Genomic DNA, 257797 nt, shown 5'->3' with positions numbered 1-257797 from the left:
CAAATAGATAAATAAAATCTTTTTTTAAAAGTTCAAAAAATAAAATGAAATAAAATATTTTGGAAAAAAATAAAATATTTTGGAAAATGGAAGAGAAGGAAATGAATAAATGAAACACAATGGCAAAATGTTGATTGTGATTAAGGATGAGTATATGGGAGTTTATTGTGTGAGTATCTTGCCTTTTGTGTGTTTGGAAATCTTCAAAATAATTTTTTTTAATCTGGTAAAGATTTTTTCATTACATTATTTCCACCTAAAAATACAGATTTCAAAACCTAACAATAACCACAGAACAAATGATCCACAAACATTTTTCCTTCCAATTTTTATACTATATTGTCATCATTCATGTTTTATACCATTAACTTGGTCATTTAAGATACACATTTCTGAGGCCACTCTTCTGATTTAGCTTACTGGCTGGAGATCTGCAAGATTGTCTCTTACCATCTCCTGCAGCCTTTCTGGCAATGCCTTGAAGATACACACAACACACACATGAGTTTACATGAAAATGTCTCAATATCAGAGCCATTATCTGCTTTCAAGAATTTGAGTCCTCCTTCAGCTTCTTAACAAGATGGGCATCTTCCCCCTAAGCCAAATAAACCTGTAAGCAACATGAGAAAATAAAACCAAACTCAAACACAGAGCCAGCTCTGCTTTAACCTAGATGGTTCAGGATGATAAATTATGCAGTGAAGCAAGTCATTGCCACTGGTGGGCATTCTTGCTGCCACTACCACTTTGTAGATACAACCTCAGTAGTGAAGCCCATATTGTCTCCTGGTGAACTAACTATGCTTAAGCTATTGTGTTATTTAGCAGACTTCACTCTAGTTGACCATTTGATTAAACCAGAGGTAAGCACTTTGCTGGATCCTAGAACATTAGTCTCCATGAAGCCAATAATAATGGCTTATTTCAAATTTAGATATTCTGGAAGAATGGATAGTAGACTTTGTAAGTTACCTAAGTTGGGGGCATGATATAAACCAAAATTATCCCATGCGCAAAAGAATAACAGAATTTGGCTCCAGAATTTTGTCACAATTTGAAAAGAAAATTGGCATAAAACATTTTAGTCAGCTTTCTGAAAGCAATTGTTGATTCTCTTGCCAATTTCCTCATATCTTGTCAGGCTTTAGAATGGCTTAGTGGAACATGTTTGCCAGCACCAACAATCACTGTTGTAAAAAAGCATGTAAATTAGAACAATATTCCTTAAAGTACCAGCTATAAATGCAACAAAAATGAGGTATCTACAATCAGATTTATTAATATTAATTCTCTATGTCCCAAGGTATCAGTGTGACTCACACTGTTTGTATGTCTTCAATTTTCCACAAGGAGATGTAAATAGTGATACCACATTCACAGACATTTTCCTAAGACTCAAGTAGGTATACAAGGGAAAACTTTCCCATCTCAGCCGCTTCCTTCTCAAACTTCTCAACAATTTATTTCCTGATGCCACTAATTTTCTCCTTTTCCAGTCCCAAATCCCTTACATATATTTTTAATGCCCAGAACTTTTCATGTTTACATGAAATTACCACATTCATCTTTGTATATATTATATATATATTATATATATTTATTATTCACATAAAACATGGTATATGGATCAAAGATGACAGCCCTATTTCATTCTGCAATTTGCTAACAGTTCTTTGAGCATTGTCTTTGGTTTGGAGCCACACATTTAAAAATGAACACATTCTTGGGGCGCCTGGGTGGCTCAGTGGGTTAAAAATGAACACATTCTTTAAAATGAAGGATATACTGTGAAAATCCATTATAATGACAAAAGTACCCAGAATCTTGTTACATAAGTAACAACTAGGAAGAAAAGAGGGGAGAGGGAGATAGGGACCAGAAAATGAGAAGATTTGGGCTGTAATTTAGTAAAGGATAGAAAAGGGAGCAATGGAGTAGAAATTACAGATAGAGATTTGGACTCAATTGAAAGAAAGAAATAACAAGAGCTGTTAAAATGAAATGTGATGCCCCAGGAGGCAGAACATATTCCATCACTGAAGGTGTTCAAGAAAAATTGAGATAAGCATCTCTCCGGGAAACTCCAAGCTATTTGTCTGAATGACTTCTAAAGTCTCTTCCAGTTGTAAAAGTCTCTGAGTTCTTCAACCACTACGAAATTAGTAAACAGAACTCTCTACCGCAAACAGTACTGGCCATGGGCTTCTTTTACAACAGCAGTGAGGAAACGTCAGTCCATCCATACCTTAATGTTTTCCAAACATTAAAAATGTTGGTATAACTCCCTAAGTGTAGGTTTTACTTATTTTTCTTTGCTAAAATCTCAAAAAAAAATTTTTTTTTAACTCCAAGTAGTTGAATACTTACTATTTTCCCATATTAATGAGCTCTTCAATAAAATGTATTTCTAACATACTAAAATATTTCCATCCTTTGGTATATAGTCATAACAAATTTCAAAGGAATGAACTACCAACTGTATATTTGATTCCAAGGAAGGAAGATGGTTAGTTTTAGGATGTGCCAGTATTCTTAGATTACTATTACAGTCTTAATGAAGAGCACAATGGTTAAGAACACCAACTTTAGCACTGAACAGACCTGGGTCCTTATTCAGGACCCAATGACAGGACTCTGTCCCAATGACTTAGCCATGAAAACTTCTGCTAACCAACCTTCCTGCCTGAGTGTCTGTTTCTGCAAATGTGAATATAGATACCATCATTGGTAGAGTGATGAATTAAATAATATATACAAAGTATCTATCATAGTATGTGACATATAGTGATCATTCAACAAATACTAGCTGCTGTTATTGCTTCTGCTGTCAAGAAAATTCTGCTATTTACAGGAACATGGTTGGATCTTAAGAGCATTATGTTACATGAAATAAGTCAGACAGAGAAAGACAAAAACTGTATGATCTCACTTATAGATAGACTTTAAAAAAAAAAAAAACCCAACTCATGGAAACAATAGATTGGTGGTTGTCCAAGGGGGTGGGGGCAGGGAGCACATGGGTGAAGATTGTCAAAAGGTACAAATTTATAGTTATAAGATAAATAAGTCCTGGGGATGTAACTATAGTTAATACTACTGTACAGTAAAAAAAAAAAAAAAAAAAAACCTACTATATAGTATATTTGCAAATTGCTAATGAAGCTGGCATCTATCTTGTCAATACAGATGAAAAAATGAACACTAAGGTCATATTGCCCCCCAGGTATGGCTGGACCAGCCAAGGAATCTGTAGGAATGCAACCCTACTGGCTTACAAGTAGTTAATCAGCACTGCCTTATAGATACGATCACCAGAGGTACCTAATGAAATCTTTAACATGAAGAATAATGATATTTTTCAGATTCCAAGTTTCTTGAGATGGAAAGGACCTCTGGGGAACCAGATAATGTGTAGCACCAGAGCGCCTACTAGCATGAATCATGGGTCTCCAGTCAATGGTGTCCACCCTCTCAGGAGACCACTGCCTTAAATATTTGCCCTTTAGAACCCTCACTTGCAAACCATTGGGGAGTTCAGGATTTTAGAGCATTAGCTCCTCATTCTCCTGGTGGTGCCACATCCAACAAATAGCCTTCCTTTATTCACTGCAAAACCTCAGTATCAGTTTTTATACTGTCCATCGGGTGGACAAACTCTCATTTGGTTAGGTTACACTAATCATATCTTACAAGTTCTCATCACAAACATAAAAAATTGTAGGTGTATGAGGTGATAAATTTTAATTAAACATGTTATGGTAATCATTCTGCTATATATATATATATACATATATATATATATATATATATATATATATAAAATCATGTTCCACAGCTTTAACTAATACAATGTTATATGTCATTTAAATCTCAATAAAACAAAAAATATGTCATGGCTAATTTTCAGACATTGAAATAACTAGAAGGAGTTAAGAGGAAGAAGGGGAGAATTAAAGGAGTATGGGGGCAGAAGAAAATTTATTCTATCCCACGTAATAAATCAAAAGGAAAATTTAGATGATAAGCCAATGCTAATGACTTCTGACTATATATTTTATTTAATAGCTCCTCACCCTCCTTGTGATATGAATATTTTTTACAGAAATAGCTAAAATTTTGTAAGCTCTTGATTGGAAAAAGAAAGACCTAAACTGACTCATTATGTTTTATGCTGTATTATTTTTCAATTCAGTAACTATATTTTCCTATTTATTGAGTCACATACCAACATATAAGAAATATTCATGGAAGACAAAATACTCAGGCCAAAAACATAGTGTATAAAGCTCAAGCAAAACATTTATAAAACCCTAAAATCAATTCTGAATACTAAAAACTCTTTCAGTTTGTCCACAGAGTGAGATAGAGAAACTAAGAAGATAGCATCATTACTTTCAAGCGAAAATGTAGTTAAGTATTTAACAAGTTAAAAATTATTTTTGCGGGGCACCTGGGTGGCTCAGTGGGTTAAAGCCTCTGCCTTCAGCTCAGGTCATGATCCCAGGGTCCTGGGATCGAGCCCCACATCGGGCTCTCTGCTCAGCAGGGAGCCTGCTTCCTCCTCTCTGCCTGCCTCTCTGCCTCCTTGTGATCTCTGTCTGTCAAATAAATAAATAAAGCTTTAAAAAAAAAAAAGCAATTGCACCACGAATAGCTTTAAAAAAAAATAAAAATTATTTTTGCAAGTCTCAGGAAGACTGTTCAACAGATCTGTGAAGAAATACAGGGGACTCCAGGACCATGGGTGACAGCACAGCACAGAAGTCAAGCACCTGGACCTTGGACTGGAAAGGCCTGGGTCAAATCCCAGCTCTACTACTCTCTAAGCTACAGAAAATCCAGCAAGTCCTCAACATCTCTGATTCTTAGATTCCTTTTCTTAAAATGAGGATAACAATAACACCTGCCTGATAGGATTGTGATAATTAATGATAAGTGCCTAGCAAATACCTGCCCGTGGCAATTATAAGCTAACAAGATTATCAAAATTAAGGTCCCTTAAGCAAGAGAGATGACCACTTTACTGGCTTATGTAAGGATAAGCAAGAAATAATTCCTATTTCAAACGAGCTTTATGAGGATTCCAAGGAAGACTCCATGATCTGACAGTCCATAAAGCAAAAGCAGAGGGAAAAGAAACCGCTAGAGAAAAATTGCCTCTAGCACAAAAATGCCTAGTTCCAGCTCTGCATTTTATTAACACATTGGGAGAAATTTAAAGTAATCTGGTAACAGAGTTCTTAAAATGGGATTTTTCTCACATCATTTCAATAGTACCTTTCAAAACTCAAGTAAACATATCCATTTGGAACCTAGTCTACCACAAAGAGCAAATCAGGAGGGAAAATAGATTTTCCGTGTTGTCAATCCAAGTCATCACATGAGAATATGTCGGTAATTCTCAAAAGGTACCATGAATATAAAAATTATCATTTTAGAGACAGTTATTTGAACAGTTTCATGCTGTTTGTCAGAATCAGAAATTAAGTGATTCTTCCAGAAAACTAGAGATTAAAATAAATGAGCTCCCTTCACAGTTGATGATATGGAATGGGGGAAGAGAGGTGCAGTTTGTTCATTAAACACATTGAAACTTAAAAACTTCGGAGAATATCTTATAAATAAATGTCTCAGAGGCATGAAGTGATTTTTTATTTAACAACAACAAAAAAAAAGGTCATTCTTTTAGCCAAGTACTTGATCTTTTAGTTCTATCTTTTTTATTCTATCAAATCTTTAGCCTTACAAATTCTAGCCCATAGTAAATACCTTTCACTAAAGAAATGATAACCTTAGAGACCAAGTAGTACAAATTTTAATTTAGTTACTGTAAAATGACACAGAAAGCTAAATGGCACATTCAGCATCATACAGGCTTAGCAAAGCAGGGGAAAGAGATAGCCATGCTAGGTTTGAATACTGACACGTTTCATTATCTTTAACTCTGATATCCTAAACTCTCTGAACTTTAGTTTCTTTTTGTCAACTGGGTATAGCAATAAATACTTGCAAAGTTGTTGTGAGAATACACCAATACATAAAAAGAGCCCAGCACTTCATAGGCTCTGTTCATCATGACATCTAAAAAGAAATCTCATATTCTCAGTGAGAATTTGCTGGTTAGAGCATGCTTTGCAATTTTTTATTGTGGATTGCTGTAAGTGTCTTCCCAGCTACCCGGCTAAGGGAATTTTCTGCTTCCAACAGACACAGCTGGATATAACTGGATTTTAACTAGTATGGACTGTCCCTATCAGGAAACTGGACTGCCCCATGCAGGACTCCAGATCAGTTAGAATCATGCAGACGTCCATTGGGCAGGCAATACAGCCAATGAGAGATGAAACCAAAAGGTAAGTCTTAAGTAGGCAATGGGCCAGATACTCTGAAAGGGCTCAGGTGCACTTGTTCAGAAATGACACTAGAAAAAAAATTGGCAAGGCCTTATCATAATGGGGATACAAAGTAAAAAGTTTTTCCATCTTTATCTGAAGCACTTCTGAAACCCTTTATTCTAAAAATCCTAGGCAGATTTACCTGGATCTGCACTGTTTCTAGAACTGTCTTCCTTTAGTTGATAAACCTAATCTTTTAGCCACCAAATCCTTTTAGCCTTTTTCATCAGAACAGGAGAATTTCTTGCAGTATTATTGAGATTCCAACTGATTATTTAGTTGCCTAAAAGTCCTAAAAGAGATCTTTCATCTTCTTTGCTAACAAGAGTTTATGTTTTTGTTACAGTCTCTCTTCTAGCTCAGGATCAACTGCACAGTCACCCCTCAGCCTAGAGGATATATATTATCATTTTTTACTGTCTAAAAATTCTTTCTTTCATCCCACCCCACCAGCTAATAGCTGCTTTCCCTTCCCTGCAGCTGGTTGTAATTAATAAATTATAAATTAGACACATCTCAGCTGTTTCCCTTTAGCAACACCTTAGCAATAGCTCTCTGAAGAAGCTTGGCAAAAGGATTTCTTCAGAAACAGTTCCAAGTAAAATTTAGTAGTTACCAAGTAATGGAATCCAAATCTTCAAACTTGTCATTTTGGATAAAAACTGAGGCTGTGAGGATGTGTGTCTAGGGACACCTCTCAATTTTAAACAGCCAAAACCTGGCATCAGAATCTAAGTCTTTTGATTCTTAGTTAATTTTTGCATTATACCACATGCTTCTCCTCTTAAAAGTTCAGTATAATTTAACAAAATGAAGAAATTTTTAACAGGGTTACATATAAATTTGGAAAAAAAGATTATGTTCATTCCATCAGCAAGACTCAGATGAGAGAAATAGAGACAGCTAGGCACAGAATTCATAAAGGTCACTAAGAAATAGGAAAAAGATAGATAATTTGAGTCAATTCATTAAATCATGAAGCTGCATCTTTGATATACTCCCCCAAGAGAACACTTGTAAATGAGTCACCTAACATCTCCAATCATCAGATCACAAATCTCTATGTCAATAGGGGAAACTATTATCCCACACCTACTTGCAAATACTAATTGCCCAATAATGACATTTACATAATGAGTCAATGAGACAGTGAAACAAAAAATGTCAGTTAAGAATGTGCTTAAGGAGGCACACAGTCCTCACAATGTTGGTTTTATTCTCCTCACGAAAAACTTGTTCACAGACTGTTAAAGAATAATCCCCAGAGGTTTACTGAGCTGAACTCTATACAACAGGAATTTAGGAGATATAAGATTAGCATTATGAGACACAAGGCTAAAATTCTTATCAGGGCTGCAAAGTTTAACATATGTAGAATAATTAAAGAACCGTGTGAGTACTCTCTAAATTCTAAAATGTGAGTTCAGATATCAAGTACCTAAATCATCTAATGATGGAAATGAAATTATCCTATATTAAAAAGATGTCTGTCTTAGGCGCCTGGGTGGTTCAGTCGGTTAAGCGTCTGCCTTCGGCTCAGGTCATGATCTCAGAGTCCTGGGATTGAGTCCTGCTTCTCCCTCTCCCGTTGCCCGTCACTCCCACTGCTGCGCTCATTCTGTGTGTGAGTGTGTGTGTGTGTGTGTGTGTGTGTGTGTGTGTGTGTGTGAAATAAATAAAATCTTAAAAAAAAAAAAGTCTGTCTCGATATTCCTATATTTAGTTATCGTATTAGTCAAGGTTCTCCAAAAAAAAAGAGTGATAGATATAATGATATATATGGAGAGGGTGTGGAAGAAAGATTTATTTTAAGGAATTAGGTCATACATTTGTGGGGGCTAACAATCCTGAAACCCATAAACCAGACCTGCGGGAAACTCAGATAAGAGCCGAGATCCTGAGTTCAAATTCAACTCAGTCTTTCGCCTTTCTGAAAACTACTTTCACAGAAACATCTAGACTGCTGTTTAACTAAACAACTGGGCACCACAGCCTAGCCAAATTGACACATAAATTTAACCATTACAGTTATAAACAACTTTATAATAATCAAGGAAATAAGTATTTGTAGGAAAATCACACTCATCATACTGCATACCACAACATATGGCATTTTAAAATTCCTTGGCATTGCTCCCACTGAGAGGTCACAGGGAAATCTGTCTCTCTGTGTGGCTTGAACTTCTCACAACATGATGGCTTTATTCAAAGAGGGAATGTCTAAAGCAGGAACTTCTGAGAAGCATTTCAAGCTGTATTCCAGGAGGAAGCTATGTGACATTTTATGGCCAGGGCTCAGAGGTCATATGGTGTCACTTTTCCATATTTTACTGGTTGATGAAGTCACAAGTATTCCCCAACTCGAGAGAGGGGAACATAGACACTATCCCTCTCTAAGAAGAGTTTAAAGAATTTGGGGCTCATATTTAAAAACTGCCACAACTAATTGATATTAATTGAACTGCTACTATATCCCAGGCTCTATGATGGGCTTTTATGCTTCACTTAATCCTCCAACCTTCCTGAAATATGATTATTATATATAAGTAAACTGAAGCTGAGAAATATTAAAACTCTTCCCAAATTCACACAGCAATATGCAGCAGAACCAAGATTCCAACTTGGTATTCTGGCTCTAAATCATCACACGTTTTGTATAATACAATATTGCCTTCCATTTAGAAACAGAGAGAAGTAGAGGTGCCTGGGTGACTCAGTCGGTTAAGCATCTGACTCTTGGTTTGGGCTTGGCTTGTGGTCTCCCAGGGTCTCTGGGTAGTGGGATCAGACCTTGTGTCAGTCTCTGCACTTGGCGGGGAGTCTGCTTGGGATTCTCTTTCTCCATCTCCTTCTGCTGCTACCCTCCATCCTCTCTCTCTCAAATAATTAAATAAATCTGGAAGGAAGGAAGGAAGAGAAGGAAGGAAGGAAGGAAAATCAAATTTAACCATAATTTTTTAAAAGATTTTATTTATTTAAGAGAGTGTGTGAGATGGAGGGACAGGAGAGAGAATCTGAAGCAGCCTCTGCACTAAGCACAGAGTTCAACATGGGTCTTGATCCCACAACCACAAGACACAACCTGAGCTGAAACCAAAAGTTGAATGTTCAACCGAGTCACCCAACACCCCGTTAATTTTTTTAAGACTTTATTTATTTGACAGACAGAGATCACAAGTAGGCAGAGAGGCAGGCAGAGAGAGAGAGGAGGAGCAAGCAGGCTCCCCACTGAGCAGAGAGCCCGATGCGGGGCTCAATCCCAGGACCCTGAGATCATGACCTGAGCTGAAGGCAGAGGCTTAACCCACTGAGCCACCCAGGCGCCCCCACCCCCTTAATTTTTTTAAACTGTCACCAGAGTGTATATTTTTGTTTGGATCTACTCAGTTTTCATTCATTCTTCTGAATACAGTGTTCTGGGCAAATTAGAAAAAGTGTCCCATCTAAGCAGATGCAGCCCCAATGTATCATACTTTGGCAAGTGGAACCCAGGCTAGATTTCAGTCCCTAGTCACTGCCTTAGCTGGGCACTGTCCTGGACTGAAAAATTATTCACCAAAAAAAATATGTCAACCTTTCCTCAAACCAACCTCATTCCTCAGAGAGATGAAGGAGGACAACTCCTCCTTTTGCTCCAGCTGGAACATGACCCAGGTCTGCCTATTGAGACTCAATTCAAGGGTTCTTATTGAAACTGTCAGAAAAGAAAATTATGTTCTTTGCAGATACACCTACCAAAAAATAGCATAAGACAAGAGTGGCTGGGAAATGCAAAACCTGAAATAAAGCTACACAGCAGAAAGCAAAATAAAAAGCTAGAGAATGTAACCCTGGATCCAGCCTTGCCTGAAGCTAGGCTTATTATCCCTGGACTCTTTGGATACCTGGGCTAAAAAATCACCCTCCTCTCTTTTTAATTTTAAAAACCAATTTCTGTTGAATTTATGAGACAGTCAAAAGTGTTCCAACTAATACATCTCCTTGGACATGATTTCATTTTCTTTATCTGTTAAAAAAAAACTAAATAACCTTCAAAATCCTTTCTATCTCTCTCTCTCTCTCTCTCTATATATATATATATATATCTGCATCTCAGTTTCCTCATCTTTACAACTAGACTGTAGGACAGAAGGGTCTTCATGACCCTTCCAAAGCTAATAGCTATGATTTTCTGTGATTTTGTGTAGATTGGGGCAGAAAATGTCCTAGTAAATCATTTCTATCCAGATTACATCAGAGAATGCAGCAGGTTCAGAACAGCTCTGTAGCACTGCCACCTGGTGACTATGCTTCAGCTATGCTTTCGCCTTTCTAATCAACAAGTAGAAACAAGTGCAATTTCAGGATCTTCTGAAATCATGCTTTAGGTCTGAAACATATAAAGTTAAAATAAATCATTACATTTCACGCAGCATTGATTGAGCATCAAATGGGCACAGGTCATGAAAATGTCTGACAGCCTCTGCCATCTCAGAATTTTAATTTCATGAGGACATTATAAATGGTTCATACTAAAAGAAGATAACAAAAGAAAGTAATAGAGGTAAATGATCAAAAGACCAAAAATTTGAAGGATTTGGAAGAGGAAGCACAAACATGAATTTTAAAAGCCTACAATGGGTAGTGTCACTGTAGGTAAAAACAAGCAAGGACACAAGGCAATACAGTGATTGATCATAGAAGATATTTAAGTAATAACTAGAAGTTCACTTGGAATGGAGCACAGTCGTGTTCAGGGAATGACTCAGAGTAAGGGTTTAAAAAAGCAGCTGTCAGTCATATTTTAGAGAAGCCCTAAAGTCAGTCTAAGGAAGCAGAGCGCAGAACAAATTGGGGGTGAAACATGAGAAATGGGAATACAGGCAAGGGGATGAGAAAAAATATGATGTCATGAGGACCTAACCTAGGGTGATGGTGGCAGGAGGACTGGATTTTTTTTAAAAAAGCAAGAAACAGAATCTGAGTCAGACTGCACATGGATTGACAACTGATTAAATTTGTACTAGGAGAAAGGAGCTCTTTAGGATGGAGAAACACAATCTCAAGGTTTTGAGCACAAATGACCATAAAAACAAAGATACTAGGGTGCCTGGGTGGCTCAATCGGTTAAGCATCCGGCTCTTAATTTCAGCTCAGGTCATGCTCTCAGGGTTGTAAGATGCACCGCATACAGCTCCCTGCTGGGCATAAAACCTCCTTAGGATTCTCTCTCTGCCTCTCCCTCTGAATCCTCCCCTCATCCCTCTCTTAAAAAACAAACAAACAAAAAAAACCTCAAAAAAAAAAAAAGACATATTATTAAGAGAAACAGAGGACTTAGAAAGAAGGGCTTTTTTATGTGGAGTAAAAAAAAAAAATCCTAATCTTCTATTCAGACTTGCCAAGGTTAGAGCTCAGAAGGATTTCTGGTAGAAGATATACAAGGCAGAGCTAGGAATAAACATTGCAGTCTCAAGGAGGGTCTGGACATAAAGAGGCAGGGTTTGGAACCATCTTCAAAATAATCATTAAAGGTACGAAAATAGGTAAAATGCCAATGAGTAGAATGTATACATAGATGATTAAACAGAACACACTGATAAACACCAACTTTTAGGGGATGGAAAGAAAAAAAATCATTAGAGGCAACAAAAGGAAACAATCAGAGCTAAAGGGAGTTTTAGGGTGGGGCAATGTGAAGAAGCCAAGACAGAAAAGTATTTCAAGGAAATCAACAAGGGAAAATGCATCAGAGATTCCAAAGGAGTGAAAAGATGAAAAAATCACTTTGTTGACTCTTTGTTGAACCACTTGACAGTTAAGAGGATTGTTAAGAGAATCCTAAGAGAACTGTTTTATGAAATGCTGAGGACAAAAGCAAGAGAAGTAACGAAGGATTCAGACAGAGATCCTAGCCTACTCTCAAGAAATCTGTTGTAAGAAGGAAGGAGAGAGATAGAATGATGGTGTAAGAAAAAAAAAAAGGCCAAAGGAAGTCATTATAGATGGAGGGCGGAGACTTGGTGAAAGGGAGACATTTAAAATGACAAAAAGGAGATGTCAACTGAAAAAAGCAAGATTCCAAAGAGAAGGGCCAATAAATCAGGACATGGCTTTAGAGATCATATCTATAAAGAAGCAAAATTAATCTTTTTCACGTGGGAATAAATTATCGGCAGATGGGAAAAACAAAGAATAATTTTATGGCAGAAAGAAGATAAAGTCCCATAAGCTGTCATTGGGTTGTTATTCTTGATAAATAGGAAACATAAGGAAACAAAACAGGAAAACATAAGCAACCCCCTCATCTCAGCTTAGCCAGGACTTTTCCCATTTTAGCCCTGAATTTTCCATTTCTCAGGAAAACCTTTGGTCCCGGGCAAACAGGAATGGTTGGTAACTATATTCATGGATCAATTGCTGATTTTATGTGGGTATGGGTTAATATCTCAATGAGATTAAGGAAGAAATTTCAAAATAATTTTATGAGGAAACTTCATAAGTTCATCAAAGATGGATGAATAGACGGCTGAGTAAGAGTGATGGGCTATTTTATATCTTCTTAGATGGCAGGAATTTGCAAGGTCACTCACCACGGTGTCATTTGCACAGGTTCATGCTCAGCAGGGAGATCGGGAAACTGAAGGATTCCATAAAACCTGCCTTTTGTTCCTTTTTCTGCTTCTATTCTTGCTAGGACCTGCACCCCCACTTAACACATGCCTCAAAATGCAAATAGTGTATTCTTCCTTGTAAGGGACAAGGAGTTAGTGATTTCTTTAGGATAGATAATATCTAAGGAAGGACCAGGTGAGAACGACTGGATCATATTGATCATATTCCAGACCACTCGAGCTAGACATCTCTATGCCCAGACCTCCTGGCTCTAAGGAATAACGCCCAGGCCCTTGTTTTTGTTCTAGTAGGTTCCTGGATGACTAAGAATACACATGCACCAGACCATAATTCTCAGTCAGAAAACCCCAAACCCCAAACAAGAATAAGACTCCCTCCTTTCCTTCCTGAGTCTCCCAAACACTCTGTCTGGACCTGAACTCTCTCTATACCTTCAGTAAACTCTGCTTTCACCTTTTGCTGTCTTGTGTGTGATTTCTATCCCACATGAAGCCAGAGAACCCTGTTGGCTGGTCCTATGGGACCCACTCTGGGTCCTGGGACCCGGCCTGCCAGCATCAGCAGCACAGGACCATGAATTGAGAAAGCAAAAAAAGGAAAATGCAGTTTAGGGAGATTGTTTCAGCTAGTAGGAAATGCACATAGATTGGTAAGATTGTTTTCAAATTTGGAAAAATGACAGTTTGTTTTGTATATAAGCTGAAAGATTAATTTCTGGTTCTGATAATTTCTCATGTGATCCTCTTCACTACCTTCTTGTTAGTGTCGGGCAACAAAGGACACATTCACATCACAGCATGAGCCTCAATTTTCATGTCTTGATGCTCAGTGAATTGGTGCAATGGATTGTAGCATTCCCGGACATCATTCAAAAAGAGCTAGCAAAAACTCAACTGTACAGAGAAGTGACTGTGAATCACATAATATTACTAAAGTCAAATAGAAGAATCTCCCAGTTCATCTTCCCTGACATCATTGCCTGCAACCACTCCCACACGACTCAATGGAGAAGTGTGATAAATCTGAGTCAGAATGAAAATAAACCACTGTTCTAACCAACTGTATTCAAATATCTTACTTTTACCAATTTTAGAAAACCATATAGCCTTCTAAATACATTGATAAGGACTTCTCCAGGTCCTCAGAAAATGAGTTCATGCAACTGAGGGATGCTGAAACTTCATTAGCTTACCCACAAATCTGCACCAATACACCAGTGTTGTAGCCCATACTTGGAACAATGTTGCCCTGCATACAAATACAGAATTTAAAGTCTGGGCATACTAAAAGTTTTATGGTTCCTTTGTTTTTTTGTTTGTTTTTATTTAAATTCAATTAGCCAACTTATAGTCCATCATTAGTTTCAGATAGACTGTTGAATAATTTATCAGTTTCGTAAACATCCAGTGCTCATCACATCACATGCCCTCCTCCATGCCTAACACTTAATTACCCCATCTCCCCACCCACCTCCCCTCCAGCAACCCTCAGTTTGTTTCCCATAGTTAAGAGTCTCCCATGGGTTTTCTCCCTCTCCAAGGACTTCTCCTTCTGTTTTCCCTCTGTTCCCGTAGAGTCATCTGCTCTGTTTCTTATATTCCACATATGAGTGAAACCATATAATTGTCTTTCTCTGATTGACTTGTTACACTTAGCATAATGCCCTCTAGTTCTGTCCACATCAATGTAAATTGTAGGTATTCATCCTTTCTAATGGCTGAGTAATATTCTGTTGTATTTATATACCACACCTTCCCTGTCCATTCATCTGTCAATGGATATCTCGGCTCTTTCCAAGTTTGGCTATCATGGACATTGCTGCTATGAACATTGGGGTGCAGGTGCCCCTTTGGATCACTACATTTGTATCTTTGGGGTAAATACCTATTGGTGCAATTGCTGGGTTGTAAGGTAGCTCTATTTTTAACTTCTTGAGGAAAACTCCATACCATTTTCTGGAGTGGCTGCACCAGCTTACATTCCTGTCAACAGTGTAAAAGGGTTCCCCTTTCTCTGCATCCTGGCCAACATTTGTTGTTTCCTGTCTTGTTAATTTTAGCCATTCTGACTGGTATCTTATTGTGGTTTTGATTTGTATTTCCCTGAAGCCAAATGATGTGGAGCATTTTTTCATGTGTCTGTTGGCTATTCGTATGTCTTCTTTGGAGAAATATCTGTTCATGTCTTCTACACATTTCTTGACTGGATTATTTGTTTTTTGGGTGCTGAGTTTCATAAGTTCTTTATAGATTTCGAATACTAGCCTTTTCTGATGTTATTTGCAAATACCTTCTCCCATTCTGTAGGTTGCCTTTTAGTTTTGTTGACTGTTTCCTTTGCTGTGCAGAAGCTGTGCAGAAGAGGTCCCATTAGTTCATTTTTGCTTTTGTTTCCCTTGCCTTTGGAGACATGGTTAGCAAGAAGTTGCTGTGGCAAAGGTCAAAGAGGTTCCTGAAAAGGTTTATGGTTCCTAAAATCACCATATTCTTTTATGTCTTTATACATATTGTTGTCTCTCTCAGGAGAGTTTCCCACTGCGCACAACTTTCCAGGTAGAAGGAACAGCAAGTACAAAGGCCCTGAGGTAGAAATATGCTTGATGAATTGTGTCTGGTAGATTTGGGGGTCAAAGAATAGCTAAGAAGCCAATACTGTTGGAGAGAAATGACAGAGGAGCAGAGTAAAACAACGTCAAGCCAGAGAGATGACCAGGCAGGTTTTATGGCCGAGTAACAGTGCAAAGACCTTGACTTACTCTGAATGAGTTTGGAAGCCAGGCAGAATTTTCCCAAGGGCTGAAGGGAACTGACTCAGAATTTTAAAGTACCACTCTATTAAGAATAAACTGTGGAGAATTACCAAAAGTTGTAGCTTATTTATCTTTTGAGTTAAGGGTGGTGAGGGAATATTATTTTAAAGCTATCAGCAGACTTCCTCTTAAGGAGAAAAGGCTTATTTAGAAAAATAAAGCCCTCAGGACAATGACCAAAATGGACTAAGACAGACATAGAACTGAACTGTTCTACCTAATAGACTTGGAGAAACTTTGAGTTCTGGGGTGTGTGTGAGAAGGAGATTAATGGATAGTGAGCCTTTTGGAGAGCCTGGAGTAGCCCAAGGCAAAAGGATGGGAGATTTAGGAACAATGTTAGTTTCCTGGAGTGAGGGAAGAAAAATATAAAATATTCAGTTTTAGTTCATCCAGCACCCTATTCCAAGATATAGGAAATCCTTCAGAAAACAAAAGTTCTAACACATGTAAGTGCCTCTGTAAGTAGTGTTTTGAGGAAAAGGATGGTAGTCCTTTGAGGTTGACTTAAGAGAAAAGATCAGGAATAGAGGACAAGATATGAGTAGCCAACAACTCAAGAAATAGAATTAGAAGCAAGAGAGGCCATAGAAAAATTTTAATGGGAAAGATGTTGGATATCTCATTATAGTTGGAAGGATTCAAGACATTACTATTTTTTAAAAGATATTATTTATTTATTTGAGAGAAAGAGAGCATGAGTGGAGGTGGGTGCAGAGGCAAGACTCCCTGGTGAGCAAGGAGCCTGACAGAATGACATGGGGTTCAATCCCAGGACCCCGGGATCACTACCCCAGCTGAAGGCAGACACAACCAACTAGGCCACTCAGGTGCCCCAAGACATTACTATTTAAATAGTAGAAGAAGAGTAGCTCCAAAACTGAACTGGATAGAGGCAGGCAATAATCAAATGTAACTACTAAAGTTACATTTGTATTCAAGTATTCACAGTACATGATGCATAACAATAAACTATGGGAATGAATCAATCAATCAATGTCAAAGAATGAAATTCATTTAAGAAATGAATTTTGAAATAGCTAGCCATGATTTCTCACTGGGTAGTACTATTTATATATTATTTGTATATATAGGGGCTTTGGAGTTCCATTATATTTTTGCTTTCCAAGCTAACATTTATTTTTAGCTTACTGCGCTCTAAATCCTTAGTGTTTTATAAGAACTCCATAACCTAGGTATCATTACCACCTCACTTTAAATATCAGAATACCAAGTCTCAGATAAAGGAATTTGATCAAGGATGTACAATCTTTTGGGAAAAAGAGGGCAAAACCAGGATTTAAATTCAGACTGAGGATTTAGAGCCCATACTCTTACTTATGTCCCTGTATTCTTCTGTTTCACATGTCACACATCCATCATCCTGTTTCAGCTCACAAACATGCTATTAATTCAAAACATGGAAGAACTGAATCTATTTGGAGAAAAATCTATAAGCAATACTAAAATGTACAACTGGAGGATTTCAAATCCCATTAAAAACTAACCAGTGTTTACAGTAGAGGCAATCTAAATATTGTAATACAGAAGAGAAATGGACAAAGTAATCTCATTCCACAGGATTTAAAACCAGAAGAAAGAAATCACCTGGAGTCATAACAGCTTTGAAGAAACACATTTTTTTAATTTTTTTATTTTCAGCATAACAGTATTCATTGTTTTTACACCACACCCAGTGCTCCATGCAATCTGTGCCCTCTCTAATACCCACCACCTGGTTCCCCCAACCTCCCACCCCCCCACCCCTTCAAACCCCTCAGATTGTTTTTCAGAGTCCATAGTCTCTCATGGTTCACCTCCCCTTCCAATTTCCCGGAACTCCCTTCTCCTCTCTAACTCCCCTTGTCCTCCATGCTATTTGTTATGCTCCACAAATAAGTGAAACCATATGATAATTGACTCTCTCTGCTTGACTTATTTCACTCAGCATAATCTCTTCCAGTCCCGTCCCATTGCTACAAAAGTTGGGTATTCATCCTTTCTGATGGAGGCATAATACTCCATAGTGTATATGGACCACATCTTCTTTATCCATTTTTTAAACATTTGTTTGGAGCTCCATGTCTTCAATACAGCTATTCTACAAGTCTGATCCAGGCACCAATGCTATAGTTAGGATATTCTAACGACAAAGAGAACTGGAGATTGTACAATTCATGATACAAATAAGAGGAGTTTTAACCAACATGTCTTGACCAAGGTTGTTGGTGTGTGTGTGTGTGTGTATGTGCGTGTGTGCGTGCGTATGCGTGCATGAACACACTTAATTCTTACAGCTGCTTGCAAGATAAATCCAAAATGATGAGTCAGCCATCCCGGGCTTGTGGAAGACACAATCTAAGTATAACATGATTAGATAATAAGGGAAAGGACAGAAATCTCTTTCTGTCAGGAAGAGATTAAGAAAGAAGAGCCCTGAGATGCTGATAAGACTTGAACTTACATTGACAACTTTTTTTTTACTGTAACTAGAAAATGCCAGAGCTGATAAAGTGAGTGTGAAGAAGTAATGAGGTTTTTGCCCTTGAAATACTTTTTTTGAGAAAAGTAAAATTAGTTCCAGTTTTAGGACATAATTGACTCTAGAAAGAAGGTATAAACGATCATTGGAAATTAATGAGTGTCTGGTATCTCAGGTACTTCTGCAACTGCTTGCCCTCAGGGTTGTCAGCTTTCTTCTAAAAGCAAAGCTGTTCAAGCATCCTTTCCCTCTCATTACGAGCTCATGCAACACAGCTACACACATTCAATATGTGAGTCTGTCAAACAACGAGGAGACACTGGAAATTGTTCATCTAACAAATATTGATTAGCCATCTACTATGAAGCCAACACTGCCTTATGATGGAGGATCCAAAAATTAGAAAGACACAGTTCCTGCCTTGACTTACTCTTGGTCCAGAGGAGAGTAAGACATACAAGCAATTGGAACTGATAGCTGGCTAGTTGTGCACCAAATGATACTTCTACCTGTTTATAACCGGGTTCCTCCTATTATATAAGTACCTATGCCAAAGTAGCCATTAAATATTTTTAATAGCACCCCTGTAAGCAATTACAATATAATGTGGAATGTTTTATATTGAAAGCACATATATAATGCCAAAGAAACAGACAGAAAAACATTCATCACATCTTAAATTGAAATGGAAATGATAGTTAATAACCTCACATCCTCTGTGACACTCTCTTCAAACACACCAGCCCACAGTGATATTTATAAAGAACCACAGACTCTTAAGTCTGGAAGAGACCCTAGAAATTAGCTTGACCAACCTCCTCACTCTAAAGAGAGAGAGTTAGAATCCCCAAATGCTTCCCTAACTTCCCACAATCACCCACCTAGTTAAGATCACAGATAGAACAAGAATGCAGATCTTCTCATATCCGGGCCCAAAACTCTCTGAACACCAACCCATGACTAGTCAGTAACACACACTTTTGTACTTAACTGAGTGCTGGTTTATGCTCATTGTCCTGCCTTCCATTCCTTCCATCCACATTTCTTTTTTTTTTTTTTTTCAAGATTATGATATGGTTTTATTTTATTTTTTTAATTTCTTTTCAGTGTAACAGTATTCATTGTTTTTGCACCACACCCAGTGCTCTATGCAATACGTGTCCTCCCTAATACCCACCACCTTGTTCCCCCAACCTCCCACCCCCCACCCCTTCAAGACCCTCAGGTTGTTTTTCAGAGTCCATAGTCTCTCATGGTTCACCTCCCCCTTCCAATTTCCCTCAACTCCCTTCTCCTCTCCATCTCCTCATGTCCTCCATGTTATTTGTTATGCTCCACAAATAAGTGAAACCATATGATAATTGACTCTCTCTGCTTGACTTATTTCACTCAGCATAATCTCTTCCAATCCCATCCATGTTGCTACAAAAGTTGGGTATTCATCCTTTCTGATGGAGGCATAATACTCCATAGTGTATATGGACCACATCTTCCTTATCCATTCGTCCATTGAAGGGCATCTTGGTTCTTTCCACAGTTTAGCGACCGTGGCCATTGCTGCTATAAACATTGGGGTACAGAAGGCCCTTCTTTTCCACATTTCTTACCTAAGGACAAATAACTTCTCCAGAGGAATAGCAGCAGAGATGAGATCAAAGCAGCTGGGCTAAGAGGCATGAGGCCAAATCCCTGTTCTACCACTTTCTTACTCATACCCTTGGAGAGAAAATGACCTGATTCCTTTAGATCTCAATTTTTTTATTCATTTAACAGAAATAACAATATCTACATTTTCATGAGATTTACAATATACTCTGCATATAAACCTCCCTGAGACTCCTTGCCTTCACATCCTCCCTACTTCAGTCTATTTCCAAAGTGAAACTTCCTAATACAGATCCAATCAAGTTATTCCTCTGCCTAAAAGGGGAAGGCTTAATAATCTAAACATAATATACAAAATTCTTTACAATCTTGACTCAACCTTCTTTGTAATCTCATCTCCAGACACTCCCCACAATATTCTGTCCCACTGACATTGAATTACTTACTCATATTTCCTAAATATGCCATTGTCTCCTACACTTCCACTTTGCTCATTTCTACTCCCTGGTGTGTCCTCTTCCCTCTAGAATTGCCTCCTACTCGCAGATTCATTTCCTCCCTAATTCATGCTTAAAGACCTTGCTTCACCGTTTGGCATTTTAAAATCTAGAATGCATTCGTGTACTACTTTTTTTAATTAAAAGACTAAATATTATTCTACTCCAGAGAAAAATGTATGACAATATTTAAATGTTATATTTTCTGTTATAATTTCCTAACTCCCCTTGCCCATGTAATGGCATTTCTATGGTAACTGTTTAGCTGTACACTCCTCTGTTATTAATATCATAATAAGTTTATGTATCTGCCTCTACTCTGAGTCACTGACACAGGAAAAATATCCTGTATCTCCCTCATAAGCAAGCTGAAGCAAACTAAACTCATAAAGAATGCACAAAATGTATCTATGGGAGAGGCTACACAACATGGAATCAAGGTTGCATCTGCTATTCTCGGACAACCCAGACTAGGGCACATGTTAGAGCTTTTCTTTTCCAGGTCAAAAAACTGAGACAAATGTCAGGAAACCCAGTTTAGATTTCCATGCAGTACCTTAAGAGTGATCCTCCTTCTCCTCTGAAAACTGCTACATGTCATGTTGTCTGATAATATTGGAGAAAATCACTAGATTAGACTTGCCCTTAGAAACTGCTTTTTCCTTAAAACTCTTAATGCTAGACGTGCTTTTTCTTCTTTTTTTATTTAAATTCAGTTAACTAACATATAGTACATCATTAGTTTCAGATGTAGTTTCTGTTTTTCATCGGTTGCATATAACACACAGTGCTCATCACATCACGTGCCCTCCTTGATGTCCATCACCCAATTACCCCATTGCCCCACCCACCTCCCCTCCCGCAAGCTTCAGTTTTTCCTTATAGTTAAGAGTCTCTCATGGTTTGTCTCCCTCTCTGATTTCTTCCCAGTTTTCCCTCCCTTCTCCTACGATCCTCTGCACGGTTTCTTATATTCCACATATGAATGAAACCATATGATAACTGTCTTTCTCTGACTGACTTACTGTGCTCAGCATAATACCCTCCATTTTCATCCATGTCGATGTAAATGGTAAAATTTCATCCTTTTGACAGTTGAGTAATATGCCATTGTATATAATTTCAACCAGGCACTATGCACTCTTGAATACGTGACCCCTGTGGAAAAGTAGTATTAGAGAAACTAAAGCATGTTTCTTGTCCTTTTCAGGGTGGATAAATAAGTAGATAGCATACCATCCACTGAAAATTTTTAGAGTATAATTATGAATGTCTTACAAATATTAAATGAAGATGCCTCAAAGATATTGTTAGACTCATTAATTCTTGAGGAAAAACAGCAAGATGTTACAACCCTTTTAAAGTATATTCCAAAGAGCAGGGGGAGGAGATGGTAGATACATAGATGATTGACAGATAAATAGATAGATATGCACAGAAATGTTGAAATAATAGATTTGTTGGGGTGCCTGGGTGGTTCAGTGGGTTAAAGCCTCTGCCTTTGGCTCAGGTCATGATCCCAGGGTCCTGGGATTGAGCCCCGCATCAGGCTCTCTGCTCAGCAGGGAGCCTGCTTCCTCCTCTCTCTGTCTGCCTGCCTCTCCGCCTACTTGTGATCTCTGTCTGTCAAATAAATAAATAAAATCTTTAAAAAAATAATAGATTTGTTTAAAACACAAAAAATTGGCCAATACCAATAGGACAATAACTAACTACATCTGCATGGGACACAGATTGTCTTTCTAGAAAAGAATCATTCTAGAAAAGAATCATTTAATCATTAGCAATATTCTACTACTTACAAAGTTGTGAAATAGCTTTTGATCTATAATATATAATCTGGAAGTGTATGTTAGATAATGCTAGTTTTCCACTGAAGACATCCAATAATCTTTTTGTCCATTTCTAAGTTTTTTTGCAATTTTTCCTATACCATTATAATATATTAGCATATTATAGCACTAATGCATTTCCTTTTTTAAATTTTTATTTATTTTCTTATTAACATATAATGTATTATTTGCCACAGGGGTACAGGTCTGTGAATCAGCAGTCTTACACAATTCACAGCAACTAATGCATTTTCTATAAAAATGTTACTTCTATAAGTTTAGCAGCAGGTATTTTTTCTGCTTATCCTACTCAATATTCTGATTGTTCTTCAACATTGACTTAAAACAATATGATCTACAAAGTAGAATGGTGTCTCCCAAATTATTTATTCATAAGATTTAATTGGGGGTACTTTGTAACATTCACATTTCCAGAACCTCATATCTCCAGGTCCTCCCCTGGAAAATCTCATTGAGTAGGTATGGAAAGGGACCTGAAAATGAGTATTTTTTAATAAGCACCATACATGATTTTTATAATCAGGTAAGTCAGGAAGTGTTTCATTAAAGCAAGGCTGAAAGTAATCCCGTAACTAAATATAGTTTTGAGTACCCTTAAATTAATTAAACAATCATTAATTAAAGTTTTACTTAACTCAGGAGGTTTACTGAATCTTTTTTTTTTAGAAATGTCTAAATTTATGACTACTTACTATCTCCCAAATCACTTAAGTATTTTACCAAAGCATAAATATTAATTGCATCTGAATTAAGTGCACTAATTGCATCTTTTAACTTTCAAAGATCCCTATGCTCTCTCTATATTTTCCTCATCTTATATTGAATAATGTAACAGCATCCTTTGAACTGTCAAAATTATAGCAAAATAACCATTAGTCAGGGCACCTGAGTGGTTCAGTTGTTTGGGTGACTGTCTTCGGCTCAGGTCATGATCCTGGAGTCCCAGGATCAAGTCCTGCATCGGGCTCTCTGCTCAGTCAGCAGGGACTCTGCTTCTCCTTCTGACCCCCCCACCTTGTGCTCTCTCTCTCTCTCCCATTCTTTCTCTCAAATAAATAAATAAAATCTAAAAAAAAAAAAATCAACATAAAAAAACTGAGGTTAGTCACCAGGAACAGCAGAGACAGTTGATCCACCAAATCCTAAAATATTAGTAGATGTGAGGAGAGGCAAAGATGAGATCATGAGTCTTGGTGAAATCCGAATCTGAAGGACAAATCTATGAATTCACAAATGGCTAAGTGGAGGAGTTTAAGAAACAAATAAGGTAAATCCAGATAAATTTCCAGCACAGCAGTTTTCAAAGAAACTATTCCCATAATGAGGGCTAAATCTCAGCCAGAACATACCAGTCCATTGAAATAGCTTTTTTTTTAAGATTTTATTTATTTATTTGAGAGAGAGAGAGAGAAGAGCACCAGAGGGGAGAAGGTCAGAGGGAGAAGCAGACTCCCCATGGAGCTGGAAGCCTGATGCAGGACTCGATCCCGGGACTCTGGGATTATGACCTGAGCTGAAGGCAGTCGTCTAACCAGCTGAGCCACCCAGGCACCCAGTTCATTGAAATATCTTTATTCTACTAGTAAATGGTTACTAAGTTCCTCATCCCTTCCTCCTAGTCAATCCTGTATCCTATAACTGAAGGATAATATCTGACATGGGAGGGGATCCCCCAATCCTTGCTTCTATAAATATTAAATGAAGCTTGATTGCCAGCAATCTTTCTGATTGTTTTAAGCCCACATCTCATCGTGGTTAAATACTGTGATTATCACTCCTACTCACAAGATGTCTCCACTGATATTTCATGATGCTCTTAAACAGACTCTTAAAACTAGCAAAAAGAAATCCATTTTCTCCTAGGGGGAAAAAAAAAGAAAAATGAGTATTTGTTCTGTTATTCCAGCATTTGAATCTTTATGTCTTACTGACCTGAAAATGGCAGTGATGTCCTTATATTCACATTGTGACTTTAAAATGATATAGCACACTAATTGGGGAGTTATACTTAATTCTTTTGCCAATTCTTAACTGAGAAATATTTTGCCACTTCTTCTCTACTAATTCTTGTGCAGCTTCCTACTAAATACTCCTAAAAAGAACCAGAAAAAAAATTATTGGACATCTATTTACCTGTAAGGGACTATGGTAAATACTGTTATACCTAATCATAGATCTAAACGAAGCAGTACAATTTAAAAAAGAATACTACTTTAGCTCACACTGGTACAATGTTTTTTTTTCTTTCATAAGCCCACTGTATAACTCTTAATTCCAGTCTTCTCTGGGAACTCTATTATTAAAATAGCTGGGCCTTCTCTTTAAAACAACTTACATGAATTTATTTACATATCAGCATATTTGTGTAGGGAATAAAATTAGTGAGTTTCTTGCACTGGACATCTAAGTGCAAGTCTTATTTCTTTCATTAGGACCTGGAAAAATCTATTTATAACACTTGTCCTCAGTGTCCACCCATGAAAATGAGTATTTGGACAAGATCAGAGCTTTCCCAACTTTGCAATAGTATAAAGCTCTCTTCAAAGAAAATATTGCACGAAAGTTATACAGATAAGCAGGGCTTCTCCAGTTAAAGGGAAAAGGTGGGTGAGCTTTGCCACCTTGAACCTTTATCTACTTCCCAGGCAATCCTAAGACACCCTAAAGGAACTACTTCAAATTCCACAAAATGGTGTGAAATTCACAAAAATATGATCACTACTATCCTTTCCAACTGTAAAAATTCTATGAAAATTCTATAATATGCTCCTAATGCTTGGTTGTTCAATTAGATCACATGAAGGCTCAAAGGATAAAAGCTAAACTAGTATAAACACACAGCAGAGGACAATATTAAGTTACACATAATATAAAAGAAATGACCAAAATTAGGCAAAGTTATGCCATTGTAACTCAGTATGTGTCCCTTCACATTTCATAATATAATCCAAACCAAGTGTCAATTAAAGATAAAGTAATAGCAGAAAAAATAAAATTATTATAACGTAGGTCATGTTGACCGTGACCATGTATCTGAGGCTTGCTTTCTCTCTCTCTCTCTCTCTCTATATATATATATATATTCATTATATATTCATACATTATACATACTCATGCAGACAATATGTATTCATACATTCATACATATCTCTCTTCTAAAGTTTCCTTGGATCGTTTTATTTTAGGGACTTCTATGTCTTCTAGGTTATATCCTCAAAGCCCCTGCTCCTATACTCAGATTTCAGTCATTCCTGGTGACCATTACCAAGCCAGTGATTTGAATGACTTGAGAAAAGCTGAAAACTTCACAACATTGAATTCGTGTTATGTTGCACAGGGTAACAAGAGTTATGTGTTAAAAATGTAAATATGTAAAAATGTAAATATGTAAATCTGATCAGTGTGCTTAAAACACTGTATGGCTTGTCACTTCTCCTAGACTCAATATGAAATCCAGGACCTTGAATAATTTTCCTCTGTGGGTCTCCCCAGTTTCATCTTGTCCCACTCTCCCCCTGCTCACTTCTGCTCCTGAAGTGGCAGGTTGGCCATGTTCTGGGGTCTCTGCTCTGTCGTTGGGGTCTGAATTATGCCATTCCTCTGCCTAGGAAACACATCTTTCCAGCCAACTGCTTGAGCAGTCAGTTCATCCTTCGGACTTCAGCTTGAGCCTCCTGTTCTCAGCAAAGCCTTCCTGACCCAGTCGAAGTTAGGCAACGTGACATGTATTTCAAATAGTGTCTTATACCTGATTTTCGCAAAACTTTACATATCTGAAATTGCTTAATTTATATGTGTAATTATTTATTTCATGTCTGAATTTTCGTTGCCAGGAAATTCCCTACAGACAAGGTCGTGTCTATCTTACTTATCCTTAGAGCTCCATTACTTCTCGTAAGTGAATTTGGCAGATATTTGACAAGTATTTACGTCACAAACGGCACTTAGGAAATTTACACGTTTCTGAATTCACTCCTCAATAGCTAGTAGTGGTTTTAAACTCATTTTCTTATAACTAAAAAAAAAAAAATTAATTTTTCATTTGTTATCAAACACTTTGTGATGTCTTTAAATTCTTGAACCAAAAGTAATGTTCTGAATATATATGCTTTTATGGAGCCATCTAGTATCCATTTTGTTTAGTGAAGCTTAAAATGAAATCCGGCAAAAAAAAAAAAAAAAAGAGCCCATAATTCACTTAACAGTGAGAAATGTACAATCTCCATCTGGCAGTAGCAATTTAATGCATCAAATGGCCACTTGAATAACTTTTTTTTTTCCTGAGCTTCCTCTGCCCTTCACCTTATAGACTTTGTATTAGCCATTCCAGAATTTTAGTTACTAAAACTTTGACAAGAGATCTCTGTTTCATGTGGTATAGTGAACATATATGCGGCTACTTACTCCCTCCTAAAATGCCACTAAAATGACCAGTGATGAATAAAATATGCATAGACATAGAAGGATAAATAAAACAGGATAGGAAACTACAGCAGATAAGAGATGTAACCAAATTTTGGAAGTTAGAGAGTAGAAGAATGGATAGTAACTGACATCGCCATCGGAGAAAGCTAACTAAAAGTTAAAGAAGGGGAACCAGTAAGAAGATGAAGCTCAGAACATCTCAAAAATTGAAAGCACTAGTAAAGTTACAACCCTTCTCAAGAAGCTCCTGTAAGATATATGCTCCAGCAGAGGATAAACCAAGAAAACAAAAAATAACAACATATCTAGGACACAGGATATCCAATAAAGGAGAATGTAAAGGGGATGCTCAGAATGGTTAAGAAAGGAAATCTCAGGACTCTAATTGAGAAGTAGGATAGAAAACAACCAGTGTAAACTGGAGCAGGATGGCGTCTCTAAGAAATACCAAAAAGAAAAAGAAAAAGAAAAAAAGAAACAAAATAATGCTGTTTAAATATGGGGAGAAGGTATTGAAGCACTGCCAGAATATTTGGGAATGAATGTCATGGGTACATGAAAAATTTAGAAAAATTTTAAAAAGACAAGGAAAAATATGAGCACAATAAACTGCCCAACTGAGAATCATATTTAAAAGGTAGTAACAGGGGCATCTGGGCAGCTCAGTGGGTTAAGCCTCTGCCTTCGGCTCAGGTCACGATCCCAGGGTCCTGGGATCAAGCCCCGTGTCGGGCTCTCTGCTCAGCAGGGAGCCTGCTTCTCCGCATCTCCCTGCCTGCCTCCCTGCCTACTTGTGATCTCTGTCAAATAAATAAATAAAATCTTTAAAAAATAAAAAAATAAAAAAATAAAAAATAAAAGGTAGTAATAACGTAGAAAATAAATATTGATTTAATCAACTGTGGCAGAACTATACTCAGAAGATGGGAAGAGAGAAAAATGGGGGGAGTGAGTGCATATAAAAGAGCTAATTTCTTTAGCTAAATATTTTGATATCCAAACTAAAAATGTTTTAAAAGTACAATAAAATTATATCATTTAAAATATGGGGACAAAGTCTGAAAAGAGCAGAAAGTCATTTCCTCTGGGAGAAGGAATCAGGAATAGATGGAAGAGTGACTGAGGACAGATTTCTTTTTTAATTATAACTTAACTTTGAAATTATGAGTGTATACATAAAAATTTTAATTGGTTTAATAAAAATATACATCTTATATATTTTTTCTTTTCTTTTTTCCATTGTGCATTCTCACACTGAGCTGTATGAGACAATTCATCTTCAAGTTCTATCTAAAATGTACGACTATTGAAACCTCATTTGGTTTCATCTGTAACTTGGAGCACACAATATTGACAACAAGAACACTTAATTTAAAACATGCACAAAAGACCCCTCACCACTTTTGTAGTCATTTCCATCAATGGTTGTTTGAGTTTATACTGTCCACTGTGTTCTCTCTGTGGGAATATTTTTGTGATGTCTGGCATCACAAAGCACTTGTTCTGAAAGATCTACAGAGCTACAGTACCTCATTCTTGTACAATTTCCTACCAGATTTTTTCTGAATAACTCCTTTAAAATTGGGAGCCAATTGCTGGCATTTTATAGTAGCCTCTTGAATCTGTCTAAATAATCAGTTTATTGATGTACTATATGGGCCACTATTTTACTGAGGGCTGCCTGTTTAGTAGAATCTGTCATCAGCAAGGACATTTCTTTAACCCTAAATGTTCTGCCTTTTTGTAGGGATCTATGTTTATAGTCACACTTGTAGAAAGCATTAAAATACTTAAAAGTTAAGTGATTGATCATTTTAAATTGAGGTTCCTACAGAGGAAAGTCTCTCATTTTTACAGCTTTCCCAAACTATAGACTGCTCCAAAGGCATACTTGTTATCTGTGTATATATTAACTATGATTATCACTTGCAAACTCTCAAGCTTTAGGGAGTATGATAAGTTCTGCCATCAGATTTTACCTTTGAAAATAGGTCATATTCTAGGCAACAAACAGTGAACACATTGCTTACACATCTCATATCTTGTGTCTCTTAAACCAAAATGTTGGACTGCCTACCATTATAATCTGAGAAATATGCATTTCCCAGCAGACAACTGGTATGGAGAGATCTTTTCTAGAACTAGACTCTCATGGACAAAATAAGACCAACATAGGAATGGTTTTCATCAGGTTTTTGATAAGTGACAAAGATAAAATGTATCCAAAGGATGCCATTCTTTTTTTTTTTTTTTTTTTAGATTTTATTTATTTATTTATTTGACAGACAGAGATCACAAGTAGGCAGAGAGGCAGGCAGAGAGAGAAGGGAAGGCAGGCTCCCCGCAGAGCAAGGAGCCCAATAAGGGGCTCAATGCGGGGCTCGATTCCAGGACCCTGAGATCATGACCTGAGCCCAAGGCAGAGGCTTTAACCCACTGAGCCACCCAGACACCCCAATCACATGATTCCTAAAAGACATCTAATTTCCTAGGTGACAAAATTAATTTAGCATTTATAAGCACAACGTAGAGCACATTATAGGTCAGACCCAAGGTGAACTTCATCCCAGTACTGCGATCAGAGAGACCCACAAGCAAGAGACTCAGAAGCTCCCTGGAGCTTACTCTTTTTGAGTTGAAGGCAGTGAGGGTTTCTGACATGGACCTTCGTAGAAATTCCACATCATTGAGTTCCTAAAAATATTACCAAATCTTAATCAAGCAAAGTTAACTTATTACAATTTACTGCAGTAAGATAGAACTTCACTTCATTTTTTTTATGTATCAAATACACAGAAAAAAAAAAGTGTTATGCTTTGAAGATCTCTAATTTGCTAATTTCTGATGCTGGCATCTCTCTCTCTCTTTTAAAAAAAAAAAAAATTCCCTAGGGGAAAATCCTCTGGCCATTTATTTGAATCTTTCTTAAATATATCATTGATAAAGAAAAAGGGTTCTCTTTGTACAGACCAAATATACATAACTGATCACATAAAATTGGGCCAGACTGGGCAGCTCCATCACAAACTTCCAGTGCTATATGAAATGCCAGGTAAGGATCAGGAACCCACACTAGACACATATTCTTGTCATCTTCTGCAAGTCAGTAAATGGTGAAATAACAAATAAGTGCATAACATGCTACCAAAGATAATATCTTATAGTTTTTACTTTCTTCTTTCTTAAATACTTTTGCTTCCCTGGCTTTACATGTATTTTAAGGAAAATATGCAGAGAAGAGATATCATTTATAAGTTAATTTTGTAATTAACTTATAATTTGGTAATTTTATTATTTATCATTTATAAGTTAATTATTCTCATATCAAGCTCTTACCACAACTTAGAAAGGTATCTTGATATTAATAGCACGTTGTTAAATGTGTTTTCAGTTCATCAAATATAGTCAGTAAATTGTGGAAACAAGAAAAAAAATTGATGAAAGAGAAAGAATGTGGGGTTTTCAACCTTTGATCATTTCCTTTCATACAGAATTCACTGAAACAATAAATAAACTCACAAATAAAACTCACAAATAAAAGTGAGTTTCATTTCAAACAAAAAATTATTACATACTTTTATCCTTTTTAATGTGAAAACTGATCCAAATATTTTCTCTCTAATCTTTCCAAAACAAGTTATCAAATTAATTTCTTCTAATATTTATCAAAAGATAGAGATTTTAGATTGTGTCCATTGCAAAATTTCAGTTAAATAGGGCATGGATAAAATTGGATATTTGGACCACTATCATTTGATGGTTAACTAAATATCAAGTCCTACAATGTAAATGTAGATGTCAAAGGTAGAATAAATACCTTTAATAAACAATGAATAAAATACCTATTTGGAAGGTGTGGATGTGTGCATTATTTTTATTTTTAAAAAGTTCACACTTACAAAAAAGTTGCAAACATAGTAAAAAATAATTCCCATATAGCCTTCAACCAGATTCACCAGTTGTTAACACTATCACATATGTTTCATCACTCCCCACAAATATATAATCATTTAAGAGTTTACCATAAATAACTTGTCTCTTTACCTCTAAAGTCTTTATTTTTTTAAAAAAGATTTTATTTATTTTTCTGATACAGAGAGAGAGAGAAAGAGCACAAGCAAGGAGAGGAGTGGGAGGCAGAGGGAGAGGGGGAAGCAAGTTCCCGCTGAGTAGGGAGCCCAACATGGGGCTCGATCCCAAGATCCCAGGATCATGACCTGAGCTGAGGCAGGCACTTAACTGACTGAGCCACCCAGGGACCCCACCTATAAAGTCTTTAAATATGATTCCAAAGAAAAATGACATTCTATAAACAGGTACAACTCACTTAACAAAATTAGGGCATTTAACACTGATACAATGACAAATTATACCAATTGTCCCAATAATGTTCTTGTGCCGTTTTTTCCCAGTTCAGAATCCAATCCAAGATCACACATTGCATTTATTTGTCATGTCTTTAGTGTCCTTAAATCTAAAAATTACCTCAATTTTTTTCATGACATTTACATTTTTTAAAAGTATGGTCACTTTATAAAATTTGGGTTTCTTAAAAGCTTCTTTGTGGTTAGATTCAGGTCATGCCTTTTGGGCAGGAATAACTAATAGCTATCACTTGTTCTAGTACTAGTTAGGTTAGCTTTGAAAACTTGGCTAAATGGGATCCTTCTCCAACGTGGTCACTATTTTTCCTTTGAAATTACTAAATAATTTCTAGGGAGAAATGTGGGAACTGTTATAAAACTTTCATCCAAGTTTTAGCAGTCATTGATCATTCTTGTCTGAATCAATTACCATATGGTGGCAAAATGATTTTTTAACTTCATTATTTCTTTTGATTTTATTGATTGGCATTTTATTGTATACACTTTTTAAATCTCTGGTGTAGGCCGAGATCTTTGTAATCAATATCTCCCTGAAATGTGAAATAAAACAAAGAAAATCTGACTTTATAGTATTTTTTAAAATATTTTAAAAGTTCTTCCTGGGGCCTTTGGGTGGCTCAGTCAGTTAAATGACTGTCTTTGGCTCAGGTCATTATCCAGTGTCCTGGGATTGAGCCCTATATTGGGCTCCCTGCTCAGCGGGGAGTCTGCTTCTCCCTCACCCTCTGCCCCTCCCCCCAGCTCATGCTCACTCTCTCAAGTTAATAAATAAAATCTTAAAAAAAAGTTCTTCCTAGATAAAGGCGAAGTCCACTAACCATAATATTAGTAATGTATAAATCCAATATTTATTTAATGTTAAACATTAAATACCAGCACTGTCCCTTTCTAACTTTAGTTGCATTTCTTGTGTTTACCAATTAACATGACTTGCTTTTTAAATATATATTAACCACAGTGTTTCTGAAAAACCAAAAAAACTGAGTAAAATTACATGTTTCTTAAAATCAGCAATTATTAAAACTCAGAGGGGCTTAGAACTACCTAATTCCATATATTGCAGACTAAGAAACAAAATTTGGGGGGTGCCTGGGTGGCTCAGTTGGTTAAGAATCTGCCTTTTGCTCAGGGTCCTGGGACTGAGCCCCCAGTCAAGCTCCCTGCTCAGCATGTAGTCTGCTTCTCCCTCTCCCTCTGCTCCTCCCTTTGCTCCTGCTCTCTCTTGCTCACTCTCTCTCTCACAAATAAATAAAATCTTTTAAAAAATTTTGTAAAGATTTATATCATACAAAATATTTTCTTCAACCATGATGGAATCAAAATAGAAATCAACAAACATGTAATTTGGGAAATCCCACATATTAGAAATTAAACAACTGGGGCGCCTGGATGACTCAGTTGGTTGAGTAAACAACTCTTGATTTAGGCTCAGGTCATGATGTCAGGGTTGTGATGATCACGCCCCACATCCACCTCTGTGCTGGGCATGGAGCCTGCTTAAGATTCTCTCTTTAGGGCACCTGGGTGGCTCCATTGGTTGAGCATCCAACTCTTGGTTTCAGCTCAGGGAGTGATCTCAGGGTTGTGAGATCGAGCCCCAAGCAGGGCTCCACGCTCAGCTGGAGCCTGCTTGAGATTTTCTCTCTCCTTCTCCCTCTCCCCTTCTCCACTCTAAACAAAACAAAACAAAACAAAGAAATTAAACAACTCACTTCTAAATAACTCATAGTTCATGAGTCAAAGAAGAAATCACAAGACTCTCAAGAACTGTGACGAGTCTACAATTTAACTGGAATTGCAAGGTCACATGTTAGCCTAGCACGGTTTCATGAATGCCAGCACTGGAGACAAAAACAATTTATTATTCATAGCAATAGCAATGGCAAAAATACTATTTTTACACTGCTTGCCCAAACCTCAATTCCCACAAGACAAAGTAAAGAAGGCCAGGTAACACTTGCACATGACAGTAGAGGAATCCCAAGCTTAGGGAATCCAATTCTTTCATAATGGGTAATAAGTCTCCTTTATTTTTACCTTAAGGTAAGTCACTGTCTTTACTATATAGTAAACAAACCTGCCTTTTTTTCTAAATAGAAATGCTATCTATCTCTATGTCCATGGCAGTTCACTACACAGCCTTGAAACTACAGTCGAGGACAAAGGCAGTCATTGTCTCTGCCCACTAGATGTACATAAATGTAAGAAACCCATGGACAATTGTCTCCCAATGATACCCACCCTTCATTCCTACACTTGGCTGCTAGCGAACTGCCCCATGACCATACCAATCCATCAACTATTCTGATAAATCTAACAGAGGCTGGGACCAAATACATTCAATTTGTCTCACAGAGCATTTAATGAAGGCTGCTATTTATAAGATCCCAAACAATAAGATGAGGGAGTATTGACCTCAACCTTACTCCCCTTCCTGCCACAGGGTCCTGAACCTAACCAGGTGAAAGAATCCCAACCGAATCACTGAGTAACTGTTATGGAAATGGATGTAGAGAAGACTATTTGGAGATGTTATAAGCTGTTTTGTATAGGAGATGCTAAAGTTGAGGCCATCACCTCCTGTTTCAGATATACTTCTTGGTAACATAAAGGGACATAGCAATCAAATCATTGTCAGCCATTTGGCTTGGAACAGTTTTGAAAGAGAAGCACCAGGTTATTTTCCTTCAAGAGGAAGGTCCCACGAATGGCTCTGAAAGACAAAAGATCATTATTGTCCATCCATCCATATTTTCCAGAATCTAGAATATTCTATCCTGGAAACTTACAATGGCCATAGGAAGACTCAGCAAACAGTGTACTCAGCCAAGTGGTCATTATTTTTATAAACTAGTACCATGTCAATCTAACAAGGGAATCCTGGTCAATGAACCAAAACTAATTTTGAATTCCCGAGGCTTTCTTGTGGCAGGCTGCTACACAGAGGTTATACCAACCAGGTGAGCTTTAGTTTGCTTTGTAAGGAAAGGAAGAAGCATAATAACCAGCAATGATCCGAAAAGCCTCCCAAATTTACAAAATTGGTCTAGATAATTCCCTATCGCATTCTTCCTGATTATTACCCAGGAAACAGCCAAGAATGGGTTATCACTTTCTAACAATGATTATATTCAGTGTTTAAGCTACCTGACTAAGGCATGTGGACCAGAAGAATGTGCAGGAGGTAAAATCAGAAAGATTTTTGTGTTGATTTTTGAGACTGTATCCAAACATTTAACTTTTCTGTTAAGAAACTGCTGACAGTCTTATGAGGTTTCCCTTATATATAGCATTTCTCTTTTCTTTTTTTGCTATTAAAATTCTTTGCCTTTGACTTTTGACAATTTAATTATAATGTGTCTTGATGTATCCCTATTCAGGTTCAACCTATTTGGGATCCTTGGAGCCTCATGGACTGGATGTCCATTTCTCTCCTCAGGTTCATGAAGTTTCTAGCTATTATTGTTTTAAATATACTTTCTGTCTCTTTCTCTTCTCCTTCTAGATTCCCATATTCTCAACTAGGATTTCTGTTTTGTTTTATCATTTCTATTTCCTTGTCAAACTCTTTGTTCATGCATTGTTTTCCAAATTTTGCTTACTTGTCCACATTTTCTTATAGTTCACTAAACTTCCTTAAGAAAGGATTATTCTGAACTCTTGTCAGTTCATTGGTCTCTATTTTAGGGTCAATTACTGCAGTTTTATTATATTCCTTTGGTGGTGTCATATTTACCTGATTTTTTTGTGATCTGTGACTCCTCATGTTGGTATCTGTGCATTTGATTAAGCAGGCTCCTCTTCCAAACTTTACAGGTTTACTTAGACAGAGATAATTTTTCACCAGTCAGTTCAGTTTGGGTTTCTGGGTGTGTCTGCTGGTAATGACCTTGGGGAGGTAGGGCCTGGTCTTAAGGTCCATTTTGGGGGTGAGCCAACTGTTTGGGCTCTGAAAACAGGGATAGGGGTTGTGCCTCTGATTGAGAACAGTTGGATAGAACAACTTTCTTGGTTTCCTATCCAACTAAGGCTGAAAAATGGGCTCTGTGGTGCCTGGATTCTCTGCTCAGGCTTAATAGATGGTCAGAACTGGGTCCCATCTATATTCAGTAATAGATGGGATTATGAATTAACTTCTCTGCCCTGGTAGGCAGCAGGATGGACCCATACAACTCATGGTTTAGGGGTCTGAATCAGTTGTGCACAATGAATTCCCTGGTCAGGTGGAACCACTGGTTTTGCTTGCAGATGAAGGAAGCCACAGGCTGTGCTCCCTGTTTGAGAGCTACTGTACATAGGGCTGTTGAATAGGCTTTGTAGCTGCCCATGCATTCTGGTTAGCTTTCCTGGTCAGACAGGCTAAAGACTGTATTCAGCAATGAGCAGGGCTACAAATTAGAGTCCTTGGCCAAGCTCAGCAGAGAAGTGATTCTAGGAGCATCTGGGTGGCTCAGTTGGTTAAGTATCTTCCTGTGGCTCAGGTCATGATCTCAGCTTCCTGAGATCAAGCCCCACATCGGGAAGTCTGCTTCTCCCTGTCCCTCTGCGCCTTCCACCACCCCACTTGTACACTTTCTCTCTCATTCTTTCTCTCTCTCAAATAGATAAAATCTTTAAATAAAATTTTTTAATTAAAAAAAAGAAGTAACTCTAAAGCTGTTAAAGCTTTTATTGTCTTAAGCCGACCCACACCTCAAGTTTCCTGACCCAACAGGGCCACTGGTTTTACTCTGCAAACGATCAGATCCACCTTCATCTTACCTGAAGTACTCCCTGGGCTGCACAGCTTCCAGGAGCTGTTGTTTGCCCTTTGGGCTAGATGAAGCTTGAAGGAACTCTCCATAGTGGGTCTGTCTCAGCCCCTTGTTTGGGTGGGAAGAAAGGGGGACATTCCAGGCTACTTGAAACTTCTCAAACAGGGTCTCTTCACCCTCAGCCTGGCTATGAATTAATTCCCCTGCCGGTGTATATCATGGGAAGACTCCATACCCAGTACCAGCCTTTTTCTGAGGGTGATCAGCTCTACCCACCTGCGTCTTAGCTTGAGCACCACCAGGTCACTGGCCTAACTGGTCAGATGGTGCTGGAAGACAGTCTCCACAGCAGGTGGGGCTGGGATTCACAGCTTGTCTTGGCATGGGCAAACCAGGATCCAGGGCTGGCAAAACTCCTCATATGAGGATCTGAATCAGGCAAGTCTGCACCCCAAAGTGTTCCCTGATGAGAATATGCTACAGACTTGGTTTTGCAGAGGAGCAAAATCACTGTTTGGGACTAGTACTTGGGCACTGCAGTTACGAACTTAGTCTGCCAAAATCCATGTGCTGGATGTCGCAAGCCCCTCCTCCACTTCTTCATCACAGTCTGACTGCCAGTTGCTGAACCCCACAGATTACCCTGAAATCTCTGTAGTGCAACATCAGAGTAAAAGCTCACACAAAGTGACCCGCAACACTGGAGGGTTCCTGATTGTCCCCCCGAGTTCTCTTGTCCCACTAGAAGAACTAGAGGTTCAGAGAGACCTCTCCTCATGGTGTTTCACTGGCCTAGGGGAGGGGCAATGCAGTCAACATGTAGCCGTATCACTTATGCTTCTGATGCAGCCTGTCTTCTCTCCTTGTGGAGGAGGACACTTCAGCCTTACCCCCATGTTCTAGGATTCTCTCAGTGGTATCAAATAGATGCTAGCTGTTTTTATTATGAGGGGAAGCAAAGTCAGAAACAACCTATGTTACCATCTTGGTGGCATCACCACTCCCTTGCTGTATTTCTAATGACTGAGGCTATTGCAAATAGCCTGAAATAGCAAATAGTGGTCCATCACTTAGAAAACTACAGACTGGCAAGTAAAGATACCCCTTTTAGGGACTATAAAGTATGGAAACAAATCATGGCTGCTGACAGCCATTTGCTGACTGCCTGTTCATGTCCACCAAGTTTTCAGTTCCATAGCTGGTGCTGAGGTTAAACAGCTATAGCAAACTAATGAAGGGTTGCTGCTGAGCCAAACCATCCATAGACCATGCCCAGACATTTATGGGAACCCTTGAAAATAGAGAGCACTATTGAACCAGCAGCTCTCCTTCAGTCAGCAAATTGGGGTGTAGCTAATGCTTTTTCATGAAAAGCCAAAATACCACTGGGCTAAGCTAGTTACATTCTTGAATATGCCACTTCTCTTTGATACAAGAGACTTTTTGGGCTCTTCACACATTCTTAATAGCTGAGTCTGAGCTGATTCATCCCAAAATGAGAATAGCAGGCTAGAGAGTCACAATGCCTCCATGGGTCAGTTGTTCAGTTTGACAGCATCCTAGTAACAAGCTAATAATTGTTTTTCAATAGGGGTATACCTGGTAGTTGCGTTAAAGGGGAAACAAGTCAAAACCTCAAGGCCAACCTCCAGCTATAAGCTGCCTCTCTTTGCCAGAGGACGGATGCAATAGGAAACAAACAAACAAACAAAAACGAATCATAGCGACTTCTAGGTCAGTGGAGTGTTTATGATTGTGTATTCCCAAAGGTGTATGCCACAGCTTGCTAGCAGGGGCTTAGAGACTTTTTTCTTAATTACCAGAGGGATTGAGTGTTATCAATCTGCCTTCATATTCCCAAGAAACCTCACTCTGAATTTTGTTGGGCTTCATCATGCTGTGATATGTTGGTGAAGGCATAATAACACCACCTCTGGTCTGTTAAGACTGAGGCTTCTGATTTACCAACCAATAGGACATGAACTATACAATATGAATTTTGGATATCAGAGGGCAGAGGCACTCATGCAAAATCCTGACCACCAAACAGTGGCAAACAGCAAGAGAGTTTAAGGTTCCCTAGAGGAATACTATGAAAGTATATTGAAGGCCTTGCCAATGAATGTGAATTAGTCTTGGTCTTCAGGTGCTAGTGGGATAGGAAAAAAGTGCTGGCAATGTCTAAGATAGTGTACCAACTAGCATCAATCTGTACAATGGTTTCCATTACAGTCTCCAGGTCTGGAACAACCAGGGCTATAAGAACAACGGAATGCATTTGGCAATACATCTACCATAACTCTGCATCTCCCACTAGATTTCGTCACTGGCCATAGAGTAACAGTTGTATTGAGATGTGCACCTTAGCCCACACAATGAGGGAAAAGGAGGTGGATCTGGGAGAAACTTATATGTCCCACAAGTACTCTCTATGTGCATTTCTACCTGAACAGGAGAATCACCTCTGGACTTTTTGATCATTCATATCACAGCACGCAAAACATCCATAACAATAATACATTCAACAGAGGAAGTCACAAAAATAGAGTACATTGAATTGACCAAAGAGTTTTATTGACAAAGGAACTTGTATGGATAGAAGGCTTCCCTTCCACACTGAATTCTACCCAGATCACCTTAGTTGCGTGTTGCCTGTAGGATTGAGTTTGTTGATGAATCAGGAACCTGTATCTAAAAGCCTCCACAAAGTTTCCCAACATATTTGGCTGGGTATAGACAGAGAGACCTCAGTCACATCCCTAATTGTCTTTCTACTCAAGATACCTACAGTTGAGGAAAAGGGGGAGAAAGACCATGGAGAAAGAAAGAATGGCTTTGTGCCATTAAGATACATCTTTTAAATCTCATATTAACAAAACTGCCTCCAAAAGAAATACAATATCTAAATATATCCATAGTAAGGAAACAAATTAAATTAGTAATTTAAAATCTTCCTATGAATTAAATTCCAGGACCCCTGTGCTTCACTGATGAATTGTATCAAGCATTTAAGGAAGAAATAATACCATTCCTACACAAACTATTTCAGAAAACAGAAGAGGAGGGAATGCTTCCCAAATTATTTTATGGAATCAGCATTATTCTGATACAAAAATCAAATAATTCTTTCCACAATGAAAGAAAATTACATACAAATATTACATATAATATATGTTGTTGTATGAGCTACAATGAAACAATTCTTTAAAACATTAATAAATTGAATCCAAGAACATATTTAAAAAATCATGTACAATGACTAAGTGAGGTTTATCAGCAAGGTTGGTTTATCATCCAAAAATCAACTAAGGTTTTACCACACTAAACCACAAAAATAACATTATAATGTTAGGAGATTCATAAAAAGCATTTGACAAAATCTAACACTCATTCATTGTTTTTTTAAAAACATTCTTAAAAAATGCAGGCATAGAAGGAAACTTCCTTATTGAAATGAAGGGCAGGGGCGCCTGGGTGGCTCAGTGGGTTAAAGCCTCTGCCTTCGGCTCAGGTCATGATCCCAGGGTCCTGGGATTGAGCCCCACATCGGGCTCTCTGCTCAGCAGGGAGCCTGCTTCCCTTCCTCTCTCTCTGCCTGCCTCTTCTACTTGTGATCTCTGTCAAATAAATAAAATCTTTAAAAAAAAAAAAAAACCTATTTAAAAAAAAAAGAAATGAAGGGCAGCTACAACCTATTGCTATCAGCCCTTTGTCTTTGCTACAACTATGACTTTAAATTTATTAATTAAAAATTCTATACAGTATAAATTTCACATCTCTTATATAATTAGTGGCTTCTCTCTTTTTTTTTTTTTTTTTTTACAGATGCTGTTGCTGTCATCTGGATGGATAGAGTAATCCCTTCCGTGCAATGGGCCATTTCAATTGATGTTCCTTCCTCAATATTTAGTTCCCTTAATTATAGTATATTTATTTATGTTGCAAGCCAGGAGGGTCAGTCACCTTCGATCCTCTCAACTTTCAATATCCACTCCTGTCCAGTTGAAGCTGTGATTTAGATGCTTATCTTTGCCTGAATTATAACCATTCCTTCAGACTTAATCCTTTTATCCTCTTAATAAACTATGTGGGATTAATAAACTGGATTCAGCACAGGCTAATGATGATAGGTCTGCTTAAACTAAGATTCCAGGAGCCCAACTTATCCAGACCTTATAAGGTAAATCAAACCCCCAAAAGAAAATATCTCCTTTATCTTTGTAAGGAACATTTTCTACTTTTAGCATTTTTTTCCCCTCATATCTGTATGTAAAAATCTTTCTAGCCTTGTGAGCCCATTTTAAGAATATTTGATCGAGTATGGATTTTCTGTTTATTATTCTGTAAGTTTCTTAGACTACTTTCAATGCAAAATCTTAGGAGAAAAATTACAAGACTGATTCTTGTTAGAAAAAGCTAAGGATCCTGAGGATTTTTTTATATTATGACAAATACAACCAGTGAAATTTGAGTCAAAAAAGACCATATGTGAGATGTATAATGTTTGTACTAGATCAGTAGAAAAGATTGACCAATGCTCAGGACCAATGTTGCATACCAATGATTAGTTGAGTGCTCTCTTAATACTACCTTAGCTTATCTCATAGCATACACACTTGAGCTTGCTTACTATGGCAATAATACATGGAGAGTCTTGTTATTACCTGGTGAACAAGTAACAAATTAGAGCCCATCTCTTCCTTTCAAAGGTTGTCTCAATGAGGTTTTTGGCAACATATGTCTGACAAAGAACCTCATAAATAACAGGTATCTGAAGGGCAGGTAGCATATGTTCCATGTGAAAGTTCATTCAAATACTCTAGAATCCAAGCCTTTCAGCTAAAATTTTGATGTTTGTAGTGATAAGTAACAAGCCTGTTTTTTAAAACACGGGTCAAAATAAAACACCAATTCTGACACTTGTGGCAGACTCAAACTAACCTATAGGTACAAAACTGGCAGTTACATGTAGTTTTATAGATTCTGTACAGCCCAGAAAGGTATGTTTGGCTGTATATGGGGCAGATGGGGCTGTATGAACCAAGTGTGCCACTCTAGGAGACTGATGACCTGCCACTTCACATTTTTTATGGAGGGGTTGGGAAACGGTAGGGATTACCCAGCTGTGTAGAAAGACTCAGAACTTGGCAGTTAAAGTGTTGATCCAGCAGGCATGAGCAAATGCTAACTAGTTTACTTCTCCATGGTTTACCCATGGCCCCAGATCTCATAGCTTACTAAAAAGAAAACCAGATTTTTAGAGCTAATATGGAATAAAAAGCTCAAAAGAGGCATTTACCCTTTAAATTTCACCTTAAAGTACCTTTAAAGAGGTGCTTTCCAGGTTTGTGACATTTCCTTCCTTTAACAAAGTCCATCACCCCACCCACAAGGAGCCAGCTATCCTTTCCATGGAATAGTATCTATACAATCATCCTCAGTCAGAGCAAGTGAAAGCCCTCAAGCAAAGGACAGTCATCAAAACAATGCCAAATTAGTAATCATGACCTGAATCTCTCATTCATAGGTAACATCTATAGTACAAAAACACAAAAAAGGAATTAATTTACTCTGGTCTTTCTAGAATTCAGGGATAATAGTCACTAAGCATCCCTTGTTGGTAAGATTAATAATATATGGGGTTCTCCACTTGTTCAATACACATGTCCTAGGACATATGTTATGATCTCCCTGGGGAATTAGTGGATAAGACTTGAAAGCACCTCCAGGTTGAAAGCACTCAAAGTAAGGTGTGGGGTGTTCTGACATCTGGACTAGGATCCATATTGAAAAACAGTGGCAAGGGCTTTAGGAAGCAAGAACTCAAGTGAACAGAAAGGCAAGAACAAATGACTCTATTCCTTGAAGATGAATCCTCCCCCAAGGACCTTGTCCCAGCCTTCCATTTGTTCTCTTTCTCCAAATTATTACCCTAGCTAGCAGATGCCTTTGGTATGATCTACTTTCATTGGTCAGTCCTTTCCTTGCAACTTCCTTGGGTCCCATTTTCAAAGAGCCAGAGTAAAATTGCTTTGTGTGAAGGAATCATTGGGGAATCCAGTTGTCTGGTCATCCCTCTTCTTTTTTTAAAAAAAGATTGGTTGACTGATTGATTGATGAGAGAAAGAGAACACAAGCAGGAGAGGCAGAAAGAGAGGGAGAGAGAATCTCAAGCAGATTCTGCACTAAGCGTGAAGTCTGACACTTCCCCACCTGAGATCATGACCTAAGCCAAAACCAAGAGTCAGACACTCAGCCAATTTTACCACTCAGGCACCCTGGCCATCCCTCTTCTTTGTACCCCACCTCTTTATTTCCACCTCAGGTATAAACCTGAACATTTTTGCATCTTCTTTTTTTTCCCTCCACCCTTGGAGCAGAATATATACGGTCTTAGAAAGCAAATCATTTTCTAGGGCAGGTACTTAGCAGGAATGGACTGCTCTGGATATGCCACATACTACCAGCAGACTCAGAATTCCAGGTTTCCCTTGCATGAAACACTCCAAATTTCACTGCTCCAGAGCTTCAGTGATCCACAGACAACAATTCTAAACCACCATGTCACTGGCCAACCCTACTTGGGGTTGTATCCTGCCCCTGCCCCTATAAGGAATGTTCCCCAGACCCTGGATATCTCAGCTGACCGTGGTGCCGCTTCCAATGGACCACTTCACCAGGAAAATGGACCCATATTTACACACTTTGAGGTTCACAGGTCAAAGCCAATAATAACACAAGATACAGTGTAGGGTCAAAGGAGCTTATGGATATGGTGCTATGGGGTACATGAGGCTCCCCAGACTCCTCATATTCTATGAATAGATGTGCTTAAGCCTGGATGATGCAAAGGTTCTACTCCAGAAAAGAAGGCCCTAATATTCTGAAGATTTACACATTTATAGAGGGAAAAATTGGAACAGATACTGTCTAAACAAGTCCAAAGCCTCTGAGTTTGATAATGAGGATTCCAGTATTCCCTTTAAATTCATCCTCATCGAAGCAAATATAATAAATACATAAATATTAAATTTGCTGAGCAGAAATGTAAACTCAGTCCATTTATCTCTACCACCAACCAATAATCAAGGCACAACTAACCAAAAAGAATAGGAACCATTACTGCTTTTAGCATCCGTTCACCTAAAATTATGCTGTGTAATTAGCATGCTACACATATGCTATAGACCAGAGACTATCAAGATGAAGCCAGGCATCTATAAATTCTATAGAAAACTTAGTGGAAGCATTATAAACATAAACAGTTAGCAAGTTAATTGTTCTGAGGTACTGAATAAAGATCAAGAGAAGATTTTTTTCATTATACATTAGAGATCACTAAAAAAATTACTCATCGGGCTCAGCTGAGTTTTCTATGATAATTTGACCCATATTTCTAACACATAAGGAGAAAAGAAACTGTTCTAATGTTTTGACCAGAATGGAAATCATTTTGCAAAAAGTTCATGTGTAGACAAATAATTTAAAATCTGAAAGAAAAGCAGGACAAATGACGTATATTAACTTTCCATCTTGCCACTTACTGGGAAAGTGTTTTTGACCACTCTCGGGATGCAGTATAGAGCAATGGTTTAGAGTATGAAATTTAGAATCAAAAGACCTAGGTTTAAATCTTGGCTTTGACATGGTATGTGGATATCTGACAAATTACAGAAGTTCTCTGAGCCAATTTATTATCTCTAAAATAAGAATAATAACAAGGTCAATTGGAGTAAACATTAAATGAAATAATTCCTGGAAACTATTAGCATAGACAATGTGAAATATCAATATATGCCCTTATCTCTTTTCGGAGAGTCCACGGAATAAAAAAAACGTAAACATTTGACTTCCGGAGATTAATACTATGTTGATTCCAAAACCTCAAGTGGACACAAATACCAGAACTGGATGAAACTAATTCACCTAAACATGGCCGATCACTCCCATGGGCAGGTTTCAAGCTTAGTCATCTTAAGTGGGAAGAAGCTTGACAAGGAGTCAGTAATTAATGAGCATAACAGTTCTGGCCTGCCCAGTTTCTGAAGCAGTAGAAACAAGAATGGGAATGTATTCACGATCTTCAATTCACAAGCAAAAAAGATCTAAAATAAATCCTGCTATTAACTGAGTGCAGAGATACTTCCTGGGTACCTCACAAGGTTCCTCTAATTTATGGCTTCCGATCCCCACTATTACATCCCACTCACCAGATCCCATCCCCTTTGCACTGGCTTTATTGAGCTTCCTATTGTATCAATTTGAAACAACAAATATTTATTATCTCATATTTTCTGTCAGGAATTTGAGAGAGCATTAGCTGAGTGGGCCTGAATTAGAGTACATCAAGATTTCAATCAAATCATTTGAAGACTTGACTGAAGCCAGAAGATCCTCTTCCAAGATGGCTAACTCACACACTTCTGACAGGAGGCTTCAGTTCCTCACCGGGTGGGTCTCCCCATAAAATGTCCTTATGAAATGGCCAATGCCCCCCACAAAGAAAGAGAAAAAGAGAGAAAAAAAGGGAGAGGAAGGGACAGGAGGGGAGGGGGAACAGAAGTTTCACTGCATTTTAAAACATAATCTTAAAATTGATATACCATCTCTTTTTCTGTATTCTTTTGTCACACAGAACAACACCAGTACCAGCACAATATGAAAGGAAACTACACAAGAAGAGTGAATACCAGGAGGCAAGGATCATTATGGACCACTCCTGAGCCTACAGTACAAATACAACACCCATTATTATACCATTTTGTAAGCTATCAACTTGATCATTCCTCTGTCACTTGCCACTTCACTCACTACCATCCAGCTGCAACACCTATCTTTCAGTACATGTGTACAAGTTGTTTTTCCTCTAAGAGGGTTTGCATATGCTCTTCCTTCTACCTAGAATTCTCCTCCCTCTCAGTCTCTGCCACTTAGATTCTCAGTTTAAACATCACTTCCTCTGAAAGGTCCGTCATGATCAAATTATGTTATCAGTGATGTTTAAAATAACAGCGTCAACTGTTAATATTTACTAAGTATATCCTATATGCCAGGTACTGTTCCAAGAACTTTTTATATTCTAATATATTTAATCCTCACATAACTCAATGAGATAGGTACTTTTATTACCCACATTTTGCAAACGAGCAAATAGACATAAAGTAACCTGCTTAAGGCAAGAAAGCTAGGAACTGGTGGAGGATGTGAAGAAGAGGAGAGGGGAATGAGAGGAGACTTGAGAAATAGCCAGGAAACTAACCTTGTAGATACAGAGACCGTGTTATGTTGATATTATTCTAAGGGCAATAGGAAGCCATTGGAGAGTTGTGAGCAGGGGATATAACGGATGATTAAAGTAATAGTTAAACATTTTTAAAATTTAAAGAATAATATAATGAATATCTTAGACACTCAAGAAATTAAACACTACAAATATTGTTGAAGAATCCTATGCATCTCTCCTTTCCCATTTCCCCACATAGCCCTGGAGGTAAGCCTTATGTTGAATATCATTATATTTTTATTACATATGTACATATCTAATGCATAATATGTGACATTCATTTGTCTTTTTTTGTTCAATTTTGTGTTTTTAAATATACACATGTTAACACTTCTCTAGTTCATTCATATTGACCACGTTGATATACTTCCATTCTCCTATTGATGGGCATGGTTTTAAAATTTTTACAGTGACAAACAACACTGCTATAACCATTATTTTACACTGATCTTTATAAGGTAGGTCCTAGGTATAAAAGGATTTAAAAACAATAGAAAGGAAAAGAAAAAAAGACACCAAAACTGTTATTATCTATGAAGTAAATCATTATCAGTATTTTAGAATCATTAAATAAATAATTATTAAGCAATAAAGCAGAGTTTAAGATTACTTTATTAATTATGTACCAACATCAAATAGTAAGAAAATGCTTAAATTACAAGTGAATTTTTAGAATTTACAAATGAATGTTTAGAATTTAAAAACAAAATTAAACATGATGTACCTAAGCCTAAATTTAACAACAAAAAGACATTAAAAGCCTTACTCTTAGAATATTCTATCTTTTCCTGGAGAGTAGATCAGGAAAAGACAGGGGCCGAAAGCAGGAAGATAAGAGCTTTTGCCATTACCTAAAAGAAAAATGATAGTGGCTCAGACCAAGATACCTGTAGCAGAATCAGACATATGATCAGAAATAGACACAATTTGGAAATAGAATCAAGAAGACTTGGTGAGGGATTGGATGTAGAAAGTAAAGTATCGAAGATATTTGGACAGTTTAATCAATTGGGCATGAGAATGAAATTTACTGAGGCTTGAGATGGAGAGAGTTACACTTCCAACTTGTATCAAAATAATCCTCCACCAAAAACAGTAAAAAGCTGTATTCAATATAAAAATGTCTATTTGCAAGAACTAGAAATAAATCAAGCAGCAAGGGCTTAGGGAGTCAGAGTCCTAGAGAAAAAGGAAACCTAGAGAGGTTAACTTCACATTTAGCATCACCTTTCCCCTAGAAGCATTTGACAACATGTAATTGCTGAACTAGACGTATATCAAAATAAAACACCTAGACAGAAACATGGAAAGAGAAATAAGAGATGGAAAATACAGAAAATAGAATAAACATGTATAATATGGGCAAAGACCAATATACTTTTGAAATATAATTTCACATCCATCAGCAAAAACTTTCTAAGTCTGATAATACTGTCTTGGCAAAGAAGTGAAATTTGAAACCATCTAATAAAACAGCAGTACCATGTCATCTAACAATTCCACTCCCTATGCATATCCTAGAGAAACTCAAACATGTATCTAAGAATAAACTGTAAAGGATGTTCACTGCTGCGTTGAATTTAATGGTGAAAAAATGTTCTCCAAAGGCAAAGAGATCTATTTGTGCAATAGAAAACTATAAAGGCAACTCCAGTCTTCCAGTGCCAGGCCCACACACCTTGGCCAGTCTTATTGCTGTCCACCTCTCACAACCCCACATCCAATCCAGCAGCAGTTGTGTGGTGTCTACTTTCAAAATATACGAATATTCAATCACTTCAAACCTCCATTGCCAATATTCTTGTCCCTAAGCTTAAATACTTGTGAGTCCTATATACTTGGACTGGCCCATGTCTGGCTCTCTTTCATAAGTGAAGCTCTAATTCAAAAATCGCAAGTTATACAAGAAATTATCCAGACAGCCAGCTATAGCATGCTTAAGAACATCCTTTGGGGGTGCCTGGGTGGCTCAGTCATTGAGAGTCTGCCTTCAGCTGGGGTCATGATCCCAGGGTCTTGGGATCAAGCCCCATATCTGGCTCTCTGCTTAGCAGGGAACCTACTTCTCCCTCTCCAGCTCCCCCATGCTTGTGTTCCCTCTCTCACTCTCTCTTTCTGTCAAAAAAAAAAAAAAAAAAAAAGAAAAAAAAAAAAAAAAGAAAATCCTTCAATCGGGAATTAGTAAATAAAGCATCTGCAAGATACTCATTTATCTCCAATTGCAATAAGTTTAATTAAGGATAAAACTTATCTCAAGTGTCCCTGTGCTTAGGAAAATATTATCCGTTAACTGTTAACCTTTTCATTCCACACAAACACTACCATTACCACTACCACTATCAACATTCATCAGTCATCGCCATCTGACATATTACATATATGTGTTTTTGTGTTTACTTTTCTTTCTCTTAACGAAGATAAAGAAGTATTTCTGGGGGCGACTGGGTGGCTCAGTGGGTTAAGCCTCTTCCTTTGGCTCAGGTCATGATCCCAGCGTTGTGGGATCGAGCCCCGCATCGGGCTCTCTGCTCAGCATGGGGCCTGTTTCCTCCTCTCTCTCTGCCTGCCTCTCCGTCTACGTGTGATTTCTGTCTGTCAAATAAATAAAAATTTTTTTAAAAAGTATCTAAAAAAAAAAAAAGAAGTATTTCTGTCTGCCTGACTAGAATACAAAAAGTCTTTGCCTGCTATGAGCTTTACACAGTTAAGTGCTCAATAAATTTTTGTTAACTAAAGTAAACAATAGACCAAAACAAAATAAATCACAAATTAATTTTTCTGTATTTTATCCTGCTGCAAACAAATAATGAGTGAATGAATGTATGAGTTAATAAAAAAAAATATTGAGGGGTGCCTGGGTGGCTCAGTGGATTAAAGCCTCTGCCTTTGGCTCAGGTCATGATCTCCGGGTCCTTAGATCAAGCCCTGGTCGGGCTCTCTGCTCAGCAGGGAGCCTGTTTCCCTTCCTCTGTCTCTGCCTGCCTCTCTGCCTACTTGTCATCTCTGTCTGTCAAATAAATAAATAAAATCTTTTAAAAAAATTGAATGTATTAAAAAATATTGGATGTATTAACACTTACATATGACACAAGCTACACATGTGATTTGGAGACTGTAATGGCCTAAATAAATATATTTATTCAAATTGTATTTCCTTTAAAAGTGAGAAGTCATTTGTCTTGTAGCTTTAAAATTTTTCTTTATCTTTGGTGTTTAGAAGTTTACAATTTTCTTGGGGTGGATTTCTTTGGATTTATCATGTTTAGGACTCATTCACAGTCTTACACATGCAGCTTTATATCTTTTGACAAAGTTGGGAAATTTTCAGCTGTTATTTCTTTAAATATTTTTCAGGCTTACCCCCTTTCTCCTCTTTTCTGGAACACCAAAGACACAAATGTTAGATCTTGTGTTATATTCCCACAAAAATCATTCAGATACTGTTTTTTTTTTAAGTTCATTTTCTTTCTATTGTCAAAGTGAGTATTTTTACTCCTCTATTTTCAAGTTCACTGATTCTTTCCTTGTGTTCTCCGTTCTGCTGTTGAGCCCATTCACCAAGTTTTTAATTTATTATACTTTTCAGTTCTAAAATTTCCATTTGGTTTCTCTTTATATACTCTATTTTTTTCCTGGCTCCTTCTATTTTTTTTATTTCTTTCAAGCATGTTTGTACAAGCTTATTGAATAATTTTTATGATGACTACTTTAAAATCCTTGCCAGATAATTCCAAAATCTATGTCATCTCAATATTGGTGTCTGTTGTCTTTCTTCATTCAAGTTGAGAGTTCCTGGGTATAATGAATGATTTTCTATGGTATCTTGGACATTTTGAATATTACATTATTAAATATGAGATATTACCCTGGACCTGGAAGCTCCTAAATATATTTATTAATAGATTGGTTTATATCTACAGGGACAATATTGACATCAAATTGTAAAAAAAGAATGAGTGCTTCCACAAAATAATTTCATTATATACAACCTAAACTATTACTGCTAAGATGGCCAAAATGACCTCTGCCTCCTGGTATTAATGTGCTAAATTAATCCTCTTCCCTCGAGTGTGGGCAGAACTAGGGAATTCTTATTTCCAATGAATAGAATACAGCAAAAGTGAAGGGATGTCACTTCCAAGACTTCTTTCTTATCATTCTCTTCTCTGATGGAACAAGCAAGATGCCACACTGTGATCTGCCCTATAAGGAAGCCCACAGAGGAAGAACAAAGAAAGGTCTCCAGCCAATAGTTTTGAGAGACTGAGGCCCTTGGTCCCAAAGTCTTCAATAAACTGAATCACAACCATATGAGTGAACGTGGTAGTGGATCCTTCCCCAGAGGAGCCTTGAGATGATTGCAGTTCCAGCCAGCAGATGACTGAAGCCTCATGAGAGACTTAAAGCCAAAGGTCCCAGCTACCAGCATCCAAATTTCTGACCCACAGAAGCTGTGGAGAATGTTTTTCAAGTCACTAACTTCTTGGGCAATGCCTTGGGCAACAGTACGCACAAGTGCAATTATTAAACCATGAAGGTCACTACTCCAACAGGTGCTAGCATAGTTCCATGGAAATGACTCTATGATAAAATGAAATTATCACCCTCATTTTACAGATGAGGAAATATGTATTCAAAGAAATAAAACAACTTACTAAAAAATCATGCAGCTGCTCAGTGTCAGATGTGGGATTCAAAATTTGGCCTACTTAAAGTTTACATTTTTTACATTAAACTACAGTTCCTCCCTTTGGAAAAGGAAAAATCTATGCCCAAAACTTAAATCTTTCTTTCTTAATTAGCTTTCACCAACTTGTTTAGTAGCAAATGTGATTTTTTAAGACAGATTTACTGAGATAAAATTCAGGTACCAAACAATTTATCCCTTTAAATTGTACAGTTATATGGAGTTTTTTGGTATATTACATTAATAACTTTTTAAACTTGTGGTAAAATTTCATTATATTCATTTTGACCATTTTGAGCATTTTTAAGTGTACAATTCAGTGGCGTTAATTATATTCACAATGTTGTGCAACCATCACCAGGCATATTTGAATTTTTAAATAATTAACATGTGAAACATTTTAACTCTGGAACGCTCTAAAAAAGTTCACAAAATCTTAGAACAATTCACCAGTTAATCATTTCTAAAACAGAGTTAAGTTCAATAAAATGCTTGTGTAAGGATGATGGCTAAATCAACAAAGCATGCTACAGAAGAATCATGGGGAAAGTGTATAAAAGTAAGCAATCCACATGAAATTTTTAGATTAGTTTTCAGGATTAAAAAAAGAAAAAGGAAAAAGCATGCAACTACTGAGGGCAATAGGATTTTTCCATGGAAATATTTTATTATTTTGTGTCACAACAGGTGCAGGAATCTTTGTGTCTCCCAAAGGGGTATTAAAATATTCCTCACTGAACATAGCTGTCTCCCTGAGTATTTGGGCTGCTTGTGCTGTTCTGACTATGATCACCGCTCTCAGTCTCGCAGAGATGGGGACCACCTTCCCTAGAAGTGGAGCACCTTACTATTTCCTCAAAAGATCTCTTGGATCCTCTGTTGCTTTCCTCAGTCTTTGGATCAAACTTTTTACTTATCCCTTAGGAATAGCTACTCAAAGCTTGATAATATCTACCTATCTAATTCAGCCTTTCTATACCAGGTGCCCAGCCCCAGAGCTACTTAAGAAATGTCTAGCTTTGGCTACTTTGTGGTCATTGGGACTTCTTAATGCTCGAGGGGTGCTAACAGTGGCTTGGTTTCAATCTATCAGTATTTTGGTGAAAATGGCTGTCCTCTGCTTCATTTCCCTTACTGGGATTGTTCTGATAGGGACTGGGAAAAAGGAAAATGTGGCCAGGTTTGAGAAAGCTTTCGATGCTGAACTTCCTGGTGTCTCACAGATTGCAGAAGCCTTTCTTCAAGGATTATTTGCATATTCTGGTACATCAGTCCTGATCAACATAGCAGGTAAATTAATCTCTGAACTACTTTTGCAGCAGGCATAAAGTTTTGTCTACAACTCTGTAGAGAAAGATAGAGCTGATTCATTTGTTTTTATGGAATCAAATTTAATCTTTCTGCACTAGTTGGATGTATCACAGTCATCATTAAGGCTCAGTGTATAATCATTTATATAGAAAATGTGAAATTTAGTATTCTCCAGGTCATGTCCCTTATTTAAAACTTGGAAATTTTATAAAGTTTTCAAAAGAAAATTAAGACCAGTTTCAGAATTTACTGCATTTTATTCTAGTATTTTTCAAAACATTTTAAGTATCAATTATGTAAGAATATATTAATACAGTCTATTTGTAAAAAATAAAACTATCACAGATTTCATATATATATATACATATATATATACACACACACATATACATAGAGAGATTTTACTCATAGTATAAGTTCAGAATCATAATTTTTAACAAAACGGTGCAAAATAGCAAGAAATCTAAGCTTTCAGGCCAAATATGTGCAGGACCAATGCAGAATCAGACCAAGCAGATGAGGAAGCAGCAAATACATGAATAATGCTTTCTCCTCCTCTTCATTACAAAGAACTTTTCACAAGTCCCACAGTATTTCCTTTTCTGATGAGTTTATTTGTGTTTTTCAGGAGAGATAAAGAATCCTGGTGAGAATATTCCCAAATCTCTGATTACTGTCCTTCCCACGGTGGCTGTAATTTACGTATTGGTGAATATATCCTACCTGACAGTTTTGACCCCTCAGGAAATCATCTCTACAGGTATGAATGTGTCCAGACAAAGAGGAACTAGTCGCTACTACTACCTACTCTCAATAAACATGGTCTCCTGTGAACTGTAGATATGTTCGATACACCCATAAGAATACAAACATGATGTGTTCATGCTTTGGTTTTTATAAGGAGAGGAAAAATAGTCATCTAAACAATCTATAAAGAAGGGGCTACATGCTAAGGACAGAGGTCTAAGAGTTGTAGAATGTGAGACAACAAGAATTAAAAAGAGAAAGAAGAGGAGGAGAGCGCCATGGAAGAGAAAGGGGAAAGAGATGAGGAGAAATAGGAGGAAGCATATCAAGAAAGCAAAGAAGAGATACTTTGTCAGAAGAATTTCCACCCTTGGGGTACATCCCAATACCTATCCTCAAAATAACTGTTTGGAATAGGCAGTACATTCTTCATTTTGTAGATAGGGAAACTGGAGCTCAGGGAACTTAAGTGATGGACAGAGTTAAGATTCAAAACTGTGTCTCCAACCCCATGCACTTCTCATGATAAGAGACTGCACCTTGTCCAGGTTACTGAAGGTAATGTGTTGTAAATGTGGACAGCAAGTTGCAAGACCTGATCTTCAAACAAAACACTCTTCTCCATTCCACTAAGTATGGTGCTCAAAGGTACACACCTAGTAACTGACAGACTCAAACCCAGGTGGTCCAAATCCAAACCCATGTTTTCAACCACCATTCTAAAATGCCTCAATACAAACAAACCAAATCAAAGCAATACCACCACTAGCAGGGCCTATTAGCAATGCAAATAATAGTATGAATACATATTAATATATATGGGATAATAAGTTACATTAAAAAATAATCATATAAGAGACACATAGATGTGACTAAACAGAGATACAACAAAAGGTTAATAGTAAGTGGTGTCAAAGTTTTACTTCCTTTTTTATATAGTTCATATTTTCCATGATTAGCATGTTGTACTTAGGATCAGAAAAAATATCATTTTTCCAATGCCAAATAATATTTCCACAAAATCAAGTAATAAATTTTTATGAAAATGCCAAGTCTTTAAGAAAATGCTAAATTGGGACACCTGGGTGGCTCAGTCAGTTAAGCATCTGCCTTGGCCTCAGGTCATGGTCCCAGGGTTCTGGGATCGAGTCCTGAATAGGGATCCTTGCTCATTGGGGAGTCTGCTTCTTCCTCTCCTCCCCACTCTTTCTCATTCTCTCTCTCTCTCAAATAAATAAAATCTTTTTTAAAAAGAAGGAAGGAAAATGCTAATTATATTCTATTCACTTTAAAAAGACAAAGTAGTATTTGAAATACATCCAAAAAATTCCACCAAATCTTTTAAAATAGTTACTCCTGAAAGAAGTTATCTAGAAAGCTCATTTACTGAGAACAAGTCAGTCTTTATTCTAGAGGAAGTCAAGTAATACAGCAGCAAAAATACATAAGCTACAAAAATGTTGTATAGACAGGCACAGAAGTATACGACCATGTACAAACACGCTGTGTGGTTTGGGAGGAGCTGTGACTACAACCAAGACAGTGGGGCACTTCAGTAACTAGAATTCACCTGCAGTGGAGAGGTTTTTAAGGCAAAGGTCACAAAGAGGATCAGTCTGATGCGCAAAGCCTTTACAAAAATAAGAAGCTTTGAAATTTATTTTGAAAAAACTATACAAATTTCAAAAAGTCAAAAGGTGGCCTTATGCATCTTTTCTGACACTAGTACAAAAATGTTATGTTGCTTCTAAAAGGAAAATACAAATTTTTTAAAGATTTTATTTATTTATTTGACAGAGATCACAAGTAGGCAGAGAGGCAGACAGAGAGAGATGGGGGAAGCAGGCCCCACCCAGCAGAGAGCCCAATGCCGGGCTCGATCCCAGGAGCGTGGGATCATGACCCGAGCCGAAAGCAGAGGTCACTGAGCCACGCAGGCACCCCGGAAAATACATATTTTAATAAGTAAACATTAACAGGTTACCATTACACTTTACCACAATTTGGTCTCACAGGAATATAGAAACACACTAAAGGAGATTTTTTTTCTTAACTATTAAAATGAGAGACAGAACTGTAATTTGCCTTACACCCACTTCCAAACCAGTCAGCAAGTCCTATGAAAATCTACCCCATTAACAGCTCATCAGTATTCCCCTCTCTGCATGCTCACCCTCTGTGCCTAGACACTCATTTTTCTCTTCTGAGTTACGGCAACAACCTCCTAATTTATAGAGTCACCTCTATTCTCCCTCCAATCCAGTCACCACTCAGTTTCTAGAGATAATGTCATAAAACCCAAATCTAATCCTGTCACTCCTCTGCTTGAATACTCTGTTTTGTGTTCTTGCAACTCTTCCCAACCTCACTCTCACAACTGCTGCAACCACCCCATCACCAACTCCCTTCACCAAATAGCAACTTCTAAGCTGACCATCACAGGTTCTCCAAGATCTGAGTTGAGCCTAACTTTCTAGCCTCACCCCTTGCTCTCTCATGAGCATGCACAGCCTCACCACACATCACCCCTCCTGAACAACTTACCATTTCCAGAATAGACACTATTCTCTCTGCCTCCCCAACAATGTCATCTCACCAGCCTGACTTAGATACCTGCCTTGGGATTGATATCACACTAGTAATATTGAGTCTAAGTTCAATATCCTTTGAGCCCTGACAAGTGCCTCCTAAACCCCATGCAAAAGCTAGTCTTAGAAATTTTGAAATACAGTTTAAAATTATGGAGTATAGTGAATAAATTTAGAATATAATTGCAATCATCTCTCTCTGAATTTTAGGATTGTTAACGTTATTAATAACAAGTTCTCTAAATTTTAGAACAGAAATTATCTATAGAAACAGAGCTTAACGCTTCTAATTTTGCAAATAAATAGAGGCAATCTGTAGTTGTGTAAGCACTTGAAAATGAAAAAAGAAGAAAAAGAACTGAACTATTAATTCAACAAATTATCACTGAAGAAGACCAGCACATCATAGGTAGTAAGATAATGCAATCATATCATACAATTCTGAACTCCACTTTAATTATAACCCAAAGTCAGTAACTTTACAGAAATTTTGCGGGACATTTGATACCCTTATACCATAATTTCTTCTTATGTTTTTAGTATCAGTTATTTGTCTTAATTAAGCATATAATATTTACCCCATTGAAAATCTTTTCCTTTTTTACTTTTAATCATAGTACTTATGGCTGTATCATTTATCTATTGTTGCAAAATAAGCCTGCCCAAAATGTACCGCCTCACAACCATCACTTACTTGGTTCACAGTTCTACAAGCTGGCAACTTGTGCTGGGCTCAGCAAGGCAGTTCTGGTTGCCTGCTGGAGTCATACATGTGTCTGCAGCTCCCTGCAGTTTAGATAAACAGCTGTATCTAGGTTGGCCATGCTTTCCTATTGGGGGGGGGGGGCTAAGATGGTAGGAGAGTTTGAGTCATTTGAGAAGCAAATGCCAGGGGCACCTAGCTGGCTCAGTCAGTAGAGCATGTAATTCTTGATATTGGGCTTGTGAGTTCAAGCCCCACATTGCATGTACAGATTATTCAAAAATTAATCTTAGGGGTGCCTAGGTGGCTTAGTTTGTTAAGCATCTGCCTTCTGATTAGGTCATGTTCCCAGGGTCCTGGGATCAGGCTGCACTCTCAGTGGGCAGTCTGCTTCTCCCTCTCCCTCTGCCCCTACCCCTGCTCATGTGCATGCATGCACACGCTCTCTCAAATCAATAAATAAAATCTTTTTTAAAACAAATAAGATCTTAAGAAAGAAAAGTCAACACAGTTAAAAGACAGAGAGAGAAGAAAATGCCCATAAATAATTAAATGTGCAAGGACTTTATTTTAAAAAATGTTTGCATTAGAGAAACCAAGAAGGAAGCCAGGTAAGGCTTGAGAGCAATGGGACCACAATGCAAGCTGGACTCAAAGTGAAGGAAAAAAATAAAAGGGAAAGATAAGTAAAAACACCATAGATTGATAGGTAGTAAAGGGAAGGTTTGGCACATCTGCCAAGGGGCCCTTTAGCCAAAGTTGGCCATCAGAAACATGAGTACTTCTTGGTGTCTCTACCTCACTGTCATTAGCTGGGAACAACCTGTAAGAGCATGCCCTTGGCAGAAATGCCACAATGGATTTCATTGTGCCAGTGTTGTGCTGGGGCCTGAGATCAGTGATGCTCCCTGTATTTAGAAGTCTGTAAGGTGTACTTTCATGGCTCCAGAGTTACTATGGCTTGTCTCTGACAGAATACAATGAGTTTGTTATATGGTACTAAGCAGTGTCCCAAGAGAATAAACAGAAGTCTGTGATACCTCTCAAGGTGTAGGCTCAGAGCTGGCAAACCACTATTTTTAATGCATTTTATTGGCCAAAATAGACCACTGGGCCAGTTCATATTCAGGAATTGATAAGGAAATGCACTCCCTCTTAGAAAGAGGGGCAAAGTCTTATTACAAAGAGTACAGATGTAAGAAGTAAAGAATTACTGCCATATTTGAAATGAAGCAAAAGTGACTGACTTTTCTGAAAAAATTTTTTAGATGCTGTTGCTGTCACCTGGATGGACAAAGTAATCCCTTCCATGCAATGGGTCATTTCTTTTGGGATTTCAACTTCAATAGTTAGCAACATGTGTTGTACAATACTTTCAGCCTCAAGACTGTTCTACACAGCAAGCCAAGAAGGACAACTGCCTTTGATCTTCTCTATGCTCAATAACTACTTCAGTCCAACTGTTGCTATCACCCAGATAATCATTTTAACTTCTTTTCTTATTATATCCTCAGATTTAATCAATTTAATAAAATATTCAGGATTAGCAACCTGGGTTTTAAGAGGGCTGTATATGATAGGTTTACTTAAACTAAGGTACCAGGAACCCAATCTACCTAGACCTTATAAGGTAAATGAAGATAAAAATGCTAATATTAAATCTCTACTCTCTATCTAGAATATAATTTTTCCCCCAACATCAGCTTAATATTTAAACGGCAATAACACAGATATATCATAAATATTTTATTAAAAACCCCTCAACACATTTCTCTTGTAGCACCCACCAGCCCACCATGTAGCTTCCTTCAGTTGAGACAAGGTGCAGGGTCCCAAGGGTCTCACTGTGCAGTGAGCATCTGACTTTTCAGCTCAGGTCAAGGTCCTGGGATCAGGCTCCACTCTCAGCGGGGAGTCTGTTTTGCCCTCTCCTCCTTCTGACCCTTTCCATATTCATAGTCTCTCTCTCTCTCTCTCAAATAAATAAATAACATATTAAAAAAAAAAAAAGTAAAGCTTGCATTTCCATCCAGACTTTTCTGATTTCAACCTTTCTGTTGTTTTTATTAGTTAATAGTCCTTCTCCAGGAAAAAATGGCACATGCCCGATTAAAGAAACTTTATAACCAAATATTACAGTTATGCCATGCATGGCTGGTTTCCAAATTCCCAAACAAAGCAAGCTTCAATGACTAATACCAGTATGACAGAGTCAATTTTTTATTTTTTGACAAAGATTTCTTATATCTTTTTTCCTATACCAAAAAATAAAGTACTGATTTTAGCAAATAATTGACAATACTTGATCAATAGAGTAGGTAATCATAAGAACTATGGAATAAATATAAATAAATAACAGTTCCACCTTTTTACAATTATTTAGTCTGCCACTGATTTACTTTCTATAATACAATACTGAGACTGTCTCCTTAAATACATGTGAAAATATATTTGCACTTTTCTCCCTGGTATTTAGAAACATTTGTTCCAAATAGAAAGGGAATGTTCTTATATTGTTTATAGAAACTTTTGAGGAAAAAGTCATCGCTAATTTTCTTTTCTTTTTTTTTAACTTTCAGGTACCTTTGCCATTTGTATTGGGATCCATAGCTATATCTTTGTTTCTAATTTTGACACCAATGATTCAGTCTCCAACAGTAGAGTATATATATGGGTTTATCTTTATTTTTAGTGGACTTCTATGTTACTGGCTTCATGTTCACATTAATCAACATTATGTTTGTTTTGACAAAGTCACTTGTTATTTACAATTACTATTTAATGTTTCACCACCTGAAGACCAGGATGATGGTATTTCAACAGGAGAAAAACATCTCGAAGAAATTGTTTTGTAAATAAGAAACCCTAAATGGTTAATGAATGGGTACATTTTTAAAGACAATCTTTGCTTTCAAGTGTATACACTCAAATATACACAAAACCTCCCTCCTCCTGCCCAATCCCCAACTATATCGAATCCAACCCCAGCTACATATTCAAATTCTTTACAATTCAAATTCTTTTACTTGTAATTGAAGCCCAAGTTCCTAGTACACTACATGTTTTTTACCACTTTCTTTCAGGTCAAAAATTTTAAATGAAAACACACACATATACCCAACAGATTAAAAGGTATAATAGGCCTACTTCTGTGTATAGAAGGAAATTAATATACACCTGAAATTAATATAATGCTATGTGTCACCTGAAATTAATATAATGTTATATGTTAATTACATCTCAAATAAACAAACAAAATCACAGAGTCATTGTCAGGAAGACAAGATCATGGGTGAACAGTGCCTAGCAGATATTAAGATGCACTTGCAAAAAAAAAAAAAGGCAATATTCTAAGTCTGAAATTTATATTAATAAAACTACATATTGCTTCCTACTCACTGGTCTAAACTCTTCACAGTGATACCAATTAAAAGAATGTGTTTCACTTCCAAATCCTTGTGTTCATCTTTGAAAAGTGTAACAGACTAAATCATGACCTTCAAAAATTAGAAATAGAACTGCCATATGACCTAGCAATCCCACTTCTGAGCATTTTTCAGAAAGAATCAAAATCAGGATCAGGAAGAGATATTAGCACTCTTATGTTCATTGGAACACTGGAAAATGTGGAAACAACATAAATGCCCACTGATATATGAATGGATAAAAAAAAGTGGTATGTGCAGAGAACGGAATATTATTCAGTCCTTAAAAAAAAGAAGGGAGTCCTGCACCATTTTATATTCCCACCAACAGGACACAATGGTTCCAATTTCTCCACATCTTCATCATTTGTTGTCTGTTCTTTTTTTATGTATACCTATCGTAGCAGGTGTGATGTGATCTCCCCTGTGGCTTTGATATGCATCTCGCTGACAACTGGTGACATTGAGCATCTTTTCATATACCTAATTGTCACTTGCATGTCTTCTTTGAAAAAATGCCCCTTTTAGGTCTTTTGCCCTTTTTTTTTTAACAGGCTGTTATTTCACTATTAAGATGATTTCCTTAATATAGTTTAGATATTAATCTCTTATCAGATAGATGGTTTGCAAATATTTCCCCCATAACAAAGGTTGTCTTTTCACCCTATTTTTTACTTCCTTTGCTGTGCAGAAACTTTTAGTTTGATGTAGGCCCACTTACTTTTGCTTTTGTTTCTGTGCTTTTGGTTCACATTCATGAAATTGTTGCCAAAACCAGTATCATGAGGATTTTCCCCTATGTTTTTTCTAGGAATTTTGTATTTACAGGTCTTACGTATAAGTCTTTAATCTACTTTGATTTTTTTATATGATGGGAGACAAGGGTCCACTTGTATTATTTTACACATATATATCTATCTTTCCCACCAGCATTTGTTGAAGAGACCACCCTTTCCCCAGTGTGTATTCTTGGCATTATTATCATAGATCAGTTTACCATATATGTATGGATTTGTTTCTACAGTCTCTATCCTATTCCATTGGTCTATGCATCTGTCCTTTTTTTTTTTTTCCCCCAAAGATTTTATTTATTTGACAGAGAGAGAGCACAAGCAAGGGATGGAGCTGAGGAAGGGGAGAAGCAGACTCCCTGCTGAGCAAGGAGCCCAACGTGGGGCTCAATACCAGGACCCTGGAATCATGACCTGAGCTGAAGGCAGATGCTTAACCAACTGAGCCACCCAGGCACGCCTATGTGTCCCTCTTTATATGAATATCATAGTTTTAATTATGACAACTTTGTGTAATACACTCTGGAATCAGGGAGTATGATGCCTCCAGTTTTGATCTTTTTCAAGATTATTTTCACTACCTGAGGTATTTTCTGGTTCCATATGGATTCTAGAATTGTTCTTTTTGGTTCCATAAAAAATGCTATAGGGATTTTGATAGGGGTCACATTAAATCTAGAGCTAGCTTTGGACTGTATGGATATTTAATGGTATTAAGTCTTTTAATTCATGACCATAAAATAATCTCTACATTTATTCGTGTTTTCTTTATTCTTCTAATCAGTGTTTTATAATCTTCAGTGTGCAAGTCCTTCACATCCTTGGCTAAATTTTTTCCTAAGCATTTTATTATGTAAGATGCTATTGAAATTGAGATAGTTTTCTCATTTCCTTTGCAATTAGTTGGTTATTAGTGTACTGAAACACAACCGATTTTGTATCCTGCAACTTTTCTGAATTCAATTATCAGTTCTAAGAGTTTTTGGTGGAGCCTTTAGGGTTTTCAACATTTAAGATCATGTCAGGTGCAAAGAGAAACTATTGTACTTCTTCCTTTCCAATCTGGATGCTTTTTTTTTTTTTTTTTTTCTTGGCTAACTGCTCTGGCTAGGACTTCCAATAATGTGTTGAATAGAAGTGGTAATATTGGAAATCCCTTGTCCTTTTCCTGATCTTAGTGGAAAAGCTTTGGTTTTTAATCATTGAGTATAATATTAACTGTGAACTTGTCAGATATAGCCTTCATGTTAAGGTAATCTCTCTTGATTCCTACTCTTTAGCATAGTGTTGAATTTTATACATTTTTTTTTTTGCATCTATTGAGATGATCATGCAACATTTAGCTTTCTTTCCATTTATCTGGTGTATTATATTGATTTGTGTATGTTGAACCATCTTTGCATTCCAGGGATAAATCCTACTTGGTTGAAGTTGGATGATCCTCTTAAGATGCTGTTGAATTAAGCTTACTAGTATTTTGTTAAGAATATTTGCATCTGGGGTGGCTGGGTGGCTCAGTGGGTTAAGCATCTGCCTTCAGCTTAGGTCTTGATCTCAGGGCCCTGGGGTCGAGCCCCGCATTGGGCTCTCTGCTCAGTGGGGAGCCTGCTTCCCCGCCCCCCTGCCTGCCTCTCTGCCTATTTGTGATCTCTGTCTGTCAAATAAATAAATAAAATCTTTAAAAAAAAAAAGAATATTTGTATCTATGTTCATCAGGGATATTGGCCTATAGTTTTCTTTTGTTGTGGTTTCTTGTCTGGTTTTGGTATCAGGTTAATGGTCTCACAAAATAAGTCTGCAAATGTTCCCTCCTCTTTGACTTTTCTGAACAGATTTAGAATTGGCATTAATTCTTTAAATGTTTGGTAGAATGCTTTGGTGAAGTCATCTAATCCTGGGTCTTTCTTTGTTGGGAGGTTTTAATTACTGATTCAATCTCCATACTAGTTATAGGTCCTTTCAGATTTTCTATTTATTCATGATTCAGTCTTGGCAAGTTGTATATTTCTAGGAACTTATCCATTTCTTCTAGGTTATCCAGTTTCATGGTGTATAATTGTTATACTAGTCTCACAGTTCTTTGTATTTCTTTAGTAACAGTTATAATGTCTCCTTTTTCACTTCTGATTTTACTTCTCTCTTGCTTAATCAAAAGGAAGGGTTTTTAATTTGGTTTGTTTTCAAAAATCCAACTCTTAGTTTCATTGATTTCTTCTAGTTTTTCTAGTTTTTTATTTCCCTCCTGGACTACAAGGTTTCTGCTGAAAAATCTGCTCAATAACCTGATGGTGATTGCCTTGTATGATTTTTTTTTCTCTTATTGGTTTTAAAAGTATCTCTTGGTCTTTAATATTAGACAGTTTTATTATAATGTATCTTGGAGAAGATTATTTTGGATTGAAATTGAGGGGTATATATTTAGATGGACATTGGATGTGGACTTGAATGCTGAAGTATTTTCCCAGATTTAAGAAGTTCTCAGCCATTACTTCTTTATATAAGCTTTTCTGCCCCCTTCGTCTTTTGCCCTAGACTTTAATAATTCATAGATTACTTCTCTAATGATATCCTCCTGCTCTTTTTCATCCTTTTCTCTTCATTCTCCTCTAAGTGGGTAATTTCAAAAGACCTACCATTTTATACTCTCTCTTCTGATTGACCTATTCTGTTGCTGATATTTTCTATTGCATTTTTTTTCCCCATTTCACTCATTGTATTCTTTGGCTCCAGAATTTGTTTGGTGCTTTCAGTGATTTCTATCTTTACGTTAAACCTTTCATTTTATTGATTTATTGTTTTCCTTATTTCATTGGACTGGCTTTTTTAATATAGCTCATTAAACTTTCTTAAAACTGCTATTTTGGGGGCACCTGAGTGGCTCAGTCAGCTAAGTGTCTACCTTTGCCTCAGGTCATGATCCCAGAATCCTAGGATAGAGCCCTGAATCAGGCTCCCTGCACAGCAGGGGGTCTGCTTCTACCTCGCCTGCTCTCCTTGATCATTCTTTCACTCTCTCTCTCAAATAAATAAATAAAATCTTTTTTTAAAAACTGCTATTTTGAATTCTATATCAGGCAAATCACAGATCTCTAATCTTTGGATTACTGGAACATTATGTACTCCTCTGATGGTATCACATTTCCTTCATTTTTCATGTTCTTTGAAGTTTGAATTATTGCTTTTGGATTTAAAGGAGTCACCTCCTTCAGTCTTTATTGACTGGTTTGGGAGAGAAATACCTTGTCAGCCGTCCTACAGATTCTCTGAGATTTTCTCAGCCCTTCTCTATGGGTACACCTGCTCCACACTTCTTACTCCCTCTTGTGACAGAATTCTTAAGCTTGTATGCATTTTCTTGATCCTGAAAAGCCAGGCTGTGTGCTAACAGTCTCCCCTTTGCTCTCCCTAGCATGATGCTGAGTGCTCAAGTTTGTGGTTTCTCCCAGCCCCACATATTTGAACCAGCTTTCTGCACATGCTCACCAGCTGTCTGAAAAAGCTCTCTCTTCACCCACAGGAACATGGCCAGGGAGCCAGCCAAGGAGTGGGATTGTATATAGATCAGGTGCACAGAGCACTAAGAGCACTCTCTTAGTGAGTTGGGGGATTCCCAGCATCTCATGGAAGGCCTGAAGGAGACTGTGATGTGGTTAGCAGAATCCACATTCCTTTGATTTGTTCCATTCTGGACCCTGGCTGCTGTTCTCCCAGCCACTCACCTCTCCCCATCATTCTGCCCACAACTCAGTACCTGGATGTGGCAAGAGATAAGTGGGCCTCTTTAGCAGTATCTTGAAGCTAAACATTCACTCATACTTTGACTTCCTCCTGTGGGAGAAATCACAGATCAAGAAGGCCTGAGCTGTGCTGTACTGGGGAAGGGATGATGTGGGTAAAGTCAAGCTATCCATCTTACCTTCTTAAATGTGTCCAATCTCGAAATTTTTGTTCCTACACTGTGCTAGAACTTCATTACTGGACTCCTGGACTTCCACAAAGTTCTGTCATCTGCGAATGACTGCAACATGAGTGTTCTTTGAGGGAAAGATGGTAGAAAACTGTTCCACCATTTTCACAACACTCTCCTTTTGATTCGTTACAATGTTCTAACATGTTAGCCACAGATCAGAGTTTAGCTCCAGCTCTAGCTCTTCTCAGATGGCCCAGCATTCAGTATTCCTAAACTATTGTATTCTCATCAAAGAGGCTGATATTAGGATCAGAGATACTGCACTGAGACACCAAAACAAAATATAATTTCAATGCTTCTTGAATAATTAATTCTCCCCAGACATGATAAGCATTAAAAAAAAAAGTTCAAATAAGCTCATGATGTTCACAAGGTCACTTTCTTTTTTATGATATGTTATAGTGAAGCTATTTTCAAAGGTTATATATGAAGCTATTTTTTAATAAATGGCCTTTATTTTTTCACAAGAGAGCTAAAATAGTGAAAATCCCCAAATGTAAGATTCCTGCACTTACCCTTGTGGCTAATTTACTTTACTGGTTTACTTACTGGTTAACATTTCCTACCTAGTAGTCCTGACTCCAAAGGAAATCATGTCCTCAGGTATGGCTACATAGAACCAGAGGGAAGACACTGTCCCTTCTCCTGAAGAAAATGGGTCTCTAATACACAGTATATCTCTTTGCATTCTTTAAGAAAAATATGCTGCATTGGTTCATATCTGGGTTATCTGTTTATTTAAAAATAAACATTTAAAAGTTCTAATCAATCTTTAATTTTGAGGATCTCCTAAAGGGTAAAGTCTAGCAGCAGAAATATGGAAAGCATCAAGAACAGGAATAGAAAAAAGGCAGAATACAATAAATTAAATTGAATAGAATAGAAAATATAAATCAAGAGGAGAGTTACATAAAACATAATAACACAAGCAATACTAAGAAATATTTAATTTTTAAATCTAGTACCTCCAGATACTTTATGTATATATATATTGTCTTTAGTTGTCAAAACAACTTTGAAAGATAGGCATTACTAACCACCATTTTAAAAGTAAAGAAACAGGATCCGAGAAAGTTCAATCAGTTGAATGAGCTTACAGAGGCAGTAAGTGATAAAGCCTAAATTAAAAACAAGTTTTTCTGGGGACACCTGGGTGGCTCAGTTGGTTAAGCAGCTGCCTTCGGCTCAGGTCATGATCCCAGCATCCTGGGATCGAGTCCCACATCGGGCTCCTTGCTCATCAGGGAGCCTGCTTCTCCCTCTGCCTCTGCCTGCCATTCTGTCTGCCTGTGCTTGCTCTCTCTCCCTCTCTCTCTCTGACAAATAATTAAATAAAATCTTAAAAAAAAAAAAAACAAGTTTTTCTGAATTGAAACCCTACAACTTTTCTACATAGAATATGTGTAAAAATAGATTTCCAGATTATTTTTATTGGTAAACCAGAACACATGGCATTAGGACAATTGGCTATTGACATGGATGAAATAAAAATGGATTCCCAACTCACATCATGTATCACTAAAAAAAAAAAGCAAGGTGCTAGGCCTAAATGCAAAAAGTATACATTTTAAATTTAGAAATACTTAAGAGAGTAGTTTAATGCATCAAAACAGGGATCAGCTAATTAAATATAAAAAGCACAAGTCATAAAAAAGGATCTGGATTATACAATATTTAAATTATAAAATTTTCAAAAAAATAAATTTTAAAATTTTCAAGAAGAACACATACTATAAACATAGTAAAAATGCAAGCCACAGGCTAGCAAATTTGTGATTAAAACCAAAACAGATTATGTGATGGCAGCAAAATGGCAGAATAGGCAGCTCCAAGCTCTCATTCTCTTACAGAAATACCAAAAACAAGCAGAAGCTATCAGACCCAATAAGATACTCATTTATTTGTGCCCAAAGGATAAAATTCTGAAGTTGATATTGGAAAAGATCAACTGAAGGTGAAATTCTCTTCTTGTGGCCCTGTGGTTGGGAAATATTTATCTGCCAATTACTAACCCTTTCCTTCTGCAGAAACATCACTATCACCTCTACTACTCTACCACAAGCAACACCATCATTCATCACCACCTAACATATTATCCGTGTATTTATTTGTTTACTTATCTCTCCTCTAAGATACAAAATACTGTGTCCTGTTAGAATACAAAAGGTTTTTGTCTGTTTCGTTCCTTCATAATAGGTGCTAGATAAATATTTGTTGCATTTTAGGGGGTTCCAGAGACTTTGAGGCTGATCAAGGAAAAAGATAGGATCAGGAGATGGTGGCAGGAGACACAAGCTTTATTTGGACAACACTTTAGCTGGTTTGGATGTAGAGAAAAACACTCACAGCATGAGATTTCTTTGAGGCCTTGGCAAGCCATCAACCAAAAGGGGAGGGCAACAAGGGAATTCCTGGGGAAAGGAGACTCCAGATGGAAGGTTTGCATATCTAAGTGTTATCACTCAGCAGCAAGTAGGCAGACTCTGAGTCAGAGAGCCCCCAAGGGCAGCAGTGGCTTGGGATCTTAATTGCCCTGGGTTTACCTAATCTATTAAGCAAAGTTTACATGTTAAGCACAGTTTTGTGGGATATGCAAAGCAAGCAAGCTCTAAATGGCTAAAAATGTGTTTATTTGGACTATGGTTAAAACAATTAGATATGTAAACACACACACACACACACACACACACACACACAATTGGATGTGTAAAAGTTTGAGCTAATGGGTCTCAGTCTGCTGTGAAGAAGTGAACAACCCTGGGTCCAACCTAGCGTCTAATATACATCTTTGCCTCATTACATGTTATGCATGAAATGAACAAAACATCAAAACAAATAAAACACAAGTTAATTTCTTCATACCTGATTCTGCCACAAAATTAACGAATGAATAAATGTTTGAATTAATGAGTACATATTAGGTGGACTAAAGCCTACAGATTAAGATAAAATAGGGGAAAAATAGTAGCCTACATACATTTAATACTAGATGGGTTTTTATATATGCCCATGGCAAGTACAGATATATAAATTAATCCTAACATGTGAAACAATCCAATAGATATTTCACATATATGGTCTCATTCAATACTATGTTGCTGATCCTGCAATATGAAATTATTATCCTCATTTTATAAATGAAGAAATGTGGATTCCAAAAAAATAACACAACTTGCTAAAAACCATGCCACCAGTAAGTGACAGAGTGGTATTCAAATCTTTGCTCACTTGAATGCAAAGTTTACATTTTTTCCATTAAACTACAATTTCTTCTCTTGGTACTCATTTACAAAGTATTCTTTCAGAGTTAAATAATACCAGTGTTATACCTGCAGAGGAGATTTCTCTTCCCAGAACTTTTGAAATCTTCCTTTCTTAATTAGCTGTGACTAACTTGTTCACTGGCATATGTGATCTTTCAAAAAATAATTAACATGAGACACACTTTAACTCCAGCCTTAAAAGAATTCACAAAATCATAGAACAATTCACAAGTTAATCATTACAGAACCAAATTAGATTCAATAATAAAATGCTTGTGGAAGGATGAGATGACTAAATTAAGGAAACATCAATGTTTAAAGAACCTTCCAGAAACATGGAAGGAAAGTGTAAAAAAAAAAAAATGGAAATCCATGTTAAATTTCAAAATTACTTTTCATAATTTAGAAAATGGAAAAAGATGAAAACATGCAACTCCCAAGAGCAACAGAACTCCTCTGTGGAAATATTTTAATATTTAGTGCCACATTAAGGACAGGAATCTTTGTGTCTCTTATCCGCGGTGTTAAAATATACTTCACTGAACATAGCTGTCTCCCTGAGTATTTGGACTATTTGTGCCACACTGATGATCATTGCCATTCTTAAACATACAGGGCTGGGGCCAACATTCCTTAAAAGAGCACCAAATTATTTTTTCAAAGGATCTCTTGGATACTCTGTTTCTTTCCTCAGTCTTTGGATCAAACTTTTTGTTTATCTTTTAAGAATAGCTGCTCAAACCTTATTACTATCTGGCTGTAGGTATGTATCATAGCTTTTTCTATGCAAGGTTCTAGATGTTCTGGAGCACAGCTGGGGCAGTAGAGAGGTTAGAATATTAGCTGGCAGAGATACAAAACGGAGGACTATGAAAAAATAATTTTGTACATTTATTGTTTACTTGTGTAAGCAAGGTTTCCTTTTGACAGTAACCATCAAGAACTTGAAGACATCACCATTAAAATCATTAAATTAAAATGCACTGTCATTTCAAATATGAAGTCTCTTTTCACCTTCAAAATTAATTTTTGAAATCATATATATTTTAGGATGATTTTGTTGAGTTCCATAAAAGATTAAGTTGGGATTCTTATTGTGATGGAATTTTATTTGGAAATATATTTCGAAAGAACTGACATCTTTACAATAATGATTATAGCTTTCTCTAGATTAAACTTTTTTGGGGGGGAAGGGGTCCTTCTATAAACTTAGTTTTCTCCATAAAATTCTGCACATTTCCTGTTATATATACTCCATAATCATCCAAGTTTCTTTGGTTACCTTGGAAGAACTTCGATTTTTTTTTTTCTTAAATTTTATTTAATTGACAGAGAGAGATCACAAGTAGGCAGAGAGGCAGACAGAGAGAAAGAGAGAGAAGCAGGGTCCCTGCTGAGCAGAGAGCCCAATGCGGGCTTCGATCCCAGGACCCTGATATCATGTCCCGAGCCGAAGACAGAGGCTTAACTAACCCACTGAGCCACCAAGGCGCCCCCCTTTTTTTTTTTAATTTAAATTCAAGTTAGTTAACAGATGGTGTATTATTAATTTCAGGGTAAATTTTAGTGATTCATCAGTTGCATATAACAGCCAGTGCTCATTACATCAAGTGCCCTGCTTCATGCCATCACCCATTTCCCCATCCCCCTACCCACCTACCAAGCAGCAACCTTCAGTTTTTTCTCTATAGTAAAACTCTCTTTTAGGTTTGTCTTCTCTGTTTTTATCCTATTTTATTTTTCCTTCTCTTCCCCTATGTTCATCACTTTTGTTTTTTAAATTTCACATGCGTGAAATCATATGGTATTTGTCTTTCTCTAACTGACTTATCTCTCTCAGCATTATAAAACCTAGATCCATCCACGTTGGTGCAAATGGCAAAATTTCATTATTTTTGATGGATGAATAATATATACATAAACATATATATATAATGTATACACACACACACACATGCACTCACATATACATACCACATCTTTATCCATTCACAGTCTTGGCATTGGTTAAAAAAAAAGAAAAAGACAGATTGACCTTGAATTCTTTCTGGGTCCATATTTCTAGTTTTGCAAAGATTTGTAATATAAGGACAGTAGTTCTCAATTTCTCAGAATATCAGGTTGTAACTTAAATGATAAATTGATATATCTATCCAACTTTATTATCTTCAATTGCTCCTTTCCTTCTGGTACATAATTTTCTTTTAGCTTAGGGAAAAAAGTCTAAAAAAATTCTTATCAGCGCTGAATATCAGCTTCCAATCTGGGCAACTTTTGACTATGGAGCTATTTTTTTTTTAAATTCTTTTAAATATTTTGTCAGTTTTCAGCCAGGACAAATAGCAAATTTTTCTGGGAGCACTGAATAATCCTTCCTTGAGTTTAAGAGGAGTCCCTAAAGAGGATGCAAAGGATACTACCTTCCCAAGATCCAGTCACTCCCAAAAATAACCAAAAGAATCAACAATCCGCATGCCTCAGGTAGGCAGACAAAATGAGACAAGCAAAAACGTAATAGTTATCCCTGGGAGAGAAAGGATCAATAGCCAATGGGTTTGATTTAGAAAGGAAGGGTCACTGTGAAATTTTATTTTCTTTTTCTATCAGCCCCTGAAAATCAGTCTTCAGCTGATCATAGGAGGGCATATGAGAAATTCTGGTTATCTCTTTCCACTATGAGAAAGAATGACCAATGATCTTTCTAATTCCCATCTAAATTTGGTAGAATCTTCTGAAAAGATATGCTGCTCTCCAGGGGACATGAATTCTTTTAGTGGGGGTCTAAGATTTATTCACAGAGGGCATTACATAGGAAGGCCAGAAGCTGCAAAGCCTGATTACAGAGTAAAGGACAATGAGCCCTACTGTCTGTCCCAGGTGCTTCTGCTAAATTCACTTCCTGACTTTCAGCATTTGCTTGAGTAATCCATCCACTCAAAGCCTAAAGATTGGGCTACAGGGCTCTCTGTAAATCTTGCAACCAAAAAAGTGAGCTAAAACAGGAAAATGGGGCCAGATTTTGAGAAGGAAAATTTACATTTAATTTTTATTCTGAGTCTAATTTCTGTTCTTATTCTTACATCTTATGGGAGTCCCTAAGTGTAGTCATTGCATTTCTTTGTGTACTCCTTTTAATTTGGTCTCCCACAGATGCCAATGAATCAATTATTTAGGATGACAGCTCCCTAAAAATTTTTTCTTTCAAATACAGCCAAATCAAAGGATCCATCATCTGACCATTGAAGAGGAGGAGTTCTCAATAGTGACTTAAACCAGTAGGCCTTTTCATGGAAAGACCTGGAAGTAGCTTTCCTAGCTTAGAGTAAATTTTTACCACAGATTCAAGAGACATTCCTGGAGTAGGTATAGACGATGTAGCCCCCTTGATTCAAAAAGTTCACTCTCAAAATTAGTCTAAGACACCAAAGGCCTTCAGTGCAGATGATAAGGTGTCTCTAGTCTCCCGAGAAAACATGAGAAGCCTCCAGTCATAGACTTGCTCATCTGTGACAGTGGGCAGGCACTACTGGAATGGGATTTTTTCCAACATAAGCACAGAAACGAAGGTTGAGATGATGAAAGCCACTTTGGACTAGGGTCTCTTAGGACAGATTCCCCCGAGAGCTGATATAGTTGGACGAAGACTGTTGGATCCATAGCCTATAGGGCTGTCCACCGGATTCACAGCAGTACATGCATTCTCCAGTTGTCAGAGATCAAAGAGAGTATTCTCACTGGCTGAAAGCCAAGCTCTCAGGATACAGAATGACACAGCAGACAGACCATCTCTGAAAGGAAAAGGATTAATAAAAACCAAAAGTACTCATATCAAATAACCAGTCACTGAAACCAAAGAGCTAGTTCCACAAATATTTTCTCCTGCTAATGTAGATTTAGAAAAGGAAAAAAAGGACTCTCACCACTCTGCTTCCACTGGACTCTGCAGGAGTCTGATGTGGTAAGAATTCTTACCTTTTACAGCTCTATGAGAAGTCCCAGGATCTTTCTACTGCAACAGCTTCAGAATGAGCCATGCCTAGCCAGTGAGGTCTCCTGGGCTCACCAAAAGTGCTGGTGAAGAAAAATTTTCCTCTATCCTTCAAAGGTTTTTCCAGCTGGTCTAAGAATTAAAGTGACATGAGACAGATTAACAGAAGAAAATCAAATTTAATTTTGTACATTTGGGAATCCCACAAACATGAGAGGTTCAAAGCCTGAAAGGTAAAATGAGGCATATATGGGGTGCCTGGCTGGTTCAGGTGGTTAAGCCTCTGCCTTCGGCTCAAGTCATGGTCTCCAGATCCTAGGATGGAGCCCCATGTCGGGCTTCCAGCTCAGCGAGGAGTCTGCTTCTTTCCCTCTGCCTCTAACCCTGCTTGTGCTCTTTCTCAATTTCAAACGAATTGAAAAAAAAAAAAAAAGGCATGTATGCTATCTTGAACTAAGGAATGGAAGAGGAACGGGTTAATGCACAGGGCAATAAGAAAAGATGATGGTTAATTAAATGTTTGCCCTGAGATACAGATGGGTCATTCAGATAAAATTTCTCTCTATTCAACTCTTACTCAGAGAAAGACTCCTCCAATTTAGATTCTTCTAGGTAGTTAAGGAAGGGGCAAAAAATTATCTTGAGCCCTTAGGGTCTTGAATGCCTTCAGCTCAAAATAGTCTGCATGCCAAAGTGGCACATTTTGAAGAGATTTGCTCTGAACCCCTTTGGCCCCATATATTTTAGGAATTTGTTGCAATTTATTTGTAATCCAGTGAATGTTTAATTTTACTACAATGAATTGTATTACTTCTCATGTTCACATTTACGTACATGCATAGACATGACTAAATAGAGATATAACAAAAGATTAATAGTAGTGTCTCTAAGATAACAAGTGGTTTTTACTAATTTTCATACTTCACAACATTTTCTATAGTTAGCCGATATTATTTTCATAAGAAAAATAATTTTCTAATACCAAAATTAATGTTTTATATAATACAGTAAATTTTTATGACAATAAGATTTTAAGAATATATTAAATTATACTTGATATAATTTAAGAATGTAGGATAGCATACAGAGTGTATTAGAAAATATTCCACCAAATTTAAAATTTTAAGGATTAGTTCCATGTGAAAGAAGTCCAGATATCCAGAAAGTTCAATTTTGTGAAAAGAAATAACTCTCCAAATATTCCAGAAAAGTAATACACCAACAAAACACAAATTACAAAAATATTGTATGTAATGGTTGGCATAGAGAAATGTACAAGCACAGCATGTGTTTGGAAGGGGTGGTATATACAACTAAATGACTGGAATCCATGAGTAATGCAATTTTTTCAAGGCCAGAGGTCACAAACCTGATTGATTTTACAGGCCCACACTACTCACCAGAAGTTCTACACTGAGATCTGAATGTATAAAGTCACTGTAAAATTTTAAAAGCTTTGGTTTTTATTTTTTTTAAAGCTTAACTATATTTTAGATGGTTAAAAAGCTAAATGATAGCCTGCTGTACCTTGTCGGAGAAATTAATATAAAAGTGCTATGTAGATTCTAATAGAAAAAAACAAATACAAATTATAGAATGTAAGGGCACCTACATGGCGCAGTCAGTTAAGCATCCGACTCTCGGTTTTGGCTCAGGTTGTGAACTTGGGGTCATGAGATAGAGCCCGCATGGGGCTGAGTGCAGAGTTGGCTTAGGATTCTCTCTCCCTCTCTTCCTCTCCAAACCCCCCCAACCTGCTCTCTTGCTCTATCTAAAATAAATAAATAAAATAAATCTTTAAAAAAAAGAAATTACAAAATATAATACCACCATTACATTTTGATCCTTCAAGAATTCAGTAAAACACTAAAGGATATTCCAAATCAAGATGAAGAAAAGGAAGGAGAAACATGGTTACCTTAGACGCTATATCCAAATCAAGAAACAAAGCTTATAAAATCTAACTTACTAACTTCTCCTCAGGTATTCTCCTCTCATCATTCAGACCCCTAGGGACTTTGTCCAGTCCTCCATTTTCCTCACGTGGTTTAATGCAACAACCTCATTAATTTATATAGTCACCTCTAATCTCCCTCCAATTCAGCTTCTATTCAATCTCTAGAGATAATGTCATAAAACACAAATCTAATCCTGTCACTTCCTCACTTAAATACCCTGATTGGGTTCTTGCATCCCCTCCCAACCTCACTCACAACTGTTTATAACTACCACACTCTCACCCCATCCCAACCTTCCTTCAACAAATACCAACTTCTAAACTGGCCATTGCAGGTTCTCAAGATCTGAGCCAAGCGTAACTTTCTAGCTTCATCTCTTGCTTTCCCATGTGCACACACACCCTCACCACACATCAGTCTATCTAAGCAACTTACCATTTCCAGAATAGACAGTATTCTCTCTGCCTCCCCCACAATGCTACCTTGCTGACCCTTCTGACTGCCTATCTCATCCCCGATCTCACACTGGTAAGGCTGATTTCAAATATATTACCCATTTTGCACCCATAAATACTTTACAGATCGCATGAAAAGCAAGTCCAAGACAAACTGAAGTTTTGTTTAAAAATATAAAACTACTTGGGGTGCCTGGGTGGCTTAGTGGGTTAAAGCCTCTGCCATCGGCTCAGGTCATGATCCCAGGGTCCTGGATCGAGCCCCACATTGGGCTGTCTGCTCAGCGGGGAGGCTGCTTCCTCCTCTCCCTCTGCCTGCTTCTCTGCCCACTTGTGAACTCTGTCAGATAAATAAATAAAATCTTTTAAAAAAATAAAATAAAAATATAAAACTACAGAGTATAGTAACTGAAAAGTGTTGTTGACATATTATTTAGAATATTAATGATAGGCTCTTTGAATTTGAGAACTAAAGTGTCCTATAGAAACTTATTTAACAAATTTTGTTTTGCAAAAAAGGAGTTTTGAAGCAAAACCACAGTTTCTAAACATTTGTGATAAAAAACAAAACAAAACAAACCAGACAAACAATAGTAATATTAGTTTATCTATCATTTTAAAAATTCAATTCTTGGGGCACCTGGGTGGCTCAGTTGGTTAAACATCTACCATTGCCTCAGGTCATGGCCAGGGTCCTAGGATCAAGGCCCTCCTGAGCAGGGAGTCAGCTTCTTCCTCTCCCACTCCCCCTGCTTGCGCTAGCTCTCTCTCAAATAGATAAATAAAATCTTTAAAAAAAAATAAAAAGTCAATTCTTAAGTGCTAAGGCAATTCAGATACAATCTACAATTTTTAAACTCCACTAACAATAATATTTTAATTAATTAATTATAATGCCCATGACTTTGGAGGAAAGATCCAATACACTTAATAACATTGCAGCATACTTTGTTTCTTATATCAGTTATTTGTTTTAGGTTACAGTATAATACTTATCCTCATTGAAAATTTAGTTTAATGGATATTCAGTCATAGATTATTAGTCATACTATTATCAATCATTTTATCCTACATAACACATTTTCTCCAGAATTTACTGGCTTAACACAAAACACTTTATTTAGCTCACATTTCTGTTATTTTGCACTTTGGGGTGGGTTCAGCTAAGCACTTCTGAGCTCGTGTATGTATCTGTGCATCCTTTGCTGGAGTGACTTGTTTTTGCTCTATGTAGTAGCTCTCCTCCAGCTGGCTAGCCTGGGCTTGTTCAGATGGCAGGTCAGCCAGTTTTCCAAGAGGGGGAGCAGAAGCATGCAAGGTGTCTTGAGGCCCACCACTAGAATTAAATGAATTCTATTGGCCAAAAAAAAGTTACAAGCAAGCCAGGAATCAAGAAGCCACTGAGAAGATTCTACTTCCACTTCTTATTGGAAGGAGCTGCAGACATATGGCAAAGCACATGGTTATAGGAAACAGGGAATTGTGGCTACAAATTTTATGTGAAAGGTATAGCTAAATAATAGGAGACTAATGGCATTTAAAGTCTGGAAACATCTTCAATATTAGAGTAGAAAGTTAGGCTTTTATTTGACTGCTAACAGATGCCACCAAAGATTTGAGTTCCAGATAGTGACAGGTTCAGAGTTGATGCAGCTTTTTTTTTCCATTTTTAAATTTTTTTTTAAAGTAGGCTCTTTGCCCAAGGTGGGGCTTGAACGCACAACCCTAAGATCAAGAGTCAGATGCTGTACCCACTGAGCCAATCAGGTGCCCCTGATATTTTTTATAAAATATTCCCATGAGTTAGAGAGCAATCTAACCAGGTTTTTTTTTTTCCACCTTCTACCATTATTGTTTTCCTACCTGGAATGCCATTCACTTCCAGAATTCCCCTTGACCTAGCAAGGATCTGCTCAGTCACCAAAAACTTTTTAGAAAACTGTCCCGCTACGCACATCACTATACAGTTGGTTTAAATGCTCCTGTGCTATTTGTAGCACTCACCCCGTTGCACTGCAATTCTTTTTTTTCCTCCATTGAACTGTGAATGCTTCCAGAGAACGAGAATGGGCTTCAACTTACTCCTCCTGTCACAGGGAAGTGCCTGGCATCTGTAAGGCATTCCATAAATGCTTACTAAATCAACAGTAGGTGCAATGGCCGGTGGGGGAATAACTTATGGGTATGTATGGCTACAGTTCTGTAAAGACAAAATGCTGCTAACTCGCCTTCAGAAGTCAGTCGCCTACAACGCAAAAATCATACAGGAGAGCGTCTCAGGAAAAACCCACTCTTTATCCACCAACCACACACATGGATGATGTTTCCCTTTACGGAAAGTCCCAAGAATCGCGCCGTGGATACCGTAAAAGGGAGGGAAGCCCTTCGGGAAGAAAACCGGGCTTCCCGCTTTACGGCACTTGTCAAGGCGGCAAAGTGCCCGGCTGTCAGTTGGAGGGGGGGCAGGGGGCCGTCGCCCCCGCCCCCTCGGACTGGACTTCCGCTCACCCAGAAGGCGTGTTCCGGGCTCTCCCACCCAGCTCTGGGCGCCGGTTAAGACCACGGTCCCCGTCGCCGGTGCCATGGAGGCGTCGGTGGAGGCGGAAGTCGAAAATGAAGACGGCGACAGCATCTGCGGGGATTTGTGCTTCATGGACAAAGGCCTGCGGAGGTAAAGGGTGCTCCGCAGCCGGGAGCGGCCCGCGCGTTCTGCAGGCGGCCGCCGTAGATGGCAAGCCGCCCCGGAGCGGAGGCGCCACGGCTTTACCCAGACAGATCACAGACGCTGTCTGGCTCCCCGCTGCCTTACTGCGCCGTAACTGCTCTTCTGAAGTGCCAGGTCCAATGAGTCCTCATTCCTTTCCTCCTTGGCCTTCTGAGTAGCCTGGACACTGCCCTACGATCTCATTCTCTACCAGTCTTTGGCCGGCCTTCCTCTTTACTGGTTCTCCTTTCTTGACGGATTTTTCTTCCTTTGCTTGCGCTGTAATGGTTGGTCGTCTCGGGTTCCGTCTTGTATCTGCTACTCTTTCTCTTACCTTGACAAAAAGTGGCGCTGTGGTAAATTCGGCAACCGTGGAGGGAAGGTTTACTGCTCTTAATTAGGTTTTCCTCAATTCCCTTTGCCTCCCTTCTAATTTCTCCTTTGCAAAGCATTATGATCCATATATACATAAACTTCTTGAGAGAACTAAACATATTTAGCTAATCATTTCCTTCTTACATGCAGCCCAAATTTATGCACGACTTACTAGGGTCTTGATTCTTTACTGACTGGTCCCTGTCTACCTTTTCGGCATTAACCTCTTAACATTTCTCCATTTTTCTGATTAGCCATACTGATCTACAGGCAGTTCCTTGCTGTGGCATGTCCTGCTCTATGCGGAACCTTGCTGCTGAAAATTAAACCATCCTTTTCTGGATGGTGATCTCAAATTTGCCAGAAGACCCCAGGGAGATGGTTTTTTAAAGGAATATTTATATTTGTGTTTAATAGGTGCCATTTACTGAACGCCATCTATGTGTACATATTATATATGTTATCGCTACCCCTCACAATAATTCTGCAAGGTAGTAATTTTGCAAGTGACAGATCTGAGACTCAGAGGATCTAAATAGTGTTCCCAACTTCTTCCGGTTGGTAAGCAACTAAGTTCAAATTCAAATTGCTATTTCTATCTAATTTCACTTTCTGCTTTTTCTACTGTAGTGGATTATCTGCACAGTACTAATTTCCAGAATCTGAAATGTGTGAGAAAATAAATGACTGTCATTAAGAACACGTGTTAATAGCAAGCACAAGGATAGCTCAGTAAATGACTGAGCTAGGGAATTGGAAAATATTTCAGCAGTCACATTTGGAGATTGGTAGTTTCAAATTTACAAATGCTTTATCTTTTTCTGCCACATGTTATTATGTGCTTCATTCTGAAGTTTAAGGGAGGAGCTGAATGACTTTATGGCATATTTAAAGTGGTTTTGATTTTGAATTTGAGATTCTTGATGCTAATTTGAAAGCACACCAGAATTCCTTATTTTCCTTTTACTCCCTGACTACTAAACTTCTCACTTCTCTGCTGCCAGAGTTGTTTCCTCCACAGTAGCTGCTACAGAACATTGAACAGATGCCCATGACATATGTGGCCCAATTCAACTCACGGTCCCTCCGTCCAGCACTTCTTCTTTTTTTTTTTTTTTTTCTCAAAGATTTTATTTAGTTATTTGACAGACAGAGATCACAAGTAGGCAGAGAGGCAGGCAGAGAGAGAGAGGAAGGGAAGCAGACTCCCTGCTGAGCAGAGAGCCCGATGCGGGGCTCCATGCCAGGACCCTGAGACCATGACCTGAGCCGAAGGCAGAGGCCTAACCCACTGAGCCACCCAGGCGCCCCCCATCCAGTCCAGCATTTCTGAAATATATGCACTGTAGTTTTTATTCCTGGAGCTACCATCTTTAGGAGAGGTTCTGGTTATAAATGGCTGTACTTGAGAGAATGAAGAGATGAGTTCTATTTAGGGGAGGTGCATTCCAAATGTATAGAAGGAAGGATGGATTTTTTTTTCACTAAAAAGAGTAATAACTAGTGGTTTCTTTTGAAATCCGACTACATTCTGAGTTAAATAGCTGTTGCAAACAGTCAAGAAAGTAAGATTACAAAGTACAGTGCCAGATCTGGACTTACACTGCCTCAGGTAATAACTATAAGAACTTGGACAAGTTATTTAATTTCTGCAAACTTCAGTATCCTTATGATACCTATTGCTTAGAATTGTGAAAATTAAATTAAATTAAATGAGGGAACAGAGGCTTAGAGAGGTTAACTCATTTGTTCAAGTAATTTAGCAAAAAAAAAAGTAGTAGAATGAAGATTTGAACTGGAGTATTATGATTCCAGCATCATTACAATTATAGCTTTTGTTATATGCTCATGACTTGGTTGCTGATAGAAGGTAGAAATGCCCAGGATCACTTGCCTCTCTTGAGTGGGTTTCTTCTTTCTCTGTATGGTCCAGAATACCGATTAGTGGTAAGAAACACTGTACCTTACAAGATGTTAAAAGGCTACCGCAAGTAGGAAGGATTTTATTATAAAATGAGTAGAACACATGCGTATCATCTACATGCTATTTGGTTGATTTTAATTATATTTGGTCATAATTTTCAAATCTGTTTTTTACTTGCTTTTGATAATATATATTTTCTCTTGTAGCATATCAGAATTATCTTTAGATTCATCCCTTCATGCCATCAATCTTCATTGTAATAACATCTCAAAAATCGAAGCCATTGATCATGTTTGGAATTTACAACACTTAGATCTGTCATCTAATCAAATAGATCGAATTGAAGGGCTAAACACACTGACAAAACTGTGCACTTTAAATTTGTCCTGCAATTTGATCACAAGAATAGAAGGTTTGTAAGTGATTTTCATGTGAAATTTTGCATAAGGAAGATGATTTAAGTCCACTTTCCTTCTTCCCAAAAGAATGGAATAAATACTATCATAAACTTTTGAAAACTGACCTTAAAATTTACTACATAAAAGTTTTCTTCCAGGAAAGTAAACAGTTTTTTAAGTATTTTGCAAAATACCAGTAAAATTTATTTCACTGTTACCAGACTATAGATTTGCTTCAAAACTGTCTGAAATAGTATTGTAATACTATATAGCATTATTTTATCTTATTTTATTTTAGGACTTGAAGCATTAACTAATCTGACTAGACTGAATTTATCTTATAACCAAATAAATGATCTTAGTGGTAAGTAGATAATCTTGTGTTTTCTATAATGCTGAATGTTTGCCACATGTGAGGAGTTAGGCTAAGCTCAGCATGCCGAAAACTGAATAATCCTGTTTTTGACCAAAAATGCCATCTAGAAAGTGTGCTTCAGTCTTAAGTCTTTTTTTGTTGGTCCCAAAGCTATGGCTAAATAAAAAATAGGAATACAAACTAGGTGAAACTAGGTGATCAGTAACAGAAAAAAACTTGGATAAGAGGGCCTTACTTCAGGAGAATAATGTTTTAATCTTAAATCAATATGCTATTATATTAAAAATTACATAAATTATTATATATATAATAATTATATAAATTATTATATATTATATATATATTATTATATAAAGAATAGTTCCAGTAGAACTTTTTACAGTGATGAAAATATTAAATATCCTTTCCGACATGGTGACGAATAGCCACATGTGTCCTTGAGTGCTTGAAATGTGGCTTGTGCAGTGCGGAACTGAATTTGTAATTTTAGTTTAAATTTACAAAGCCACATGTGACTAGTGCTACCATATGAGATCTTATAGCCTATTGGACCATACTACATTCCAAAGGCTATATTGTAAATTGAAGATCAAATAATTTTCTTTTTGACTTTTAGCAGGTCTAAGAAGATTAAACAATTTTACCTATTTTTTAATTGATTAAAGTGATACACTGATAAAATGAACAAAGTTTCATGATTATTCTAAGAATTATCTCTTAGAACTGGCAGAATTCTTCTAATTATCATAATTCTTCTAATTATCATAATCCTGGCAATATTTGAAACAGTCTTATTCATGTGTTTATTTTTCTCCCATACTAGAAAAATACTAGCCTATTCCAGGTATTTCATATACAAAAAATTAAAGCAGTCTACTCCCTGCTATTAAGCCGGAATAGCAAAAGTCTATTAATTTTTTAAAACTTTTGCCCCCAAAGATGTGAAATTAGTGGAGTTGAGTATTAACCCTAGCTCTGTCACTGCTGTGTGATGTTGAGCAAAGAATATTACTGTTTGGATGCAGTTGCCTTATCTGAAAAATGTGAGTCTTGGATAAGATTGTTCATTCATTTACTCAATAAATATTTATTGAAGATAACTGTATCAAATACTATTCTGTAGTGATAAAAAAACAACAAATAGATAAGGTTCTTGTCATAGGGCTTACCCTGTAGTGGGGAAGAAAAGCAAAAAATAACATAATGTCAGCCCTTCAAAAATAAGCAAAAGATTTGAGCTAAGCATTTCCCAGGAGGAAATCTAAATGGCAAATTAACAAGCACGTGAAAAAAAAAAATGTGTACCATCTTTAGTGATTAAGGCAACACAAATTACTACTTCATACCTACTAGAATAGATAGTTTTGAAATTTATAATTTATAATACAAAATACTGGTGAGATCATAGAGCAACTATAATTTGTACACATTGTGAGGAGAACTGAAAATGGAACAACTACTCTGGAAAAGAGTTTGAAGGTTTCTTGCAATGTTAAACATACACTTACCATATAATCATGCAGTCCCTCTCCTAGGTATTTAAGAGAAATGAAAACATGTCTGTTCAAAAACCTGTACATGAAAGTTTATATCATTATATAGCTTTTTATATAATCATGTTTATATGACTCTTTATAATTTTCTGAAACTGTAAACCATCCATATGTCTGTCACCTAGTAAACAAATTATGATTCATCCACCTGATAGACTACTGCTTGGCAATACAAAGGAATGAACAGTCGATATATGCAGCAACGTGAATAGATCTAAAAAGAATTAGGCTAAGGGCAGGGTGTGAGACACAGAAGGATGCACTGTATGGTTTCATTTATATGACATTCTGACCAAGACAGCTTATAGGAACAGAAATCAGATCACTAATTTCCAGGGGTTGAAGATGGGACACATTGACTAGAGTGATGGAATGTTCTGTATCTCAGTTATAGTAGTAGTTACACAACTGTATATGCTTGCTTATGTACATTGAGCTGTATACCTGAAAGGGTTCATTTGGTGACTTCATATCAGATTATAATAAATATGAAGAAAATACAATAGGCAACCATGTAAGTCTTAATAGATAATTCTTAGAATGATAATAATTCAATAAATAAAGGCAGTGTATATGATAAGTGCATGCAAAGACACTAAGGCATCTTTAACCTTGTCATGATAAAGGAAGAGAAAGACGGGTAATATGGCTAGAGCATAGCAAATGAAGGATTAATGTGCTAATAAAAGAGATGAGAAGGTAGGCAAAGGCCAGATCACAGCTTCATACTCTGGGTAAAAATGTTTGCATACTATTCTAGGTGCAATAGGGAGCCATAAGAGGGCTTTAAACAAGTGACATACTGTTTTTAAAGGATCACTTTGGTTGCTGAGTGAGTGAAGAATGGATTTTAGGAGAATCGGAGTGGAAGTCAGGTGACCAGTTAGGAAGCTATTTCAGTGGTCTAGGTGAGAGATAATGGAGACTTGGACTAGGGTGAGAATAATGTAGAGGAGCACATGTACTTCTCATAGAAGTACATGCGTTGACCTTGGGAGGTCCATACATTCTGTTTGAAGAGAACCAGGGACCAGGAACCTCTGGGCTAGGGTCTCAAGATGCTAAACCTGTTTCTTCAAAATATCAAATGTCTTTACTCATACTGTTTATTAGGATAGCTATTTGCAGAGACTTCTTATTAATGCTTCTTTGCCTCAAAATCTAATCTGTATAGAATTATTTTTAATTAGCTGTTGGAAAAATGACTTTGGTGGCATCAAAAGAGTTTTTTTTCCCTTACTGCAGGTTTGATTCCCCTTCATGGAATTAAACATAAACTTAGATACATTGACCTACATAGTAATTGTATAGATAGTATCCATCACTTACTTCAGTGTGTGGTAGGATTGAACTTCTTGACTAATCTTATTTTGGAAAAAAATGGAGACGATAACCCTGTCTGTCATGTACCAGGTATGAGCAATTAATACTTTTTGTAACAATAGTACTTTTTGTAACAGTTAATATTCAGAGCTCCTTTGTTTCCTGTAATTGGTATTTGTGACCCTTTTATTTGTCTTAAGCTTTGCAACTTTTTATAATATATTTGGAAAAACATAATTACAAATAAGTAATTTTATCAAGACAAATTCAGTTAAGAGAATGTTTATCTGATAAATCTCTTTAGACAGTTTTATATTTGATAAGTGAATGCCTCAAAATTAGATTGTTATGATCTATTCTTAAACAGTATAATACTATGCAGCCATAGTATTATACTAAAAAAAAGAATGTGGAATCTTTAGCTATTGATAGGCAGTTATCTCCAAGATACACTGTTGATAGAAAAAAGCAAGCTCATTTGAAAGCATTCCATGTAATTGTTTATCATTTGTATGCAAAGGGTAACATATGTGTGTATATTTGCTGATTATATATATAAAATATCTAGAAGGCTATACCAAAAATTGTTAACAATGGCTAACTCCAGTATTAAGTAGGTAGGAATCAGGAAATGCAGAAAGGGTGGAAAAGGTAGCTGGGAATCAGGAAATATTAAGAAAATTTTTTCCTGTGTACCTTTTTGATTTTGTTTGTGAATGTGTTAACTTAATAATATGATATATAGAAGATTCTGCCAAAAAGCAATTTGATCTAATTCAAAATCACTGAAGTTGGTAAATACAAAGCAGACCAGACTACTATTTCTTATTATCACCTATTTCAAGTGGCTTAAGCAAGCAATAAGATACAAATGTAAAATACGAATATATACTCTAAAGATCAGCTGAGTAGAAGTTGGCGACAGAGTTGGCTCCAATCTGTCATTAATATGCAACTGTATGAAGGCTTTTCCCAGAATAGAAGCCCGTTTTGATAATTTTATTTCACAGAAGAACATAATAGATGTGGGATGAACTATTTTCCTAAGGCCATATAATAGAGAGTCTACCTAAGTATCAAGACAGACCTCAGTTTTCTGGGGAAACCCTGTTTTTTGGGGTGGGGGAGGAGACTTATTTCTAAAACAACTTTATTTTTGTTTTCTATACTCACCCAAGTTGGATTTTTTCCCCTAACAATTTGTCTTAAGAATCTTTGGTTCCTACAGTTTGAACCTTTATTTTTCACTTTATTTGACGAGGTATTTCAATACGGTTGCCCTCCCCCTAGAATTGAAAGGATACTTACTACTACTAAAATAGCTTTTTTCCCCTCAAAATTTCTAATATGGATTTTTCAGATTCTTTCTTTCTTTTGGAGTTCTTCCAACCACTTCATTGGCCTTTTTAGAAATACTTGGTTTTAACATTATATTTCAGCAAAGTTAAAGTGTTTCTTTTAGCCTAAACACCAAATGTAAATTTGTCAGATTTCTCATATTTCATTGTACGTAGAAAATATTCTTGAATAGTTTATAGATTGTCTATCTTAATCTTAATTATATCTAATTTAAGGGAGAAAGATGGAGACATTTAATTGTAAAATAAAATAAAATAATACTCATAATACTAAAATGAAATAATATTTAAGGCCTCATTAGCAAAATTCTGAATTTCTGGTGGTTACCCACATTATCCTGATTTATATTTATACTAATCATATTACAAATAAAAGACATGTTTGGCTTTCTGTTCAGAATAAATTTACCAGTATCATGCATTTATAACTTTAAAGCAATTTTACAAAATATAAATCCAGCAATAATGATTTTTAACTTTCTGATTATCACCAGGAGGATTATGTGGGAGGGGTGGTGGAGAGTGTTTTGTTTGTTTTATAGTTAAAACGATTACATACTAGAGAAGGACTAAGTAGCTTTTCTTACAAGTATATTAGCTGTATTCCAAGACTAATTTTATCATTCAGGTGATATAGCTGGTAGGTGATAAATTTAGTGTATTTGAGAAATAATTAACTTTTTAATGCCTAACTTTTCATTTTGAATGATTTGTTTCCAAGGGTACAGAGCAATTATGCTCCAGACGTTGCCACAGCTTAGAATCCTAGACTGCAAGAACATATTTGGTGAGCCAGTAAATTCATCAGAAATAAATTCATCACGCCTACAGTTCTTAGAAGGTCTTTTGGATAACTTAGTTTCTTCTGATTCTCCTCTAAATATAAGTGAAGATGAGGTATGGTATTGTTTTTTTCTAATAGAAAAGATACCTTCCAATTTTAATTCATGTAAATTTAAAAGATTTTGGTTTGTTTCTGTATCATAGATAATTGGTAGTATGCCAGTGGTAACACCACCCATTGATGAGATAGTTCCCTTGGATCAGTTTGCATCACCAACAGATACTGGTTTGACATCACTTATATCTATATGTCCATCTTCTGAGCCGGAGAAAGTTAACCATGAAAACAATTTTCATAACGACATGAAACTTCAGAAATTAGATGATCAAATTTTACAGCTTCTCACCGAAGTAACTATTTTTCCTATTTTCTAAGCAGTGTTTGTTGGGGAAAAAAAAAAGTAGTTAAGAAAAATTTAAAATAAAAATAACATATAAGCTAACCAACCCAAAACAATTTATAGTTAACATTCTGTTGTGTATGTATGTTTTTTTTTCCTTTACAGAAATAAGATTCTGTTTTGTAATAGTAGTAGAAAAAGATGACATACTTTTTTCACTCTTTTTCCTTATTGTCCTTCAAGTGTTTATTATTAATTCCTTTATTCTGCTATACCTCACATTTTTTTCTGTCCAACCAACCTTTTGACCTTGAGCAAACTCAGAACTCTTCTGACTCAATGTTTATAAACATAGAGGATACATGAGTTACCTTGGGCCTCTACTATCTACAGTTGTTTAAAGGTCAAAACCACTTCTAGAATTTAGAGCTGAATGACAGGTTAACTTACATAGTTCCTGCTTCAGTTTCTGTTTACAGCAGACCCTCACCAAATTAATTTCTACTTTCCTGAGATATTCTTTACCCCTGCTACTGGTACACTGGCTTTTAGAATCTTTGAATTGTGAGAATGGACAATGCCTAGATTTTATTGCTGTTTGGGTCTCCAGTCTGTGCTGTAGCATTCTTGAATGTGATCTACAATAACAGTTGTTTTCTTAAGCACCACACTTCTCAGAATGCAGTGGGTTATTATTTAGCCCCTATCTGGATAAAGGATAGAGAAGTTGTGGTACAGGCCAAAGAAGCTATTAGTCAAATGTCAGTTTAACCTAGTTATTTGTAATTAAATTTTAATTTCAAAATATTTTTCTCCAAATGAGGGGGGGTGTGGAGTAGAAAATGCTAATGGTAGAATTATGGTTCAAAAGGTTTTTAATAATTCTGAACTATTATCATAGTTATAACACTAACATAACAATGCTAGATAAACAAAAAGTCTACCTTAGGGCAGTAAATGAATAGGGCTATAAGGATTTTGTGTGTGCCAGAAAACCCTAGACACCACTTGAGCCACAGAAGTAGGTAGGAATAGACCTGGGATAAGAATGCCAGCTTTTATATTCTTTGACATCCTTGATAACGTGTCACTGAGCTCTTAGCTCTTAGACTTACTGTTTTCTCAGATTTCATCGTTCCTCTTTTCTAAAGGCTGACTCTTCTGCCAGTGTCAGAACTTAGATTTAATTTTAGTAACCTGAATTTGAAGTGAGCTTTTGCAACTTCTTTAATGCCATCCTCATTTCATTCTTACAACAACCCAATCAAGTAGCTAGGGATCAATATATCATTCTTATTTTATAGAAAAGAAACTCAGGAGTTTATGTAAGTGTCCTTTAGTAGTAAGAGTTGAAGCTTCAGACCCAAATCTCTGATATCCAGCCCGGTATTCTTTCCACCAGTATGCTTCTTACTCGGTTATAGTGATAATTCTTCCTACTTTGTAACCAAAAATAGGAGTCTAGCTATCTGGGGGAAAAAACATGATTCATTGCTCTGCATATTAAAAAAATTAGGTGAATGCTAACTTGTGTGAAAGGTAAACAAACAATTTTAATTTCCATTGATGTATATACTCAGTGTAATTTCAAAAGTAGTAATTTATAAGTCAGGTCATAAAATTACTGAAAATGTGCTATATTACCGTGATGTTTTTTCTTAACTATGAGACTTAAAATTATTTCACTGATTTTGAGGTTCTCTGTGAAGACTTCTGTCTTAGTTTTTCCTTATCATTTTACTACAGAATTTTCAAACTTAGAACAAATTTGTAAGAATTTCATAGTGAATACCAGTATACCCAGAAACTAGATTCCACTGTCAGCATTTTACTTTGCTTATATCATCATATATCTATCCATTTATTCGTTGTTAAATCTATCTTATGACACATTTCAAAGCAAATTACGTGCATTGGTATATTTCCCCCAAAATACTTAAGCATGTATATTATTAACTGTAGAGTTCAGTATTTTTTTAACCGTATCTTTTGATGTAAAATACAGGTACGTGGGAGGCTGGTGGCTCTGTCATTAATCATCTGCCTTCCACTCAGGTCCTGATCCCAGGGTCCTGGGATCAAGCCCAGCATCGGGCTCCCTGCTTGGGGAGCCTGCTTCTCCCTCTCCCTCTGCCTGCTGTTCCCCCTGCTTTGTTCTCCCTCCCCCTTTCTCTGTCTCTCTCTGTCAAATAAATAAATAAAATCTTAAATAAAAAAAAATACAGATACATGTTTTCCCTGAATTGACAATATACAAGTATATACCTGTTACCAACTTCTATGGAGATAAACATAACCATCATCAACATTACCCATTCCCAGTCAGTCTTCCCCCCGCAAGGCAATCACTTTCCTCCCTTTTACACCATAGATTATTGAATGCTTCTTCCAGAACCTAATATAAAAGCAGTTGTACAATACTCCTTTGTGTAAGGCCTCTTTAATTCAGTATAACTTTGAAATCATTCCATGTTGTATATCTGTTCTTTAGATCTTTTTTATCACTCTCAGTAGTAGTTTCAGTATATGTTTTACATATCTTTTATTAAATTTATTCATAGTTATTTTCTTTTATAACATTGTAAATTGAACCATTTCTGTGGTTTCATGTTCCATGATTGCTGCTTGTTTGTGAAATACTGTTTATTTATTTATTGATATATATCTGTATCTATATCTTGGATCCTGTGACCTTGCTAAATTTATTTAATAGTGTTAGTACTTGTTTTATATTTTCCTGGTGATTTCCTACATAAACAGTCATATGGAAACAGTTTTCCTTCTTCTCTGACCTTTATGCTGGCCCTTTATGCTTTGTTGCGATAGCTAGGGTTTGCAGCGCAATACTGAAGATGAATGGTGAGAGTGGGCACGAGGATCTTATTCCTGATCCTCAGAGAGCCTTCTATATGTCCCAATTAAGTATGATGTGAGTCTTATGTTTTTCATAGATATCCTTTATCAAGTTGAGTTTACTTCTCTTCCCAGTTAGCTGAGTTTTCTGATGTTGTTGAATTTTTTTTACTAAATGCTTTTTTCTGCATCTGTTGAGATGATCATATATTTTTTTAATTTTTGACTCACATGATAGTATGAATTACATTGATTAATTTCCAGATGTTAAACAAACATTACATTTTGGGGATAAACCTCATTTAATCATGATAAATTATCTCATATATTCTTGGATTCAGTTTGCTAATATTTTATAAAGGTTTACAATTTCCTCATGAGAGATATTTGTTTTTACTTTTATAGTGGCATCTTTGGTATCAATATTAGATTAATGTTGCCTACCTTAATGAGTTGAAAACTGCCCCTCTCCTCTAAAATTTTCTAAAAAATTCTTATAATATTGGAATTATTCTTTCTTAAATGTTTGATAAAGTTCACCAGTAAAATTATCTGGGCCTGGAAGGTTTGTGATAATGAATTCACTCTCTTTAATAATTATAAGGCAACTCATTTTCTATCTCATCATGTGTTGCTTTAGATAAGTTGTGTTTTACAATTTGTCCATTTCATCTAATTTGTCAGCATAAAATTATTACTAATATTCTCTTACTGTCTTTTTAACATCTATAGGATATGTAATGATAGCCTTTCCTTTATTACAGATAATGATTTGTGTCTTCTCTTTCTTTTATTTTACAATTTTTTAATTAATTAATTAATTAATTTGTCTTGGTCAGTTTAGCCAAGGCTGGGGTACCTGGGTGGCTCAGTTGGTTAAGCGTCTACCTTTGGCTCAGGTCATGCTCCCAGGGTCCTGGGATCGAGTCCTGTGTCACCTGCTTCTCCCTCTCCCTCTGCCCTTCCCCTTTTACCCCCACCTCCTGCTTGTGTTTCCTTGCTCCCTCTCTTGCTCTGTCTCTCAAAGAAATAAAATCTTTTTAAAAATTTAGCCAAGATTTTGTTTCTCTTACAAAAATAGTTTTGTAAATTTTATTTGCTTTCTGTGTTCTGTATTATTGATTTCTACATTTTATTTCTTCTACTTCGAATTTACCCTTCATTTTTAAGCTTAATGTAAGTGCTTAGATGATTAATTTCAGAACTGTCTTCTAATTTAAATTAATTAACCATCTAAAACAGTGAATATTTTTAAGCACTGCTTTAGCTACATTTCACAAATTTTTATACATTTGTTTTCATCATTGTTTACCTAGAAATATTTTCTAATTTCTCTTGTGATTTATTTCTTCATCCAAGGATTATTTAGAACTGTCTCATTTAATTCGCAAGTATTGTGGTTTCTAGATATGTTCTGTTAGTAACTTCCAATTTATTTTCATTTTGTCAGAGAACATTTTGAAATTTACTGAGACTTATTTTATAGCCCAGCATGTAGTCTGTCTTGGTGATTGTTCTTTGTGCACTTGGACAGAATGTTAATTGTACACTTGTTAAGTCAGGATGGCTGGTAGTTTTTTCAGATAGCTCGCGTCATTACTGATATTTTTATCTAGTTCTATCAGTTAACTGTTACTGATTTTTAAAAAATTTACTTGTCTGATTCTATCATTTGTATGGAAGATGTTAAAATCTCCATCTAAGAGTGTTTCTCCCTTTAATTTTCTTAACATTCCCTTATTATATTTTGAACCTCTGTTATTAAGCACATACATGTTTAAGGCTGTGCTGTCTTCCTAATGAAGTATTCCTCTTTGTCTTGGGAGTATTCTTTGTCTTGAAGTCTGTTTTATCTGATATTATATAACCATTTCAGCCTTCTTATGCTTATAATTTATGTGATAAATCTTTTTCCATCAGTCAGGTTTGTGTTTTCTTTTTAAATAATAGTGTTATTGAGTTATAATTCGCTTACCATGAAATTCAGTGGTTTGTACCCATTACCAGTCCCTACCATTTTCTTCCAACCCTAGGCAGCTACTAGTGGATTTTATTTTTATATGGATTTGCCTGTTCTGGAAATTGCATGTAAATGGAATCAGCAATATGTGGCCCTTTGTGATTATATTCTTTCATTTAGCATGATGTTTTCAGGTTTTGTCCACTTGATAGCATATATCAGTACTTCATTTTTTAAAAACTTAAGTTAATTTATTGTATGGATATACCAAATTTTATCCATTCTTCATTTGATATGTTAATTTGGGTAATTTCCACTTTTTGACTATTATGAATAACACTACTGTGAATATTCAGGTATATGCTTTTGTGTGAACATAGGTTTTCATTTCTCTTTGCTATATATAGTAGTGGAATTGCTAGGTTAGATAGTAACTGTGTTTAACCTTTTGAGGAATGACGAGACTATTTCCAAAGCAACTGCACCATTTTAGATTTCTTCTATCATTGTATGAGGGTTCCACTTTCTCTACATCCTCACCAACTTGTTACTATCTGTGGTTTTGATTGTAGCCATCCTACTGGGTATGAAGTGGTATCCCATTGTGGCATCCATTTTCTTTTTAATTGCTTTATCTATATATTGAAGTAAGTTTTATATATTGGTGTGTCCTGTTTTTAATTCAGCCTGGCCGTCACTCCTTTTGAAGAGTCCATAGTCCATTGACATTTACTATAATTGTTGATGAAGTTGGACTTAGGTATACCATTTCATTGTTTGCTTTCTGTTCACTTTTTTATTCATTTTTCTACTTTTTCTATCTTGTATATTTGTTATAATCCAGTCTTAATTTGTATTTGGTTCTTTAGTCATACTTTTTATTTCTGTGTGTGATAGCTCTAAAAATAGACTTTTCAATACTATATTCATATAAAATGTAGAATTCTTATATCTATTACACTTTGTTATAGTTGCCAAATGTATCTCATTTGGCATTATAAACTCCAGAGACAGTGTTTTAATTTTTGCTTTAAAGGAATTAAGAGTAAAAAATATTTAAAAATTATTTGTATTTACATGTATATAAATCATATATGAAGGGCTCCTGGGTGACTCAGTCAGTTAAGCATCTGCCTTTGGCTCAGGTTACAATCACAGGGTCCTGGGATTGAGTCCCGCATCCAGCTCCCTGCAAAGTAGGGAGCCTGCTTTTCCCTCTCCCTCTGCCTGCTGCTCCCCCTGCTTGTGCTCTCTCTCTCTCTGTCAAATAAATAAGTAAAATCTTTAAATAAATAAATAAATAAATAAATCATATACGATACTTTCTTTCTGGAGATTTAATATCCTTGTGTTATTATTTTCCTTCAGCCAGGACTTTCAGCCTGTACTTATTGTAGCAAATCCTATAGTGGCCATCTGAGAACAACAAATTCTCTTCATTTTGCTTTTTTTGAAGGATACTTTTTGCTGAATATAGGATTCTTTATTGACAGCTTTTTTTTTCTCTCTTAACTGTCTCCTGGCCTCCATAGTTTTGAACGCAAAGTCAGCATTAATTAGAATCCTTGATTTCCTATATATAATGTCTCATTTTTCTTTGGCTGCTTTCAAGAATTTACCTTTACTTTTGATTTTCAGCAATTTGGCAACATTGTGCTTAAGGATACTTTTTCTTCATATTTATCCTACTTAAGGTTTCTCTGAGTGTTTTAAGTCTGAGTGTTTTAAGTCTGTAAATTGGTCTTTACCTAATTTAGGAAATTTTTGACATCATTTCAAATATTTTTCTGTCCCATATTCCCTTTTCTCAGATTCTGCTTAGACCTTTTGATACTCTTCTATGGTTCCCTGAGACTCTGTACATCTTACCAACTTTTTTCCCACTGTGTTCATTTTAAATAATTTTAATAATTATATAACTTCAATAAACTGATCTTCAAGTACACTTACTCTTTCATCACCCATTCTCTTCTTAAGACCAGCCAATTTTTACTTCGGGTGTTGTATTTTTCAGTTGTACAATTTCAATTTTTTATAATTTCTTTTTCTCTACTGAATTTTTCTTTTCATTAAAGACAAGCATATTTTATATCATTGAATATGGTTATAATCATTATTTTAAAGTTCTTATGATTTTTTAATTGAAGTTTAGTTGATAAACAGTGTTACATAGTTTCAGGTATATAACATAGTGATTTGACAAACTGTATATTATGTTCACCACAATTGTAGCTACCATCTGTCACCATAAAATGCTATTACAATACCATTGACTGTATTCCCTATTCTCACTTATTCACTCCAGAACTGGAAACCTCTACCTTCCAATCTCTCCGACTCATTTCGCCCACCCCTTCATCCCTTCCCCTCTGGCAACAACCAGTTTGTTCTCTGTATTCATGGGTCTGTTTTTGGATTTTTTTTGTATGTTTGTTCATTTGTTTTGCTTTTAGATTCCACTTACACATGAAATCATACAGTGTTTGTTTTTCTCTGACTTATTTCACTTAACAGAATACCCTAGGTCCATCCATGTTGTCACAGATGGCAATATAATTCTTTATTATAGCTAAGTAATATACCATTGTTCTTTTCTGCTTATTTGAACATTTGAGTCCTCTCAGGTTAGATCTCCATTGATTGTGTTTCCTTTGAGAATAGGAGAATATCCTGGACATTGTGAATGTTATGCTGCGGAGACTTTGGACGCTATTATAGCTAGCTCTCTCAACAATGTTGATACTTTTGTCATAGCAAACATTTAACTTGCTTTCACTTAAACTATAAATTTGTCTCTTGGGCAGCAATTCTTTTTTTTTTTTTTTTTTATCCTGTACTGGGCTTCTTACGGTCTGTACTATCCAGTGATTGTTCAGGCCCAAAAGTCTGGTTTTTCAACCCGAGTTTTAAGACTCCTTGTGTACTGCTGATTGTGGTAAGCTCTCAAAGTAAAAAAGTGTAAAAACAGAAACATCCTGTTCTGATCTTTTTTTCCAAGTGTCAGCTCCTCAAGAATAAGCCTGCTTTTGTTTGCTGTCCAGGGACTCCAAATAGTTTTTGTTTCTAGTTTTGTTTATATTTTTCCTAGAGTTTATCATTGCTATCTTGAGAGTCAACCTCATAGGAGCTTCCTTGTGCATACCAGAAGCTAAAGTCCCTGTCTTTAATTCTGAACGTACCTAGTTTACAAAACTTTAATCTTATAAAAAGTCATAATGTCCTGGAAATTTCACATTTAAATCTTTTATACTCTGCTGAACTTTTAACAAACTTTGTTGGTTTTTTTATTCTAGACTTCTGATTCTTTAGTAGATAATGTTCCTGAGAAAGATCTCAGACCAAAAAGAGATACAGATATGACTTCTGAAAGTGACTATGGCAACAGAAAAGAATGTAATAGAAGAATTCCTCGAAGATCAAAAATCCCGTATCATTCCAAAACTATTCAGACTATTAAGCACCACAGTAAAAACAACAACCCTTTTATGAGGTAACTGTTTTAGTCTTAGAAATTCAAATGAGGCACACAGACAGAAGTTAATACTGTTGGCTTATTCCTTTAAGCTTTTTCAGAGTGATATTACTTTTCTAATGTCAGAGATTTGATTGGTTCGGTATATTTATATAAATTTATACAAAAGGATCTCTTACACTGATAGACTGTCATTACCTAAGTTGTGCAAACTATTATAAATACTGTACATTTCTTTGGGTTATTACCTATGTTTTATTCTTTGCAGCTGTAATCGTAAAATGAAACCACCTTTCTTTAAAGATTTATATATAAGATCATCTTTAGCAAATTGTAATATGTTAGAAGAAGCAGAAGAACGGAAGACTGAAATCATTAAAGTAGACAACAGTAGCTCAGAAGATACCACTTACCGGGTATGATATGAGAGATTGAGTGGGCATCTGGGTAGCTCAGTTAAGTGTCTGACTCTTGATCTCAGCTCAGGTCTTGATTTCTCTACTTAAAAAAAGAGAGAGATTAAGAAAAAATGAATGTGAATAGTCTTAGTTTTAAATATGAAATTAGTCCCAGTAAAATAATACATGTTTTTATGAGCAAAAAATATTGAATATAATTTTACTGGGGAGATGGATTGGGTCATTTTTCCTTTCCTGACTTCTAGATTTTGTGTATTTTTGTAATTTGTAAAGGAATGGAAATTAGACATTTATCTAAGGTCAGATCTTAGTGAAGTCATTTGTGATAGGTTTGTGGAGGCAAAAAACAGATCAAAATTTTCAAGTTCTTATTTCTTAAAACAGTGGTTCCAAACTTTGGGGTCTCAGACCCTCAGATCCATAGCTAAGAAGATTTACGGGTCTTCTCAGAGAAACTTTATGCACATTCAAAAAATGTGTTTAATTTGAAGGTTTTCATGACTCTGCTGAAGTCTGGTTTTGAAAGCATGGATCCCAGATTAAGAGGCCTTAAAGAAGGGTACCTGGCTGGCTCAGTTGGAAGAGCATGAGGCCCTTGATCTCAGGATTGTGAGTTCAGGCCCCCACGTTTGGCGGAGAGCTTACTTTAAAAAGAGAAACAAAACCAAGAAAAAAAATCAGGCCTTCAGGAATTTAAATATTCCTCAGTATTTGCCTTAATAATTCTCATGTTGTTACGAATTTTTAGTACACAGATTTTTATTTTTCTAATATTAACTTGCTTTTGTTTTACTTATGAAGTGCTAGTTACACTTTCGATTATAATATGCACTGTTCTTCCAGTAGTATAATTGCTTTTTTAACAATTTCAAACCTTCCATGCCATTGCTTTCCTCCCCCTGTTCTCAAGTAAAGTGCCTTTAATGCTTGAAAATAATAATTATCATTAGGACAAAAGTAATAGCAGCTAGCATTTATTGAATGACTATTATGTACCACACACTGTTCTGCACAGTTCTGTATACTTTACTTCCACTAATTTAATTCTAACCACAGCCCTTTGAATTAGATAACTATTATTCTTATATTATAAATAAGAAAACTGAAGCAGTGAGAGGTTAGGTAACTTTTGCAGGTTCATATAACACTATTGTTTTCTTTCAGACACTTATTGAACAACTAGAGCAAGAGAGAGAGAAGAGATGGAAAGCTGAACAAGCTGAAAAGAAACTTATGGATTATATTGCTGAACTACACAAACATGCAAATGAAAAAAAAGATATTCATAGCCTGGCTGTACTCACCACAGATAGGTAAGGGGAAAATCTGTAAACTGAAAGACCTCTCCTACTGCAAAGAATACTAAACCTGGAACTGGAATACTTTAGTTTACAGTAGGTGTAGTAAGATCAAAAACAATGTATGTGGTTTTAGTTTGTTTTGAACTAATTTTAAAGATTTAATGCTTTTTTGTTATGTAAATGGAGGATTCAGGGTACACTTACTTACGCCTTCAAGCTGGGAAGTGTTAGATTGATAAATAAGTATAATAAATGAAGAAGAGCAAAAAACTAAAATAGGGATTGGCATTTTTTTTTCTGTAAAGTGTTGGTTTCTATAAAGAAATAGGGATTAGGAAACTTTCAGCTTCGTGAGTCATATTTGGTCTCTCTTGCATATTTTTTTCTACAGTGGGCTCTGATACCAGATAACCCTGGTGTCTCTGCTTTTCTATCTTCTCCATTCCATTGCCCATTTTATCTGTTTTTTTTCTGTATATATTCTCTAATACAGTTTTGTCTTATTCCATTCTCTGGAAATACCAGTTTTCTGAAATTACACTAACTTTTATCTTCTATTTCCTGCAGATAATTATTTCTAAGGTTATACTTTTCCTCAAAGGGTTATAAGACTTCTCCATAGAGTTCTTGTTGATTTTTATATCTTATTCTTCTTGAATGAGCACTGTGTTTCTAGATTTAGTATTTACCAACAAGTACAGTTTGGGAAGTTGCTTTCTGTTCCATTTCCTGTCTGTCTATACAGTGGATAAATTCCTTTCTGCAATCTTAATAGATTAGTAAGTTCATGTACATAGCCTCTAACCCAGTTCTCAGGTTCTTTTAGGCATTTAACTAGTAAAATTTTATGATACTCATGTGGTATTTTCTATCCCCAGCAGCTATTTTTCTTGTACTTTGTACCTTTGGATTATAAGGAAAATTATAATACCCATCATGAGTTCTATGAGAACCTCTCAATTATGCAAGCTTGTGATGCATTATACTATTACTGGCCCTTCTATACCACCCACCAACTTTCTGCCTTATTTGTTTTAGGAATTGCTATCTTTGATACAAGAAGATACTAGACAGGGGTAATGGAACAAGATGGATAAATTGACAATCTCTGACTACCTCAGAAAAACAGCACTCTCGTTGCCATTAGGTACCTAAGTAGCTAATAGAGTGGGATGGTAGATTTATAGAGCTTCTGTGACCTTGAATCATAAAAGAGAGAGAATTTATCTTCCTTCCCCCCCACAGAAAGATATGGTTTTATGAGGCTAAGCCCAAGTGTTCTAGTTGTTTTTCTTTTAATTTAGTTTTGATTGCCTTATAATTGAAATTTTTTCCAGACTTTGACATGTTTTTTCTTGTTTTTAATTTTATGTATATGAATTTTTGCTTTATTCTGTATTGTAGGTATCTTTTAGTGGTATATTTGAGGAAGCAGTGTCTGGGGCTGCTAGCCAGATTCCATTTAAATCGAAATTTGGGCACACTTCATCTTTATCCTTCCTTAACCTTTCCATTGTTGTCCATGTTTACCATGTTACATATAGATTATTTTCTTGAAAATCCAGCATCAATCTTTTCTGATTCTGCTTTTATTTATACCTCAGATGCTTGTTTGGCATTAGATCCTCACACATTTTTGTATTTTCTTACATAACTTGGTAGGAATTCTGCATTCCTTATCCGTAATACAGAGCCTATCATTTAGGTGCCATGCTGTGAGTATACATTGTTTCAAAAACCGAATCTTCTTATTGTGCTTTTTAATACCTAATCTATAAGCTCCCAAATCTTTATCATCCAAACCTCCTTGATGAACAAATCTTTTTTTTTTTTTTTTAAGATTTTATTTATTTGCTTCTCAGAAAGAGAGACCACAAACAGGGGAAGCAGTAGGCAGAGGGAGAAGGAGGCTCCATGCTGAGCAAGGAGCCCAATATGTGACTTGATCCAAGGACCCTGGGATCATGACCCAAGCTGAAGGCAGATGCTTAACCAACTGAGCCACCCAGGCATCCCCTTGATGAGCAAATCTTACCAGCTAATAACCTACTAGAAATGCCTTGTGTACATTGCTCATAAGTGTCTTAAATCAATATGTCCATACTGTACTTATCTTGCTCCTTATTTATATTCTCTGTCCTAATAAATATTGTCCCATCCAGTCAGCCACCAAAGCTAGCAATTCAGGAATCTTTTTTTTTTCCTTTCTTGTTCTATCCCACAACCAGTTGGTATTGCTGTCTTTTTTATTCTGTTTGTTAAAAGAGGTTGAACTATCTTTTACTGTCACTTTAGTTTAGTCCTGTATCTCTTGCTTAGAGGATTGCTTTAATTCTAGTGATCTGTAGTCACTCTGTTCCCACCCACCATCTAGTCCACAGAATAAAGTCCAATACTCTTCATATAGTATACTAAACTGGAGTTGAGAGAGTGAACAAAGGAAGACCAGTTTGGAGACTACTCTCAAAGGCAAGAGGAGAGATAATTAGAATAAGAATTAGAGAAATGGCTAGTATAGAAGCTGATGGATATATCGACTTTTTAAAATTACGGCTTTGGAATTACAGCAGATACATATAGGAATGGCTACCTAGCTTAGTATTTTTTCATGAGGCTGTCTTTGCTATTTGTTGTCCCATTTCCAAATGCTAGACTTGAATTCTATTATCATTCGCCTCCCTGCCTATAATATTGGTCTAGAGATGAACACCTAGGGGTACCTGGGTTGCTCATTCATTAAGCAACTGCGTTTGGCTCTTTAAGCATCTGCCTTCAGCCCAGGTTCCTGGGATCAAGCCCCGCATCAGGCTCCCTGGTCAGCAGGAAGCCTGCTTCTCCCTCTCCCATTCCCCCTGCTTGTGTTCCCTCTCTTGCTGTGTGTGTCTCCCTCTCTTCTGTCAAATAAATAAATAAAATCTTAAAAAAAAAAAAAAATGAACATCTGACCCAGGCTGGGTAAACATAATGCCTTAGTCCTCAGAGGTTTTAAAATGTGAGCCCAGGGGCGCCTGGGTGGCTCAGTGGGTTAAAGCCTCTGCCTTCGGCTCAGGTCATGATCCCAGGGTCCTGGGATCGAGCCCTGCATCAGGCTCTCTGCTCAGCGGGGAGCCTGCTTCCTCCTCTTTCTCTGCCTGCCTCTCTGCCTCCTTGTGATTTCTGTCTGTCAAATAAATAAATAAATCTTAAAAAAAAAAAAAAAAGAATGTGAGCCCAGGGATATTTGTAGCTTTTTCCTTCTCTCCTTCATACTTTACAAGGAGCCCTACTATAGGAGAAATGGAAACCAGCTTGTAGAGAATCACAAGATGAGAATCCTTATGCTCTTCATGGCTTCAGTGGTCCCTCATGGTTTCAGTGGTCCCTCAGAATCATCCCCCCCGTCCTCTGAATTGGTTATGTAGGTCAATAAATTCTCACTTTTAATTTCAGTAGTTAAGAGTTTTCGGTTGTAATCAAAGGGCTTAACTGATAGAAAGCTAAAATCCATATTTTGTGTCTGGGGAAGATATAGGGAAGTCAAAGTTGACTTTCAGTCATCTATATATCATTTCTCTCTTACAGCTTTATAACTCTATCCATGTCTGTTCCCTCTCCTAGGTGTTGGACTCCTTGAAGGCACAGGCTTTATCTTAATCCATCTTCTTTGCTCTTAAGCCCTTTAATATTAACTACATTTTTATCCTTTTGTATGTATAATACATACTTAAAGTCACATTTGATTTCTCCTTTAGGCTAAGGGAAATTATTTTTAAAGAGAGAAATTCCAAAATACAGCTCGAAGTTATGGTTCACAAACTTCAAAATGAAATTAAAAAACTAACTATTGAGTTAATTAAAGCAAGAGATCAACAAGAGGATCACATTAGACACTTAAGAACTCTGGAAAAAGCATTAGAAAAAATGGAGAGACAAAAAGGGCAACAGCAAGTGGCACAGGTACTTCTCCCTTTTAATCTATTAGTCATATGAGTTAACACAAATTCATAGTTGTATCTTGAAACAAGTTATATTGTTACAGAGTAAACTTAAAAGATTAGTATATATGCAAAAATTAATGTAAACATAACAATTCCTGTGGATTTTTTTTTCTTTTTGAAGATTTTATTTTTGAGTGGTCTGTACATCCAACATGGGGCTCAAATTTACAACCCTAGAATCAAGAGTCGCGTGCTGTATGTACCAACTGAGCCAGCCAGGACCGACAGACGCACACACACCATGCCGCCTCCTACCCACCCCTCCACCTCCCCGCTTGGAATTATTTCTGACTAGCCCTCACAAAGCAATTATAAGAATAGTTGGTGGAAATAGTGTGGGTTGTTAGGCTTATATTCTGAGAGCCAGGTTTTAAAAGTCTTTGGGGAGCCTGAAGATTGCATTTTCATACTTTCCGAATGAAAATTATTGAGATCTATGATGTAATTAAGCTATAGATAATGCTAGTGTATTTGATGCTTCTAAGGCTATACTTTATGTGACCGTAACATCATTAATTTAATGAATTTTCAAAATCAGCTTAGTCACCAGTTCCTATTATTGAAAAGGCACTTTTCTTTGGAGAACTGGCATTAAAATAGAAGAAGCAGAGAGAGTATTATCTAAATACTGTAATGGTGTATATTTACTTAGATGCGACTAATCCAAGAGGTGGAGCTCAAAGCTGCCGCAGCTGATACCGAAATAAACTTACTTAGAACTTCTCTTCATCAAGAAAAGGAACAAGTACAGCAACTTCATGAACTTCTTGCATTGAAAGAACAAGAACATAGGTAAATGAAAAATATATCAGGAAAATGATGACTTTTTTTTTTAAGATCTTATTTTTATTTATTAGAGAGAGAGAGAGTGTGTGTGTGTATCTGCATGCAAAAGCACCTAAGTAGGGGGAGGGGCAGAGAGAGAAGCAGACTCCCCACTAAGCAGGGAGCCAGAGGTGGGACTCAGTCCCAGGACCCTGGGATCATGACTTGAGCCGAAGGCAGATGCTTAACTGACTGAGCCATCCAGGCACCCCAAGTAATGACATTTAAAAATAGAAAAAGAAAAGTTTCTTGGTCCCTCCCTACCCTACTCCCTTACCTAAAACTAGACTGATTGATCAGTGGTGAAATCTAACAACTGGTTTGTGAAAAATAACATGTTTATGTATGCATTAAAATCAGTATTACATTAAGAACTAGTAGCTTAAAAACAAGTATGTGGCTTTATGGAGGTAAGAGCTTATAACAATGAAGCTTATTTTGTATTTTTCCAAACACAACCAAAAGTTGGTCATTGTAATACAGAGAAAACTGTTCTAATTGACCTTCAAGTAACTGCCTATTAAATTAATTAGTAGTCTTTTTTCCTCTAAAGTGCAGGAGTCAACGAACTTTTTCTGTGAAGGGCCAGATTAAAAAGTCTGAAAAATATTTCAGACTTTTCAGGCCATACCAAACTATATTTGTGTAGTAAAACAAGTAGCCATCGGGAATATGTAAATGAATGGGCATGGCTGTGTTCCAATAAAAGTTTATTTCCCAAAAAAGAGTCTCAGGTCAGATTTGGTCCATTAGTTGTAGTGTGCCGGCCCTGTTCTGTGGAATCCACAATAATTTGAATACTTGCAGCTGGTTATCTACGCTTACTGCCCTACCAGTGAACTGTGTATTTGCCATGGGTTAATTCTGTTTGTTCCCAAACCTGTTTTGTTTTTGACCTTACATAAATGAGATTTTTAATGTATAAATTAAATTTTGATGTGCTGGGGAAAATTGTCATCATATGCAGGGGCAGAACGACTATAAAAGATTGGGGGAGATAATTGTAAAAATCTAAAATTTTGCACTTAGTTTCCTTTAGAAATATCTTTTAACTTTTTGTCCTAGTTTAAAAAAATATAAACTAGAAATAATGGATTTTGTATTATGGGTTTGACTTACTCAGGAAAAATAGTGGAGAACTCTAAAGAATGAACTCACATTTAAATTTAAAAAAAACAAAAGCAAAAACCTTACCCTGTGTATCAGAAGATTGGTAAATAATTTCACACTTCAACTGATTTTTTTTTTTCTGTTAACCAACCACCAGTAATGGTCAGACTGTATTAGTTGTATGTCAAAGATTCAGCCAAAGTAGAGGATATAGTGCAGGAGAACTTCACCTCTCCAAATGCACCTAAAGAATTTTAGAAGTCATATAATGACTCTGGACTATCTCAGTGTAGAAATGGCACACTCCTTTTATCCCCATCACCGCTGAATATACAATCAAATAATACTCATATCTCCTTCCTCTACTATCCTGTGCCAGTTTCTCTGCTCCAAAGTGAGGAACTGATTTTAAATTAACAATAGAAAAAAATAGTAATAAATAAATTAACAATAGAGAATATAGACTATATTCACAACTATTTAAAAACCTTGAAAGTTTTTCTTTGTTTTCAGGTGAATAAGTATCCTGTGATTTTTATTTGTTTTGCATTCCAGGAAAGAACTTGAAACAAGGGAGTTTTTCAGTGATGCTGAGTTCCAGGAAGCCTTAGCTAAAGAAGTAGCTAAAGAAGAAAGAAAGCATGAGCAGGATATAAAAGAATACCAAGAAAAAATTGATACATTAAACCAACAATATATGGATTTAGAAAATGAATTCCGTATTGCTCTAACTGTTGAAGCCAGAAGATTTCAAGATGTAAGAACTGGAATCTAGCTTTTTATTGAAAACAGAAACAGCAAGATATGGTTGGATGAGATATTTTAGAATTCTAGCTCTATTTACACATTAGTTTATGATTTTAAGCAAATTACTTAAAATTATTAGCACCTTAGTTTCTTCACATAAATAATAGCTACTCTTCAGTGCTGTTGCAAAAACTAAGTGAGATTATAAATGGTTAAGTAAAGAGAGCACTAGAATAGGAATTGGGCAGCCTGAATTCTTCTATAACTATAGAGCAGGGATTGGCAAACTAAAGCCCAGGACCTATTTTTGTAAATAAAGTTTTATTAGAACACAGCCATAGAAACAGATAGTTTCTATTTATTTGGAGAACTGCTATTTATAATGCAATTTTGAAATATAGGTTAAAGATGGTTTTGAAAATGTTGCAACTGAGTTAGCAAAGAGCAAGCATGCTCTTGTTTGGGCCCAACGAAAAGAAAATGAATCTTCCTCTTTAATTAAAGATCTGACCTGTATGGTGAAGGAGCAAAAAACAAAACTTGCAGAAGTTTCGAAATTAAAACAGGAAACAGCAGCAAATTTACAGGTAAAACACTGTAACATTTTATTTCCTTTTTAATTTTTTATTTCATAGTCTCAATTTAATTTTTATTTATAATAATTTTAGAAAGTAATACGATTATAAGCTTTTAAATAATGCTAATTATATTTATTTGAGGTGTATGAGAAAAGTAATAGAAGTAGATTAAACCATGATTTCACAGATGGTATTGCTTACACTAAAATAATATTTAAGTAAAATAAGTGAATTTAAGAAATGTCCTAGGTAAATAGGTGCCAGTATAGTGATACAGCAAAAATTATGATGGTGATACTCAGATGGTATCCTGAGTTTGGAAACACCATGCGAATTGCTGATAATTTTGTGGTGATAGTAGTGGTTTTTAGATATACCTAGCTGTAATAATTTTTATGTTTTAGTGCTGTTTTCTCAATTTCAAACATTAGTGGTATTTTGCCCAAGAGAACTTAATTCCTAAAAGTGTCCTTTAGATTATTGATATAAATGCTGGTGAAAATTTTTGAGTATTCCATGCATGGTTACTCTTTTAACTGATACTAAAATAAAATTCAGGGTTTTTAAAGGGATAAGCTCTTAAATTTTAACTTTATTTCATGACCTATAATTGTTTTTAGTAAAATTAAAACTTTTTCTGATGCAAAATGTAGGAGCATTTACTATATATCTGCTTAAATAACATCTTTTCTCATAAAATGCAAAAAGTAAAAAATAAGCACTTAAATGTAATAATTACTTTGCTTTTTTTCCCCCCCTCAATGTTTCTGGGGATGTACAGAATCAAATCAACACCCTTGAAATCTTGATTGAAGATGACAAGCAGAAGAGTATTCAAATAGAACTTCTCAAGCATGAAAAAGTCCAGCTTATTTCTGAGCTAGCCGCCAAGGAATCACTAATTTATGGTTTAAGGACAGAAAGAAAAGTATGGGGACATGAGTTGGCACAACAGGGTAAAATTTTCAGATTTTCAAAGTGAAAATAGCCCATTCTTCTAAACCAGCAGATCTGAGTATTGAGAAAAGGAAGGGCTTATTAACTCTGCCTAAGACACACCAAAAAAGAAAGTGACACTTTATATGGAAGGATAAGTAGACATTTGCCAGCCAAACCACCAAATGGAATGTCTCCTAAGATGCCAGTTTATTACACTAGTTAGGAAGTTACAGCTCTCATTTTGTTGTTGTTGTTGTTGTTGGTTTACTTCCCAATATAATTTGGTTACTTTTCTGGACAGGTATACCTTTACAGTGCTACAGCTAACTAAGTCACTGAAATAATTCTTTCTTAGTGCTTTTAAATTATTTGTATAGTGTGCAGTATTCAGTTTTTTTCTAAAAATGTTGGTAACACTTACTGTGTTATGAATGGAAAAATGTGAGATAGTGTATGAATGAAAACCACCTTAGGTTTAGGTAAGTTTACTCTTAGTCTCCTTTCTTTTCCTGTCACTATAAAGCAAGAGCTAGACACTATTATTCGGCATTTGTAGATGGACAACTTTACAAATTACAAATAGGTAGATGTTGGTTTTGATGGAGAATTGCTCATTTGTCCATTCCATATAAGAATCTTGAATATGATTTTTTTGTTTGAATGCCAAAACTTGACCAATTAAATATTACATGGCTGAGTTACTTGTTCTTGATTTGTAGTTTTAGGTTTTCCAAATAGCCACAGGTGTTTAAAAGACCTTTTGGTTGTCTTCCCCTTTCCTTTCTATTATACTTTATATATTTTGGGGTTTTTTTACAGTTTTTATTTACCGTATTACACATTGTTAGATTAGATGCTCATAAAATACAAGTCTTCCAAGGTCTCTTAAAGTTTGTTACTGATGATGTTTATTTCTCAGGATCAACTCTAGCCTTAGATCGTGGGAAATTAGAGGCTCAGATTGAAAGCTTATATAGAGAGAATGAGTCTCTGAGAAAGGCAAATGAATGTGATAATGACGCATTAAGAATTAAGTGCAAAATCATAGAAGACCAAACCGAAACCATTACGAAATTAAAAACCGTAAGTTTGATACTTTATTTTGGGAAAAGAACATGTGGCAGATTTATAAATTAGTGAGTCAAATTATCAAATAAATATCTCAATGAATCCAAACCGTTGTTTAATTTGGACAGATTGTCATGTGTTTCCTTGTATGATATATGTCCTTTGCCTTTAAAAAGGACTGTATGGCTTTTATTTATTAATTTTAAATTACTTTTACCTCAAAATTTTATGGGATGATGTTATTATGGCCTGTGAAATAACTAGAATTAGTGTCAATAAAGGGTTGGGAATCTTAAGAAAATTCATGTTTTATATCTTCAAAATATCCTTTAAGAGCATTGTTTAGGATGTTCCAGTATTGCTAAATCACATCTCAGAATTATGACAAAACGAACTATTCTATATTTAAAAATATAAATTGTTTGTAAAAGATGTTTCCCAGGGGAGACCATGTTTTTACCCTCTTCTTCAATATTACCTTTCTTAAGAGAGATACTAACAGGATTTCTTATCTTGAGCACTGAATCAAATTTTGATCTCCAAAATTTTCTTCAAGAGATTGTCTCTTAAAGTATAAAAATGGAGAAAAGAGTTAAGAATCTTCTAAATGAGATTATCACCCATTAAAGAACTCATTCTTCAGAGTGGCTATAACTGCCTAAGATTTCTTTTTCTTTTTCTTGGTCATTTTTTAAAAAATTCCTTGGGAACTTTATCAAGTACAGAAAATCAAGATTTATCACCATGTTGCTATATCCATAGTTAGATTTAGGCTATGAATGCCTGAACTATACCACCCTAAACAATTACATCGGTATTCCCTCCATGGAAATTTATTTACAGTGTATCCAAAAATTCAAATATATATGTCATATATGCCAAGCAGTAGGGAAAAATCACTGAAATTTTTTAGCAGTAAACCTTTTTTCTTGTTTTAAAAATCTAGCCAAGCATATTTTCCTTTGAGTTAAGCTAAATACGAAACACAGAGACTCGTGATTTGCTTTTAAATTTCACAAGGTAAAACAGATGATGCTCTGGGTATAATACATTGTTACTGACAAAGCTACTTCCATGGAAGACTGCTGCCTTATTGTCAATCTCTGAGCAGGAAGGAAATGACTAGTCATGAATGATAACAATTGATCTGAAACACAGAAGAGTTTTGATTTTAGGTTTTTGGTTTTTTTTTTTTAAAAAGTTCAGCCCGTCATTTTTTTCCCCACAATTTACTACATTTATTCTAAACAACATTGCATCAGCCTCAAAGATAAGAGTATTAATGGTGCCTTCCCACTAATCATACAGCATAGAGCGACAGTTTGGCCTAATTTCTTTCAGCAGCAAATTCATCATCGCTAATACCTAAAATGGATAATGACCTTAATTCATTGTTAAATTAGAATTGTTCATAAAATAGAAATTCTCTGGGTCTTTTAAAGTTTGTTATTGATAATATTGTTTCTCAGACTTGTTTCTAGCCCCAAATCATAGGAAACCAAGGATTCAGATTGAAAGTTTATGTAGAAAGACAAGTCTGCAAAACAAAGTCTGACAAAACAGACAAAACAAGTCTGCAAGAAGCAAATGAACATGATAAAGATGTTTGATGTTTTCAGTTTGGGGTTTGATAATTTAAATAGATTCTGTAGTTAGCTTCTGATTATGGAAATCAGAAGCAGAAATTTTTTTAAATTCTTTTTCCTCCTCATATATTATTTTGGTATTTTTCAATATATATGGCTTACAGTACTCTCTAATGATGCAATGTTTATTCTTTTTTATTAATAGGATTATTTCATAAGACTCTTCTGCTCATTAGGTGTTTCAGAGAGTCACAGGGAGAAAATAAACAATTCATGACTTTTATGAAGATGTTGGTCAAGACTACAAGACTACCCGACATCTTCACTTAGAGTTTTTAGATATGTAACACACTGAGGAATTAAACCACCTCCTTCTAATACGTATGAATACATACTTAAGTTACCCTTTTCCAGTATTTGTTTGTTTGCCTCCATCTTCCCAGAAGGAAAAAGGGCAAGGTGGGCCAGAGGAAACGGGGTTAAAAACTACCCTGTTTCAGAACTACCAATTTCATCTTTTTCTCACTCACAGAGACTAGTATCAGTAGACGGTATATAACAGAGCTATCCCAGACATCCAGGCATGCCCACATAAAGCAAATAAATGTTCACTGGAGTAAATAACTTATATGAGGCCTAGTACCTGCACACTTCTAGCAGTACCTATGGTGGTTTTGATCTTTCATTATCGTCTGATTTTTAGTATGTAAATACAGGATAAAGTCTGGCTCATGGCATAGAAGATAGAATAAAAAATGTTTTGAGAGGTATAAAACCTGTTTTTTTTTTGTTTGTTTTTTAGATTTTATTTATTTGGCACATAGAAAGAGAAATCACAAGTAGGCAGAGAGGGGGAGAAGCAGGCTCTCTGCTGAGCAGAGAGCCCAATGCAGGACTCGATCCAAGGACCCTGGGATCTTGACCTGAGCCAAAGGCAGAGGCTTATTAAACCACTGAGCCACCCAAGCGCCCATAAAACCTGTTTTTAATGTGGCATTTTAATAGTGATAAAACTGTACTTTATTTTGAAGTAAAGTATTTGCTCATCCTGATGCAGAAAACACTTCTGTTTAGCACAGTAGAAATAGCAGTTTAATTTGTGCCATGACATATACTGTGAATATCAGTCTTTGCTGTATCAGTCATCCACTCAAGAGTTTTTTTCTGTTTCTGTCATGAAATCTTTTCAAATGTGAAATTGTGGTAATTGAAATTTTTATTGTGCTGCTTTCTTTTCCTTCTCTCTCTCTTTGATTGATAATTGCCTAATTTACTGAAATAAAAAATGTGAAAGGAATAAAAATTTTTATTTTTCTTAATAACACTTAAAGTAGTAATGATGTTTCTTACTGATAATGATTTAAAAACGTCCTGAGGGGCACCTGGGTGGCTCAGTGGGTTAAGCATCTGCCTTAAGCGTATGTCCTATAAATCTCTTCAAAAACACTCAATAAACATTCAATTTATTTATTTTTTTTTAAGATTTTATTTACTTAGTAGAGAAAGAAAGAGCACAGGCAGGGGGAAGGGGCAGAGGCAGAAGGAGAAGCAGGCTCCCCGCTGAGCAGGGAATCCCAACACAGGGCTTGATCCCAGAATCCCAGGACCCCTGGTATTGTGACCTGAGCTGAAGGGGGATGCATTCATTGAGCCACCCAGGTGTCTCTTAATTTATTTTTTTAATTTGTAGTTTTGAGAAGAATTTTAAACCATATCTAATTAATTACAAAGTGAGACATTTAGGGTTAATAAAAGTAAAGTGCTGATTTTTTTTTCTTCAAGTGTGTACAAGAAAGAGAAGAACAAATCAAAATATTACAAGAAAAGATCACTGAAATACAAAGATGTACTCAAGAACAACTTGATGAGAAATCTTCACAACTGGATGACATAATTGAAAAACTGGAAAGACACAATGAAAGAAAAGAAAAACTAAAACAACAGTTGAAAGTAAAGGAATTAGAACTTGAAGAAATTAGAAAAGCTTACAGGTATCTGGTATTTCCTGTTGAGAAATAAAATGTAGCTAAATAATTTCATATAACCAGTTTTATTTTTTAAATTGTTTCTTTTTGTATTAGTACACTTAATCAGAAATGGCATGATAAAGGAGAGCTTCTAAGTCATCTTGAAATGCAAGTAAAAGAAGTGAAAGAAAAATTTGAAAACAAGGAAAGGAAACTTAAAGCAGAAAGAGACAAAAGTGTTGAACTACAAAAGTAAGCACTGAGTCCTAGAGTATGTGGGAGATCTTTAAACATAAACACTGAATTGGAATGGGTGAGATAATGTAAAAAGAAGGACAGAGGAAAGGGTTAAACATGTGTTGGACTTAGTTATTTGCCAAGTACTTTACTTCCATTCTATCTATAAAATGTAGATAATAGTTCCTACCTCAAATGTTTGATGTGAGGTTTAAATTTTGTGTATATGTATATTTATGTGTATATATATATATGGCTTATATGAGTTAATTAGTACTTAGTGCCTGACACACAGTAATTGCTGTGGAAAAATATTATATTCTATAGAAAGTTTTAATTGATAATACAGTTACGTGTACCTATTCCTCTTTGCTTTCAACTGTGCTAATTCAAGGACCTTGGCTTGAAACCTATTGTAATTTTCTCTCTTGCCTGTCACAATTTGGAGTATTTTCAATCCTAAAAGAAATAGCATTTCCTATAAATAGCAGTTTCTAAACTTTAATATAAATCATAAAGCCTGATAGTTTTCAGAATCTCTTACATTACATTATTATGTTATTCACAAAACAATAAAGACCTGATTTTATACATTAATGCTTTCATGACTAGGATTGGTGTATATGTATATATGATTTTTGACATAATAGAATTTTAACAAAAACATTTTATTTATATAGCCTTTTAAAACATATAAATTGAATTTTTCTCTTATATCTTAATTTGAACCCAGCAACAGTTCTGTGAGGTTGGAAGAAGAGTAGAATTATCCTGTTTTACAGTTACTTGAAAAACTTAAATGCAGAGCTTGTGACTTGCTTTTAAGTCATATGGCTAATAAGTGTTGCAACTGGGAATAAAAAAGACTTGATTCATGGACCTAATTTCAATCCATTATTACTATGGACTATACCAAAAGCAGAAAATGTGTTCATTATGGACTTAACTTTCTTATATTCATATTTAATATAAAGGAATTTGGGTTTTGCCTCTAAGAAACTCTTAGCACTAAAATTTTGTGAATGCTATTTAATGTGTTTATTAATATAGAGTATTATCTATTAAGCATTAGCATAAAGAAGTCAGACATATAATACATATGCATAGACTCAAATCTTCCCATAGTATATACCTCTCAAGTTATACTACAAACACATGGGGAAAAAAAAGATTGATAATAGTCATCCGCGAATGTGCTTAAAATTCAGATCCTTAGACTCAAAATAAATGAGAACCAGAGTACTCTAACTTTTAGAGGGTAAAAGTGTAACAAGTTTTCCTTGATGTTACCCTACCCTGTTGTGTTACTAACAGATGCCGCTGGATGATGAACCACTTATATCTTTAGTTACCCAAGATAGCCCTTTGCTACTTAATGGAGTTATACTTCCATTAAAATATGAATTTTGCCATCCAAGAAGAGAAAAAAATGCTAATTTTTACACACAAAGATAATATGGTTTTTGTTTTATTTTTAAGGGATGCGGTGGAAAAGCTTCATAGTATGGATGATGCCTTTAAAAAACAAGTTGATGCAATTGTTGAAGCTCATCATGCTGAAATAATACAACTGGCAAGTGAAAAGCAGAAATACATTGATTCTGCAAATTTAAAGGTACTATATAAATAAAAAGTATAATCCATCACTATTTTGGAAAAAGTTTCCAAAGAGCATTTTATTAATTAAGGTTTAAGACTGTCACTGATTGTCTTGAATGAGATCATTTAATATCAAGATATCATTTAATATCATTGACAGAGGTACTTAGGGTGATGATAAATCAGAGTTGGATATCAGAATCACTTGTAGAGCTTTTTAATAATACACATGCGTGAGCTTCCCCCTCAGAGACTTTCATTTCCTGTCTCTGGTTAGATCCAGGTATTTTAAAAATGCAACAGGTACCCCCTGTTTAGTTTGATATAATCCCTCTGTTGACATCCACTAGGTGAGTGAAGAGTTGTAAATTTCCATTTTCCCTTGATTTTGAAGCGGCAGTAAGAAACAGATATCTGTGAGACAGAGATTGAAAATCAGCTAACTGGGAAAGAGTTCATAAACAGAAAGAGTAACTCCATAAAATTTTAATGACAGTTGTGTGATTAGGTGACATTACCCTCAGGAGTCTATGTGGAAAAAAAAAAAAGCAACAAGGTCTTTGGAAATAATAAATAAGGACAATAAATAAGGAAGTATAACTTGTTCAAAATGTAGTTCTTTATTTTATTTCAGGTCAACAGATGTTTCAGAAGTTTTCTTTAAAATCTACCAAGTGTTAACAAGGGTGCATCAGGTAATACCAAATAAAGCATAAGATTAGGCCCTTAGCTGAAAGGAAAATACTGAGTTTGATTTTGGACCTCTGGTGCCAATATGGTGTAATATCAAAGGGATGTTAGAGAGTTACAGAAATGGCACCAGGGCTTAAATGTGATAACTGTGAAAAAAATTACAAATTATTACATAAAGATGATAATTTAAATTAGGAGAAATATTCGTTTTCTAAGGGAAAAAGATTAGGAAATCTGTATTAGAGATTCAGAAGAGGGAAGTAAATAAAAAGGAATGGTCATATTGATAGCACTATCAGGAATGTTGTGTCATAGGAGAGAGAGTTTCAAGCAGAAATTAATAGTATACAATACAGAGAATCCTAGGAGAATGTAGGTTGGGAAGAGATGATAACCAACAGCAATTTTAGAAATACAGTAGACCAGGGGTGCCTGGGTGGCTCAGTGAGTTAAAGCCTCTGCCTTCAGCTCAGGTCATGATCCCGGGTCCTGGGATCTAGCCCCACATCGGGCTCTCTGCTCAGCAGGAAGCCTGTTTCCCCCTCTCTCTCTGCCTGCCTCTCTGCCTACTTGTGATCTCGGTCTATCAAATAAATAAATACAACCTTAAAAAAAAAAAAAAAAAAAGAAAAGAAAAATACAGTAGACCAGATTAAATGGGAAGGGAGGTTATTTCAGTTTTAAAAGTCTGTGAGGAACTGTTTTAATTGAACTCATGACTCCTCATTCATACATAACATAAGTCAGAAGACTGAGTTTCTGTTCATATGTGCTACTGAGAAACTGCACAGCCTTGAACAAATTTTCTAAGCTCTAAAATACAGTTAAGATAAATTACTGTGTACTCATCACAAGAACCTGTGAGATCTAGACAATATAAATGTAAGTACTTTGTATATAGTATTAGTATTTGAACAAGTTACATTATATATACCTCTTTGCTTTAAATGAATACCACAAGTTACAAAATTAATGAGAGTAAAGTTTGACTTTTTCTTTCAGAATGCATTTTTAGAATATATTTTCTTTAAAAAATTTAAATGCAAAATTTACATGTTGATTTAGGTTCATCAGGTTGAAGAGGAAATGCGTGAACTTCTTCAAGAAACATGCAAGAACAAAAAAGCAATGGAAGAAAAAATTAGGCAACTTGCTTTTGCTCTAACTGAAATTCAGCAAGAAATGTGATGGTTCCAAGAAATGAATTTAATTGAAATGGAACAGCAGACCTATTGTAAAAATGATTAAATATTGTAATAGTAGTAACTGCTATGACTTTGAAATGTCTCTTTCTACACATTTCATTCTGATTATATTTTAAAAGACTTTTGATCAAGTATTTTTTAATTGTATATGTAGGTTTTTATAATAAATTGTTGATAATTATGTGTAGAAAAACCTATCAAAATAACTAGACTTACAACACTTTCTTGTTTCTGTGCTATACATTGTTTGGTAATTACACATTTGCCTTCAAATATGTAAATGGAAATTAATGTTAGTATTTGGACTATATGAGGTCAAGTATTTTCATCGTTGTTGTTACCCTATTGTGTTGATGAAGAACTAATTATATTTATTGGTCATCCTGTAGTTGACATAGCTCCATTTTTTTTAAATGCTCATAAGTGTAGCTGAAAAGTATTTGAAGTCTGTATGATAAAAGATATGGCATTCTTAACAAAGCATATGTAGCCATCTCCAGATCACTCATAATGACCCCTTTTTTATAATACATATGACTTCATTAAAGATTACATGTAAGGTTTTATAAACATTGTTCCTCAAGAGGAACACTCCTGTTCCACCTTCATTTTCCATTCTAATCACTGTATTTGAAAGAATTCTTATTTTCATTTTTGTCCTCTCTTATGTTAGTATGTATGCAGAACAAAAACCCTAAGTACTATTACTATTTCTAAAAGAAAGAATATAATACCACATTTTTAACTAATAACCACTGAATTAAATTGTTTGGGGTTTTCTTTGTTTGTTTGCTTTTTCTCATGGGGTTTGAACTCATGACCCTGAGATCAAGACCTGAGCTGAAATCAACAGTCGGACACTTAACCCACTGAGCCACCCAGGCACCCCTGAACTAAGTTTTAAAAATTAAATACAATCAGAAAAAAGGTGAATGCTTCTAAAAGAGAGGGCACCATTTCGTGAGAGGCAAGCTTCTTATTGAAATCTATGGGACAACATCAAGCATACCAACATGCACAGTGGGGGTGGGAGAGCAGGGCATAAATTGGAAAAATAATAGCCAAAAATTTCCTAAATGTAATGAAAAGATTAACCCATAGATCCAAGAACTTCAGTAAAGCCCAGGATAAATACAAAGAGAACCACACCTAGATACTTAATAGTCAAACTCGTGGGAAATTCGTGAAAGCAAGAAAATATGATTCATGTAAATGAACAATGTAGTTAACTGTTGACTTCTCATCAGAAATTATAAAGGCCAAAAAAAAAAAAAAAGAGGCCAGAAGGCAGTGAGTAACATACTTGAGGTATGGAGGAAAAATGAATTATCAACCAAGAATTCTACATCAAAAAAAATATATATATATATATACATCCAGCAAAACATGTATGTCCAGGCAATGGACAAAATTTATTGCCAGCCAACCTACCTTAAAAGAAATGTTGACATTCTTAAGGCTGAAAGAAAATGATTCCAGATAGTAACTCAAATTCACTGGAGGAAATGAATATTGGGAACAGTAAATATGTAGGTAAGCTCTCCTGAGACAGTATAAATATTTTTTCTGTTAATTAGAATGCATCATATACAGCAATAATTGTAACAGTATATTGAGTTGACAGCATATGTAGGTGGGATATGTGTGACAAAAATAGCATTAAGTTGGGGGGAGGAATGGCTATATTGTTTATTTTGCTAGATTAATACTAATCTAAAGATGACTGATAAAATCCATATTGTAATTCCTACAACAGCCACTAAGAAAATAACACAATTATACTTGAAAAATCAACAGAGTGAGTTCCACTTCTAGAATGGTAACTCAAGGAGCTCTGTGGACATGTTTTCTAGCAAAACAACCACAACTGGTAAAAAGTATTTTATTTTCTACTTATCTATTAAGATTTTATTTGCAAGAGCAGAGGGAAGGACAGAGGGAGAAATGGACTCCCTGCTGAGGGGGGAACCCAACTTGGAGCTCTGTCCCAAGACCCCAGGATCATGATCTGAGCTGAAGGCAGACACTTAACCAATTCAGCCACCCAGGTGCCCTGTAAAAAATATTTTAAAACACCCATTTAAAGTCTGAAAATTATCCTAAGAGCATATAGCAAATGAAGAAACATTTCTTCAAGAAAATTTATTCTCTATAAGAACAGCAAAAGCCTACAATAGATACCTTAAAATGCCCGGTTTTCACCTAGAAAGAGACCTGTAAAGAAATAGAAAAGGGGAACCCATAGAGAGAGCAAAAGCAGGCAAGGAAAAATACTTGGAAGAGGGCCCAGATGTTAGATAAAAGACTTCAAGGCAACCACCATATGTTCAAAAGACTGAAAGCATGCTTTAAAAGTAAAAGAAGCTGGGTTAGTAGTGCTTACCAAATAGAGAATAAAGAGAAATGTTTTCTAATAAAATTTTACTTTAGGGTCTCTACAGTGCATTTGAACCAGTAGAAGGAACCTGAACTTGGAGATTACACAATCTGAAGAGAGAAAAAATATTGAAGGAAAATTAACAGCCTCAGAAATGTGGATCACATTAACTGCACCAACATACATTGAAGTACAAAAGGAGAGTAAAGGAGTGATATATATGAATTCTAAATAAAGTATATATAACTATATAACCTATATATTAGATAGTAGCTCTAAGCTTGCCAAACTTGATGAAAATCATGAATTTACACTCCCAAGAAGCTAACTTCAAGTAGCAAAAATTAGAGAGCCACATAGTAAAAAAATACTGAAATTGACATAGTAAAAAATGCTGAAATTGAAAGAAATGTGAAAAGTTCCCAAATACTTACAAATTAAACTGCAACTTCTAAATAACCTATGAGTCAAATAAGAAATGTCAGAGAAAAGATGGAATAAGAGGAATGGGCTCTATATTGACCCAGGTTGTGTCTGGGGGTAGGAGGAAGTTAAGAGAAAGAGTCAGACTCCAGAGGTTTAAAAAATTATTTGGTTTTCTGAGTTGTGGGACCCAAGAAAGGCTGCCTACACTGTAACCTATATCTGGACCCAAAAATATTTTTTCCCCAGTTGTATGAAGATATAATTGACATGTAGCATTGTATAAGTTTAAGGTATATGACATAATAATATGATGCATGTATATATTGTGAAATGATTACCACGGTAAGTTTAATATCACTACACAGTACATTTTTTTTCTTATGATGAGAACTTTTAATATCTGTTCTGAGCAACTTTTAAATATACAATACACAACTGTTTACTATAATCATCATGTATATTACATCCCCAGAACTTAAATATAACTGTAGTTTATACCTTTTGACCACCTTCATTCAGTTCACCCAACCCCTGGATCCAAAATCCTGATTTAAAAGTACCTAGATTTAAAATTCTCTAGTCTTCTAGTTTCTGTTAGTACATACCAGCCACCAAATTTCTAAAGCCAAGATACACTGTCTTCAATACTAAGCTCCTGCAAGGTTGGGGTGTTAGGTATAGAAGTTCTAGTTTAGAATTCTGGGGGATAATTGGAAAAAATATTCAACTTGCTCTCCACTGAAATCCCAGAATGTTCACTCACATCACCAAACCCTGAGTGTAGTTTATCCTCTCTTCTTTTGAGTTACTCGAAAATAAACAGCTGATACCCCTCTTCATTAAACCCTACTAATGTGCAGTGGATGAAGTAGTAATGTCCTTAGGTTGATATAGCAACTTCCAGTAAATGAATCCAACAATTAGTCCATATTTTATGGAGTAGGAGAGTAACCCTGCCAAAGATGTGACTAGTTAATTCATTTGGAAGATTTTCATTGAGAAGTCTTGATACCCCATCTGATTTGTGATTTATGGGCTAGTGATAGCACCACTAATGGTGGGGCTCAGTTGTCTCTACTTCCTTTGGCAATATGAGACTGCCACTCATGACTAATGTATGCCTTAAATCACAATGACCAAGGAAGACACAAGCAGCTGAACATATTGGTATAATTGACTCATTTATACATTAAGTGGTTATAACCACCGTTTTTGTCTAAGTGCCTGCTCTAGAAAACATAGCTTAGTTATTTCAGAGTGCCTGGAGTCTGTATTCTTTCATTATGACTCTGTCATGCTGGTGTTTCCAACATTTATTGCCTCATCCTGGGGTATAAGCCACAGTCTGACCTAATTGCTTCCCATCAGATAGCTCATGCCTTGTCCTACCTAGAACCCCCTGTCCAATTTCTCCACTGTCATTCCCTGAAAGATGTGTTGAATCAACCACACAGCCATCTACAAAGCAAAACAAACACCTATTTACTAGAACTTAGGAAACAAAACGTAGAATCCAAACAAATCTCCCTGATCCTTATCCTTACCTCAGGGTCTTGTTGAAAGATATGCTCAGGCTTTCCAGAAATAGTAAGAATCACATATATGTGTGTGTGTGTGTATTCTGTTTATAGTGGGTGTGCTTTCTTTGGTTTTACTGGACGTGAATTTTAGGAGGATCCTTCCATGAGATCTTCTCTGACACTTATCAAATCAAAGGTTCTTTACTGAACATTCTTTTCCAGGAAGCTGCTGTGCAGTTTTCCAGCATGATTCCTACCAGGCTTTGGAAAGGCTATATTTAGAAGTAGTTACATCTGTTAGTTGTTAGTTATAAATCTATAAATAGACTGAATCCTTATCTTTCTTCAAGTAGTGTACAAATTCTAGTCTGCTCACACCCACATAGATCTAATTAAGCAGTGCTTTATAGATGAAGTTGGATTTTGTTGTTGTTGTTTTTCTATCAAACTCTTGGTATATACTTTTATTTAAACCCAAAGAGATGATCATCTTTACAACCTTGAGAATTTAGAGTCTCAATACTCTAAGAATCTTTGAAATCTTTCCAGAATTTTGATTACTGTCAGGCAGTATTTTCCATAGTAGATAACTCTTTGACACTTCATGGGTGTATGAATCGCCCTTGCCTTAGGCTGCCTTGTAGTTGCCACAGCTTTAAATGGATTATTTTTGTTTGCCATTTTTTCACTTTTATCTCCATACTGCTGTAGTTGTTGGTAATGTAACTGTCTTGCTTTTATTTTTTATTTTATTTTATTTTATTTTTATTTTTTTATATTTTTCACATCCAGTGGGACTCAATCTCACCACCCTGAGATCAAGACGTGAGCTGAGATCAAGAGTCAGATGCCAGGGTCACCTGGGTGGCTCAGTGGGTTAAACATATACCTTTGGCTCAGGTCATAGTCCCAGGGCCCTGGGATCCAGCCCTGTGTCAAGCTCCCTGCTCAAGAAGAAGTCTGCTTCTCTCCCCCGCCCCCCGACCTGCTCCCCTGTTCATACTCTGTCTCTCTCAATTTCTCTTTCAAGTAAATAAGATCTTAAAAAAAACAAAAAAAAAAGACACCTAACCGACTGATTGTCTTGCTGTTAGATTCTGTTTTAGACTGAGGATCTGTCTATGCCACTTCTTTCCACTATTTTTAAACCTTTGAGGTGGAAGGGCTTCCTGTTTGGCAGATAGTTTCTTCTGAACAGTAGTGAAAACAATATTGGTTTGCACTTTTACAAGCCTGGAATGCCCTTTCTGCTCTCAGTGTTTACAATGCTGGCATACCTCACCTACTATTTTGTGAACACTGTTGAACTTAGGAAATCTATGTACTTGCTCTCTTTACTGATATAACCCACATAAAGATTCTGAACTTTGAGAGCATATTCTTTGTGATGCATAATGGGCTGAAGAGTAGAAGAGTGCCAGGACGCCTGGGTGGCTCAGTTGGTTAAGCAGCTGCCTTCGGCTCGGGTCATGATCCCAGTGGGATCGAGTCCCACATTGGGCTCCTTGCTCAGCAGGGAGCCTGCTTCTCCCTCTGCCTCTGCCTGCCATTCTGTCTGCCTGTGCTTGCTCTCTCTCCCTCTCTCCCTCTCTCTCTCTCTGAAAAATAAATAAATAAAATCTTTAAAAAAAAAAAAAAGAAAGAGTAGAAGAGTGCCCAAGGTGCTATGGCTCCTTGGTAGTGTATGCAGCCTATTGATTGTATGGGTTCCCCTAAGGGACCTTGGAGACAGCCCTTTCCAGTGGGCGTTGATGTCTGACCTCGTGCTATCTCTAAGCTAGGATGCAGACAGGTCTGAGGAGTGCTTTGGAAAGCACAGTGGCCAGGGGCCATGTTGGACACGTCATCCTGTCCATCTGTACCAAGCTGCAGAACAAGGAGCATGTAATTGAGGCCCTACGTAGGACCAAGTGCAAGCTCCCTGCTGCCAGAAGATTCACATTTCTAAGAAGTGAGGTTTGACTTAAGTTTAATGTGGATGAAATTGAAGATATGGTTGCTGAAGAAAAAGCTCATCAGATGGCCATGGAATCAAATGTATCCCTAATCGTGGCCCCTTGGATGAATGGTGGGCTCTGTAGTCATGAGAACCTGGGCACTGCCTATCAGTGAATCCTATTTCCTGTCAAAAAAAAAAGACTAGAAGAATAAAATATTTTTCTTCCTGTCAGCTAAAAGATAAGTGTTTACTAAACTTTAACTGGTTATGATTACTAAAGAAATTGATACACTTAAAAACTGGTATAACATCATGAGTTTCATCTCATGATTTCTGGCACATTTTCACACTACCCAAATTATTAGTTTCTTATTAGTTCTCCTAAAACTAACTTTTAAAAATTAAATACATATTTTAGCCATAATTTAAATAACATAAGTTAAGACAGACAAACTGTTGGATAATCTACTGACTGATGAAAGATCCCAAAGGTAGTACTTTGGCTTTTCCATTTTTCCCATTTTACAAAGCACTTTTTCTCAGAGATTCTAAAAGCACATATTATTTGATTTAGTAATGTTTATGGCTAACATGACATAGTTGGAAGACATCCACGAATGAGTCTGAATTTAATTTTTGTTAAATAAAGTATTTTTAATAAAAGCATACATATAATTATATAAATGTGTTTTATAAATAAAACAGTTTAATTACAGTAGAGCAAGACAAAATAGTACATATTTTAAGGTTGGATAATTATTGGATACCTTTTGTCATTACCTTGAAGGATTTACTTATTTGTTTGCTTAGATGGTTTTTTTTTTTTTTAAGATTTTATTTATTTGACAGACAGAGATCACAAGGAGGCAGAGAGGCAGGCGGAGAGAGAGGGGGAAGCAGGCTCTCCACTGAGCAGAGAGCCCGATGTGGGGCTCGATCCCAGGACCCTGAGCCGAAGGCAGAGGCTTAACCCACTGAGCCACCCAGGCGCCCCTGTTTGCTTAGATGGTTTTATTTTTCATTCTAGGGAATAGGTTTCCTGGTACTGCACAAGGAACTGAATGATGTGGGGGTTATTAGTGGTGAAAAATTATCTTTTGACAACACTTGACTTGGAATCACCCCCTCTTGATGATAAATCCAAAAAATTTCAACACTCATTTGACACAGGGTTTTAGTTGCCAAAGGGTTTGTACCAGAGGGTACTATGCAGAAGTTTGGGTCTTAATTGGGGCAATGTATTATGAACGGGAACCCTTCATGTGATGGCTCATTATTTAGACAAGCTTTGGTAGTTTAGTGATAAGTATTTTTATCTTACTAAAATTTCAAAGAAATGTGTTATCAATCATGTTTCCAATGAAGAGAGTTGCTAAGCAACTTGATTTTTCATGAAGGTCTAAATGACATTCAGTTTCAGTAAATGTTTCACCCGATTCGCCTCCCCTTTTTTTATCTGTAAGAGCAGAGGACTGTTCATGCATAAGGAAATAGAAGATTGCAATGTATCCTAGTTGAATTATATTTTGCTGTAACAAATTTGGATCTCTTGTTCTTATATTTGAATATGTATTGTTGAAATTCAGACCCCACATATCAGATCATAAGCATTAACCTAATGACGATGAGAATTAGCGTTTTTTTTCTAAGATTTATTTATTCATTTGAGAGAAGTGAGAGATGGGGGTGGGGTGGTAAAGGAGCAGAGAGAGAGAGAATCCCAAGCAGACTCCAGCCTCCACAAGGAGCCCAACATGGCCCCGATCTCACAACTCTGAGATCACAACCTGAACTGAAACCAAGAGTCAGATGCTCAACTGACTGAGCCACCCAGGAGGCCCAGGCATTAGAATTCTTTTCTTTCTATTTTTTTTTTTTAAAGATTTTATTTATTTATTTGACAGAGAGAGAGAGAGATCACAAGTAGGCAGAGAGGCAGGCAGAGAGAGGGAGAAGCAGGCTCCCCGCTGAACAGGGACCCTGACGTGGGGCTCGATCCCAGGGCCCTGAAATCATGACCTGAGCCGAAGGCAGACACTAAATTGACTGAGCCATTCAGGCGCCCCAAGATTCAATAATATTAAGAAGACTTTTGTTTTATCAGCCCCTGATCTTTAGTTGTTTTTAGGGGAAAAGATAATTTCCTTATTTTTCATGTTGTTATTCAGTATTTCTCAAAGAATGACCATGGGTATGAGAATTACCTGAAACTGAAAACTGCAGATCTCCAAGTCAAATTCTCATATCAAATGCTGATTTCATCTCCGAGGTTTGGGTCCAAGAGTTTGCATTTTTAACAAATACCAAAGATGATTTTTCTCAGTAAAATTTGGGAACCAGTGGTATAAGTGGTTTTTAGCTTCTCCAACAGACATAAGATTTTGAGGACTAAATGAAATGATGGATAATTTGTGAATATTTTCTAGTTGAACCCCAGCTACTTTAAACAAGTGAAAAATCTATTGTGAAAAATACAAAAACACTGCAAAATAAATTTCAAGTGACCTATTAGCGTCATTAACAGTATAATTGCGTTTAAGAAAACCTTTAAAAACTGAAATAAAAAAAATCTATTTTCAAAATTACCAAAATAGCTTTTATAAAGTAATACTACATGCTATGGGATGAATTGTGTCGCCCCCAAATTCATGTTAAAGTGTGATGGTATTTGAGGAGGGAGCCTTTGAAAGGTGTTAGGTTTAGAAGAAGTCTTGAGAGTAGGGCCCTTCTGATGGTATTAGTGTCCTTATAATAGACACTGGGAGCTTACTAGCTCTTTTTGTCTCTGTCTTGTGAGGACAGGAAAAGAAAGTCTGTACGCCAAGAATAGAGCTCTCACTAGGACTTGACCATGCTGGCGCCCTGAACTTGGACTTCGGGCCTCTCTAGAACTGTGAGAAAGACTATGGTATTTTTGTTAGGACAGCCTTACCCAACTAAGCACAACATAAATGTAAGGGTTTTTTAATAATAATAATTTTATCAATTCCTGTCCGAGCATGTATAGAATGTTCTGTCTTCAAATTAAAAATCGTTTTTATTAATTTTATTCATCAATAAAATTTTATTAATAAAATTAATTTGCAAAACTTGTCACTGATTTTACTAATGACGAATCACACAGGAAAAACCACTTTCAGATCAATTGTTTGACTTTTTTTAGCTGAATTTTTCATGTTTTATTTCAGATTTTTAATTTCAAGTTTTGCTTATAGAGTTCTTTCATTAAAATGAAGACTATTTGGTTATTAGAAAGTTCTATGAATAGGAAACAAATTTATTATAACGGTTTAGTTTTGCTTGTGAATGCTGCTGTCTGAACATTTCATTTTAGTCACATGTTTTTGCTAGTTTGTTGTTACTTTAAGTAAAATCTTGCATGAAGCTTTCTTAATTTTGTCATATAGAATTCCCACTCACCTAATATTTATTGAGCATCTACTATATTCCAAGTGTCGTGAAAACAATTCATTTAAAATTTAAACCTATTCTCAGAAGTTTGTAATCAAGACAAAAGACTTTTTTTTTTAAACTCAGATCTGTGTGCCATCTCATTTATCAAAAATGGCTTGGGGTATCACTGAAGTACAAAAACCTACGAGTGCCTAATAGTCTAAATAACACAGAATAATCTGTTTTCAATAAGGCATTAAGGACACCTCTAAATGCAGGCGATCTGGGGTCTAGCTGAGTCTAGCAGTTCACAACCTCTCCCGTTAGACTTCAGTTCCTCTACCTACAAAGTTAAGGCCTTGAGAATAATTGCTGATTAGGACAAAACCACCCCAAACCTGAAAAGATGATCTATGGAATAAAACCCTGCACTTAGTCCCAGACACTGAAATGTTTGCAAAAGATTCTAAAGCTCGAAAAGAGCGCTCAGCAGATAATACCCGATGACGGTGAGCCACCCAAATCTGATCTCCTGCGGCTCTACAAACGGAGCTCAGAAACTTATGGCCACTGGGCATAGTGTTTTTCTGCCCCAGAGATGTCCTTGCTTTCTCCCGCTGCAGCTGCAGGAGGTCGTCATTCCTCGAGGCAGCTCACGAACAGCAGGGAGGCGAGTGTGAAACACACTCACCGACGCTTCCCCTCCTCCCTTCTCGCTCCTCCTTCCCAAGGAAAAATGCGTTTCCAGGCAACGGCGGGCCGCGGCGTCACTTCCTGCCATTTAAACTCGGGTCCCCACCCCTCGCTGCCCCTTCTCTCAGCTTCCACACCCCCTCCCCTCGGCCGTGGGCTTCATTCACGCTTCCCAGGGCTTGGGGAGGGGGCGGAGGCCGGCGCGCCTAGCCGCCCCGACACCAGTGGGCGCCGCGCGCGCACCTGTTGTTGCAGGAGCCTGCGCCCCTCGGCTCTGCTCTCGGCCGGCGGCGGCTGGAGCGGCCGCAGGAGAGCCGGCCCGGCAGGTGGCCGCGGGCGGGGGCAGACGAGTCGCTGGGCGCGGGGGCCGCACCACCGCGGCGTGGGGACGCGATGGCGGCAGCGGAGCCCGCGAGCTCGGGCCAGCAGGCGCCGCAGGGGCAGAGCCAGGGCCAGCGGCCGCCGTCGCAGCCTTCCCAGGCTCAGCCTCCGCAGCAGCCACCGCTGCCTCAGCTCGGGGGCGGCGGAGGCGGCAGCAGCAGGCACGAGAAGAGCCTGGGGCTGCTCACCACCAAGTTCGTGTCGCTGCTGCAGGAGGCCAAGGACGGCGTCCTGGATCTCAAAGCGGTGAGCGCGGGAGGCGGGGATGGGGGCGGACTTCGTTGCCCGAGGCCCCCGAAAAAGCCCACCCCCTTGAAGCGTGGGTCGGGCGGCGTGGTGTGGAGGCGCCTCGCGGGGACCGGGCGACCTCAGAGCTTGGGCCATGTGGCCGGTGCTCAGGCCCAGGACTTCGGGATGGGGGAGGGACGAGGGACCAGGATGGCCCCGATCGGCCGCACAACCAATAGGGCCCGGCGCCGCGCTGGGCTCTCGACAAAGAGCCTAGGACTTGGAGCGCGCCCGCGTGGCTTCTGGTGCAGGAGCCCGAGGGCGACCAAGGGTCCTTGCTGCTTCGCGTCCACCTGTGGCAGTGGCGCAGGAGGTCCCCGTGCACCTTGCCTGGAGACACCTGGGGATCCATTTTTCTGTTAGGAATGATGGTTTTAATAGGCTCTTCTAGTTGAGAGCGTGTTCCCCTTGTTCGAAACAAAACAAAAAAACCCGATGTTGCCACCGCTTCCGGATGAAAGGGAAAAAAAAGTGAACTTTCCACACTCATTCCCCGGTGAAATAATAATAGTAATAAAACCCCGCTCCCCTGCACAATTCTTTTCATCATCATGACGGGTGGGAGGGTGATATTTGATTTTTTATTTAATACACTGTCTGATAGAGATTTATAAAAGGGAGATTTGCCATCACACAGAAAGAGGGTGTTTCAGAACTTTGACTCAAAGAACTTTGACTCAAGAAGAGCTTAGTAAACTGTTTTATGAGAACGTGTGCTTCGTCTTTTACTACAGTTTTGCAAACAACAACATGCATCAAAACTGTTCAGTTAAACAAAATGACTTATCCCTTCCAGGCAGGATTTGGAAGGATTCCACAATGCTGAGGAACAGGAGAATGTGATTACTTGAATTAAAATTCAACCAGTGCACCAAGTTTAAGTAAGAACCAAAGCTTTAAAAACAAAAAATTTTTTTAAAGATTTTATCTACTTATTTGACAGAGAGAGACAGCAAGAGAGGGAACACAAGCAGGGGGAGTGACAGAGGGAGAAGCAGGCTTTCCGCCCAGCAGGAAGCCCATTGAGGGGCTTGATCTTGGGACCCTGAGATCACAACCTGAGTGGAAGGCAAATGCTTAACTGACTGAGCCACCCAGGCACCCCCAAATAAAAATAACTGAGGAGTCGTTAATTGCTGCAGACCCCTCTGAGGCATTTCCCGGAAATCAGATTTTACACTGTTGATTGGTCCCAGCACCCACCGGAGTGCCAGTGGGACCACCTTACTCGGCTTTGAGAGTGTGACCAAGATCTTTAAGGTTGTGCCTAGAGCAAGGGAAACAGCATCTGAGTTGGAGAGCATTCTGTAGTACTCCCTGAAGGTAGAGAGGAAGCCCCCTCCCCACTTGAAGGTTTCTACTATAGGCCCTCCTCTGAGTGTAGCCCAGGGACTGCTGTTTGTGACTTTCAGTGCCCTTACCCTAAGCACAGTAGGTGTTCATTAAGTGATTACTGAGTTGAATTATCTGAATTCAAATGAGGCATGATGTGTGCATTTTGCATGTTGGCAAGTAGTTTCCACTGTCTTCTTTTTTATTTCTGGAATTTCCCCCCAACTCTAGAAATTCCTTTTTCTTTCTACAGCCTTTTCCTCCCTTGCTTCCTTCCTTTCTTCCTTCCGAAAGTGCTTTATAGAATATATAAAGTATTTAGATTGTCAGGAACTAAAATGGATTCAGTTTAAAGAATTTCATAGGAAGTCGTGAAGTCATCAACGAAAACCAGAGAGGTTACAAAACATGGCTTGCAAACTGCTGTTCAAAATCTAGATATTGAGTTGTATCCTGAACTTACCATGTAAATGTACTGTGGTTTCAGTAAAGGGAATCAAGGAAGTTTTGGGTTTTCCAAATACCGCTGAACTCTGGGTTTAACTTTAAGGGCTTTTTCTCAGCTCACCAGGGAACATGATGGAACTTCGCCTTACTTGCCTTTAAATTCTTTGTCTTCCTCCTGTTTCATCTACAGCCATATAAGTGTTCTCCAGAAGTCACAGAGAAAGTGAGTAGGAAGTGGAGTTTAATTTATCATAACAGCACTGTTTCATTCATCCTGGAACTTTCCTAAAAGTTTCAGAGATTTCTGCAATAACATTATGTCTCTTTATATTAATAATTTTTTACTCCTAAAGAGCACTGTGTCATTCTGTTTCACATATATATGAAAAAAATACATATTTATTTACATATACTTTTCATTTATTTACATAGATGTATAAAATCTTATTTATATAAAAATCTTACAGTGAAATCTTTCTATGGTGTTTATTACTGTGAACCATGACATCTACTACTGAAAAATAAGAACATAACACTGTACCTTAGTGATGCATTTTTTCTTCATAATATACCGGAGAAAATCGCTTAATAAATCAAATAAATTCTAATAAAGCTGTTCGAGTATACTTTAACAATTAGGAGGGAGTAAAAACACCTTGAAAGTGGTTTTTGAAACTTATATAATCTCTCCCTCCAATTCCCACACTATAGGGTTTTATTTACAAAAATGGGGTGCAGTAGTTACATCTTTTTATTCCAGTGAGATGACACATTATCCCTCACTCCTCTCAATTTATGCTGCTAATAACTAGCATCTATTGAGAGTTTGTTCCAGACTTTTCACATATGTTAACTAATTTTATCATCTTAACAACTTGGAAATTTGGCCCTAACATCCCTATTTCACAGATGAGAAAATTGATACATTCAGTAACTTGCCCAGTGTCACACAGTAGAGTGATTTGAAAGTAGACCATTTTTATTGTGTATGCTTTACTGCCTTTTAGTATTCCTTAGAAAAACCAAAACTTCTCATTTAAGTTTTTCATCTGTATAAGAACGTGGAATGTTTCTTCTAAAGAAAAACACATGATTATTTTTATTCCTCTACCCATGGCAGAAGAGAGAGGTATTGAGCTCTTTATTTTTTTTTTAAGATTTTATTTATTTATTTATTTATTTGAGAGAGAGAGAGAAAAAGAGAGAGCACACGCATGCACACAGCAGAGGGAGAGGGAGAGAGAGAGAATCCCAAGCAGACTCCATGCTAAGCATAGAACCCAATTTAGGGCTCAGTCTCACGACCCTGTGATCATGACCTGAGCTGAAATCAAGAGTCAGAAGTCCAACCTAGTGAGCCACCCAGGTGCTCTGAATTCCTCCTTTAAAAATGAGGGTATTGGGGCGCCTGGGTGGCTCAGTGGGTTAAAGCCTCTGCCTTCAGCTCAGGTCGTGATCCCAGGGTCCTGGGATCGAGCCCCGCATCGGGCTCTCTGCTCAGCAGGAAGCCTGCTTCCTCCTCTCTCTGACTGCCTCTCTGCCTACTTGTAGTCTCTGTCTGTCAAATAAATAAATAAAATCTTTAAAAAAAAAAATGAGGGTATTGATGGCAAAATTCCACATTATTTCATAAATTAAACTAGGGTTCTACTTTTCCAGAAGTAAGAATTTAGGGAACTGTTAAGATAGTCATGACTATCTATATATTGTTTTGGAAATTCCTATTAAATATAATTTCTAACTGAGTTTCTATATTTTATTTGTCATTTTGATGCCACTCTGAATTTTAAAGCATGATTAAGATTGTATTATATTTGTTTATGTTACAAATTGCCTAGGTTAAATGATTAGGTTAAAATGATAAAGGTTTTATGATGTTCCTTATCTCACAGGTCCCTGACTTGTACTGATTTATGATTAGCTAGTTAATACATGCCTTGGAAGAAATAATTAATCTAAGGCCTTTGTGACATAAAGCAAAGATTTGGTGTCACAGGATAAAGATTGGATTAGCCTAAGAAAAAAATATGTGAGTAGGACAGGCGGAACTTTAGGGCATAAAAATTCTCAGGACAATTTAGGGCTTAAAAATTCTCAGGACAATTTCACTTTTGAATGTGTACCCCGAAGATTTAGAAACAAGGTCTTAAACAGATAATTGTATACCCCATATTCATAGCATTATTCACAAGAGCCAAAAGATAGAAGCAATACAAGTGTCTATCAACAGATGAATAAGAAAATGTGATCTGTACCTACAATGGAAGATTATGCAGCCTTAAAAAGGAAGGAAATTCTCACATATGCTACAACATAGATGAATCTTGAAGACATGCTAGTTACAAAAAGATAAATACTATATGATTCCACTTACATGAAGTAACTAGAGTAGTCACATTCATAGAGACAAGATAGAAGAGTGATTGCCTGGGACTAGGGGGAAGGGGAGAATGGGAAGTTGTTTCATAGTTCAACATGTTAGGGCTGCGCTGTGTCCTCTCAAAATCCATATGTTGAAGCCTTAAACCTCCGTACTTCAGAACATGACTGTATTTGGAGATAGGGCCTTTAAAGAGATGCTGTAGTTAGAATGAAGTCATTGGGATAGGCACTAATCCAATCAGACTGGTGTCCCTAGAAGAAGGGAAATTTAGACACACAGATGCGAGGATACATTCCCCCCAGAGAAAAACCCATGTGAGGACACAACGAAAGGGCGACCATCTGCCAGCCAAGGGGAGAGGCCTCTCAAGAAACCACACTTGCCAACACCTTGATCTTGGACTTCTAGCCTTCAAAACTGTAAGAAAATAAATTTCTGTTGTTTAAGCCACCCAGTCTGTGGTCTTTTGTTACGGCAGTCCCAGAAAACTAACAGAATGGGTATAGAATTTGCCACATGACGAGGGTTGCACGTCAGTGTGAATGTACTGAGTTGTACACTTAAAAATTGTTCAGATGATTAAATTTATGTCATGCGTATTTTACTAAAATTAAAGAAACATATAAAACAGCAACACGAGATACTATGACATACCTGCTAGAATGGCAAAGTAACACAGAACACTAGCGATACTGAATGCTGGCGAGAATGTGGAACAACAGGAACTCTCGTTCATTCCCAGTGGGAATGTACAATGGTATAGTCACATTGGAAGACTGGCAGTTTTTAGAAAACTGAACATATTCTTACTGTATGATTCAGCAATCACACTGCTTGGTATTTACCCAAATGAGCTGGGAACTTAGGTCTACCCTCACATGAATGTGTGTAGCCGCTTTATTTGTAATTGCCAAAACCTGGAACACCCAAGACGTCCTTTGGTAGGTAAATGGATAAATAAACTGGCCCATTCAGAGAATGGAGTACTACTCAGTGCTTTAAAAACAAACAAACAAACAAACAAAAAACAACAAGCCCTGAAAAGACATGGAAGAACTTTAAATGTATATTACTGAGTGCAAGAAACTGATATGAAAAGGCTACCTACTGTATCACTCTGAGTATATGGCATCCTGGAAAAGGCAAGACTGTGCAGACACTAAAAGCCCAGTGGTTGCCAGAAGTGGCTTCCCAGAGCACAGAGAATTCTTAGTGAATGTATTGTGTATGGCACTGTAATAGTGGACACATGTCATTACACATTTGTCAACACCCATAGAACATACAACACCAAGAAGGCGCCCTCATATAAACTGTGGACCAACAGTGATAATGGCATGTCAGTGTAGGCTCATCAGTTTAAACCAGTGTCCCACTCCGGTGAGGGATGCTGATGGAGGGGGCAGCTCTGCATGTGTGGGAGCAGGGGTGTAGGGGAACTCTGGACTTTCTGCTCAGTTTTGCTATGAACCTAAAACTGCTCTAGAAAAATAAAATCATTCATATGCACATAGAAAGCTGATCTGGACACATCTATTCCGGCATCTCATAATTCAACATGAATACAAGATGCTTGGCTAAGTGGAAAAAAATTCTCAGGAGACTAAAGCTCTACAACACTAATAAAACTTATTGTTAGCTAGTACCAAATGACTGACACTATGCCTGATGTTTACTTGTATGAACTCATTTAATCCTTAGAACAAACGTATAAAAAAGAGATTATATCATTTTGCTAATAGAAAAGTGAGGTGAAAGGAGGTGTCGTGACAGTCAATATCCCAGTCCGATGTTGGACATAAAGCTTCCTTTAAAAAAAAAAATTTTTGGGGTCATCTGGTTCACTCTGTCAGTGGAGCACGTGACTCTTGATCTCAGGGTTATGAGTTCCAGACCCACATCTGGTGTAGAGCTTATTTTTAAAAAATATCCACAGTGAGTGACATACAAGTCCAGGTAGCTTGATACCAGCAGTGATGCCTTGAACCACCATGCCAAGCATATAACTATGTTACTTAAAGTTTAAAGGTAACTATTAGCAGGCCAGAAACACTTTGAACTGCTATCTCATTTTAAGGGGGGGGAAATAGCACAGCTTAAGTCAATGAAAAAGAACAAAAGGTAACATCATGAAAGCATGACACACAAAATACATCAAACGAGTGATAATTGGAAACTGGGTGTTTTCTGTATTACATAGAGAGTGTATGTAATACATGTGAATGTATTCAATTCCTTTTTCTTTTTAATAAAGTTTATTTTTATTTTTACCGTTTTTTTGTTTGTTTGTTTGTTTTGAGAGAACGTGACAGTGAGTGGAGGGGAAGGGCAGAGGGAGAGAGGGAATCCCAAGCAGGCTCCATGGGGCCCAATACGGGGCTTGATCTTAAGACCCTGAGACCGTGACCTGAGCAGAAATCAGGGTCAGATACTTAACTCACTGGAGCCACCCAGGTGCCCCTTTAATAAAGTTGTTTAGATGAAAAAGAATTCAGGCATTTGTTGCTAACAAGAAACTTGCCAAAAAAGGTCTCAAAAGGTTTATGGTCTACCAGGCAAAAAGAAAGAGAAAAGAAATTTGGAATGAAAGTAATAGTTTTCAGATAAAGTCTACTTTAATATCATGAGTAGTAAATGGTAGGGGCACCTGGGTGGCTCAGTGGGTTAAAGCCTCTGCCTTCAGCTTGGGTCATGATCCTGGGGTCCTGGGATCCTGCATCGGGCTCTCTGCTCTGCAGGGAGCTTGCTTCCTCCTCTCTCTCTGCCTGCCTCTCTGCCTACTTGTGATCTGTCTGTCAAATAAATAAATAAAATCTTTAAAATAAAAAGTAGTAAATGGTATAAATTGGTGTTTTGGAGAATAATATCACAATCCAAGGATGTATTATAAAAGTCAAGCTGACTGAAGGAATGAAATATTTGAATAGGATTGTCTGTTGATGTGGATCAGGCATGTATTTGGGTGTGTGAATTGTATTATGCTGTTTATTTAATATAGTAAATATATTTTCTAAAGAATTTATTTTTTTTGTCAGAGAGAGAGGCATAAGTAGGGAGAGCAGCAGGCAGAACAGACATCGGGAGAAGCAGGCTTCCCACTGAGGGAGCCCGATGCGGGCTGAAGGCAGACGCTTAAATGACTGAGCCATCCGGGTGTCCCTAAGACAGTAAATATTTTTTTTTCCTTTTTAAAATTTTATTTATTTATTTGACAGAGAGCGACACAGGGAGAGAAGGAACACAAGCATGGGGAGCGGGAGAGGGAGAGGGAGAAGCAGGCTTCTCACTGAGCGGGGAGCCAGATATGGGGCTCAGTTCTAGGACCCTGGGATCATGACCTGAGCCAAAGGCACTCGCTTAATGACTGAGCCGCCCAAGTGCCCCAATAGTAACTATTTTTTATAAATACATTGTTTTTTAAGATTTTGCCAGTTAAAACTGGATTTTTCCCAATTATTCTTTCTTTATACATTAAACTTAATATGTTTGTGGAAGGGAGGATTTTTTTCTGATTCACTTTTTTAAACTTAAAGTATAATTATTGAGGTAACATACAAATAGTAGAAAGCTCGGAAATAGATTAATATATTCTAGAATAAAAACTACCCAGTATGCCATCTCCCAAAAAGAACCGCTCTCTTCCATTTTCAATATGTCTTGAATTTGTTCCACCTTTTTATAGCTGAAATCAGACTTTTATCTTTCCCAATTGTAAACATAATTTGTGATGGCCTTACAAGTTACATCCATCCCATTCGTCAGAATTAACCTTTCTCATAGACAGGTATGTAAGTCGCTTCTAGGTTTTTTCCCATCTCGTTCAACAAATGTGAGTTAACCATTGTGTGCCTCAGCCCCTTGATTTAGTAGACTGTAGCTTATGGCTGTAGAGGAAAGTCAGGGACATGGGCAGTTGTACACTTCTTACGCTATAAGTTGGGTTCGGGACCACCTACTGATCTGTGGGGATTGGTGATGGGAGAGCCACTGAAGCAGGGAGTAGGTGGCAGCTGAACGGGGCACTAATGGACTCAGCAAGCAGATGACATTGATATATGGAAGAATTGTAGAATTTAAGGTCGTGTTGCTCCTCTACTTAGAACAACATCCAAAAACCTACAAGACTTTACCTCCTCGGGCCCTCCTTCCTCTGATGAGGTCCAGGCCCACTCTCCTGGCATGCTCACGTGCCCTCTCTTCTCTGTCTTCAGGCTGTCAAACACACAGGCTTTTCCCTCTGCTGGAGCACATTTCTACACAAATACACAGTCATTTGGCCACTTCTCTAAACCGTCTGGTCTCAGTTTAACTATTTTCTCATCTGAGATGCTGTAATAGTGGAATAACCACCCCTGTCGCACCAATTAATGTCTCGAATTGCAGAAGATTCCAGACTTTGGTATCCGTTGGATTTAGCAACAGGTCCAGAAAACATTTTTGGCATTTAGACATTTTGAATTATTTCTGCTTAGGATAATCTGCACTAAAGAATTGCTAGATCAAGGGATAATAAACATTTTTAAGGCCTTTGATGAACATTGCCAAATTGCTTTACAAAAAGATAGTAATTTATACTCCCACTAGCAGCATGCAGTCATGACCAACCGCCTTACCACATCAAAAGCAGCATAGTGTAGTGGTTAAAAACATGCAGCCTGGGGTTATGTCCTGACTTTACCATGTTCAGTGGACTTGAGCAACTTACCAAGGCTCAGTTTCCTTTTGCAAAAGTGTAAACAACAATACCTACCTTATATAATTATTATAGGAGTTGCTAAAGTGAGTTTAAAGCATTTAAACAGGGGTGCCTGAGTTGCTCAGTCAATTGAGCGGTTGCCTTTGGCTCAGGTCATGATCCTAGGGTCCTGGGATCAAGCCCTGCATGGGGTTCTCTGCTCAGTGGGGGGTCTGCTTCTCCTCTTCCCTCCACTTTTAACTCCTGCTTGTGCGCTCTCTCTCTCCCTCTCTCAAGTAAATGAATAAAATCTTAAAATAAAATAACGCGCTTAAACAGTGCTTGGTACATAGTAAGTGCTATACTGGTGTTTGTTAGACAAATGATAGATAGGTGCTTATTAGATAAATAATAGATTAGATAGATAAGAATAGTGCATATTTAGATGTTTTTATATTTTGTGAATTTGAATGGTAATGAGTAACTATTTTTTTTACCATATATATATGTATATATACATGTATATATACACACTAAAATGCTCACATTCTAAGGGCACAGTTCAATGGTTTTGACAAATGCTTCTACCTGTAACCACCACAGCCAGATGAAAATCTTCGCCCCAGTTTTAATTCTCTGTGCCTCCTCCCAGGCAGTCCCTAGCTTCACCCCAGCCCCACTAACCATTAGTCTGCTCTCTTGAATTAAAATGGTCTTTATAGGTCTTTTCATGTCAGGGAACTCACAGTATGTGCTCTGTTTAGTTTCTCTCACTCAGCATGATGTTTTGAGATTCACCTGTGTTGTTGTGTATAACAGTAGTTCATTCCTTTCTCTCCCCACATGGTATCTTGTTTTATGATATACTGCACTTTGCTTATCCATTCCACCTGCCACTTCCAATTTTGGGCTGTCATGACTAGGTACAAGTCTTTGTGTGGATATATTTTTTCATTGTTTTTGTTTGCATTCATTTGATTATTCCTTCCATACTCATTAAAAGTTTGAAATTTTTTTCAAGAATGTTAACAATTTTTTGGTGTAATTTCATTTTTTGTCCATATTTTAATTTGTGTTCTTCATGCTTATATCAGTTTTAATTATTGGGATAGTCAACTAATTTTTCATTTATTCTATTGAGTCAACATTTAGAAGTACCCTGTGAAGGAAGTTTATGACATTTTGTTGTATAAACATGTGCATGAGTGTGTGTGTGTGTGTGTGTGTGTGTGTGTGTGTGTGTTTGAGAAAGAGATGCCTTGGTAAGTTTGAAGGATTTTAATCAGTTTTCCTAATAGGCTGTTGGTCACAGTTATGAAGGAAGCTTACATGAAAGTTGTATGTAACTCAGTCAGATTTGATATTCACTATAATCCCTTGAGATTTTTTTTAGATTTATTTAGAAGTCCACATCTGACTCGAATATTCTTGAATATGACAAATTCTAGTGTCCTGAAAACCATTGTTGATTCCTTATGTAATGAGATTTTGTCCATAGCTGAGTTTTCTGATTAACTGAGAATTTATATCAATTAATAGCATTCTTTTAAAAAAATTTGTTGTTACAAGTCATTACATTTTTTTAAAGATTTAAATTTTTTTTTTTAGATTTATGTATTTATTTGAGAGAGAGAGAGAGAGCGCATAAGCACACAGAGGGAGAGGCAGAAGTAGATTCCCTGCTGAGCCAGGAGCCCAGTGCAGGGCTTGATCCCAGAATGGTGGGATCATGACCTGAGCTGAAGGCAGATGCTTAACTGACTGAGCCACCCAGATGCCCCTAAGGTTTTAAATTTTTAAGTAATCTCTACACCCAGCGTGGGGCTTAAACTCAGCCCGGGATCAGGAGTTGCATGCTCCACTGACTGAGCCAGGCAGGCACCCCAATAACATTGTTTCTTATTAAAAAAAGATTTCATGACTTTTGTTTGAAAAATTTTCAGAATGCATTGCACAAGTCTATGTCTTCTTATACTGAAAACACTGTGAGGACTTTACTTTTTTGGCACTGAAGATAGTCATGATGAATAGTATTTTTTTGTATTTTTTGGAGATGATAACCTCAAGCTATCTTTTAAAAAAGATTTTATTTATTTATTTGAGAGCGTGCATATGCACGAGCAAGAGTGGGTGTGGGTGGGAGCAGAGGGAGAGGGAGAAACAGGCTCCTTGCTGAGCGGGGAGCCCAACATGGGGCTCCTTCCCAGGACCCAGGGATCAAGACCCTAGTCAAGGGCAGATCCTTAACTGACTGAACCACGCAGGCGCCCTGTCTCAAGGCTTTTCTCTATTGGACTGCTGTCTTGTCCAGTGGCCTCAGCTTTGTCTGCTTGTGAGTTTTTGTCCTTTATGTAGTTTCTTGTCCCTTGATTGCTCCGAGGTGCCTCCCTACTGTACCAGATGGCACTTCAGTTCTCCTGTAGACATTGAAATTAAATAGCCCACCTGTTTGGAATCCTATAAAAGAAGTAAGTAGGATCCAAATGGAGTGACTGTTTTGAGTAGTTAAATACACCTTTTTAAAAAAATCTATTTTTGCTCTTCAGAAGCCTTTTTCCTACTTCATTGAGCTTGACTGTCTTCCAAAGGGTTAAAGTTAATGACTTAGTGAGATAGGTAGGGAAGTTCTATTTTGTTCCAAGATACACCTTCCAAGAACAAAATTTTCTTATTACTTTAGGGGAGAAATTGGATCAATAATGGTGATAATAGCTACCATAACTGTGATGTCTACCATGTGCCAGGCACTCTTCTAAGTGTTTCAGATCTACTCTTTTAATCCTCACGATAACAACATCTTAACAGTCATACAGATCAGGAAATTGAGGCACAGAGAGGCTAAATAACTTGCCCCGGGTCACAAAGTTAGTAAGTCAGGCCCATCCCAGGGACCGTGCCTCTCACTTCTGTGCCGGTCACCCGCCAGATGGCATAAAATATGCAGAGGCAAACCCAAGTGGTGGAAGAGCAGATAGATGCACATGATTTTGCTCTTGTTTTAAAAAGTTAGTACTTAAACGAGAATTTTCAAAGCAATTGAAGACTTGAACAAGCAATCTGGAGTTTGTAATTTATAGCTTTCAGTGTTTCAGTGGGTTTTTCCTACTTAAACAGATACTTCATCAAACATCTTTTTTCTTTTGAATAATCTTTGGAGACGTGAGAAAAACAATAAAACAAGTTTCTTTATAAAAGTTTATGGGGGGCGGGAGGGGCCCTGGGGAGGGGGCCCCTGGGTGGCTCAGTCGTTAAGTGTCTGACTTTGGCTCAGGTCATGGTCCCAGGGTCCTGGGATTGAGTCCTGCATCGGGCTCCCTGCGTGGTGGGAAGCCTGCTTCTCCCTCCCCTTCTGCCCCTCCCACCTGCTCATGCTCTCTCTTTTACTCTCAAATAAATCACTAAAATCTTTTAAAAAATAAATAAAAAATAAAACCTTATTCAGGATTTAAAAGGCTCAAGCCTCTAGTTATAAAATAAGACGTGGGAATACAGAGTGTAACTGGGGAATATAGTTAATATGTAACAACTTTGTGTGGTGACAGTAGCTAGACTTAACATGGTAATCACAACATATATAAATGTTGAATCGCTAAGTGGTACACCAGAAACTATTAAGTTATTGTATGTCAACTATCCTGCAATAAAAACAAATTAAAAATTAGTACACATTTAAAACTTACGCATTTCAAAAATGTTGGTACGTATATATCAATATATTTACAAATGGCAGTTTGAGGTAGCAAAAGCACTGGAGATTTTTTAAGAGGAATTTTTTGGGGGCTGTATACTGACTAGGAATTAAAACACTGTGTGCTTAGTGCTGCTTCTTGAGGGAGGCCTTTGTATCCATAAGGTTACTTCTTTATTTTTGGTATTTAATTTCCTTATTGATTTAATGTCCCCTGCAGCCCCATTGAAAGCACATAGCCCTTCTTGCACGAACTTTCTTTTTTGTCTCCACCTTAAGTAATCTCTCTTTTTTTCAACCTCTTATAACAATTTATCTCTACAGTATGGGACTGTTCCCATTTTTATACCGCACTCTCGAACACAAGGTGTTACCCACGGCGTTAGACATGTATACAATTCTTCTGTTATAAGTTCTAGTGGTGCTTAAATTGCTTATTAAGTGCAATTTTGTTAGCTTGGGAATTTTGACGGCACACCACACTTATTTAAAATCTTGAAATTATAGAGCCCATTTGAAAATGTTTTGCCACAAACTTATTTCATGAATATATCATTACTGTCAAATTCCATTTGATTATCCATTAGCTTTATGAGTCTGTGTTCTATAAAATGAGGAGAATTGTACCTACTTAACAAAATGGTGTGAGCATTAAATTAGATGATACTCTTTGGAAGATCCTATTACATAGCTATCCTATTACTGGCTTATAAATGATTCTTCTTAGCTGTGATTTGAAATCAGACTTTCTGGAAGTTAATTACCTTTAACTGTATTTGAAATTAGCTAATAATCAGTCCAAACCTTATCATAAGGGAGATCAACAGAAAACACCACATGGCACAGTTGAAAATGAATTCACTCGGTTTTAAAAAGTTTTTAAGATATTTTATGGGCACCCTGGGGGCGTCAGTTGGGTTTTCACCTTATTGTCAGCATCCTGTCATCTGCATGTGTGTGCATGTGTGTATATAACTAACCGACTTGATATAGTGTTTCCCTGGCACCTTTTCTACTTTTGGATTCTGGCCCCACAGACTGTAGTGTTGGTTTCTGAAGCACAGTAGCTGAAACACTGAGTACACGTGTGTTAACAGTCAGGGTCCTGGAAGAGAGTCAAGTACCTGGTTTGCAGATAGAGAACCTGAAAGACGGGATGTTTCCCATAGTCATTGTCGGTCTGTGAGCGCATTTGAATGCAACATCGTGCTCCATCAGAAGAACATTGTTGAACAAATGGGCTGCAGCTAATCTTAACTCAAATAAACCTGCCGCATAATCTCTCCCTCCCCCAGAGTTGACACTGGGTCTTATAGGACTCAATTGTTAAAGTGAAGGGGTGGATCCACGAAATTCTTAGAGCCTTTATTAGCACTTTTATGCAATCTCTCTCAGTTCTCCCGAGTTATCTTGCCCACCTCTAAAAAAGCATCCCACGCTTTACTTTTGTTTGCAATTGGTGATGTATTTTTAGAAAAGGGATTACTGTTTGGAGGGGAGATGCATTTCTTACAGATGGTTGTTTATTTTCTCCCCAGTTGAGTTGGTTTCGTACATATAGATGTTTCCTTTGTGTTTTATAGGTCAAATCTATAATAGCAAATGGAACCTTTTAAAGTAAATTTGATAATGCACAGGTGTGTTTATTCAGTAGCCATGTGGCAGCATGGGGTGACGATGTACCCATTTTACTCTCTGGCCTGCCCCTCATCAGTACCCAGGCTGTTCTCCAGGGCTGGAGAAAAGTGCACACTGATGCTCATGGGTCTCAGTTTAAATTCACTCAGTTTAAATAAACTAACTGCGAGAGAACTAATATTGGGTCAGCATTCCTTCTACAGTACTTACTCTTACTCTCCTAGATGTATATTTCATCTTTCTTCTTTCTTCTAAACCATTAACCATACCCTCCCCTCTTCACTACCCACCGCCACCAACCTCCACTTTTGAGAACATAGAAAGCAACCAGAAGGAAATGTCTGAGCTCTCCCCCTCCTTTGTCTATTATCATACCTACATCCACCCAGCACTCAGCTGGAATGCAGTTATTAATGCCTTGTTTTTCTTATCTAAGGCTAATCATCAGCTCATCTGATTCACATTCTCTCTTGCCTATCTACCGTGGTCCCTTCTCTTTCCCACATGGTTAATTATCCCTCTTCTGTTACTGGATGGGTTTTTACCAGCATAATTTACGGTGTTGAATTAGCTCCCATCTTTAAAAGAAAAGAGAAAGGAAGAGGAATAAAAACTTCCTGGAGGGATCGCATAACCCCCTACAGCCACTACCACATTCTCTGTTCCTCTTTGCAATAGAACTCTTCAAAAGAGTTGTCTGCCGGAGCTTTCCTTCTACTCTTTGTTGGAATCTCTCCATTAAGGCTTTGACTCCATTACTCTGCCAAGACAGCTCTGACCAAGATCACCTGACTTGCCAAAGTCAAATCCATGATCAGGTCTCACTGCTCGTCTGACTCACCCCGATAGCAGTACCTGACCTGGTCACTCTTTCTTACACTCTTCCCTTGGTTTCCAAGACTCTGCTCTTTCTAGTTCTCTTACTTCAGTAGCAGGTTGCCCCTTACTTCCCAGATCTTTAATACTGGTGTACCCTGGGGTCTGCCCTTAGACATCTTCTCTTTCTATTCTTACCTCCTTAGGTGAATCCAGTGGGTTCCATCCTGTGACCTAAAATGTCTATTTACTGGTGACTACTGAAATTGTATCTCTAGCTTGGACTTCTCTGCTAACCCACACACTCTCATGTCCAGTGGTCTTCTGAACTTCTCCCCTTGGAGGTCAAATTATCCAAAGCCACGTTCCTGATTTCTCGTGCCTCAAACCTGTTCTTCCACGGTCTTCCTCACCTACAGTTGCTCATGTCAACAACTGTGGAGTTGACTCTCCCAGATCTACTCCTTGCTATACCTTTGGAATATAACCTGAATCACACCATTTCTCAAACCTCCAAAGACACCTCTTCATTCCAAGGCACTACCATCTCTTGATGGATTATTGCCATTGCTTTCTCCCTAGCCTCTTTTTTTCTACCCAGAATAGCCAGAGAGAACATTGTAAAGCAGGGCATCAAATCAGCATGTGCTTAAAGCCCTCTGGTGGCTTTCCATTTCACAGGGAGTAAGAGCTGAAGTCTTTACAATGGCCTGCAACATCCCAGTGACCTGGCCCCTTGCTATCCAGTGTTACCATCTTTAGCTGTCTGTCTCTCACTCCCCCTTCTTCCCTCCTGTCTTGTCTCCCTCCTTCCCACCCCCCACCTCCCTCTTTTTCTCACTGTTCTCCCTCCCACTCACTGTTCTGGCCATCCTGGTAAGCATATTCCCACTTCAGAGCCTTTGCACTCCTTCCTCCTCTTTGAGGGCAGGGACTTTGTTCTGTTACTACTCTATCCATAAGACACAGACAAGCCTGGCACATCATAGATGCTAAACAAATGAAGGATGATGGTGGTGAGGCAGTGTATGATTCTGTTGAGTATGAGGTCTTGAATTACTTATGAAACTTTAAGAATTCACACAACTTTTTGAAACACTACATAAAATGTGATAGGTCTGTACATACACAAACTCTAAATCTCATCCACGATCTGGGATTTCAACCTGTGTTTGATGATGAGGCTGTTACTTTCCAGCATTGATGTGTTCATTATGTAGCAGACAGTTGTGCTAAGATTATCTAGTTTAATCCCCACAATTCAGATATGTTACCATTGCATTTTACAAAAAAGGAAATGAGGCTTCATGAGTCTGAGACCAGCTGAAGATAGGAAGTGGCGGTGCTGGGATTGGATCCCTGTGTGGAGAACTCCAGAACCTAACATCCAAAAAATGACGGAGCTGCTGAAATAAAACACCTGGGGAGGCTTTTTAAGTGAAAATGTTATGCACATGCTGGTCATTTATGTGTTTATATACTTAAATAGAAAAGTATTTAAGAAATAACATTTAGTTTTGGAAATATAGGACTAAAATTTGTAATGTTAAACAGTAATGAATTATAAACGAGATGATAAACCTTAAAAAATTTTTGATCTAAAAGTGAGCCTTGATGGCTCTTTGGCTGAAGACCTTGGAGAGTTCTTGCAGTCTGGTTCACACAAAAAATCCTAATACCCTAACTGGCGAGCTGTTGCTATGGTTTTGAAGGCTTCTGTGTGTGAGTACATAGATACGGATAACGTAGAGCCGGCTTGAAGTGCTCTGGGTCACTTCTCAAGAAGGCCTCTTCGGAGAGAAGTGAGAGATGAATGCTCAGCTTCAGATTTTTACAGTTAACTTGGCAGGAGATTATTGCTCTTTAGAAAAACAGCCTCAAACTCAAGCAAGTTTATGAAGGTCAGTAAAACAGGAAGGAAATTGCTAAGGACAAGGGAAGAGGAGATCAATGAAACCATGCCTAGTCCTACTTTTAATGTTCTGGTTCAGTAGAAAAGATGGAACTGAACTAGTCAGAAAAGCCTCGGTTTCTGGTTCTTCATTCTTTCTGCCACATCTTACTTATTTTCCTGGTCCACTGATTGAGGCATGAATCCCCTTCCTGAAGGCCTGAATGATTAATCGGACAGTGGTAACTTTGTATTTTGGTAGGACAATAAATGAATTGATAGAATCAACATAAACAAACAAAAAAATAAAAGGCCAAGTGACTGACAAGTTTTGAGAGTCTACCCTGCTAGGCACTACAAGTACAACATCATGTACAATAACTATCATTTGTTCACCCCTTCTAACATGACTTTAGCCCTCAGATGTCCCACTTTTTTATGCTGGAAGAAATGCTAAGAAAGAATCAGTCCTCATGCCAAACAGTATCTTTTTAAGCTATAATGATTCTTGGTTATTTAAAGCAGAGTTTGCCTTCCTCCTTTTTTTTCTGATTTATTGGAAACTAATCATTTAGGCTGTGAATTGTATCAGACAGAACCTATATGCATGAATAACTTATTTCAGCAGTATCAAAATCAATAGTCATTGGATTTGCTACAAAGCAGAACCTCTGTATTCCAATTTACAATGTATTTTGCCGCACCTCAAATAAATTCTGTATAAAAAAAGAATCAACATTAAATGCCTGTGAAGTTGGTTACACTTGCTCCTGTAGAAAGAAGGTCCTGATTGTAAACAATATGCTGTCCCAGATTGTGTGTGTGTGTGTGTGTGTGTGTGGCCTGTGTTTTTAAAGAATCAAGAAAGTAGTGATGGCTAGGGAAAGCTGGTAACCAATTACATGAAACTAAATTCTGTTCATAATGTGCTGAATTTTGTTAAGGACATAAATGTGTTTTATCTTTACTACCATGACTCTTACCACATGACTCCATGTTCAAGATAGGTAATTGTCTAATTCACCCTGAAAAAGAACTGGATAACCTCTTTTTTTTTTTTTTTTTAAGATTTTTTATTTTATTTATTTGTCAGAGAGAAAGAGGGAGAGAGAGCAAGCACAGGCAGACAGAATGGCAGGCAGAGGCAGAGGGAGAAGCAGGCTCCCTGATGAGCAAGGAGCCCGATGTGGGACTCGATCCCAGGACACTGGGATCATGACCTGAGCCGAAGGCAGCTGCTTAACCAACTGAGCCACCCAGGCGTTCCGGATAACCTCTTTTTTAAGGTTCTATCTATGTCATTGGAGAAAAGCTCATAAATATGAGTGGTAACCAATTAGAGAAACAGTATAGCATTCTTGCACTTATTCATAACATGGTAGCATGAAATATTTTTATTGACCTTACTTTTGAGTCAGACTACAAAGCTTTTGTATTATATTTGCTGGCACCACAACTTTGTGCTATAGATTTTTGATTTATTGTTGATTTTATATTTTGTGTTGGTATGGCATGAGTCACTCTTCCATTTTCATTGTGAGATTAAAAAATGTAGATAGTATATTTTGGTACTACAAGGGTATGTATAATTTAGAATCCCTCCCCCCACCCTGCCAAGTCTCTAGACTTAATTAACAGGTTGCTGAGATATAATTTTTCAAAGTTTCAAAAAACAATTAAGGCTGTTTTTAGACAAGACTGTCTATGAACAGAGAAATGAAATAGGAAGTGACATGGGTAGACAATTAGTACTCGCCCTCAGGACTAGTCCATACGTGACATGAAGTATTCTTAATTGTGTTCTTTTATTTCTGTGGGCTTTATGTCATGACCCTTCATATATTTTTTTCCTCCACTCTAACATCTGCTAGCTTTTAAATGGGATAAATTCTTTGGTATTTGCAATGTTTGAGAGATGCTTTGAACATACCCACCTATTGTTCCCAAGCAAGTGACCAGGTCAAATTTGGGATTGGGCTCTCATGCTGTGAACTTATTAATCAACCCTTTTTGGCTTTAAAATATGAATTGTCCCTTATCTCATTGTCCTTTGTCTCCCCCTCTTCCCCCACTCTCCTTTTTAAAAACAGGCTGCAGATACTTTGGCTGTGAGACAAAAAAGAAGAATTTACGATATCACCAATGTCTTGGAGGGAATTGATCTGATTGAGAAAAAGTCAAAAAATAGCATACAATGGAAGTAAGTTTGTACTGGGTACAAACCAGTACCCTACTCTAAAACCTTTGTTTTCCTTCCTAACACTCCGGAATATCTGCACTTTCTACTGTTTAGCTCTCCTAAATCTTCTCTCGTGGCCCTCTAGTCTCACCAGGCCCCTTGTCTTTCCCCAGACCCAGCTCTGGGCCTCTGCAAATCGCACTCCTCTATTGGCACACTCCCTTACTCTGTCCACTGTTTGATTTATACTCTGAACATTGAAATCTTACTTTCTTCCTCAGGCTACTCATTTGGAATACAGTGCATACTGCATTGTATTATATTAATCCCTCTCTGCCCAAGTGTTCAGGGGCTTAACTAAGATCAACTCCTTAAGAACAGGAACTATGTCCTGTGTATAGACTATGTACCTTATATATGGTAGTTGTTTGAAATGTGTATTGTCATTTGTTAGCTGTTGTATGGTTTTATGTTCGAATGTCAAAAATATTTTCTGTTCTGCAGATTTGTCCTCTTTGGCCTTAGTTTTTGGTTTTGTTTGTTTTAAAGCCAGAATCTCACCAAAATATTAAAAGGTCGTAATTTATTTTACCGGCATCTTAGTCTGTCGTGACACTTCCAGGTGGGACTGTTTAGCTTTGACATCCTTTTGACGCCAGTCGCCAGCCTGGCCTTTCAGATGACAAACACCATTCTAGAACATACCGAGAACTTTTTTTGGACTTCATAAAAATCTTCATTTTTCTGTGTGGCAAAAGCATTGAGAAGTTTTATAATTTGATTGTTCTTGCCAGTAAATTTTCTAAGCAAATATATTCAGAGGTATGATGTTTAGATTGTCTAAGGATTTTAATGCTTGCTTTTTTAGGAGATTATAAAGCTTTTTTGTCTTAAAAAATTACTAATTAAGTCAGTGTTTATTACTATAAAAATTAAGTGATGTTAACCTGGGCCTGATACTGGCATTATTAATTCTTGTATGTTTTTAAGAGGTGTAGGTGCTGGCTGTAATACTAAAGAAGTCATAGACAGATTAAGATATCTTAAAGCTGAAATTGAAGATCTGGAACTGAAGGAAAGAGAACTTGATCAGCAGAAGTTGTGGCTACAGCAAAGCATCAAAAATGTGATGGACGACTCCATTAATAATAGATATCCTTTTAAATAAGTTACCCATAGGGACGTAGAGTTTGTATTTATGTATTATCCAGTCTGAAGATCAGTTACTTTATTGTAGTGTTTTGAAAAGTTTTGTAAGTGAATATAGCATTTTAATTTTACAAAGTCATTCTAGTAATTTATACTGATATTTGAAAAGTTTTTACCTCTTAAAGTACATAATACATCTGTTAACATTATTCATTTGTTGTATTGAGAAAAAAAAGTTTATCCACTTTCAGTCTACCATTGATAGGATGCAATATGCTAGCTAAAGTGGGCTTAGGGGGTCTCTGAATATTAGAAGTCATTGTTAAATGCATAGGTATATTTAAATAATTATGCTCAGTGTTTTGAAGTAGCAAAAATTCAGTAACTCTCAAAGTTTTGAAAAATTAATTTTGGCTTGAAAATAAAATATCATGGGCCTGTAATCAATCCAGGATACTTTCTGCCTAATATTAACTCAAAGATAGTACATGCTTGAGGTTGGGGACCAAGGCTTATGTGTTTATCATATTATGTGGGGGAAAAATTAGTGATATACTTCATGTGTTGCTTAAAAATCACTTTTCTCTCAAATACCAATGATTCTCTTGATTTGTAAACTTGCCTCCACTCTTAGGGAATCTTTTAGTGGCATTTATCTTCTACCACCTCTCAGGAATTTTTGACTAATGTATACAATTAATTTTTTTTAAGATTTTATTTTATTTATTTGACAGAGATATCACAAGTAGGCAGAGAGGCAGGCAGAGAGAAAGAGGAAAGCAGGCTCCCTGCTGAACAGAGAGCCTGATGCGGGGCTCGATCCCAGGACCCCAAGATCATGACCTGAGCCGAAGGCAGAGGCTTAACCCACCGAACCACTGAGGCACCCCTATACAATTAATTTTTTATGTGTTTTGTAATTTGTTGAATAAGTCCATGATCTCATTTGCTATTTCCTTTCTACGGATCAAAGCTCCTTAACAGTTTGATAACAATGGGATTTTCAAGCTGTGCCTGATGGAGCCCCAAGATACAGAAACCACTGAATTAGTTGATCTTGGACTTTGCTGCACTGCATTCCAAGAATTTGGCCATTCCCATTCCCTAAACCATGACCCAGGGAGATTCTCAGTTTGGTCACTCTCCACTGCTAATGGCATCCTTTTCCCTACCAATACCTTTCCCTACAGAAGTTGTCTGTCTCCATGAGCAATATGCACTGTTTTTCATCTTTCTCTTAAAAGGCCCTCAGATGTCCCAGAAAATCAAAAGTGATTTCTTCTCGGAGCAAAGGATGGGCACTCCTCTTTCGACCTTTGTCTTTGCCTTTCCAAACTGAGGACTTTTTTTTTTTTTTTTTTTTTTTAATCTTAGCATATGTGACAGCATCTTTATGCATTTGGTCATTTTGTTTTGGCCTGCAGATTTATTATCTTAACTTAAATGCCTAGACCATGGTATACATATTGTTCCTTAACTCTTATGACAGTACATTTTCCTATGTAACTCACGAAGACATCTGTAATTGCTTTAATGGTAAGTACCGTTAGTCAGTTTGTTCTAACATTCTTCCTCTGATCGACGTATTTAGTGTAGAGTGATTCAGCTTTCCACAGGCACTCACCCGAGGTCGTTATTTTCAGGAACTGTGGACATTTGTGTCACCCTACAGTGCTCTGTAGGTACAGGCTGCTTTTGTTTCTGTTCTCATGATAATAACTGCTTTTCAGTTTTCACTTCATTGACTGCATTGGTAGGTGTAAACTGTGTGGTGGAGGGGCAGCTAAGTCAGAGAGAGACTAAACAAGTCTCAAAGTCACAGATTTGTAGTGTCAGTGACCAAATTTGAACAAAACATGGTTCTCGTCACTGTTTACGAAACTGTGTGCAGCAAGTGTGCTGGTCACAAATGAACTCCAAGAAAGCATGAAGGCAGAGTTAGGTGAATCCACTGTATAACCAGGACAATTATTCCTAACCCTGTTCCATCCCCTGCTCCCTGTTTTCCCCTTGAAAGGACAATATAGTATATTAATAACTATAGCAGGAGGTGGGCTGTCTTCCCATAATCATAACCCAAGTAAAATGAAATATTGTATACATATTTATATTTAGTTATGCATGGCTTATTAAACAGTCTTGTATATTATGCACATAAAAAGATCTACCAAGCACCTTGCCAAGTGATATCTGGCTTTCCAAGACTATGTTGACACTATGTGTGGACTTACGGCTTTAGTCTGCCACCATATGTCCTGAGCTTGCTTGCCTTTTTTTTTTTTTTTTTAAGATTTTATTTATTTGAGAGAGAAGGGAGTACACCAGACATGAGTGGGGGAGGGGCAGAACAAGAGGGAGAAGCAGGCTCCCCACTAGGCAGAGAGCTCCATGTAGGGATTGGTCCCAGCATTCTGGGATCATGACCTGAGCCGAAGGCAGATGCTTAGCTGACTGAGCCACCCAGGCACCCCTGTCCTAAGCTTTCTAAGAAAGTTTGGGGAAAGTATTTTTTAATCCTCAACTCCACACAGTCTGCTGTAGAATTTAGCTTTAAAATTCAGTTCACTTTAGCTCAAGATTTCACAGTATGGTACCTAATCTCTAGTACCTTTAGTCACTTAAGTAATTTTAAAAATCTCAAGTAGACAATGTTATTTGCGGCTAAAGGTTTCAAGAATTTCAGACCTTATACAAGACTGAATGAAAGCAAAATTCACTTGATCTGAATTTGTTAATGAGAATAACAGAGCAAACACTGAGTATTTACCCTCTTCTAAGATCTATTACATGCATCACTCCATCTAATCCTCAGATCTATGCAGTAAGTTGTATTTCCCCCATTTTGTAGAATTAGGAATCAAAGCCCAAGGTCACCTAACCTGGGATTCAAACCCAAGCATTCTGACTCCAAAGCGCATACTCTTGCCACTATATTCCAAGATCACTAGTATTTTCTAAAGTTTAAAACCATTCTTTTCACCAGGTGATACACTTTTGGCCATTCAGGCGCCTTCTGGGACACAGCTGGAGGTACCTATTCCAGAAATGGTATGTAGGATAAGTTTCCTTAAAATTGATCTACTGTCTCAAGAGGGACAAATGTTTTCTTATTAGCTGAAGAAGCTAACTGGGAGTGAACACTTTCAAATTACTGCTTTCAAGTTTCCTACCTAAAAGTATTGGTATCTGAATTTGGATGACTTTAGTAAGATTATAGAAGTGACTGAATTATTTAACATTTTGATTACAAGCTTTATTAAATTTGATTTTGATCTAGAAAATATCAAGGAATGAGCAATGATATACAGTCACTATTCTTTAAAAAATCAGTTAAAATTACTCTATCTGTAACTGATATAACAATCCTGAGGAAAAAGTTCAACTTCAATATCAACAGTAACAGATTTGCTTTAAATTGGATCTTTCCCAAAACATTTTCGAGTTGAGTCAGACATTTATTGACTCTGCTATATATAATTCTATGCTATAAAATAATTAGTCCCTAATAGCTTTGCTTATCTTAATTTTTAATGTTCCAAGGTAGTTGGAAATTTTAATATTTATTCATTTGTTTATACCCAATAACTTTAAAGGGTCAGAATGGACAAAAGAAATACCAGATCAATCTAAAGAGTCATTCGGGACCTATCCACGTGCTGCTTATAAATAAAGAGTCCAATTCGTCTAAGCCTGTGGTTTTTCCTGTCCCCCCACCTGATGACCTCACACAACCCTCCTCTCAGCCCTCCACTCCAGTGACTCCACAGAAATGCAACGCAGCAACTCAGAATCTGCCTGAGCAACGTGCCTCTGAAAGAAGCCAAAATCTTCAACAAACACCAGCCACAGACTTATCATCAGGTGGGCCTAGAGACTTTGTTCTAAAAAGTCAGAAGGGAGACTATGAATACTGTATTAAACAAGTTGGTGAGATTTTTTGAATTTGTCAGCTCTGGTTACTCACTCGATTACCAAACCCAGGAGGCAAAATGGTAAGCTTAATAAGTATTTCGTGTCTCCTGCAATGCCCAGCACTGGGACAGGTATTATGAGGAAAATTTAAAAACGGATCCTGCCTTTAATTATACTACTATGGATTTGTTTCTTAGGGAACGTAGACATACAATCTGATTGTGTATTCAGACACATACACTTGAATGCAGTATAATGTGCCTAGGACTGTGTATAATTATAAACAGTGACCAAGGAAAAGAGAGTTAATGGGCCTAAGCATGCAGTTTTCCTTAGGATTCACATTTGGAATTAATTGAAATTTGTTCATTTTTCCCCATTTTCATGATTTACATATGTCAAGGTTTTTTGTTTTTTCTTATCAGAGGTTTACTTTGAAAGACTCTTTTCTTAGTCACTCTAGGATGAATGACTGAAATGTGTTCTAATTACCTTTAAGAAAAATCAGACGGGTGTACAGTATAGTGATGCTTGCCTCCTTTCTTCATATCCCTTATTGTTATACTTTTTATTTGGAAAGCTTAGTTTTATAGAGTTGAAAAAAGGTCTCAACCTTAATTTTGGGAATCTTGCCTTCCCAGGTTGTTTAATCTGAAATGAAAATAACTAAAACTCTAAAAACCGGGCATCAGGAATAGGATAAACATCTAAACTATAAAAATTTCCTTGGGCACTCAATTTTTTCCATGGTTACATGTCTAGGTATTTAGCAACTCCTTACTGATTCCAAATAAAAGGCCCATGGCAGGTATTCTCTCAATGGTTGCCAAACGAATGACTTACTTAGTCATGCCAGTCTAGATGTAATAATGCAGATCATTAAGAACTACATTGTGTACAATCCCATGTTTATTTTTACCTTTGGCATTTGTCTCAGTGGAATGTGGTGTAAGTCTTACTACTCTGGGAGTTCACAGTAGTTAAGAATGAGGCTATAAAGATCTAACTGGACATAATATTTTTCAGCTTCTTGTCCTCCTTCCTTCCTCTGTAACTATTTCTATACTTTCAGGTATCGAATGATGGTGCACAGTGGAAATGTATTCCTTAAGAAGCTTATGATCTAATTATAATCTAATGGGGAATGTATAAAGACAGACACGTTTTATGTGGTTTAACTTAGACACAATTAGTACATTGGCCTCCACAAAGCATTAAAAATTTTCCGTATATAGCTTCGTATTTGGAAATAGTAGAGAGAATAATTTGGGGTCAGATTAGAGAGAACCTTAAATATCAGACTGAGTTGGGACTTTAGTCCATAAGCCAATGAGGATTTGTGAGCAGGGAAGTAGCATACTTAGAACTGTACACTGGTGAGCACAGGAAACACAGGGAGGATGCTTTTGGGAAGCAGAAGGATTAGAGGCAATGGAGACTGGAGATCTGGTGTCTGCAGTTATGCAACTAGGAGAGAACGTTAAAGCTGAAATGGGTGGTAACAAGATTGGAAAGATTTGAGAAATACTGTTTACACAAAGTATGAAATAACTTTGATATGTGAGATCCGGAGATAAATTTAACAGGAGGAATGGAAAGTTGAAGTTTTAAGGTTGGGTGGCTGGGAGAATTATACCACTGACTTTGTAAAACCGAGGAGTCGGTTTTGGGAGAATGATGATTGAGTCCTTCGATCTACATCTTGAGTTTGGACATTTAAAAGTAATGCCAAGCATGGGGTGCCTGGGTGGCTCAGTGGGTTAAAGCCTCTGCCTTCAGCTCAGGTCATGATATCAGGATCCTGGGATCAAGCCCCACATTGGGCTCTGTTCAGCAGGGAGCCTGTTTCCCCCTCTCTCTGCCTGCCTCTCTGCCTACTTGTGGTCTCTGTCAAATAGATAAATAAAATCTTAAGAAAAAAAAAAAAAAAAAAGCAATGCCAAGCAGAGTTGGTGCTCATGAAAAAGGCATCTTTCCATAAAATTCTATTATTTTAACAATGTTTTGTTAATCAAGCTGCTGTTTAAATTGTTTAAATATATGCTGTTATATATATCCTGCATTTAAATATAACTGCCTTTTACTATTAAAATATATAAACAGAAATGTAACAAAACTTTATCACATTTCTGTTTCCAGCAGGAACTATTAGTGGAGATATCATTGATGAGCTAATGTCTTCTGATGGTAAGTAGTTTAAAATTTTACTAACTACTTTACATATCAATAATGCTTTTCTAGAACTTATAAGTGGCCTAAGATTTAAAAGAAATGCAGAACCTGTATTTTTTAATTGCTTAACATACTATGATGATTTATGGAAAATCTCCCACTTAACAGTAAATTGTAGGCATCCTTCAGAATTTTAATTTTTCTGCATTTTGAGAAAAAAGGGCCCAAAAGGGAATACTTATTACCATCACGGACTAAATTTCTACAGTTAGCACACTAGCCCTTTACATATCTGAAGAATTTGGCCAAGAAGAGTAAAATAATATATCGGTAATCTCAAAACCCAGTTTTGTAAATACCCCACTAGGGCTAACTTCAAGCTACCAATGTGAAGTACCTGAACTATGACTAACATTAGCCAAATTGTCATCTAATCTGAAATAATTTTTTTTTAAAGATTTTATTTATTTGACAGACAGAGATCACAGGTAGGCAGAGAGGCAGGCAGAGAGAGAGAGGAGGAAGCAGGCTCCCTGATGAGCAGAGAGCCCGATGCGGGGCTCAATCCCAGGACCCTGGGATCATAAATTGAGCCGAAGGCAGAGCCTTTAACCCACTGGGCCACCCAGATGCCCCAAATCTGAAATTTTTTAAAAATCCTAAAAATACAAAAATTTTTTTTGTAATTACTTTAATAGCTCTTTTAGCTTCACCTTTCTGTAAGTTCTTGGATTCAGTCCTGGTTCCTAACAAACATAGCCAAACCTAGGAAGTTGCAACTGCTAAATAACAAATGGTACAGTAGCCATTTGAGATTAAACATTTCTGTAGGAACAGAACATCAGCAAATTTATTAAGTCCAGTTCCTACTTCTGTTTACAAAGTAGTAACTTATTTAGCGGATCAGAGGACAGTGTTTGACCGATTTTTTTTTTTTAAAGATTTTATTTATTTGAGAGAGAGAATGAGCATGAATGGGGGGAGAGGCAGAGAGGGAGAAGCAGACTCCCCAGTGATGAACAGGGAGCCGGAGGCAGGGCTGGATCCCAGGACCCTAGGATCATGACCTGAGCTGAAGGCAGATGCTTAACCCACTGAGCCACCTAGACACCCTGACCAATGTTTTTAAAGCACATATTTTAATGTGACAAGTTCAACCAATACAAATTTTCTCTTTTTCTCATGCTATACTATGCATACCCATGCATAAATTATCTTTAAATGAGAATCTTTCAAAATACACACTAGATATGTCATTAATTTCATTATTACTTTTTCTATTATATACTGTAAAATATTCTTATATGTAATTTAATTTGGATAGATGTACTTGAGAGTATTTTGTTAGACATAATTAGCCGTATGTAAAAACCGTGTTTAACACTGAATTTGTTTTGCTTGCAGTGTTTCCTCTCTTACGGCTTTCTCCTACCCCCGCAGATGACTACAACTTTAATTTAGATGATAATGAAGGAGTCTGTGATCTGTTTGATGTCCAGATACTAAATTATTAGATTCCATGGAAAGCTGGGACTGTTATCTACCTCTAACTGTAACATTTTAGACTTCTTAATAACCTAAGTATTTAAAATAATGAATGTAACATCTTTTTAGTTCACTGATTCTGAAGTGTTCTCTAATACTTTCTTTTTTACTTCACAAAACTTCAACCATAAAAACAAAGGGCTCTTTCAACCACAAAAACAAAGGCTTTTTTCAGGGGAAAAGGTGATTTAATACCCACAGATCCCTTCCATCCTCACGTAATTAGATTCTGGGATTTCAGCTTTTCTTCCAATTCTGAATCCTTCTCGTTTTTCCTCTTATGAGAGGAAAGTTAAAATAAGACTTAAGGCCATCGAAAACAAAAAGAGTTGGCCAAAGGCTCATCACTTGTTTGTCTTGTATTTTTTTACTGCCATGAAACTGTCCGTATTTTTGTGTGTCCTCCAATCCAAACACACATTCACTGCCACTTATAAAGTGAAGGATGTAAAGTAGGATTATATTAACTGTTTCAGTGAACAGATTTTGTGAAGTGCCTTCTGTTTTAGCACTTTAAGTTTATCACATTTTGTTGACTTCTGACATTCCACTTTCCTAGATTATAGGAAAGATCTCTTTTATGTAGTTTGTTTTTAAAAATGTGCCAATGCCTGTACATTAACAAGATTTTTAAAAATAAAACTGTATAAAACATTTAATTTATTGGTCTTTTGGGGGTATTTGATGTATCTCCAGTGTATTACAACTGAGCCATTAATCTTGTCGCTTCATCAACATTAACTGGTTCGTTTTCATGACACTGCTGAGGAATCTGAAGGGAAAAAAATATTGTATTTTAAAATGTAGATAACAGTAGTGAACAAAAATGACTTGTATATAATTATTATCTGACTTAATTTCTTCTAGTCATAGGAAGTAAAACAATAAATTCTCATATTCAGACTCAATGTTTTAGTCTGAATATGACTCAATATGCTGTATATACTACAAGGCCAAGAATAGCAGAGAGCCAAATACTAAAAACTGCATTCAACTTATTGGCTTTAAAAAGTTGGGAGTTTAACTTATTAACAATAACAAAAGGAACTGATTTCTACTCACCAGCTGTTTCTGCAAAGGTTCAAGGGAAAGGCCTTTTGAGAAATGTGCAAGTTCCTTTTGTATATCTACAAAAGCTTTATTCACTCTGGTAACTTTTTCATTATTCACAATGTTTATCTTTTAAAAAAGAAAAAAGGCATTAATTTACAATCTTATAACCATTAATGATAAAATATATCCAACTTTACTTTAACCTTGTTAAACCTAAAAATTCAACAATCCTACTCATTTGTGGGGAAAATTCACACAAAAATTCTCATGGTTTTATTGAGAAATTTTAGACAAAAGGTTGTGTTTTTAAAAATAAGAATTATGTGGTCATACTTCATATGTAGAATTGGTATAGGCACACTAAAATACATGACCACAGTCCTTCTAGGCTATGGTACCATCATCTCTCATTGTAAAACGAGAAACCCAATCAGATCAAATGACTTACTCTCCTTGAACATTCCACCTCTGAATCCTTCCTTGACCTTCTTGCTTTATTGGAAGTCCCTTCCGGTCTCGTGAGGACATTTTCCTTTGCAGCACTCCTCCCTTAAATCTAAGAGGAGGGGTCATATTCTTGTTCTTCGCTGCTGTTCCCAAACCATTTCTCCTTTAAAACTCAGCTCTTCAATTTCAGGGTTCTTTTTCACTACCTACCTCAGCCATCCACTCACATGGATTACTTCTGGCTGCATCATTACTTGTAACTGCACCATATCCTGTTTCTCTAGTTCACTTAGTTTGCTAACATTAACAATTCTTGAGTCTTACTGAAACTGTCTCCCACCAATGTCACTATTTTTCACATTTTCATATCCTTTTTCCTTTAGCCACCAGAGATTCCATGAGCACTATTTGGTCAATCCCTTCTTTATACTCTCTTAACTTTCCTTCTCTTCTCTCCCTTAATTAAAGCTGCTTGGCAACCTAGTTAAATTCAACTGACAGCTTTTTCTGAGCCTAAAACTGAGGAAATCGTGACTGACTGGCTGGCTTCACTTTAAGTTCATGACCACAAACTTTAATTTACAATTTATATAGTACCTGGCAATCTTACAACCTCCACTTAGGAAGTTAGGCCACTTTCTGTGAAAACTATTAGATTATTTCTCCAACCAGCCTGCCTATCCAGATTTCCCTCTCTTAGATTTCTCCATTAGCATACATAAAACTTCTAGTACTTCTATTCACACAAAATGATCTCCTGTCAAATACACCAAGTTTTCCCCTAGCTTGGGATCTTTGTATTTGCTTTTCTCTGCCTAGAATATGCTGCTCCCAACACTTAACAGAACTTTAGATTACTTGGTCCTTATCATCTGGATCTTGGCTTCAGTGTCAACCTTTATCATAACACCTAGCTTTATTTTCTTTATAGCATTTACTAAGTCATAAAAATGCTTGATCAAAAAGCGTAGATAGTTCATGAAAACTGAAAGATGAAATGTTACATTTCTATCACTATTATGACAACTACTAGGCCCTAAAGAGCTGACTCCACCTACTACTTAAACTTGAAAACATTTCTTTGAAGAATTTTCTTAAAGAATCTACTTAATCTCAATGAAATTTCCCATTTCCCAAATATTTTTAAAAAAACAAAACAAAACACAAAAAAGAAAACTTTCTTTTCAAATTTTGCATTTTAAGAAAGAAAATATCTATCTTATTTTATAGGTTTTTGTTTGAGTTGTAGGTATCTTCAGGGAGGTAAGAATCACTGAGGAGAAAAAGAATGAATGCTGACCAGCATTTTCTGTCTTGCTTCTGTTAAGAGGTTCTTGAATATATTTGAGTTCAGAGATAAGAACTGTTTCCCATACCATGGTTTTTGATAATTTCTATATTCTGATAAAGCTTTTAAAACTTATTTTGATAATCTTTAAAAAAAAAACAAAACAAACCAGAAACTGTTCTTTGGAGCCTCATGCATTTGCAATTAAAGTGCCTTTTTTTTTTTTCATACATCCACATCAAGAAAGGGAGGTAAATTTTTTTTCATTTTTTAAAAAATAAATGTTTAAAATCATCTTTCCTTTGTGAGAAAGGCTAAGAACCTGTTTTAAATAATAGCAGTCAGTTTTCCAGTGGCTTTACAATTATGCTTTGCTTGTAAACAATAAAGTCAGAGTGCTTAGCTAATACTTACCTTCTTAAGGTTAGTGGTAACTGGTTTTGCTTTGTTTTTAGACTTAAAGTTTTTTTGGCTGGCTATATGAAATACATTCCTGGACTTCTGCCCTCTTAGTTTGTTCTTAGCCATTGTCTAGGTAAAAAAAAGAAAAGGAGCTCAATTAAGTTGCCCACATTTATGAACTATAAATCAACTTAAGTTTTTATAGTAAAGATACCAATTTAGTCTAAGAAACTCCATTTTATTCCTGATTGTTTTTAAAGTTCCTGCATGTGTTAAATTATTTCCATGTCTTTCGTCACTACTAGGTTTTCTGCTGTTTGAGTGCAGAATATGTATCTAATCCTTTTATCTGTAATACCTGGCCCACAGGAAGTACCACATTAATTTCTGCTGGCTGAATTTGTTAATACTATCAACACAATCGCTTTCTCAGCTCTTTGCAGCATCTGACAATGTTAACTATCACCATCCATCCTGCTAGTAGACATGCTACTTTACCATTTTGGTTCCTATCATCCTGCTTTAGGATGGACTCCTGTCTGCTTTCTCCTTTTTCACTCCTTTTCACTTGCCTCACTTTCTCTCCTATGTACACTTCTTCAAAATGAGTCCTTAATCCTAACTTCCTACCTTAAATTACCTTCACAACTTCCATATCACCTTTACGTGAATGGCTCTTGTCTTGAAACTTTACATACTTTCTTTGCTCTGTAGCTAAACACGCACTGAGTCTGTAAATCCTACCTTAAAAACATGTCTTAAATCTGCTTTAACAATGCATATGAGGAAAATTTTAAAAAATATTAAGATTTGTTGAGCTTATAATATGTGTATAACCACTGTGTGAACATTTTATATGCTTTAACTAATTTACTCTGCACAACATTTTGTGGGGTGTACTATTATCCCTATTTTACAAATAAAACTGATGCAAAGAGGTTAATTTGCCCAATGTCACACTCTCATTAATCAAGAAGTGACAGGATTCAAAGCCAGGAAGACTAGATCCAGAGTTAAAATTATGTGATATGGCTTCTCATGTATAAACAAACATCATGCAGTACTGAATAGTTCAGGACTAGAGTACTGCTGTAGTCCCTAGGTCTATTTGGTTAGACCATAAACTGGCAAACTATACCAATGGACCAAATTAGTCAGGCACCTGTCTCTAAGTAAAGTCGCAGTAAAACACAGCTATGTCCATTTGATTATGTATTGTCTGTGGCTACCTCCCTGCTACAACTGTGGTCCACAAAGCCCAATATTCATTTATTTATTTAACAAACATCTGGTCCATTCAGAAAGACTGCCAACCCCTGGCTTAAGGCAAGTGCATTCAAGTCTATGCCTTGTGCTATGTGATGAACCTTCCCAATATTAAAAACTTTGACTCTAACAATGCATTAGGGGCAGGGTGGTTTGTCCTGGTATATTACTGCTGGAACCCCAAACCAAAGATAAATATGTCAAACATAACCTGCCGCCTCTCTGTACACACCCATCCCAGTCTACTAACTGCTCTCCAAAGATATTTTGCATATTCCTCCTTTCCTTTGCTCAACTTGTATCTCTCCACTGAAATGCATATCCTCCTTCAGTGTCTAGCTTCCGTAAACTACTCAGAGTCAACAATGCTTACAAACACCAATGGTACTCCTACCTAAAACAAACAAACATGAGCACAGTAGGAAATTCGCGATTACTACAGAGGAATTAGAAAATACACATCATATCCCTGCAATTAAATAATCTAAGATCCTTCCAACAGTAACCAAAATCCCATCACTTATGTAGTATTCATTAACAACAATTTACAATGTGCCAGGTGTGGTATAAAAGTGACAGATATACAAAAAGTGATATACATACATGTATGTGATACAAACACAGACACATGATACGTCTTGCCAGAAGAAGCATAAAATTGGGACACAAGAGGGAGAAGTCCACCAGAGTTGGGGACTTGAGAAAGGTTCTTGGAGAAGGGAATATCTTGGGGGCCTGCGGCAATATTGAAATTCTGAGAGCAACGTGAAAACTGGGATGACAAGAGACACAACGAAAAACTGGTACCCTGACAAGGGCTTAAGGCTCAAAAGGCACCAGGGTTTCAGGCCTGGGCCAGCAGGCCCGCTGCCCACTAGGATTGCTTGAGGCCGACCGCGACCGAGCCCAGCCTTCGGGCCTCACTGACACGAGACCCACCAGTCCTGTCCTGAGCCCCGAAAACTGCACACCAGTCTGCCAAATAGTTTATTAACCCCTCACCGTACCTTCAATATCCTCGTGCAACAACTCACGCTCCGGGTGACGCCATCTACACCCACAGGATCTTCCGGATGTTCCGGGGAGGAAAGGAGCCAGTCAAAATTCTTCCCACAGGCCGTAATTCCGCCCACCGGGTGAAGCCCCACCCGCCGAGCGGAGTCCCACCCACAGAGCTCGGACCTGACTACACGAAGCCCCGCCCGCCAAACGTATTTCCGATCACACGCGGGTTCCCACCCTCGTAACGTAGCCCCGCCCACAGAGCTAACTCTCTAACGTATCTTTTAAACGTAGGGAAGCCCTTCTCCCCCCCGCCCCCCGCCCCCCGTCCTAGAGCGAAGTTCCACCCACCATGGGAAAACCCGCCCCAAGAGCATCCCTTTCTTTAGGCAGCATTGAGGACCAAAACTGGGCTCCGGCGAGCTAAGGGCGTTGGAGATGCGGCCAAGTCTGGATTTCCCGGGTGGGTAGGTATGTGTACAGAAAGCACTGAGGCATTTCTGAGGTTCCGAGCCGAGAAGTCCGTCACCCCGTGGGTCCTCAGCCGCAGATTCCCGGCTGCATCTGCCCACGCTCCCAGGAGGTGGCGCTGGGCGCCTCTGGATGGCGTCGGGGCAGTCCAGGGCGTGCAGAGAACCTTGTGTGTGGCTGGGAGGGATGGGGAACTATAAGGTCCGGAGAGAACGTTTGTAATGAACGAGAAGATGGCATGGTTTCCCCCTTTCCTTCAAAAAGAATATTGCTAACAATACAGAACATGCATAAGAAAATATGAAAAGAAAAGAAGTGTCAGGGAACGTAGAGAAACTGAGAAACTTTTTTTTTTTTTTTTTTTTTTTTTTTGCCTTCTGGTTGTGAATTTGTATTTCTCAATTAAGACATTTTGAGTTTTTCTAGAAAATATACTCAATTCTACCAAGAGGAGTTCTACATTAAAGTAACAGTTTTCATGCATTTCTGAACTTATTTTGATGAGTTCATAGGAAAGCCAGATTTTAAACAAATGTAGAAGTATTTACATATATCCGTTTATTATAAGAATTTAGTCTACATTCTAAGTATCAAAATAAGGCCGTAATACCACTCCCTTTTTCAAGGAAGATACTACTAAAGGCTCATATTTGAAGCTGCTGGCTGGCGTCTACAAAACTAGTAGTGGACAAAACCAAACTAGGATCTGTGTGGGTTGGCCCTGGCTCAAATTTTCTTTCCTCCAAGTCAGCCACTGGCCTCCTTATAGGAAGATGAGGCACTTTGACAGTAAATCATGTAATTGTGTTTATGTCTATCACAAAAAAGTAGGGCATATATGGAGGAAAGAGGAATAATTACCTGCCAATGTATGTTTATTCAAATTTTGTATTCTAAGAGTGACTTTTTAAAAACACCTTAAAATGCTAATATAAAATGCCCATAATGTTTGGGGGCAAAACCAAAATAAAGCTGAAGCTACAGAAAATCATCATCAGATCCTTTTACTAGGCCTGAGTCATCCACAAATATTAAAGCAAATAAGGCAGGTAGAAGTATGGTTCCTTGAATGTGAAGTTATTGATGTATATATGGAAGACAAAGAAATAGATGGAATGACATTATAGTATTCACAAAAATTTATGGGCCTTTTTTAAAATTTTGAAATGGTTAAATAAAGACACATACACCAAAGAAATGGCATGGTTATATAGGCAAATGCAGAGGTATTATCTGAAGTGTGAGTGAGGCGTCATAGATTTCTGGTTTACCTTTCTCACCAACCAGTAGTGTGATTATGAAAAAGTTACTTTATTTCTCTGTGCTTCCCTTTCCCATATGTACATGACCATTCAGAGGATATGTCCACTCCAGAGAACATCCATTTTCTGCTCAGAATCCTTTCCGGAGAACAATTCTTCTCCCATTAAGTTGTCCTGGTTGAGCTGATAATTACAGTCCTCCTCTAAAGATTTTTCAGCTAGAGCCGGTAAAGAATGCTATCTCCTGCATTTAGTGTCTTTATATTGGGATGATGTGAAATTAAAGCTGCTATTAGCCATCTTCTCCAGCAACTTGCAGAAGACCTGTCTGCAGTGGGAGAGAATGAGGGTAACATATAAAAGAAAACAGATCTGAACAATAGAATGCTGGACCCTGATGATGTCATTTGAGTCTTTAGATTCAGCCATAGACGGGAGAAAGATCTAGACTTCTCACTTACCTAAGCAAAAACATTGTTTTATTTGCTTAAATTGTCTTGAGTTAATTTTTTAAAAATCATTTGTACGTGAAAGAGTCTTTACTCCTGTCCAACCTACTTCACAGGAGTGTTGTGCAGAGTTCATAAAATACAAAGCATGAGAGCATAAGATATTACTAGGACAAAAGAAAGGATTGCATTAATTTTCTAAAAGTCATTTACTTATGAACCAAATAAATCATATATAAAGAAAAAATAACTTCAAGTTTTCTAATCTTTAAAAATACATGCAAATACATTTCCAGTTTTTCTAACAACCTTAAAGATCAATTAAATCATAAGTAGAGAAAGCATTTTTGAGAAACCGTAGTTTTCCTGTTGACACTCAGCAATGCAGAGTTCTGTATACAGATCTGGTCCTCAAAAACTGTCTTGAAAGCAGTTCAACAAGTAAACAGGGATAGTTAGGGAGAAGAGAAAAATGAGAGTACACATAAATAATTGCAAACCATTCATCACAAATCTCATAGCCCTTTATTGGAATAAAACCAGGCTTGTATAGATGATACTTTATGGTAAACTTATTTCACTGATTCAACTTTATTCTCCCCAATGCTCAATTTCATTCAGTCACAATAGTTTGACACTTTAAAAAATAAGTCTGTTTTGTAGAATGTTTCATAACTGGGAGTTTTTCTGTTTCCTCATGATTTGATTCGGGATATACTTTTGGGAAAGGAGGTAGACAGAAGTACCACAAAAGTGATGCTGTGGTCTCATTGCATCCTGACAGGTGGTTTGTAATTTATATTTGTCTCATTATGATAACATTGTGATGTTAACTTTGGTTGCTTAAGATTTTTTTGCCAAGTTTCTCCACTGTAGACTTACTTCTTTCCCCCTTTAAATCAACGAGTATTTTATGAGGAGCAACTTGAAGCTATTGCCAACATCCCATTCCTCATCAAACTTTCATGCTAATTTTGGTACTTGATGTATCTTGGGTAAATTAATTATTACTGTGTGGATTCCCAAATTGTAATTTTTATATCTCTGTCTTCCTTGTATAGTCATCAGCTGACATTCCATTGTAAGTAAAAACTTTGTTCTCCATCTATTTATTTATTTATTTATTCATTTATATTAGTACAGGTTCATGGGTTGTTATTTTATTCAATGGATTACAGCCTTTTCTTATCATAATTTATTTGATGTTCACATTGCCCAAGATTTGGCCCATGAGTGCTCCTTCACATATATCCCTTTGACTCGTCCCCATCCTTCTTTGACCACCTTCTTACTTTTTGGCACAGCAAAGCACTCCAGGTTCATTTGGACCTATACATCCCACGTCCCAGAATGAGTCATTTCTCCACGGAGCCCTGGTTCCTTTTAGTGCATAATAATATTTAGAAGCCAAGCTCTGAAATGTTGCTGCTTCTAGGCCTCAGCGGGTAGATCTACACAATATATGCATGTTTATATACTATTTGCCTAATTCTCTGTACATGTTCACACGCCTCACCAACTGTATTTAAGTCTACATGTAAAACCATGAGTTTATGTTAGTATCTCCAGTTTGAACTGAATACTATAGGATTTAGTTTTGTTTCCTTCCTTTTCATATTTGTAATTTATTTCTCCATCAGTGAGAAACCTGGCTCCCTACATATAGTATTCTATGTATATTATTCTAAATATAGGTGCTAATCCCTCATTTGATTTATTCTCCTGTTAGTAACCAATCCTCTTTCGCTGTTGCCTCCTCTCCCACCCCAGCTTCACGAAAGTGCCCCCCTCAGCCCCACTGGGCTCACACCATCCATTGTGTCATCCACTCTGGCTGCTTCTACCTGCAGAGATAGTGTTCTTACCCTGCTTGGGCTCTGACTTTCCCTAAGATGCTAACATCTCCCCTCCTTAATTAAGACCTAATGTCTTTTAGACTTAATATTGAGGGAAGGAGGGACAGCTGCGATGAAGGAAGGAAACAAAGGAGGAGGGAAGAAGGAAAGATGAAAGAAGGGAGGGAGGGAAGAAAGGAAGGAAGGAAGGAAAAGTGAAAGAGGGAAAGAAGAAGGGGGAAAAAAGCAGATGCAAAGTTTGGGTTTTTATTCTATAGAAAATAAAGGACTCCCCTTCCTACACACACACACACACACACACACACACACACACACACACACACACCGTATGGCTTTTTATACGGAGCTAGTTTAATTGGCAGTATGAAAGTAGATTGGAAGAAGGAATGGTGGCAGTAAGGGGGCAGGGGTTCAGGAAATAAATAACAGAGAGCCTGGGACGCCAGTGCACCTGATATGACTCCCCTCAGTATAAGTGCATGAAGAACAGTCCATAAAAATGATACGCATTTTGCCTTGCTGCATAGATTCTTTGTGGGCCAAGTAAACAGTAAAGCTACCTTCCAATGAATCTGCATTTCTTGTGAGGGGCCAATTAGATCATGAAAATTTTCATGGTTGATTATGGAAATAGGGATTCTTTTTCCCTCTAACCCCTCAGTGACAGAAGCATTTAATTTTAGACTAAGAATAAACATATCTGTAACACAGTCTATATAAGAAAGTGGAACAGAACAGGCAGGACCCTCCACCTTTCAAACTAGGTCAAATTCCTGAAAATATCTGGATGGTTAGAATCAAGAAATGAAAAGAGATCATTAACCCTTTTGGGGGAAGAAAAAATGACTCACTTCTGCAGGTTATTATAAAGCTGCAAGAGGAAACTCACAGGCTTTAGTGTTTTACTATGTATTTTCTATAATTCAAACAGCATATTACTTGTATGCATGTTTGTCTCTTGATTTTCCATGTACTCTTCAAGGGCCAGTTTTTATTTTTATTTTTTAAAGATTTTATTTATTTATTTGACAGAGAGTGAGACAGCGAGAGAGGGAACACAAGCAGGGGTAGTGGGAGAGGGAGAAGCAGGCTTCCTGCTGAGCAGGGAGCCTCACATGGACCTGGGTCCAGGCCGAAGGCAGACGCCTAACAACTGAGACTCCCATGCGCCCCCCTGGGGCCAGCTTATTACTCAGTCACCAATCCCATGTAGTATTTTGTATTTCCAATGCGTGGGAGGAATGCTATAAACATTTGCTAAATGGAATAAAATTCCCTGAAGTGTAAAAAAGCAAGCAAGGTATTGTAGCCAATATACTAGAAATGACTTTAAAGCTCTATCACCTTTACCATGACTAAAAATACCCAGAACACTTCTTTTTATCTTCTTGTAGCACTGTTCCTCAGGAATGCTAGGTGCTCAACAAATGTATTTTAAATTAATTGAACAGATTTTTATCCAGAGTAATCTCCTGGCCAAGTGCCTAGAAACCCTGAAACTAAGCTAATTATAGTCATAAAGGAGGGCTTGTATATGAAATATTTGAAGGTTAAGAATGTTCAAATACATAGTACAAAGGCAATAAAAATATTCAAAGGGTACATGAAGTCCTTTCACATTTTTTATGATGCTTGGTTAAAATCCAAGTAATGGTTAAAAATTGCAGGAATTGTGGCATATTTAGCAAGTACATGTTTAAAACTCAGAAAATTGGCAAAGGTAAAGAAGGCAGTGTGCTGTTTAATTACAATTTGACACTGAATTTCGACAGTATTTAAAAGTAAAAAGTGAAAGGATGCTGTGCTTTGTAATTACCAAGTTTAGTTGATAATGCAAATACTCAAGCTGTCTAAAGCTCAAAAATAATTTTGTTTTTCAGTTGAAATTGTAATGTTCAGAGTGTGAAGACTAAAGTCAATAGTTTTTTACTTTTTTCTTTGTATTTTATAGCAACCCTGATGTGCTGAAATCCTACTAAGAAGTACATGGACATCTATATTTTAACAAGCAAGAAATACTGAGGACTTAAAGTTCTCACAAACATTTGGCTCCTTAAAGACTTGATTTTCTTTTGGATTAGAAAAGTTATGAAGGGTCATTGTAGGAATGGAAAATTCAGAAAAGTGTAAAGAAGAAAACAAAACAAAAAAAAACAGCAATGATTACATTCTGATTTTACTCTCCATTACCTTCCTCTCATTTGGGTTATCGGAATAGCTTTCTAATTGGTTCTCCTGCTTTAATCTCTATACAAACCCAGTGGCCAGAGGAATCCTGCCAAAATGTTAATCAAATCATGTCATTCCTCAGCTCAAAATCCCCATAGTTCCCCACGTCATTCAGAATAAAGACCAGAGTGCTTACTCCAGCCTTTGAAGCCATATGTGACCTCTCCTTGCTGCCACTGCTTTCCTCCTGTTCTGTAATCCATGCCAGGTGTGTTCCTCCTTCTGGACCATTCTGCCTTGAGCACTCGCTTCCTAAATATCTACCAGGCTCCTTTCTCACGTTTTTCAGACCTTCGCTCGATGTCTTCTCAGTGGGGGCTTCTATAAAGTGACTACTTCTATAAAGTTCCAAGTCTTCCTACATTCCTTCTCTGCTATCACACTATTGTCCCATACGATAATATATTTATTCATTTTGGTTTTTTATCTGTCTCCTCCTGCTAGAATGTCAGCTCCATACAGGCAGAGCCTTCTATCTGGTTTTGTTTGTTTGCTGCTATATTAGTTCTCTCACACATAACAAGTCACCACAAAATTCAGTCACTCACAACAACAATCCTTGGTTACTATCTCATAATTTTAGTGTGTATGGAATTTGGGAGGGGTTTGGCTTGATGGTTCTGGCTCAGGGTCTTTCCTGAGGTTCAGTTGGGTGTTGGCTGGGCCTGCAGTCATCTGAAGGCTTGACTGGGTCTGAGGGATCTACTTGCAAGGCAACGCACTCATGTGGCTATAGGTTGGTGTTGATTAGTGCCAGGATGCCTGAAATCCTCTCCAGGAGACCTCCCCATAGGGTTGTTTGGGTATTCTTACAGTGTGGAAGCTGGCTACCATCAGGCTGAGTGACCCAAGAGAGCAAGTGGGAAACTGCAATGTCTTTTATGACTTAGATTCAGAAACCATACACTATGACTTCCACTCCGTTTTATTTTCATATATGCCTGTCCTATTCATTCATTCATTCATTTTAGGCAGGGAGGGGCAGAGGCAGAGAGAATCTTAAGCAGACACCATGCTAAGTGCAGAGCCTGACTTGAGGCTCAATCTCATGACCCTGAGATCAGGACCCTTCTCTCATGACCTGAACTGAAACCAAGAGTTAGACGCTTAACCAACTGCACCACCCAGGTACCTCAAAACTGCCTAGCATCTAAAGGTAATCTCATAAATATTTTGAACAAGGAATAAGTTCTATCACTCAGATTTTCAAAAACATATTTCTTTGCAGCTTTTTTCCTAAGCAATTATGCTGTGTTGTTTATTAAAAATTGGAATTTCTTTCCAGGTAAAAATTTATAATCTGTAAATATAAGCATATATACTTATTAATAAGTACATTGAAAATATATTTGTGTCTTTCTAAAATTATGTCTTTTTGATATATAATAAGTTACTTCAACTCTCTTTTCATTGACATTCTGTTATAAATACATTTTGATAAACATATTGTGCATAAACCTTTGAGAGGATCTCCTAATATTTTCTTGGGGAGCTTGCCTAGGAATAAAACCTAAGTTTATAAATACTTAAAATACTTGATTTAAATTACCAAATTGTTTTCAGAAAGACCATATATTTTACAATTCTACCAACAGTGTATGAGCATGTCAAATTCACCACATCCTTATTGAGATGGAGTCTTGCTACTTTTTAAGAAGCTGAGATTTTGATTAGGAAGAAATAGCATGAAGGCCTTTTGAAAATTACTCATCTTTGGAATCTTGAGTCACATTTATAGTTTAGTTTTCTGTTTTTTTCTTTGTCATATCAACTGGTTGTTTAGGGGTTAAAATAGACAAAATTTGGAGGGGAAGGGAAAAAAAGAAAAGCAAGAATCAGTATGACTATTAAGTTTTGACTTGCACAGTTGGGTGGATGGTGGTGCCATTTAATAAGACAGAGAGAAAACTGGGGGAAGGAAACTGAGATGGAGAGGAAAGAATTGACTCCATTTCAGACACCTTAAATTGCAGCAGTTGGATGCAGTTCAGTGGATCTAACGCTATGCTGCCCAATACAGTAGCCACTCACCACATGTGACTATCAGTCACTTGTAATGGGCTAGCCTGAACTGAGATATTCTGTAAAAGTGAAATACACATCAGATTACAAGACTTAGTAAGACAAAAAATGCGAAAGATGTAATTGTGTTAGTTAAGTTTCAACTAGGAGACAAAAATCATGCAACAATTTTTTTAAAGATTTATTTATTTGAGAGAGAGAGAGAGAGCGAGCAGGAGATGGGGGAGGGTCAGAGGGAGAAGCAGACTCCCCACTGAGCAGGGAGCCCGATGTGGACTCGATCCTGGGACTCCAGGATCATGACCTGAGCCAAAGGCAGTTGCTTAACCACCTGAGCCTCCCAGGTGCCCCACATACAATAATTTTTAACAGGAAAAGTTGACATGAGGAATGAACTATACCAAGGAATAAGATGTAAGAGAACTATAAAGAATATCCATAGGCTAAGGGGGAGTTTCCAAGGAAGGACAAATGTGGAAGTTGCCCTCCCCTCCAAGGCTGGGATTCAGATCACTGGAGAGGTGTGGTAGTAGCCCACTGGATGGATGGCAGAGAAGTTCATGGGATGCCCCAGGGCAGAGTTGGTCCATAGCTGCCAGGCAAGCAGGAGACACTCCTCTGGGGTTCAGTGGGCCAAGTGTGGCATGAAGGGTGCAGAGGGACTCGGGATTGGGAAACATGTCTCTGCAGGGTGATACACAACCTAGAGGGCAGTGTTTGTGTCAGAAGCACCAGGGTGCAGGCCGCCTGAGGCTTGTGGGTAGGTGTGCAGAGGATTGAGGCATCTGCTTGCCAACAGGGTGGCAGGAGAGCTGAGGTGTGTGGTGTTTGCTTCAGGAGTTCTGAGGAGAGGGTTACTGGGTTGGGGCTGGGACTGTGAACTTGCTGAGGGACTGCACAGTCTTGGCATGAAGCTGGGCCATTGTGCCCCTGCATGTCCACTCACACCTCTCTCTGTCAGAAGGCCAGTGGGAGCAAGAAGAAAACAAAAATGCAGTACACAAGAACCAGGGAAACAGTCCCTTTCTGTGATTTCCCTCTACTGAAAAAAGGTTAGCATCGTGCTTGGCTTGGCTTTTCTGAGTTTTCAGCTTGCCAGCTCATCCTGTAAATCTCAGGACTTGTCAGTCTCCATAACTGTGTGAGCCAATCCCTTACACAAAATCTCTTTTACACACACACACACACACACACACACACACACACACACACACACACACAATGTGTGATTCTGTTTTTCTGGAGAAACGTTACTAATACAGTTGGGTATAAAAGAACCCAAGGAACAAACACCAGACAGTGTGGGTGGGCAGCAAATGGGAGCTATGTGTATGTTCAGGGAGTGATTTTACTTCTAAAAAGAGGAAATTCTAGAATATATTAGTATGCTAATGGCAATGATCAAGAAGAAGCGGAGTTGGTCACATAGGTTATAAAGGGTATAATGGTATATGTTTCGTGGGAGTGGAAAGTTTTGCTAGGTAGGGCTAGTGCATCAAATCTTTGTGGTAGAATGGTGGTATCCAGCAGAGAACTTCTTGGAGCAGGGGATCTACCAAACCTTGCTTGATGGTGAGATGAGGATTTGGGTATTGCTCTTGAGAGAACACCCTGCCCTTCCCTAGAGGACAGAAGGGGGTAGGTGAACCTTATAAGTGCTGATGACAGAATGCCTGTTAGCACCCCTCATTCTATCTGTCATTATATTTCAAAGAGTTGACAGCAATAGAGTGAAACTGACTTCTTTCCAAATGGGCCATTCCAAACTAATAACAATTAATTAAATTTTTTGACAGTTGAATTATTTTGTCCTGAACTATCTAGACTTTTCAACACTGATCTGATGTCTATACAAATTTGTTTCCTTTTAAACAATCTTAGCTTTCTCCTTTTCTCTTTCCTGCTTTGTCTACTTTTATAATGTGCTCAAATAAGATACGAAACACTACAAAATAAGGTGTGATAAATTCCTGTTAGAAGACTGTATGAGATTAAACAAAAGAACAAAAATGTAAAAGGTAGGGTTTTGGCAATGTATGTTCTTGTCTGACAATACAGGACAAAATATTTGGCTCTGTTTCTGGAAGTTATTATCTGGAAAGTGATTAGAGAGGTGATTCACTGAAGCTACCTTTTCAATTCTGGTCTGAGTATTCCCATCTTGACATGAAACCTGGGTCACTTGGGCAAGGCCCTTTAGCCCCTTTAGGAGATTGCCTTACACAATCCTAACCTTAGAATAACCTTAGGATAACCTTAGGAATGGGACATTAAAGAAATCAAAACCCCCACATAGTATCAGCTCCATAAAACCAACAATCTCCAAAGATATCAAATGATAAGACATTCCTGTGGTTAATAAGTCCCAGCTGTGCAAATCACAGGACTTGAATGAAAGAAATGGGCACAGAGTGGAACACCTTGGACTTGGGACTCTGTAAATTGGGGCTATGTCCCCAAACGTGTGCCCTGCCTCTCTAGGTAACTGAGGAACTTTGTTCATCTCAGTTTACTGCTCAGAAAAGCCAGATGATAAGAGCCGCTTGGGTTCACAATCAGTTTCTAAAAAGAATCCTTGAAAAAACATGCGTCTCAGAGGAGGAGTCTGTATGTATTTATATGTGCCCTCATAGAACAATATTAATTCATACTTTGGTATTTTCTCAATATGTTACCATCCTTAATGAAATATTTTTGTGGCTAGAGTTATCACTTACAAGTGCTGTTTGTAACATACAGTGATCACTGAAGAAGTGATCTGACTTAAGCATGCTTTGTTGCAAAGATACTTGAACTGGATCTAATTGAATCAAGAGTGAAGTGGAGATTATGGCCACATGTATGATCAGGAATCTTGGGTTCCCTGGTCAGTGTTAATCTTCCTCTACGTGTTTACACTTCATGGTTATGAACCTGGAGACAAAGGTTCTTTGTTAAGGAGAAAACCCACACCTAGTTATAAAAGGTTATTTAGCAAGCTAGTGGGTCATTAATTGGAGGAAATACAAGGTTTTCGTCACCCCAGATTTTTTTTTTTTTTGGAAAATTTAAAACCTACCAAAAAAAAAAAAATGTAGGAGTTGTAACATGAGGACATCCTTCAGCAAGATTCACCAATTATCGACTGAGGCATCTGAGAGTCAATCTCAGACAGGAAGGTACCTCGGCCCTATTGCTTTGACATTCATCTCCTAAAGTATTGCCCGTACCATCACCACACCTATGAAAATTAACATCAATTCAATAATATCAACTATATGTGGTCTGTGTTTACAATTCTTTAACTGTCTCCAATGCAGGGATCGTGTCTTTCTTTCCAACCTAGGACCCAGTTGAGGGTAACACATTACGTTTGGTTGTGACATGTATTTTGTCTTAATCCCAGGCTGAATGAATATCCTAATCCCTAATAGCATTTCACCTAGAAGTTTTAGCACTCATTACTGATCCTTACCTGAACCAGATATTACACCAGCCTTGCAAAATTGATGGTTTTATAATTCTACCACTTTATCTGTATTTAGTAGCTTGCATTCTCTCATAAAGAAGCATTTTGTCTCTCTTTCAGTATCACTATGGACTCATGATATTTGGGGATTACTATTATTATTTTTTTTGATGGCCAAATTGTCCCAAATTTGGCAGTGGACCTCCTACATGCTATCTCCTCTGTGTGTGTGTGTGTGTGTGTGTGTGTGTGTTTTACATGACTTCATTAGTATTTCATGAGTTTATTTTGCTAATTTTTTAAAAAAGATTTTATTTATGTATTTGACAGAGACCTAGTGAGAGGAGGAACTTAAGCAGGGGAAGTGGGGGAGGGAGAAGCAGGCTTCCCTCCAAGCAGGGAGCCCGATGTGGGGTTCGATCCCAGGACCCTGGGATCATGACCTGAGCCGAAGGCAGAGGCTTTAACCTACTGAGCCACCCAAGTGCCCCTATTTTGCTAATTTTTTTAAAAAGCTATTTATTAGAGTAATTTTGGGTTCACAACATTGAGAGGAAGGTACAGACAGAGCCCATAAAATCTCCAACATGCTTAGCCTCCTTCATTATCAACTTGTTCCTCCAGAGGCTATATTTATTTCAAATGATGAACTTAAATCCTTATCACCCACAGTTCATAGTGTACCTTAGGGTTCACTCTTGGTGTTTTATATCCTGTGGCTTTGGACAAATGTATAATGACATGTATGAATCAATGTAATATATGGAGTATATTTTTAGAAAAGGAGGGGATGTGGTAAGGAGAAGAAGGAGAGAGAGAGAGGGAGAGAGAATCTTAAGCAGGCGCCATGCCCAGTACAGAGCCTGATACAGGGCTCCACCTCACATCCCTGAGATCATGACTGGAGCTGAAATCCAGCGTTGGACACTTAACTGACTGAGCCACCCAGGTGCTCCTCATACAGAGTATTTTTATTGCCCTAAAATTCTTCTGTGTTGTCTACTCAGCACCACCCGCCCCCCTCTTGGCAACCACTGATCGTTGTACTGTCTCCATAGTTTTGCCATTTTCAGTGTATCATATAGTTGGGATCATACGGTATGTAGTCTTCAGATTGGCTTCTTTCATTTACCAGTATGACATCGAAGTTTTTCTATGTCTTTTCATGGCTTGATAGCTCATTTCTTATTAGTGCTAAATAACATTCAGTTGTCTGGATGCACTAGAGTTTAATTATCCATTCACCTACTGAAGGACATCTTGGTTGCTTTCAAGTTTTGGCAATTAAAAATAAAGCTGCTGTAATCATCCATGTGCAGATTTTTATGTGGCTTTTATGTGCAGATTTTTATAACTTTTCACTTGGATAAATACTGAGCACTGTGATAGCTGGATCGTATGGTAGGAGTATGTTTAGTTTTGTAAGAAATTGCCAAACTGTCTTCTAAAGTGGCTGCACCGGGATGCCTGGGTGGCTCAGTGGGTTAAAGCCTCTGCCTTCGGCTCAGGTCATGATCCCAGGGTCCTGGGATCGAGCCCCGCATCGGGCTCTCTGCTCTGCAGGGAGCCTGCTTCCCTTCCTCTCTCTCTCTCTGCCTGCCTCTCTGCCTACTTGTGAGCTCTGTCAAATAAATAAGTGAAATCTTTAAAAAAATAAATAAATAAAGTGGCTGCACCATTCTGCATTCCCATGATGAATGAATGGAAGTTCCTATACTTCCACAGCCTTGCCAACATTTGGTGTTGCCAGTGTTCTGGATTTTCACCATTCTCATAGGTATGTAGTAGTATCTCATTATTGTCCTAATTTGTATTTTCCTGATGACATATGATGTGAAGCATCTTTCATGTGCTTATTTGCAATATGTATATCTTCTTTGGTAAGATGTCTGTTAAGGTCTTTGGAACATTTTTTCATCAGGTTGTTGTCTTATTGTTGAGTTTTCAAGAATTTTTGTGTATTTTGGAACACAATACTTTAATATATGTTCGCCTATAAATATATACATATATGTATTTTGTCTTTTGTAGTGAAAGTGAAATATAGGTAAAACTTTGAAAGTTTGGCCACCATTATGCCAGCATAAATGAACCCAATTGTTCCAGAGAATATGGAAGAGAAAGCTTGTGCTTTCCCTTAGGTATAAGAGGAGCATAAATTTTATTGTACTTATGGCTGTATAAAAATTTTTTCCCATTGCATGCTAACCTCATTAAGATTTACAGAAGCAGAAGGAAGTGCAGGCTGCACTACGGGGTATTTAGGTCAGGTCTAAAGAAGAATTATTCAAATTGATCCTTATTTAGTGGTCCCTAAACAGTACAGTGGTTACCAAAAGAAGTACCCTCCTGGGATTTGCAATTACCACATTAAGCAGCTGCTGTGTGGATGGCGAGAGAAAGTGGATGATGATCATTGAAGAGCCACTCTTACATCTCTTATGGAAGGCTCATATGACCATGGAGAAGTTCTTTGCATTAGTCTGTCCATAAATAACACTGCACAGTTCAGTCTGAAATTTCAAACTGACCCCACTCAAACCCTTCTGCAGCTGGAACAGTAATTATAATCCTGGCAGGTCTCAGAGTTCTCTTTGTTTTTCACTCTGCGCCCAGAATACCCACTACTCTAGGACAGAAATTCAAGACTCTGGAGTCAGTTCAGCTCTAGGACAGCAAGCCTACCATGCATCCAAGACAAGACAGAATGAACATCCTCCTCTCAGTGGGGACAAAAGGGCAGCAGAACTTCTGGACCAAGAATCAATAGTCAGGTTGGTACCCTCACTCCTCAAGCCACAGCCTGCAGAGTGAGAGACAGGAAGGGAACAGGATGAATGGGCCACAGAGCCAGGCTGGGGAAGGGAAGGGACATCCGACCCTTTTTAGTAGGAACTCTCGGGACCTATTAGCTGCGTGACCGGGGCAGGTTACTTAGCTTCTCTTAAGCCTCTGGGGCAAGTATAATATCTTCCTCAAAGGAATGTTGAGGATCTAATGGCAAAATGTGGGTAAATGTCTTGGTTCAGACACTGGCCTATGGTAAGCCTTTAATGAATAACAACTAAATTATTTCTGGGGCTGTTGCCATCGTCATTATTGTGTTGTACTCGTAACCACCACCACCGCCACCATCAACGACCTTGTCTCCAGGAGCAGCCCCGCCTCCCAGCCTGACAGCTTCGGGCTCAGGTGATTTCATTCATTCCCAGGATAGCCCTCTAAGCGACCCGTTCCCGGGATGACTACTTCTCAGGAGGCAGAAAACCCCCTCTAGAAACCCTTCTCTCTTTCTTTGCCTCCTCCCACCCTTCCCCTCTGCCTCTCTATCAAGCCCACTCTCGTTCTCTGGAGTTAAAACTCCTGCCGCTGCACCCCGCTCCGCGCCAACGCTCCGGGTCGCCCTCAGAGGTGCGGCCGCCTTTCTGCACGCTGCTGCCCCCTGGCGGACGAGGTCGTTAGCGCCCTGGCCCTGGGGTTTCAGCGCTCCGTTTCTGCCAGGCCGCGGCGGGCGGACCCTCCCTAGGCTGGCCACTGCCTCCGCCAGCTCGCGCGCTTGCCCCGCTCGCTCCCTCCTCTCGCTGCTCTGCCACATCTTCCTCTGCCTCCCACCCGAGGGACCATGTCGCGGCTCAGCTGGGGATACGGCGAGCACAACGGTGAGCGCCTTCTGCAGGTCGGAGGGAGGGCTCTGCTGGGGGGGCGGCTGTGGGGGACGGAACACAAGCTGCTGATCCCGCACTTGCGAGAAACTTTTTGGTTCCTCTTTAAATTGGGCAGCTTTACCCAAAGCTGAATGCAGGAAGTGGAGGGAAGGCTTAGTCTTGTGTAGACAGGAAAGGCGTCTTTTGGCGGGTGTTGATGGTGGGGGTGAGAGTTGGTGTGCGTTAGCCCGGTGAAGATTCCCCAGACCCCGAAATCTTCGTCACACGTCCATTCACTTTCCTTTGAAAAGCCGAGCACTTTCCCTAGTTAACTACTTATCAGTTAAAGGCACGGAGATTAGAAGTCTGATGACATACTTTAATGAATTGAGGACAAGTTCGCTTTCAGTTTTTTAATTATCACCTAGAGGAAACAAATCATGCAAAACATTTGAAGCTATACTTAAGAAATTTTAATAATTGAATTGCAACCCTGGAGGTTGAAGTTGCCTTCTTGGCAACCAAAATACTGCAATTTTCTTAAAATTATTACTATAAAATATTGCCATGGCAATTTGGTACTGTTAGCTTTAGGAAGACTTAGGTTCTTTCTGAAAAAAATGAAGTTATACTTCAGGCTACTTCTTCACCCTTTCTCTCTCTCCTACACTCTCTTTGCAGAGACAGGATTATTCAAATTTTAGCATGTTGGTGAACATGTATTTATTGATGGGAGTGACAGTTATAATAAAATGTATACTTTTTTCTTCTATATACTAAATCATCAAAATAACCATTATTTGAGGGGCACCTGGGTGACTCACTGGGTTAAGCCTTCAGCTCAGGTCCTGATCTCAGGGTCCTGGGATTGAGCCCCCACATTGGGGGGGGGTGGTCTCTGCTCAGCAGGGAGCCTGAATCCCTCCCCCCTGCCTACTTGTGATCTCTCCCTCTCTGTCAAACAAATAAATAAAATCCTAAAAAAATTATTTGAAATAATTTTTCAATTATTTGAAATAACTGCAAAGTGACACCAAGAGAGCCTGATAGTGAATCACTGTCAAAATTATATAATTTATATAATAAAATTATATAATAATTTATATTTATAAAATAAAATTATATAATAATAATAATAATACTTCCTTGGATTAACATGTATATTATTGAACAGTACCATACAGTCAAATTTTACAGAAAGTTTATTTTCACAAAGGAACAGAAAAGCTTCATTTGTCATTGTAGCCTTTTTGAGGTTATGATTGACTTGCCAGTTTAAAAATGGCAGCAGGTGAAATTTAGAACTTTAATAATAAAAGGTGTAATTTAGGTGAATTTCTTTTTGACTAAAACTATAATTATAATCTCATACTTTTGCTACTTTCCAATTTATGTTTGGGGGGAAAACACAAAACAAATTTCTTTTAATTTCCCTCTCTGCTGGAATGGTTTTAATTTTTGTTATTTAATAGTTACTGGGTATCGACAGCACCCTCACGATAGTTAGGAAGAAAAAGAGTGTTTTCAGTCAGTAAGTACTAATCACTCTTTATATATTAGAAAATAGTGGCTCCAATGGAGCTCATCTTCAGAAATTTAAAAAAATTATCTCTGAAAAGCCACTACCAAGGAGTGATTTTATATTTCTGCTAAGAATTATAGGGTCATTTCCTGCTTTTAGATGCAATAGCTTTCTAAGGACCATACCTGTAAGTAGATCAACTGTGGCAAAATCCTACTGGAAATATGTTGAACCTGACAGGACAAGTTTGGTTGCTTGTTTTCTGTTTACACTGACAGAAGCAGTGAATTAGCAGTTGAAAGGAAACTTAAACTGGGTATAGTAGCAATGATAAAACGGAACACCATGAGTTGAGGCATTGGGAAGGGGGGACCACCTTCGCCAAAAACTTAAAGTTCTTGCACTAACCTGTGATAGTTTTATTGGTTCAGGTTAGGGAATGTGACACTTACTGAAAACTACATGTCTCTATAGATATTCAAAAGTTCTTGAATCAGTGGAAGAATCACTATATATCTCTCCTTAAGAACTATGTTTAAATGGGTTTAAAGTTGGATGGAAAAATTTTTAAAAAGGTGGTTAAACTATGGTGGTTAATAGATGATATTGAATAATTTATGCAAAGTGGGATTATTTTTATTTTATTTTGGGTTGCCTCCGCTTTTAACATATTCTTGTTATAAAGGATTGGCAATAGGAGAGTAAAGGAATTAGGAAGAGAAAGAAAAAGGTCAACAACATTTTGTGATATATGCATCACATATTCAAAATCTAATTCTTATCAGGTTAAACCATACTTGGTGACAGTGAGATAGGAAAACTTTTTCACTTAAAGCAAGGACTAGATTGCACAGAGAAAGTACTAGAAAGGTAAACTGGAGTACTTAATAAATCAGGAAACGTAATGCTTTTTCTGTAATAAGTTGTAGGCAAGGGCTTTTGATGTTCAAGTTGCTTTGAAGTCCAAAGTGTCAGTTCGTAAGAGAAGAGCTTTTAAGTTGTGTGTATAGTTACATAGTCATGCTCTGACTTTTTATACCTGAAACATATGCGAAGGAAAGAGCATAAGCTTTCTCCTTTGCAAAATTGAAGAGTAATATGGAGCATTAGGTTTGGAGATTGAAGCTGGTGATAATTGTGATGTATTTGCATTTCTTGAAATGTCATTCTAAATCTTATCTTTAAAAAATATTTGTTGTAGGGCGCCTGGGTGATTCAGTTGGTTGGGCTATTTCCTTTGGCTCAGGTCATGATCCCAGTATCCTGGGATCAAGCCCCATGTCTGGCTCCCTGCTCAGTGAGAAGCCTGCTTCTCCCTCTTTGCCCCTCCCCTACTCATATTTTCTCTCTTTCTCTCTCTCCAACAAAAAATAAAAACTTTTAAAAAAATGTTGTTGTTGTCAGTAACAAATGTTTAATTGTCATGCTATGTCATTTTAATAAGTACTTGAACGTTAGAGAAATCTAGTGCAACAGGGAGAAGCTTGGTCAGTAGCCCTGTGCTCTGTCGCCCTGGCGGTTATTGCGTGAATTGCAGGCATAGTAGACAAGAAGAGCCTCTAACCTATAAAGTGACTACTCACGTCTGAAATGAGTTAGAGGTTACTTGAAGCTACAATCTTGCCCTTGATTTGGGGAGGCAGAACTTGAATCAAGTCTCCCAGAGAAATGAAGAGTGGGAATTGCCCGCTTATTGGTTCATGTCAGTTTACCAAGTATATCTGGCTTGGGAACTAGATGCAATTTTGACTTTTTGAGTAGAGGATCAGGATGACAGTTGTCCCTTGTGTAGGAATTCAAATGTAACACTGGCAAAATAACCTCAGAAGGCCCTTCTGAAATGTAGAAAGAAAGAATGAAATTGTTACCTGACCCCCCTGAAGATAATCAACAATCTTACATTTCCTTATGTGGTGCAGCTGTTTTATTTGGATTATGCTCTATGAAAAATTTACATATTTCCTAGTGTGCCTGTTGCACATCAGAGGCAACTGAGTGAGGCTTGGGTGACACCTGAGGACAACAGTGAGTGATAGAAGAAAGAAATAGGAATAGAACTGAACCCTTTTTTTGCTACACAGCTTTCTCAGTTCCATTACTTCTTTCATCCCATGAACTTGTTGACCGCTGGAGCTACCACAGATCATTCTTGGAGCTGAAACGGAATCTCATTGTTTTCAGTGATGAGTTGTGCTGTTGTTTGTAGTTTGGTAGAAAGGTACCTTTGGAAAGTACTTTTTTTCCCCTAAAGATTTACTTATTTTAGAGAGAGAGAGTGAGAGAGAGCACACGTGTGTGCAGAGGGTGGGGGAGAGGCAGAGGGAGAGGATCTCAAGCAGACTCCCTGCTGAGTGGGGAGCCCAACAGACATGGGGCTCAATCTCATGACCCATGAGATCATGAACCAGACCAAGAGTTGGATGCTTAACTTAATGAGCCACCCAGGCATCCCTAGAAAGTACTTTTTAAAACTTACATGCTTTTTGTCCATAAGGGTTAATTGAATGCTGCAAATGAATTAAGGCAAACCAGGAGGTTTTCATACCCGTAATAAAAGCAACTAGTCTTATTAAAAAAAAATTAGATATAAAGGCCCTGAAGATGATGATCTAATGTGTTTTTCCTTCAACTGGAGCACAGTGCACTTGTTTGGTAAAAGAAGTAACTTAATTAGTTCTTTTCTTTTGGCCCTATATATTTAAGGTCCTATTCATTGGAATAAATTTTTCCCTATTGCTGATGGGGATCAGCAATCTCCGATTGAGATTAAAACCAAGGAAGTGAAATATGACTCTTCCCTGCGACCTCTTAGTATCAAGTATGATGCAAACTCAGCCAAAATCATCAGTAATAGTGGCCATTCCTTCAGTGTTGACTTTGATGACACAGAGGACAAATCAGGTTGGTTCTTTTTTTTTTTTTTTTTGGTGGGAGATGAGGGTCTTCGATGATTATGATTTCTTATCTTTCATATTTAAAATACCTATGGATTGTGTGTTTCTTATCACTACTTTGCTGGAATAACTAAAACTGAAATATAATATATAATATATATATTATATATATATATAATAATATAATATAAATAAAAAATAACTGAAAACTAAATAAAAGTTTTATTAGACTGTTTCATAGGATAATGTCTTTCACACTGTGAATAAGTCATGGACCAACCAAATAAAACTTTAGTTTACTTGTTAATTTGGTAGCTAGATGAAGTAGAAAGAGAGAATTTCCCTAAAATGAACATTTAATCCTCCTTCAAGCATTATCAACTCCCAAGGAATGGATGATATCCAGTTTAAAGTTTGGATGAGAGAGAAGATTAGAGAGAATCAAATTTTGTAATACTTCTTAAGGCTTCTGACAAATTATTTTTTAGTCTAATATTAGGATAATGCTGTATTTGGTCTATTAATGAAAAATATAGTTAAATTATAAAAATCCTAAATTGGAAGAAGATTTATTCATTAAGTCAGATTTAGGTTAGTAATAATATTCTGTATTTATGTGATACTATATCATTAGCAAAAATTATAAGCCCACAAAATTTCTCATATATGTCAAATTCATAGAAGATGTATTTTCATCAGTGCATTGAGGAAAAATGCACAAAGAAAGATTAAGACGTGGTATTTTTAACTTGTGGTGGGGAGAGGGGAACTCGCTTTTTATATACTATATTTAATTGTCTTCACCCCTCAGTTTTATGAAATTGTATTAGTAGATATGGTTGATGGGTACATTGTAAATAGTCCAAGCTTCCTGAGTATAAAGTTTATACCACCCATAATCATAGTTTGATACTGTATATATCTCAAACATAAAAACTTGAGGCTATCCACTCCTAGTTTTAGAGTAAGAAGTGATTAATTGTACTTCATCTAAAGCTTTAAGCTTTTTTTTTTTTTAAGATTGATTTATTTTAGAGAGAGGGAGAGAGAACTCATGAGTGGGGGGAGGGGCAGAAGGCGAGGGAGAGAATCTCGAGGAGACTCCCTGCTGAGTGTGGAGATTGATTTTGCAACCTTGACATTATGACCTCAGTTGAAACCAAGAAGTCAGATGCTTAACCGACTGAGCTACCCAGACACCCCAAAGTTTTTTATTTATAAATGTGAGCTGCCTTAGTCATAAAAAATTCCTACTCTAATTTATTTGATGATGACTAAGGTTTTCTCTCTCCCTCTCTTTTCCTTCCTCTCCCTCCTTCTCTCTTCCTCTTTCTCCCTGTATCTTTCCCTCGTCCTCCTGTTTTCCCTCTACTTTGGGTTAACCCAGGGGAATCAGTTTGTTTGTGTTTCCAGATTTGACACTGTGTCTGTGATTGGTAATGTGTGCCCTCTCCCCGGTGTGAAGGTTTCTCTCTTATCTAGATCACAGTGAAATTACCAGGGTTAATTGGAAATGTCTGTGAAGTACTTAGTACCCTCTGAGACAGAAACTACATAAATATGGGTCATGATTCTCATTCTTTTTTCTCAAGATAAAAGAGAATGTTTCATGGTTATTCTGGGTATTAAATCAGTGAAAAAGTAGAAACCACTATAGTTAAAATAAATTGTTAGCTTTTCTTTTTCTTTGGTAAACTACAAAAAACACAAAGATACTTTCTGTAGCAAACCACTTTGATTTGAAGAAAACAGTTTCCATTTTGTAAAGAAGACATTCTTGACCAAAATTAACTCTGAATCCCACCAATCAAGAAACCACAGACATGAAACCTTCCTCATGGTCCTTGTAGGGCTTCTTTGTCTGGGAAGTTGCATTCCGTGTGGTTAACCTCTGGTGCGTCACCCATTAGAATTTTAATAGTCCTTTATAAAGGGGGCAGGGGCGCCTGGGTGGCTCAGTTGGTTAAGTGTCTACCTTTGGCTCAGGTCCTGATGCCAGAATTCTGGGATCAGGTCCCGCATCGGGCTCCTTGCTCAGCAGGGAGGCTGCTTCTTTCTCTTCCTCTGCCTGCCCTTCTGCCTACTTGTGTGCTCTCTTTCTCTCTGCAAATAAATAAATAAAATCTTAAAAAAATTAAAAAGGGGGCAGGAGGATATGAAATTCTGGGGGAAGAAGGCCTGTTGGCTGTGGTAGAGGAGAAATAATAATCTGGTAAGGAAAGACAAGGGCATTTTCACTGTAGCTTCTGGGCTTTCCGTACTCAGACAGGATCTCGGCTCTGGGAATCTCACCTGACTGGCCCCACAACTCTCCCTGTGGCACCTCAGACTTGTCCTATCACAGAACTTCCCACATTGCATTGTAACTGCTGGTTGGTTCTCTTCCCACTCAGCTGAAGACTCCCTGTGGGCAATAGCTTTGTCTTATTCATCTGTCTAGTATGGTGCCTTGCACATAATAGGTTCTCAGTAAATGTGTGTTTCAGTTAACATTTTTTTTTTTTTTTTTGGTATGATGTTTCCTGGAGGACATAGAAAATTGATATGGCATTATGGTACAGGACACGTTAGTCTACATAGGTGAAGTCCCAATAAAATTACAAACCACCAGAAATCAATTAATACTTACCATTTGACACCTAAGTATTAGTGGATTATTCTTTATTTGAATATTTAATTTTTAAAGGCTGTTGTACTAATTTTTTATTTTAATAAGTGAGAGTTCCTGGCATATAGTAAGCACTTAACAGCTATTAATAACTACTACTAATAACACAGAATACATAACAGGTCTGTATCCTTACCATATCTGAGATATGTTGTGCTGAAATTTTTTAAAGATATCAAAAGGAAGCTGATTTCTCATTAAGAAAGGCCTCCTAGAAATACCAGTGACTTGATGAGTTCAGTGTTTATTCTTTAATTTTCATCTCTAGAAATTATTAATTTCTCAGTTCAGTCTAGTTATCAAGTTCTAGTTATGTTGTTCTAGGTAACTACGTGAAATCAACCAAATTCACAAGATCTGAAGTTATGCATTAGAAAAGAAAAGAAAAGAAAAGAAAACAAAACAAAACAGAAAAAGATCTGGGGGAAGGATATCTTAGTTGTGTGATCCCTCCCAGAAGCCCAGATCTGCAGGAAATGGAATTGCTGATTTGTGACAGTGTAGACATTACAAAGCTTTTGTGTAATGACATTTCCTTCACTAGACTGTAAGTTCCTTGAGGGTAGGGATGACTTTACTCAGCATCCCATACTTACTTAGCCTTGAACACAGTCACAGGCCCATAAGTAAGCTCTTCAGAATCATTGAATGAATGAGCAATGAGAGAGTAACGTGGTGTGCATATGCTCAGAACAAAAGAAGCCAGATTGAATGAAGACTTTCCTGGTTCCATAAAGAATTCAGGCCCCGGGGACCGGAAACATTTATAGCCTTGGTCTCTTTCTCTCTCACGGTACAATCCTGACAGTTTTGTGCTGTTTGGTTCCTCTTTTCCTAGATTCAAGCAAAATAGAGATGTGCTGTTCACATAGCTTTACTTCAGAGAACTGTTTACCACACAGCGATTTCATTAGATTCAGAGTCATAAGAACATGTTCTTTAGCAATTCCTAGGTCATTTACTCAGGGCCCACCTTATAAACCAAAGTCTATGGAGAAGTGCTTCTACAGATGAGGTCTTTTTCCTATTTTCTGTTAGTGATATTTACTGATGCAGACACTGTCCTAGGCACTGAAGATACAAAAAGAACAAGAGAGATTCTGCCTTAAAAGAGTTTGTATGCTGGTGGGATAGGCAGTAAATACATGCATAGACAAGTGTGTTAATTATTAAATGTTTTTTTTTCTGATTTTGTTGCAAGCCTTGCTTATCATTTAAGGCCACTGACAACAGTGTAGTTTCATGAAATAAGTAAGGTTAGCAAATTTCTAACAAAGTCAAATTCAAGGGAGTAACATATACATTTCTAGTTTCACAACATTGTTGGTCTTTGCAGCATATCACAAATGACAAGGACCCTTTTACTAAGATATTAAAAATTTCCCAAACTTTGATGGCATTTAACTCAGGTTTCTTAATCTCTGTAGACCTCTTATATGAGTATTCTATTTGGAATAGACTTAAGAAAAATTCTGAATGAAAGAATAAGTGGACATGTATACCAAGGGTGATTTTGGAGAAATGATTATTCGTTTTCACATATAAGATGGAGATAATAATATTTATTTACTCATCTCAGTTGCAGAGGAAGATGAATGATTTGACCCTTGAAAACACGAAGTCATTCTCCCTAAGAATAATTTTTGTTGCCCGTATTCATTTCATACTATAGTTTCATTATTTTCTTACAGACTATCTCAAAGTCAGTGATAAATTCACCTTAATATTTTGACTCACTTTTCCCCAACCCGTGTTTCTTCAAAAGAGCTCTGCTTCAAGAGAATGTCTTCCTTCATAAGTAGACATTTGCTGATTATGGTCCCAGTTTGGATATTGTAGATGAAACACTCACATGTGGAGTAAGATATATAGAGTGTAAGGCAATCTTTGTTGCTTAACTAGCAGAGCTATGCTAATATGGCTTTAAACCCTGGATTCTGAGTAGGCTTTCCAGAGATCAACCATGATTCTTGGATGTTTCCCTAACCCTGTGTGTTTTTGATATCACTTTCTTTCTCTTGAGCCAGCTTGTTTGCATCTTCTCCCAAAGTTTATTCCACATTGATTACTCTAATCTGCTTTTTATCTGTGAGGGAATGACTTTTTGTTTCAGCTCAGCTCTTATTATGCTACAGTAAGGGGGGAAAAAAGGACAATAGAATTGTTGATTTCTTTGGCAATTATCACAGGCTGTCACTCATATGTGAAATTGAAGAAACAAGGCAGATGAACATAGGGGAAGGGAAGGAAAAATAAGATGGAAACGGAGAAAGAGGCAAACCATAAAAGACTCTTAACTACAGAGAACAAGCTGTGGGGGGGAGGATGGGGGGAATGTCCTAAATGGATGATGGGCATTAAGGAGGGCACTTGAAGTAACGGCCACTGGGTGTTATATGTAAGTGGGGAATCACTGAATTCTAATACCACACTATATGTTAACTAACTGGAATTAAAATAAAGAAAAAAGGAAAAATTTTAAAAAATGATTTCATTTGGAATGCCATTGCATCCATGCTGAATGGAGTCACTTAGGCAAATGTGCCTTTTAAATTAATTTATCTGTGAATCATCTTTGACTGCTTGTTTAAAGACAGATCAAATATTTTATTCATTCATTCATCAAATATTTATCATGCATCTGCTCTGTGATAGTTACCATGCTTAGGTGATGGGTCCAGCAGGGACCCAGTCAGAGTTTCTGCCCTCATGAACACTGTTAGTGGGAGACTCAAAGCAGTAAAACTACTCTGTTTGTAACAGTGCAACTAACAAAAGAGCAAGCCCTCGAGTCTGATATAAATGCTTCTCTTTTATTTTTCAGAGGTCTTTGGAAATAGCTATCTTTATTGTAAAGAAATCTGGATCCAAATAGTCTAAAGAAACCTCCAGTCATTCAACATCCTCCCAAATTTTATTGCACATGTTCAGTATTTTTCCTTGGTAATTTTGATAATTATAGAAGTTAAGGAGCATCAGTCCAATCTCCTAATTAAAAACAGACAAACGAACACAAATAGAGACAAAAAAGCTGATGCCCACAGAGGCTTAAGTGAGTTTTGGAAGATCACATAATTCAGTAGCTGATCTGGGACTATTCCCATGTTTGCTGATCCCAACCACACTAACTCTTCATCATTGATGTTCAACTTCGCCTGAGTCAAATTGAGTAAGGAGGAAATGAGTTCAGTTGTACTTGTTAATACAGACAGCAGTCTGAATCATTTCTCTCCCACAGTAAAGCTCAACGAAGGGTGTGCTTTAAACAAATGTATTTTCCCTTTTTCCCCTTGCCATGTGTAGAAAACTGCACGTGATACACCTTAACATCTTTTGCTTCTGTAGTCTCCCTGTGGAACATGGGACTTGAACTCACGACCTAAGATCAAGAGTCACATGCTCTACTGACTGAGCCATCCAGGAGCCCCATAACATCTTTTTTTTTCTTATCTAAGATGGAGCATTCCTGACAATTTTGAGATTTCTCTAACTCTGTATCTCTGTTTCCCTATCTGAAATCTCTGAAGAGGAGGGTCATTTAAATCAAACTATTATTAAGGCTGCAGCTCACAATCTAACACTTCTGTCAGGTGTTGATGGGAGATTAGTAATGCGTATGGTATACTGAACACCCAATGCTTTCTTATCCCCCCATATCTTTTAAGCATGCCCAATAAAAATTAATTAGGAGGAGACAGTTTAGAGCTATGTTTTCTGTTAAGAAGTTTTCTGTATACTTAAGATATGACTCTGTTGCCAAAAAAAGAGTTAATTTTGCCCTGTATTCCAGGTTTCCGTGGGAAGTTAGAATTCAAGTACAGAAGATGGGCTTCTTGGCCAATTTTTTGTAGTCATCCTAAAAACAATAGAATAGTAATATAGCTAACATGTCCAGTATATGGGCTGTGTACCAGGCAGTGATAAGTTCTTTGTATTCAACTTTTCTTCTATTTTCAAAACAGCATTAGGAGGAGGGAGCCTTAGTATTTTGAGGTGACAGACATGAAAACTATAGCTTTGAAGTTAGAGTTGATACAAGATCACAGAGTAAGAGCAGTCTTCTCAGTGCTGGAACCTGTTCTCTAACCATTGCTTCTGGGCTACTTCCCCAAGTTCAAATTGGCCCTCTTGACATATCACATCCTTATTCAGAGAGGCTGACATCCACCAATAAACATACTCATTCTTTACTTTAGGAACTCCTAATTTCTTCTACTTTCCAAACCACTGTGATTTCCCAGATGTCCCATAAAAATCTGTATTGTGGACTCTCCAACCTTTTAAAATGTTTGTATTCATTCCTTGTACACCTAAAAATTGTATGCCTGTCTGCAAACTGAATGACACATTTGTAAAAATATTCCTTGGTGGACATGGACATGTTGAATAATTCAGGGAGATGATGTGGATTATAGTGGCATGTGTAAATATTTTCTTCTTGCTAACAATTTGAAATATATTGGCGTTTAGTTCTGCGTGGGGGTCCTCTCACTGGAAGCTACCGCTTGCGACAGTTTCACCTTCACTGGGGGTCTGCTGATGATCACGGCTCTGAACACGTGGTGGATGGAGTGAGATATGCTGCAGAGGTAAGCCGTCGGACACATATTCATGATTCAGTGGTTTCCTCGGTGGTGGGATATAAGGAACCCAGCTGACAACTCTCTTGACTGCAAATTGATCCTGAGCCAATTAGGAATCAGTGTCTGATATTGCTTTATTCCATCAATAGGAGAGCTTATCAGTATGAGAGCTATAAACGTGGTCCTTCTGAGCCTTACACCAACTCTGGGAGATTAGGGTTATTGTGCTCCTTCTAGAAATGAGTAAACAGCCAGTTTGGAGAGATTAATAACTTACTCAGTTAGGAAGCAGTTGAGATGGGTTTAAACTCACGTCTGTCTGATACCAACTTATAAACTCTTTCTAGAATATCTGTTGTGTTTCCTGAAAGTCCAGGGAGAAGGCAGAGAAAGAGACATTTGATTTGGGCCCAACTGTGTACTTATTTGGTCCAGACACAGGTGTATACTAATATCATATTTTGTAGAAGTGATATTAAATGGCAAAGTTCCTTACAGGGAAAAGAAACAAAGACACGAACTCTTCTAAACTCTACCGTACCTCTATATTTACAGGTATAAAAGGGAATCTCTGTTAATTATTGAAGTCATAATGCAATAAAGCATTCGTTGACTTTTTTTTTAAATTGAGAAGTTATTCCTTTGTAATTAAATTCATTAATACTACTCTACTTTTTCTAATCCTCTGTTAAATGACAAAGCATAATATACTTTAAGTTTTAATACTGTTAAATATTGCTAACACTCAACTTTTCCATGAGATGAGAGTGAATTATTGTGTGATGCAACCAAAGCTTTTTAAGTGACAGTAATTTGGCTTATGAGTTGTCTAGGTGAAACAGAGCATTACCAGGCAAGTAAAGTTTTTCTTCATTTTCTCATGGCTACTAAGCTGTGGAGTTGAGACACTCCTTTATAGTTCTGCTGTTGAGAGAAATCCAGCCAAGAGAGCTTTCCAGTTTTGCTCTTCCATTAACACGTACATCTATTCTTTGAGCTTATCAACCAAAACATCTATTTGTCTACTTAAAACACTTGTTTGAGGCCAATTGCTCAGGATATGGGACCCGCTCTGTTTTCAGGAGGGAATAAATTGTATATCCAACGTGTTCCATGGTACTGGATAAAAGATGCCAAGAATATAGAAAGTGGGGCTCCTGAATCTGTGTGGTGCCTCAGTTTATATCATCTGCTGAATAGTTTTCATGTTGCTTTCTGAAGTTTGTGTTCTGAATTGAACACGTTTTTCTAAATCTGAAAGTTTCTGTGGGGATTGAGCTGGTTTTGGATTACTGCTTTGTAATTTTTCTAAGCAACTAAAAAAAAACTTAGTCACATTGCTTTATAGTTATACTTTCTAGTGTCATAAACTTGAAAGTATACTTTTGAGAGGTTTTATCTGAGCTGGCAAGTTGTTTCTTGAAAAGGGCAGTCCTATCCTGAAATTTTCCAGAGGCTCAGAGTCCTGCCTACAGAACAAGAGACATCTTCGTAGACTTTCCTTCTCGAAACAGATAAAGCTTTGACTAGAGTTTCGTATATTCTTTAATATGTGTTTAAGGCTGTTTTTTTTTATTTTATTTGTTTATTTGTTCATGAATCATTCACTCTTTAAGAAGTCATCGTGACCCCACCCTGTTGCCCATCTTTGTCCAGCTTACTCGTGCTGGAAGGAAGTAAGGATGAGCCAGGGAATGTTTCCCTGGGAAGAGGCCTCAACCCTAAACCTGAAGGATGAGCAGGAGTGAGCCAGGCAAAGGGCAGAGACAGCAGGGGCCCTGCCTAGACTCAAGTGTGAGGACTTGGGTGGGTAGTCACATGTTGGAAGAACAGAGTGACCAGTGGAATTAGCACACAAAGAACGAAGTGGAGAGATGCCAGAGGTAAAGTTGGAAAGGCTGGAGGGCCTGATTTTACAAAGATCAATCATGGTAAGTCTTGTGAACTTAATTCTAAGTGCGTTGGGAAGCCATTAACTGGCTTTGAATCGTGAAGTGATCATATGTGCATTTTAAAAATATTCATGCTACAGTTTGAGCATAAATTGGGTTGAAGCAGGAGTGGATAAGGAGAGTCAGCGAGGAGGAGGCTTTGCGGGACGTTCCGGGAATAGATGATAGCGCAGTTAATTGGAGTGCTGGTGGCCAGTGCAGCTTTGGTGGGATTTGTTGATTGATTAGGTTTGAGAGAGAGGGGGAGGAGGGGATCCTTGTTTCCGGTGGGAGATAGGAATGCTGATGGAGAATGAGGAAGTCTGGGTCAGACCTCAGGATTGATGGGGTGTTAGAAGTAGACAATAAACACATAAGTAAATGGTATATGGTAAATTCTTTGTTAGGAACAATACTATGGGATCTGGTAGTATGATTAAATAGGAAAACTCACCATGAGAAAATCTGTACAGCTTCTCACCAAATCTATACAGCTTAACAGCAAATACAGATTATCTCAGGCAGAAATGAAGTTGGCACGTTTAGGAAGCGAAAGGCTTTGGCTTCTGGGATTGGAATTAATGAGAGGAGGTTATAGGTTGTGTCCTAGAGAGGCAGGCAAGGGCCATGTCTTGTTGGGCTTTGTAGGGCATGGTGAGAAGTTTGGAATTTATCCTTGATGTATTGAGATAAAGACAATGGAAGGTTTTGGGCAGGGGAATGTCCTGTTCTACTTTATATTTTATAAAGTATAACTTGCTCCTGTGTGGAAAAGATGTCAGGCAAATGTTGAAACGGGGAGACAAGTTAGAAGTTTATGGAAGTATTTCAAAGGAGCAAGGGTGGTGGTTTGGTCTATGGAGGTGGTAGAGGTAAAGAGAGCTAGGTGAGTCCGGGATATGTTTGGGAAAGAAAATCCGTGGGACTTGCCAATGAAAAGGGTAGCAAGATTGAAGGAAGAAGAAAGAGGAATCTAGAAACATTCCTAAGACTTTGGCTTGTGCAAACATGAGGATCTTTCTGCCACTTACTCAGATGAGCAAGTACAGGAAGGAGCAGGTTGCAGAGAGAAGCTGACTTTCTCTTGAGCACACATCAAGTTTGAGGTGTCCATTAGTATTCTAGGCTCACATTCAAGAAGGCCATTAGGTACAGACCTGGAGTTTAAGGAAGATGTCCAGGCTGGAGATGGAGGTATTTGGGAATCACATTTGGTTTCAGGTTAAAAAGAATCCCTTTGTGCTCAGCTGTAGAAATGATTCTTAATTAGTTTTTCCCGCCACTTTTGTACCTAACTTCATGATTGTCATTGAGTTGTACCCACTTAAAAAAAAAAAAAGAAGAAGAAAAAGAAAAGAAATGAAAGGAAGAAAACATTTAGAGTGTACCATATAAAAATTTAACTTTGAGTCTAATCTCATGACTGGTGACATTATAGAGAGAGATTAAAGTGTTCTAAATCATGGAAAAACCTTACCCTAAGAGTTGTGTGTCTATAAAAAGTAGGCTAATAATCTACTCCCTATTTAAAACTTCATCTGATTACAGTTTGTACAGATTATATAATAAGCATATTAAATATGTAGTTGATAGTAAAACTATAATTTTAATATTAATGATGATTTTTGGCAGGTTAAACATAATTTACGTATCAATAGTATGCAGTTAAAATGCTAAAGTTGAATAATAGTATAATTTAGAAATTATTGGGGTACCTGGGTGGCTCAGTGGTTGAGGGTCAGACTCTTGATTTTGGCTCAGGTCATGATCTCAGGGTCCTCAGCACGGAGTATCCTTGAGATTCTCTCTCCCTCTCTCTGCTCCTCCCTGTGCTCCTGGTCTCTCATAAATAAATAAATAAATAAATAAATAAATATATAAAATCTTTAAAAAAAAAGATTATTTCTAATAGGGAAGAATCTTCTCATTTCCAGTTTTGTTGTGGCTATGAGTTCTTGTCATTTGCTTAAATCACTGAAGCTGTCATTGTTGGTCTGGAAATGCGAATTTGTTATTTGTTTGAGTTTTAATTCAAATACAAATGGTGGGGCACCTGGGTGGGTTAGTTGGTTAAGTGGTTGCCTTCAGGTCAAGTCCTGATCCCAGGGTCCTGGTGCTGAGCCCCATGTTGGGGGAGGAGGTGTCTATACTCAGCAGGGAGTCTGCTTCTCCCTCTGTCAAATAAATAAATAAAATCTTAAAAAGAAACTCCCAAACCCTGCAAAAACAAATATGAATGCTAATACAAGTGGTATCAGTCCCTCTGAAGCTATTGGTGCTAATTAGGCAAGGTGTGTGGGAGAGAGAAAGACTTGGAAAAAAAAAAGATTTTTCTTGCTCTAGTTTCCCATAATATTCTAAATAGCTGTTGTTTTTTATTTTTTTTAAACAATTTTATGTATTTGAAAGAGTGAGTGGGAGCACAAGTGGGGGGAGGGGCAGAGGGAGAAGCAGTCTCCCTGCTGAGCAGGGAACCCAACACTGGTCTCTATCACAGGACCCCAAGATAATGACCTGAGCTGAAGGCAGATGGTTAGCTGACTGAAACCACCCAGGCACCCATAAATAATTGCTGTTTTTTAACCAAGAAAAGGATATATAGATTCATTTCTCTTTAGTTACATATTCCTTTTCTAATCAGTTGTGAACCTAAAGACATCATTTCACTTCTTTTTCTTTCTTTGGTGTCATCTCTTACAAAGTGAGCTGATAGATTGGCACAGAGCCATTTAAAACAATTTTAATGTTCTTTTCAGCCCCTCCCTTAGAGTGGAATGTCTTTACCTCATGTGAGCCAAATGAATTCTGTTTCATCATCCAGTGTTTTCCAGGTTTCGTTCCTCCTCCAGCTATCTCACACCAGCTTAGAACATGGTACCGCAGGGATCCACCTTTGTATTTTCGATCTGTATATCCCACAGCCTTCCTTGATTGTTTATGAATGGTGGAGTGTTTCATAGTTTTGTAGCTCACTGGTTGTGATAATTCTTATTTATCCAGAAATTCCCCCATATTAGTTGCCTATAAAATAGGAAGTTATATTTAAAGCATGGGATTAAAACCATGACTTTGAACATACTCAGTTCTCTCTTTTAAGAGACAGCTAGAAAGGTGACTTGCGCATGAAGCCCTTCATATGTGTTTCCCCCCTGAGGTGCCCAAAGGATTCACTGAAAGGAGATTGTATCTGAGGTCAGTCCTTCGTACAGGGGTTCTTGGACAGCATGGCATGCTCATGATCATGGCCAAATTGTTTTGAGTGTGGCACATTGCCCTTTGGTGTCTATTGTAGTGTGTTCTTCCCCTTAATCAGGATTGAAGATCTCCCCAGGGTGGTTTTCTGCCTTACTGTTATTCTTTCACAGTTGTCTTTCACGGTTGTTTGTGTGTTTGGGACACGGTACTGTGTACAGTCGCAGAACTTTTAGGGCCCCTTTGGATTTTGCAGGACGCTACTTGCAAGAGGGCAGAGTTGTGAAGTAGGTGTATTTTCTATTTTCTAGAGTTCCAGGTCCTTCAACTCCTTCCCTTTCCCCTTCTTTCCTTTCTCCCACCTCAGTAGCACCAAATGCCTCTCATTTTCACCCTCAGATGTGCCTGATTCCTAGTTCCTGTTCCTAGACAAAGTCTCTTTGTCCCCGTTAAAACTTGCTATCAGCAAAGGATTGGAACATAATTCTAGAAGGTAACACATGTGTGAATACTGCTTAAGATAGTTCTGTTAAGGAGAATTTGCTTTTTCCAGTCATAAAAATTCTTCGGGTATGGAGATGAACATCTGACTAGGCAGTTTCAAGAACAATCAGTACTGTCCTTAGCAGCAGGATTGTTACTACAAACCATCAGTTGACGTCTCCCCCCTCCTGTGAGCCTAAGCTTGTTTCCTGGACTCTGCTACCAGCTGAGATCTGACTTAAGGCTGCTCTGTTGCATTTCCACCCGTGGAAGGTTAGGGAGGAGCCTTAAGTCACTCAGGAGCAATGGTTGGAGATTGCTTGGACCAGAGGGCTTGGCAGGATGCTCCAGAACGTTCTAACTAGTGCTGTAGACCTTCCTATAGTATACCACAGACTCCAAGTGGCCATGGTACTTGTCTTTGGCTTTTAGACAAAAGCAAAAAGGAGGATTCTGTGAAGAATACATTATACACATGTGTGCACAAACCCAGAATATCTATATAAATATTTCATTTTCATTTATGTTTTTAAGGATTTAAAAACATTTTTTTTGAATTGTGTCCCTTTCAGCTCCATGTTGTTCATTGGAATTCAGACAAATACCCCAGCTTTGTTGAGGCAGCTCATGAGCCAGATGGACTAGCTGTCTTGGGAGTATTTTTACAGGTGAGAATCTACCAATTTCATTTTAAATAATTCCTCAGCCATGTTGGATAAAGAGTTTCAGTCATGGAAAATGTAATCGTACCATTTTTAATAGTAAACTCCTTCTAAGTTTTATGTTTTCCTTTGGAAATTATATTAAACATTTATGTTTTAGTTTATGATTTATCTAACAGCCCAGAACTACCTTAGAAGTATTGTCTTACATCTTCTCTTATCGTCCATTGATCATTTTTATGTGAACAGAAACAGCAGCAGCCGCAGCCACAACAATAGTAGCAGGAGTAACAACTGAGATTCGAGAAGGAAATCTTTATTCTAGGCTCTTCCTGATGACACAGTATTTAGAGATACAGGACCGAGTGAAGTTCAAGTTCCTGAATCTTGAAGCACTAGTTTTACCACAGTGGTCTGTTGTCTCAAACACACTGACCAGTTTTTGAAAAACTGTTGTTGTCTTTTCCTTTGTCTCCTATTCACACGTGGTGAAGCAAGTGTCCTTGTTATAATCCCCGTGGGTGGGTTGGGCCGTTCAGCTCCCACTGTGACCGCATTCTTGCAGGGTCGGCGCTTTTGCTCTGCTACTGACTCTGTGCAATGTTGTAACCCCTTGGGGCTGGGACTGATGTGTGATTCTGTTTTTCTGGAGAAACGTTACTAATACAGTTGGGTATAAAAGAACCCAAGGAACAAACACCAGACAGTGTGGGTGGGCAGCAAATGGGAGCTATGTGTATGTTCAGGGAGTGATTTTACTTCTAAAAAGAGGAAATTCTAGAATATATTAGTATGCTAATGGCAATGATCAAGAAGAAGCGGAGTTGGTCACATAGGTTATAAAGGGTATAATGGTATATGTTTCGTGGGAGTGGAAAGTTTTGCTAGGTAGGGCTAGTGCATCAAATCTTTGTGGTAGAATGGTGGTATCCAGCAGAGAACTTCTTGGAGCAGGGGATCTACCAAACCTTGCTTGATGGTGAGATGAGGATTTGGGTATTGCTCTTGAGAGAACACCCTGCCCTTCCCTAGAGGACAGAAGGGGGTAGGTGAACCTTATAAGTGCTGATGACAGAATGCCTGTTAGCACCCCTCATTCTATCTGTCATTATATTTCAAAGAGTTGACAGCAATAGAGTGAAACTGACTTCTTTCCAAATGGGCCATTCCAAACTAATAACAATTAATTAAATTTTTTGACAGTTGAATTATTTTGTCCTGAACTATCTAGACTTTTCAACACTGATCTGATGTCTATACAAATTTGTTTCCTTTTAAACAATCTTAGCTTTCTCCTTTTCTCTTTCCTGCTTTGTCTACTTTTATAATGTGCTCAAATAAGATACGAAACACTACAAAATAAGGTGTGATAAATTCCTGTTAGAAGACTGTATGAGATTAAACAAAAGAACAAAAATGTAAAAGGTAGGGTTTTGGCAATGTATGTTCTTGTCTGACAATACAGGACAAAATATTTGGCTCTGTTTCTGGAAGTTATTATCTGGAAAGTGATTAGAGAGGTGATTCACTGAAGCTACCTTTTCAATTCTGGTCTGAGTATTCCCATCTTGACATGAAACCTGGGTCACTTGGGCAAGGCCCTTTAGCCCCTTTAGGAGATTGCCTTACACAATCCTAACCTTAGAATAACCTTAGGATAACCTTAGGAATGGGACATTAAAGAAATCAAAACCCCCACATAGTATCAGCTCCATAAAACCAACAATCTCCAAAGATATCAAATGATAAGACATTCCTGTGGTTAATAAGTCCCAGCTGTGCAAATCACAGGACTTGAATGAAAGAAATGGGCACAGAGTGGAACACCTTGGACTTGGGACTCTGTAAATTGGGGCTATGTCCCCAAACGTGTGCCCTGCCTCTCTAGGTAACTGAGGAACTTTGTTCATCTCAGTTTACTGCTCAGAAAAGCCAGATGATAAGAGCCGCTTGGGTTCACAATCAGTTTCTAAAAAGAATCCTTGAAAAAACATGCGTCTCAGAGGAGGAGTCTGTATGTATTTATATGTGCCCTCATAGAACAATATTAATTCATACTTTGGTATTTTCTCAATATGTTACCATCCTTAATGAAATATTTTTGTGGCTAGAGTTATCACTTACAAGTGCTGTTTGTAACATACAGTGATCACTGAAGAAGTGATCTGACTTAAGCATGCTTTGTTGCAAAGATACTTGAACTGGATCTAATTGAATCAAGAGTGAAGTGGAGATTATGGCCACATGTATGATCAGGAATCTTGGGTTCCCTGGTCAGTGTTAATCTTCCTCTACGTGTTTACACTTCATGGTTATGAACCTGGAGACAAAGGTTCTTTGTTAAGGAGAAAACCCACACCTAGTTATAAAAGGTTATTTAGCAAGCTAGTGGGTCATTAATTGGAGGAAATACAAGGTTTCCGTCACCCCAGATTTTTTTTTTTTTTGGAAAATTTAAAACCTACCAAAAAAAAAAAAATGTAGGAGTTGTAACATGAGGACATCCTTCAGCAAGATTCACCAATTATCGACTGAGGCATCTGAGAGTCAATCTCAGACAGGAAGGTACCTCGGCCCTATTGCTTTGACATTCATCTCCTAAAGTATTGCCCGTACCATCACCACACCTATGAAAATTAACATCAATTCAATAATATCAACTATATGTGGTCTGTGTTTACAATTCTTTAACTGTCTCCAATGCAGGGATCGTGTCTTTCTTTCCAACCTAGGACCCAGTTGAGGGTAACACATTACGTTTGGTTGTGACATGTATTTTGTCTTAATCCCAGGCTGAATGAATATCCTAATCCCTAATAGCATTTCACCTAGAAGTTTTAGCACTCATTACTGATCCTTACCTGAACCAGATATTACACCAGCCTTGCAAAATTGATGGTTTTATAATTCTACCACTTTATCTGTATTTAGTAGCTTGCATTCTCTCATAAAGAAGCATTTTCTCTCTCTTTCAGTATCACTATGGACTCATGATATTTGGGGATTACTATTATTATTTTTTTTGATGGCCAAATTGTCCCAAATTTGGCAGTGGACCTCCTACATGCTATCTCCTCTGTGTGTGTGTGTGTGTGTGTGTGTGTGTTTTACATGACTTCATTAGTATTTCATGAGTTTATTTTGCTAATTTTTTAAAAAAGATTTTATTTATGTATTTGACAGAGACCTAGTGAGAGGAGGAACTTAAGCAGGGGAAGTGGGGGAGGGAGAAGCAGGCTTCCCTCCAAGCAGGGAGCCCGATGTGGGGTTCGATCCCAGGACCCTGGGATCATGACCTGAGCCGAAGGCAGAGGCTTTAACCTACTGAGCCACCCAAGTGCCCCTATTTTGCTAATTTTTTTAAAAAGCTATTTATTAGAGTAATTTTGGGTTCACAACATTGAGAGGAAGGTACAGACAGAGCCCATAAAATCTCCAACATGCTTAGCCTCCTTCATTATCAACTTGTTCCTCCAGAGGCTATATTTATTTCAAATGATGAACTTAAATCCTTATCACCCACAGTTCATAGTGTACCTTAGGGTTCACTCTTGGTGTTTTATATCCTGTGGCTTTGGACAAATGTATAATGACATGTATGAATCAATGTAATATATGGAGTATATTTTTAGAAAAGGAGGGGATGTGGTAAGGAGAAGAAGGAGAGAGAGAGAGGGAGAGAGAATCTTAAGCAGGCGCCATGCCCAGTACAGAGCCTGATACAGGGCTCCACCTCACATCCCTGAGATCATGACTGGAGCTGAAATCCAGCGTTGGACACTTAACTGACTGAGCCACCCAGGTGCTCCTCATACAGAGTATTTTTATTGCCCTAAAATTCTTCTGTGTTGTCTACTCAGCACCACCCGCCCCCCTCTTGGCAACCACTGATCGTTGTACTGTCTCCATAGTTTTGCCATTTTCAGTGTATCATATAGTTGGGATCATACGGTATGTAGTCTTCAGATTGGCTTCTTTCATTTACCAGTATGACATCGAAGTTTTTCTATGTCTTTTCATGGCTTGATAGCTCATTTCTTATTAGTGCTAAATAACATTCAGTTGTCTGGATGCACTAGAGTTTAATTATCCATTCACCTACTGAAGGACATCTTGGTTGCTTTCAAGTTTTGGCAATTAAAAATAAAGCTGCTGTAATCATCCATGTGCAGATTTTTATGTGGCTTTTATGTGCAGATTTTTATAACTTTTCACTTGGATAAATACTGAGCACTGTGATAGCTGGATCGTATGGTAGGAGTATGTTTAGTTTTGTAAGAAATTGCCAAACTGTCTTCTAAAGTGGCTGCACCGGGATGCCTGGGTGGCTCAGTGGGTTAAAGCCTCTGCCTTCGGCTCAGGTCATGATCCCAGGGTCCTGGGATCGAGCCCCGCATCGGGCTCTCTGCTCTGCAGGGAGCCTGCTTCCCTTCCTCTCTCTCTCTCTGCCTGCCTCTCTGCCTACTTGTGAGCTCTGTCAAATAAATAAGTGAAATCTTTAAAAAAATAAATAAATAAAGTGGCTGCACCATTCTGCATTCCCATGATGAATGAATGGAAGTTCCTATACTTCCACAGCCTTGCCAACATTTGGTGTTGCCAGTGTTCTGGATTTTCACCATTCTCATAGGTATGTAGTAGTATCTCATTATTGTCCTAATTTGTATTTTCCTGATGACATATGATGTGAAGCATCTTTCATGTGCTTATTTGCAATATGTATATCTTCTTTGGTAAGATGTCTGTTAAGGTCTTTGGAACATTTTTTCATCAGGTTGTTGTCTTATTGTTGAGTTTTCAAGAATTTTTGTGTATTTTGGAACACAATACTTTAATATATGTTCGCCTATAAATATATACATATATGTATTTTGTCTTTTGTAGTGAAAGTGAAATATAGGTAAAACTTTGAAAGTTTGGCCACCATTATGCCAGCATAAATGAACCCAATTGTTCCAGAGAATATGGAAGAGAAAGCTTGTGCTTTCCCTTAGGTATAAGAGGAGCATAAATTTTATTGTACTTATGGCTGTATAAAAATTTTTTCCCATTGCATGCTAACCTCATTAAGATTTACAGAAGCAGAAGGAAGTGCAGGCTGCACTACGGGGTATTTAGGTCAGGTCTAAAGAAGAATTATTCAAATTGATCCTTATTTAGTGGTCCCTAAACAGTACAGTGGTTACCAAAAGAAGTACCCTCCTGGGATTTGCAATTACCACATTAAGCAGCTGCTGTGTGGATGGCGAGAGAAAGTGGATGATGATCATTGAAGAGCCACTCTTACATCTCTTATGGAAGGCTCATATGACCATGGAGAAGTTCTTTGCATTAGTCTGTCCATAAATAACACTGCACAGTTCAGTCTGAAATTTCAAACTGACCCCACTCAAACCCTTCTGCAGCTGGAACAGTAATTATAATCCTGGCAGGTCTCAGAGTTCTCTTTGTTTTTCACTCTGCGCCCAGAATACCCACTACTCTAGGACAGAAATTCAAGACTCTGGAGTCAGTTCAGCTCTAGGACAGCAAGCCTACCATGCATCCAAGACAAGACAGAATGAACATCCTCCTCTCAGTGGGGACAAAAGGGCAGCAGAACTTCTGGACCAAGAATCAATAGTCAGGTTGGTACCCTCACTCCTCAAGCCACAGCCTGCAGAGTGAGAGACAGGAAGGGAACAGGATGAATGGGCCACAGAGCCAGGCTGGGGAAGGGAAGGGACATCCGACCCTTTTTAGTAGGAACTCTCGGGACCTATTAGCTGCGTGACCGGGGCAGGTTACTTAGCTTCTCTTAAGCCTCTGGGGCAAGTATAATATCTTCCTCAAAGGAATGTTGAGGATCTAATGGCAAAATGTGGGTAAATGTCTTGGTTCAGACACTGGCCTATGGTAAGCCTTTAATGAATAACAACTAAATTATTTCTGGGGCTGTTGCCATCGTCATTATTGTGTTGTACTCGTAACCACCACCACCGCCACCATCAACGACCTTGTCTCCAGGAGCAGCCCCGCCTCCCAGCCTGACAGCTTCGGGCTCAGGTGATTTCATTCATTCCCAGGATAGCCCTCTAAGCGACCCGTTCCCGGGATGACTACTTCTCAGGAGGCAGAAAACCCCCTCTAGAAACCCTTCTCTCTTTCTTTGCCTCCTCCCACCCTTCCCCTCTGCCTCTCTATCAAGCCCACTCTCGTTCTCTGGAGTTAAAACTCCTGCCGCTGCACCCCGCTCCGCGCCAACGCTCCGGGTCGCCCTCAGAGGTGCGGCCGCCTTTCTGCACGCTGCTGCCCCCTGGCGGACGAGGTCGTTAGCGCCCTGGCCCTGGGGTTTCAGCGCTCCGTTTCTGCCAGGCCGCGGCGGGCGGACCCTCCCTAGGCTGGCCACTGCCTCCGCCAGCTCGCGCGCTTGCCCCGCTCGCTCCCTCCTCTCGCTGCTCTGCCACATCTTCCTCTGCCTCCCACCCGAGGGACCATGTCGCGGCTCAGCTGGGGATACGGCGAGCACAACGGTGAGCGCCTTCTGCAGGTCGGAGGGAGGGCTCTGCTGGGGGGGCGGCTGTGGGGGACGGAACACAAGCTGCTGATCCCGCACTTGCGAGAAACTTTTTGGTTCCTCTTTAAATTGGGCAGCTTTACCCAAAGCTGAATGCAGGAAGTGGAGGGAAGGCTTAGTCTTGTGTAGACAGGAAAAGCGTCTTTTGGCGGGTGTTGATGGTGGGGGTGAGAGTTGGTGTGCGTTAGCCCGGTGAAGATTCCCCAGACCCCGAAATCTTCGTCACACGTCCATTCACTTTCCTTTGAAAAGCCGAGCACTTTCCCTAGTTAACTACTTATCAGTTAAAGGCACGGAGATTAGAAGTCTGATGACATACTTTAATGAATTGAGGACAAGTTCGCTTTCAGTTTTTTAATTATCACCTAGAGGAAACAAATCATGCAAAACATTTGAAGCTATACTTAAGAAATTTTAATAATTGAATTGCAACCCTGGAGGTTGAAGTTGCCTTCTTGGCAACCAAAATACTGCAATTTTCTTAAAATTATTACTATAAAATATTGCCATGGCAATTTGGTACTGTTAGCTTTAGGAAGACTTAGGTTCTTTCTGAAAAAAATGAAGTTATACTTCAGGCTACTTCTTCACCCTTTCTCTCTCTCCTACACTCTCTTTGCAGAGACAGGATTATTCAAATTTTAGCATGTTGGTGAACATGTATTTATTGATGGGAGTGACAGTTATAATAAAATGTATACTTTTTTCTTCTATATACTAAATCATCAAAATAACCATTATTTGAGGGGCACCTGGGTGACTCACTGGGTTAAGCCTTCAGCTCAGGTCCTGATCTCAGGGTCCTGGGATTGAGCCCCCACATTGGGGGGGGGTGGTCTCTGCTCAGCAGGGAGCCTGAATCCCTCCCCCCTGCCTACTTGTGATCTCTCCCTCTCTGTCAAACAAATAAATAAAATCCTAAAAAAATTATTTGAAATAATTTTTCAATTATTTGAAATAACTGCAAAGTGACACCAAGAGAGCCTGATAGTGAATCACTGTCAAAATTATATAATTTATATAATAAAATTATATAATAATTTATATTTATAAAATAAAATTATATAATAATAATAATAATACTTCCTTGGATTAACATGTATATTATTGAACAGTACCATACAGTCAAATTTTACAGAAAGTTTATTTTCACAAAGGAACAGAAAAGCTTCATTTGTCATTGTAGCCTTTTTGAGGTTATGATTGACTTGCCAGTTTAAAAATGGCAGCAGGTGAAATTTAGAACTTTAATAATAAAAGGTGTAATTTAGGTGAATTTCTTTTTGACTAAAACTATAATTATAATCTCATACTTTTGCTACTTTCCAATTTATGTTTGGGGGGAAAACACAAAACAAATTTCTTTTAATTTCCCTCTCTGCTGGAATGGTTTTAATTTTTGTTATTTAATAGTTACTGGGTATCGACAGCACCCTCACGATAGTTAGGAAGAAAAAGAGTGTTTTCAGTCAGTAAGTACTAATCACTCTTTATATATTAGAAAATAGTGGCTCCAATGGAGCTCATCTTCAGAAATTTAAAAAAATTATCTCTGAAAAGCCACTACCAAGGAGTGATTTTATATTTCTGCTAAGAATTATAGGGTCATTTCCTGCTTTTAGATGCAATAGCTTTCTAAGGACCATACCTGTAAGTAGATCAACTGTGGCAAAATCCTACTGGAAATATGTTGAACCTGACAGGACAAGTTTGGTTGCTTGTTTTCTGTTTACACTGACAGAAGCAGTGAATTAGCAGTTGAAAGGAAACTTAAACTGGGTATAGTAGCAATGATAAAACGGAACACCATGAGTTGAGGCATTGGGAAGGGGGGACCACCTTCGCCAAAAACTTAAAGTTCTTGCACTAACCTGTGATAGTTTTATTGGTTCAGGTTAGGGAATGTGACACTTACTGAAAACTACATGTCTCTATAGATATTCAAAAGTTCTTGAATCAGTGGAAGAATCACTATATATCTCTCCTTAAGAACTATGTTTAAATGGGTTTAAAGTTGGATGGAAAAATTTTTAAAAAGGTGGTTAAACTATGGTGGTTAATAGATGATATTGAATAATTTATGCAAAGTGGGATTATTTTTATTTTATTTTGGGTTGCCTCCGCTTTTAACATATTCTTGTTATAAAGGATTGGCAATAGGAGAGTAAAGGAATTAGGAAGAGAAAGAAAAAGGTCAACAACATTTTGTGATATATGCATCACATATTCAAAATCTAATTCTTATCAGGTTAAACCATACTTGGTGACAGTGAGATAGGAAAACTTTTTCACTTAAAGCAAGGACTAGATTGCACAGAGAAAGTACTAGAAAGGTAAACTGGAGTACTTAATAAATCAGGAAACGTAATGCTTTTTCTGTAATAAGTTGTAGGCAAGGGCTTTTGATGTTCAAGTTGCTTTGAAGTCCAAAGTGTCAGTTCGTAAGAGAAGAGCTTTTAAGTTGTGTGTATAGTTACATAGTCATGCTCTGACTTTTTATACCTGAAACATATGCGAAGGAAAGAGCATAAGCTTTCTCCTTTGCAAAATTGAAGAGTAATATGGAGCATTAGGTTTGGAGATTGAAGCTGGTGATAATTGTGATGTATTTGCATTTCTTGAAATGTCATTCTAAATCTTATCTTTAAAAAATATTTGTTGTAGGGCGCCTGGGTGATTCAGTTGGTTGGGCTATTTCCTTTGGCTCAGGTCATGATCCCAGTATCCTGGGATCAAGCCCCATGTCTGGCTCCCTGCTCAGTGAGAAGCCTGCTTCTCCCTCTTTGCCCCTCCCCTACTCATATTTTCTCTCTTTCTCTCTCTCCAACAAAAAATAAAAACTTTTAAAAAAATGTTGTTGTTGTCAGTAACAAATGTTTAATTGTCATGCTATGTCATTTTAATAAGTACTTGAACGTTAGAGAAATCTAGTGCAACAGGGAGAAGCTTGGTCAGTAGCCCTGTGCTCTGTCGCCCTGGCGGTTATTGCGTGAATTGCAGGCATAGTAGACAAGAAGAGCCTCTAACCTATAAAGTGACTACTCACGTCTGAAATGAGTTAGAGGTTACTTGAAGCTACAATCTTGCCCTTGATTTGGGGAGGCAGAACTTGAATCAAGTCTCCCAGAGAAATGAAGAGTGGGAATTGCCCGCTTATTGGTTCATGTCAGTTTACCAAGTATATCTGGCTTGGGAACTAGATGCAATTTTGACTTTTTGAGTAGAGGATCAGGATGACAGTTGTCCCTTGTGTAGGAATTCAAATGTAACACTGGCAAAATAACCTCAGAAGGCCCTTCTGAAATGTAGAAAGAAAGAATGAAATTGTTACCTGACCCCCCTGAAGATAATCAACAATCTTACATTTCCTTATGTGGTGCAGCTGTTTTATTTGGATTATGCTCTATGAAAAATTTACATATTTCCTAGTGTGCCTGTTGCACATCAGAGGCAACTGAGTGAGGCTTGGGTGACACCTGAGGACAACAGTGAGTGATAGAAGAAAGAAATAGGAATAGAACTGAACCCTTTTTTTGCTACACAGCTTTCTCAGTTCCATTACTTCTTTCATCCCATGAACTTGTTGACCGCTGGAGCTACCACAGATCATTCTTGGAGCTGAAACGGAATCTCATTGTTTTCAGTGATGAGTTGTGCTGTTGTTTGTAGTTTGGTAGAAAGGTACCTTTGGAAAGTACTTTTTTTCCCCTAAAGATTTACTTATTTTAGAGAGAGAGAGTGAGAGAGAGCACACGTGTGTGCAGAGGGTGGGGGAGAGGCAGAGGGAGAGGATCTCAAGCAGACTCCCTGCTGAGTGGGGAGCCCAACAGACATGGGGCTCAATCTCATGACCCATGAGATCATGAACCAGACCAAGAGTTGGATGCTTAACTTAATGAGCCACCCAGGCATCCCTAGAAAGTACTTTTTAAAACTTACATGCTTTTTGTCCATAAGGGTTAATTGAATGCTGCAAATGAATTAAGGCAAACCAGGAGGTTTTCATACCCGTAATAAAAGCAACTAGTCTTATTAAAAAAAAATTAGATATAAAGGCCCTGAAGATGATGATCTAATGTGTTTTTCCTTCAACTGGAGCACAGTGCACTTGTTTGGTAAAAGAAGTAACTTAATTAGTTCTTTTCTTTTGGCCCTATATATTTAAGGTCCTATTCATTGGAATAAATTTTTCCCTATTGCTGATGGGGATCAGCAATCTCCGATTGAGATTAAAACCAAGGAAGTGAAATATGACTCTTCCCTGCGACCTCTTAGTATCAAGTATGATGCAAACTCAGCCAAAATCATCAGTAATAGTGGCCATTCCTTCAGTGTTGACTTTGATGACACAGAGGACAAATCAGGTTGGTTCTTTTTTTTTTTTTTTTTGGTGGGAGATGAGGGTCTTCGATGATTATGATTTCTTATCTTTCATATTTAAAATACCTATGGATTGTGTGTTTCTTATCACTACTTTGCTGGAATAACTAAAACTGAAATATAATATATAATATATATATTATATATATATATATAATAATATAATATAAATAAAAAATAACTGAAAACTAAATAAAAGTTTTATTAGACTGTTTCATAGGATAATGTCTTTCACACTGTGAATAAGTCATGGACCAACCAAATAAAACTTTAGTTTACTTGTTAATTTGGTAGCTAGATGAAGTAGAAAGAGAGAATTTCCCTAAAATGAACATTTAATCCTCCTTCAAGCATTATCAACTCCCAAGGAATGGATGATATCCAGTTTAAAGTTTGGATGAGAGAGAAGATTAGAGAGAATCAAATTTTGTAATACTTCTTAAGGCTTCTGACAAATTATTTTTTAGTCTAATATTAGGATAATGCTGTATTTGGTCTATTAATGAAAAATATAGTTAAATTATAAAAATCCTAAATTGGAAGAAGATTTATTCATTAAGTCAGATTTAGGTTAGTAATAATATTCTGTATTTATGTGATACTATATCATTAGCAAAAATTATAAGCCCACAAAATTTCTCATATATGTCAAATTCATAGAAGATGTATTTTCATCAGTGCATTGAGGAAAAATGCACAAAGAAAGATTAAGACGTGGTATTTTTAACTTGCGGTGGGGAGAGGGGAACTCGCTTTTTATATACTATATTTAATTGTCTTCACCCCTCAGTTTTATGAAATTGTATTAGTAGATATGGTTGATGGGTACATTGTAAATAGTCCAAGCTTCCTGAGTATAAAGTTTATACCACCCATAATCATAGTTTGATACTGTATATATCTCAAACATAAAAACTTGAGGCTATCCACTCCTAGTTTTAGAGTAAGAAGTGATTAATTGTACTTCATCTAAAGCTTTAAGCTTTTTTTTTTTTTAAGATTGATTTATTTTAGAGAGAGGGAGAGAGAACTCATGAGTGGGGGGAGGGGCAGAAGGCGAGGGAGAGAATCTCGAGGAGACTCCCTGCTGAGTGTGGAGATTGATTTTGCAACCTTGACATTATGACCTCAGTTGAAACCAAGAAGTCAGATGCTTAACCGACTGAGCTACCCAGACACCCCAAAGTTTTTTATTTATAAATGTGAGCTGCCTTAGTCATAAAAAATTCCTACTCTAATTTATTTGATGATGACTAAGGTTTTCTCTCTCCCTCTCTTTTCCTTCCTCCCCCTCCTTCTCTCTTCCTCTTTCTCCCTGTATCTTTCCCTCGTCCTCCTGTTTTCCCTCTACTTTGGGTTAACCCAGGGGAATCAGTTTGTTTGTGTTTCCAGATTTGACACTGTGTCTGTGATTGGTAATGTGTGCCCTCTCCCCGGTGTGAAGGTTTCTCTCTTATCTAGATCACAGTGAAATTACCAGGGTTAATTGGAAATGTCTGTGAAGTACTTAGTACCCTCTGAGACAGAAACTACATAAATATGGGTCATGATTCTCATTCTTTTTTCTCAAGATAAAAGAGAATGTTTCATGGTTATTCTGGGTATTAAATCAGTGAAAAAGTAGAAACCACTATAGTTAAAATAAATTGTTAGCTTTTCTTTTTCTTTGGTAAACTACAAAAAACACAAAGATACTTTCTGTAGCAAACCACTTTGATTTGAAGAAAACAGTTTCCATTTTGTAAAGAAGACATTCTTGACCAAAATTAACTCTGAATCCCACCAATCAAGAAACCACAGACATGAAACCTTCCTCATGGTCCTTGTAGGGCTTCTTTGTCTGGGAAGTTGCATTCCGTGTGGTTAACCTCTGGTGCGTCACCCATTAGAATTTTAATAGTCCTTTATAAAGGGGGCAGGGGCGCCTGGGTGGCTCAGTTGGTTAAGTGTCTACCTTTGGCTCAGGTCCTGATGCCAGAATTCTGGGATCAGGTCCCGCATCGGGCTCCTTGCTCAGCAGGGAGGCTGCTTCTTTCTCTTCCTCTGCCTGCCCTTCTGCCTACTTGTGTGCTCTCTTTCTCTCTGCAAATAAATAAATAAAATCTTAAAAAAATTAAAAAGGGGGCAGGAGGATATGAAATTCTGGGGGAAGAAGGCCTGTTGGCTGTGGTAGAGGAGAAATAATAATCTGGTAAGGAAAGACAAGGGCATTTTCACTGTAGCTTCTGGGCTTTCCGTACTCAGACAGGATCTCGGCTCTGGGAATCTCACCTGACTGGCCCCACAACTCTCCCTGTGGCACCTCAGACTTGTCCTATCACAGAACTTCCCACATTGCATTGTAACTGCTGGTTGGTTCTCTTCCCACTCAGCTGAAGACTCCCTGTGGGCAATAGCTTTGTCTTATTCATCTGTCTAGTATGGTGCCTTGCACATAATAGGTTCTCAGTAAATGTGTGTTTCAGTTAACATTTTTTTTTTTTTTTTTGGTATGATGTTTCCTGGAGGACATAGAAAATTGATATGGCATTATGGTACAGGACACGTTAGTCTACATAGGTGAAGTCCCAATAAAATTACAAACCACCAGAAATCAATTAATACTTACCATTTGACACCTAAGTATTAGTGGATTATTCTTTATTTGAATATTTAATTTTTAAAGGCTGTTGTACTAATTTTTTATTTTAATAAGTGAGAGTTCCTGGCATATAGTAAGCACTTAACAGCTATTAATAACTACTACTAATAACACAGAATACATAACAGGTCTGTATCCTTACCATATCTGAGATATGTTGTGCTGAAATTTTTTAAAGATATCAAAAGGAAGCTGATTTCTCATTAAGAAAGGCCTCCTAGAAATACCAGTGACTTGATGAGTTCAGTGTTTATTCTTTAATTTTCATCTCTAGAAATTATTAATTTCTCAGTTCAGTCTAGTTATCAAGTTCTAGTTATGTTGTTCTAGGTAACTACGTGAAATCAACCAAATTCACAAGATCTGAAGTTATGCATTAGAAAAGAAAAGAAAAGAAAAGAAAACAAAACAAAACAGAAAAAGATCTGGGGGAAGGATATCTTAGTTGTGTGATCCCTCCCAGAAGCCCAGATCTGCAGGAAATGGAATTGCTGATTTGTGACAGTGTAGACATTACAAAGCTTTTGTGTAATGACATTTCCTTCACTAGACTGTAAGTTCCTTGAGGGTAGGGATGACTTTACTCAGCATCCCATACTTACTTAGCCTTGAACACAGTCACAGGCCCATAAGTAAGCTCTTCAGAATCATTGAATGAATGAGCAATGAGAGAGTAACGTGGTGTGCATATGCTCAGAACAAAAGAAGCCAGATTGAATGAAGACTTTCCTGGTTCCATAAAGAATTCAGGCCCCGGGGACCGGAAACATTTATAGCCTTGGTCTCTTTCTCTCTCACGGTACAATCCTGACAGTTTTGTGCTGTTTGGTTCCTCTTTTCCTAGATTCAAGCAAAATAGAGATGTGCTGTTCACATAGCTTTACTTCAGAGAACTGTTTACCACACAGCGATTTCATTAGATTCAGAGTCATAAGAACATGTTCTTTAGCAATTCCTAGGTCATTTACTCAGGGCCCACCTTATAAACCAAAGTCTATGGAGAAGTGCTTCTACAGATGAGGTCTTTTTCCTATTTTCTGTTAGTGATATTTACTGATGCAGACACTGTCCTAGGCACTGAAGATACAAAAAGAACAAGAGAGATTCTGCCTTAAAAGAGTTTGTATGCTGGTGGGATAGGCAGTAAATACATGCATAGACAAGTGTGTTAATTATTAAATGTTTTTTTTTTTTCTGATTTTGTTGCAAGCCTTGCTTATCATTTAAGGCCACTGACAACAGTGTAGTTTCATGAAATAAGTAAGGTTAGCAAATTTCTAACAAAGTCAAATTCAAGGGAGTAACATATACATTTCTAGTTTCACAACATTGTTGGTCTTTGCAGCATATCACAAATGACAAGGACCCTTTTACTAAGATATTAAAAATTTCCCAAACTTTGATGGCATTTAACTCAGGTTTCTTAATCTCTGTAGACCTCTTATATGAGTATTCTATTTGGAATAGACTTAAGAAAAATTCTGAATGAAAGAATAAGTGGACATGTATACCAAGGGTGATTTTGGAGAAATGATTATTCGTTTTCACATATAAGATGGAGATAATAATATTTATTTACTCATCTCAGTTGCAGAGGAAGATGAATGATTTGACCCTTGAAAACACGAAGTCATTCTCCCTAAGAATAATTTTTGTTGCCCGTATTCATTTCATACTATAGTTTCATTATTTTCTTACAGACTATCTCAAAGTCAGTGATAAATTCACCTTAATATTTTGACTCACTTTTCCCCAACCCGTGTTTCTTCAAAAGAGCTCTGCTTCAAGAGAATGTCTTCCTTCATAAGTAGACATTTGCTGATTATGGTCCCAGTTTGGATATTGTAGATGAAACACTCACATGTGGAGTAAGATATATAGAGTGTAAGGCAATCTTTGTTGCTTAACTAGCAGAGCTATGCTAATCTGGCTTTAAACCCTGGATTCTGAGTAGGCTTTCCAGAGATCAACCATGATTCTTGGATGTTTCCCTAACCCTGTGTGTTTTTGATATCACTTTCTTTCTCTTGAGCCAGCTTGTTTGCATCTTCTCCCAAAGTTTATTCCACATTGATTACTCTAATCTGCTTTTTATCTGTGAGGGAATGACTTTTTGTTTCAGCTCAGCTCTTATTATGCTACAGTAAGGGGGGAAAAAAGGACAATAGAATTGTTGATTTCTTTGGCAATTATCACAGGCTGTCACTCATATGTGAAATTGAAGAAACAAGGCAGATGAACATAGGGGAAGGGAAGGAAAAATAAGATGGAAACGGAGAAAGAGGCAAACCATAAAAGACTCTTAACTACAGAGAACAAGCTGTGGGGGGGAGGATGGGGGGAATGTCCTAAATGGATGATGGGCATTAAGGAGGGCACTTGAAGTAACGGCCACTGGGTGTTATATGTAAGTGGGGAATCACTGAATTCTAATACCACACTATATGTTAACTAACTGGAATTAAAATAAAGAAAAAAGGAAAAATTTTAAAAAATGATTTCATTTGGAATGCCATTGCATCCATGCTGAATGGAGTCACTTAGGCAAATGTGCCTTTTAAATTAATTTATCTGTGAATCATCTTTGACTGCTTGTTTAAAGACAGATCAAATATTTTATTCATTCATTCATCAAATATTTATCATGCATCTGCTCTGTGATAGTTACCATGCTTAGGTGATGGGTCCAGCAGGGACCCAGTCAGAGTTTCTGCCCTCATGAACACTGTTAGTGGGAGACTCAAAGCAGTAAAACTACTCTGTTTGTAACAGTGCAACTAACAAAAGAGCAAGCCCTCGAGTCTGATATAAATGCTTCTCTTTTATTTTTCAGAGGTCTTTGGAAATAGCTATCTTTATTGTAAAGAAATCTGGATCCAAATAGTCTAAAGAAACCTCCAGTCATTCAACATCCTCCCAAATTTTATTGCACATGTTCAGTATTTTTCCTTGGTAATTTTGATAATTATAGAAGTTAAGGAGCATCAGTCCAATCTCCTAATTAAAAACAGACAAACGAACACAAATAGAGACAAAAAAGCTGATGCCCACAGAGGCTTAAGTGAGTTTTGGAAGATCACATAATTCAGTAGCTGATCTGGGACTATTCCCATGTTTGCTGATCCCAACCACACTAACTCTTCATCATTGATGTTCAACTTCGCCTGAGTCAAATTGAGTAAGGAGGAAATGAGTTCAGTTGTACTTGTTAATACAGACAGCAGTCTGAATCATTTCTCTCCCACAGTAAAGCTCAACGAAGGGTGTGCTTTAAACAAATGTATTTTCCCTTTTTCCCCTTGCCATGTGTAGAAAACTGCACGTGATACACCTTAACATCTTTTGCTTCTGTAGTCTCCCTGTGGAACATGGGACTTGAACTCACGACCTAAGATCAAGAGTCACATGCTCTACTGACTGAGCCATCCAGGAGCCCCATAACATCTTTTTTTTTCTTATCTAAGATGGAGCATTCCTGACAATTTTGAGATTTCTCTAACTCTGTATCTCTGTTTCCCTATCTGAAATCTCTGAAGAGGAGGGTCATTTAAATCAAACTATTATTAAGGCTGCAGCTCACAATCTAACACTTCTGTCAGGTGTTGATGGGAGATTAGTAATGCGTATGGTATACTGAACACCCAATGCTTTCTTATCCCCCCATATCTTTTAAGCATGCCCAATAAAAATTAATTAGGAGGAGACAGTTTAGAGCTATGTTTTCTGTTAAGAAGTTTTCTGTATACTTAAGATATGACTCTGTTGCCAAAAAAAGAGTTAATTTTGCCCTGTATTCCAGGTTTCCGTGGGAAGTTAGAATTCAAGTACAGAAGATGGGCTTCTTGGCCAATTTTTTGTAGTCATCCTAAAAACAATAGAATAGTAATATAGCTAACATGTCCAGTATATGGGCTGTGTACCAGGCAGTGATAAGTTCTTTGTATTCAACTTTTCTTCTATTTTCAAAACAGCATTAGGAGGAGGGAGCCTTAGTATTTTGAGGTGACAGACATGAAAACTATAGCTTTGAAGTTAGAGTTGATACAAGATCACAGAGTAAGAGCAGTCTTCTCAGTGCTGGAACCTGTTCTCTAACCATTGCTTCTGGGCTACTTCCCCAAGTTCAAATTGGCCCTCTTGACATATCACATCCTTATTCAGAGAGGCTGACATCCACCAATAAACATACTCATTCTTTACTTTAGGAACTCCTAATTTCTTCTACTTTCCAAACCACTGTGATTTCCCAGATGTCCCATAAAAATCTGTATTGTGGACTCTCCAACCTTTTAAAATGTTTGTATTCATTCCTTGTACACCTAAAAATTGTATGCCTGTCTGCAAACTGAATGACACATTTGTAAAAATATTCCTTGGTGGACATGGACATGTTGAATAATTCAGGGAGATGATGTGGATTATAGTGGCATGTGTAAATATTTTCTTCTTGCTAACAATTTGAAATATATTGGCGTTTAGTTCTGCGTGGGGGTCCTCTCACTGGAAGCTACCGCTTGCGACAGTTTCACCTTCACTGGGGGTCTGCTGATGATCACGGCTCTGAACACGTGGTGGATGGAGTGAGATATGCTGCAGAGGTAAGCCGTCGGACACATATTCATGATTCAGTGGTTTCCTCGGTGGTGGGATATAAGGAACCCAGCTGACAACTCTCTTGACTGCAAATTGATCCTGAGCCAATTAGGAATCAGTGTCTGATATTGCTTTATTCCATCAATAGGAGAGCTTATCAGTATGAGAGCTATAAACGTGGTCCTTCTGAGCCTTACACCAACTCTGGGAGATTAGGGTTATTGTGCTCCTTCTAGAAATGAGTAAACAGCCAGTTTGGAGAGATTAATAACTTACTCAGTTAGGAAGCAGTTGAGATGGGTTTAAACTCACGTCTGTCTGATACCAACTTATAAACTCTTTCTAGAATATCTGTTGTGTTTCCTGAAAGTCCAGGGAGAAGGCAGAGAAAGAGACATTTGATTTGGGCCCAACTGTGTACTTATTTGGTCCAGACACAGGTGTATACTAATATCATATTTTGTAGAAGTGATATTAAATGGCAAAGTTCCTTACAGGGAAAAGAAACAAAGACACGAACTCTTCTAAACTCTACCGTACCTCTATATTTACAGGTATAAAAGGGAATCTCTGTTAATTATTGAAGTCATAATGCAATAAAGCATTCGTTGACTTTTTTTTTAAATTGAGAAGTTATTCCTTTGTAATTAAATTCATTAATACTACTCTACTTTTTCTAATCCTCTGTTAAATGACAAAGCATAATATACTTTAAGTTTTAATACTGTTAAATATTGCTAACACTCAACTTTTCCATGAGATGAGAGTGAATTATTGTGTGATGCAACCAAAGCTTTTTAAGTGACAGTAATTTGGCTTATGAGTTGTCTAGGTGAAACAGAGCATTACCAGGCAAGTAAAGTTTTTCTTCATTTTCTCATGGCTACTAAGCTGTGGAGTTGAGACACTCCTTTATAGTTCTGCTGTTGAGAGAAATCCAGCCAAGAGAGCTTTCCAGTTTTGCTCTTCCATTAACACGTACATCTATTCTTTGAGCTTATCAACCAAAACATCTATTTGTCTACTTAAAACACTTGTTTGAGGCCAATTGCTCAGGATATGGGACCCGCTCTGTTTTCAGGAGGGAATAAATTGTATATCCAACGTGTTCCATGGTACTGGATAAAAGATGCCAAGAATATAGAAAGTGGGGCTCCTGAATCTGTGTGGTGCCTCAGTTTATATCATCTGCTGAATAGTTTTCATGTTGCTTTCTGAAGTTTGTGTTCTGAATTGAACACGTTTTTCTAAATCTGAAAGTTTCTGTGGGGATTGAGCTGGTTTTGGATTACTGCTTTGTAATTTTTCTAAGCAACTAAAAAAAAACTTAGTCACATTGCTTTATAGTTATACTTTCTAGTGTCATAAACTTGAAAGTATACTTTTGAGAGGTTTTATCTGAGCTGGCAAGTTGTTTCTTGAAAAGGGCAGTCCTATCCTGAAATTTTCCAGAGGCTCAGAGTCCTGCCTACAGAACAAGAGACATCTTCGTAGACTTTCCTTCTCGAAACAGATAAAGCTTTGACTAGAGTTTCGTATATTCTTTAATATGTGTTTAAGGCTGTTTTTTTTTTTTATTTTATTTGTTTATTTGTTCATGAATCATTCACTCTTTAAGAAGTCATCGTGACCCCACCCTGTTGCCCATCTTTGTCCAGCTTACTCGTGCTGGAAGGAAGTAAGGATGAGCCAGGGAATGTTTCCCTGGGAAGAGGCCTCAACCCTAAACCTGAAGGATGAGCAGGAGTGAGCCAGGCAAAGGGCAGAGACAGCAGGGGCCCTGCCTAGACTCAAGTGTGAGGACTTGGGTGGGTAGTCACATGTTGGAAGAACAGAGTGACCAGTGGAATTAGCACACAAAGAACGAAGTGGAGAGATGCCAGAGGTAAAGTTGGAAAGGCTGGAGGGCCTGATTTTACAAAGATCAATCATGGTAAGTCTTGTGAACTTAATTCTAAGTGCGTTGGGAAGCCATTAACTGGCTTTGAATCGTGAAGTGATCATATGTGCATTTTAAAAATATTCATGCTACAGTTTGAGCATAAATTGGGTTGAAGCAGGAGTGGATAAGGAGAGTCAGCGAGGAGGAGGCTTTGCGGGACGTTCCGGGAATAGATGATAGCGCAGTTAATTGGAGTGCTGGTGGCCAGTGCAGCTTTGGTGGGATTTGTTGATTGATTAGGTTTGAGAGAGAGGGGGAGGAGGGGATCCTTGTTTCCGGTGGGAGATAGGAATGCTGATGGAGAATGAGGAAGTCTGGGTCAGACCTCAGGATTGATGGGGTGTTAGAAGTAGACAATAAACACATAAGTAAATGGTATATGATAAATTCTTTGTTAGGAACAATACTATGGGATCTGGTAGTATGATTAAATAGGAAAACTCACCATGAGAAAATCTGTACAGCTTCTCACCAAATCTATACAGCTTAACAGCAAATACAGATTATCTCAGGCAGAAATGAAGTTGGCACGTTTAGGAAGCGAAAGGCTTTGGCTTCTGGGATTGGAATTAATGAGAGGAGGTTATAGGTTGTGTCCTAGAGAGGCAGGCAAGGGCCATGTCTTGTTGGGCTTTGTAGGGCATGGTGAGAAGTTTGGAATTTATCCTTGATGTATTGAGATAAAGACAATGGAAGGTTTTGGGCAGGGGAATGTCCTGTTCTACTTTATATTTTATAAAGTATAACTTGCTCCTGTGTGGAAAAGATGTCAGGCAAATGTTGAAACGGGGAGACAAGTTAGAAGTTTATGGAAGTATTTCAAAGGAGCAAGGGTGGTGGTTTGGTCTATGGAGGTGGTAGAGGTAAAGAGAGCTAGGTGAGTCCGGGATATGTTTGGGAAAGAAAATCCGTGGGACTTGCCAATGAAAAGGGTAGCAAGATTGAAGGAAGAAGAAAGAGGAATCTAGAAACATTCCTAAGACTTTGGCTTGTGCAAACATGAGGATCTTTCTGCCACTTACTCAGATGAGCAAGTACAGGAAGGAGCAGGTTGCAGAGAGAAGCTGACTTTCTCTTGAGCACACATCAAGTTTGAGGTGTCCATTAGTATTCTAGGCTCACATTCAAGAAGGCCATTAGGTACAGACCTGGAGTTTAAGGAAGATGTCCAGGCTGGAGATGGAGGTATTTGGGAATCACATTTGGTTTCAGGTTAAAAAGAATCCCTTTGTGCTCAGCTGTAGAAATGATTCTTAATTAGTTTTTCCCGCCACTTTTGTACCTAACTTCATGATTGTCATTGAGTTGTACCCACTTAAAAAAAAAAAAAGAAGAAGAAAAAGAAAAGAAATGAAAGGAAGAAAACATTTAGAGTGTACCATATAAAAATTTAACTTTGAGTCTAATCTCATGACTGGTGACATTATAGAGAGAGATTAAAGTGTTCTAAATCATGGAAAAACCTTACCCTAAGAGTTGTGTGTCTATAAAAAGTAGGCTAATAATCTACTCCCTATTTAAAACTTCATCTGATTACAGTTTGTACAGATTATATAATAAGCATATTAAATATGTAGTTGATAGTAAAACTATAATTTTAATATTAATGATGATTTTTGGCAGGTTAAACATAATTTACGTATCAATAGTATGCAGTTAAAATGCTAAAGTTGAATAATAGTATAATTTAGAAATTATTGGGGTACCTGGGTGGCTCAGTGGTTGAGGGTCAGACTCTTGATTTTGGCTCAGGTCATGATCTCAGGGTCCTCAGCACGGAGTATCCTTGAGATTCTCTCTCCCTCTCTCTGCTCCTCCCTGTGCTCCTGGTCTCTCATAAATAAATAAATAAATAAATAAATAAATATATAAAATCTTTAAAAAAAAAGATTATTTCTAATAGGGAAGAATCTTCTCATTTCCAGTTTTGTTGTGGCTATGAGTTCTTGTCATTTGCTTAAATCACTGAAGCTGTCATTGTTGGTCTGGAAATGCGAATTTGTTATTTGTTTGAGTTTTAATTCAAATACAAATGGTGGGGCACCTGGGTGGGTTAGTTGGTTAAGTGGTTGCCTTCAGGTCAAGTCCTGATCCCAGGGTCCTGGTGCTGAGCCCCATGTTGGGGGAGGAGGTGTCTATACTCAGCAGGGAGTCTGCTTCTCCCTCTGTCAAATAAATAAATAAAATCTTAAAAAGAAACTCCCAAACCCTGCAAAAACAAATATGAATGCTAATACAAGTGGTATCAGTCCCTCTGAAGCTATTGGTGCTAATTAGGCAAGGTGTGTGGGAGAGAGAAAGACTTGGAAAAAAAAAAGATTTTTCTTGCTCTAGTTTCCCATAATATTCTAAATAGCTGTTGTTTTTTATTTTTTTTAAACAATTTTATGTATTTGAAAGAGTGAGTGGGAGCACAAGTGGGGGGAGGGGCAGAGGGAGAAGCAGTCTCCCTGCTGAGCAGGGAACCCAACACTGGTCTCTATCACAGGACCCCAAGATAATGACCTGAGCTGAAGGCAGATGGTTAGCTGACTGAAACCACCCAGGCACCCATAAATAATTGCTGTTTTTTAACCAAGAAAAGGATATATAGATTCATTTCTCTTTAGTTACATATTCCTTTTCTAATCAGTTGTGAACCTAAAGACATCATTTCACTTCTTTTTCTTTCTTTGGTGTCATCTCTTACAAAGTGAGCTGATAGATTGGCACAGAGCCATTTAAAACAATTTTAATGTTCTTTTCAGCCCCTCCCTTAGAGTGGAATGTCTTTACCTCATGTGAGCCAAATGAATTCTGTTTCATCATCCAGTGTTTTCCAGGTTTCGTTCCTCCTCCAGCTATCTCACACCAGCTTAGAACATGGTACCGCAGGGATCCACCTTTGTATTTTCGATCTGTATATCCCACAGCCTTCCTTGATTGTTTATGAATGGTGGAGTGTTTCATAGTTTTGTAGCTCACTGGTTGTGATAATTCTTATTTATCCAGAAATTCCCCCATATTAGTTGCCTATAAAATAGGAAGTTATATTTAAAGCATGGGATTAAAACCATGACTTTGAACATACTCAGTTCTCTCTTTTAAGAGACAGCTAGAAAGGTGACTTGCGCATGAAGCCCTTCATATGTGTTTCCCCCCTGAGGTGCCCAAAGGATTCACTGAAAGGAGATTGTATCTGAGGTCAGTCCTTCGTACAGGGGTTCTTGGACAGCATGGCATGCTCATGATCATGGCCAAATTGTTTTGAGTGTGGCACATTGCCCTTTGGTGTCTATTGTAGTGTGTTCTTCCCCTTAATCAGGATTGAAGATCTCCCCAGGGTGGTTTTCTGCCTTACTGTTATTCTTTCACAGTTGTCTTTCACGGTTGTTTGTGTGTTTGGGACACGGTACTGTGTACAGTCGCAGAACTTTTAGGACCCCTTTGGATTTTGCAGGACGCTACTTGCAAGAGGGCAGAGTTGTGAAGTAGGTGTATTTTCTATTTTCTAGAGTTCCAGGTCCTTCAACTCCTTCCCTTTCCCCTTCTTTCCTTTCTCCCACCTCAGTAGCACCAAATGCCTCTCATTTTCACCCTCAGATGTGCCTGATTCCTAGTTCCTGTTCCTAGACAAAGTCTCTTTGTCCCCGTTAAAACTTGCTATCAGCAAAGGATTGGAACATAATTCTAGAAGGTAACACATGTGTGAATACTGCTTAAGATAGTTCTGTTAAGGAGAATTTGCTTTTTCCAGTCATAAAAATTCTTCGGGTATGGAGATGAACATCTGACTAGGCAGTTTCAAGAACAATCAGTACTGTCCTTAGCAGCAGGATTGTTACTACAAACCATCAGTTGACGTCTCCCCCCTCCTGTGAGCCTAAGCTTGTTTCCTGGACTCTGCTACCAGCTGAGATCTGACTTAAGGCTGCTCTGTTGCATTTCCACCCGTGGAAGGTTAGGGAGGAGCCTTAAGTCACTCAGGAGCAATGGTTGGAGATTGCTTGGACCAGAGGGCTTGGCAGGATGCTCCAGAATGTTCTAACTAGTGCTGTAGACCTTCCTATAGTATACCACAGACTCCAAGTGGCCATGGTACTTGTCTTTGGCTTTTAGACAAAAGCAAAAAGGAGGATTCTGTGAAGAATACATTATACACATGTGTGCACAAACCCAGAATATCTATATAAATATTTCATTTTCATTTATGTTTTTAAGGATTTAAAAACATTTTTTTTGAATTGTGTCCCTTTCAGCTCCATGTTGTTCATTGGAATTCAGACAAATACCCCAGCTTTGTTGAGGCAGCTCATGAGCCAGATGGACTAGCTGTCTTGGGAGTATTTTTACAGGTGAGAATCTACCAATTTCATTTTAAATAATTCCTCAGCCATGTTGGATAAAGAGTTTCAGTCATGGAAAATGTAATCGTACCATTTTTAATAGTAAACTCCTTCTAAGTTTAATGTTTTCCTTTGGAAATTATATTAAACATTTATGTTTTAGTTTATGATTTATCTAACAGCCCAGAACTACCTTAGAAGTATTGTCTTACATCTTCTCTTATCGTCCATTGATCATTTTTATGTGAACAGAAACAGCAGCAGCCGCAGCCACAACAATAGTAGCAGGAGTAACAACTGAGATTCGAGAAGGAAATCTTTATTCTAGGCTCTTTCTGATGACACAGTATTTAGAGATACAGGACCGAGTGAAGTTCAAGTTCCTGAATCTTGAAGCACTAGTTTTACCACAGTGGTCTGTTGTCTCAAACACGCTGACCAGTTTTTGAAAAACTGTTGTTGTCTTTTCCTTTGTCTCCTATTCACACGTGGTGAAGCAAGTGTCCTTGTTATAATCCCCGTGGGTGGATTGGGCCGTTCAGCTCCCACTGTGACCGCATTCTTGCAGGGTCGGCGCTTTTGCTCTGCTACTGACTCTGTGCAATGTTGTAACCCCTTGGGGCTGGGACTGTCACTGGGGGAAGTACAGGGCAGAACGGAGGGTGGGATGAATGGCAGCGGCTAGCTTCTTGCCTTTGGCAGCCAAGTCCACTGGTGGCAGTGGAATGCGAGTGAGGCAAGAGATTATGTTTTAATCCTGAAGGATTTAAAAGCTTAGTTAGATTCAGGACATCCATAATAATGAAGAGAGGTACATATATTTTTCTGATGATGATTTCTACTCATTGATAATATATCATGTTGGTTCAGGAACTTAAATCATTTTAGGTTGTAAGTGGGAGATTTTTTTCTTTTCTTTTATTTATTTGAGAGAGAGAGAGAGAGCACATGCAGGGGAAGGAGCAGAGGGAGAAGGAGAGGGAGAAGCAGGCTCCCCGCTGAGCAAAGAGCCCCCTGGATCCCAGGACCCTGGGATTATGACCTGAGCCAAAGGCAGATGCTTAACTGACTGAGCCACCCAGGTGTTGCTGGAGATATTTTCTTTTAATGCTTTGATGTCTCAAGAGTCAGTTTGGATCTAGGATCTGAAGGTCACATCTGGTTGAATAGTATTATGTTAGAGTTTCCCAAGGGAGTTTTCTCTTAAGTTAACCTGTATCTTAAACATTCATAAAGCTGAAAAACTATGTAGCTATTAATACTAGTTTTGGAATCAAGCTTAAAATTCAGCCAAGGAACCTGTAACATTACCTTGTTCAGATTCTTCTAGCATGATAAAGCCAGCAGGTAAAAGGCAGCTTCATTATAGAACAATCTCTGTTTGTTCTGGGCTGGCGTAGTTTTTTTTTGTTTGTTTTTGTTTTTTAATTCAAAACCAATTATTGAAATGGAGTGAACCAGACCTGGTTCTGCTACAGTAACCATTTCTTCTGAAATGTTGTGCTTTCAGATTGGTGAACATAATTCTCAACTGCAAAAGATTACAGACATTTTGGATTCTATTAAAGAAAAGGTAAAATGAAATATTATTTGCTAATGACTAATGTATTCATTGTTCTCTCCTGAAGTTTCTTACTTTCTTTTAATAACTTAGACATATGTTCAGATGGAACATATGCTATCTGCTTTGAAGCAGGTTTGGAATATACTTGATCAATAGAGCAGAATCAACCTATTACCATTTGCCTTTTGAAAATTATGAAAGGGGGTCTTAAATTACCTAAAATCATTACTAACAAAACTATGCATGATTAGTTTCTGGTATTGGAGTGTTGCATAATCAGCATCTAAAACTTGCAACACACTTTAAACAAATCTTGTGTTCTTAAATAAATCTAGGGAATGTGCTACTTCATCTAACATTTTTAGGTTAAGACAGAAACTTTTTTTTAAGATACAAAGGCAGATACTAAATAATTCCACAAATTAAAGAATTCTAGCACAAAGGTCTTTCATTGGATGCTTTTTTTTTTTTTTTTTTTTTTTTTGAGGGCGGTGTCAAACTCTCCCGTTATAATTTGTGGGAATTCTCTTTTCTCTACCAGGGTAAACAAACTCGATTCACAAATTTTGACCCATTATCTCTGCTTCCTCCATCCTGGGACTACTGGACATATCCTGGTTCCCTAACAGTCCCACCTCTTCTTGAGAGTGTCACGTGGATTGTTTTAAAACAACCTATAAATATCAGCTCTCGACAGGTATGTCATTTCTTCAAGGTTGATCCTGATTTACTAGAGGAGAACTGGATCAAAACTTAAAAAAAATCCTGCCCTTAATTTCTGGGACATGATGAAGCCTGTGTTTTCCCTTCATTAATCAGATAGGTAGTTGGACTGGGTAAAACTCATGTCCCTTTCTTATTTGACCTTCTGTGATTAGATGATTTCTCTCCCTGTTCTTTGAAATGTACAGACACTGAGGAAGGTGACTTTAAAGGCTATACTTGTTTTCTTTTATGGGCTGAGATATAAGCAGGCTGGTAGATAAACAGGAAAATTAGGAGAAAGGCTATTCTTAAAAGGGGACTTTCTTCTTTTCGACCTCAGTCCTGAGACCTGTTCCTCCTACAGATGATGTCGCAGTCAGAAAGTGAGCGGTGTGGGGCACTTGGGTGGCTCAGTGGGTTAAGCCTCTGCCTTCGGCTCAGGTCATGATCCCAGGGTCCTGGGATCGAGCCCCGCATTGGGCTCTCTACTCAGCAGGGAGCCTGCTTCCCCTCTCTCTCCGCCTGCTTCCCCTCTCTCTCCACCTGCCTCTCTGCCTACTTGTGATCTCTGTCAAATAAATAAATAAATAAAAAAATCCTAAAAAAAAAAAAGAAAAAAGAAAAAGAAAGTGAGCAGTGACACAGCAGTGGGTTTCTTGGCTTTTGCAGACAGAACTTTTGTGGGGCTGTTTGAGGGGCTGCCAGCATTTCCTGAGATGCTGTTGGCTGCCTACCTGGGCTGTTTTAGTGAAGACAATGCCTCACTTGTTTTTCTGATAAATGTATGGAGTCCCCACGAGAAGCCAAGCCGTCTGCAGACTCAGGCTGGCTTGGATGCCCAGAAACTCGGCTTGGGTCTATGACCTGTGTGACTGACCTACCAGACAGGTGGATGTGATGTCTTCTGCGGATGTTGTGCTGAGTCGGTTTTCTTTGCTGTTTCCTTTTCCTTTCCTTTAAATTACTTGCACACCATCTTAGCAAGAACACAGGCTGGTAACTTTTGTAGGTAATCTGTTCTGGGCTTGCCCACCTGCCTAGCTGTTTATGTTTAACCCCCAAAGACTAGAGCTCGTTCACCTTTGCCAAGGTCATGTCAGGTAACATTTTTCCTTGGCGTGTTGAACACATCCAACTTCTGTTGGCCTTATCTTTAGGATTAAAGCCAAATAATAATCTGGGACATATAGATCAAAACATTTTGTAAAAGTGTGGATTGAAGTTCAGAGCTTGACAGACATGGAAATTCCTGTGACTTTTTCCCTCATGAATAAGGTGCCTCGTGTCATGAGAAAAAGGACCTGTCACTGATCCAGTGGCTTTACTAACAGAGTAAATTTTTCTTTCCTCCATGTGTTAAACTGTTCACTTTTACATTCCTTTCTTAAATTTGAACAGGGTAAGGGTAACAATTAATAAATTATATCATCAAGGTGGTAATAATAAGAGTTCATGTTTTTCCTCATATTTCAAGGATATTTTTATCTCTTAAAGCCAGTTGGAAATTAACTTTTTAAAATCCACTTGCCATTTAGAACAGAATATATCAAAATATATAATTTAGTTCCTTAAAATACTTAAAGCTCTTAATCAAAAATGACCCTCTGTAAGTTTAGGAATTATGCTTGCCTAGCTGTGGTTTCACTACTGTATCTAATTTGAGGCTCAGTTAATTAAAAATAATTATTAATGTGGTTTTTATAAGGTAGAGTATATAAAATAATAACTATATTTTAGAGCTTTAGTATGATTGATAATTCACTGAGATCTACTTAAATTCACATACATATACTCTAACATGAATACTTTTAGACATTTTCATTTTTAAAAAATATTTTATTTATTTATTTGAGACAGAGAGAGAATGAAAGAGCACAGTAGGGGGCTGGGCAGAGACAGAGGGAGAACCAGACTTCCTGCTGAGCAGGGACCTGGACATGGCCCATCTCAGAACCCCAAAATCATGACTTAAGTTGGAGGCAGACTCTTAACTATCTGAGACATTTAGGCAGGTGCCCCAGACATTTTCATTTTTAATCAGATGGAAATGATTATCTGAATAATAATCCAAATTATTTTAATATGATATTATGGTGATTTTAAGAGTTAAAGAGTGAAGCAAAAGATATTTCAGAAGTCCAATCCCAGTCTAACCATGAGAAAAACATCAGACAAAGCCCAGCTGAGGGAGGTTCTGCAAAATAGCCGGTCAGTACTCCTCAAAACTGTCGAGGTTATCAAAAGCAAGGCAAATCTGAGAAATTGTCGTCATCAAGAAATGCTCAAGGAAATATGATTACTGAATGCAGTGTTCTTTCCTGGTGGGAACTGGAACAGGAAAAGACATTAAGTAAAAACAAAGGAAATCTTAATAAAGAATGGACTTCAGTTAGTGAGAATATATTAACACTGGTTCACCAATTGTGAATAATGTACCACGCTAATGTAAGAGATTCGTAATAGGGCACATGGAGTGTGGGGCTTATGAGAACTATTTGTACTGTCTTTGCAATAATCCTGTAAATCTAGAACTATTCTAAAATAATAAGGTTATTAAGAAAATCTAAAACATGAAAGGGTTGAGATGATCATTCAGTGTTTATCTCTTTTATATAAAGTGAAATGAATGTGTCTTTCGAGTATACCACTTAATTAAGAATTACTTTCTGAAAGATAATTTCTAATCCCAATTTTGACTGCTCTTTATTTTTGAAGTCCCTGAAACACATTGTTTTGTGTATTTTCCAATTCTACCATATAATGTCACTAGCTATGAAGATTAAATTCCTTTTTTTGGTTAGTTAGTGCCAATTTTTTTTCCTAGGTTTTTCTCTGCTGCTATTTCTTGCCCAGTCACTGTTTGACCAGAAGGGCAAACACATGGTTTTCATTTTCTTTTATTTGATTCAAGCCCATTTTACTTCCCAGAGTCATTTATTGGAATGCTTAATTTAATGCCAGATCAGTAAACAGATATGCTGTTTTCAGATAGTTTTGGTAATAGATCTGTCATTCTCTTTGGAAGGCTAGCTGTTCTGCTAAGTTTCTTTGGGTTATCCTGAATTATCTAACTGGGCTCTCTGCTGAATTCAATGTGCGAAATACTTGGTTTTAATTCTATGCTCTTTTGAAAAAAAAAAAATTCTCTTTGTCTTTTGTTATGAGATTGCCATAAAGTAAAATTCATGAGTTTAATGTGCAGTTGATGGTTTCTGTTATCGTATATTACCATGCAGCAACCACTAGATCAAGATATAAAATAGATCCCTCTGCCAAAGTATTACCTTATGCTTCTTTGCATTCCACCTCCTTCCTCACCCATGGCCCTGGGCAGTCTCTGAGATGCTGCCATGAGGATTCTGCCTTTTCTAGAATTTTATTTAAATGGAATCATACAGTATGTAGATTTTTGTGTTTGACTTCTTTTACTTAGCATAATGTTTTTGAGTTTCACTGACAATTTTTGTTACTGAGGAATATTCTATATTCCTAGAATATTCATATTCTATGATATATAACCTTACTTTAAATTTATTCATATTCTACGATATACCACCTTTTAAAAAAATCTGTTTACCACTCGATGGATATTTGGGTTGCTTCCAGTTTGGGGCTATTCTGAATAACAGCTGTACATATTTGGAAGTTAGGGGTAATTGACTCGTACAATTTTGTGTGGACACATATTTTCATGTTCTGTGGCCACTTACACATTTAACTGTATAAGGTACGGCCATATTGTCCTTGAATGTGGCTGTTCCATCTTCCATTGTTATCAGCAATAACATTAGAAAGGGTATTTCTGCTTACTGTGGTTGCTCTTATCTTGCCCATCTGTATCCCTCAGAGATTTCTAAGTTCTTCCACATCCTTGTCAGCACTTGGTGTTGTCAGTCTTTTGAATTTTGGCCATTCTAGTGGGTATATGTGATTTTTCAAATTTGCATTTATCTGGTGCCTAGTAACATTCAGCTTTTTTTCAGGTGCTTGTTGGCTGTGCACATATCTTCTTTTGTGAAATATCTGTTGAAATCATTTTTTCCTTTTTAAATTGGGTGTTTGTGTTTTTATTATTGAATTGCAAAGATTCTGTATACAATTAGGATAATGCCCTTTTTAAAATACATGCTTTCTGGTGATTCACAGACCTGTACCCCTGGGGCTAGTAGTACATTATATGTTTATAAAAAAAAATTAAAAATTATTAAAAAAATACATGTTTTGCCAAATTTTTCTCCTAGTCTGTTAGTTGCCTTTTTTTTTTTAACTATGTCTTTTGAAGAGCAAACTTTCTTATTCTTGATGTAGTCCATTTTTATCAGTTTATCCGTTATAGTTTGTGCTTTTGGTGTCCTGTTTTAAGAAATCTTTGCCTAACTATATACCACAGATGTTTTTTTTTCATACTCTAAGTAATAGTTGTAGCTCTCACATTTCATGATGATTTGACACTTTTAGGTATGCTGTGCCCCATTTTCTCTTTCCTTTCCTTCTGATATTTCAATTACACATATATTTAACCTTTTAATATCATCTAAGAGATCCTCAAGATGCTATTTTAAAAGATATTTTTTATTTAAATCCAATTTAATTAACATGTAGTATATTATTAGTTTCAGAAGTAGAGGTCAGTGTTTCATCAGTTGCATGTAACCCAGCGCTCATCACACCACGTGCCTCCCTTTATGCCCATCACCCACTTACCCCCCCCTCCAGCAACCCTCAGTTTGTTTCCTATAGGTAGGAGTCTCTTATGGTTTTTCTCCCACTCTCATTTCACCAAGACTAATTTTTAGATAATTTTTTAAAATCTCTGTTCTTCACTATGGATAATTTCTATTGATCTATATTCAAGTTCATTTGTTCTTTCCTCTGTCATGTCAATTTGACTGTTAAGTCTATCCAGGTAATTTTTTGTTTCAGAAATTCTCTATTTTAGTTCTAAATTTTCTATTTTCTTCCTTTTTATTATATTTATTTTTCTGCTGAGACTTCCCACTACTCTGCATTAAAGATGCTTTGTTTAATATACAAACCTCAGGAAGTTAAGGTAGTCATTCAAAACAACAACAACAACAACAACAACCCTGTGGGTGCCTAAGTGGCTCAGTGGGTTAAGCGTCTGCCTGTCAGCTCAAGTCAGGATCTCAGCGTCCTGGAATCAAGTCCCGCATCAGGCTCCCTGCTCAGTGGGAGTCTGCTTCTCTCTCTTCCTCTGCCCTTCCTGCTGCTTGTGCTCTCTTGCTTTCACACGTGCTCTCTCTCTCACATAAATAAATAAAATCTTTAATTAAAAAAAAAAAAAAACCAAAACCAAACAAAAAACCCTTGTAAGTTCCTAATTTGGTTCATCTTGGGTCAGACTGTTGATGTTTCTTTTTTTGAGAATGTGTTCCATTTTCTTGCTTCTTTGTTAAGTAATTTTTAATAGTATTCTAGGTGTGATGAACATGAAGTGGTAGAGATTCTGGATTTGGTTATTTTTTTCTGATGAATATTATTTACCTTGTGTGAGTAGGTAATTTTTTTTTTTTTTTTTTTTTTTTTTTTTGGGCAGCACTTAAACTTCAAATTTTTTTTTTTGTGCAGCAGCTCTGGTCTCAGTACAGCCGTGTGTGGTTCTTGGGTATAGAGTTTGAGGATCCTCTCCCTGCCTCTGCTGCAGCTTTGTGCACCTTGCAGACTCTACTCAGCTCAGGTGAAAAGCTGGGAGAGATAGGAACTCACTTGTAGAGTTCCCATCTGCCCTTCACGTGAGCACAAACTACCCACCCGAGTCCCTCTGCTTCTCTTTACTCTCTAGGACCTGTGACTTGTCGCTTTTTTGTATTTACGTCTGGGTTTTAGAGTTTTCTACAAGGAGGTTGTCTGTAGGATCTTAGTCCAACAGATCTGGAAGCAACACCTAATGTCCTTTTAAAATAGTAAAATGCCGGGGCGCCTGGGTGGCTCAGTGGGTTAAAGCCTCTGCCTTCGGCTCAGGTCATGATCCCAGAGTCCTGGGATCGAGCCCCGCATCGGGCTCTCCGCTCAGCAGGGAGCCTGCTTCCTTCCCTCTCTCTCTGCCCGCCTCTCTGCCTACTTGTGATCTCTGTCAAATAAATTAAAAAAAAATTAAAATAGTAAAATGCCATATTATGTAATTAATGATAGTGATCTAGGAATGCTCTTCTTAACTTCTGCATCTTTAGACTAAATGGGAAATGGGGAAAGAATTCATTCACTTGAACATTAATTTTGACTTATATTTTTAAAAACTGTATAATTAGCTTTGAAATTAAAGTTCTAAATTATAGGAGAGTGCAAGTCAATTCTAGAATTATTTAATAATTGCTAACTCTTGCAAAGCATAATGCAAAAGATACAAAGAAGTGTTAAAAATGTCCCTTGTCCTCAAGTAGTTTATAATCTAATAGACAAAATAAAATAAATGGGTAAAAAACAGTAACACAGTAGCTGTGCTTGATATGTAAGAGAAATAAGGTGTAAAGGGAGTTCAACGGTGGGGAGACTATTTTATTGGAGAAATCAGGAAAAGACTTCTTGAAAGAGCTGATATCTGGGCTAGGAAAAGGGTGGTGACTGGTTGGAGGTAGTAAAGGAAAAGGAGCAGTTTCAAGAAAGGATACCATAACTAAAGGCAAGAAAAGGAGGTGCAGAAAATGTGGGCGCCTTTGTACCTAAGGTTCTCAGACTTCAGTGTATGCAACAGTCACCTGGGGAAGCTTGTCAAAAATGTGAATCCTTGGGCGTTATCAGAAATTCTCACACAGAACGTCTGGAGGTGAGGATCAGTAACTTGAAGTTTTAAGAATCTCCCCAAAGTCTCTTCATTCAGGTACTCTGGGACCACCCTTCGCAAAACTGGCTCCGAGTAGGCCCCGGGTGTGGTTGTAATCGGAGACAATCTAGTTAGTCGGCCCCCGGTGGTTCCAGAAGCCAGGCTAACTAGTTTGTTTGGGAAGCCTTATTAGAGTTAGACATGTTACCTATTTTAGAGATTGATTTTGAAGTGTTTACACCTGAAAGGACATGATATTCAGGATTTGTTTCAAAGTAATCCAGTGTGGGCCTGAGGGGAGGCGGGAAGAGAGGGAGAGTGTGGATGCAGTGAAGGTGCTTGTGTGTTAATGACGGGCGAAGCTGGGTGCTGAGTGTGTGGTGGCTTACGCAGCTGCTCTTTCTAGCTTTATGTGTGTCTGAAAGTTTCCATAATAAAGAGTTAATGAAAAGAGATTAGGGGAAAATAGAAATAAAAGATAGAGATGCAATGTAGTGCTGTGGTTAGTGTAAGACTTATTTGCCGGATGGCTTCTTTACTGAAACTTCTTAGCTGTCCCTCAGGTGCTTCATCTTTAAAATGGGGATACGAGGTGTGTGTGAGGGGACTTGGTGCCATACCTGGCCCACCATGTTCTGTAAGGGAGATTTTACTTTTATTATCCAGCTTTGGGAGGGAGTGGAGAACTATTAGACTTTTAAGCTCTAGGGTGACATAAGCAAAGCGATTTACAAAACATTAGAAAAGGTATTTCTGCTTACTGGGGTTGCTCTATAAGGACGTTAAAATTTCAGTATTAGAGCCAAGAAAACCAGCAAAACAGATCACACCCTCCTCAGCCTTCAGGCTCATCTGGGGAGACTCCTGCCAGGACTCGTATAGATGATATCAGCCCTCGTGACAGAGTGGCAGATTTTTCTGTCTGCAAGGAGCCCAGGGGCCCAGAGAGCAGCGAGACTGGTAAGGGCCAGCCTGCGGTGTGCAGTTGGAGGTTAGTGCGGTGGTGGAGGACGCCAGAGCCAAGAGAAGCAGATCTGAGCAGGGACTGGCAGACGCAGCACTACGTAGCCGGACTGAGTGATTGGGAGGGAGATCCAGAGCCAGAAAGGGAAGGAGTTTGGTGAGACATCAGGAGAGGCTCAATGAATCTCACCAAAATGTACAGACAGGTCAGAGAAAGAACTAGAGAAATTCCAGTGAGGTTAAGGTGTTACAGAGGTAGGGAGCCATGAGCAACTTGCAGAGGACTCAAAGGAGGGTGGGAGGGGCGCCTGGGTGGCTCAGTTAGTTAAGCATCTGCCTTTGGCTCAGGTCACAGTCCTGGGGTCCTGGGAATCCCTGCCCCTTTCCCTGCTCCTTCTCTCTCTCTCTCCCCTGCCCCTACCCCTGCTCTCCCTTTCTCTTTCTCAAATAAATAAATAAAATCTTTTTTTTTTAAGATTTTTTTTTATTTATTTTACAAAGAGAGATTCAAAATAAGCAGAGAGAAAAGGAAAGGGGAGGGGAAGGGAAGCAGGCTCCCTGCTGAGCAGAGAGCCCGATGCGGGGCTTGATCCCAGGACCCCCGGGATCATGACCTGAGCCGAAGGCAGAGGCTTAACCCACTGAGCCACCCAGGTGCCCCAATAAATAAAATCTGAAAGACAAAACAAAACAAAACAAAAGACAACCTCTTCAGAGGAATGGGCAGTGTCACTGGGAGGTGAGCTGTTCTTGCTGAGGTCAGCAAGCTGGTGCCCTGATTCAGGCCTTGGGATTCCTGCACAGCCATCGGGAGAGGCCATTCTGGACAGACCTGATCCCCATGATCTGCAGAAGGCTGAGTGTTTTCCCTGTGGCTCTACAGGTTAGATTTTATTTACCTCCACTGCTTGGCTCTCCCAGAGAATTATTCAAGTCTCATCTGGCTCTAGCTATAATCCAGTCTAATGAAATATGAATAATAGTAGGTTGTAAATATTTGTCTTATCTTGCCCATCTATACCCCTCAAAGTATCACCTGTGGAAAGACATGGCTGCTTGTATATGATGCATGAACCTGTCTCTGTGGAGTGTGCTGACAGACCGTTGCCTGCTAGTTATGGAGGACCTCCATCACCTCTGCCTCCCCTCCTGGCTAGTACTGTACAAGAAATATTTTAGGCTTCAACTAAATGGTGATGATGGAAATGTAATAGATGTGTCCTAGTGTGAATTTTTAAAAAAGATTTATTTATTTACATGAGAGAGAGAGAGATCACAAGCAGGGGAGGGGTAGAGGGAGAAGCAGACTCCCCAGTGAGCAGGAGCCTGATGCGGGACTTGATCCCAGGACCCTGGGATCATGACCTGAGGTGAAAGCAGATGCTTAACCAACTGAGCCACCCAGATATCCCTATCTTAGTGTGAATTTGCTTGATTCTGCAATTAAATGACTAGCACAGATTAGAGAATGGAGACTTTTTTTTTAAGATTTTTTTGTTGTTGTTGTTGGAGAAAGAGCAGAAGCAGGGGAAGCGGCAGGCAGAGGGAGAAGCTCCTTACTGAGCTGGGAGCCCAATGCAGGACTTTTATTCTCAATAATTTAATAATTTGTCTTTGCTCAAGCGAAATAGGAAAAGAAACATCAGAAACGTAGTTGAGTTAATTGGTAATGCATTTTTGGTGAACATTTTCAGGAAAGTAGAATTATTCAGCTAGTTTACCCAGTCTTCATTTTACTACTATAGACCGGTGCTAAATCTTGATAAATAGTATTAACTCACCAAGGAATTGTTAAATAATTTATATAACATGCTTAGAGTAGAAAACTTCAGCAATTAAAAATAGTAGTGTAGGGGCACCTGGGTGGCTCAGTGGGTTGAGCCTCTGCCTTCGGTTCGGGTCATGATCTCAGGATCCTGGGATCGAGCCCCACGTCGGGCTCTCTGCTCAGTGGGGAGCCTGCTTCCTCCTCTCTCTCTGCCTGCCTCTCTGCCTACTTGTGATCTCTCTCTCTCTGTCAAACAAATAAATAAAATCTTTAAAAAAATAGTAGTGTAGATTTATGTTTATTGACATACAAAGATATATAGGATATCTATTAAGTAAAAAAATAAGGTTTCAAAAGAGCATGATAGTTGAGCCATTTTTATAATAAAAATTGTATGTGCATTCACGTGTTTGTGTATATAAAAACATCTGGAAGGGTATACTCCATAATGTTAACTGTGATTATATCTTGTGATGTGATTACTAGTAATTTCTATTTTCTTCTTGATACTTTGTGTGTTGTATGGAGTTTGTAAGACAAGTCAGCATTTTTTTTGTAATAAGAAAATTTAAGCCCTTTTGATGAGAAATATGCCTGTATCACTGGAATTGCATTTAAACATTATCAGAGGTTGAACAATCCAAGCGTTTACCATAGTTAGCTGTTCAAGGCTCAAGTATGGTGAGAGCAAAATCATTGCTTAAGGAAAACAGTACTTAAAAGCTCAATATTCTATAGGATGAACACCACAAGGTTGCCATGAAAATTGAGGTTCTGTGGTACTAGAGTACTAGTACGTGTTTGGTATGATTCCAATATTACCTATTGAGAACATATAATCCAATGCTTCACTTTATTGATGAGGTAACTGAAGACCAGCACCCAAGGTCACCCAACTGGTCATGCCAGACCAGGGACTGGGACCTATTTCTGGAAGCCAGTACAGTGACCTTTCCATGGTCCTGTTTTGCCTTTGTAGGTGACATTCTCTGAATCCTAGACATGTCCTCTTTGAACCACATTCTAACTGTTTCCTCATATTACTTCTATCCTCAGATGAAGAGTGCTTATGTACTTAATTTTTTGAACCCACAGGTATTTGTATAGTGGTGAGAACTTAGCAGAAGTGGTGTTTTCTTATATATATGACTCATAATTTAGAACAGTTTTACTGTAATATATTTTAGTTCCTGGTAGAGGAAAGGTTATATGTTTCATAACTTTCAGTGGAGGGCAGTTCACCAACCTGGGTGTGACCTTCTGTGCCGAAGCCAACACTGTTCTTTTCTTCAACAGCTGGCCACATTCCGCACTCTCCTCTGCACGGCGGAGGGCGAGGCAGCGGCTTTTTTGTTGAGCAATCACCGCCCACCACAGCCTCTGAAGGGCCGAAAAGTAAGAGCCTCTTTCCATTAAAAATTGTCACCAGCTGACCACCCCGAACAGGTCCGTGAAGAGAAGACAAAACACAAAAATCCCTCCTAACAGCTCTTTCCTAGAATTCTGATTAACGGGTACCATTTTGCTCTGAGCTTCAACACCACAAGGAAGATCAGATCGCTGTAATCAAGCTAACTTAACTCATCCATCTCATATTTGCACTCATGGGTATTCAAACAGTAAACATTGTTTGATGTGTGTTGAGATCGACGACATGCATCTACTTCAACCTGCGTGAAAACATGGCAGGCGTTGCAAAACCTCTGAGTCCATTAAAAATATTCCCTTGCCCTAGAGTTTGAATCGGCCATATCTCTCAGTAATGTTTGGTCAAAAAATTAAAATCTTCTCCAGAATGATAAGATTGTGATATCTTTTTCTACACGAGTGAGCCTGCTTAATGTCTTGGTATCATTACAATTCATAAAAAGTTGATGATATTTCCTTTTAAAATGAATTTTTTTTCTGATTACGTTGTTGATCCCCATTGCACGGTACCTTTAATTAGATGAACAATATGAGCGTGGTTGGGGGTGGGATATAATCCTCACTGGGTCTACTCCATAGCTCAAAATTAACCCATCCAGTTTTGTTGGGAATCCCTCAGGATATCAGTGACTGTATAAACTTTAATGAATTGTGCCCTATATCACATTCATGCAGTAATGTTAATGATAAACAGGTTAATAATTGACTAGATGCATTGGTTTAAAACTAACAGATTGGAAGGTACCAGGCAAGTGGAGAAGCCCAAGGGCCTGATGGATAGGTTGCTTACTTTTTCCCTGTGTTTTGTCAACAGAACAGGGATCAATCCTGTGTAGGTCACTGTTCTGCCAAGTGGTGGAAAATATTTACTTGGGTCTCATATAAACATACAATCCATCCATAAACCCTCCAACCCATTTCCATGGCAAAGCCCATCTCCCCTTTTATGCACGTCCCTTAATCTCAAAAGTAATTTTGTAAGTTGGCTCTTGGTAATTCATTTTAACCTATAGTCCCTAGTGTATTTCTGTTTGTTTTTGGTGAAGGGGGTGGTGAATGTCCTTTTGCTCTTGCTGGTGAAAGTGCCGTGACACTATTAACCACATATAAGACTTGAACATACGGTACACGTCTGTCATCTGAGAGAAGTTTAGCCGAGTTTCCTTGATTTTTGTTAATTTGTTTCAGACACTATTCCTCCTCTGGATGTAGATTTTGATAATTCAAATTATTCTGCCATAGTCTTCTTGATAGGATAGCTGAGTATCAGTAAATTGTGTAATAATGCTGTACTCAGTTGCAGAAGATAAGCTCCTGAAGTCTAATGCTGATACCTTGGTCGTTTTTGTTTTCTCTCACAGCATCTAGCTTAAGTCTTGCAGGAGATGGCCATCTAGTAATTATTTAATGAACTGAATGTTTTAAAATGTTTTTATTTGATATTTGATATCTTCGGTGATTATCTTTCTGCTTGTAATTAAATGCACTATCAGTAAAATAAATAAATTTATCTCTTAAAAATGCTTTTTTTAAATGCAAGTAAAATAAATTTATCTCTTAAAAATGCTTTCTTCTGAAAGGTATAATTATTAAATCTACTTGTGTAACCAGATGTTTTAATGGTTTTAAAAATACCAGTGTTGAATGGAAGGGTGTTTCTTTAGTTTGGGAAGGCATGTTGAACTATCCTGGTGGGAGAAAGAAGTCTGTTTCCTCAGAGAAAGTACATTGTTCTTTTGGAAGGGTAGTGTAATGAGGATTGTAATTACTTTGTGTGAGAGTTATTACTTTGTAATTTATGGTTTCTGCTACAGTATTGCATCGGTCTGTGCTACAAATTGGACTTTAGTAGACTAGAAATGTCTACACAGCACTGATTCTCTTGAAGACTGTTAATTTATCTATCTCATAGGGGCGAAAGATCTAAGTATATGCTGCAGTTGTTATCTCTTAAAAAGATTGAAGAGTATAAATACTAGTATAGATCTCTTTTGTTTCCCACACATGTATTGGATTTATGTTCATTAAACATTTTGTATTTTAATTTAAGTTGGATTCAATCACAATAAAGAAAATGAGACAAACTTTGAACTGTATCAGGGGCCCATATATACAAGACACAGAATGAGATTATATTTTTACACTTTTTTATGTAGAAAATAATCTCAAACTCACAGAAAAAATGCAAACACAGTACATTTATTTCTGAATTACTTGAGAGTAAGTCACCAACTGCTTTTGCTCTATCATCGCACAAACTTTAGTATATATTTTCTACGATTGAGGACATTTTCCTACACAACTACAATATAGCTAAAACAAACATAAGAAATAAAAGGCATCCACATCATCAAGGAAGAAGTTAAACTTTCACTATTTGCAGATGACACGATAGTCTATGTAGAAAACCCAAAAGACTCCACCAAAAAATTCCTAGAGCTAATACACAAATTCATTAAAGTCACAGGAAACAAGATCAATGTACAGAAATCCTTTGCATTTTTATACACCAGTGATGAACGAGCAGAAAGAGAAATCAAGAAATTGATGCCATTTACAATCACACCAAGAACCATAAGATAGCTAGGAATAAGCTATTATTATTTGGCTATTATATTATTACTAGGAATAAGCTTAGAAGATCTATACTCCTAAAACTATAAAATACTTATGGAAGAAATTGAAAATGATGCAAAGAAATGGAAAAACATTCCATGCTAACAGATTGGAAGAACAAATATTGTTAAAACACCTATACTACCCAAAACAATCTACACATTTACTGAAATCCCACCAGCATTCTTCACAGAACTAGAACAAATAACCCTAGCATCTGTATGGAACCATGAAAGACCTTGAATAGACAAAGAAATCTTGAAAGAGAAAAACAAAGCTGAAGGCATCATGGTTGCAGACTTCAAATTGTATCATAAAGCTCTAGTGATCAAGACAGTATGGTACTTACACATAAACAGATAAAAGGAACAGAATATAAAACCCAGAAACAAACCCACAACTATGTGGTCATCTAATCTTTGACAAAGCAAGAAAAATATCCGATGGGAAAAGGACAGTCTCTTCAATAAATGCTGTTTGGAAAACTGGACAGCAATATGCAGAACGAAACTGGACCACATTTTTACATCATACTCCAAAATAAATTCAGAATGGATGAAAGACCTAAATGTGAGACAGGAAAGCATCAAAATCTTGGAGGAGAACATAGGCAGTAACTTCTTTGACCTGGGCTATAACAACTTCATACTAGACACATCTCCTGAGGCTAGGGAAACAAAAGCAAAAATGAACTGTTGACACAAAATCAAGAGAAAACACTTCTGCACAACAAAGAAAACAACCAACAAAACTGAAAGACCACCTATGGAATGGGAGAAGATATCTGAAAATGATGTCTGATAAAGAGTTAGTATCCAAAATCTGTAAAGAATTTATCAAACTCAACACCCCCAAAACAAACAAGGACAGTAAAGAAATAGGCAGAACACATGAATAGATGTTTTTCCAAAGAAGACATCCAGATGGCCAACAGACACATGAAAAAAATGCACAGCATCACTCATCATCAGGGAAATACAAATCAAAACCACAATGAGATATCATTTCACACTAGTCAGAATGGCTGAAATTAACAACACAGGAAACAAGAGGTGTTAGCAAGGACATGGAGAAAGCAAAACTCTCTTACACTGTTGGTGGAAGTGCAAACTGGTGCAGCCACTCTGGAAAATGGTATGGAAGTTCCTTAAAAAGTTAAAAATAGAATTACCTTATGATACAGCAGTTGCACTGCTAAGTATTTATCCAAAGGATACAAAAATACTAATTCAAAAGGATATGTGCACCCTGATATTTATAGCATTATCTAAAATAGTCAATATGGAAAGAGCTCAAATGTCCACTGACTGATGAATGGTTAAAAAATATGTGGTATATATACACAATGAACTATTACTCAGCCATCAAAAAGAATGAAATCTTGCCATTTGCTATAACATGATGGAGCTAGAGAGTATTATGCTAAGGGAAATCAGCCAGAGAAAGAAAAATACCATATGATTTTACTCATGTGGAGTTTAAGAACAAAACAGATGAACATAAGGGGGAAAAAAAAGAGAGGCAAACCATAAAACAGATTCTTAACTATAGAGAACAAACTGAGGGTTGCTGGAAGGGAGGAAGGTAGGGGGTGTGTGTTAAATGGCTGGTGGGGATTAAGTGTGTTAAATGGTTGATGAGCACTGGGTGTTGTATGTAAGTGATGAATCACTAAATCCTACACTTGAAACCAATATTACTCTGTAGGTTAACAAACGGCAATTGAAATAAAAACTTGAAGAAAAAACAAAGCAAAACAAAACAAAAAAAAAAACCATAAGATTAAATACTTAGCAGTGCAACTGCTGTATCATAAGATTAACATGCATTATTATTACCACCTAATCCATTTGAGAGTAGCTTGTTCATGCTGTCATGTTTCCTTCAGTTGGGCACCATCCTTTAGTCTTTTGGTTTCCATTACCTTAACATTTTTGAAGATTATAAGCCAATTATTTTATAGAACGTTCCCCCCCTCCCCAATATGGGTTTGTTCAAGGTTTCCTTGTGATTAGAGTCAGGTTATATACCATTGGCAGGAATATCACAAAAGCAATACTGGATGCTGAGCTCTTCTCATTCCATCGTATTAAGCAACCAATTTTGATTTTTCCTCTTATAGAGAATATTCACTCTCATCCCTTGATTAAGAGAGTGTCTGCTAAGCTTCTCCATTGCAAAATTACTCCATTAGCCTTTGTAAATTAACAAATATTTGTGTGAGGATTTGCAATGAGACTATGTAAATACCCAGTTCCTCATTAAATCTTTAATTAATTTATTTCTAGCATGGATTTAGCAATTCCTAATTTATTCAGTGGGCTATAATCTGTTACTACCATTATTGCTATTATCACTAATACCTCATTTATCAATTCTTATTCACAATTTTTTCTTGATTTGGTCAGTAGGAGCACTTTCAGGATGACTTCGGTGTCCTTTTGACATGTCCCTGTTTCCTAACTTTCTGACAGCAGTTTGATGTTCCTGGCTCATCTCAGTCTTTCCCTTCCCCAGGCTTGAGATCTACCATTTCTTTAAGAAATCCTAGCTTCTTTTAGTGGAGAATAGTATTGAGAAAACCAGTCTGGATACTAGATGATTTCATTTCTGCTGGAGTGTTACTACTCCTAGATCCTCTACATGGACAGAAGTTGGGAATGTGTACACACACACATACACAAACATAGTGTGTATATACAGGTTCAACACCTATATTTCTATATTTATCAATATCACACTCATATGTCCAATTTCAATACAACACTTCAGGGTTCATTCTAGTTCTTCGTTTCTGTATATTTTTTAAAAAGATTTATTTATTTATTTTAGGGAGAGAGAGGGAAAGCACGAGTTGGGGGGAGAGGTGGAAGGAGAGAATCCTCAAGCAGACCCTTTGCTGAGCTCAGGGAATGATGTGGGGCTTGATCTCAAGAGCCTGAGATCACAACCTGAGCTGAAACCAAGAGTCAGCTGCTTAACTGACTGAGCCCTCTAGGTGCCCCATCCTGTTTCCATATCTGTAATTCTCTTTTCCAAAAGTAAGAAACCAGATTTCCATTGTCCTTAACACTTTATTTATCTGGCCAGTTCTGTATGTAACCAGTATCCCATCACCATCTCCAGCCTCTCATCCTCACATTGCATGGATACCCTTCTCACTCAGCTTGGGCTGTAATATCCTGTGCTGGGCTGTTTTGACTCCTGAAGAGGAGGGAAGGGAAGGACCTGGAAGGGGAGGGAACAGGAAGGAAAGAAAGAGGAAGAAGAAGATACATCTTGAAATACTCACTGAGCTGTTCATAAGGAACTCCTTTATTTCTAACACAAGTTATTGAAAATGTAGCTTTACCTATACACATTTCACCGTAAGCGGCAATGGAATAGAATATTTAGTAAAAAAAATTTTAATACTTCAGAGTGGGGCTGCCAAAAATGTAGGCCAAGAAATAGTGGTCTTATTACAGAGGCTGGGAAGGCATCCTGGGCCTTGGATAACTACAACTTGCTCTCAATTCAAATCCTACCGAAGAAGATTAAATTTTTTATATTAAGATTTCAATACCCATCAAAATGCATACTCCTCTCAGAGGATAATTGTTTAAGTTGCCACCAGTCATTTGCACTTGAAGGTAACTGATCTTTGGATGAGATAGGTTTTGGTGGGAATAGAGTCTGTGACAGAAGGAATGTTAACATAATACAAGACAGCCAATTACCTGAGTGTTAGGTGAATTCCAACTACTTCACAATTTTGGCTACAGGTCTCATACTTACTTATACCCTGACACCTCACCCCACAACTGATGTACAGCAAACCTATGGTGAATAGAATGCATTAGTTGATGCATTATGTCATTAGTGCATGTCAATGGGCATCTCTGTGAATTAAATGGACAGAAACAATTTCCAGTTAACCATGAGGAAACTAGTGATGAAACTTTGTTAGAGGATGTCTCAGAAGTTCATAAGAAGTTTATGCAATCTGAGACCCCAATGAATTAAGGTTCAATGTGTTTGTTCTTTCTGCAACATACTTTGTCCATAGCGGAAACATAAAGTACTGTATATTTGCAACAAAAATTAAATATATGCTGCCATACGCTAACTCAAAAATTTTGATATTTTTATTAACTTAACTGATTAAATTTTATGTGAATTAAGCTTTGACTTAAAAAACAGTTTACTGAATTGAGTTACTTGGAGATTTTTCTGGTGTGGCTAGAAACTCACCTCTACCTTCCTAGAGGGGAATTTTAACAAGCAGGGAAACCCTAGTTCCTGTCAACTCATTGTATCACAATGAGATCAGATGAACCTATGGCTGGAATTGATTATACAGGCAAGGGAAGCTGGTGAGAAACCAAAAGGACAGTGAGGCAACCTAGAAATAAGCAAGAGCAGATTGCTTATTTCTATGCTCTCACCTTCCTTAGAAGGAGGCAATATTTCTAGAGCTCAGGAGCCATGGCAATATTTCTAGAGCTCAGGAACCATGGAGCCATGCTCCAACCCAGATGAAGTGAAGCAGGCACTAAAGTAGGTCTGAATAGCAGGATCTGGTTAATTTTTAGAGACACAGCCATTACCTGAGACCTGGTTTGAGGCAGAGAGAAGGGGAGAAATACTCTGGGTTCTCCTTTTATTTTGTCCTCCAAATTCCATTAATGCCCATCTAGCCAGATGACAGATAATGTGAAAATATGAGAAATCCTCCCCTCTGTCATACAGAGCAAATCAGTGGAAAGGTCCAGGAATGGATCCAAGGAGAAATGAGCTTAAAACCACCTGGGGCACCAAGGTCTGGGATCTCTATTATGCACATTCAAGCAAATGACTGATGTTGGGCTGGAAGTCTCCAAAGTAGACCTTTGTTAAACTTCTCTCTGACTCTGGAAATTTAATTTGAGCACAATTTGTCAGACATAGGTGGTAAATGTTTTATTAGGTACTAGAGATGTAAGGATGATTAAGACATGGCTACTTTTCTTAGCTCAAAATCTAAGATGAGTAGAAAAATAAATTGCAACATATGAAATGTTATTAAGTATTTTAAGTTCAGCTATCTGTAGAGTGATAAGGAAACATGGAGAAGATGGAAAAATTAATTCTGGATAAATTAATAAAGGCATGAAGATTTGTAAGTGTGATATTTTGGAAACTGGATTATCTAGTTCTCTGTGTAGATTTGCATTTGGTACTAGGGGGTGGGGAGATATTATCAGTGAAGACTCTTCTATCTGAGAACAATAGGAACTCTAACACTACAGGGCTAAAGCAGTAATGTGAAGCTGGGGCTAAGATCAGGCCTCAATATCCCTCCTTCTTGGCTGTCTCTACTTCTGTGGGATCCGTTAGCAGTCAGGCTGTCCCTTCGTAATGGAGGGTTGGAAGCCTGCACCTCTGTACCTAAACCACCTGTAAATCATACCAACAGTAAAGGAGAGCTTCTTTCTTCAAAAACGTCAGCAAATTTTCTGGATTTCATTCCCATTTGCCTAGATTGAGTCATGTACTCATCCTTAATTAAGACATCATGGCCAGCAGACAGAACATCGGTTTGGGGAAGCAGGTGACATTGGTCCCTTCCCAAGCCACACAGACTAAGAACAGAGGAGGACTGGCTCCAGCAAAGGAAACTGGGATCTAGTACCTGAGGAAGGGAGAAAAGATTCTGGGTGGCAAAAACAATAAATGTCTACTCTGTACTGAATGAATGGCTGAAGAGAAGTCTGAAAAGAGTAAAGCTCACGAGCTCATTGAGACCTTTTAGGAAATCACCATTATCCACTTAAAAGAGAATGAAATTTCTCAAGCCAAATGCAAGGTCAACATTTCAATAAGGGCACAAGATTTTTTAAAAAGTTTTCCTGCTAGTGCTTTGATACAGTGATAAATCAATACTTTTCCACAGAAATGAGGAAGGATGGGGATTGGCAGAGTGAGGGGGCCAACCTGGAACTGGAAAACCTGGCAGTTTCAGGGAGGAGGAGCTCCCTGTGGACCCAATTCAGTCGGTGTTCCACATAGGGCTCACGTGTGGACGTGGGATTCTGATCATTGTGGCTGTTTGTTGCTGGCTTCTCTCCAGTTCCAAGGGGGCAGAGATGTCTCTGTTAGCTGTCGTCCTCACCTCTCTCAGCCTTCTTTGTCTAGCAACCAATGTGGATTGATTATGCCTACGATTCACAGTGCCTTTGTATTTACAGGTGACTCAGGAAGTATTTGTTGAAAGCATTAATAAAGGAACATATGAGGGGCACCTGGATGGCTCATTCCGTTACGCAGCCAACTTTTAGTTTCTGCTCAAGTCATGAGCTTGTGGTCGTGTTATCAAGTCCTGAGTGGGGCTCCACGCTCAGCAAGCGGTCTGCTTGAGACTTTCTCTCTTCCCCTCTGTCCTTGCCCTGTCTAAAAGAAATAAATAAATCTTTAAAAATAAATAAATAAATACAAACTTAATATAAATAAATAACATAAATAAAACATGAATGAGTAATAAGTACTCTGATTACATGTAAAATTAGCACATCTTGGAATCCATTCTTTGATGAAATAACAAGTGCCCATAGGTTACTGATCTAAAAACTCAAGCAATTTTTTTCCCTAAGGAAATGTTATTTTATCAGTTGTGAAAGTAATGCAAGACAAATGGGGGTGGAGGTATATATTATAGTTGTTGCATTGTGATTAAATGGGCACACCCTCCCTCAGGAGGGTCTCCAAACACATCATGCCCTTCCTTGTTAGGGCCACAGTCCTCCTTTCTTTCCTCTTCTTTCCTTTCTTTCCATCTTCTAGTGCCATCATCTGGACAAACAGATAATTTTCTTCCATAACCTGTGCTATGGACCAGCGAGGCTCAAAATGCTTTGCAGACCCCCAGGACCCCTAAGACACTTCCAGGGGGTCAGTGAAGTAAAAATTATTTTATAATACTACCAAAATATAATGGGGCAGCTGGGTGGCTCAGACGGGATCTTGGGGCTGTGGGATTGAGCCCTTTGTCTGTCGGGCTCCTTGATGGGCATGGAGCCTACCTGGGGTTCTCTCTCTCATTCTGTGCCTGTCCGCCATTGCCTTTTCCACTGCTTTGACATTTGCACTGATGGTTAAAATTGCTTGTTTCTTAGCATGAATTGAGGCTGTGGCAGTAATGGTGACCATAGTTATTTTTTTCTTTACTGCCATGTATAGTTTTAAAATGCCAATTTTTCTTAAGAATGTCCTTGTTGTTAAGTAAAAATTATTAATTATAATCATATTATTGAAAATTAGGTTGACATTAATAGTCAATCTCAATTCCTGAGTACACATTCTTTTACTATTTGGTGTAACATAATGGAAAATTTGCGAGAACTTCTGCTGCAGTTTTCTTTCGGGAAAGCATTTATGCAAAGGTTTGAGTTGCAAATTGAGTTAGACATCCTTTTTTTTTTTTTTTTTTCCTTTTAAGTAAGCTCTATGTCTAATGTGGGGCTTGAACTCATGACCATGAGTCCAAGACTCACATGTTCTACTTATTGAGCCAGCCAAGAGCCTGACACTCTTTTCACTGAGCATCATTTCTACTTAAAAGAGCAACTGACAAACTGGATATTCAGACTTGGATAAATGGCAAATATTTTCTTGGAAATGAGCAAAGTGAGCTTCTCATTTCAAGAAAAACAACTAAAGGCATTTGTTGGCAATGATAAAATTAGAACTTGAAAGGGAAAATTAGGATTTTGAAAAACATATCTGCTCTTTAAGCATGCCAGTTTCTCAATGCTTAAAGATACTTTTGATGAGAGCAGTGGTAATTTTTTTTAAATGTGATTTTTTTTTGATATTGTATAACAAATTATGCCAACATTTTGAAGATATGCATAACTTGGTGAACCAATATTTTCTAAATAAACAGTGCATGATGTTACAAATTCATGCACAGATAAAATATCTATTTGCAATGCAAGATAGACCCATAAATTTTAGTAGAATAAAGTATGAAGAGTTTATTCATACAGTTTACTTTTATGTAATTTTTAAGAAAATATTTTAAGAAGATATTGTTAAATTTTGGTGTTTTACTAAAGAAGAATATCCACAATTATCCAAAAAAGCTTTTAATATACTCCTCCATTTTTTCTTTCTTCCTTTCTTCCTTCCTTCCTTCCTTCTTTCCTTTCTATCTTCCTTCCTTTCTTTTCTTTCTTTAAGATTTATTTATTTATTTGAGAGACGGAGTAGGAACAAGTGGGGTTGGGGGCAGAGGGAGAAGTAGGCTCTCTACTGAGCAGGGACCCGGATGCGGGGCTCAATCCCAGGCCCCTGGGAACATGACCTGAGCCAAAGGCAGACACTTAACCAACTGAGCCACCCAGGCGCCTCAACTCTTCCATTTTCCAGCTACGAATCTGTGTGAAGCTGGATTTCCTTCAAGTAGTTCAAACACAACAGCTTATCATGACAGATTAAATGTAGAAACAGATATAAGAATCCAGCTGTCTTCTATTTAGCCAGATATTAAAGAGATTTACAAAACTGCAAGTGGCACTCATTACATTTTTTGTTTTATAAAACATTATTTTCATAAAATCTGTGATGTTCATTTATTATTCATTATATGAATCCATCATCTTGAAATGAAGTAATAAATAAACACTTTTAAAAAAAGATTTTATTTATTTATTTGACAGACAGAGATCACAAGTAGGCAGAGAGGCAGGCAGGGGTGGGGGGGAAACAGGCTCCTTACTGAGCAAAGAGACTGATGTGGGGCTCAATCCCAGGACCCTGGGATCATGACCTGAGCCAAAGGGAGAGGCTTTAACCCACTGGGCCACCCGGGGGCCCCAATAAATAAATACTTCATAATTTCTCACTTTTACTTCTAATACAGTGACTATCAATAGCTATAACCCACAGTAACAAAAGTTGTTTGGGGTCTTCAGTAACTTTCAAGAGTAAAGGGTCCCAAGACCAAAAGGATTTAGAGTTGACCCCGTGGACAATGCCATGATTGGGATCCCATCCTAAATAAATAAGTAAGAAAGTTGTGATCAGATCTAGTAAACAATAGTTAAGTTCTATTAATGCTAAAATAAAACCAGATGTGGATATGCACACATATTACTGAGATATAAAAAGGTAAATTCTAGTCACACAGTCTCACATTATTTGACATGGGATTACTCATGCTACTTCAATTACTTCTAGATGTCCTCCTTACTTCCCAACATCAGATCTAAGGCCAAACAAGAAATGCACTCATTTCTCTTTAGGTGCTGAAGGAACAATGTAATTTCCTCTAAGTTTGGGTTCGCCTCTTGAACTCAAGTCCAAATGACTTACTGTAGTCACCTGAAGTCCCAGCCTCATAGTTCCATGGGTTCTGCTGATGGAAATTTCCTACCTACTCCTGCTCTTAGCAAGCTGTCATTCCTCCTGCTGTAAGCCCTCAATTTTGAAAAATTTCCGCTCAGCCCTTTGTCTTTTCCCTTTTGTGTATTATGGGATGGTTCTGACCATGAACTCCAGGATTCTTTATCCTTTCCCAGTTTCATCTTTTAGATCGATTGAACTTTCCCTTCCCTTCTTCTCTTCTACCCTTAGGGTGTTACTTCCCCAGGGCCCTGCCTTCCAATTCTTGCTTCTTCTCTTGGAAAAGAGCAATAACCTATCTTGGCACACGAGTTACAACACAGCTTTCTTGCCAGGTCATAGCAATGCAAGAGGGTATGCATGGCTACATGTAGGTCAGATGGCTACTTTCTAAGGAGTCTCCTAAGTTAATATACCTTAATAAAGTTCTCCAGGTCTGGAGCCAAGCCTTCAAATCTGCAAGGTTAGAAGTCTACTTTGTTACTGCAGTGAATCCCCTTTTCAGGTGCAGACTCATAATAAGTGAGGTCACAAATTTGATAGTATAAAGCAACAAAGTCAAGTTATCAATTTATAGAATGTTGTCTGCATCTGATATGAGCTGAAACACTCAGAGCACATGACTACATTCAAAGAACATCTATTGAATTCCACTAGGAAGGTCATCACACAAAGGATACCAAATCATGTTTGCTCAGCGAGTATGGAATTCGGGACAAAGAAGATAAATAGAAGTACAAGTCTTATATCAGTAGACCTGGAATAGTTTAACACAACCATCTCACTAAAAGGGGTGAATTTCTAAGTGAGATGATAAAAATAGAATTTTGTTGGCTGTACCTCCCAGCCATTATCTCCAAAATATAGATAATTTTGCCAGGAAAACTAAAATACTCAATCTGTTGGCAAATGTTTTCTCAACATTGGGTCATGTTTGGATAACCCCTATTATTATATACCTTTGTAGTTTTCATTTTCTAACTTTTTTTGTGTGTGACAAATCAACCTTTTCCCTAGTTGGTACATCCTTTCTTTCAACGTGTCAGCATTCACCCAGTAAGAGTTTCAGATCTGAGGGCCATTCTGCCCTTTAAGGAGAGTCTTAACATGTCTGTTTTTACCGATAATGTACAGATTACAAAGCCCAACACTTAGAGCTCTTTCGCTGATATACAGTGTTTTTTTTTTTTTGTTTAATTTGACAGACAGAGATCACAAGTAGGCAGACAGTCAGGCAGAGAGAGAGGAGGAAGCAGGCTCCCTGCTGTGCAGAGAGCCCTGAGATCATGACCTGAGCCGAAGGCAGAGGATTTAACCCACTGAGCCACCCAGGTGGCCCTGATATACAGAATTTTAAACTTACTTTCCTTATTCTCAAGTTTTTGTTGGGAAGGTCTCAGAAAAGTTCCCCAAGGACTGAAAATGGTACTTTCTACTCACTGAATGGGTAAAAAAAGAACACAAAGAAAATGAGACAGCGTACCTACAAGAATTCAATACAGCCCTATAGTTTCTTTGTTTCATCCTGTTTCTTTTCATGGGAATTTTCTTTTAGGGAAACTTTGGCTTTTGATGTAGGTAAATGCACTGTTTTCTCAGCCAGCTGGGATGAGAAGCAGAAGAATGAAATCAGGGATGCAGATAGTGGCACTGGCTGTGAGAAATATGAGTCAGACGGATCACTAATCCATGACTAAGCAGCCGTCGTGCAGTGATAAAAACTTCTGAAGACAATTTTCAGGGTTGTTACATAATGAAAATCTTTGGGATGCATGAAACTCCTGGAGCCCTGATCCCCAGGGGTCTCCTGAATATCATGTCCCTCACAGAGCCCCTCTCTCTTGGCACAGCGACTCTTCTGGCTTGGGTTTCTCCATCTGTCCCTCGGACATCCTGAGATCAAGCAGTGGAAAAACAGTTCTTAAATCCACATCTATTTGCTCCTTTTATTTTTTGTGTGGTTGATATACTTTCTGTGTTTTTCCCTGTAGAAACTGGAGCTTGGACAAACACAAGCTTGAAGCACTCCTTCCTTAAACAATGGAGGGTTCTGTGTGCTTCGCAGCTACACAGAGGCACAGTTTAAGCTGAATTTGCTCACTGGTCACAGGAGTGTGAAATTTGAGCCCCAGTTATTCTTTTACTTAAAGGATTCTATTAAGAAAACACAGAGCCAAATCTGGCTTTCTAGCCAATATTTAGGAAAAAAGGAAAAGAGAGCTATCTTTATTTTCCTTACAATGAGGATACATTTCATTCCTATCCAAGCAAGAACTCCTTGTCATATCCAGTGAAAATGTATCTTTCTTAAAAATCAGTAAGATTGAGAAGGTTTAAATATTGAAATATTTTTAATAAAGGAACTCTCTCATATCTATTAATTGCTGATGTCCAATTACAGATTAATTCTCTAATTAGTCCCTATAACTGATGTTTATTATAAATGTGTCATTTTATCACCAGGTCAGACAGTATCTTTCAAATGTCTTGGCAAAATTTAATCACATGCTATTGTTCTGTAATAACTTCATTTAGGAAAGCTTATATGCGAATATTCTCTAATTAAGTCATAAATCAAAGCCAACAAAATATCTTCTTCTCTCCTACCTTTCTTTATTCTCCTTTAGTCTTGGTGGCACAGAATCAGAGAAATAGGGGCACCTGGGTGGCTCAGTGGATTAAAGCCTCTGACTTTGGCTCAGGTCATGATCCCAGGGTCCTGGGATCGAGCCCCACATCGGGCTCTCTGCTCAGCAGGGAGCCTGATTCCTCCTGTCTCTCTGCCTGCCTCTCTGCCTACTTGTGATCTCTGTCAGTCAAATAAATAAATAAAATCTTTAAAAAAAAAAAAAAAGAAATTCAATGTCATCTTCTCAAACGTCCTATCCTGGAACCAAAAACACAGTTTCCTTTAAAAACAATAAATGTGGCATGCCTGGGTGGCTCAGTGGGTTAAAGCCTCTGTCTTCAGCTCAGGTCATGATCCCAAGGTCCTGGGATTGAGCCCCGAGTTGGATTCTCTGCTCGGCAGGGAGCCTGCTTCCTCTTCTCTCTCTGCCTGCCTCTCTGCCTACTTGTGATCTCTGTCTGTCAAATGAATAAATAAAACATTTTAAAAAAAGAATCAGAGAAATACTAAGTTCTCAGTTATGAATTTAATTATTTACTAGACATGAATACACTGGATAGTTACACATACATTCACACATAGATACATATACACATTCACACCTACACACACACCCCCACAGGCATGTACATGCATGTGTTCTATCTCTTCACTTTTCTTCTGAGACACCCTTCCTGGTTTCTTCCCTCCTCTCCGGGTGCTTTTTTCTAGTCTCTCCCTTCATTTCACCTTCTCTCTGGGTGATTTTTTTCTAGTCCCATGACTTAAAACAACATTTAAATATACCGATGATACCCATATTTGTATCTCCAGCCCCAGCTTCTCCCTGAAATTCTAATACATCCAACTGCCTAGAAGACAACTCCATGGGATTCCTGACACATCTCACAACGAACATTTCTACACAGATTCCTCAAGTCCACGTGCCTTCCTGTGTTCTTCCCTGCAACCCCCACTCTCCCAGGGCTCTCATCTCATCTCTCTCCCTCTCTCTCTTTTTCTTTTTTAAAGATTTTAATTATTTATCTGACAGAGAGAGACAGAGAGAGACAGCGAGAGAGGGAACATAAGCAGGCGGAGTGGGAGAGGGAGTGGGAGAGGGAGAAGCAGGCTTCCCACTGAGTGGGGAGCCCAGTGGATATGGGGCTCTATCCCAGGATGCTGGGATCATGACCTGAGCCCAAGGCAGACACCCAACGAGTGAGCCACCCAGCCGCCCCATCCCATCTCATCCCTTATATGGCACCACTGGTTACTCACAACACAATCATATCTCACTCCTCTCTTTAAACCATGTTAACGTGTTAGCAAGTGCTACAGACTCTGCTCTTAATGTATGGCTCCCAACTGGTCTCCTGGCTCTGGACTTGTCCCCACAGTCTTCCCCATACAGCAGCCAGAGTGAGTCTTTGAAAAAGTAGCTCAAAGGGCTTCATTGCCTTGAGCTCCACGCTTTAGTGACTTCCTCTGGCTCTGGATAACAGTCAAAGCCCTGACAATGGCTCCGAGGGCTGTGTAATCTGTGCCGGCTGCCTTTGTCCCCGCTCTCCTCCAGTGTCCCACCCCTTGCACTCCCTGGCAGACGCTCGCTATTTTGCCAACGGGCCTTTTCATGCCTTCACATTTGAGATTCTCTTCACCTGGAATGGCCTTCCCTGATCTCTTCACAGATCACTTCCTTAATCATTCCGGTGTCACCTCCTCAAAGAGGCTTTCCCTGACCCTACTTGCTGAATTAGCCCCCTGTTACTCTCTTTCTCCTTACCTTGCTTGGCTGTTTTTGTCACTGCACTTAACCTAACATAATGGTTTTTATTTCTAATGTCATCTGTCCACCGCTCATACTAGAATGTAAGCTTCCTAAGAACAGGGTTTTTATTTTGTTAGCCAGTGTTTCTAGCATCTAAATAGTGATCGGCACATGCTAGACATCTATAAATATTTATTCAGTGAACAAATGAATATATTTTCATCCATATTTAAAACAACACAGTTTGAAAAGTTAAAAAATTTTTTAAAAATTTAAAATAGTATAGCTCATCAAAGTTTACTTCTGGAAGATGAATATGTTCTGGAGATCTGATTCACAGTCTAGTGATGAAAAGTCAACAGGGCTGTATTTTACAACTTGAAGCTGCTTAAAGCTTAGACCTTAAATGTTTTCACCGCAGAAAAAGTAATAATTATGTAATGTGAGAGTGGTGTTAGCGTATCTAAGGTGGGAATCATACTGCAATATATAAATGTATTAAGTCAACACATTGTACATTTCAAAACTTATACAATGTTACATCAGTTATATCTCAATAAGAAAAATAAATAAAATAACAGAGATTCACAATATAATCTTTGGTTTTCTGGATTAGTTTTGTGCTTCTGTAGAAAACCACGTGTAAAATTACATGTCAGTTTTGTTACTCTATACAGTGTGCGTTGTTTCTTAAATATTTTTTAAAAAAGATTTTACTTAGTTATTTGAGAGAGAGCGAGCGAGCTCTGGAGAGAGCTTGAGCTGGGGGAAGGGCAGAGGGAGAGAGACAAGAAGACTCCCCACTAAGCAGGAGCCCAATCCCCAGACCCTGAGGTCATGACCTGAGCTAAAGACAGCTGTTTAACTCCCTAACTGACGGGGCCACCCAGGCACCCCAGGAAACTTTAAAAAAGATATTGCAGTCTTCCAGATGTGAGTTGATGCAGCAACATACATATTCACAGACTATTTTCAGTAGTGCTTTAGTAATTCAAAAGGCTCCTAAAAGTTTTCATGCAGTGTTCAAAGGTATACATTTACTGTCAAGTAGTTGATTCACTCAAAGACTTTCACTCAGTTTAATAGATGCCATATTTCCAAACTCAGGTGGGCGCTTTGCCCCGGACTCCGTATCTTCCAGAGCACTGCCGAGTGAGACATGAAGAGAAAGGAAGCACAGGAGAGGATGGTGAGAAGGGAAACGATGTTCTTGCAGTAAATGGTGTTTGAAAGGGAGAATACGCAGAAGAAGAATGAGAGCATTTTTACAGGTATTAAAGAAAATCTAAACTGAAAAGTTTATGTGAGGATAATCTCTGTAAAGGGTGAAATAGGGAGTTGGACAGCCATGAGTTGTTCCTCCTGTTAACCACCAGGTGGTGCTGCTGGAAAAGAAAAGCCGATTTACCTTCCAGGGTGTGGACTGGGGCCAGATCTGGCACCACCGGTCTTTAAAACGCGTAATCATGCTTTACTCCCTTCTGCTAGTGCCAGATTCCAATACTTTCCAAAGACTCCCACTCCTCCTTTACTTCTATATTTCCAGGGAATGTCTCATTGGTGCTCATGAATAAGACAGGTCGACTCATGGTGTCCTTTGTTCTATTCTTACAGTTTTCTCTCCTCCCCCAGGTGCATCTTCTGGCCACCATTCCCTCCGGGGGCATCTCTGCCACCTGCTATGGATGTTGCTTAATCCTCTGGGCACATACAGATTCCACCGGGCCCTGTATGTGCCGCTGCCAGGGGAAAGAAGGCTGAGGAAATATTCACTAATAGTAAACGTTTTTGTATGCGCTCTCTGTTGTATACCTCTATTTAGCACAAAACCAGGGAAAGTGGCCCCAGGTGGAAGCAAATTTGGATGTAAATATCCTGGAGTCAAGTTTGCTTAATGTTGGGTCACCCTTCACTTCTATAAATATGTCATCCTTTCCTATGTTTTCTTTTTTTAAGATTTTATTTATTTATTTGACAGACAGAGATCACAAGTAGGCAGAGAGGCAGGCAGAGAGAGAGAAGGGGGGTGGGGAGCAGGCTCCCCACTGAGCAGAGTCTGATGCGGGACTCGATTCTATGACCCTGAGATCACGACCCAAGCCAAAGGCAGAGGCTTTAACCCACTGAGCCACACAGGTGCCCCTTTCCTATATTTTCAAATGGGATAGAGTCTCATCTGTGAATGTTGTTCTTCTTTGCAAAGGAAATGGACTAGATTGAGGTCTTAAGCAATGCTTACACTCTATCAGTGGATGTGGAGGCCTTATTTATTAAAAGTTTTCTTATCAGAAACTTACTTACAAAGTTCTCTTTGTCATTTTTACCACACCCTCCTTCTCTTTCGCTTGCCTCATTCTTATTGAGATTCACAGTGGCCTTTGGAAACAAGCTTGTATTCTTTCTTCAGTCCTCATTCAAGTCTAGGTTTTCTATTGGGTCAAGACTACACTGCTGCCTCCAAGGATGGGAGATTTCATTAAAGACAACCTACTGCCTTGCTTAGTTTGGCTTTCTTCCCTTAGGTCAACTGTATAACCCTCCATCACCCACATGCCTCCATTCCTCAGAGGCTATTCCCACAATTAGGGGAATCCAAAAACATATTTTATTTAAAAAAAAAAAGTCATGGGAGCATGAACAGGATTTTTCTAGCTTTAGGATTCTAGAGAAATCAGGTTACTGCTTTCTTGTATAAGAACAAAGTAGGGGCGCCTGGATGGCTGAGTGGGTTAAGCGTCTGCCTTAGGCTCAGGTCGTGATTCCAGGGTGCGGGGATTGAGTCCCACAGTGCTGGGATGGAGCCCCATATTGGGCTCCTTGCTCAGTGGGGCACCTGCTTCTCCCTCTGCTGCTCCCCCTGCTTGTGTTCTTTCTCTCTCTGTGTCAAATAAATAAATAAAATCTAAAGAAAAATTTAAAAAGTAATTTTTTTCTTTGTCTTCCCTCAAAGATAAATATTTTCTTTCTTTTTGAGAAGCCTTGGGGTTTCTGGTCCTACCCTCTTGCAACTGAATCACTGAGGTCAAATCTGAGCACTTTTTCCCTGCATGTTTTTAGATTGGTGGTGAAGGGCAGTGACCATGAAGGAAGGAAGGAGGGTGCAGTGCCATGACTTGTGAGCATGGGCAAGTGTCTTCACTTCTCCAGGCCTTACTTTTCTAATCCATGCACACGTGCACACGTGCACACTTGCACATACAGAGATAGCATCAACACAAACATTTTTGTGCATCTTAGATGAGATTAGGCACTTAGAGGAATTATGAGAGCTCCTGGCATACTTAATAAGTCTTACTGTTTGAATGAGCATAATCTGTCTATGTATGAGATACAAGTATGAACCATTGAGCAGTGCCAAATTCCTCTTTGATTCAGACACTAGATGTCGCTGCTAATGTACGGTACTTTTCATATGAAAGTTTAAAAAAAAAGTTCTAAAGAAAAAAGGGGCAGGGTTGGGAGGGGTGTCCAGAGATTGCTTTCTTGAAAACATAAGCCTGGAAGCATTTTTAAAATACTGTATCAGGGCGCCTGGGTGGCTCAGTGGGTTAAGCCTCTGCCTTCGGCTTGGGTCATGATCCCAGGGTCCTGGGATGGAGCCCCGCATCGGGCTTTCTGCTCAGCAGGGAGCCTGCTTCCTCCTCTCTCTCTGTCTGCCTCTCTGTCTCCTTGTGATTTCTGTCTGTCAAATAAATAAATAAATCTTTAAAAAAAATAAAATAAAATACCATATCAAAAGTGAGTAGCTTTACAAAAATTGTTAGGCTTTAATCAACATATTTAGACACCAAGTAACGCAGTAGGGTCTCCTGATTAACTGATTGAAATTAATAAAAAAAAAATGCTACTTCTGTATTTAAGAAGCTGCTATGCTGATTGAAGGCTGAAACACCAGAATCAGTCTTAGAAATTAGAGGCTTGGATGAGGGGAGTAAAGAGGGGATGTTAGCCAACAGCATCCTACTGACCCTATTTTTTTATATGGCAGGAAACATTCATGTAGATGCAGATCTTTCCTGCCCACTAAAGATTTGGTCAATGTACTTAAATATTGGAATCTTTTAAAAGTAGCTTCTCTGATCTGTGTGTGGACAGAGCATCCATAAGCTAAAATATATACATATACACATATACTAGTTCAAGCCATATCCTAGTTCACTCATGTTCTCACTTCCACACCAATAACAACTCTGACCATTTCAACTTTTAGGGATTACAAAAAAGAATCTTTATTTAGTATATCTTGGTCTTACAAAGACCAAGGAAATGTTTCAGTGAAGACGGGGTCTCACTGTCTTGTCTAAGCAAAGTTTAAGTATCACAGATTATACCGGGATTTATAATTCCACTATTGTTGAACACTTAGGCTAGTTCCGTTGCTTCTTAGTGTCGTACTGATATGAACATCTTCGTACATACCCTACTAGTCCCCTTTTTGTTTCCTTACTTTAAATTTCCTGGTGTTGATTTAGGCCCAAAGGGCACGGACGTTATAATCATTTCACACAGCATTGCCAAGAGACCCTGCAGGAGCCAATAATTTCCAGTGCCAAGGGTAATGTGAGCATACTTGCCCTTTGTCCGCAAACCACAAGTGACTGTTTGGGAAAAAAATAAAACAACAACAACAAATACCAAACAAAACCCAAAACAAACTGCGAGTTAAGTGTGGCTGAGCTGGATTGGCAGCACCGAATTTCTTCTCACTGAGAAAACGGTGTTACTCTGAATTCCTATCCTGTTGAAGTAGAATTTACTTCATCCACAAAAGATTATGCAGGGACTGTGGAAAAGGTGAGAGGCTAGGGTTCTCCTGGAACTTGAGGGGCCCTGGCTTGGAGAACTGGACCTCTCCAGAAGAGATCTTACCTCTGAAAGTCAGATTGGGAATTTAATGGGGGCTGCTCATTCATAAAGTTCAATTAAGAAAATATAATATATTCAACACATGCAAAGAGTGGCTTTAGAAAACTACTTATTAAAGACAAGAAAAAAAAATCACTCATGTTCTCACTTCCACACCAATAATAACTCTGACCACTTTGTCTTTTAGGGATTACAAAAATGAATCTTTAGTATATCTTCATCTTATAAAGTTTTAATAATTTGTTTTGCTTTTTATCCATTGAATAATGTGGCAGAAAATGGAGGGAATCAGATAAGCTGGGGGAGGGGGGTCACTCGATGCTTGTAAATCACAGAGTTGAAAAAAAAAAAAACCACAGAGTTGCAGTAATTTACAATGTACTTTATAGTATAAAGGGTAACGTTTGTTTTCCATCCAGAAGCAAGCATTTATTTTCCTTGTTCAGACATATAAACCCTCCAAACAGCATTTCTGCCTGCAAGCTCAGCAAAGAGGTCTAGGAGCAAGTGTGCCATGGCCTCAGCTCCAAATAACATCAGGCATTTCAAAGTGGTGGCAAATGGTTGAAGAATGTCACACTCTGCCCGATGCTGCTAATCTCTCTTCTCATAAAGCAGAGATCATTCAGTTTATGGTGTCACACAGATGCCAACATTAAGGTTGGAGCAAACAAGGACAAAATCCTTATTAAGCGTGTGTTTAAAGAGATGCCAGGATCTCTGAACTCTCAAAAGTCATTTGTTCACCTTTTTGCACGGAAAAGTTCATTTTAAGGTTGGCTTCATGAGCTGTGGTAGGGACTGGATGGATGAGACATAGAACACCTGAGCTCCCCCATTCAGACACAGATCCATGAATCTGGAAATGGTGTGTGTGCTGTGAGAGTCCCTGGAAGCAGGAACCCTTCCTCGTATCCATTGTCCCAGTTCAGGCCATAACCACCACCACCCTCGCCCCAGCTTTCTTGCTCTCAGTCCAGCTGCCTCACCGCCGTACTAATCATCTGTCCAAGATACAGTGGTGTTCTTTTCTGGCCATACACCTTGTTGGGGATTATGTGGCTAACAGAGTAGAGCCCAAGCATTCAAGAGCTCCTGCATTCAAGACCTTGTGCTCTTGGCCTTGACCCCCTTTCCAGTGCCATTTCCTGCTGCTCACTGGCTGGCCCCACCATGTTCTGGTCTCTCCACACATCCTTGCCATTCTCCAAGCAAGCTCTGTTCTTATCCACCTTTGGTCTTGCTCACACTTTCTTCATTTCCATTAAACTCCTTGCTCTATCTCTTTGCTCTTTAATAGCCTGCACAAATGTAACCTCTTCTCTGAATACTTCTTTGACCGTCTCTCTCTTTGCTGGGCATGACGAAGGGCTTTTCAACTCTGCTCTGATGTATTTTGTTCACAGCACTGCCCACCTTATAATACAGTTCTTTGTTTTTGCCTCTTTCACACCTGGCAGACTGCTGCTCTATCTCATGTATTTTTAATTTTAAAGAAATTTCATTAAAATGTATTTGACATATAATACTATGTAAATTTAGGATGTAAAACACGTTAGTCTGATACATTTAAGTGTTGTGACATGATTGCTGATGTAGTGAAAATTTGTACATCTATCATTTCACATAATTGTTATTTCTTTTTTATGGTGGGGATAATTAAGATGTAACCTCTTTGTAGGTTGTATAATTATGAAACAATATCATTTGCTATATTCACTCTACTATGCATTAGATCTCTAGGACTTATTTTCTTTTCCTTTTTTTTAAAAAATATTTTATTTATTTATTTGACAGAGAGAGAGATCACAAGTAGGCAGGGAGGCAGGCAGAGAGAGAGGGAGAAGCAGACTCCCTGCTGAGCAGAGGGCCCTATATGGGGCTCGATCCCAGGACCCTGAGATCATGATCCAAGCTGAAGGCAGAGGCTTAACCCACTGAGCCACCCAGGTGCCCTCTCCCCCCTCTCTTTTTTAAATTGTATTTATTTATTTGTGACAGAGAGAGAGAGAGAGAGAGAGAGAGCACACAAGCCGGGGGAGTGGCAGGCAGAGGGAGAGGGAGAAGCAGGCTCCTCACTGAGCAAAGATTCTGATGAAGGACTCAATCCCAGGACCCTGGGATCGTGATCTGAACTGAAGGTAGACGCTTAACTGACTGAGCCACCCAGGTGCCCCTCCACAGCTTATTTTCTTTTAATGTATCCATTTCATGTTTTTATGCCCAGAGCTAACACAGTTTCAGAAACACAATAGGGGCTTGTTAAATATCTTTGAACAAATTCATCTATTTGTAAATAGGCTTAGTCACTGGTAAATTAATAAAAAAGTAAGTGATGGTTGTTTACCAATATGTATTATTTATTCAGCCATCTTCTACCAGGTCCCTACTATGTGCCAGACATTGTGGTGGGCAATAGTACCCACTGAATAAGACATTGTTCCTGATCCAAAGGGGACCACAGGCTTGTGAGGGAGATAAATATATAAGGTAATTTATGTTCATTTATTTAACTGGTAAAATAGAAAAATGTTCTTACATTTGGGTGTGTTTTCCATTATGACATTAGGGTGGATACTGGCATTTTAAGAGTGTAAGTAGCAAAAAAAAAAAAAAAAAAAAAAAGTGTAAGTAACAAGACTACATAAATTATATCTAATTTCTGGTCTGTTCTACTCAGAAAAGGTATGTTTAAGAATGATTCCTTTCTTTGCCAGCAAAGGTACAATCCTGGGTATTTCTGCTGGATGTAATGGGGGTTTTGATTCTCTCTTTGATTCCCACAGTGGACCATCCTGCCAGGGAGAAGAGCTGTGGTGCTAGAAATACAGAGAGAGAGGCTACTTCCTGCACTTCCAGACCCTGCTGAAACTCTGCTGTCCTAGGAATCCACAGCACTAGCAACAAAGCAAAGGTGTCTACAGAAACCTCCTTAGCCTTCCTCTGTAAAGTGAGAAGACAAAGAGTTTAACAAGATAACCGGAAGAGAGTCTTGCATCCATCTTTAAATTTCAATATACGCCTGCCTCATAGGCTTGGAGTGAGGATGTACTGTGGCTTTCCTCTAGTCTGGTCAGGTGAGACATTAATGAACTATGACATGGAAAGGGGACCACCCGAGATAGTCAACTAGCATTTTACAAAGGTCAACTTTTTTAGATTCCATCTACAAGTGAGATCATATAGTCTTGTCTTTCTGTCTGGACTCTTTTACTTAATATAATGTCTCCCAGGCTCATCCACATTGTCACAAAAACAGGATTCCCTTCCTTTTTATAGGTAAATAATATTCCATTGTATAAATTATAGACCACATTTTCTTTATCTATTCATCATTCAAACATCAATGAATGTTTAGGGTGTTTCCACCATCCTGACTGTTATGATTAATGTTGCAATGAACGTGGAAGAGCAGGTATCTCTTTGAGATACTTATTCATTTCCTTTGGATATATATACCCAGGAGGGGGATTCCTGGATCATATGATGGTCCTATTTTTAGTTTGGGGGGAAAGTTCTATACTGTTTTCCATAGTGGCTTCACCACTTTACCTTCACACCAATAGTGCACTATTTACATTCCCTTAATAGTGTTCCAAACCCTCACCAACACTTGTGAACCTCTTGTCTTCTCGACAATAGTCATCCTAACAGGTGCAATGTGATATCTCATTGTACTTTTGACTTGCATTTCCCTGAAGATTAGCACCTTTTCATATGTCTGTTGGCCATTTGTATGTCTGTGAGCTGAAAAGATGGAGAAAAGGGGCCATGAGCCAAGGAATTGCTCTAGAAGCTGGAAAAGTTAAAGAGACAGATTTACTCTTAGAGCTACCAAAAAGGGAACTTATCCTGCTAATAATTTGATTTTAGCTCTATGAGAACCATGTAGAATTTCTGACCCAGAGAACTATAAGACAATAAATTTGCTTTATGTTAAGCCACTAAATTTGTGGTAGTTTGTTATGGAAGCGATAGAAAACTAATACAGAAATGCATTGTGACAATAAATATGACTACCTGACAAAAAGAGTTGAGTCTGACTCACAGAAAAAGGATGTAATGAGCAGCCATTGCTGTTCTTTATGGTGGCCATCTTTTGGCATGCGGCTTCCATTCAGTAGTGTGGCTCAGTTGGAGGGAATAAATGGCTTTGTTGGAAGAAAGAGAAAATAAAATCTTAGCTCCTGTTTAGGGAATCTGGAAAACATCATACAAATTCTCATGAGTTGAATTTTTTAATTCCTATTTCACCTTAAGAAAAACTGCAGGTAGGAAGTTAAGAGAAACTAGAGGTCAGATGTTAAATGATCTATTCAATAAATGGAGGAAGAAGGATCATGAAGCTTCTCACTCATCCTCAAAACAGATGTGTTGTACCATAAAGACTGAGTCATTCTTTTCTGGGTCTTATTCCATATTCTTGAGTATTGAAGCACAATAAAGATTTCCTCCAAAAGTTGGGGTTTCTTTCCACATATAGAGCAAAACTGGCTATGTATTATTTCCCTCAAGTGTTTCTGAATATATTTTTATTTTATTTTTTAGTTAACATATAATGTATTATTTGTTTCAGGGCTACAGATCTGTAATTCATCAGTCTTACACAATTCACAGCACTCACCATAGTACACACCCACCCCCTAATGTCTATCACCCAGCCACCCTATCCCTCCCACCCTCTGCCCCTCCGGCAACCCTCGGTTTGTTTCCTGAGATTAAGAGTCTCTCTCTGGTTTCATCTTGTTTCATTTTCCCCTCCTTTCCCCTATGATCCTCTGTCTTGTTTCTCAAATTCCTCAAATCAGTGAGATCATATGATAATTGTCTTTCTCTGATTGACTTACTTCACTCAGCATAATACCCTCTAGTTCCATCCATGTCATTGCAAATGGCAGGATTTCATTTCTTTTCATGGCTGCATAGTATTCCATTGTATATATACACCACATCTTCTTTATCCACTCATCTGTTGATGGACATCTATGCTCTTTCCATAGTTTGGCTATTGTGGACACTGCTGCTATAATATTTTTAAAATGAAGGATCTGCTGTTATCTCAGCTTCTGGGTAGCTGATTTCTGCTTAGCTTCACTGAGAATGGCTTTCATCCTGTCCCAGCAGGAACCAGCTCTGATGGAAACCATCAGTATCAGCTGTTGTTTCATTCAAATGATGTAAGTTTAGCAGCTACATACAGGAATGCGCACCCTTGTAAGTAAATATAGTCAACATGGAGCACAGTGCAGGTAAGGAATTTTTCTATACTACCAGGAACCATATCTAGGAAAAAGGAAAATAAGCCCCTGAAACATAATTCCAAAAACTATAAAATATATTTTATATTTATTTGTGCCTTCTTCTTAACTATAGTAATTCAGATGCAGAGAGGGAGAATTTTTAGAAAAGAAATTAAAAAAAAAAAAACAGTTTTATTGAGCTCTAATTCATATACCATACAATTTACCCATTTAAAGTGTACAACTCGGGGCCCCTGGGTGACTCAGTGGGTTAAAGCCTCTGCCTTCGGCTCAGGTCATGATCCCAGGGTCCTGGGATTGAGCCCCGCATCGGGCTCTCTGCTCAGCGGGGAGCCTGCTTCCTCCTCTCTCTCTGCCTGCCTCTCTGCCTACCTGTGATCTCTCTCAAATAAAGTGTCAACTCAATGGTTTTTGGCACATTGCATTATTGATTTTTTTTAAATTATGATAAAACATATACATATATATAAATCATGATAAAATTTTAAACCATTTTTAAGGGTACAATTCGGTGGCATTAATTCCATTTACAGTGTTATGCAACCATCACCACTATCTATTTCCAAAACATTTTCATCACCCCAAACAGAAACTCTGTAACCATTAAGCAATAACTCCCCATTCCTCCCTCCTCTCAGTCTCTGGTAACCTCTAATCTACTTTTTGTTTTTAACAATTTGCCTATTTTAGATATGTCCTATAGTGAAGTCATACAATATGTGTCCTTTTGTGTCTGATTTGTTTACTTAGCGTAACATTTTCAAGGTTATCTGTGTTGCAGCATGTATCAGACCTTCATTCCCTTTTATGGCTGAACACTATTTCACTACAGGTATACACCACATTTGGTTGACTCATTTATCTGTTGATGGATATTTGGGTTATTTCTACCTTTTGGTTATTGTGACTAATGTTGCAATGAACACTGGCATGTAGGTATCTGTTGAGTCCCCACTTTCAATTCTTTGGGTATATACATAGTTGTGGATTTTTGGATCTTATGGTAGTTTTTTGTTCAACTTTTTGAAGGATGCCAAACCATTTTCCATAGTGGCTGTAGCATTTTACATTCCCACCAGCCATGTTCAGGGGGTTCCAGTTTTTCTACATCCTCACCAATACCATCCTGGTAGGTATAATGTGATATCTCATTATGGTTTTGTGTAAATAAATTTTAAAAAAATTTTAAAAAGGATTAGAGATGCCTGGGTGGCTCAGTCAGTTAAGCATCTGCCTTTGGCCCAGGTCCTGATCTCTGGGTCCTGGGATCCAGCCCCAGCATTGGGCTCCCTGCTCAAAGGGAGAGTCTGCTTCTCTGTCTTCCTCTGTCCCTCCCTTATTTCATGCTCTTCCTGTCACTCTCAAATAAATAATCTTAAGAAAATAACCTTAAGAGGATTAAAAGTCAAATCCTTCCTGCCCATTAATTCCCCACGGTGTTGTGCATATTAAATCATTTTTAGGTGTTTCTTACCATTCTCCAAGTTACTCCCAGAACATCAGTGTTCTAGTTCTTGCCCTTTCTTAGTAAGAGCCAGGTCGTCTAGGAGGGGACTCAGACAGACTAAACTATAGATGGAGGAATTCTGTGTAATAGGGAAATGTGTGTGGAATGTAAAAGAGGGCAAGAAAGGAGTATATGTAGGAGGTATATAGTTTGTAAAGGATTATGAAAATTATGTAGGAGAGATAACATGGGTGTATTCATGGAAAAGTGCTGAAGAGCGAAGCTGTTGTACTCTGTGCCTAGAAGCCATAACTGGAAGGTCCATGGTTCAAAGTTGACATGTCTGTGACTTGAGACTTCACTGTAGAAAGAGAGAGAATGGATCTGAATTCCTTACACTCCATTTGAGGAAGGATGATCATGCTCTCCCATTTCCCCTAGGACAGGGGGTAGCTCTGGAAATTAAAGATGAGGAACCCATTTCCCGAAGGCGCCTTCAGCTGCCACAGATGATCAGACCCAAATACATAATGTATTGGCCCAATGGATTGGCTGTGTTTGCTAAGGTGAGTCTGTGAGGTTTTGGAAAGCTAAAGTTTTCCTCAAAAGAAAGCAAAAGACTTGTGTTATTTTTTTCCTAAGCGGATTCTCTTTATTAAACTATTAGATGCTTATTTATCAAAATATTAGACCCCGTATTTGGTTGATTGTTCCTGAGCAATGGTAAATGTGATTCCCATGTGGAAGAGCACTCCTCACTGTCCCTATGATACTGCATCAGCCTTTCAGAAGAAACCATACCCCAGGAGTTGAAGATATGCACCCTCTTCCATATTTTTTAAATCTACACCAGGAAAAAAAACATCGAAGCAGTGTACAAATAGTTATGTACATGTTGTGCAAGATGATCAGCACAAATCTGCCTGTCAAGAGTCTATTGACAACAATCAAATGTCTAACTGTAAGGTCTTTATTAAACGAATTTGGCTCACCCTCCTGCTAAACTACTATTTTGCTATTAAATACTATTTTGTAGAAATGCATTAATTGACATGGGAGAGTATTAATAAATGATTGACAGTCAAAACAAGCAAATTACAAAAGAATAAAGCCTCAGTTTGTAGTATCTTCTATCTATCCTCCCCACTCTGAACACCACAGGCTACAATAGTGGTCTTTGGGTGGTAAGATTATGGGTAAGTTTTAGTCACTCAGTGGGATCATTTGTATCTTATCATTTTTATACAATAAACCTGTATTACACCCCCACATCCTCTACCCACACATCCTGGAAAATGCCAGAGGGTGGCAACTTCACAATTCTATTTGTGAAGGGGGTTGCTTCTCCTGCACATAACCAGTATCATATCTCCCCGCCCCCCATATTCAGAAGAGTAGTATGGCATTCTGGGTCTTAAAAAAAAAAGAGTTCTAAATTCTTCTTAGAGAAGACCAGTGAGATACAATTCTACAAGGCAGCAAATGCTGATGGGAGAGGAGAAGTGGAGATGGTTCAGCAATGACGAATCTTCTGGTTTGGTCACAGAAAAGGAAAGTGTTGCCAGTTCCCGCTGTCGGGATGCCTTTTGTGTTCTGCATCTTTTTTTTAGCTCAGGGATTATCAGGGCAGGGTTTCCACGCCAGAGCATTCAATACAGCTTGCCCACCCAGATTCAGAGCTCAGTGTGCTTACTACCAGCTTTTAAAAACTTTGCTAGATGCGAATTTCGCTCTTGCCAACAAAATCTTTCCATATGGATGACTTGTTTGTTCAGAGAGCCAGCAGACAATGCTGTGGTGACATTAGTGCACTACAAAGGCATTCACTCAGAGTTAATTTCAGCAGAGGATAATCTTTCAGTTGCTTTGTTAATAAAATGTCCAAATCGTCTTTTTCCACATTGACACTTTACATACTTGGCTTGCACAGCCTATAGGCGTCATGGAGACTGACAGGACCAGATGATCTAATTACCATGTATGCTGTCAATAATGAAGTCCTAAGGTCAGAGCTCAGTATCTCTTAGTTCATCTATCTGTTCATTTTTATGAATTTATATATTTTTATGAATTTATATAAAATATATATATATTTATATCATTTATATAAATAAAATACTAAAACTGAGTTTTCAAAATGTTACACCACAGAGTGAAACGTGTAGGCTTTTAAAATTAGTTTTTGAAGTTACTTCTGAAAAAAATATTGGGTTGAGCAAGTGTTTGGTCTCTAAGTGTTTTTCCAGAGGCTTCCACTAACAAGGTCCTGAAGGGAATTATAACAAATCTAAAAACATCAGGTCACAGATTGAGAAAGCCATTTAAAAATTGAAACTATGCAGAGACAAGAGTTAGGTTCTTTACTCAATCAAGTTAAAAGTGTGCAAGAAAAGACGACTATCTTCATCCCAATAAACTAGAAAATGATCGAAGAGATTTTTTTCAGGCAGAGTGATGTAGGGAGTTCATTAGCAAGATTTTTCAAGTTTTTTTTTTATATACCCTGGTTAATTATTTAAACTTGAGACAACTTATTCTTTTTTTCTCTCCTAGAAATCTTATTTCTAAAAGACAATATTCACCACTGTTGCTGAACCATCTCTACTTCTACCCTCCACTCCCCCTCCCACCCCACCCCAGCATTTGCTGCCTTGTAGAATTGTATCTTGCTGGTCTTCTCTAAGAAAAGTTGAGGACTCTTTTTTTTTTTTAAAAGAGGCCCAGAGTGTGTTATACTATTCTTCTGAATATGTGGAGACAGGGAGGTAAAATGTGGTGCGCAGGAGAATCATCCCCCCTTGTGAACAGAATTGTTATGGTATATGGACTCTGTCTCTGGTTCTTTACTATTGGGTGCCTTGGGATACTCTTAAATCACTGTTGTCTCAGAAAAGTCTCAAAAAAAAAAATCACCAATTTGCACATAAAGAAAAGGTCCAGGGTGCCTGGGTGGCTCAGTCAGTTAAGCATCTGCCTTCAGTTCAGGTCATGATCCCGGGGTTCCAGGATTGAGCCCTACAATGGGCTCCCTGCACAGTGGGTTGTCTGCTTCTCTTCTCTCTCTGCCCCTCCCCCATGCTCTTGCTCTCTCAAATAAATAAATAGAATCAGAAAGAAAGAAAAAAAGAAAGGAAGGAAGGAAGGAAGGAAGGAAGGAAGGAAGGAAAAAGGTCCAGAGGGCTGCTTTAATCTGCCAGCCAGTTGGGTTTTCCTCTTCTCGTCTTGTCTAATTACAGTCCATCCTTTTCTTGCTGGTCATATTACTTCAAGTGGACTTGTCCCATAGAAAAGTTTGGGAATTTGGAAATTTTGGAAATTAAAAAAGAAAAGCAGTGTATTGTCTAAGGAAGCCTTGCTACTGTGATATTAGAATTCTGGCAGACATTTTCTGTATGTTTCCATAAATCTGCTTTTCTTCTTCCCTCAAGAACAACAACATTTCACTCAGAATAGAAACAAAACACACTTGCCTTATTGACAAATGAATTGTCTGTTATCAATAAACAAATACTCATCAAGGACCTACTACATGGCAAGCAGTTGAAATGTGGCAGTGAAATGATAAGGAGCCTGACCTCATGGGAATCTCTGACATTAATCAGTAATTGTAAGCGTGATGTGTGCTGGGAAGAGGGGCAATATGGGAGCTCTATCGCGTTCTCTCTGTTCTTTTAATACCTTCCCTTAAAAATTAATGCCGTCACTTGTGCCTCTGTGATCCAGGACCTACACTGAATACATGCAACAAATGAACTCTTAATGAACTATATAAACTTAACGAACTATATAAACAGTATAAAGTGTGCTCAGCGAGTATAAAAGCAATGGCCTGAGGCATGAAGAATACATTCCATTTCAGGCACTGTGATCTCAGGGGT

At 37.8% G+C, this 257797-nt stretch overlaps 6 protein-coding genes across 8 annotated transcripts; 5 read left to right on the top strand and 1 right to left on the bottom strand.

Annotated features, from left to right (window-relative positions):
• The first annotated feature begins 50401 nt into the window (after positions 1–50401).
• LOC111146470 (solute carrier family 7 member 13-like) lies at positions 50402–57997 on the top strand. The gene is made up of 4 exons (XM_022502024.1): positions 50402–51083; positions 51733–51864; positions 56411–56772; positions 57722–57997. Exons 1-4 carry the CDS (start codon positions 50417–50419, stop codon positions 57995–57997), a joined length of 1437 nt encoding a protein of 478 aa, XP_022357732.1. The 5' UTR covers positions 50402–50416.
• A 17312-nt stretch (positions 57998–75309) lies between these two features.
• On the top strand, positions 75310–111545 carry LOC111146657 (leucine rich repeat and coiled-coil centrosomal protein 1). The gene is given in 20 exon segments (XM_022502302.1): positions 75310–75450; positions 75452–75663; positions 78202–78407; positions 78692–78757; positions 81568–81735; positions 83725–83900; positions 83991–84197; positions 92294–92490; positions 92741–92888; positions 94056–94204; positions 97924–98128; positions 98822–98961; positions 100660–100861; positions 101253–101438; positions 102211–102385; positions 103288–103451; positions 106805–107013; positions 107104–107241; positions 108706–108841; positions 110584–111545. Coding segments are annotated over 20 exon segments (3348 nt in total). The 3' UTR covers positions 110707–111545.
• Positions 111546–121464: 9919 nt separating this feature from the next.
• Positions 121465–149893, top strand: LOC111146562 (E2F transcription factor 5). 2 transcript variants are annotated; one of them, XM_022502154.1, is made up of 8 exons: positions 121465–121698; positions 140701–140810; positions 141780–141941; positions 143431–143474; positions 144922–144986; positions 145532–145799; positions 147993–148037; positions 149427–149893. In XM_022502154.1, exons 1-8 carry the CDS (start codon positions 121465–121467, stop codon positions 149534–149536), a joined length of 1038 nt encoding a protein of 345 aa, XP_022357862.1. In that variant the 3' UTR covers positions 149537–149893. The 2 variants fall into 2 exon arrangements, with proteins under 2 accessions (XP_022357862.1, XP_022357861.1); XM_022502153.1 differs by having other exon boundaries at positions 147990–148037.
• Positions 149893–155098, bottom strand: LOC111146563 (chromosome unknown C8orf59 homolog). 2 transcript variants are annotated; one of them, XM_022502155.1, is made up of 4 exons: positions 155031–155098; positions 152770–152886; positions 150630–150746; positions 149893–150339 (listed from the first exon to the last, which is right to left on the bottom strand). In XM_022502155.1, exons 2-4 carry the CDS (start codon positions 152881–152883, stop codon positions 150268–150270), a joined length of 303 nt encoding a protein of 100 aa, XP_022357863.1. In that variant the 5' UTR covers positions 152884–152886; positions 155031–155098; the 3' UTR covers positions 149893–150267. The 2 variants fall into 2 exon arrangements, with proteins under 2 accessions (XP_022357863.1, XP_022357864.1); XM_022502156.1 differs by having other exon boundaries at positions 150211–150339; positions 155019–155085.
• Positions 155099–170384: 15286 nt separating this feature from the next.
• On the top strand, positions 170385–188639 carry LOC111146509 (carbonic anhydrase 13-like). The gene is made up of 5 exons (XM_022502046.1): positions 170385–170421; positions 174632–174829; positions 181961–182079; positions 188252–188347; positions 188502–188639. The coding sequence occupies exons 1-5, from the start codon at positions 170385–170387 to the stop codon at positions 188637–188639; spliced, it is 588 nt and encodes a 195-aa protein (XP_022357754.1).
• Positions 188640–194749: 6110 nt separating this feature from the next.
• Positions 194750–227508, top strand: LOC111146666 (carbonic anhydrase 13). The gene is made up of 7 exons (XM_022502312.1): positions 194750–194853; positions 199064–199261; positions 206398–206516; positions 212692–212787; positions 214289–214351; positions 214884–215039; positions 225856–227508. Exons 1-7 carry the CDS (start codon positions 194817–194819, stop codon positions 225973–225975), a joined length of 789 nt encoding a protein of 262 aa, XP_022358020.1. The 5' UTR covers positions 194750–194816; the 3' UTR covers positions 225976–227508.
• The last annotated feature ends 30289 nt before the right edge of the window (positions 227509–257797 follow it).

Source organism: Enhydra lutris, unplaced genomic scaffold, assembly GCF_002288905.1.
Source record: "Enhydra lutris kenyoni isolate GAN:26980312 unplaced genomic scaffold, ASM228890v2 scaffoldscaffold14, whole genome shotgun sequence".
Lineage (NCBI taxonomy): Eukaryota > Metazoa > Chordata > Mammalia > Carnivora > Mustelidae > Enhydra > Enhydra lutris.
Note: the sequence above shows the minus strand (reverse complement) of the source record. Positions and strands in the feature narration are given on the sequence as shown.

What these genes read in the sequence shown, in the direction of transcription:
- LOC111146470 (XM_022502024.1), top strand. Translation starts at nt 50,417, where the DNA reads ATGCAACTACTGAGGGCAATAGGATTTTTCCATGGAAATATTTTATTA. An exon ending in AGTCCTGATCAACATAGCAG is followed by an intron (nt 51,084 to 51,732) that starts GTAAATTAATCT and finishes TGTGTTTTTCAG; the next exon opens with GAGAGATAAAGAATCCTGGT. An exon ending in TCAGGAAATCATCTCTACAG is followed by an intron (nt 51,865 to 56,410) that starts GTATGAATGTGT and finishes AAAATTTTTTAG; the next exon opens with ATGCTGTTGCTGTCACCTGG.
- LOC111146562 (XM_022502153.1), top strand. Translation starts at nt 121,465, where the DNA reads ATGGCGGCAGCGGAGCCCGCGAGCTCGGGCCAGCAGGCGCCGCAGGGG. An exon ending in AGGTACCTATTCCAGAAATG is followed by an intron (nt 144,987 to 145,531) that starts GTATGTAGGATA and finishes ATAACTTTAAAG; the next exon opens with GGTCAGAATGGACAAAAGAA. An exon ending in AGCCACAGACTTATCATCAG is followed by an intron (nt 145,800 to 147,989) that starts GTGGGCCTAGAG and finishes TTCTGTTTCCAG; the next exon opens with CAGGAACTATTAGTGGAGAT.
- LOC111146563 (XM_022502155.1), bottom strand. Translation starts at nt 152,883, where the DNA reads ATGGCTAAGAACAAACTAAGAGGGCAGAAGTCCAGGAATGTATTTCAT. An exon ending in TTACCACTAACCTTAAGAAG is followed by an intron (nt 150,747 to 152,769) that starts GTAAGTATTAGC and finishes CTTTTTTAAAAG; the next exon opens with ATAAACATTGTGAATAATGA. An exon ending in AACCTTTGCAGAAACAGCTG is followed by an intron (nt 150,340 to 150,629) that starts GTGAGTAGAAAT and finishes TTTTCCCTTCAG; the next exon opens with ATTCCTCAGCAGTGTCATGA.
- LOC111146509 (XM_022502046.1), top strand. Translation starts at nt 170,385, where the DNA reads ATGTCGCGGCTCAGCTGGGGATACGGCGAGCACAACG. An exon ending in GGGATACGGCGAGCACAACG is followed by an intron (nt 170,422 to 174,631) that starts GTGAGCGCCTTC and finishes TATATATTTAAG; the next exon opens with GTCCTATTCATTGGAATAAA. An exon ending in TCTTGGGAGTATTTTTACAG is followed by an intron (nt 188,348 to 188,501) that starts GTGAGAATCTAC and finishes TTTATGTTTTAG; the next exon opens with TTTATGATTTATCTAACAGC.
- LOC111146666 (XM_022502312.1), top strand. Translation starts at nt 194,817, where the DNA reads ATGTCGCGGCTCAGCTGGGGATACGGCGAGCACAACG. An exon ending in TCTTGGGAGTATTTTTACAG is followed by an intron (nt 212,788 to 214,288) that starts GTGAGAATCTAC and finishes TTGTGCTTTCAG; the next exon opens with ATTGGTGAACATAATTCTCA. An exon ending in TGGATTCTATTAAAGAAAAG is followed by an intron (nt 214,352 to 214,883) that starts GTAAAATGAAAT and finishes TTTCTCTACCAG; the next exon opens with GGTAAACAAACTCGATTCAC.